Source organism: Pristis pectinata, chromosome 28 (genome assembly GCF_009764475.1).
Source record: "Pristis pectinata isolate sPriPec2 chromosome 28, sPriPec2.1.pri, whole genome shotgun sequence".
Classification (NCBI taxonomy): domain Eukaryota; kingdom Metazoa; phylum Chordata; class Chondrichthyes; order Rhinopristiformes; family Pristidae; genus Pristis; species Pristis pectinata.
Window position 1 is genome coordinate 24,535,933 of NC_067432.1, and position 288,358 is coordinate 24,824,290.

At 44.8% G+C, this 288,358-nt stretch overlaps 4 protein-coding genes across 7 annotated transcripts; 1 reads left to right on the forward strand and 3 right to left on the reverse strand.

The window, feature by feature from the left end:
• The first annotated feature begins 6,640 nt into the window (after positions 1 to 6,640).
• On the forward strand, positions 6,641 to 146,127 carry lrrk1 (leucine-rich repeat kinase 1). 4 transcript variants are annotated; one of them, XM_052040605.1, is made up of 34 exons: positions 6,641 to 6,886; positions 14,150 to 14,297; positions 36,808 to 36,977; positions 39,617 to 39,788; positions 41,797 to 41,976; positions 42,832 to 42,980; positions 44,862 to 45,088; positions 45,764 to 45,891; positions 46,800 to 46,963; positions 60,278 to 60,415; positions 61,491 to 61,603; positions 63,614 to 63,684; positions 69,839 to 69,968; positions 70,359 to 70,471; positions 75,690 to 75,904; positions 78,627 to 78,791; positions 86,425 to 86,597; positions 88,888 to 89,008; positions 98,120 to 98,279; positions 98,862 to 99,138; positions 100,534 to 100,705; positions 102,157 to 102,326; positions 103,306 to 103,445; positions 106,674 to 106,923; positions 119,224 to 119,393; positions 120,890 to 121,087; positions 121,688 to 121,968; positions 124,408 to 124,602; positions 127,741 to 127,892; positions 131,387 to 131,504; positions 135,983 to 136,099; positions 138,689 to 139,500; positions 143,502 to 143,603; positions 145,177 to 146,127. In XM_052040605.1, exons 2-34 carry the CDS (start codon positions 14,240 to 14,242, stop codon positions 145,352 to 145,354), a joined length of 5,979 nt encoding a protein of 1,992 aa, XP_051896565.1. In that variant the 5' UTR covers positions 6,641 to 6,886; positions 14,150 to 14,239; the 3' UTR covers positions 145,355 to 146,127. The 4 variants fall into 4 exon arrangements, with proteins under 4 accessions (XP_051896565.1, XP_051896567.1, XP_051896566.1 ...); XM_052040607.1 differs by having other exon boundaries at positions 6,665 to 6,886; positions 121,691 to 121,968; XM_052040606.1 differs by lacking the exon at positions 6,641 to 6,886 and adding an exon at positions 7,178 to 7,335.
• Positions 146,128 to 178,544: 32,417 nt separating this feature from the next.
• chsy1 (chondroitin sulfate synthase 1) lies at positions 178,545 to 224,280 on the reverse strand. Its single transcript, XM_052040307.1, has 2 exons — positions 223,278 to 224,280; positions 178,545 to 183,159 (listed from the first exon to the last, which is right to left on the reverse strand). The coding sequence occupies exons 1-2, from the start codon at positions 224,049 to 224,051 to the stop codon at positions 181,570 to 181,572; spliced, it is 2,364 nt and encodes a 787-aa protein (XP_051896267.1). The 5' UTR covers positions 224,052 to 224,280; the 3' UTR covers positions 178,545 to 181,569.
• A 4,486-nt stretch (positions 224,281 to 228,766) lies between these two features.
• On the reverse strand, positions 228,767 to 243,843 carry selenos (selenoprotein S). Its single transcript, XM_052040309.1, has 6 exons — positions 243,681 to 243,843; positions 236,660 to 236,803; positions 234,693 to 234,799; positions 233,987 to 234,076; positions 233,800 to 233,863; positions 228,767 to 231,448 (listed from the first exon to the last, which is right to left on the reverse strand). Exons 1-6 carry the CDS (start codon positions 243,712 to 243,714, stop codon positions 231,369 to 231,371), a joined length of 519 nt encoding a protein of 172 aa, XP_051896269.1. The 5' UTR covers positions 243,715 to 243,843; the 3' UTR covers positions 228,767 to 231,368.
• Positions 243,844 to 248,023: 4,180 nt separating this feature from the next.
• snrpa1 (small nuclear ribonucleoprotein polypeptide A') lies at positions 248,024 to 270,060 on the reverse strand. Its single transcript, XM_052040541.1, has 9 exons — positions 269,936 to 270,060; positions 268,952 to 269,099; positions 265,790 to 265,868; positions 263,080 to 263,126; positions 261,954 to 262,056; positions 255,148 to 255,227; positions 254,735 to 254,810; positions 251,927 to 252,020; positions 248,024 to 248,395 (listed from the first exon to the last, which is right to left on the reverse strand). The coding sequence occupies exons 1-9, from the start codon at positions 270,015 to 270,017 to the stop codon at positions 248,334 to 248,336; spliced, it is 771 nt and encodes a 256-aa protein (XP_051896501.1). The 5' UTR covers positions 270,018 to 270,060; the 3' UTR covers positions 248,024 to 248,333.
• Between the last annotated feature and the right edge of the window lie 18,298 nt (positions 270,061 to 288,358).

Below are 288,358 nucleotides of genomic sequence, written 5' to 3' on the forward strand. Positions count from 1 at the left end.
TAAAGGATGTAGAGAGGGTAGAATTCATTTAATCAATACATGGAAAACCAACAAGAGAGGACAGAACCGGACCAAGTTTAAGGGTATATCCAGCCAAGTGAGAATAGTGACAGCAAGAGAGTACTTCAGAGACAGTGATCGCAATTCTTTTAGATTTAATATGGCGGTGAGAAACAACAACAGGCTAGGAGGAAAAAGTTTAAAGTGAAGTAAGGACAATTTTACCAGGCTGAGGTGTGATTTACCAAAAGTGAACTAGAAACAACTGCTTTAGGGGACTTCTATCAAAGCAGTGGAAGGCATTCAAGGAAGAGAGTACAGACTCGAAGCAATTATGTTTCTAAAAGAAGAAAAGGGGAAACTGGCAAAATCAGACCCCTTTTCTTCTTTTAGAAACATAGTTGCTTCGGGTCTGTACTCCCTTCCTTGAATGCGGAACGTACTTGGTAGGATAAAGCAAATAGGGAAGCGTGACAAATACTGAAAGTCCAACGCTGCAGAGTACGAAAAGTGCAGGGGAGAAATTAAAAAGGGAATCAGGAAGGAGGGTGCATGGATACAGATTAACAGGTCAAACCTCTTTGTAAATACATGAAAGGAAGGATGTCAGCAAAGCAATGGATGTGTAGAATTTAATCAATACTTTGCGTCAGTCTCCAAGGAAGAGGAATAAGAAGAATGAGAACTATTACAAATGATAAGTAGAGAGGGAGAGGAAATATTGAGGGGTCAGCATCTATATAAATTAATAAATTGCCAGACCCAGTTGAAATGTATCTCAGATTCTTCACCAAAGCAGGGGAGGAAATGGTGCAGGATCTGACTGTCATTTTCCAGTCCTCTTTGGCTACAGGCCTGATGCTGGAGGACTGCTCTGTGGTATTATCGTTTCAAAAGAGACAAAGAAATAGATGGAGTAACCACAGATCAGTCAGCCTAACAGCAGTGAGAAATTTCTGAGGGGCAGCATAAATCAGTATTTAAAGAGGACAGGTTAATCAGGAAAAGTTAGAATGGATCTGATAAAAGATGGTCACATCTAATTAACAACTGAGATTTTTGAGGAGGTAGCAGGAAGGCTCGATTTCATGTCATCTATACAGAGTCCCACAGATTTCATGTCATCTATACAGGTCCCACAGAACAAATTGATCTGGAATGTAAATGCTCTTGAGATCCAAGGGAAAGTGGCAAGTTGGTTTAAAAATCGGCTCAGTGGGAGAAGACAAAGACCAATGCACACAGAGGGATTCTGCAGGGCTCTACACTTGGTCCTTTGCTTTTTATGATATACATTAATGTCTTGCATTGAAGTGGAAGGGCCATAATGTAGGAATCTGCTATTGATACCAAGACTGTCAGTATGGTTGACGGTGAGGATTAAAGCTCTAGGCTGCAAGAAGGGAGCCATGGACGGGTTGGATGGGATCAAAGTGGGAAATTCAATCCCAAGAAATGTGAGGTAGTGCACTTGAGAAGGGCAACCCAGGTAAGGGAGTAATATGATCAATGGTGGAATACTAGGATCTACAGAGGAATTGAGGGATCTTACAATGCATGCCCTTATATCCCTGAACATAACAAGAATGGTGGAAGAGCTTGTTTTTATTACTTGAGGCTCAAATTACAAAAGAAGGAGCCTGGGTTAGAATCGTGTAAGGTCGGGCTACAGCTTAAGCACAATGTACAATGCTGGTCACCACATTATAAGAAGGATGTGACAGCACTAGTAATGGTGTAAAGAAGCTTGACAAGGATGTTAACAGACCTCTAAAAATGATAGCTAAAAGGAGAAACTCTCCAGGATGTGGCTGCTTCTTTTGGAACAAAAGAGATTAACAGGATGTTTGATTGACGTGTATAAAGTTCTGTGTGGTCTGGATAAAGTGAAGTGGGAAGTCGTCATTCCTTGGGACGGAGGTTGATAGCCAAGAGGAAGGATTTAATTTATTTGGTAAAAGGATCAAAGGAGAACTGAGGGAAAATATATCACAAAAATAAAAGATCTGTCATGCACTGCTTCAAAGGGCTAGGGGGCAGAAACCTTTGTCACATTTAGAAGATAATTGGACAAGCACTGAAGAGCCATAACTTATAAAGCTATGGGCCAAGAGCTTGAAAAGGAGCTGTAACTTTCTCTGCATCTTCTCCCATTCACACTCTAAGATACTGGAGGATAGCTGGCAATTTTAACAAACAAACAACGGCACTTTATTTGCAAAAGAACTTACATTGTATAAAGCAGCACTTCTTACAGTGGCTTTCTCCAGAGCCCGTGGAAGCTTCTACACTGAAAAACTGCAGCAAAATACGAAGGGTAATTGGTTACACAACACAACTCTTAAAGGGATATCAAGCAATATTACAAACGCTACAGTAGCCTAAGTATTAGGCCAAATGAATTCTTTGTATCATTTTTATGCTTCTCTGAATATGTGGTCAATATTGAACAAGCATAATTCAGAATATTAAGAAGTCATTAAGCTAAAAAAATTCAGTCCTGTTTTCGATGATCACCTGAGTCCCGACACTCCCCCTCACTCACATCTGTATCCTCCAGCTCTAGTCACATCCTGCAAACCCAATCCCCAACCTTCACTCAGAGCCTTCAGCCTGGTCTCCACCTTCTACCCATATTTCACAATCCCACACTCTATCCTCTACGTCTAGCCTCTATCATAACCATTCACCTCTCTCGATATCCCTCAACTCTAATTATCCACCATCAAATATCTCACAACCATAGGTATCCAGCCTCTTGCCACATCCATCAATCTCAGCCCCATATTCAGCAGTCTCAACACACACCTTCTCCCAACACAGTTCAAACTTAACTACCCACTGTGTGTAAAACCTCTCATTTCTCTACCTGCCACTTCCATACACTTTAAAATAAACCACCCACATTGTGCCATATTCCTCAAGGATAAATATCCACCTATATCCTTCAAACCCATCCCTCAATATCTCACAACTCAATCCTTACTCTCTCCTCTAACTGTAATAACAGCCTCTGCCTGTTACCCCTTAAGTCATGTCCGTTTCCCTGAACTGGAACAATGCAGCCTCTCCCCTCATCCCTCTAGCTCAGTATCACATTGCCTCCATTTATTTCATCTCCAATGATGCACTCACTTCCTATCTCTAACCTTAAATATCAACCCTCTCCCCACCAACTCACAATTCCAACATCTCACTTAATCCCATCTGCCACCACTGCTCGGCTGGATGGACCACACTTTTGTGGCCGTTCTTGGCTATTTAATCCGAGCTGAAAGATCACCAGCCAGGGCTTCTTTTAAATTTCCTGTACTCTTACCTCTGGTGTCTCCCAATGTTCAATCCTTGATGCGCTCTGATCTCCTGCTTTAGATGCCGCCTCTTGGTGGCATGCTCTGGAGCATATCACAAGTTTCCAAATGTACTGTGACAACACCCTATTTCACCACCACTCATCTGTGCCCCTCCGCTATGCAAAGAGCTCCCAGTGGAGACTATCTGTCAAAGAGACTGTGTGTGTCATGCCGATGATGCAAAACCAGGTTGGGAACCTCCATAAAGTCTATAAAGGAGCAGAGGTTTAAATTCCAGTAGGAATATGAGAAAAAAATCCATCCAGGTGAGGCAAAACAAGCCTTGCTTACAAAATGTTCTGCCCACAACAAGCATAACAGAGGATTACAAACACATTTACAGCAATGAACCAGGCCATTTGGCCCAACTAGTTCATGCCAGCAATTATGCCCCACTCAAGCCTCCCAGTGTCGTTCCTCCACTCAGCCTATCAGCAAGGCCTTCTGTGTCCTTCTCCCTCATGTGTTCATCCTGCCTCAGGTTACTGCATCTACTCTGTTCATCTCAGTCACTCCCAGCGAGGGTAAGCTCCACATTCTCCCTGCTCTTGGGTTAAGCAGTTTCTTCTGAACTCCCCACTGGATTTCTTGGTGACCATCTTACATTGATAACTACTGGTTATTCCTTGCCTCACAAGTGGAAACATTCTCTCTGCATCCATTCTATCAAAACTCTTCTTCATTTTAATGACCTCTAATAACCCATCCCTCAGCCCCCTTTCAGCAAAAAAAGCGACCTGTTCATACTTTCCTGTTATGTCTGGTATCATCTTGAAAATCTTCTCTGCATCCTCTCCATTACTTGCACATCCTTTTGAATAATATGGTGACCAGAACTGTACTCAGTACACTTAGTGGGTTTAACCAAGCTTTGGTATAGGTTTAGCATAATGGAGACAGCAGATGCTAAATCTGGAGCAAAAAACAAACTGCTGGAGAAACTCAGCGGGTCAAGCAGCATCTGTGCAGGCAAAGGGGTGGTCAGCATTTCAGATCAAGATGATGCAGGGTAAACTGATTGGCAGTCCCTCCCTCACCACCCACAATTTGGTATCCTCTGCAAATGTGGAAGTTGTGCTCTCAATTTCAAAGTTCAGATGTAAATTGTGAGCAGCAGTGATCCTTGTGGAACACCACTACACAACTACCCTCTCTTCCACTGTGAGTTGCTATCCTTTGCTCCCGCTCTCTGCTTTCTGAAGCCAGCTAACAATCCATTCTGCTACTTGTCTCCTGACTGTGTATTCTCTGCCTTTATTACTTGGTCTGTTGTTGGGTACCTCGATGCACAATGGACAGGAGTATTGTCATCTAAAAACACTTATGCACATTCAGAGGCTTACACCAAGTCACTCATTCATTGAAACATAAGGGAGAATTACACTCAACAAAGGTCAACACTCAACAAAGGAAAACATGAACCACTTACCGGATCACAGGAGTCACCTCTCAGTAAAGATAACACTCACCCTTAATGTGCACCAGTACAGCCTTTGATCAACTGAGCAATAGAGAGTTTCAAGATTGAGGCATCAAAGCCAGTGTAAAGCTTATGGTCTACTGGGCAGCAGTGACCCCTGCTTTCCAGCCCACTTCTGAGACTTGGACTACCTACAACAGATATCTCCAGGTACTGGGGAGGTACCATCATTATTATTTCCACAAAATCCTCCAAATCCACTGGATCAATCCAGTGAATCAACATCAACATTCTCTCCCAAGCCAACACCCCTAACACTAATATCCTAATTACACTCAGTTGGCTCCAATGGGCAGGTGACATCATTCACATGCCTGACACCAGTCTCCTGAAGCAGACGTTCTATTCTGAGCTTTGTCGCTGGAAAAGAGCGGGAGAAAGTGGACGGAGGAAATTACTTCAGGATATCCTGCTTGAAAAATTGTAGCACCCTCAACAACATGGGAATCACTGGCATATTGATCACTCAAATTGCAGAAGCAGCATTTTGAATTTGAGAACCTAAGTTCCTTTGTTTGGAGCATGCAGAAGTCCAGTGTAAACGGATGGAATGTACCACCCACTTGTCAACCCAGGCACTTCCTACTCATCTATGGTAGAGTCTGTGGGTCCCATATTGGTTTCATCAGCCACCTCAGAACTGGAGTAGAAGCGAGTCTTTGGTCCTGCAGGGCTACCTAAGAGGAGATCTGAGCCCCTTTTAAAACCTATAAAATCCATTGCATTACCATTCTCTCTGTTACATCTTCAAAAAAAATTCAGTGAGGTTGGTCAATGAAAACTTTGCCTTATGAAGTTCCTCATTTTTGAAGTGTTACCAACCCTAGCCCTCTTGCTGTGGAAGTGGTGTGGATTCAAGGTCTTTGGGGGGGGGGGGGGGCAAAGCAGATGAGGTGAAATTTCTTTAGCCAATGGTCTGAACCTTTTGAGTCTTCCACCTTGGAGGTTGTGGTACTCAACCAGTCAAAGGCTGAACCTGGTGAGCTTTGGGCAGGATGGGAATCCTGGGAGATCGACCTGACTTGTGTTTCTGAGTAAAGGACAATGCAGGCCAGCAGGAAGGTGCAGTGGTTGGCACTGCTGCCTCACAGCTCCCAAGACCTGGGTCCAACCCAGACCTCGGGTGCCAGCTGTGTGGAGATTGTATGTTCTTGGCACCATGTGGGTTTCCTCCAGGTGCTCCAGTTTCCTGACACATTCTAAATATGTGCTGGTAGGTTAAAAGGTTGCTGTAAATGATCTCTTAATGTAGGTTAATGGCAATATATAATCAAGAGGAGTTGAGAGTCACATATGAGAGGGAATAAGTTACAAGGAATTCAGGAGAGGGGGAATGGGATTGCTCCCCTGGGAGACGGCGGGGACTGGATGGACCACCTTCTGTATCGTTGTAAGGTCAGGAGCCCTACCCCACTTTCAGATGAGCCCTCCTGCAGATTGTCCATCAGACCACCAAACATCGCTGAGTTGATCATTACTGTTTGTAACGGTGTTATTGGAACTCTGGCCCTGCCCAAAACCGGCGGAGATGGAATACTGGGCCGGGGCTGGTTGTGAGATGACCCGGGACCGGTCCGGTGGTGGCCTGGGGCTAGTTGTGGGATGGCCAGGCGCTGGTGAAATGCTTGTCCGGGGCTAGTTGTGAGATGGCCCGGGACCGGTCCGGTGGTGGCCCGGGGCTAGTTGTGGGATGGCCAGGAGCTGGTGGAATGCTTGTCCGGGGCTCACCCTGTAGTAGCCCGGGGCTAGTTGTGTATTGTCACGTGGTTTATTTGGTTATCGCCCTGGACTAGTCGGTTGCACCATTGCTGATGGAAGGTTAGTCCGGGGATGGTCGTAGCTCGGCCCGGGACTAGCGACGGCTCGGACCGGTGGGTTGGGCCGGGACTAGCCCGCCATCCTGCCCCGGTGACTCGCACTCCGAGCCGGACCCAGTCCGCCTGCCCTCTGTCTCCTCCCACGTCTCCACGCCCACTTCCTCATTCCGCAGCCCTCCTGCTCCAGGCTTCCTCCAGCGGCCCGCCGGCCGCCCCGACTCCCAGCGGCACCACAGGTAAACGGGAGCGGCGGCCGGGAGCCCCGGGGCAGCGCCTACCGCGCCGGGCGGGGTGGGGGCGCGGCTGGGAGCCCCGGGGCAGCGCCTACCGCGCCGGGCGGGGTGGGGGCGCGCCGGGGGCAGATGTTCTGACCTGCCGCCTCGCCTTGTCCCATTTCCAGCCGGGGCAGAGGTTCATTGGCAGTCTGGCCCCAGAAGCAAACTGTCCGCCAGGCTGCTGCTAGAACTTTTGGGGAGGGCTGGCACACTTCAGAACATCTGGACGTCAGTGATACCCTGCGTGTTCACCGCTGTTCCAGCACATTCACCTTGCCCTGCTGCCGGAGACGTTTCTCCCCGGGTTCCCTCTGCAGTAACGAAAGGCCCTTCTCCCGGAGGTTTGAGCGAACGCACGTTGTTCCATGCTGGGGAATTATCATCAAAACAGATGATGCTGGACTCCCCAGGTACTGGGGATGTGGGAGTGGGGCCAGAGAAAGGTTTAACCATCACTGAGTGCTGCACATCCCAGTGCAACAGCTGGAGGCTCGGATAGGTGAATGCCCTGGCCAAGCACTGGTTACAGGTGCTCCCGGACACTGAGTCACGATCCCTGAAGGAGCCCGAGTTCCAGCTGGGGAATTTTAGGGAAGTCTCCTCCTTGCTGTTCGGTAATGACCGAATCATTCATTGAGGCGCTAATAAGATGAACCCATGCGCACTGACTAGAGGACATGCATGAAGGCGAGGCGGGGAAAGTTTAATGGAGATGTGCGGGGTAAGTTTTTTGTACGTAGGGAGTAGTAGGTACCGGGGATGGTGGTGGAAGCAGTGGTGTTTAAGAGGCTTTTAGATGACCCATGGAGGGATATGGATCATGTGCAGGCAGAAGAGATTTAGTTTAATTTGGCATTGTGTTTGGCACAGACATCGTGGGCCGAAGGGCCTGTTGCTGTGCTGTACGGTTCTATATTCTAACTGAGCAGGTGTTTAAGAATCTGACAGAAAAAAAGCAAAATACTGGAACCGTGAAACACAGGAAAAAATGAGGAAATCCGTGAAGAAGGAAGCAGAGTGAACATTTCTGGTTAGTCTTGAAAGGCCAATAACTTGAAACGGTAAATCTGTGCTGCTTCTCCAAATGCTACTTGCACATCATTCTGAGTGGAATGTATGTCCTCCTATAACAGACAATCTGCTGCAGAATCTCAGTGGGTCGAGCAGCATCTGTTGGGGTGGGTGGGTGGGGGGGGGGGGAAGGTGAGGAATTGCTGTCGTTTCGGGTCAGAACCCTGCATCAGGAATGTTGTTACTCCACGTCCTAGTGTCTGCAGGCTCCTGTGTCTCCATGTATGTGCTGCTGATGGGATGGACTGCTTTGAATGAGTTTCTTTCTGCTATTGACTGCTTGTGATGTATTTTCATCCCTCCTACATGACCTCTAAAAATGGATTATTTGGTTATTATCTGTTGCTGTTGTGGGATCTTGCTGTGCATAAATTCACTGGTGCTGTGCCCAGATGTAGTTCATTCTCACACTGGCCTTGTAAAAGTAGTGATGCGTTGTGTCCGCTTGAACTGTTGTAGTCCGCGTTACAGGTTCTTCAAGTGCTGTTGGTTAGAAAGTTCCAGAACTTTGATCCAATGATGACAATAGAAGGAATTGTGTGTCCAAGTTGTAAGTGAGGAGAACAGAAAGGAAGGTGAATGAATTGATGTCCCCTGCACTGCCACCCCTAACCTCCAAGGCATTAGCGACTGTATGTTTGTGGTGGTAGCCCTCTCTGTTGCCTCACTCACTGGCTCCAGGGATTTGATTCTAGACATAGTATTGCCAATACCACCCTAGCACTGACTAGGACCCCACCCCTGGAGCCCCACCACTTATTGTTGCTTTGTCTGACTGATCCACAAAGTGATCCCTGTTTGTGTGTCCGTGCTCGAGTTAATAGGAGTGGTCACATCAAATATTTTCTTTTAATCGAGAGTGTGCTGCTTTAACTAAAAAAAACAATAAGTATTAGAAACCAAAAACATAATGCTGTAACTAGCTGGCAGGTGAGGCATTCATGCGGAGAGAGAGACGGTTTGGATGACCTTTGATCAGAACTGTAAAAAAAAACTGGAGATATAAAAGCTTTTAATCAAGGCAAGGACAGGGTAAGTAGCAAGAGAAGGAAAAAAAACAAGAGGACGTTTTGTTCTAGGGTGGATTCAAGAATAATGACATGACATAAAAAAAGATGATGCAAAAGCAAGTGATCTTTTTAATACATGAATAGGATTTGGTTGTCACTGGCAAGGCTTGCACCTATTGCCCATGCTTCACTGCCCTTGAGAAGCTGCTGGTGAACCACGTATGGGGAAGATGCTCCCACAGCGCTGTTGGGGAGAGAGTTTCAGGATTAAGACCCAGTGACAATGAAGCTTCATGTGTGTTGATGGAGCTGTACTCATCCAGGCAAGTGGAACCTATTCCACCATCTTGCTGAATGGCCTTGCTGACAACTGCAAGGCTTGGAGGAGTCAGGAGGAGAGCCTTTGATCTGCTGTTGCAGCCAGGTAAATCTTTGGCCACTGATGACCCCCAAAGACACCAGTGGTAAAGACCATTGAATTTCCTGGATCGACGGTTACATTCCTCTTGAGGAAATAGCCTGGCATTTTTGTGGCTGATTATTACTTGCCAGGAAGCAGCCCATACCTGAATGTTGACCAAGACTTGAAGCATGCATGGAGAGTTATGAATGGAATTGAGCGTTGGGCAATCATCAACAAACATCCCCACTTCTGCCTGTATGATGAACTTTTTGTTATGAAGCATCTGAAGATGGCTCAGGTAAAGAAATAAAAGCTGGGTCTGGAGGAACTGTGGCAGGTAACCGCAGAACCATCATCAACATTTACTCGTCAAAGATTAGGAGCAGCGATTACAATTAGAAATTGCCAGGTTACAAGATTGCACAGTGTCTAATGGAAAGATGAGGCACCATTCCTTGAGCTTCAGTTGAACCCCATATGTACCATCTAAGAGGTGAAAGACAGATTGGGGGGGGTGTCATTGGATCCTGAGGGCACGTACCACCAGACTTAAGGACAGCTTCTACCCCACTGTGATAAGACTATTGAACTGTTCCCTTATACGATGAGATGGACTCTGACCTCACGATCTACCTTGTTGTGACCTTGCACCTTATTGCACTGCACTTTCTCTGTAGCTGTGACACTTTACTCTGTACTGTTATTGTTTTTACTTGTACTACATCAATGGACTCTGTACTAACTCAATGTAACAGCACTGTGTAATGAATTGACCTGTACAATCGGTATGCAAGACAAGTTTTTCACTGTACCTTGGTACAAGTGACAATAATAAACCAATACCAATATCAAAATGACAAACAACTGGAAGATCAGGTCATGATTCTGGACTGGAGAAGATGTACTGCAAAACAGATGAGGCAGCATCGTGACACTCAATGAATAGGTACAGCGACATATGTTTTCAGTTGGAGGCAGTGTTTGGGGATCTGAGTGACAGGTGATGCAAATCCTGCTCTACACTTGCAAGATAAGGGAAGGTACTGTGGTAGGACAGTTGATAATGGTGGTAACAGTACAAAGGACCATCATTGTTACTTTGTAGGGCTGAAAGGATTCTGCCTTACAGGTTGTGAATTATCAACACTTCCTATTTACGTTTCAGATTTCCAGCACCAGCAGTATTTTGCCCTACGTCAGGGTTTAATTCACTGCCACCCTTCATAGAATGCCCTTCTGGAAGTTCTGCTCTTTTCTGTGTTTTGTCTTTTACTGAGAATTATAGCATCACTACAGCAAGAGAGAGCCTGTACATGGGACAGTTCTGAGAGTCCAGTTACCCCACTCTTTCTGTAGTCCCCCAAGTTATCTTCCATCAAGTTTTAACCCAACTCCCTTTGGAAGGCCATGATGCCACCACCCTATACCAGTGAGTTCCAGATCTTAACATCCTTGCCTCTTTGGGGGGAAAAAAAAGTCTTCTTGCATCCTGTCTGTGCTTTTTGCCCTTCACTTTAAGCCTCTGTCTTCTGACCTTTGAAGAATATGCTAATGGAACAGTTCTCTCTGTTCACCCTGTCTAAATCTGCCATCATCTTGTCCACTTCTATCAAATCTCTTCACCGTTTTTGTTCTAAGGTGAACAACTCCAGTCTAACCTTGCCCTCATCCCTGGAACTACTCTGGTAAGTATTTTCTGCACTCTCTGTAGGACCTTCCCATCCTTTCTCTAGTTCAGTAACCAGAGTAGGATGCAATACTTCAGTCATGGCTTAACAAAACCTCTCTGCTTTCAGATTCATAAAAATTTACAACACAAAAGGTGATGTGGTCCATTGCGTTTGCTGGTCAAAAAAGATCAACTCAGCTTAGACCTACCTGCCAGCATTGAGTCAGTAGCCCTGCAGCTCGCAGCTCTTCAAGTACCCTCCCATGTTAAATGTGGTGAAGGTTTCTGGTTTCTGTCTTCCAGCTGTGGGTTCCAGAACCTTGTCACCTTCTAGGTGGGGAAAAGAAATTCTTATCTCCTCTAATCCTTCCAAATATTACTTTAAATCTCTGCCTCCCTGCTTTATGACCCATCTGCTTATGAAAATGGTTTCTTTTTACTCCATCTGGGCCCCTCACAATGTTATACACCTCAACTAAGTTTCCTGTCAGCCTCCAACAAATATAACCCCAGCTTGTTATTTCTGTCCTCATTGCTACAATTCTGGCAACATCTTCATAAATCCCCCCTGCACCTTCTCCAGCGCAATCTCTTTCCTGTAATGTGAATAGAACCCTATGTAGTGCTCAAGCTGTGGTCTAACTAGCGTTGTGTGTAGTCCCAGCATAACCTCCCTACTTTTATTTCCTAAGCTTTGGTTAATAAAGCAAAGCATCACCTCGCACTTCTCTGCATTGAATTGCTTTTGCCGCTTTTTTGCTCACATGATCAGATAATCTATATCATTCTGCAATCTAAAGTCTCCCCAGTGTTTCCAACAAAACCTAATCCCCTACCATTTGTACTCAGTGACTCTATATAATGCTCAGGATTCTATATGCTTTGCTAACTGCTCACAAAAACCTTTTTAAAAAATTCATGGAAATAAATGGATGGTCTTTTTGTTCTTGCACACAGTGCTATTTGGTTTATATTGTCTTGCCTTGTTCTTTCTGCCAAAGTGTATTACCTCACACATACCTGCCACTTGGCTGATCATTCTGCGCGGTCTGCCTGTATCCTCTTGCCTTGGTTCCAGCATCAACCAGTGGCAAAACACCATTATTCACTGATCACTGGCAAACACCTTTATTTACCAATCTCCAGTCTGAAAATAATCCATTGACTCCTTTATTCTAATGGTCTCAACTTTGCTAATGAGCCTTTTACCCAGAACTTGCAAAATACCTTGTAAAATTCCATGAAGGCAACATCCACTTCATCAACCTTGCCTTCCAAGAAGGACTAGTAGCAGGTAAAGCACGTAATTAGGAAAGCTAACAGAATGTTATTGTTTGACACTAGGGGAACTGATACAAAAGGTAGGGAGGTTACGCTTCATTTATAAAGGATCACACTGTGTATTGGTACCCTTATTTTAAAAAGATGCTAATGTATTGGAAGTAGTCCAGAGAAGGTTTACTAGACTAATACCTGGAATGGGCAGGTTGTCTCATAGGAGAGAGTGGACAGGCTAGGCTTGTATCCACTAGAGCTTAGTAGAGTGAGAGGGGACCTGATTGGAACAAGGAAGATTGTGAGAAGCTGGATCTCTTGTACAATAAAGATGAACTCTTGATCTCTCAATCTACCTTGTCATGGCCCTTGCACCTTATTTGTTTACCTGCACTACACTTTCTCTGTAATGGTAACTGTAACACTGTATTCTGCATTCTGTAATTGCTTTTTCTTTTGTACTACCTTGATGTGCTTAAGTTTTGGAATGATCTGTATGGATGGCATGCAAAACAAAGATTTTCACTGTATCTTTGTACTTGTGACAAAATAAACCAATTACTAGGGTGGATGTGGAATGGATGTTTCCTCTTATGGCAGATCCTAAAATTAAGGGTCACTGTTTAAAAATAAGGGGTGACCCACTGGAGACAGAGGTGAGGGATCATGAGTTTTTGGAACTCTCTTCCTCAAAGGGTGGTGGAAGAAGTGTGTTTGAATTTTTTTTGCAGGGTTCAGAATTAGATTTATTATCACTGACATATGACATGGAATCTGTTGTTTTTGCAGTGGCAGTACAGTGCAAGACATAAAAATCTATAAATTACAAAAGTAAATCATGCAAAAAAAAAAGGGAATAATGGGGTAGTGTTTGTGGATTCATAAACCGTTCAGAAATCTGATGGTGGAGGGGAAGAAGCTGTTCCTGAATCGTTGAGTTGTGAAAGGTTACCGAGGGTGGATTGGAACGGGGAGTTGAGGGTACAATCAGATCAACGATGATCTTTACGAATGTGGACCGGACTTGAAGGTCTTTGGCTAATGGGGCAGTTGGCTGGGCATTGCAGCCAAAGTAAGTGCAAGAGTTCCCCAGGTGGAGATTATCCAGGAACATGGGTTGCACATTAACCCCCGAAAATGGATAGACTGTGGTCGTGTCCAGATTTGTGTCCAACAAAGAACTTGCCCACTTCGGGTTGGATGAGGGGCCACTGTTGACCTCCCCTCCCCACTGACCACCTTCACCCCTCCTCCCTCAGTCACTGTAACACATTCCCTCGTCACCCACTGACCGATCATCCCTTCCTCTTGCCCAGCAGCACCCTCCCACCAAACCTTCCCTTCCTCCCTCTGTGGCTACTTCCACCTCCTCCCCCTCACCCCCATTCAGTCAGTCTCTCCCCACCCCCTCAGCTCACCATTAGCCCTTTCCCTATCCAACAATGGTCTTCCCTTCTCCTGACCACTTTCAGCACCTTCCCCCTTAACCACTGTCAGCCCTTCCCTCCAGCTGCTGTCAGATACCTTTTTCCCCCACCCCCCTACCGACCTCAGCCCCCAACCACACCCCCGTACTTAACCAGGATGAAGGACATTCCCATCATTATATTGCTCACTTCATCAACCACTGACTGCTCTCATTGATTTTGTGAAACAACCTTCTGCCTGAGAAACCTCCAGCTACCCCTGGGAGTTCCACAGGATGCTGGTCCTCCCAGAGTATCTGACCTTGCAACAGCTCCGGCTGCACAGAACAATTAACCTGCAAAACTAAATAGTGTTTGGCTTCTTAACAGGGAGAAGATTATTGGAGTAAGACGGCGTTAGCGATTAACTGAGGACACTCTGGTTTCACCTCTGAGGTCAGTGAAGGAACCACTGCCAAGATGTACTGGGACGTCAGCCATGCAGACAACAGTGAGAACAGCATGGAACAGGAAACGGGTAAAGTGGAAACCATTTAAATATATATAGTGTGGGCATTTAATAAAATAATTTCATTGAATATTTATATTAATATCGTAATTAATTGTGGAAGAAAAGTTTCATTTGGACCACTTGGCTCCTGTTACTGACTCCAAACCCTCTCCAGCCATCTCAGTCTTGGCATTCTAGTTGACTCTGGGTGGAACTTGCCCATTTTCTCCTTCACTGAGAGCAACTGCTTCCATACATTGCCCATCGTTTCATTGCACGGCAACTCAGTAAAGTAAGAAAATTGACCATGGAAGTTCCAGGTAAAGAGTTAGTGGGGGTGAGAATTATTGGCGATGGGTGTTAGCCTGGTTCTTGGACATGGAGCACCATTCTGACGGTACGTGGGGGGTTTGGAGCGGAAGACCTCTGCACTCTGTTTCATCTACCAAGATTTTGAATTCTGTAGAGATTGGTTGAAATGTTCAGTTCAGGCCTGGACTGCAGTCTCTACCCTTCTTTGTTCACAAGAGTGCAGTGCTGTCTTACCTTGGGATTTGGTGAGGTGAAAGGAGGGGGAGATGTGTAGAAAGTCAGATGAGAATCGCAGGGGGTTAAAGAGAGCAGAAAGGCTGACTGCTCTTACAGACCTGCCATTATAATACTGTCTTTGGAGTTAAGCCTGTGTTGCAATGTACTGAACATAACTGCTGCAGCGTAGCTGTGGGGCAGCTTAAGTGAATAAGTCAAACAGTAATAGAGAAATATTGTCTGTAGCCTGTAAGTTTCAACCTCCTGTACTGTCCTATTGCCAAGGCAATTGAGTCCAGAATGCCCCTTCACAGTGAGTGTAACATCTTCTGAGTTTTTAACTCTTTAGTGTAATACCGCAAGGTTTTCTTACTAATTAACATTGAAATATGAGTTTCACAGACAAAGATTCAGGGAACCTTTGAGGGCAGTAGGATGACTCAGGGCTGAAAATGGCCAGTTCTTTAATATCAAAAGACATGAGCTAATAATTAGCTAACATCCTGTGTGGTGTTTGTGGTCCATCTTTCTTTCACTTTAGCACGGGACTTCCCTGACTGACCCCGCTGACAAAAAATAACTTCCTGTTCTCCTTCCCATGGTTATACAGATTGATAACAGCACCATTCATTTATCAGTTTCCCTCCGTGACACGTAATGAAAAGTTTGAAAATCCTTCAGGTCTGAAATTTCATGCTTCCTTCTCATTGAAACACAGGAGCAGGAGGAGGCCATTCAGCCCTTTGAGTCTGCTGTACCATTCAGTATGATGATGGCTGATCATCCATTGCAAAACCATATCCCTGCTCTCTGATATCCTTCGTGTCTAGAAATCTGACCATCTTCTTAAGTAAATCCAATGACTTGACCTCTTTGTTAGAGAATTCCACAGGTTTACTTCTAAGTGAAGAAATTGCTCCTCATCACAGTCCTAAATGTCTTACCCTGTATTTTGAGATTGTGACCCCTCATTCTTGACACCCCACCCAGTGGAAACATCCTTCCTGCATCCAGCCTGTCAAGCCCTTTAAGATGTTATGCCTTTCAATGAGATCTCGTCTCTAGATTATACAGGCCTACCCTGCCCGACCTCTGCTCATGCAACAGTGCTGCCATTCCGGGAATCAGTCTTGTGAACCTTTGCTGTGCTCTGTGTCAATATATCCATACGTAAGGGACCAAAACTGTGCACACTTTTCCAGATGTGATCTCGCCAAGGCACTATACAATTGTAGTAAGACATCTTGCTCCTGTACTCGAGTCCTCTTGCAATGAAGACCAACAAACCATTAACTACTTGATGTATTTGCATGTTTGCTTTTAGATATTTATTAGATATTTATTTATTAGTCACATGTACATCGAAACACACAGTGAAATACGTCTTTTTGCATTGCTAAGAATGTGTTGGGGGGTAGCCCACAAGTGTCGCTACTCTTCTGGCGCCAACGTAGCATGCTCACATCTTTGGAACGTCTTTGGAAGGTGGGAGGAAACCGGAGCACCCAGAGGAAACCCACGCAGACACGGGGAGAACATACAAACTTATTACAGGCAGCAGTGGGAATTGAACCCAGGTCGCTGGCACTGTAATAGCGTTACGCTAACTGCTATACTAGTGACTTGTGTACAACAACATTCAGATCCCTTTTACATATAAGCATTTCCCAATGTATCACTATTCAAATAATATCCTTCCTTTGCGTTTTTCCTACCAATGCTTTTTCTAAGAGACATTAAGACAGGCGCATGAACGGTCAGGGAATGGAGAGATATAGACCATGTGCAGACCATTGAAATTAGTTTAAATTGGCATCATGGTTGGCACAGACATTGTGGGCCAAAGGGCCTGTTCCTGCGCTGTACTGTTCTATGTTCCACGTAGCCAGGTGGATAACTTTACACTTAGACTTGTCAAACATGACTTTCCTTTCATTCATGTTATACTGCATTGGTCAACTGTTTCAACTTGTCTAAATCTCCTTGGAGCCTCTTTGTATCCTCCCCGCAGTGGACAATCCCACCTGGTTTTGTGGTGCTGGCAAACTTAGAAATATTACATTCGGTTCTGTCTACCATTCTTTGATGTATATTTTGAATAGCTAGGGCTCAAGCACTGATCCCAGCAGCACCCCATAAGTCATATCCTGTCACCCTGGGGGGGAAAAAAAGTTATTCCTCTTCTCCGTTTCCAGTCTGTCAACCAATTTTCAATATTTATATTGCCTTCAGCCCCATGTTTTAATTTTAGAAACAAAGAAAATGGTAGAAATAGACCATTCAATCTGATCAACCCTGATCCTCTATCTCAATATCTCATTGCTTTCTGTCCCTGTATTCCTTGATGCCTCTTTATGCAACTTCATGTGTGGGACTTTATCAAACGCCTGCTGAAAATCCAGCTGAACCACCTCAACTGGTTTCTCCTCTATTCTACTAGTTATGTTGTCGAACTCCAGCAGATTTGCTAAACATGATTTCACTTTCATACATCTATGCTGACTTTGTAAAAGTCTGTTGATATTGTCTATGTATGCTGTTATTGCATTCTTTATAACAAACTCTGGCATTTTCTCAACTATTAGGCTAAATAGTTTTAGTTTCCTGTTCTCTCTTCCTTTTTTTTAATATTGGGGTTAAAACCAATCTGCAGGACCAGTTTCAGCATTTACAGAATTTTGGAAGATGTCTATTATTTTCGTGGCTTTAATACTCTGGGATACAGTCCTGCTCCAATTCATCCCATTATAGGAACATAGAAACTAGGAGCAGGAGATGGCCATTCAATCCTTCAATATGGCTCCAGCATTCCATGTGATCATAGTTGATCCTCCAAATTCAGTCCCCTGTTCCAGCATTCTCCCCATATCCCTTGATCCCTCTAACTCTAAGAACAATATCTAACTCCTCCTTGACCATATTTAATGATTTGGCTTCAACTACTGTGTGGTAGAGACTCCCACAGATTTACCACTCCCTGTCAGAAGAAATTTCTCCTCATCTCAGTCCTAAACGATTCACCTCTTAACCTTAGACTGTCACCCTAGGTCCTGGTCTCCCTGGCCACTGGGGGCATCCTTCCTGCACCGAATCTATCCAGTCATCTTAGAATTTAGTAGGTTTTGATGAGATCCCTTCTCAATCTCCTAAACTCCAGGGAATACAGGGATAATTGACTCAATCTCTCTTCATACATCAGTCTTGCCATCACAGGAATCAGTCTGGCGAACCTTCATCACTTACTTCCAAGGACAACCTTCCTTGGATAAGGAGACCAAAACTACACAGAATGCTCAAGGTGCAGTCTCACCAAGGTCTTGTACAATTGCCACAAGACATCTCTGTTCCTGTACTTGAATCCTCTCGCTAGGAAAGACGCCTTAACCATCTGCTGCATCGCATTCTTTCAGCAACTGGTTCATAAGGTCTCGTCACACCTCCTGCATTTCTAATCTATCACCATAAAGAAGATGATCTCCCCTGTTATTGCCATCAAAGTGGATAACCTCAAATTTATCCACAGAATACTGCATTATGAGCCCTCCGGTCCTGCGACTGTTCAGGATGCTGCAGTGTACACAGTCAGTACTAAACAGGCTGTTAGTCCTGGAATGAGCAACAGGAACAGATTACAAGGAAATGCTCTGAGAAATAGTCTTAGAGTAATACAGCACGGAAACAGGCCCTACGCTGACCATGGTGCCGACGAAGCTAGTCCCATTTGCTTGTGTTTGGCTCTTATCCCCTTAAACCCATCCTATCCATGTACTTTGCAGGCTGCCCCCAGAATATTTTATGCAAAAGATATATTTCACTCCGTGTTTCAATGTACATGTGACTAATAAAGAAATCTTATCCAAATGTCTTTTAAATGTTGTTATTGTACCTGCCTTAACCAGTTTCTCTGGCAGCTCATTCCATATATGCTCCACCCTCTGCGTGAAGAAGTTGCCTCTCAGGTCCTTTTTAAATCTTTCCCCTCTCACCCTACACCTATGCCCTCTAGTTTTTAGTTCCCCTTCCCTGGAGAAAAAGAATGTGAATTCACCCTGTCTATACCCCTCATGATTTTATGAATGATTAGAAATAAGAAGTCAAGTAGAGAGAGGCGAAGTGCCAGGACCTGATTGGATATACCCATGGATATTGGATGAGTTGCAGAGGCTCTGAAAATCAGATTTTAGGGTTGTGTGGAGATGTAAGAGAAGTCCTGAGAAGGGTTGTGTGGAGATGTAAGAGAGGTCTGTGTGGCTCCTGTTTCAGTGCCACAACATCCTCCTACAGGGTGTGGTGTTGACTCGTCTATTGCTCCATTCACGCAGAAGAAAAAAGACTGAAATTGTGGAAAGAGCCGAGGCCTGAGCTGGTCTAACTGGATTCTTAGAATCTGCAGCCAGCACCCCAAGGCAGGGTGAAAAAAGGATCTTCATTCATTTAGCACCCTCCACAACAAGGGGGTGCCTCAAAGTGCTTTGCCACCAGTGAAACAGCTTTGAAGTCGAGTCATTACCACATTTTAGGAAATGTGCAGTCAATTTGCACAAAAATAGCAGCCACATACAGCAGTGTAGTAATGTGCTGTTGGTTGATGGCTGTTCGGGATCATGTCAGCTATAACAGTATGAAAGTAATGCACAAATGGCTCTCAATTAGTGGGCATGGAGCAGCCTAACCATCATTCCTACAAAGTGCCGAGTGTAATAACCCAATTAATTCATCGGTAGTCACAGAGAAAAGAGCACCCTTAGTGTGTTCCAACCTCTGCCCAATGCCAGGGCTGGCTGCATGTGGCCAAATCAACATTTTCCACAACTTTAAATGAAAATGCTCAGTAACTCCACCCCTTTCTGCTAGAAATGAAATGGATGAACACACTTGGCCCAACATACATGTGCTAACCCTTTTCATCTCTTTATTTTGTTTGACAATTACTTATAAATCTGTGCCCTCAGGTTGTTGACCGTGGAACCAGTTTCCCCTTATTTATGCAAGAGTCCTCCTGAGTTTCCATTTCCTGTTCCAGTGCTGTAGTGACTGTGAATCATGGGGAAAAATAAAAATCTTGGAAAATATGAGTTGGGGAAAACTGCCAGAATAGGGTTGAATGAAATTTGGAAAGGGAGTTGTCCTTTCCAATGCTAAGAATAAATATGACTAAACTTTGTGTAGGAAAACCATGACTAAAGTTAGAATTATTGTTCAAAGTACTTCAAAACAATCTCAAGGTTTCCAAACTACTTCAGTACAACTTTTCAGTCAAAAACATCAATCTCGTAGAAATTCCCTAGTAGACAGATTATTGCATTCAGCCTTATCTCTGAACTTCAAGTGTTTTTTTTAACCGATTATTGTGTGCCTTTTTTGGAAAAAAAAGACTTGATTCTTCTGGTTACTAAAAGGGGAAGTTGTAACCAGGAACTGAAAGGCCTGTGTGATCTGGCGCAAAATAACTGTTCAACAGTGAAAGTCGCGGTAGAGTCTCCCAGTTTGGATGCACCAGGCAAGCTTGTACATCTGGGATTTGGACACTAGCTGACTGCTTTTTGGCCTGTGTTCATGAGGCAGGCCGATGGCTGTGACTGCAGCCTCACCCTTGGACTTCCAAACTCCCTCCTGTACAATTCGTGAAGCTGATAATATCACAGAGTTTGCTCACTGAGTCTGACGAGAAACAATAGGAGCGAGACGTTGTTGACAGGTGCATTTGTTCCACCGTAAATGGGAAAAGAACACTGCACATGTTGGAAATCTGAAATAAAAACAAAAGAAAGGTGCTGGACACGCTTAGCAGGTCAGATAGCACCTGTGGAAAGTTAACATTTTTCAAAGGCCCCTTGCCAGTTTTTCTACTGTTCCCCCATGAACTCCCCTAGTGGAAGAAAGTGGTGTAGTTGTGCTGCGGTAGACTTCAGCTGTGGGTGAACCTCAGTCCAGGTTTGTGATGGGAGCTGGGCTTTCTGATCCTCTGGGCTGTTAGACCCTGGCCCATGACTGCCCACATTCTCATCTGGTCCCTTGCTGGGGATCCCCGGAGATGATGAAATGTTGTCCCTTGGATTAGTAGGTGTTACAAGCTGCCTGTTTTACTCACCATTGATGCAGGGGTGAGAGAAACAAATCTTTCACTGGTACTATAGTGGACACTTTCTGCTGTGTTATACTCGTACTGAATGCATTAGCCACTGGACACCATTCCACTCAGACCAGTTTACTCTCACCTCTGCATTGATTATACATTATCTGAATCCACATGCCTGTGATCCTGCTGCAAACAAGTTTTTCATTGTACCTGCACCTCACTATACTTGTGCACATGACAATAAACTTGACTTGATGCCAATATTGGGTAAGATCCAAGGTAGATTTGCACATGATCTGTGGGTTTCCACAATGCACAGCTGTTACAATTGCAGCTGTCCATCCAAATAAAGGGAATTCCCTCCCCTCGCCTAGAATTTAGGCAGAGGGCAGAGCTTTGCTGGCATTCCCACTGGCCTTGGAAATGGGTGAGGGGAGAACCACCTCTGACATAAGGACTAAGGAGAGAAGTTCCCAAGCCAAGTTGAGAGGGGACACAGGGTGGGGATTTCAGGCTGGCTATGTGATCTGGAACTCTAGCGATTGTAAGAACCTCTATGGTTTTTATCAGCGCCATTAGTCGGACAGTGAATTACTCTGTAAAAGAAGAGTATTGTCCTCCTCGTCCTGATCTGGACAGATGTGGTACCAGCTAACTACTCAGAGACTCCACAGTATTAATTCTCAACTTCCTGTTCCTGCTTGCTTCCTTTCCTGAAATCCTCTTCACTATTTCTGTCTGCTGTTGTGAGTTTGTCCTTTGTATACCAAAAACCAACTGAAGGGTTAAGACCCAGAATGCACCCACTGTGCTGGAGGAGCAGAGAGACTAACAAGTGGTGAAAGGGTTAAGTTCTGAAGACAAGACTCTCAGTTACATGTGCTAGGTTTTGTGTTCCCTTGAATACAGAGGGAAAATTTATTCTGACCTTTTGGGAAGTGCTGAGTGGAAATTTTGTGCACTTAAGGAGGAAAGTGGATTGTAACACAGTCCCACTACCCATGAACCTGGCTCCCAGCAGGTTGCAAGTTCTGTGCTCTTCTGCTTCCTTAAAGAAAGGATGAAACATTGGAGCCAGTTTTGCGAATCGTTTGCAAAATATTCTTTTCCATCTGGGGGCAGTTTCCCCTCCACCTGGTCAGGGGGGGGGGGGCGGAGGGATGAAAACAATAAGGCAACAGTGGGTGATGAAGCAGGAGTGTGTGCCCTGTGTTACAGGAGAGGTTGTAAAGACTAGGTTGTGTGTTCAAAAATACAAATATATATATATATATATATATATACACACACACATACATATAGTGTTTATAATGTGTATACAATGATCTGATCTTAGGTCTCTGATCTCAGGGGGTGATAGGCATGGTGTGTAATGGATGAGAAAGCATTTCCCTTGGTTCAGCCTTCACTTTAGCACTAGGGTGAAGCCAGGAAGTACTACATCTCTCAGTTAATGGGGTTTTAAAGCTCTCTCAGCCTTTCCCAAAGTAAAAGCAATAGAATGTGGAGCAATCTTTGCTACCGGAGAAATTAAGTCTTAACAGAATAGCCATGATCCAGACTGAACTGCTCAAGGGACTGAATGGCCTTGTTAATGTATTCTGGTCTTGTACACTGGAACGTGCCTTTGGCAAATGATTCTGGTGTTTCCCAGTGTTTACTGGGTACGGTTCAGCCTGTGAACAATTTGCTCTTTATAAAGGGGCTGATGAATACATTAGAACCAAAGCACAAAGGAGCAGATTGTGGATGGAGGGATTGTCCAGATATAGGCCTGAATCAAACCTGTGAGAGAGGATGTAAACAGGAGTGGGCAGTACCTGTAGGTGACAGCAGTGTGCCACTCCCTGTACAGGCACTCAAACAAGGAAAGTCCCCATCCTTTTCCCTCTGTGGAGTGGGAGTTTTGCCAATCAGAGAACTAGAGAGTAATACAGCACAGAAACAGGCCGTTCAGCTCAATGCATCCATGCCAACCAAGATGCCCATCCAAGCTGGTCCCATTTCGCCTGCATTCCCCTCCCCCCGACCCCCACCCCCCCCACCCCCTGTGGAAGTGGGACCATTCCCCATCCCTTCCTCCTCTGTGGACTAAGATGTAGGAATCCCACCTTTCATGGGAAAATAGCCTTTTCCACATTTACAACATTTGGGAAAGGCCAATCCCAATCCCTGCCCTCACCCAGGGGAAAGTCCGACCCAGATCCTCAGTGTGGAGCCTGGGCAATTGTGGAGGAGCCCTGGCTTTGTCCGAGCAACTGTGTGTGAGTGATCGGTTTCCATCAGTGGACTTGCGAGGTGGAGGTAGTCTGTGTAATCTCTGTTGCTAATTGTGCCAGCAACCATCCTTTACCTGATTTAAAAAAAACTTTTGAATCCAAATTGCAAAGGAACATTTAATGATGCTGTGCTGTTGTGATTACCGGTAAATCTTCCAACCAACCAGGCCTGACTGTTAGGCTTGTCCTGATGTGCGCACACAGTATGGGCATTAGCTCTGCCTTTCTTCCTTACTTTATCCCAGTCCTGTTTTATATTTTAGAAAGAGTTTGCATGCTCCGTGCAGTGTACCTTTAGAAGCAACCTGGTGCAGCTTGCAAGGAGGGACCAGCCTTGGCCCTCTCCCACTGGGACAAGGTGGAGCCAGACCTGGCCTTCTCCCACTGGGATATAGAGAGGCCAGCCCTGGCCCACAGACTGGGACAATGAGGGGCCAACCCTAGCCTGACTACAGCTCCTCAACTGTACCAAACAGCCCCTGTATTCCCGGGGCCAGTATAACATTCTCATATATTATCAGAGACACCCTGATCTCACAAACAGTGTAGAACTCTGAGAATGTATAAGAGATGAATTGTCTATCCCACCCCGCAGTATAACTTACTGCCTCTAGAATTTAACAAGTATGGAAGTGCAGCTTATAAACAGGAAGTTGTAGACATATTGTGAAAGGCCTGTATCATCCAGTGTCTGTAAGTTCCCCTCCCAGTTGAACGCTATCCTGACCTGCAGGTGCTGGGAACAGCTGGAGGTCCCCATCCCACAGCAAGGTGTTGCTGCCTTCACCACATGGAGTGCAACAGGGACGAGGGCAGTTAGGGACGGGCAGTAAGTGCTGGCCTGTCAGTGACACCTATAGTCAATGGATGGATAAAGCTAAATGAAAGACTGGTAAAGAGAAATAGAAAAGCAGTGCACATTTTAAATGGAAAAGCAAACAGTTGCAGATGCTGGAAATCTGAAATAAAAAAAAATACAGGAAATGCTGGAAACACTCAGCAGGTCAGGCAGCATCTGGGGGGAGAGAAATAGGGTTAACGTTTCAGGTCAGTGATTCTTCAGTAGAACTCTTCTGATGAAAAGTTATAGATCTGAAACATTAATTATGTTTTTCTCTCCACAGATGTTGTCTGAACTGCTGACTGTTTTCAGCATTTTCTGTTTTTATTTTGTATTACTTCAGTAGGTATCAGTTTTATTTTTGAGTCACTAAAATATTGTTTGCCTTTAACATTCCCTGGTTTTCTGTAATTTGGATTAGTGCTTGGCAAGTAGCCTTTTACTTGTGGATTGGCGATCCTGTGGATTGATGCCTGGCACCAGAGGGGCCTGTGCAAGGCATGCCTAATATCCACAACAATAGCCTAGTGGAGGCTGAAGGGTGGATGTAGAAGGCGTCAGTTGAATACATCCCATGATAATGAAGACACACTCACCATGCAAACCAGTAGAGTGCTTCCCTCCTTTTGCGTGGTCTGCAGCAAGTTCCCCAGTGTATCACTGTAAGAATACCAGGCAAGAAGTGGGAGCAGAGTCAACTCAACCCTCAAACCTGCTCCAGCATTCGCGTTGGCCTTAACTTCACCTCCTAGAATCAATCCTGGAACCCTTGATTCCCCCACTCCTATAACCTAGATACCTACACTTCACCCTCCACATCTCTGGTTGTAGACTTCTAGAGGTTCGCTCTGATAAAACACTCCTCATTTCTGTCTGATGCTCTGCCTCCAGGGTCTAAGTTGCCTCCAGCAGGAGAGATCTATGTTGTCAATGTCACTCAGATTCTTATGTCTCAAAAAGAGCACCTCTCTCTCATTCTCCTTAACTCCAGCACCTACAGGCCCAATCCGTGTGAACCTTATTCATAAGACAACCCCACCTGCCAGGAATCTATCCAATGAAGCTTTCCTGTACTTCCTCCAAAGCAAAAGAAAGAAAATTATGTATACACTAAGGAAAAGAAATCACAATTTTCATGGTTTCTGGATGTACCAAATGGCTTGGAGACAATGAAATATTTTCGAAGTGAAATCACTTTTACATATAATTTTTGCCAACTGTAAACTCGTATCATGTCCCACATCGGCACGGCACAGCACAGTGGTGCAGCTGGTCGAGCTTCTGCCTCACAGCGCCAGTGACCCGGGTTCAATCCTGACCTGAGGCGCTGTCTGTGTGGAGTTTGCATGTTCTCCCTGTGACCATCCGAGTTTCCTCTGGATGATCTGGTTTCCTCCCACATTCCAAAAATGTGCAAATTGGGAGGCTAATTGGCCACTAAATTGCCCCTATTGTGTAGATGAGTGGTAGAATCTAGGGCAGTTGATGGGAATGTGGGGAGAATAAGATAGCTTAGGGTAGAATTAGTGTAAAAATGATGGTTGGCATGGACTCAGTGGGTTGAAGGGCCTGTTTCTGTGATGTACCTCTCTAAGAATATGACAAACTGCAATGTGATATTAATTTAATAACTGGGGAAAAAAAAGATGCTGGAGGAACTCAGCAGGCCGGGCAGCATCCGTGGAGAAAAATGTGGATTTCTGTCCCAAGCCTACTCTGGCCTTATTCCTCAACTTTCTCCACTATATCGATGACTGCATTGGTGCCACGTCTTGCATCCGTGTGGAACTCAACAGTTTCATAAATTTCGCCATTAATTTTCACCCAACTCTCCAATTCACTTGGACTATCTCTAACACCTCTCTCTCCTTTCTCGATCTCTCCATCTCCATCTCAGGAGATTCTTTATCCACCGACATCTACAAACCCACTGACACCACAGCTACCTTGATTACAGCACCTCTCACCCTACCTCTTGCAAGGATGCTATCCATTTTTCTCAGTTTCTCCGCTTCCGCCACATCTGCTCCCAGGTTGAGGCTTTCCACTCCAGGACATCAAAGATGTCCAACTTCTTTACTAACTGTGGCTTCCCCCTTACTGTGGTTGAGAGAGCTCGCACCTGCATCTCTGCCATTTGCTCTCTGCTCTCACCCCCACCCCTCCCAAACCCAACAGGGATAGGGTCCCCCTTGTCCTCACATTTCATCCCACCAGCCCATGTATTCAACACATCATTCTCCGCCACTTCCACCATCTCCAACGGGACCCCACCACCAAGCATATCTTCCCCTCCCCATCCCTTTCAGCCTTTCGCAGGGACTGCTCTCTCTGCAACTCCCTAGTTCGCAACTCCCTAGTTCACTCCTCCCTCCCCACCCATCCCGCTCCCACCCCGGGGTCTTTCCACTGCCCCCGCCATAGGTGTAACACCTGCTGCTACACCACCTCCATCCAGGGACCCAAACAGTCCTTTCAGGTGAGGCAGAGATTTACCTGCACCTGCCTTAATATTATCTACTGCATTTGGTGCTCCAAGTGTGGCCTCCTCTACATTGGCGAGACCAAAGGCAGACTAGGTGACCATTTCGTAGAACACCTACGCTCCATCCGTAACCGCGATCTGCATCTCCCCGTTGCCAATCACTTCTACTCCCCCTCCCACTGCATTACTGATATGTCAGTCCTCGGCCTCCTCCACTGCCAGGAGAAGTCCAAACACAAACTGGAGGAACAGCATCTCATTTTCCGTCTTGGGACCTTACAGCCTAACAGCATGAACATCGAATTCTCCCATTTTAAGTAAACCAACACCCTCTTTTTCCCACCCCCCACCACCATGCCTCTTTTCTTCCCTTTCCTAGCCTATCTCTCTTTTTCTCCTCACCTATTTTTTTTATTACTCTCTCCTCCCCTCCTCCCATGGGGCACCTGCCTCCATACCTTTGACCCATCCCCCAGTGGATCTGCTTTCCCCTCCTCCCCCGCACTTGCCTATCACTATCTCTTACCTGCATCTACCTATCACCACTTTGTGCCCACCCCATCTCCCCTCTTTTGTCCACCTATCACTGCTCTGCTTTCCCCCTAATATACTGGGCTTCCCCTTTTCCTATCTTCAAGATTCCACCATTTGCAGTCCTTTGTTTCTTTTGACTTAATAACTTGTTTTTAGTCATATACATTGGGCATTGATAGTTAACCGGAACACCAGGGATAAGTCAGATAGTGCTACCTCAAAATGGTGCTAATGGAGAGACAGACGGGGCCTGGAATTGATGTCTCATTTGAAAGATTGCACCTCTGATACACCAGTACTCCTTCAGTACTGCACAGCAGTATTAGCCAGGTTCATGTAATGCAACCTCTGGAGTGAGATTAGAACCATAACCCTCTAATGCCGAGATACAGGGAGAAACACCAGAGCCTCAGCAGATGCTTAGATAGTTGGAGAAATAAAGAGGGACTTGCATGTGGTTGTCAGTTTGAATGATGTGTGTGTGTGCGCTAGTGAATGTGTCATTTTATATTTTTGATTTGATGACATGTTTTGGTGAAATGACTGAGAGAAGACTATTTGTGTTCAGGCAGCAAGCAGATAGCCAGTCGAGCATTCTCTTCAAACAGCAAAATCCAGCCCAACTTGGTCCTGATTGCAGATGTATTGTTCAGTAATGTTTGGGTGATAAACAGTCCCAAGAGTACTCTAAATTTGCTTTCGGATCCTGAGAGAGTCTGACAATATCTGAGCGCCAAAACAGGATGCCTGGGGATGTGATTCAGTTTGTTCTTGGTGTCTGATTCTTTGATCTTAACTGTAATATCCATATCAATCTCCATCTCGTTCAAATTAATGATTATGACTGAGGGCTTTGATTACTGCGGATCCTAATCCACAGCCAGAGGTGGCCTGACAGAAGATTGAACTGCACCGCAATGTTGCTGCTCCATCTGAGGCAGCCAGAGATCACTACGAAGCTGAAGAGATTCATCGCAGTCCATTTACCCTTGCACTGCAGCAGAGGCTTGGGTTTCACAGCCGCAGAACGATAGATGGGAAATCGGCACTGAGGTGAAATAACCACAACATCTCCAGACAAAGAGTAAACATGTGATGAGCTTGTGGGCTGGGACTCAGCAGAGTAGCACACGGGGGAGCTCTTATCGTATCTGTTCTCGTGTGTGAGGCCGAGAATCCATGAATATTAGGAATACTTGCTAAAGATCACCATGGATATTGTACAGTTTGGCTGGTAACGTGCGTCGTTAATCTGGATATACAGGGAAGGGTTTGTGAACTGAATCACAAATGTGACAAGGTTAGTGTTCTCTGTGAAAGCGCTAAGAAGCCTCATTAATAAAAGGAAAATATAACGGGGACATTTTGAAGTTGGACAAGAATTGACTTAATTAATGAATATCATCGACAGAAATCTGAATGAAATTTATTATTCATAGTGTGTATACTGTAAGGTTTCGGCATTCTTTTGGCATTTGACATTGCTTGTTTAAAGTTGCTTTCATTTTATAACTCTGTCATCGAGGCAGTCAGAATTTTGAACTGTAATGTGCATTGAGCTTTGCTCTGTATTTTGTAAATATGCAAGCATTACTCTGACAAATGGTGAACTGGAAGTCTTAGTTGCGCATGTGTTTTGCAACGTTACAGCAGGGTCTCTGTGGGTTTGAATGGATGAATAATTAATAGACCTGTATTGTTGGCTCTGATGGTTGAGTGCTGTGCTATGCTCAGCTCACTGAGCTCTTGACTGAATTCCTTTGCCTATTGGGAAGGAAAATTCCCAGCAAATGTTTACTGTTAGGCCACACTCGTAGGCAAAAGCCAAAGTTATTAAACGTATTAAGGACGTTTTAGTTTAGGAATGTGTCTAAGTTTAGGATCAGTTTACTGTTTAAAATTTTTTTCATGCGTACAGTCAGTGACAGGGATTTAATAATAGTTACAATAGGACAGGAACTCTTAATTATTGCAGCCGTAAACCTCAAAAATAACATAGGAAATTGTGACCAGATTTTTTTATAGATCAAATGAACTGCAGTTGCTGAAAATCTGAAACAAAATCAAAACATGCTGGGAACACTTCAGATCAAAGACCAACACAGGAGAGACTGCAGGTGCTGGGGGATCTCAGCGGGTCAGGCAGCATCTATGGAGGGAAATGGACAGTTGAAGTTTCAGGTCGAGACCCTTCATCAGGACTGAGGTCTTTATAATTATCCATCCTGATGAAGGGCCTCGACCCAAAAGGTGACTTGTCCATTTCTCTCCATAGGTATTGCCTGACTCGCTGAGTTCCTCCAGCATTTTGTGTGTTAGATCAAAGACCCTTTGTCAGAACTGTTACCACGGTTTCTCTTTCTATGGCTACTGCCTGAACTGCTGAATATTCCTATGTTTTTACCTCAGAGCCCAAGCTGCCTCTGGTAGACATTCTTTGACAGTGTCCTTCTGTGATTTAAAAAAAATCCTCCAGTCAAGCGAGAAATATTATAATTGATCTAATGGTTATGATTCATTGTTATAACCAATATGATTAATAATAATATGTAGAGGATAGTATTATAACTGAAACTATCAGCAAAGAATCAAGGCCAGGCTGTCTTGGGGTTGAGGATGACTTATCTACACTCCAATTCTGTGGGTTCTGAGTGGATGATGAGTCCTGTGTGGGATGGACGGGTGGTACTTGACACCTGGGGGGTGTTTGGGATGTGCTGTGCTGCTTTTCCTGTTTCTGTTTGCCTTCTGTGTGCTTCCGTCGAAGAGACTCTGGGTGTTGAGTGCCTTCCTGGATGCTGCTCCTTTTTGAGTGCTTATTGGTCAGGGTTGGAGTGACCTTTTGTTCTGGAGTGGAAGAGATGAAGGTCGAACGGTTTCACATTCATCCTGTAGATTAGCTCCATTCTAGTTGTTGGAAGCGAGGAGCAGTATTGTGGTGAGGAAGATTGAGAAAGAGGTTGCAGTGAAGAAACAGCCTGTTTGGTTGCACTAGGGTTGGGTGCATGGAGGACCCATTGCTTAGAATCAGCATTGTTATGTCATCTGATAGCAGGCATAGACTGAAGACAAACTTCTGAGCATATCCATATTTAAGAAGGATCCTCCACAGTCCCTCTTGGTCGACATGGTTGTGGTGTCTCTGAGATCCCCTGCTACATACTCTACTCCAGAGGTGAAGGAGATGCAGTATGAACTTCTGCCAGTTCCTCTCCAAGTTTTGAAATCCATCCTTTCCAGGGACTCAGTTTCTCAGTTGGCATGTGGTCTTTCCAATCATTTGTCTGTCTGGTGGTGGGTCCTGTGTGTGTGGGATGGAGTCAGAGATACCTACATCTAAATAAATCAGTCGAGGAATTCTTCAAAGAACTCTCTCCGGCAGCTCTGAGTGTGAGCCATCCTTGATAAGCTCTACTTCAGTCTTGGCTCTCAGCAGGGTGAGCTCATGGGTGTTTGGGCCAAAGATGGTCTTGATAGCACTGAAGAATCCACTCTTGTCTCAGTCACTGGGACTCCTGCACACTTTCCTCCCACAGGCTTTTACCGGAGATCAGACTTCAGGTGCCTGTACAACTGTTTCTTTTCCCTAGGGGAACAGTGGAGCTTCCAAGCCAGGAACTTGTGGCATTGGTGGATAATTAACTCCTAAACTTGGTCATTCTCATCAAATCTGGAATGTCAGGACCCTCAGCAGTGGCCTGAGTGTCACTCCATCGTCACAGTCTACAGTCCCAGACACTGGCATGGTTGTCCTTAGAGAGACATGTCGGACAAGAGGTGACCAGGTGGAAGGTATATCTTCCAAACAGGAAGAGGGATGCTGTCTTCATGGGGTGGGTTTCACCACCAAAGATGAGCTGGCGTCTCAACTTCCCAGTGGTACCATGGCTCTCTCGCTCACTGCAATGTGGAACTAATGGCCTGTGGTTATCAGTGTATAGGCCTCAACCATGGAGCTATCGATAAGGAGGAGGAGTTGGATTCCAATCAGGGAAACAGACTGATTGTCTTGAGATTTTCAACACCAGGATGGGAAAAGGCCCAACAGGGCACATGGGACAAAGATAAAGATGGGAAGGCTAACTTTATCAGGGTTCTTCTCCTGACAAAATGCTTGGTCTGGCCATAACCAACATCTTATTCATCAGATAGATAAGCACAAGACATCCTGGCCCATGCACAGACAGTTGTTAGATCTTGTCGTAATCCGCGCAAAAGACTGCAGGGACGTCAGCATCTCCCACACCATGGCAGGTATGGAAGTTGTGGGCATGCTATGTTGGCGCCGGAAGTGTGGCGACACTTGCGGGCTGCACCCCGAGCACTCTACATAAAAGATGCATTTCACTGTGTGTTTCAATTTGCATGTGACTAATATCTTATAAGATATGTTAGTCTGACCACCACTGGCTAATACACTCCATTATGTCCACCACCTTGGTCCCCAAAATGGGCAACAGTGACAGCAACAGAAATGTTGCCATAACAACATCAGTGCTGAAGGTCTCAAGGTCCTTCCACCGATAGCACTTCCCAGGCAACCTGAGAGCTCCCAGTCAACTGGAGCCACAATGTCCACAGCATCTGGACTGCCCTAAAGTCCAACATATTTAGCACCACTGACAAAACTCTTGGCTTCTCCATTGGGGGAACACTGGGACAGTTTCTTTTTGTGGAGTGCAATGTTTGAGGTCAGAAGAGTTATATTTGGCAGGTTACCAAAGCAGGGATGAGGCTTTCAATGGACTTGGAGATGATGATGTAATGGAGCATGGCCTTGGTGCTGAGAAGGAGAAGTGATCTAAGGTCATTTCAGGGTCATTTGACATCAGGGTTGCAACGAGCTTGGTTCAGACTCAGACAGCTACCAGCAACGAAATGATGTACATGCTGGAAAGTGGAATCTGTGGCAAAGATCAGAGAATTTGCACTTCCCAGTGTTTATTTGGAGAAAGTTCTGTTTCAGTGCTGAAGACAGGAAGCAAGAAATTACAGGCTAGTTAGCTTAACGTCTGCATAGGGAAGATATTCTCAATGACATAATAGCAGGACACTTAGAAAAAAAGTAGAGTAATTGGCGAAGTCAATGTGGTTTTGTGAAAGGGAAATCCTGCTTGATCAATGTATTGGAGTTCCTTGAAGAAATGATATGTGCTGTGGATAAAGGGGAATTGGTTCATGAACTTTTCCAGAAGGCATTTAAAAAATTGCAGCATCGAAGGTTGTTGTAGAAAATAAAAGCTCATGGTGTAAGGGATAACGTGTCAGCATGGATAGAAGATAGACTGGCTTAAAAGAAACAGAGGGTCGGCATGAGTGGGTCTTTTTGCGGTTAGCATGATGTAATGAGTGGTATGCCATAGCGATCGGTGCTGGGTCCTCAATATTTTACAATTGATATAAACATATTGGATGAAGGCACTAAAGCTGTGCTTGCTAACTTTGCTGATGACACAATAGTAGGTAGGAAAGCTTATCCCTGTGACAACCCTGACCTCACTCAGTCAAATAAATTCCCTTTGTGCTATCCATCCCCCCCCCCCCCAACCTTCTTTGCCACATAAAACTAGCTTGCTTTCTGTCTTTCCCAGTTCTCATGGTTTTTAACCTGAAACACTAACCTTGTTCTCTTTCCGTAGATGCTGCCTGACCTGCTGAGTGTTTATATTTCAGATTTCCAACATCTGCAGTTTTTTGATTTTCAAATGTTATCTGTTATTTCTAAAGGAATTGAATTCAAAAGTAGAGAGATTATTTTTCAGTTGTATAGGACTTTTGTGAGACCATCAGGAGTCCTGTGTATGGTATTGGTCTCTTTATATAAGGGTGGATATAAGTGCATTGGAGGCAGTGCAGTGAAGGTTTACTAAACCTGAATTCAAAAGTAGAGAGGTTATTTTTCAGTTGTATAGGATTTTTGTGAGACCATCAGGAGTCCTGTGTATGGTATTGGTCTCTTTATATAAGGGTGGATATAAGTGCATTGGAGGCAGTGCAGTGAAGGTTTACTAAACCAGTCTTACACCCCTCAGTTCACCAATCACCTCAGAATCCTTTCTCACCACTCCCCTTCTCCTTGTACTGGCCATCTCACCTCTCCACTTTCAGTCCTGATGCAGCATTTTGACTCAAAACGTCGGCAGTTCCTTTCCTCCCACGGATGCTGCTTGACCCACTGAGTTCTTCCAACAGATTGTTCGTTACTAGACCAATAACTGGAATGGTTGGGTTGTCTTATGAAGAAAGGTTGGGCAGGCTGGGCTTGTATCCACTGGAGTTTAAAGAATAAGAGAGGACTTAATTGAAGCATACAAGATCCAGAGGAGTCTTGCAGGGTAACTGTGGAGAGTATATTTCCTCTTGTGGGAGAATCTAGATCAAAGGGGCACTGCTTAAAAATAAAGGGTCACCCATTAAACGTAGATATGAGTTGATTTTCTTTTTCTCTGACAGTATCTTGATTCTTTGGAATTCTCTTCCTCAAAGAGTGGTAGAATCTTTGAATATTTTTAAGACAAAGGATGTTAGACTCTTGATAAGCATAAAACCGTAAGATATAGGAGCAGAATTAGGCCATTCTGCCCATCGAGTCTGCTCCACCATTCAATCATTTTTTAACCCCATTCTCCCACCTTCTCCCTGTAACCCTTAACCCCTTTACCAATCGAGAACCAGCCCAGTGACTTGGACTCCACAGCCCTCTGTGGCAATGAATTCCACAGATTCACCGCCCTCTGGCTGAAGAAATTTCTCCTCATCTCAGTTCTAGAGGGACATCCCTTTTATTCTGAGGCTGTGTCCTTGGATCCTAGACTCTCCTACTAATGGAAACATCCTCTCCATGTCCACTCTATCCAGGCCTTGCAGTATTCGGTAGGTCAGTATAAGCAAGGGGGTGAACGGTTACTATTCATAGATTGGAATGCAGAGTTGAGGAGCAATTACCTCATTAAATGATGGAGCATCCTCGAGGGACTGAATAGCCTTCTCCTGCTCCCAATTAATAGGTTTGTGTGAATGTTTGTATGTGTTGGACAAGCAATGAGGCAAATCAGAAGCGGAGACGGTCAAGAGAAGCAGCTGTGAGGTAGAACTGAGTATTGGCAGCACACATCTGAGAGACCATCACTGCTTTCAAATGCAGTCACTGAAGAGCAGCATGTAGGGGCCAAAGAGTTGGTGTGGCAGCACCTTCTGAACAAGAGGCAGTTGGTCGGTACGTGCTCCAGAAGGTACACCACATTTCCTAAGAAAAAAATGAGCTTCTGGAGGAACTCCAGTCATCTGTGGAGGGAAGTGGACAGTCAATGTTTCAGGTCGAGAGCCTTCATCTGGACTGAAAGAGTAAAGGAGAGAGAGCCAGTGTAAAGAGGTGAGGGGCAGGGGTGGGGCGAGATCTGGCAAACGATAGGCAGATCCAGGTGAGGAGAGGTTGATTGGCAGATGGAGTCGGGAGGGGAGGGTGGAGATAGTGACAGGGGCTGGGAGGTGATAGGTGGGGACCACAAAGGGCTGCAGATGATGGAACCTGATAAGAAAGGAAGGTGACGTACAAGGGAGGGATGGCGGGCATATGGGTGTAGTGGGGGGGGGGGGTGGGAGGGGATAGGGGACCTAGTGGGAGGAGTGTGTGGGCAATGGGCAGATGGAGTAAGTGGGGGAGGGGAAAGAAACTGGGTAATAGGGGACTGGGGGGAGGGTGGTTTGGACAGAAGGGGGTGTTCAGGAGGACCTGGTGGATCAGAAGGAGAGAGAATGAGATAGGGAGGGAGCAGGTTACTGAAATTGGAGAATTCAATGTTCATGGCGTTGGGTTGTAGACCACCCAGGTGGAATATGAGGTACTGTTCTTCTAGTTGCATTTAGCCTCACCCTGGCAGTGGAGGAGGCCGAGGACTGACAGGTCCGTGTGGGAATGAGAAGGGGAATTTGCTTGAGATTCCAGCATCTACCGTTTCTTGTGTCACCACAATTCCTGAAGCTGAGATTCCACAGTTCCCTATCTCAGGGGTGAAGCTTTCTTTGCAATGGTGTTATCACTCAGGAGCCAGCTTACTGAGCAATCCCGTGTTGTGCTTTGGTCTCCATTAAAGTTGTAATCTCACCAAAAGGCAATGTCTGTCCCATTCAGCTGATTGGATTTAAGCCCAAGGCCAAGAAACTAGCAGTATCAGCGTGCCACACAGGGTCTGAACATCATGGGCTAAACATTGCACCACATGCAAATTTGTGTTGCTGTGTTGGGAGCAGATAGGAAGTTTAGTGCAAAGCCCCAGCAGTGATTCAAGAGCAAAAGCACTGTGTGTGTAATAGAGCAGCCTTGCCCAACAAAAGGCTGAGGAAGGCCACTTTGTTGGGTTCATGGTGGCAGTTGACGGGAGGGGGGGGGGGGGGGGGGGGAGAGGAGGAGAGTCACGGAGCAGAAGGGATCATGAGCATAGGAGGAGAGATGATCCTAGGGAGAGAAAGAACAGTGGCATGGAGATTGAACATAGAACATCACAGCACAGCACAGGCCCTTTGGCCCACAATGTTGTGCTGACATTTTATCCTGCTGTAAGATCTATCTAACCCTTCCCTCCCACATAGCCCTCCATTTCTCTATCATTCATGTATCCATCTAAGAGTCTCTTAAATGTCCCTAATGTATCTGCGCCCACAACCTCTGCCGGCAGTGCGTTCCAAGCACCCACCACTCTCTGTGTTTAAAAAAAAACTTACCCCTGACATCCCCCTTATACCTTCCTCCAATCACCTTAAAACTATGTCCCCTCGTGTTAGCCATTGTCGTCCTGGGGAAAAGTCTCTGACTGTCCACTCGATCTATGCCTCTTATCAGCTTGTACACCTCTATCAAGTCACCTCTCATCCTCCTCCTCTCCAAGGAGAAAAGCCCGAGCTCACTCAATCTCACTCACTTGGGGAGGTAGTTGGGAGAGGAAAATGATGAGGTTGTTGACAGATGAATTAGGATTATCATAAGGATTGGGGTAGTATCAGTCATGAAGAGGGTAAGTCAGGGAGGGAGGGGATTATGGTCAGTGTCGGTGTCATTGAGGATTGAAGTTTGGGTGAGATGAGAGTAGGGTATGTACTGGTCAGAGAGATTGTTGTGGTTGGAAGCTAGGGTTATTTGGGGAGAGGCTTGGGATTAGGGTGAGGTGGGATAGGGCTTGGATTGTGGTCAGAGTGGGGTGGGTTGTTGGAGTCAGGGTGAAGTGGTTGAGAGAGGAGAGGGTCTGGATGCTGTGGGGTACAGAGTGGGTTGGGGAGAGGAGGTGGGGTTAGTTGGGGAGAGGAGTGAGGATATCTGGTGGTGCTCAACACATAAAGGCTTATGTGTTGCTTCACCAACACAAAGGGTGAAGCTGCCAGCAGTGACCAAGGTCAGGACCTGTTAAGTGAAGCTGAAGCTGGCCTCAGTCCTCCAGTTAAGACCTCCTGATGGACTACTCCATTTCCAGGCCAAGCCTGGACAGTACAACCTCGTGCAGAACAATGGTTACAGGCTATGTGAGCTCACTGTGCCTTGGAACACTCCCGGCATGGGTATGGATAACCTGGAGCCAATATCTGGAGGTTGGCTGCTAGCACATTACATGACCAATCTTTTTGATAAAATTCTGTGATGTTGAACACAAAATTATTTGTCTTGAGCCATGCAATTTGTTGCCCGGACTTTGTAACCCATAACAGGATTGATTTGTGCATTGTCCTATTGGGTCTGAAGACATGAGTTACAGCCATTGCTACCACTCACTAAGAGATCTGATCAATGCCTTTGTTCACAGGGACTGCTGATGAGACAATGGGGAGCAAGCAGTCAGGACTGGGGAACCCGGCCTTCGATCAGTGCCCAACCCTGCAGAGCATCCAGGCAGCCTACAGTGTTGGGGAGGTGGACCGAGCTCAGCATCTCATCCGGCTGTTTTGTGAGGAGTCTGACAGCAGTGTGGAGAAGGTAAGAACCACAAATCATGTGTAATCCAGTGGAGAACAAAGGGATGTTTATTTAGGAGAGAGGAGTGCAAGACATGAACGTGTTGCTAAGAGGCTAATTGGTAGCTCCTTCTACGTCCTGCTCCAGGTGAACAGCCTTCCACGTCATGTCTTCTGTGTAGTTGGGGCACCTTCCATATACAGTCATAGTTGTGATGAAATGGGAGATTCCTCAAGCAATGGGTGGTGTTTCCTGTCGGACAGGGCTAATGTGGAAGGTACACAAATGTGACAGGAGTTGACAATGCCAGGTCTTCATCGCATTTAACACATAGCGGGCACCATTTGCATCCATCCCTTTCAGCCAGCTTCAAAAGTGGGTGGGGCTGGCTGACTGACGTCAGACCTGCTGCTGCAGTTCTACCACTGATGCTCTGTGGGGTGTTGAACCCAGCAGATGTGGGTCAGGTCCTCCCTCCTTGCATGTAGTGTACCCACACCACTGGCAGCAAAGAGTATGGACTGAGAAGTTGGCTCTTAAAGAGGGCAATTGCATTCCTATACAAGCGTACATATTAATTAGGAGCAATAGTAGGCCACTCAGTCCCTCGAGACTGCTCTAACATTTAATAAGGTTGTTGCTGATCTAAACCTAACCTCATCTCCACATTCCCACATGCCCCCGGTAATCTTTCACCCCCTTGGTTATCAGGTATCTATCTTCCTCTGCCTTTCAAATATTCAAAGGTTCTGCTTCCACTGCCCTCCCTGTGACCAGCCTCTGCTCTCCCAGGCAATAACCCTGAGGTTCCCCAGTGCTGGCCATTGTTGTGGCATTTGGTCGGATCCCACCAGAGTGCCAGTGGGTGGTAGGTGTTACTGTGCTTCATTACCCCTGCAACAGTTCAGCACCCACCTGCCCCATGCAGCCACACTGGACTCTGGGATCTCCACTGGGTAAGAGCCCAAGAGGACTCAGGATCGTGGAGGGATCACCTGCTTAATCACAAACCTGTTCCTCTGCCATTGGACATTCCTTGACTGGGACGTAGAGTCATACAGCACAGAAACAGGCCCTTCGGCCCAACTGGTCCATGCTGACCAAGGTTTCTACCTGAACTAGTCCCAGTTGCCTGTGTTTGGCCCATATACTTCTAACCTTCCCTATCCATGTACGTGTCCAACTGTCTTTTAAATTTGTTATTGTACCACTTCCTCTGACAACTCACTCCACATACATTCCACCCTTTGTGTAATAAAAAAAGAGTTGCCCCTCAAGTTCCTATTAAATCATTCCCCTCTCACCTTAAACCTACGCCCACCAGTTCTCGATTCCCCAACCCTGGGAATAAGACTGAGTGCCTTCACCCTATCTATGCCCCTCATGATTTTATACACCTCTATAAGATCACCTCACAGTCTCCTGTGCTCCAAGGAAAAAAAGGTCAGCCTGTCCAACCTCTCCCTATAACTCTGTCCTTTATCAACTGATGTTGGAATTGTAGCTCAGATCAAGTAGTTTGGGACCACCAGCACCATAATCCTTAACCGGTCTTAGGGTGTAGCTGTCACTGAACAGAGGGAACAGTTTGTGCATTAGCAAATTTGCAATGTGGCTTGACCTTTAAACCGGTGACCTCTCACCTCCTGACAGTAGGTAGAGCCTTACAAGTCCAGCAACCTGGGTTTGATCCCAACCTCAGATGCTGTCTATATGGAGTTTGCATGTTCTCTGTGTGACTACATGGGTTTCCTTCATGGGTTCTGGTTTCTTTCCACCTGCCGAGGTGCATGACTTGGTAGTTAATTGGCGACTGTAAATTGCCCCGGTGTGCAGGTGAGTGGTCGTATCTGAGAGGAGTTGATGGGAGTATGGGGAGAATAAAATGCGATTGGTGTAAATGGGTGCCTGATGGTCAGTACAGACTCAGTGGGCTGAAGGGTCTGTTTCTGCACTGTTTGACTCTGGGGTCAGTAGTCATGGTGACAGGCTTCGAGCCCCTAAAGGATCAATCAGGCCCAACAAAAAGAGCACATGGAACTTGGCCCCAATAGCAGGTGGGCAGCACAACTGGCAGAGCTGGTACCTCACTGCACCAGCTCCTGATCTCTGGTGCTGCCTGTGTGGAGTTTGCACGTTGTCCCTGTGACCCTGTGGGTTTTGTCCCATATCCCATCCCATCGTGCAGCTTTTTAGATAAAGTGGTAGAGTGTGGGGCAGTTGATAGGGTTGTGGTTAGAATGAAAAATGGGATTAGTGTTTGATGGTCAGTACAGATGCAGTGGGGGTCTAGTTCCCTGCTGTATGAGTCCCTGACTCTTATGAACTGATTCCCAGGAAGGGCCCTTTGGTATGTTCTGGGTCATTGGTTCTGGCTGCTGTTTAAGTCAAGTGTTAGTGTGATTTTCCAGAGTTCTGCATGGTACAGTTTGAGAGAGGTTTCACTATTTTTGCTAACTTGTTTCTCTTTGTGTGGCTCCCAAGGAGCAGGGTGGGAAGGAGGACAAGGCAAAACAAGAGGGGGAAAAAACAGGTTAACAGTAAAAGAGCATTACACTGAAGAGGGGCACGGCAGGGATGGGGGAGCAGGCTGCTGGCTTGATGCATCAGCCACTTGCTTGGTGTTTGTGGGACTAACTGCTGCCACTGTCTTTTCCCAGTGTGAACTCTTGGCCATTGCTGCCTCAAATGGAGACTCGGAGATAGTTCAGTACCTGCTCCAGGAGGCACAAGTGGAAATGTCAAAGGAGCCCAGTCACGAAAACCCTGCTATCATTGCCGCACATCAGGGTCACGAGGAGGTTGTCAAGGTGTTACTGAATTCGATGTCAGGTGAGAAGTCGTACCTTATTGGAATTGGTTTATTACAGTCACATGTACCGAGGTACAATGAAAAACTTGTCTTGCATACCGTTCATACAGATCAATTCATTACACAGTGCATTGAGGTAGCACAAGGTAAAACATAACAGAATGCAGAATTAAGTGTTACAGTTACAGAGAAAGTGCAGTGCAGGTAGACAATAAGGTGCAAGGTCATAACGAGGTAGATTGTGAGGTCAAGGGTTCATCTTATCGTACTAGGGACCCAACCATTCAATAGTCTTATAATAGTGGGGTAGAAGCTGTCCTTGAGCCTGGTGGTACGTGCTTTCAGGCTTTTGTATCTTCTGCCCGATAGGAGAGGGGAGAAGAGAGAATATCTGGGGTGGGTGGAGTCTTTGATTATGCTGGCTGCTTTACCGAGCTGGCAAAAGTATAGACAGAGTCCATGGAGGGAATGCTGGTTTCTGTGATGTTCTGAGATGTGTCCACAACTCTCTGCAGTTTCTTGCGGTCCTGAGCAGAGCAGTTGCCATACCAAGCCGTGATGCATCCGGATAGGATGCCTTCTATGGTGTATCGATTAAAAATTGGTGAGGGTCGACAGGGACATGCCAAATTTCTTTAGCCTCCTGAGGTAGTAGAGGCGCTGGTGAGCTTTCTTGTCCGTGATGTCTACGTGATTGGACCAGGACAGGCTATTGGTGATGTTCACTCCTAGGAACTTGGAGCTCTCAACCCTCTCAACCTCAGCACTGACGATGTAGAAGGGTGCATGTACACCGTCTCCATTCCTGAAGTGAGTGCCCCAAATGTAGTAAGAAGGAGCTATTTCCTTTAGCTAAGGGGCCAAAGGTTTAAGGAAATTGCTCGAGGAATTAGAGATGAGAAAGTAAATGTTTTTTCACTCAGTGGTGGGATTCTGGATCATACTGTATAAAAGGCTGATGGAGGCAGAAACCCTTGTGGAAAAAGTACCAGGGTCAAGATGTAACCTACAGCTGGAGAGTGAGTTTAATCTCAATGTACCTTTCTAGCCAACCTGGAAAGGATGGCCCTTTTGTTGTGTGAATGTCTATAATTCTCTGATAATGTTGGGGTAGAGTTGAGGTGAGGGCTTTGTTCTGTATCTATTCTGAGATAAACCCCCTCTCTGTATAATTGGTATAGGATAGTATAGAAGGAGCTTTATTGGAGGTGCCTTTTTGAGCCAATGTAGATGGAGTTTTGGAGAATCTATTGGCTTGGTAATGTGAGATCCTGTTATCCCAGGTTACTGTGGATGGCATGGTGATGTTGAAGGGGGAGGGGAGACTTCACATTGAGGAAACTAGCATCAGGCACCAGGAGACTGTGTGCTGTGTGTCAGAGACTGGAGCACAGCAACCGAGGCTGAAGCAACCATGCAGTGAGTTCTACACTGGTAGAGATTCCTTCTTTTGGGTGAGACACTAAACATCTCTCTGAGGCCAATGGCAATGTTTTGATGAAGAGTCAACATTTATCCCTCAATCATTTTCAGATAAAGTGGTTGTACATCTCGTTGTTTGTGGCAGCTTGCTGTGCTTCCACATTCTGCATAATGCAACATTGGCTGCACTTCCCAGCTACTTCATTGGCTGAATGATGCTGTGGGATTCCCTGAGGGGGTGAAGAAAAGGTGGAAATACCAGGTTTTCAGAAAAAGAAGTTGAGCAAAAGATAACTCCTGAGGTTGCTGTGTGTTTGGTTGTTCTGTGATGGATTTTCTGCTGGCAGAAATATTTCTGAAGGGGATTGTTGAAGCAGGTAATTAAATCCTGACTAAAGGGAGTTGGGTGTTGGTGAATAACCCAGGCAAAGGGGTAGAAGTGGGTAGAACAGGGAGCCTTGATTAAAATGCAACACCTAGACAAGATGTAATACCTCTCTGTCCTTGAATTTCCATGGTTCCAGGGTGGGATCAGTGCAGGAGGCAGACTTTATCATGCCTGCATCTTTCTGTTCCCTAACTACATCAGGAATGTGCTTGTTACAGGTACGTGCACAGACAAGGACCTGCTGAGCTGGATGCTTGCAGCAGCCTGTAGCCAAGGACACATGGCTATGGTGAAGCTCTTGGTGCTTGAATACAAGGCAGAGGCAAACAACTGTGGGATGAAGTCACAGAATTATCCTATCATCACTGGGCAGCCATTGTACGCGGCGATGCAGGCAGGTACGTGGGTCTTCACATATCCTAGGGTGTGCAGAGTACAGGAGCAGTAGCATCCTCCCAACCTGACCCATTTGGTGTGTGCGCTCCACACAAACCTCTCCAATCACATCCAAGGAAGGAGTGCACGAATTGGCTAAAGAACGCTCAGCTGGAGCAAACTACTTATGCTGGTGAACATGGAACATAATCAGATCAGAAGCAATGGAATGAATTCCAGGATCATCTGCCCTCCAGCAGCTGCTTGTTAAAAGTGTCAGTAGAACATAGAACATGGAACAGTACAGGAACAGGCCCTTCAGCCCATGATATCTGTGCCAAAGACAAATTAAACTAAATCTCTTCTGCCTGCACATGATCCATATCCCTCCATTCCCTGTATATTCATGTGTCTACCTAAAAGCCTCTTAAACGCCTCTATCGTATCTGCTTTCACCACCACCCCTGGCAGCGCATTCCAGACACCCACCACTCTCTGTGTTTTAAAAAAAACTTGACCAACACATCTCTTTTAAGCTTTTCCTCTCTCACCTTAAATGCATGTCCTCTAGTATTTGAAATTTCTGGGAAAAAGATTCTGATTGTTTACCCTATCTATGCCTCTCGTAATTTTATAAACCTCTATCAGGTCTCCCCTCAGCCTGCAAAGCTCCAGAGAAAACAACCCAAGGTTGTCCAACCCTTCCTTATAGCTTGTACCCTCTAATCCAGGTAGCATCCTGGTAAACCTCTTCTGCACCCTCTCCAAAGCCTCCACATCCTTCCTGTAGCAGGGCAACCAGAATTGCACACAATAAGTGTAGTTGCATCAAAATAAATTAGTTATGGTTTTGGTGGAGACTGTTTCCTCTGTTCCAGGGAATGAAGAGATCGCCACCTTCCTCCTGGAGAATGGAGCCCACTTCTCCTCATACACACTCATGGATCATCCACAGCTCAGCAAACAGCTCCTGAGGAAACAGTTTACAGAACCAAGCAGCCAGTGTGAAGAGTCTACCATACAAACGGTAAGCCAACGCTCCTCTGATGTTAACTGGCAACAAAATACAAAGTTAATGATTAACTAACCGGACATGATTGTCAGTAATCAAGGGATGAGTGGACGGGCCATTGCTCTTCAAGTTGGACGTTCTGTTTGGCGAGGAATCTGGGGGAAGCTGTCACTAGGAAAACTCTGGATTTAGACACACTTTCAACAGTTTTACTGTGTCTGTAACAGTCCAAAGAGGTCGTGGTAATCTCAGTCCCTTAGAGAGAGAGAGAGAGGGATATCCCCCAGAGTGTGAGATGGGATAATTCACATATGCCCCAGAGAGTGAGAGGGGGGTAATTCACACCTAATCTCAGTAGCGAGGAGGGGAGATGGGGTAATTCACATCTGCCTCAGGGAGTGAGGGTGCAGTTCACACTTGCTCCAGGGAGTAGGGGCAGAGGGGGTAACTCACACTTGCCACAGGAAGTGAGAGGGAAAGTGGGTGTAATTCACATCTGCCCCAGGGAGTGAGAGGGGAAGGGAGGTGTAATTCACATCTGCCCCAGGGAGTGAGAGAGGAAGGGGGGTAAAATTCACATCTGCCCCAAGATATCCCTCAGTACAAAGGTTGATAACCAAAGACATGGATTTAAGGATTAGACAAGAATTGAGGACAATTTCTTTCACCCTGAGAGCAGTGGGGTCTGCAGCACATTGCCTGGAGGGTTAGTTGGGGAATGGGAGCAGTGGGCAAAGACCTCTATCGTAGGTGGAGAGTATGTAACCCTAATCCCTACAAGGCAACACATTATGAGCTGAGAAGTAGGAGAACCTCGATGGTTCCATTTTTTTGCCTCCCATAGAAATGTTGAATGGCTTCTTTCCGTGCTATATACTTCCCTGATCTCAAAGTGCACATTCATGAAATGGAAAAAAAACTACAGCTATTTATCTGGAAGGTGAATGGTTCCTTGGCCTTCAGTGCAAGTGGCTTGGAATAGAAAAATGAGTTGGTTTCACTGAGGTTGCACAAGGTTTATGGGAGATCACATTTGGGGCACTCTATGCAATTTATTGGTCTCTGTGCCTTAAGAAGGAAATACAGGAGTTAGGGCAGTGTAGATTCTATAGAATGCTTCCCAAGGAGAGTTTAAGAAAGCTTGGTCAAAGGAATGAAGGGTGGTCTCATTGAGATGAACACTATCCTGCGAGGACTCGGGTTATTGCTATTGATCTGAAGTCCCAAAGTTCTGGTATGAGTTATTTGAAAGGTATGTTAATGGTCGGAATTTGAACTGGATGTGGAGTTGTTAAGGTATGGGCAGTAGAGAAGATCACTTGCCTCACAGATCCAGTAATCTGGGATCAATCCTGACCTCTGGTGCTGTCTGCGTGAAGTTTGCATGTTTGTCCTGTGACTGCATGGGTTTCCTCCGGGTGCTCCAGTTTCTGTCCACATCCCAAAAATGTGTGGGTTTAGAGGTTAATTGGGGTGGGGAGGGAGTTGATAGGAATGTGGGGAGAATAAAAAAAATGGGTTAGGGTAGGATTGGTGTGCTTGGGAGTTGGCATGGACGTGATGTTTCCGTGCCGTATCTCTCCATGACGACGTGAAATGCATTGTCCGTGATGGTGAAGGGAGCAGACACAATAGTAAGCATCAATAGTGAGATGGATGTTTACCTGAAAAAGAATAAAATTGCAGAACTTTGGGTAAAGAGCAGTGAGTGAGACCAATTGGATTTTCCTTCAGACACAGTGGGTCAAATGACCTCCTGCTGGGGTCTAGGATTGTGCAATACTTTGGAAACCCATTAGTGGGAACTGTTCACTAGTTTTCTTTTGACGTATGCTGCCTGACCTACTGATGCGCCTTATTGTTGTGAGGTTCTGTTTTTTTGCATTTGCATTACAGGGCCAGTCACTGAAGTGGTCTCAACTGAAGCTGCCTTGGTTGGACCTGGATTGGTTCATAGATATGTCCAGTCAAGTAACAGAACTCGATCTGAGTAGGAACAGCCTCTCTCTCCTCCCTTCAGTTATTCCTTGGGGATTAGTGCATCTGAGAAAACTCAATTTGTCCGCAAACCAGCTGAAGGAATTGCCGAATGCAGTCTCATCAGAAGAAATCCTCTGTACAGGGTGAGTGAGAAACCAGAGCCACTGAGTAAAGGACTGTGCTTCCCAAAGTTGCAGTGTGTCCCTTTGTTAAAGGAAGCAGGGAGATGACTGGGAAAACAAGACTGCAAATGCTGGGAATCTTTAATAAGACAGAAAACACTCATTGGGAAGGCAGCATCTTGTGAATGATAGAGAGGCCTTCTATAAACAAGCTCTCTTCAGAGATTCACCAACCAACTGAATGTTATGAAGTCCACCCACCCCAGCTGTTGCAGCCCTGTAAGTTACACTGCACTGTGCAATTTATTGATTGAAGTATCAAGGTCATGAAAAGTTGCAATCTTCAGAGGAGAAAATTGGGTAAAGTGTTTCAGGTGCATCAAACCCACCCAGAGTTTGTGTATTTTTTTATTGAATATAAATCTATTTCTGAATCCAGTTGAACCTTACCAGAAATTCAACCTGTCAGCATGGCAATATCTTTTACCTTTGCGGGTCAGTGTCACGGAGACAAAGTACAGCACACATGGGGCAGCTGCATGGCGCATGTAACCAAACCGGGATGAATTTCTAAGCAAAGAATTGGGATAAATAAAATTCTCAGACCTGGCACTATTTGCAGTTAGACATTGTGGGCATGGTTAGATTCAGTGGGGAGGCAAGAGTAATGACTGAACTAATATTATGCTCTTTCAGAATACTGGAGATTGATGTATCAAGAAACCAGCTGACCTGCTTGCCCTCTGGCTTCTTGCATCTCCCAAAGCTTCAGAAGCTGACAGCTACCAGCAATTCACTGAACATGTTATTTGATGAAGAAAAAGGTAGCACACTCTTAATTGGATAAGAAGTCTTGAACTCATTCTGTCATTTGCAAAGTTCTAATCCTGTACTATTGGTCGCGTAAATGTTTGTTCCCTGCATTATTGGACAGATAATGTCCACTTCCTGCTGTTTCAGATAACCTACATCCCCTGTGAACCTTCCTGTCTCCTTCTGATCCACCCAGACTCTCTTACCTCCCATTTTCCACACACTCCCCCAGACCCCGATCATTCCCCTCTCCCACCTGGTTCCACCTACCTATCAGCCATGCACTTAACCTACTGGGTCTCCCGTCCCTTCCCCCAAATGGTTCACTCTGCCCATCATCCCTCCCTTATCTGGTTCCTTTTATATCACCTTCCTTACACCAGATTCCAGCTTCTGCAGCCTCTTGTATCTCAACGTAATTGCTGTCCATGTGATTGGTCAGGGGTACGTTTAGTTTCTATGTGAATGAATAGGTAATTCAAAATAGAGTTCATTCAAAACGGAGATCAGTAGATCTCTGAACATAAAAAGAATCAAGAAATACGGGCTTAATGCTAGAAAATGCTGTGGAGCTAGAAGATCTGTCACAATCTTGTTCAACGGCGAATCAGACTTGAAGGGCTTCTCCTGCTCCTAATTCTTTTGATCTTATGTTCCCGAATGTCTGTGTGTGACTGGGCAGATAAATGTTGAATCCTGTGTAATTCATCAGATAAATGTTTGAGTCATTTGTGATTGGACAGGTAAATGTTTGATTCATGTTATTGGCCAAGTAAATAATCAAGTCCTTTGTGACTGGTCAAGTAAATATTCATCTTTTGTGATTGGACAAAAAAATATTCAACTCATATGATTGCTCAGGTAACTGTTTGATTCTTGTGTGATGGGTCAGGTAAATGTTTGATTCCTCTGCCCCCAGCAACAAACTGGATTGGATTACGAAAGCTGAGGGAGATTGATGTCTCTAACAATAGACTTGAGATTTTGCCAACGGTCTTTCTTCACTGTTTCAAGTCCCTCAACAGTCTTAATGCGTCCCGAAATGCACTCAAGTGCTTTCCTGAACCTTGGGCCTGTCCTTTGGTAAGTGTAGTTTTAATTAATTAATGACGAAATTGTGTAAGTGATTTAAATGATTGAGTGGGGTTCTGGATCATCTGCTAGATTTTACATCTGCATGAGTTTGAAAGAGTCAACTACAGCCCAACTAGAACTCAGTAGAACTAAAATTGGATAAGATGCATTTGTTAATGGATCATAGAGGGAAATTTTACCATAAATTGGCAACGCATCTATTTTCTGATTTTTGAGGGAAGAAACCAACTAAGTCCTTCCATGCTAAACAAGAAATACTTGTTTTTTATTTAGGTCCAGAATGTCCCAGCAAATTACTTTAGAATCTTGTAATGAAGGTAACACTACAGTTAAATAGGTGTCACGAACCAGCAACAAAAGAAACACACTGAGCATGATTCAGTGTTAAAAACTATTTTATTAATCACTACTTATGATAATACGTAAAATAAAAGTAAAAATGTTAGTATGTTAGAATTCAAAAATGTTAAACCTCGAACGTTAACCCCAAAACTAAACTCTTCGTGTGTGTGTGTGTGACAAAGTCCCAAACTCCAAGTTCAGGAATGGTTCTTAAAGTTCAGTTCCGCAAGCCATAAGGTGAAACATGAGCAAGGGCTTCTTCAACAACCACCGTTGTCTGAAGATAAGACATAGATGTAGAGAACATAGGGAGAGTAAATACGAAATCCAAATGTTCCACAATGGAACCCAAACGACACTTCAGTGTTTACTCGGTAGTGACTTCCTCACCCCGAAAAGCATCCGAACCGTGGTCGTCCACACACAAATACCTGTTTCCTTCTACAGGTCAGCAACAAAGTGAACTCCACCAGATTACTTCCAACTTCCATACATGGATTTCAGTGGCAAACACAGTTATTGTTTCTCATCCATCGATAGAGAAAACAAGCAGGCTGGTGTCTCTCTCCCTTCTCTCTCTCTCTCCTTCTTCTTCTGACTTCTTCCAACAACGTCATTACGTCCTTTATCTTCTATTGACGTAAGCACGCCCCACACACACATACACACACACACTCTATCTTAAAGGGACTTTCACTGAGTCCGTAACACAGGGAATGGCAAGATCCCACAGATAGCAGATCGAGAGTAACAACAAGGGGTTGGGTCAGAAGTAAATGAGTGTGAGCTGGAAAACGGAGAACTGCCCTGCCCTGCTCTTCTCCAGATTTGAAGCTTGTATCAAAACAGTTATAATGAGAAAGAAATGTCCAGCTTCTGTTTTACTGCGAAGACAAAAGAGACTGCTGTTGCTGTCCACAACGGCCATCTCAAGCTTCCAGTCGCATGTCACTTTAACCCTCCTTTCCACTCCCACACTGACCTGTGTGTCCTCAGCCTCCTGCATTGCTACAGAGAGGCCAAACACATATTGGAAGAGCAACGTCTCATATCCCACTGGGGTAGCCTACAACCCAGTGGTGTGAACATTGAATTTTCCAATTTCAGATAACACATACTCCTGGTGTTCTTCTCCCATACACGAACGCCTGCTCACCTCGGTTTCCCCTCCTTGTTCACCTTTCCCATCCGCTTCCACCCCCCACCCCCCAAATGGCTCCAGTTGCCCTGTATTTCACACCCCTCCCCCCACCCCTCATCTGGTTCCACCTATTGCTTACCAGCCTCTGTCCCACCCCTCCCCCACATCACTATACGCTGACAATCTCTGCTCTGCCCTCTCGGTCCTGATGCAGGATCTCGACCTGAAATGTTGACCTACACCTTTTGCCTCCATGGATGCTGCTTGACCCTCTGAGTTCTTTCAGCGTTCTTTTTTGTTTGTTCTGTTTTCTTATTTCAGAATCACCTTCAGAATCAGGTTTATTATCACTGACATATGTCGTGAAATTTGTTGTTTTACAGCAGCAGTACAGTGCAAGACCATAGAGACATAAACATTACTATAAGAACGCTAATTTTATAAAATGACTTGAGACAATGTTGCTTACCGCAGTCTCTGTGGCTGCAGATTTCAGCCGTAGTGGTTGTAAATGGGAGTATTTTATAATTCTATTTATACCTTGTATATAAATCTGTATATAAAAATAATATTTAATAATAGTTGTACTGAAATAAAATGCTGCAGATGCTGGAAGTCTGAAATAAAAATAGGTAGCATCTGTGGAAAGAGAACAAGTCTTCATATTCCCTGTGTCCATGGTGATAATTCCAGCATTGGATGGGTATTAGAACATGTAAGAAGTGCAGTGCTGAAGGACTGCAAGATCTCAACTTTCAAATGGAGAGTTCTGTCTGAAGAAATGAACACTTCAGAAATAGTATGGGAGTGGCAGTCAAAATCTTGCTTCCTGCATGAAGTTGTGAAAATTTGATTTGCAAGAAACACTGTGTATTTGTAATAGATGTAGAAATAAAACAATGTCCTGATAAAATAACTGTGCCACTTTGCAACAAAATGACTGTATATGATTTCAAAAATTTGTCTCCGGTGCATAACTTCTCATACTCTTCTGGCATAGAAGGAAGCCTTTTGGTTCACCAAGTCTATGCCGGCTCTCAAAACAACACTGTAATCCCATTCCCTCACTTGTTTCCCTGTAACTTGTTTTCCTATGTTCTAGGGTTAATTTGCAATGGCAAATTAACCTACCTTTCAGCATGTCTTTGGGATGTGGGAGGAAACCGAAGCACCCAGAGGAAACCCTCGCAGTCATGGGGAAAACGTGCAAACTCTGCACAGACAGCACCCAAGGTCAGGATCAAACCCTGGAGCTGTGTGGCAGCAACACTGTCTGCTCACCAGTGTGCCATCTCAACTTTGATCCATTTACTGTCAGACAGACAAGATGGAGTATCTCTGAGAACACTCATCACCCACCCTGCCAAGCACAGTACTCGAGTGATAAGTGATGAGGCCATGGACAGACTTCAACATTGGGACAGGGTTTAAGATGTTGGTGGAACGTGAGCCAGTGTCTGGTCACATGCATGGTGGTGATGGGTGAATGGAACTTATTGCAAGCCTGAAGCATGCCGCAGAGCTTTAAGCAGTTTCAAGTTCTCTGAGGGAATGGAAGCGCTGCGAGAGCAGTGCCTACTGCATACCGCTAATGAAATGTCGTGCATGATTGATAAGGCCTACATCTAATGACCCTTCACTAGACCCAGCTTTATTTACTGTGATGTTCCAGGACGTTGACCAAATAACAACGATGGAAAGAGAAGATTACCAGATGTGACTTGGGGGTGCTGTACACCTGCAGTCCCTGTTGGAGGTTGTCACTGCAATTGGTGGGCCCCACAGACATGGTTTGCCACTTTGTGGAGGGAATGAACATTTAGGGAGATGGGTGGAGGTCTGATCAAGGCTGCTTTGTATTGGATCATGATGTGTTGTTGGAGCCACACTCCTCCAAGGAAGTTCACAGTATTTCACCATGCTCCTGATGTTTGCTTTGTAGGTGGTTGAAAGATTATAGGGTATAGGAGGTGGAACACCCAATGCAAAATCCCAGTTTATGATTTACTTGTATAGTTACAATATTTATGTGGTTGGAACAGATACATTTCTGTTTAGTGGTGACCCCCAGGTTATTAATGTTGGAGGATTCAGTGATGGTAATCCTACTGAATAAGGAGAAGAGATGAATCGACTCACTCTTGAGCAGATGATCATTGCCTGGGACCATGTGGCACAAATCATCTGCCATTGAATGTTGCCCAGGTCCTTTTCCTCCCAGGCAGAGTTGGCTTCATTATCTAAGGAGCGGCAAGTGTCTCCGTTTCTCTCCTTGCGTCGGGGGGAAAAAGTCATTGATGAGGCAGCGGAAGATGGTTGGGCCCAAAGCAACGTGCTGGGGGTGAGCCTGTTGGCCTACATCGACCACCATCATCTTCCCTCGTGGAGGGTTTGACTCCAGCAGTGCAGAGTCTTTTCTCAGTTCCCATTGACTTTAACTTTATGCCATACTCAGTCCTGTTGCCTTGTTATCAAAGCCAGTCACTCACCTCACTTCTGGAATTCAGCTCTTTTGGACCAAGCCTGTAATGAGGTCTGGAACATGTCCAAAGCTCTTTCATGCATTTAAGACTGGCAACCAATGAAGAATTGCTCCACCTAGCCATCATTCAATTTGACTCATTCTTGTGATAAGTAATTGACTGCACTGGATACACAAGTCCTCAGGATCCAACAGCATCCCAGCTAAAGTACCTAAATCTTGTGTTACTGAAGTGGCTCCCCTCTAGCCAAGCTGCGTCAATAGAGCTGTAACAAAAAAAAATCTGCTGGAGGAACTAAGTGGGTCGGGCAGCATCAGTGGTGGGTAAAAAAATTGTCGATGTTTTGGGTCAAGAACCTGCATCTGCTCCAGATTCCTGCATCTGCAGTCTCTTGTGCCTCCAACAGAGCCGCAAAGCTAATATTATTCTGAAACAATAGAAAATTGGCCAGGTATGTCCAGACTACAAAATGCAAAAAGAACCAGTTTGTTTAATTTCCGTGCGATTGGTCTACTCTCAATCATAAGGAAAGCGGAGAGTCTTTATAACAGAGCTTATTGGGTGGCAGTTATTTATCAATAACATGCTGATTGATGCTCCATTTAGTCGATGGAAGTAATTGTGTGTGAGGCAGGTGTAACTGGCAGCCAATATTCTTGTGCCCATTAAACACAAGTGGACAGTGAGGATTATCACACACAAGATGCTGGAGGAACTCAGCAGGTCAGGCAGCATGTATATGGAGGGAAATGAACAGTCAACATTTCAGGTTGAGACTCTTTATCAGGATGATGAAGTCCTGATGAAGAGTCGCGACCCAAACCGTCGACTGTTCATTTCCCTCCATGGATGCTGCCTGACCTGCTGAGTCCCTCCAGCATTTTGTGTGTGTTGCTCCAGATTCCAGCATCTACAGAATCTCTTGTGTCTCAGTGAGGATTGTCACTGCCTGGCGTGTGTGATGGTACAAGCCTCGCAAGGCTGAGGTGCATCATTGACTCAGCATTTATGGCTGAGGACAATCGTAAACGCTTCAGTCTTGTCCACTTGCCGATCACGCTGCCCCATTATTAGGAATGGAATTGTTCACAGAGCTATTGGACATCAGTTTTTTGTTTGTTCTCCACCGTTTAGGAATGGATGCATCAGGTCTACAGAACTTTAATCTGACCCATTAGGTTGTGGGATTGCGTAACTCCGTTTAACGCTTGCTGCCTTTGCTATTTAGTCACAACTCACATGATCCCATGGGAATTATTCTTGTATGCTAGGATGGAGATAGGTCGAAATCTGAATGTAATCTTCAATCCTCCACTTTTTTGTAGTGTTGCCAGGAGACTGGATCATTCCAAATGTAATTGTTCGATAAGAGGGACCAGGATAAACCTGGTGGCAACAAGCAGTTGGAATCACATCAGAAGTGGAAAAAACTACCAGAAACTTTTGTCAAAGACAAAGTTAATTCTCAGCAGAGAAGGGCAGCCAACACCGATTTGTTAGAGGCAAATTCTATCTGACTAACTTAATTGTGTTTATTGAGGAAGTAGCAGCTTAAGGTTTTGTACTAGCTGTAGGGTGTCAACTGTGGTTCAGTTGATTAGCGCTTACGCCCCTGGGTCAATGGATGGGGTTCAATTCCCACTCCAAACCCTTAAACACAAAGTCTAGAATCAGCCGTTGGAGGAGCTGTCTTTCAGGTAGATATTAAACCGTGATCCTCTGTCCCCTCTCTGGTTAATGTAGAGATTCCCTGGTTAATGTAGAGATTCCCTGGCACTATTTCAGAGAAAACTCATCCCTGATCTCATGGCCAACATTTATTCTTCAGTGGATCTTACTAGGGCAGCATGGTGGTGCAGCTAGCAGAGCTGCTGCCCACAGCTCCAGCGACCCATGTTCAACCCCAACCTCCTGTGCTGCCTGTGTGGTACTTACACATTCTCCCTGTGACCAAATGGGTTTCCTCTGGGCGCTCTGGTTTCCTTCCACAACCTAAAAATGTACGGGTTGGTTGGTTAATTGGTCACTGTAAATTGCCCTTCGTGTGTAGATGAGAGGCAATGTCTGGAGGGATTTGATGGAAATGTGTGGAATATTGGAAAATAGGATTCATGTAGGATTCATGTAAATGGGTGCTTGCTGGTCAACATTGAGTCAATGGGCCAAAAGGCCTATTTCTGTCCTGCATGACTCTACAGCTCTATGACTGATTATTTCATTATTACATTATATTTCCTACAATAGAAATAATACTTTAAAAGCACTTAATTGCTTTAAAGTACTTTGGGTTATCCTAAGGTCATGAAAGATGCCACGTAAATACAAGATTGTCTTTCTTTTCTTCTATGTGGACTTCCAAAAGACTGCTGACTGAAGTATTTCCAAACAGATACCTTTAGACAACAGATGCACATACTAATGAGACTGTGTTAACTTGGGTATGAAATTTGCTAACAGAAGTGAGGGCAAAATTAGAGGTGAACAGCGTATATCCTCTTTAGAGGGAAGAAATATATTTTTATGTTATCCAGGCTTGTAATTATTACCATTATTTCTGGTGCTTATATATAAATACAGAGTACAAATTCTAGGCTTCGTGAACATTGCAAAACCTGTCATCATAAAGAGCAAGAGAGGGGTGGAGGAAGGTCGGGGGACATAGAACGACCAGTGAAGGGGGAAGCATCGTCTAATGTAAACACAAATGAAGTTTGGGTTTTGGGAAAAACAATGGTAGTGACACATCATCCTCACTCTTTGGTGGCAGGGCAAGCAGATAAGGGAGTTAAAGAATGTATGGGATGCTTGGGATTGTAAATAGTCTTTTAAATCTGGAAGGAAGGAACTTATGTAAAACCCTGTTACAATGTATTGGTTAGGCCTTAGCTTGCATCAAGTTCCATGAAAAATGTCACTGACTGTGGAGAGTGCAGAGGAAGCTTATCAGAATGATGCCGGGGGTGAGAGACCACAATTTCTTGGAGAGGCTGGGATTGTTCTCTGCAGAGCAAAGAAGCCATATGACAGACTTAATTAAATTGCTCAGAATAGAACAACTGGTGATAAACAACCTCCTTTGATAAGTAGATCGATTACCTAAGTTATGGGTTTACTAGCAAGAGATTGAAAGGGGAGATGAGGTTGAGATCTGGAAGACACTACCTGTAAATCAGGTGGAATTTGATTTCTTGGATACTTTGAAAAGACAATTGGATATACTAATTTGTGGGTTAGAGAGAGAAGGGTTTGGGATTAAACTGGACAACACTTTCCGAAAAAAGCAGAGCACTGAGCCTGCCAAATGCTGCTCTGACCATGATCACTGAGGTTCCTCTTTGAAACTTGGTGTTGATAATGATACAGTGAGGGGTACATTGGACAGTGAAGCTCCTTCAGGGTTCATGTTTGCATAAGCCAGATAACAGAGGTAGAAGGTCCTTTAATGAAGCTAAGAACTCCCAATTAAGCAGTTAGTATCCAGTACTATATATTTGTTGTACCCATGCAGTATATTCAGTTCTTAAAGGTACCCTTGCACAAATATACACTGCATTTACAGATTGTGGTGCAAGACAATCTGTAAATGCCATGTTTGCTCATGCGTACCCAGGTTCATCTGCTAGATCTCTCTTCTGGATTGAATCAATTTAGCTCAATGACAACACCGGAGATATTATCAATGTGGAGTTTGCACTTTCTCCCTGTGACTGTGTGGGTCTTCAGGTGCTCCAGTTTCCTCCCACATCCCAAAGGTATGTGTGGGCTGGTAGGTTAATTGGCCACTGTAAGTTGCCCTAGTGTGTAGGGAACTGGGAGGATATGTGGAGAGTTGATAGGAATGTGGGGAGAATAAAATGAGTTTGTGCTGGATTAGCATAAATGGGTGCTCGAAGGTTGGTACAGATTCGGTGGGCCGAAGGGCCTGTTTCCACGCTGTATGACTCTGGCCACATAATCATCTGTTTGATAATACAGGGAACTGGTTTGACAATGTAGAATCATGGAACAAAATGGCACTGAAGGGAACCATTCAATGCATCAAGGTTGTGTCAAATTTGTAACTACATGCTTTGTTCCTTCCCAAATGTTCAACATTTACCCAGTTCACGTTTGCAAATTATTACTGAATATGTTTCTGTTCTGCTGGTACTTTCCAAATCATAACTTTCTTCATGGCAGTGTTTCTCCTCATGTCTGTGCCCCCCTGGTTACTCATTCTTCTGCCTAGAAAACAAATTCTCCTTAATTACGCTGACAACACCCCCCTCAAGGTTCGCTAGGACAAAGCGAGACACTAAAAGTTTGTTCATTTCTAGTCCAGATGAAGGGTCTCAAACCGAAACATCGACTGTCCACTTCCCTCCACAGATGTTGCCTGACCCGCTGAGCTCCTCCACTGTCTCATTTGTTGCTCTGGACTCCAGCATCTGCAGTCTCTTGTCTCTCCACTGTCGGATCCGGTTACTTTCAAACCCGCAGGTTCTTTCAGGAGTCCAGGAATGAGTTGAAAACAGCTTGGTGCTTCACAAAGCTTTATTGGAAAAGTTTAAAACAAAGAAACAGTCGCAGAGCACATGGCACTTACTTTACTACTAGGAGATGAGCCGAGACAAAAGGAACTAAAGATGAGCTAGGGCCAGGAGGAGGGGAAGAGAACAAGAGAGTGATTAACAAAAAAAAAATGACACATTTTATACCTGAGATGCGAGGTACTCCTTAGCTAACAATAGTCCAATCAGGGAACCTACTAGATACCTGTGGCCAAACCAACCAATGAGAACACACACATATTCACCTGATGGACAAACCAATAAGCTAGGAAGCAGCCATTCCTTGTGCAGCCACTTGAGGTGTATTAAACATTATATATGTTAAAAAAACTAAAACGGTTGAATCCAACACCACTAAAGGCTTGTGATCTCCAGAGGATGGAAGGACAGAGAGCATCTTAAATGGAGTGGTGTTTGAACAGAACGGGAAGCCAGGGAGTTTGGTTAGTAGTGTGAATATGTGAGGGAGAAATCTCATCTTACCACATGCTTTTGTTTTGCATGTAGATGTTGGCTATAAGTGGAAAGTATTTTTCACAGTATTAATCAGTAGTAAAGAAGCTGCATGGTTAGGTAGTGATTTACTGTCTTTAGAGGCTGAGTCACTCCCTGGGGAATTTGGGCATGGCTTAAAACTGCAGATAGAAAAAGAGACTTTGTGAATGCATAACTTAAGCAGCATGGTCCTTGGTGCAGCACAGTAGGAAGTGTTACTTAACAACAAAATAACAATTAAAATAAATAAACCAGTAAAGCTGCTGTTGATTTTAGGGAGTTGTTGGACCTTTAGTTCTTAAAAGGTGTTATAGGCTCCACTGTCCTGCTGAGGGACACATCTGGTGTCATGTGGGGAATCCAAAAAGCATCTTGCGTCCTGAACAAGCATAAGTGTGGGGAGTAGCAATTACTGAGAATCTTGCTTTTGGACTTTGAGCAACAGCTGGCATTGAGCAGTGTAACCACAGGGCTGGGTGTTGTGTGGCCTGTGTACTCCAGGAAGTGATCATCCCACAGCCTTAGCACCTGCAGGCAGAGAAGTGATGGGTAACCACTGGAAAGACCAGGAGGACCAGACACGTGCGCAAAGTGTACCTCACTCTCTAATTGGCATTCACTTATGAGTGTTGAGCAGGGAGATGCAAATCTGATCACTGTACCACAGGAAGGCACTGGAGCAGATGCAGAGGAAGTTTACTGGCACATAGTCAGGGCTGGAATATTATAGCTACAAGGAGACACTTTGGAGGCTGGGGCTGTTACTTTTGGAACAAGGAGGCTGAGAGGAGAATCAACTATAAAATAACGAGAGGCCCAAATGGGAAGAACCCAATTCTCTTGGCAAAGACAACATTAACTTGGGGATGGATTGAAGTTCAATGGTGGAAGAATTGGAAGAGAAATGAAGAAACATATTCTCACCCAAAGACTAGTGGGGGTCTGAACCTTGCTGTCTGAAGGGGTAGTGGAGGCAGAACCCCTCACCACATTAGTATCCATGCCAGCCACTTCCACTTTCCAGCTCTCTGGCCATAGCCTTAAACGTTAGTGGTCTTTGTGAGCTTATAAGACGACTAAAGTTTAAGGCTATGGCCAGAGAGCTGGAAAGTGGAAGTGGCTGGCATGGATACAGTTGGTTGAATGACCCACTTCTGTATCCTAAATGTCTATGTTTCTGTGATTCTGCTAGTGATGCTATGTGCTAGTGAGTGCAAACATAGAATATTTAAAAGACCAAGGAGTTGAGAGGGTTATAGGGAACTGGCACAAGTTCAACTCAAGCCAGCATAGATCAGCCATGATCATATTGAATGGTGGGGCAGGCTTGAGGGGCTGAGTGGCCTACTCCTGCTTCTATTTTCTTGTGTTGTGGTAGTGGCCAATGGGATTGCTCTGTGAGCAGAATAGACTGAATGGGCTGGAATGGTTCCTTTCATGTCATAAGGAAATGTGGAGAAAATGGAATTCGGAATTCTTCTTTGTACAAGGGAGGGTGGGGCCAGTTAGTGCTGAGAAAGGAAATCGCTACAGAATCTAGCGGAGATACTGAAAGAGTACTTTGCATCTGTGTTTGATAAAGATTTTGCTAAAGTTGTGGTGAATGAATAGAGGTAGGAGATAATAGTGAGGATAAATATTAAAGGTTTGTCTGGGGTGGGGGGGGGGGGGTGGTTGGGGAAGGTGGAGGGGTGAAGTACTCAATCAGCTTACACTACCAAAAGTTACCAGATCTAAACGGGATGCATCCTAAATTGCTGAGTGGACAAAGGGTTACAATCTCAGAACTAATGGTTATAAACGCACAATCCTCATCGGATATGGTTCCAGACACCTGGAAAGTTGCTAATGTTACACCCTTTGTTCAATAAACCAGAACAAGTACTGGCCAGCAAATTAAACTGAAGGAAAATGTTCTGGAAATGATCACTGGGGACACTATTAATAACTGATTACCTTTTCCTTTATTAATCCACACTTTATCAATGTGGATTTGCTGGAGATTTGTGCTTTAATAACTTGATAGAGTTGTTTTGAGGCCAATGTACCTGATAATGTGAAATTTCAGAAGGTGTTTGGTATGTTGCAAAACTAGAACAAAAAAAAGCAATGGCACCAGCTGTGTAGGCCACTGCTTTTCTTCACGTGTATATTAATGACTTGGATGCACCAAGAACCGTTTCAAAGATTGCGTCTGACATACAGTTTGCCACACCTGCAAATTCTAAGAAGGAAAGTGGGATGAGCCAGTCCTGATGAAGGGTCTCGGCCTGAAACGTCGACTGTTCATTTCCCTCCATAGATGCCAGACCTGAGTTCCTCCATCATTTTGTGTGCGTTGGGCAGATATGTGGTAGGTGAATGTGAAATAGTTCAGTGCAAAGAGGGGCCATCTACTACGAAGTGTACAACTAGACAGTGAAGAAGGTTATCAAGAATTACAGTGGGATCTTTCTCAGCTGGGTAAGTGGGCTGAGGAATGGCAAATGGAGTTTAGTTCTGATAAGTGGGAGGTGTTACATTGGGAAGTCAAACCCAGGTAGGACTTTCACGGTGAATGTTAAGGCCCTGGGGAGTGTTGTAGAACAAAAGGACCTAGAAGTACAAGTACATGATTCCCTGAAAGTAACATCACAGCTAGACAGGGTAGTGAAGAAGGCTTTTGGCACACTGGACTTGATCATTCAGATGTTATGTTACGGTTGTACCAGACATGGGTGAGGCCACACTTGGAGTATTGTGTTCAGATTTAGTCACCCTCCATAAGAACGATGCCATTCAGCTAGAAAGAATGCAGAACAAAATTACAAGGATGTTATCAGGATTCAAGGGACTGGGTTATAGGAAGAGATTGGGCAGGTTAAGACTTTATTCCTTGGAAAATAGGAGACTGAGGGGTGACTTTGTTCCTTGGAAAATAGGAGACTTACAGGTGTATAAAATCATGAGGGACGTAAATATGGTGAATGCGTTCAATCTTTTTCCCAAGGCTGGGAATCAAGAACTACAGGGCATAGGTTTAAGGTGAGAGGGGAAAGATTTAATAGGAACCTGAGGGACAAGTTTTTCAAGGATGATACGTATATGGAATGAGCTGCTGGAGGAAATAGTTGAGGCAGGTACAATAACAACAGTTAAAAGACATTTGGACTGGTGCATGGGTAGGAAAGGTCTAGAGGGATATGGGTCAAACGCAGGCAAATGGGACTAGCTTAGGTAAGCAACTTGGTCAGCATAGACGAGTTGGGCCGAAGGGCCTCTTTCCATGCTGTATGACTATGACTATAAAAGGGATGCATGGATGGAGGCTTGGGGATCTGTGGCTACAAACCGATTGAAGTTGACACAACAGATTGAGAAAAACAGTTGTAAAGGCACATTGAGTATTGGGCTTTATAAATAGAGGTATTGAGTATAAAAAATCAAGAAGGTTATGGTGAAACACAATTAAATAGTGGTTTAGCTGCAATCAACATGTTGAATCCAATTTTGGGCAGCACACTTTAGGAAGGAGGGGAAGGTACAGAAAAAAGTTTATAAGATTGGTTCCGGTGATGAGGGAGTTCAGTTGTGTAGTTAGGCTGGAAAAAGTGGGATTGTTTTCCTTAAAGCAGAGAAGGATGAGAGAAGATTTGACAGGAATTTACCAATGGTCTATTCCTGCTCGTATTCTCTATGTTTCTATAAGCAGACAGAGTGAATTATGCTGTACTGTTCCCACTGGTCAGAAGGGTTCCAAACCAGAGAAGATAAATTTAAAGTAACTGCTAGAAGAACTGCAGGTAATACAAGAGGAATCTCCTCCAGTTGTGACCCGAATATATTGCTGAAAGGCTAGTGGAATAAGATTCAGTCACAGCTTTCAAAAAAGAAAGAGATGAGTAATTGAAGGGAAGTAAGTGCCTTCTGTGTTGTAATGATTTACTGGTTCTATTTTCTCCTTAGTCTCCAAGGTGGACACCCAGTTTCTCTGATGAGTGAAGTGCCTAACCTTAGCAAAACTTTCTAACATTTATAAGTTATGCCTCTGTTTATAAAGCTGATGATCCAATGAATCATTTTAACAACCTTCTGTACTTCCTTGGCATTCAGTTTCTTTCTCTCTCCATAGTTGCAGCAGAGTTATTTCCAGCATCTTCTGTTTATATTTTTCTACTTCTTTGGCCCACAATTGTGCCTCTTTACACAGTCCTGGGTCTCTGTGTAAAGAAAATACTACATTTCACCTCCACTTCTCAACAGAGAGGGAGATGATTAAAGCACAGCTAAAATGCAAATTCTTTTCTTCCAGAAATTTTGTAATGTGTCCAGAAATTCCTTGGAATCTCTTCCAAACAGCCTGTGTGACTTCTGGAAAAATTATCTGAAGGAAGCAGATTTTTCTGACAATTTACTGAAGGAATTGCCATCAAACATCTTTGAGCTTCAGGTATTTCTCAGAATTTTATTTTTAGTATATAACAGCTGTATTATAGTCATTCTATGCGGAGACCAAGTGGTTTGAAAAGGGTCCACACTTTGGATTTCCATGGGCTTTCTCCTATTGGAACCATAATTTTTAACAAAACCCACTTACCTGTCTGTCCAAATACATTGATAATATGGAAGTATGTAAAACTCCACAGATGGCTGTACATTGTATAGATGTGGGAAGAAATTTATGATGTTAGGGGATTGCACAGAAGCTTGCTGGATACCCAGCTGGAGCACTGCCTTTACAGACACAGAGGCGGGCTGTAGGAAACGCTACTGTGGTGTGGGGTTATGAGGATTGGTTGCATGAACATGAAATTAGATCCAAGCTATCCAAGAGGAAAATCCAGAATTAGTTCTCCAGGCACAGCATAGCGGAAACCTGAAATTCTACCCTACCCCTAACGCACCTTCCCCCAAAAATGCTCTGGCTGCTGAGCACCAACGTGGAGCTTTTAGCGCTGAGCTTGAAAGATTTCTTTAAGGTATATGGATACCAAGGAATGTGGAGCAAATGTAGTTGATTGAACGTGAGGGAGAGATCAGCCACGATCTTGTTGAACGTTGCAGAAGGTCTGGGAGTGTTCTGTGGCTTCTCGTTGGCCTGATGTAAGCTTCCCTCAAAGAGTGAGAGGGAAGAAAATGGAGGATTACCATGGAAAGCCCCGTGCTGCTGTGCACCAAGTCCTTTCTTGTATGTGCAGCACCTTGGATAACACTTGCCTGTTATGTTTAGTCCTTCACACCTGCATGTCACGGTTTAGGACACTTGCCGTTGAAGTTCTCCTGCCCCAACAGTAGATGGTGCTCCAGTCCAGCCCTCACCAACACTGCCGCTCTCTCCCTCCCTCTCCTCATGATGAACATTATGTCACTGCCTTCTCCTTCAGCTCCAGCTCCTTGGGCCCTTCGCTCCCTTCAAAGCACATCCGATATTGTCCTGCTGTGGAATTAGTGAACATTTTGGTGTTAGCTTGTGCTGTGATCTTGTAGCAAAACCATGTCAAAACTTCTGTTTTAACTTACACCAGGCCCTGAATTCTCTGAAGCTGTCAGGCAATCAATTGCAGTCACTGCCCTCAGTAGATAGATGGCAATGCTCCAGTCTCAAGTCGCTTGATCTCTCTCGAAATCAGTTTGGAAAGTAAGTACTCTGCATTTGTAACAGTAAAAGGGCTCTTCCTGTTTTGTTAACATATTCAACAAATGGTGAGGCTGAGATTCCAGGAGCCTGGGTCAGTTGGGAGTAGGATGAGGTGGAACCTCTCACTGTCAGTGGTAAAAGGAGTCAATTTCCAGATCCTGGTGAGAAGGATGGGGCGGGGTTGCCAAGGGAGGGGGTTTCTTCAACATTTGAGGCAAAGTTCATGCCTTTTATAGGTTCCCTTCCCATGTCTCCATTTCTATTGGATAATTGAGGCTATTGTAGAATCATATACAGCATGGAAACAGGCCCTTCGGCCCATTGAATCCATACCAACGATCAACTACCCATTCACACTAATCCCATTCTATTCTCCCCACGTTCCCATCAACTCCCCCCCACCCCAAACCCCCCCAAATACCAATTCTATCACTCACCTACACACCAGGGGGAATTCACAGTGCCCAGTTAACCTACAAACTCAAACTTTGGGATGTGGGAGGAAACAGCATCCAGAGGAAATCCATGTGGTCACTGGGAGAACGTGCAAACTCCACGCAGACAGCACCAGAGGTCAGGATTGAACCTGGGTCCCTGGAGCTGCAAGGCAGCAGCTCTACCAGCTGCACCAGTGTCCTCATTTTTGAGGTACCTGATCCTGGGGGGATTGGTTTGGCCTTGGCTGTGGACTTCTCAGGGCTGGCTGATGGATGTCCTGGACAGAAACTCGGAGATAACATTGGAGGTACCACACTGCTGCTGGGACAGTAAGCCGGGCAGGCAACCGATCTGAATCAGCCCCCACAATGGAATCTTGGAAAGAACTAAAGCCCCAAAACTCAGTGAGTTTGGGTTCTAAGTTACTTGCCCTTTGAGACTAACCAGCCACACTCCTCCTTACTCCTATAAACAGCACTATCTAAAAACTATTGGGCCTTGTATGTTTAGTGCTTGTTTTACTCATTTTCCATCTGGACTAGGGCAGGAGAGTGGAGAAAATTGGGTGCTGAGGCTTACTGGCAATTCACCAGGACCTTGTGCCCACACCACAATCACCACAGGCATCTCCTTAATGTGTCCATTGCATGACGATGGGCCATTTGTTGGGTCTTGCTGGCCGTGGTGGGCAGTTCCAAAGGTATCCATGGTGTTGTCAGCTCCCCAGTGAGACTCAAGCGGACCTGCCTTCTATCTGGGAATCACCATGCCGGGTGCCAGTGTATTTACTGCTCCGCTCCATCCCATTACGGAGTCCAGCTCCAGAAACCAATTGTGCTGGGACTGCCCAGCATTCAGACAACACCGGCCAGTCCAGAAAATGATCAGTGTTTGGTTCATTGGAACAGGGATTCCCAAGCTGCAGATTAGGAGGAGGGTTTTATTTAATTTATAAAATAAGATATCTTTATTAGTCACAGGTACATCGAAACACACAGTGAAATGCACTTTATGCGTAGGGTGTTCTGGGGGCAGCCCGCAAGTGTCGCCATGCTTCTGGCACCAACATAGCACGCCCACAACTTCCTAACCCGTACGTCTTCGGAATGTGGGAGGAAACCGGAGCACCCGGAGGAAACCCACGCAGACACGGGGAGAACTTACAAACTCCTTACAGGCAGTGGCCGGAATTGAACCCGGGTCACTAGCGCTGTAATAGCGTTACGCTAACCGCTACACTACCGTGCCTACTCTGTTCTAACATTTTAGTCATTTCAGTGTGTCGTTATAGCAACTGTAATGATATGTAAATGCCTCAGCATTAGACAGAAAAACTATTAAAACTGCCTCTAACGTTGGTGGGAGTTGAGACTCCGTGTGTTGGGGGGGGGGCAGGGGGCAGTGAAGGTGAGTGCTGGGGAAAGGACGGTGGTGGTGTGTATGGGACACAGGGCAGGAGCCATGAGTGAGTGTGACAGCAGGCTGTATTTGGCTCCGTGGGTGAGAGTGGCACCGGTGATTCCCAGAGCTGAGAGCCATGACTGGAGGCTGCCTGTTTGTTCCCATGTACAGGGGAGAAGAACCAACCAGAACAAGAAGGGTCAATTTTTTTACAGTACGACTAAAGAAAAGTTCGGACACAGGTAAGAGATCCAGTCTGAAGCTCACAAAGCGGCAGGTCGTTGAGCACGCAGAGCTGATCCGTCGCTGCCTGCTGTTTCTTCAGGTGCTTGTGTGCAATGATGGAATCGATGATCTGATAGTTGACTGCGAAGTGCTCTCCTGATTCCCCCACACGGACCAGGAGCTTATCTGAGAAACCTGCCCTCTCCCGAGACAAGGGATTGCTGCTTATTTTTCTTTCTTTAGGCATCACTTTAAACAAGTCCTTCAAGCCATCTATCATCCCTCTGTCCCAGCCTTTCTTTGTAACACAGAGCCCACATTCCTGGGATCATCCTGGTAAAGGCGGGAGTGCTGCAACTTTTCATTGTCAGGAGCCTAAGACAGCATACGGATATTATCTAGCATTCACGTTCCTTCTGATCCCAGTCCTGGTGCAGGGTTTCGACCCAAAATGTCAACAATTCCTTTCCCCCCCACAGATACTGCTCGACCTGCTGAGTTCCTCCAGCAGATTGTTTGTTGCTCCAGGTTCCAATGTCTGCAGTCTCTTGTGTGTCTTCAGCTTGTGCATTCAGTCTGTCGAGGCTCCATGTTTGCCTCCCCACCATTAAGTACCCAAATATCCGTGTGTTCACAGCACTGAGGTATTTGCCCATCATGCCCTGGTTCACAAGCAGTTTTTACTTGCATTATTTTGTTTAATTAAACTGCAGTTGATAATTATCTGCATATGTGAGCTCCTGAACAGACTACAGTCACCACCTGCATCAACAAGGCAAAGGCATTCCTTTTGGGAAAGGCTTCTTACTTGTCCATGTGAATCCTAGATCAGGCCAAACCCCTTTTCATTAAACATCTCTTGCCAAGTGTAAAACTCCCCTTTACAAATAACAACAGTTCACTTGCTCACTTACCTTAAGCTCGCAAATGAGCTGTTCTCTTTTCACCTTTATGATGTGACTAATGCTGCCAAGGCTGCCATTTATCACCCGTCATTAGTTGCCCTCAGGAAATTGTTGATGAGCCACTGCCTTGAGTTCCAGGTAGCAAGTGAATGCAGTGCAGTGGCATTTAAGGTCACTTCATAGAGCTGTGAAGAACCAAACATCTTGGCATGGGACTGAAGTCACAAATAAATTGGATGGGATAAAGCTGGTAGGTTTCTTTCTGTAAATGCTACTAGTGAACACATTAGAGAGACACAAGAGACTGCAGACGCTGGAACCTGGAGCAACAAACAATTTGCTGGAGGAACTCAGCGGTTCGAGCAGCATCCGTGGGAGGAAAGGAATTGTCAACGTTTCAGGTCAAAACCCTGCATCAGGACTGAGAGTGGAGAGGCGAGTTGGCCGGTATAAAGAGGAGAAGGGGAGTGGTGAGAAAGAAGTCCAAGGTGATTGGTGGACTGAGGGAGGGGTGTAAGATGTCAGGCAGGTGGTGCCAGGTAGGGGAGGGAAGGATGTTTCCTCTTGTGGGAGAGTATAGAACTAAGGGTCATTGTTTAAAAATAAGGTTCACCCATTCAAGACAGGGATAAGGTGATTTTATTTTATTCTGAGGATAGAAGGTCTTTGAGAACTCTTCAAAGGGCAGTGGAAGAAGTCTTTGAATGTTTTTAAGGCACAGGTCGATGGGTTCTGGATCATAACGGGGTGAAAGGTTACCACAAGGTAGGCAGTGATGTGGAGTTGATGTTACAATCAGATCAACCTTGACCTTATTAAATGGGGTATCACGAGTGACTTGTTCCTGTTCCTAATTCCTATGTTCATACTTGCACTGTGAAGACCCAGAGGCGTGGAGAGGAGCAGCACCCCGTGAGTGTGCAGGGCCTGTCCCAGGTTATCAGCACGGCGGGAGACGGCTTGACACAGACCAGCTATCCACTAGGGTCTAGTGCTGGACACAAGTGTGTGGCAATTCAGGTGCAGCTGCAAACAGTGGAAATCTGAAATAAAAACAGAAGAACTCGTCAGGCAGTATCTGTGGAAAGATTAACAGTCAACATTTCAAGTCTGTGATCCCCAATCAGATTTCCAGCATCTGCAGTAAGCATTTAAGATGTGTCCAGTGATAAGGTGCTCAGTCTGTTTTGGTGGGTTTTTAACAATAAAGCTTTCGATGGAATTAAAACGAGGGAGAAATAATGTTCCCCTTGGTTGAACTGAGCAGCTTCAGTGTGTGTGGTCTGCAGTGGAAGGTCTGTGAACAGAGTGATTGTTCCAAGTAGTCAAACCTGTCCATAGAACGTGATTCAATCCTGGTTCAGAATCATTCAGTAGGAGACACCCATACTCATTAGTGAAAGGGGTGGTACCTGGACAGTTGGCAGCGGGAGCTCAGTCATCCTGGTGGATCAGGAAGGTCAGTGTGATCAATAGAAAGGGGAACCCAAGACTAACAGAGAGCACAGTTCAGTAGAATCTGGTCCTGTCCAATGCATTCGCTGCCTGTGAGGATAATTAATGTCGGAAAACCAGACTGGATGCTGCTCGTGCCTCTGTGGAGCTGATCGTGGCAGGTACATAACATGCAGAGAGGTGGGCAGTATCCTTGATTACCTGGTACCAAGCAGAGGAACATTTGGAAACAGACTGGGACCAACAGTAATTGGCCAAAGAGTCCTATTTAGAAAGTAATTGAAACAAAAGTTAAAACAAAAAGGATCTCAAGGGTTTTAATGACTGGAACATTATCTCAGCTAAATAGAGGTGAGCAGTATTGGAAAGAGAACAAGAGGGAAAAATCTGAAGTAAAATCAGAAAATGGAAACTTTCAGCAGGTCAGGCAGCATCTGTGGAAAGAGAAACAGTTAACATCTCATGTCAGATGTCAGTCCTGATGAAAGATTGCTGAACTGAAACATTAATTCTGTTCCTCTCTCCACTGCTGCTCCCTAACCTGCAAATGTTTCTGGCACTTTCTGTTTTTACTAGGAAAGTGAACACGTGGGTGAAGTGGTTTGAGATGAATGAGTCCATTTAACGTGACGTACTCAGTACAGGGATAGGAAGGAAATCTGTCATTTGGACAGGTTCACATCTGAGCTGAACTGGAGCTTGTGTCCCAGCAGGAAGGATAAATAGGATGGTCACAGGAATGTAAATGTTCGTGGTTAGGAAGGAGAGCAAAAGGGAAAATATAGTAATATTAGTGCTAAAATAGATGTAAGGGAAGTGATTAAAGCAATAGTCAGGCTCCACAGGTTGAAAGCACCTGGAAGATGGGAAGTAAGTAAACCAAGAAAGAGAAAAATAATGTGAAACGAAATGAGAGCAAAAGGGTGTGCAACCCAAATAAACATTCCTTATGGAAATGCCTGTAGTGTGGGAACACATTGAATGGATTGTAGATGCAAATTTAGAGTGGAGGATGTGGCAGTCTGACAGATGGCTGCAAGATGGTCAGGACTGGGAACATCCAATGTAAAAAATTATACGGAGATGGGGAAAATGGGAGGGGGAGGAGTGGACCTGGTGATTGAAGGTGAAATGACTTCAGTGAGGAGGGAATGTACTGCAAGAAGAAAACAGGCAGTGGAGACATGATGGTAGCATTAAAGGAATTTGAAAAACGTTGTCAGACTTTGGTGGGAATGGGGTAGAGCCCTTGGTATACTGTATAAACGTAGGGATTAAACAAACAAGCAGAATGTTGGAGTGCGGGAATTTTAGTAAAATAAATGTATCAGAGAGAGGATGAATTTGTTGATTGTGATTTGGGTAGTTTTCTGTTCTAAACATAGCAGAATCATCAAGGGGTTGGTGCACAGCATTTCATAATGAGCAACAAGCCAGGAATAACTCTGCAGGAATATTCATCTACCGTACTTAATAATATGTGCAAGTTTAATGGTAGTATTTGGAAGGGAGAAATGCAAAACATGTATTAGCTTCAGATAAAGTTGACCTCATCTGATGAGATCATGTCCACAGTAAACTGGGAAACTCTGTGGGTAAATCAACAAGATCTGTGCAATGTGTTCAAAGAAGAAACGACACAGAATAAATTATTCCCATAAGGGGCAAGAACTTTACTGGACAAAATTAAGCAGCCATGGAACTGAGCACAATATAAAGATGAAAGGCAAAGCTGTTGCAGTTGTTGGTGACGAGGTGTTTAAACAGATGGTAAAAGCGACAAAAGGGGCACGTGGAAGGAAATATGCGGGGATGACAATATCAGCACAAAACTTGAAAATAAAAAATAACCCACAGATGCTGAAAATCTGAAATAAAAACAGAGGTTGCTGGAAATACTGAGCAGGTCAGGGCACATCTGTTTGAAGAGGAACAGAGTTAACGTTTCTTCAAAGACCCTTCTTCAGAACTGATTACATTTAAAAGAGAGTGGTCAAATTGTTAAAGGTGATCTTTTAAATGAAAGTAAGGAATTAGCAAGTGCAGTGTAACTATCCAGTGATGTTGAATAAATATCAAGAAGAGTGCAGAGGTTGGAAATCTGAAATACAAACAGAAATTTCTGGAATCCTGCCTTATGTGAGTTATGAAGTACCCTTGCTTATCAGTGCAGGAGAAATGTGCCAGACCTTTTAAATAACTTCATTTTGAGTCTTCTATGAGTGAACAGTGGCAGTTCTGATTCAGATCAATGTGGTGAAAGTCTTAACAAGTTTAAGCTGCTCAGAAACTCTGAATTAGAAATTTGTCTGTGCAGATGAAAATCGTGGTAGTGCAGTGTGGCAATGAATTTTCTGTTGAGTGAGCTGGACTTTAGACACGCAGCTTTGAAGTACCTAAAATTCTCATAACAGTAAGCCCATACCTTATTAATGACTGGTATTAACTCACTTGGTTATGGGCATAACATTGGTTAACACTGCCCTATCACAATTTTCATCTGCACAGACAAAGTCCAGAGTTTCTGAGCAGCGTAAACTTGTTGATCAGTCATAATCGTTAAAGTATTATGGACAGGTGTAAGCTAATCAAAACTGCTATAATAAAACCAGAATATGCTGGAAATAGTCAGCAAGTCAGGTCCCACACATGGGAAGAGAAACAGAGCTTCCGTTTCAGATCGAAGACCCTTTGTCAGATTTTCGGTAATCAAAGCTGCTACTGGAATGTTGGCCTTGTCTAGGAGACTGGAATGGAAGGTTGTCAAAGTCCTGCTGCATCTATTCAAAGTTCTGGTTAGACCATATCCAAAGTACTGTGCACTCAGCAGAGGAAGGATATGTCAGCTTAAGCCAGAAGTACAGCTGCACATACCAAAGTAATTCCTGGATTCCAAGAGTTAAATTTGTAGGCTGGATTATACAAACCAGGGTGGTATTCTCTGGAGATGAAAAAGTTAGTGGCTGATTTGATCAAAGTGTTTAAGATATCAAGGAGAACATATCAAGTAGGAGCTATTTTTGTTACTTGAGAGTTCTGGATAAGGTCATTGCCTCAGGATGTGAGCTACTTCTGTGCCTAAAGGTAGCAGAATTTGGAACTCTCTTCAGCAGATGGCACTCTGCGCTGGTCACTTGCAGACCTTACATTGACATTGGTAGATCTCTCTTAACCAAAAAGAGAAGAAGCAAAGGTGGACGTAAAACATTGTATCACAGACCAACCATAATTTCCTTGAATGTTGGGCTAGGTTTGAATGTTGTTTCAATTTTTCCTCTACACTACCTTTATGGACCACATCCTAAAACCTCCAACCAGAATGAATGACTTTCCTGTATCTACCCTATCAAAATATCTCTTAAATTTAACAGAAATATATTAAGTTTGCTCAGCTTTCCCCACTCCAGTGGAAACAGTAGACACCTTAGTGATCTCCACTCTAATGTTATTTGGAACACCCTCAACGTATTTAAAACAAAACATGTTGTTGACCTGGAGCAGGAACCCTGTAAAGGGAAGCAAAAGCTTGAACTGATCCTTGTTGTGTCAGAATAAATCTTGCACATTTCACAGACGTTGATCTTCCTGCTGGGGGAGAAGGGAACAAGGACTAGAGGAGGCACAGAGACGTGGGCCAGACTGAATCCTGCTGTCATCCTGGAAATCAGAGCCAAACTTCATCAGTGCAGTCAATGTTTGCGTTGATGTGCCAAGTAAACACAGACCTCTCTCAGAAAAGCAACCCGCCAAAAAAAAGTCAAATGATATTTAACACTAATCAAGAAAAGTGCATTAATCTCTCTGTTTTCAGTTTCAGCAATTGAATTCCCACAGATCCTTGGTGAATGTTTAGAAGTCCTGCATCTGGACAGTAATTTTCTGGACTCGGTCCCTCAGTCGGTGTGTTGGCTGCGTGCCCTCTCTGAGCTGTACCTTTCAAAGTAAGTTAGCTGTTGTTTATCGTGAACACAAAATGTGGGATTACTCAAGACTCCTGTTGAGAAAGCAACATACTATTTTCAATTAAAACTGTGACTACATCCTTTAAAATGTTTTTTTTCTGGTAAATATTACTATCCAGCTTAAAATGTTTATCCGATTTTCCTAATTGAATTTGTCCAATGGAACAGAAAGGTCCACAGTTTGAATCAACTTCCAATTTGAGCAGATTTTGAAAGTGCATTTTAGTGCATTTAACAGCCCCAACTTGCTTCAAAGGAGCAAAATTAAACTAAGTTTGACACGGTGCCTCCAAAATCAGTTGAATATGTACTGGTGGATTGGAGTAGATTTTATCTGTTTGAATGCTTCTCTTCTTTCTGTCTCGTCAGTAACCCTGGAATCCGTGAACTCCCTGCTGAGCTTGGCCAGCTAGCTAATCTGTGGCAGCTGGATATCGATCAGTTAAATATTTCAAATGTACCAACAGAGATCAAAAATGAAGGTAAACTAAGTTTTGTTGTTGGGTTCTATGTTTTCCTTCACAATAATTGATTTAATTTCTGGTTGAGGCAGAGAGCGAGGCCAAGTTCTGGGTGTGGGCTGACCGGACACAGATAGGACCAGAGGAACAGGACGTCATCACTTTGCCCTTCGAGCCGTTCTGCCATCCGATGAGATCATCGTTGGTCTGCGACCTAATTTGGTTTGCCCAACTTCTCCCATATCCCTTCAGCAAACAAAAACCTGTCAATCTCAGAAATAATTGACCTGGCAACAATTACTTTCCGTGGAAGGGAATGCCAAACTTCTGTCAACTTCTCTGCTTCTTAACTTCACCACATCTGTGTTAAAGGTCTGCATCTTTAGAGGCTTTGCTTTAAGAGTTAATGAGCTGGAGACAGATTTGGATACTGCAATGCATTAAGGAGGGGGATAGTTACCCAGATACTTTGTCTTAGGTGGCAGTTACACCCATCAGCTTAAGTGCTATACATTGGTCTGATAAGGGGATGTGACAACAAGTGAGGTACATAGAGGGATCCAAAAGATGGAGCCTTGGCCTGATCAAAGGTTTTTGTAGCCTGTGTGGACAAGTGCAGAGACCACAGGGTAAATGAGCAAACTGCCAACAGCACCATGCTATAAAGGGCCACTCAGGTTAGATCAGTGCAAACAAATGTGGTGCTAACAGGGAGGGGATGGGTAAGGGGAGAGGTACTGTTCTCTGCAGTTGTGAGTGTGAGTCTCAAGGGCAGTGTTACCTGCCTGGTGCTGTGGTTAAGGACATCCCACTGAGGCCAGACAGGAAATTGGAGCAGGAGGGGAAAGATCCAGTTGTCACGGTCCAAGTAGGAACCACTGATATAGATAGGGCAAGATTTCTTCCGAAGGAAGAAGGAGCAGCAAGAGTCCAAATTAATACAAAAACAAAGACAATAATCTCTGGGTGACTGTCTGAGGCTCAGGCAAGTTAGCATTGGGAAAAAGATTGGAGGACTGGGTGTGTGGTTCAGAGATTGGTGTGGGGGAAATGGGTTGCAATTCATGGGGAAATGCTGTCAGCACTAGGGAAAGAGGAAGCTTTTCCATTGGGACAGGTTTCATTTGAAATGGGCTGGGACCAATGCATTGGTGAATCAAATAACTTGGGCTGTAGAAAGGATTTTGAAATAAATCGAGTGAGGGGAAGGGGGTGGTAGTGGGTTGAAAACAGAAATTAAAAGAGGAAGGACAAACTAGTCATGCAGTGTGGCAAAATGTGTGGTCTGAGTCTGTCAGGAAGGAACTGCACATATAAATACAACAGTTCACCTTCAAGTAGAGTCAGCAGGGAAAATACTGCAAAGAAAAACTGAAGGCTCTTTATCCAATTACACGCAGTATTTGTAACAAGTTAGATTATATGAAAGATATGAGTAGAAATAAATAGATACGATCGAATAAAAGTTGGTGAGTGTCACAGGGGACATGCCAAATTTCTTTAGCCTCCTGAGGAAGTAGAGGCGCTGATGAGCCTCCTTGGCTGTGGCGTCTACGTGGTTGGACCAGGACAGGCTGTTGGTGACGTTCACTACTAGGGAACTTGAAACTGCACATGCACCTGTCTACATCAATGATGCTGAGGTCAAGAGGGTTGAGAGCTTCCGGTTCCTAAGAGTGAATATTTCCAATAGCCTGTCCTTGTCCAAACATGTAGACGTCATGGCCAAGAAAGCTCACCAGCACCTCTACTTCCTTGGGAGGCTAAAGAAATTTGGAATGTCCCCTTTGACACTCACCAACTTTTATCGATGCACCATAGAAAGCATCTTATCTGCATGCATCACAGCTTGGTACAGCAACTGCCCAGGACCGCAAGAAACTGTAGAGAGTTGTGGACACAGCTCAACACATCACAGAAACCAGCCTCCCCTCCATGGACTCTGTCTACACCTCTCGCTGCCTCGGTAAAGCAACTAGCATAATCAAAGACCCCACCCACCGGGGACATTCTCTCTTCTCCCGTCTCCCATCAGGCAGAAGATACAAAGGCCTGAAAGTAAGTGCCACCAGGCTCAAGGACAGTTTCTATCCCACTGTTATAAGACAATTGAACGGTTCCCTAGTACAATAAGATGGACTGTTGACCTCACAATCTACCCCTTTATGACCTTGTACCTTATTGTCTACTTGCACTGCACTTTCTCTGTAACTGTGACACTTTACTCTGCATTCTGTATTGTTTTACCTTGTATTACTTCAATACACTGTGTCATGAATTGATCTGTATGAACGATATGTAAGACAAGTTTTTCCACTGTATCTCGGTACAAGTGACAATAATAAACCAATTCCAATCGTAGAGACAAGGTTGCAAAGTGACGGAAGTTGAGAATTAAATATTCCATTATATTTAATTTGAGAGGCAAAATGGAAATAATGGTGGAGTAGCCCTGATGTTAAAGAATGGAGTAAAGGCCATAGAGAAGAAGGATCTTAGCTTGGATAATTATGATATAGAGTTATTTTGAATGAATGTCGGGGACAGAAAACAATGGTTGAATTTGTTCATAGACTCTCAGACAGCAGATACAGTGCATCAAAAAATTAGTTGAGCTTATTACAAGGGGGATACAATAATCTTGGGGGACTGGTAGAGAGAACAAACCAAGTGAGCAGTTATAGTGTGGGTGATGAATTTATGGAGCACATAAATGATGGTTTTCTAGATCAGTATGTTGAGGAACTAACAAGGCAGAAGGCTATTTGAGATCTAGCATTATGTAATGAGAAAAGGTTAATTGATAATCCAGCAGTTGGGGTGCCTTTTAGGGAACAATGATCATAATAAAATGAATTTTGTACAAAAAGTTAAAATGACCAGTTTATTTGCAAACTTGGATCTTAAATCTGAATGAAGCAAACTACAAAAGCACGAGGTGTGAGTTAGTTATGGTAGATTCGAAAGCTATATCAAAAAGTAGGATAGTAAGCAATGGCTAATATTTAAATAATTAATCCAGTTGAAAAATAATATATATCGCTTTAAGGCAACAAAATAGGAAATGTGCTCCAGCTGCTGCTAGCAAAAGTTAAAGATAAAAAAAAAGAAAAAGCATTCTAATGTTGCTTAAAAAAGCAAGAAATCTGAGGATTGGGAAGATTTTGGAATTCAGCAAAGAAAGGCCATTGTGAATATAAAATGCAGTATACTAGGTTGGAAGAAGTGCAAGGAAATCATTGCCTTACCTGGAAAAGCTGTTTGGGTCCCTGGATGGTGCAAGGGAACAGTGGAGTATTTTTGGAACAGTGGAGTATTTTTAAAACAGTGAAAGATTGAAAGGTGCTGGTGTTCAGAAGGACTTGAATGTTTCACAAGAATCACTGAGAGGTAACATGCAGGTATAGCAAGTAGTCATTAAGGCAAACGGTATGTTGGGCTTTACTGTAACAAGGTTTGAGTAGAAACATCATGCACCAATTATACAGGGTTGTGGGAGAATGCATCTGGAATATTGTATACAGATCTGGTCTCTCTATCTAAGAAAGGATTTACTTGTGATAGAGGGAGTGCAGTGAAGGATCATTAGATTGACTCTTGGGATGGCAGGTTTGTTGTATGTGAGGACGTGAAACAGATTGGACACCTACTGTCGAAATATGAGAGGGGATCTCATTGAAATATTCAGCAAAATTCTTACAGGGCTTGACAGGATAGACATAGGGATGATGTTTGCTTTGGCCAAAGTGTCTAAAACTAGGTGGCACTATCTCACCATAAGGGGTCCGCTCATTCATTAGTGAAGTGAGAAGAAATGTCATCTTCCAGATGATAGTGAATCTTTGGAATTCTTTACCCAGAGAGCTGTGGAGCCTCGGTCACTAAGTTTATTCAAGAAAGAGATCATCAATTTTTAGCTACTGAGGGAAAACAGGGATCTGGGAAGCAGGAAAGCAGTGCTGAGGTCAATGGTCAGCTATCACCTTTTGGATGGCAGAGCGGACACAAGGGGCTGAATGGCTTTTTCCTGCTTCTATTTCTTATGTTATTCCCTGAAAAGCCTGCTGTAATATTTAAACTACAGTGCCTGGACCCAAAATCTCACAACTTGCTTGGAAGACATAAATGGGGAGAATGAACCAGTTTATCTTAAGGTATTAAATATTTTGTTCAAATCGGTTCTTAACCTTCCAAATTTTATGGACGTTACTGTGCATGTCTGAGTTTCTTTGTGAATTAGGAAGTCCAGGGCACAGAAGACACAGTACAGTGGTAATGGAACTTGCATCTGGTCCCGAACTTTCAACATTTTTTCTTTTTATTGAAATGGGATTGCAGAGTGGATAAGAAGATACTGCTATATGATTCAATTTCTTGAATACTTTATAAACACTAAGAAATTGGAATCTGTTAAAGATTCAAGGTGGCATGGTAGCATAGCGGTTAGCATGATGCTATTACAGTGCCAGTGATTGGGGTTCAATTCTCGTTGCTGTCTGTAAGGAGTTTGTATGTTCTCCCTGTGTCTGTGTAGGTTTCCTCCCACATTTCAAAGACGTACGGGTAGGTTAACATGGGTTTAAATGGGTGACGTGGACTTGCTGGGCCGGAAGGGCCTGTTACTGTGCTGTAAATAAAGTTTTGAGTTTTAAAGTTTTAATTTAATGATGACTTTTATATGCTAGACGTTAGGCTGGAGTCAAGCAGGGCCCTGGTCACACCACACTGGAGTAGTCTGAGCAGTTCCAGGCAACACACCTGGGGAAGATGTACTGAGCTTGGAGGTACTGCAGTACAGATTTACCGACTTCAAGGGCTAATTCTGACCAGGGATTATACAACTCCAGTTGTAATGTAAAGGTGATTTAATGATTTCAAGATATTAAGGGAAAATGATTGGGTAGGTAGAAACTGTTTTATGTCTTTAGAGTATCTAGGATCAAGGGTATTGTCTCAAATGTGGACTCAAACTTTTCATGAGTGACTTTAGGAAAACTCCTCCATCGCGTGAGTGGCTGAAGTGGAACACTCTTCTGCAAATTGACCATGGGTCCATTGTTAATTTTAAAAATAAGATTGATAGATTTTGTTAGCCAAAGGTACTGAGTGGTATTGGTAAAGGAAGGAGGCAAAAAAGCCTTAAATGGCCAGCTCCTTTTCCTCTCCTCATACATTCCTGCCTTGCCGACCATCAGTGCCAAGATGTAACGGCCCCTAACTGATTGTGACTATCCCACAGGACCAACGTCAGTGCTGGCCTTCCTAAGAGCACAGCTGCGGAAAGCTGAGCCTTGCAAGCTGCTGAAGATGATTGTTGTCGGGCCGCCTCGTCAGGGGAAGTCCACTCTCCTCGAGACACTTCAGACTGGGAAACCTCCACAGCCCATGTACAAAGAAAGTAGCATCCAGACCACCACCTGGGAGCTTCCACGACCTGCTACGGTCAAGAATAAGGTACCAATGGTGCTGCTTGACTTCCAACGCTACTAATGTTACTTATGTCACATAAGCAAGTCTGTATCCTTAAAATTCATTTTATGGTCTTTGTCTGTTCCTCCAAGAACCTTTTAAATGGGCTGAGGATGTAGTGTTTCATATGTAAAAAGAATAAAACAAGTTCACAGTGGGCAGCAGGGACGAGAGTGCAGACATGGCGATGAGCAGCTGCCCTGTGTAGGAGCAGGGACTGAGTAAAAGGGGGCTGTGGGTGACGGGGAACTGAAAGACGGATGTGATAACACTAGTGAGGGTGCAGAGGATAATGCTGGGGCCAGAGAATTATAAAGGAGAGAGAGTCTGGCTGTTGTTTTTTTTTAAGAACAGAGCAGACTGAGGGGCAATTTAATTGTTGAATGTAAAATTAAGAGGATGCTTGAGAAGGAGCCACTTCCCTTGGCAGAAATGAGAGGATTCAAGGGGAAATGAGGAAAACATCTTTGCCCAAATATTACTGAGGGTTCAGAATCGCTGCCTGTAAGAGTATGGGGTAGAAATCCTCTAGACCAGAACTGTCCGTGGTGCTTTAACTGTGCCCTAGCTAGTGTGTTATATAATTCTAGCAAGAACTCCCTGCTCTTGTGTTCTCTGCCTCACCAATAAAGATGTGTGACCTGTTGGCCACCTTAACCATCTTATCACTTTGGCCCACAGGCAGCAGCCAACACGGGCAGAGGGATTTGCCTGCATGGCTGGTTCCCCAACTCCAGGCAATCTGATTTCACCCCTTGCTGAGACCTCTTTAGTCACTTCTTTCAGAAGTTCCTGGTCTTGGCCCTGGACAGGGTCTGTGCCACCCTGACTCGAGAACAGCTTCTTCCCCACTGTTATCAGACTTCTGAACCACTCATCTCTTTCACGTCCCCTTCCTGGTGGTGCTGCCACGTTCTCAAACTCATCATTCCATCTCTTCTGTTATTGTCACTTTAGCATTTCTTTGTGCACTACTTCCATTTGCACTACCATCATTTTGCACTCGTCATTGCATTTATTATTACACCTGGCGCATATGACAATAAACTAATCTGAATCCTTGCCCCAGAGAACATGCTTCCTGTGACTATTGTTCCTCAGGTCCCTCCAGGAACACCCTCTAATCTCTTCCCATCATTGCAGCATTCATTTCTCCAGTTCCAACATTACAACATTCCTCTTTGGCTGGCAGGCTACTGCCTGTAATCTGGCCTATCCAACCGAGAGCTGCTGCAGAGAGCGCTTGGTTACACGCTGACTCTGTGGAAGCTTTGCAATAGATTAATAGGCAATGTCGTGCTGTAGTGGTTACAGTGGGGTGTCACCCAGTGAACCCTCACAGTACCTTTGTATGAACCCCACAGCTGAAGATCTCAATCGTGGGACTGTCACAAGCAGTGTCAGAGGACCTGCAGCACTGCTTCTAACTCCATTGAAAGAGACTATTGCTGTTTCCAGGTCCACATGTTTTAAAGGTGGGAGGCAGCTCTCCCCCATGCTGAGGGCACTATTTATCTCTCTGCAGATCATCTGCATAGTATTAAGGTGCTGTTTATGGAAAATAGCCACCTGCAAATAAGCTGACTGCACTTCAGAATCATTTCACTTTCTGTGAAGTGCTTTTGGGATGTCCAGAGGTCATAAAAGACTATATATAAATGCAAACCTTTTCTCAAAACAAAATGTTTACTTTCCACACTAGTGATTCCTAATCACCTCAAACTTCTGATCACTCATCTCTTGCCATGGAGAAAAGTTTCTTGTCAATACTCTTCACTGTTTTGAATATTTCAGTGAAATCTCCCTCAGTCAAAGGGAGCACAATCCCAGTGGGGGAGAAATCCAACTCTTTGACCTCCTCCCCAACATGTTTTGCTCTGAATTGGGTATAAAATGCAAGCCGGAGTTTAACCAGAGTACGAGAATATGTCGAGGTCGGACTTAATTCACCAGCAGCATGCTTTGAGTTGGTTTCTTGTTTCCAGGGGAAGCAGAGGGTCAAGGTGTCTTGATCCAGCGAGTCTCTGACTATCTCCCGGCAGGGACGAGCATGGGCCAGTGAACAGCCAGCCACTGGCTGTGGGCAAAGTGCTGAGTTTCAGTAGGGTCACGCTGCGGGGCAGTGCGAACCAGGTGAGGCTGCTTTGCTGTTTGGAATTCCTGGGGAAGTCACCTTTTCCACCTGGTTGTGCTGAGAATGGCTCCAGACTTGTGGGAAGGGCAGCTCTATCTGGTGATCAGGTGGTCCCAAGTAGCAAAGCCACAATGCCCTGGACCCATCAGACTGTCCTTGTCCTTGAACCTGTATAAACTGAAGAGGCCTTGAACTGCTTTGCTTGGTTGCAAAACCCCGCAGCTCTGCATCATTATTTGCGAATATGTGACACACTTATTTTTAATTGAGCATCTCCCAGTTTGCACTGGTAGACCATGGTTAAACTTGGCTCTGGCACAACGTCCGAAGCATCAGTTTTTGAAAGTGCACCGTCTGGAAGAAGGGAGAATAATTTTCATCTCTCAAGTGTACAAATATACCAAAGTCTTTTGCTCCTTCAGCCACATCCAGGACCAACTAATGAGGGTAAACGTTTCTGGAAAGATAGAGGCCTGGAAATTCTTCTGCACTCGGCACTCACAGCCAATTAATGCAAGAATTGCAGAACAATAGTAAATGTAATTGGGTTTGTTTTTGTTCATTATTTCACAGGTGGATTCCATTGTGTTTAACATTTGGGATGTTGGAGGGGCTGCTAAAATGGCCACGGTCAATCAGTGCTTCTTCACCGAGAAAGCCCTTTATCTAATGGTGTGGAACCTGGCCCTTGGAGAGGAAGCAGTGGCAAACTTACAGTCCTGGCTCCTGAACATTGAGGTACGGACTTAGCACAGACAAAATTGGAAAGGCACATGCAAGAAGGTAAGGTGCCTAAAGAAGTGAGAGCATTGGGTGATGTGAGAGAAGGGAGTAGCACCACAAGAGGACACAGGTTTAAGGTGCTGGGGAATAGGTACAGAGGAGATGTCAGGGGTAAGCTTTTTACTCAGAGTGGTGAGTGTGTGGAATGGGCTGCCGGCAACGGCGGTGGAGGCGGATACGATAGGGTCTTTTAAGAGACTTTTGGATAGGTACATGGAGCTTAGAAAAATAGAGGGCTATGGGTAAGCCTAGTAATTTCTAAGGTAGGGATGTGTTCGGCACAACTTTGTGGGCCGAACGTCCTGTATTGTGCTGTAGGTTTTCTATGTTTCTATATTAGATAGAAGCACTCTTGGCAGGATTATGGGGAATACAAAGACAGGTTTAGAATGTATGTAAGTAACTGCACCAAGTGCAGTGACAAGTATGGACAGGTGTGGTGGTACAGCAGAGCTCCAGAGATCTGCATTCTGTCCTAACCTCCGTTGCCGTCTGTGTGGAGTTTGCACGTTCTCCCTGTGACTGTACAGGTTTCTCTGGTTTCCTCCCACATCCTAATGGTGTGCTGGTAGGTTAGTTGGCTGTTGTAAGCTATACCTTAGTGTAGATATGCAGCAAAAAGATTTGAAAGTATGGTATGTGAGAGAGAATAAGTTGCAGAGCTAAGAGCCAGCATAGACCCAATGAGCCAAATGACCTTGTTCTACATTGTAATGAGTAAATAAATCTAAAAACAAGATCGGTTAGATATCAGCATAAATAGCTATGTTAGAATATCATATAGTGGAAATTACAAAAATATAGTTTTAAAATAGTGAGGTGTGAATGCTTAATGCTGACAGTTATAAAGTATTTGGTAAAGGTAGGGAAGGAAAAATGGGAAATAACAAAAGAATACTAGAAATACTCAGGAGCAACACACACAAAAAGCTGAAGGAACTTAGTGAGTCAGGCAGCATCTGTGGAGGGAAATGAACAGTGGATGTTTCAGGTCGAGACCCTTCATCAGGACTGGAAAGAAAGAGAGGAGATGGCCAGTATAAAAAGTTCGGGGGTGGGGGGTGGAATATTCAGCAAGACAGGCAGCCTCTGTAATGAGTTAATATTTCAGATCAATCACCTTTCATGTTACCAGTATACATTACTAGTTAATGTTGCTATAATGAAATGTTGACTGTGTTTCTCTCTCTACAGATGCTACCTGACCTGATTGTTTCCACCATTTTGTGTTTGCATTTTAGATCACCAGTATCTCTAATTTTATTTTTGCTTCTTGATGAAAGGGAAATGGGGTACCAGTAATGATTAGGGAAAATGTTGCAGTGTTGGAAAGAGAGGGTGTTTGTGAGGGGACAGGAGCAGAACCCATTTGTTTAGAGTTAAGATGCAGGAAGGAAGCTTTCATGTTATTGGGTCTGTTCTGTAGAGCTCCAAGCAATGAGAGGGAGGTGGAGGTGCAAGTCTGCAGAGAGATTACAGGGTTGTACAGGGTAGTGTGGTGACACTATTCACAGGCTATGTGCACCTAAGTGAGTCCCCCCCCCCTCCTCACATCCCCCCCCTCCTCGCATCCCCCCCTCCTCGCATCTCCCCCTCCTCGCATCCCCCCCTCCTCGCATCCCCCCCTCCTCGCATCCCCCCCTCCTCGCATCCCCCCCTCCTCGCATCCCCCCTCCTCGCATCCCCCCCTCCTCGCATCCCCCCCTCCTCGCATCCCCCCCTCCTCGCATCCCCCCCTCCTCGCATCCCCCCCTCCTCGCATCCCCCCCCTCCTCGCATCCCCCCCCTCCTCGCATCCCCCCCCTCCTCGCATCCCCCCCTCCTCGCATCCCCCCCCTCCTCGCATCCCCCCCCTCCTCGCATCCCCCCCCTCCTCGCCTCCACCCCCTCCTCGCATCCCCCCCCTCCTCGCATCCCCCCCCTCCTCGCATCCCCCCCCTCCTCGCATCCCCCCCCTCCTCGCATCCCCCCCCTCCTCGCATCCCCCCCTCCTCGCATACCACCCTCCTCCCATACCCCCCTCCTCGCATCCCCCCCTCCTCCCATACCCCCCTCCTCGCATCCACCCCCTCCTCGCATCCACCCCCTCCTCGCATCCACCCCCTCCTCGCATCCACCCCCTCCTCGCATCCACCCCCTCCTCGCATCCACCCCCTCCTCGCATCCACCCCCTCCTCGCATCCACCCCCCCCTCGCATCCACCCCCTCCTCGCATCCACCCCCTCCTCGCATCCACCCCCTCCTCGCATCCACCCCCTCCTCGCATCCACCCCCTCCTCGCATCCACCCCCTCCTCGCATCCACCCCCTCCTCGCATCCACCCCCTCCTCGCATCCACCCCCTCCTCGCATCCACCCCCTCCTCGCATCCACCCCCTCCTCGCATCCACCCCCTCCTCGCATCCACCCCCTCCTCGCATCCACCCCCTCCTCGCATCCACCCCCTCCTCGCATCCACCCCCTCCTCGCATCCACCCCCTCCTCGCATCCACCCCCTCCTCGCATCCACCCCCTCCTCGCATCCACCCCCTCCTCGCATCCACCCCCTCCTCGCATCCACCCCCTCCTCGCATCCACCCCCTCCTCGCATCCACCCCCTCCTCGCATCCACCCCCTCCTCGCATCCACCCCCTCCTCGCATCCACCCCCTCCTCGCATCCACCCCCTCCTCGCATCCACCCCCTCCTCGCATCCACCCCCTCCTCGCATCCACCCCCTCCTCGCATCCACCCCCTCCTCGCATCCACCCCCTCCTCGCATCCACCCCCTCCTCGCATCCACCCCCTCCTCGCATCCACCCCCTCCTCGCATCCACCCCCTCCTCGCATCCACCCCCTCCTCGCATCCACCCCCTCCTCGCATCCACCCCCTCCTCGCATCCACCCCCTCCTCGCATCCACCCCCTCCTCGCATCCACCCCCTCCTCGCATCCACCCCCTCCTCGCATCCACCCCCTCCTCGCATCCACCCCCTCCTCGCATCCACCCCCTCCTCGCATCCACCCCCTCCTCGCATCCACCCCCTCCTCGCATCCACCCCCTCCTCGCATCCACCCCCTCCTCGCATCCACCCCCTCCTCGCATCCCCCCCTCCTCGCATCCACCCCCTCCTCGCATCCACCCCCTCCTCGCATCCACCCCCTCCTCGCATCCACCCCCTCCTCGCATCCACCCCCTCCTCGCATCCACCCCCTCCTCGCATCCACCCCCTCCTCGCATCCACCCCCTCCTCGCATCCACCCCCTCCTCGCATCCACCCCCTCCTCGCATCCACCCCCTCCTCGCATCCACCCCCTCCTCGCATCCACCCCCTCCTCGCATCCACCCCCTCCTCGCATCCACCCCCTCCTCGCATCCACCCCCTCCTCGCATCCACCCCCTCCTCGCATCCACCCCCTCCTCGCATCCACCCCCTCCTCGCATCCACCCCCTCCTCGCATCCACCCCCTCCTCGCATCCACCCCCTCCTCGCATCCACCCCCTCCTCGCATCCACCCCCTCCTCGCATCCACCCCCTCCTCGCATCCACCCCCTCCTCGCATCCACCCCCTCCTCGCATCCACCCCCTCCTCGCATCCACCCCCTCCTCGCATCCACCCCCTCCTCGCATCCACCCCCTCCTCGCATCCACCCCCTCCTCGCATCCACCCCCTCCTCGCATCCACCCCCTCCTCGCATCCACCCCCTCCTCGCATCCACCCCCTCCTCGCATCCACCCCCTCCTCGCATCCACCCCCTCCTCGCATCCACCCCCTCCTCGCATCCACCCCCTCCTCGCATCCACCCCCTCCTCGCATCCACCCCCTCCTCGCATCCACCCCCTCCTCGCATCCACCCCCTCCTCGCATCCACCCCCTCCTCGCATCCACCCCCTCCTCGCATACCCCCTCCTCCATCCACCCCCTCCTCCATCACCCCCTCCTCCATCCACCCCCTCCTCCATACCCCCCTCCTCCATCCCCCCTCCTCCATCCCCCCTCCTCCATCCACCCCCCCTCCATCCCCCCCTCCTCCATCCACCCCTCCTCACATCCCCCCCCCCCCCCCCCCCACCCCACCCCCCACCCCCCCCCCCCCCCCCCACCCCCCCCCCCCCCCACCCCCCCCCCCCCCCCCCCCCCCCCCCCCCCACCCCCCCCCCCCCCCCCCCCCCCCCCCCCCCCCCACATCCCCCCCCCTCACACCCCCCCCCCCCCCCCCCCCCCACCCCCCCTCCCCCCCCCCCCCCCCCACCCCCCCCCCCCCCCCCCCCCCCCCCCCCCTCCCCACCCCCCCCCCCCCCCCCCCCCCCCCCCCCACCCCCCCCCCCCCCCCCCCCCCCCCACACCCCCCCCCCCCCCCCCCCTCTCGCATCCACCCCTCCTCGCATCCACCCCCCTCCTCGCATCCACCCCCTCCTCGCATCCACCCCCTCCTCTCATCCACCCCCTCCTCGCATCCACCCCCTCCTCGCATCCACCCCCTCCTCGCATCCACCCCCTCCTCGCATCCACCCCCTCCTCGCATCCACCCCCTCCTCGCATCCACCCCCTCCTCGCATCCACCCCCATCCTCGCATCCACCCCCTCCTCGCATCCACCCCCTCCTCGCATCCACCCCCCCCCGCATCCACCCCCTCCTCGCATCCACCCCCCTCCTCGCATCCACCCCCTCCTCGCATCCACCCCCTCCTCGCATCCACCCCCTCCTCGCATCCACCCCCTCCTCGCATCCACCCCCTCCTCGCATCCACCCCCTCCTCGCATCCACCCCCTCCTCGCATCCACCCCCTCCTCGCATCCACCCCCTCCTCGCATCCACCCCCTCCTCGCATCCACCCCCTCCTCGCATCCACCCCCTCCTCGCATCCACCCCCTCCTCGCATCCACCCCCTCCTCGCATCCACCCCCTCCTCGCATCCACCCCCTCCTCGCATCCACCCCCTCCTCGCATCCACCCCCTCCTCGCATCCACCCCTCCTCGCATCCACCCCCTCCTCGCATCCACCCCCTCCTCGCATCCACCCCCTCCTCGCATCCACCCCCTCCTCGCATCCACCCCCTCCTCGCATCCACCCCCTCCTCGCATCCACCCCCTCCTCGCATCCACCCCCTCCTCGCATCCACCCCCTCCTCGCATCCACCCCCTCCTCGCATCCACCCCCTCCTCGCATCCACCCCCTCCTCGCATCCACCCCCTCCTCGCATCCACCCCCTCCTCGCATCCACCCCCCTCCTCGCATCCACCCCCTCCTCGCATCCACCCCCTCCTCGCATCCACCCCCCTCCTCGCATCCACCCTCCTCGCATCCACCCCCTCCTCGCATCCACCCCCTCCTCGCATCCACCCCCTCCTCGCATCCACCCCCTCCTCGCATCCACCCCCTCCTCGCATCCACCCCCTCCTCGCATCCACCCCTCCTCGCATCCACCCCCTCCTCGCATCCACCCCCTCCTCGCATCACCCCCTCCTCGCATCCCCCCCTCCTCGCATCCACCCCCTCCTCGCATCCCCCCCTCCTCGCATCCCCCCTCCTCGCATCCACCCCCTCCTCGCATCCACCCCCTCCTCGCATCCACCCCCTCCTCGCATCCACCCCCCTCCTCGCATCCACCCCCTCCTCGCATTCAACCCCCTCCTCGCATCCACCCCCTCCTCGCATCCACCCCCTCCTCGCATCCACCCCTCCTCGCATCCACCCCCTCCTCGCATCCACCCCCCTCCTCGCATCCACCCCCTCCTCGCATCCACCCCCCTCCTCGCATCCACCCCCTCCTCGCATCCACCCCCTCCTCGCATCCACCCCCTCCTCGCATCCACCCCCTCCTCCCATACCCCCCTCCTCCCAGACCCCCCTCCTCCCATACCCCCCTCCTCCCATACCCCCCTCCTCCCATACCCCCCTCCTCCCATACCCCCCTCCTCCCATACCCCCCCTCACATCCCCCCTCCTCACATCCCCCCTCCTCACATCCCCCCTCCTCACATCCCACCCTCCTCACATCCCACCCTCCCCACATCCCACCCTCCCCACATCCCACCCTCCCCACATCCCACCCTCCCCACATCCCACCCTCCCCACATCCCACCCTCCCCACATCCCACCCTCCTCACATCCCACCCTCCTCACATCCCCACCCCCCTCACATCCCCACCCCCCCTCACATCCCCACCCCCCCTCACATCCCCACCCCCCCTCACATCCTCTCCCCCTCCTCACATCCTCTCCCCCTTCTCTCTCCACCCCCCCTCCTCTCTCTCTCCACCCCCCCTCCTCTCCCCCCTCAAATTGCTCAGAGATCTCCGCCTATCAAAGCCAGACTGATGATCTGTGATTAATCCCTCTTTAACGAAATCTGCATTAATTTTTTGAAATAATTTCCCTACTACTGATGTTGGACTCACAGGCCTGTAATAACCTGGCTTATCCTTACAGCACATCTTGTGTAATTTGCAGTCCTCCAGTTATCTACCACCTCACCTGTGACAAGCAAAGTTTTTGAAAATGTCTTGTCAGATATTGTCTGTCTCCCTTGCCTCCCACAGCAGCCTGGGATACATCTGTCAGGCCCTATGGATCTATCCACCTCTAAGCCCACTGAGACATCTAATAACTCCCCCCTTTCAATGGTAATTTGTTCTGGAATTCCACTGCCTACCTCATACCCCATACACTCTTCTATTCCCATTTTCCTGACCCCTGGTGTTCCGGATTCCAGTGCCGGTTCCAGGCGCGCACACAACCACGGTCCAACCCCCAGCTCTGGGCACGTACCACTTGCACTCTGGACCCGCAGTTCACATTCCACTAGTGAGTGAGCCAGCTGTTGGACCACCATGATTTCCAAACATTTAGATGCTGGATTACCACAGTTTTACTGTACCCACCATATATATCCAACCCTTGACATCCAGGTTTCCTTGGACTTGCTATCTGTACCCTTCACCCTCAGGTGAACCCATAGTGTCCTGAGGCTCACGATTTCACCCCTGAATGTCTCCCACTTACCAGATGTAGCCTGACTGCAGCTAGCTGCTCCCAGTCTACTTTTGCCAGGGCCTGTCTTGTGATATTAAATCAAGCTTTCCCCAAATGAGGAGCTTAACTTTCAGACCATCCTTATCCTTTTCCATAACTATATTGACACCGACAGAGTTATGCTCTCAAGCTCCAAAATGCTCTCCCCCAACATTCCAACTACTTGAGCATGGATGAGTTGTGCCAAAGGGCCTGTTTCATGCTGTGTAACTCTATGACTCTACTTGTCCAGCCACATTTCCTAAGATTAGGTCCAATACTGCCCCTCCTTTTATAGGACTATCTACATACTGGCTGAAAAATTTCTCTTGGACGCATTTTAAAAAATCCACCCTCTCTTATATCTCTCTGTCTCCCTCATCTGTCCCTTTACCTTTATGTTCTCAGTCACTCTGTATGCTGTTGTTTTCCTTTCTGGTCCCTTTGACTCTCTAAGCTGTTCTATATATCTCCATCTCTTTGCTTTTTCTCTCCTCCACAGAATATTGTTTTCATTCTGTTCTTGAGTAATAATGTTAACAGCAGGTTTAATGTCAAACCTTTACAGAACTTCTGGATGTGTTTTGTTTAAGGCCAAGGCTCCAAATGCCACTGTGATTGTGGTTGGAACCCATCTCGATCTGATTGACACTAAATTTCGCACAGAGAGGATCGCTACACTTCGTGCATACATCTTGGCTTTGTGTCGCTCGCCATCCGGACCCAGAGCGAGTGGGTATCCTGACATCAGTTGTCGGAACTTACAGTGAGTCAAATCATTTTTATCTTGTACACCACCCATGTACGTACAGAATCACCGAATTGTCGCAGCATCAAAGGAGGCCATTCAGTCCATCAAATCCATATGCTGTACAGGAGCTAACCATCTAGTCCCATTCCATGGCCCTCTCCCCATAGCTCTCCAAATTCCTTCCTTTCAGATGCTTATCCAGCTCCCTTTTGAACACAGTTAAATCTGCCTCTATATTCCAGACCCTAATTATTTGCTGTATGAAGATATTTTAAAAAATCTTCACGTACTTTCAGTTCTCTTGCCAATCACCTTTATTCTGTGTCCCCTAGTTCTTGACACCTCCGCCAATAGGAATGGTTTTGATCTAACGTTCATGATCTTAAATCCCTCTATCAGATATCAAAAAGTTCCAAAGGGAACATCTCCAGCTTCTCCAACCAATCCAATAAAGAGGTCCCTCATCCCTAGAATCATTTTAGTAAATCTCTCCTGCACCTCCTTTAAAGCCTTTACATCTTTACGAAAATAGAAAATGCTGGAAAGACTCAGCAGGTCAGTCAGCATGTGTGGAAAGAGAAACAGTTAATGTTGCAGAAGGAAAAGATTTTTGATTTACATCTTTTCTGAAGACTAGTTTATGCTTAACTAGTGTTTTATCAAGGTTCATCATGCCTTCCTTGCTCTTGTGTTCCTTATTTATAAAGTCCTGGCTCCCATCTGCATTTTTAACCACTTTCTTGGAACAGCCCTGCCAATTCCAATAAACTCTGCGCATATACTTGCAGAGTTGTTCCTCTTGAAGAATTGTATCCTCTGGTTTATATCAGTGTAAAGGAAGAGCCCCATTTCAGATATTTAATTTTAATCTGCAGTGGGTCCCAACTGGCCATGTAAACTTTGGTTCCATTCCAGTTGTTACCCGTAGCCCAGTGGTGCGGAGCTTCAAGGAAGTGCTGTGTCTACCAACACATTACAGCTTGCTCTGTGTCACCACCCCGGGCTCTGTGCTGCTGTTCCAAACCTGACCATCGCATTTGCTAAGCTCTTAATTTTGCCCCTCAGTTTAATTGAAGTTTCACAATGGTTCCCATCCCGTCCTAGCCTTACTCCCCAATGCCAACTGTCAATCTTCCTCTCCTGGTGATATTACCAGTAGCACTGACAGCAAGTAGTTTTCTGTGAATTGGCTTGAGAATCATTTTGTGTAGAATCCAAAACCCAGCAAAAATAAAAATACTACTTCTCTCTGTACCAAGCTGCTGCCTGGAGGTACAAAGGCACAATGTTGTTCTTAATTTCTTTTTAAACAGGGTGTTCTGTCTTGAGGTTGAGCATCTGAGAATGATTTGTGTCCAGGTCAGGTTTCACTAATCCCTGTGATCACTTTTCTAGGGAAAGAAATGGGACAAAATTAATTCAAGGCTGAATTTAAAAGCACTGCATATTCCTGATAAAGTATAAAGAGGAGGCTGAAACATCACAGGTTCAGGTGCCAATGGGTTGATCTGCATGTTGTTTCCTGGTGGACTGTAGATAATTTATAAAGTGTGTATGGAGTAAATATTTACAGCTTAGAAAGAGGGTATGTGGTCACCATTTATCACTTACGTTAGTAAGTGGTTGAATTACCTTGTTGCATCATCAACCTACACACTTTGTTTGATCTCTACTTGCACAGGTAGCTATAGACCCTCATAGTTTTATATGTTTCAATTAAGTCTTTTCTCAGCCTCCTGTGTTCCAAAGAAAACAGCCACAACTTTTCCGATGCTTTACTCAGAACTAACTGGCAACATCCTGGTGCATCTCTGTATCCCATCCAGTGCAATCACATCTTGGAAACTTTATCTGATAGAAGTTTATAAGATTATGAGAGGCATAGATAGACAACCAGTATCTTCTTCCCAGGGGCGAAATGTCTTATATTAGAGGGCGTGCATTTAAGGTGAGAGGGGGTAAGTTCAAAGGGGATGTGGGGGACAACTTTTTTTTAACACAAAGAGTGGTGGGTGCCTGGAATGCGCTGCCAGGGGTGGTAGTGGAGGCAAAAACGATGGAGGCATTTAAGAGGCTTTTAGCTAGGTACACAAATATGCAGAGAATGGAGGGACATGGCCGTGTATGCAGAAGGGACTAGTTTAGTTAGGCTTTTAATTACTAGTTCAATTAGTTCGGCACAACATTGTGAGCCCAAGGGCCTGTTCCTGTGCTGTACTGTTCTATGTTCTATCTTTTCTGTAGTGACCAGAACTGTGCCTAATAACTTTGTTCCACCTGTTTATACTGTAATTTTTCCTTGCAGTGAGTTATCGTGCAAAACATTGGATGGACTAGAAGGGCTCCGCAAACTGATCTTTCAAGTTGCATGCAGCATGAGAGACACGGGGAGTGCAACTACTTCACAGAAGTTGGTTGGAAGACTGGTAGGTGGTTGTTTTGTATAATGACCTAGAAGGTAGTGCATGAGTTGGAATCTGAAAGCTGCCAACATAGGGCAATGGCCCAGTCTTACAATCCATGTGCAGGGTCTGTATAAAAGTCACCGTATTCTGACAGTAAAATCCCCGACACTGTTTCAAGCACATTCTGTTTGTTGTGTAATGATCTCATCTAATGATGTAATGTAAACCTGACCCAGTTGATTGTGTTGTTGGCAAAGGGAGTTGTCCGGAGTTTTTGCTCCATCTCTAAGTCTCTACATCTACATCCAGTAAGAGGATCACTACCTGGGTTTCCTGCCTCACAGTGAGATGAACTACGTTGATTGGCCTATCTCATTACTCATCCCTAGAGAATTTGGAGTCAGTTGTATGAAAGTTCTTTGCGTTTGGTGTGTTGATGATTCAGCTAATTCAGGCCAATGCAGAATGGGATCCCAAGATAAGAACCTAGTCAGTTTCTCACTGCCCCACACTGCCGTATGAAGGTCTGCAGACGGATTGTGACAATTAACAAATGAAATCAAGGTCTGTTGATACAGTAACACCTTGATAGACCATGCCTGAGCCCACTTACTCACGGCTATAAGTGCTATGCCTTGTTAAATCTCTTGGTAAAAAGCAGATGCCAGCAGTGGTATGGTGTGGGAGGGGAGGTAAGGAGGTGGTGTAGAGGTTACTGCTCCCACCTCCCTCTCCACACTGTTCTTTCAGATAGACCTTGAATTCTTCTTTGTAGAGACAGAGAAAAGGTCCTTGGTGCCAGATTCAACACTGCAATATTACAGCAGCTTATGAAGTAGGTGTCTGTTTCCATGGAGGTACAGACAGTGCCTCCGGCTGGTCTCAGAAATATCCAATCAGAGTTCTGCTTACCATCATCCAGGAGCACATTTATGTCTTGAGAAAAAGAGATGCTACCCAGGAGCATTAGGAATCAGCTCTCCATCTGGGACTGATTACAGTATTCTCTCAGACATCCTGTTGTCCTGCTGTATTGTCAGAAGGCTCCCAGGGAAGCTTCCCTGGGGCTAACTTTGGTCATTCATCATGACGGCTGCTGTCCACCCAAGAGAAAGGGAGCAACCTGGTAGCAGCCACGGCGGTGGGTTAGATGGACACACAGCACCAACTAATTAAGCTGATCTGAAAGGGCATCACAAGGGATGTACTTTGGGGTGTTTACTTATGATTTATCAATATAGTCAGTGTCATTTTTATCTAACATCTGCTGCTATTTGGTAATTAAATGTCTCTCAATCATTCAGTTGTTGAGATTGCAATGATGCGTGCACGCAGAGTGAGAGATAGGTGAATGAACCCTATGACTGTTGTCCCTCGTTGGAACTCCTGTGGTTCCGAAGTTCCCTCAGGTGATTCGGAACCAAAAGCATAGACGCCGTGGGTGACCTTGTAAAGTCATTGAGAGCTGGCAGCTAATTCTCTCTTCATCAGGTATCATTGTAACAGATGTGATCTGTGTGTGTGAGAGATGCACATTTGGCACTCCTAGTCTGGGCAACAGATATCATCCTGAGGCCACCATGTGATGAATGCTCCTTACCTTGGGCCAGATCGATTTCTGGTGAACCAAATGTAGGCATTCCGTCAATGCAGCCAAAGTCAGTGCTGTCTTTGCACACGTTGTTGGGACAGGTAGTTGGAACTATTGCAACAGTTTTTAGATTGTTAAGATTCCTGAAAGACGAAGACCTATAAGCAAGAGCCCCTTTCTTGTTGTTCATTTTGTATGAATGGTGCTGATGTTTGAAGCTCTCCATGGAAAGATTCACTGTATTAGGTTTCTTTTTAAGACAAGATAAGATGAGATTTCTTTATTAGTCACATGTACATCGAAACACACAGTGAAATGTATCTTTGCGTAGAGTGTTCTGAGGGCAGCCCACAAGTGTCGCCACGCTTCCGGCGCCGACATACCGTGCCCACAACTTCTTAACCCGTACGTCTTTGGAATGTGGAAGGAAACCAGAGCACCTGGAGGAAACCCACGCAGTCACGGGGAGAACATACAAACTCCTTATAGACAGCGGCCGGAATTGAAACCAGGTCGCTGGCGCTGTAATAGCGTTACGCTAACTGCTACAATAGTTGGTCTCCTCCCCAAGTCCTTGTCAGTCGATGATGTGGAGAGCCTGCAAATTTTGTGTGATATCTGCCTTAGCAAGGCTGCCTGCAAAGATTTCCAGGGACCTTGACATAAGACATAACTGAATTGTTTGATATTCTAGTTATTAGGTCTGTCTTGGGCTGAAATGTGCTGCCAGTAATGCAAATATGAGCATGGATATCCAACAGTTTTTGGATAGCACTAAGTCCTTTAGTTCGGTTCCATCAGATGGCTCCGTTAACTGCGACTCCTCCAGATCTTATCCAATTACAAGGATAAGCAGCTGAACAGAATGCTGAAAGCTGGCTGCAATGCAGGAAAGCACAAAAACACTCTTCACTTGGATCATTATTGCCAATTACATTGATGCAAGGAGAACTGCAAGTGTGGACACCCCAGTCAGTGAAGGTGCCTGAGACACGAGACTGCAGATGCTGGAATCTGGAGCGACAAACAATCTGCTGGAGGAACTCAGCAAGTCGAGCAGCATCTGTGAGAGGAAAGGAATTGTTGACGTTTCAGGTCGAAAGCTGCAAAGGACCAAACAGGGTTTCGACCTGAAACCTCGATAATCTCTTTTCTCCCACAGATGCTACTCGACACGCTGGGCTCCTCCGGCAGGTTGTTTGTTGTGCCTGAAGAAATGTGTAATTGATATCTGTAGGGATCCTGAATGGAACCACATGCTTGCCTCCTCTTTGTTTTCTGAGGCCTCAACCATCACCACCATAATTGAAAAAAGAAAGATGTGATCTTGTGCTCAGTTAGTAGACCAACATGGAGTAGGTTGCAGAAGCACAGAAACCTCTGAAAGGTAAGGAAGTTCTGCCTGCTATCATTTTCTTTGGTTCTTGTTATTCGAGGACCTGATACTGCTGTGACCCTCAGCGAAGCTCCCAGACTGCTGCCATTCTGTTGAACCCCTCTGCAGACAAGATTGAAGGGTTGGACCTGCACTGGAGTCACAGGGCAGAGTGGCCTCTGTCCATGGGCCCCTGTCAAACGATTAGGAATACCTCTGGCTGTGCGCACTGCCCTTTGTCCCACAGAGGAATCTCCATGACTGGATCCGGATCCCACGGAGTGGGGTCTTCCACTGGTTATGCAGGCAATTAAACTGTCCCCAACAGCACGTCCACAGAGAGGTCCTCCCTTCAGCGACATCTGCCCCGATCCTCGCCCTCGGGCACCTGCTGTACTTGCCCCCTCCACCTCCTGATGATGTGGGCTCTTGCACAGCTCTGCGATTGGCTGACATCGCAGGAGGCAGCAGACGATGACAACCTATGAAGTCCCCTCCGGTGAGAAGTGGAGGTCACCCCCCATGGTGGTGCAGGCAGAGAGAGCACATTTCAAGGAGGCTGACGCCATTCTCCACTGGTCCGTCTGATTTCTGTTGTGGTGGCGCTCACCTGAGATGGCTAGAGCCTGGCTGGAGGCCAAGGAAGCAGCGAAGAGTCCTCAACCCCTGGGCCACATTGAGAGAGACACCATTGGAAACAGGCCCTTCAGCCCACTGAGTCCATGCTGACCATCAAACACCCACTTACACTAGTCCTACGTTAATCGCATTCTCCCTACATTCTACCAACTCCCCCTAGATTCTACCACTCACCTACACACAGGGGAGATTCATAGCTGCCAATTAATCTGCCAACCCGCACAACTTTGTGATGTGGGAGGAAACTGGAACACCTGGAGGAAACCCACACAATCGCAGGGAGAACGTGTGTGAACTCCACACAAGGAGCACCCAAGATCAGGATTGAACCTGGGTCACTGGAGCTGTGAGGCAGCGGCTCCACAAGCTAGGTCCTGTACTTCAGGCATGTGGTAGTACAGGAAGCAGCGAGGACTGTCTGAGCGGAAACGAGTCACGTGAGCTTCCCCAGGGTCATGGCATTGACCTTGAGCAAGTCTTCTCGTGGTCGTCCATGCCTGTACCTCTGGGGAGAGCCTGTATATTTTTTTATTTATCCTTCACGATCTAGGTGTCACTGACAGGGCTGGCGTTTATTCCCCATCCCTCAGTGCCCTTGGGCTGAGGAGTTTGCTGGGCCTTTTCAGTGATCACATCTGGGGGATCTGGCACTGTATATCCACCCCAGAAACCTCCTCCCCAGAAAGGCAGGAGTGAACCAAATGCTCTTTCACAATAATAGGAGTGCTTTCATGGTCATCGTTACTTAAACGTACTGATTATTAGCTGAATGTAAATTCCTCAGCTGCCATGGTGAGGTTTGAACACGAGCCCCTGGATTGCTCGTATTGTAAGTTAACCACTGTACTCATGTGATGTCTCTCTGTGGGCAGGCACTTTGCTTAAGGGGGTGCCCTTGCCACCAATCCCGAGGTTCCCAGCCCATTCCGAATGTTAAGCCAGGGGCTGGTGTGAAGCCTGCAAGAATGGTGTGTTGGCACCTGGTGTGATCTGGAAGCTGAGATCGTGACCTCCCCTTCCACAGGGGGAGTCTGATCTGGGTGGTGTGACCACAAAAAGGTCGCAGATCTCTCTCAGTATTGATGTTTAAAGCCATAGCCCCACTGTACAGAATGAGAGCATCCCATTGACAGTACACATCGCTGTGGTGACACACTTCCAGTGTGATTGATTGATGACTGGTCTGACACTGGAACACTATGACTCGGATTTTCCTGGCCACGCACTAACTGAGCATGACACTGAGGTCCGTGCACATCTGATGTGGCATGGCAGTTATTGTCCAAGTGCTCTTCGCAACAGGCAACTTCTGGAGTGCTGCAATTCAGCTGGAATAGCATGCTGTTGAATCCGACTCAGGAAGGCATTGATTTTCCAAAACACAGTGCAGAGAAAGGCAATGCTATACAATAGAATTTCTGGACAAATTTGTTTTGAGTTGGTCTTTGCTATAAGCAATGGAAATTGGATCATAGGATGTCATGGAGTATTTGAAAGAGTGCCATGCCCCACTCCTTTGATTATAATGCAGAGGGAGAGAACGTGCTGTGCAAATTTCGCTGCAGGGGATGTCGGATTTACCAAAGCCCATCTGCCCTCTGCCACATTGGCAGTGTTTTCAGAACTAACTGTTCCACAGTCAGTTCTGAAAATAAACTTCTGAAATTAAAAATTTGAACAAACATAACCTGCCTTTTTATTAACCCAGTATGCTGAGTCTTATTAGATTTCTATAAATTTTTATTTATGCTGTTTGGAATAAGTTATGAAATACGCTGTGGTTATGAAACTACAACAGATTGTTCACGGGAACTTGGCTTGAGTTTGTTTTTATTTTGAAACCAACAAAGCATAAATATTAATACTGTATTTTCTATGCTGAATAGTTAGCAGGCTCTGTCTGCATTGTTGATCTCTCTTGAAAGTGAACACAATGTTCCTTACAATCTCTAAAGATTTATCTCTACTGCCCAGCGGTTCAACCGCGTGAGTCACATTGCTGTAATGTGACGTGTGCTTCTTCATTCTTTTAAAAGACGGACTGATGGACACTCAGAGGGTGACTAGAATGGTGTTGGGGACGAGAGGCTTCAGTTATGCGGACAAGCATTAGAAGCAGTATTGTTCGCCTGAGGGTAGAGCAGGATTAGATGGGACTCAATACAGTTGTTGTTTAAGGTCTTGAGAGGATCTGTTTCATGGCAGAAGCATCAATAAGCAGAGGACGCAGGTTTAACGTTATTGGCAAACTAACCAGAGGGAAGGCAAGTCTTGTAGCTGCAAGATCTGGAATGTAACAGATTCAATATTAACTTCCAAAAGGGTGCTGGAGAGGTAACTGAGGTTTGGGGGAAAGAGCATGGTGTCAGAGTGGGGTTCAAGGCCCAGTAGCCAAACGGATGCCTCTTACAACAAATCTTCCTTTGGTTCTCATGAAGATTCCAAGTTTTTCCTCACATTAATACTTGATTCATCCTCTTCCCGCAGTCAGCCCCCGGCGGGTACAAGTCACTCCAACACAATTCAGCCAGGCGATCAATCTTGCCACGTGATTCAGACTGTAAGTGTCACTGGCAGGCTACAAAACACTGCCATCCCTAGCTATTCACAACTGGCTGTCATTTATTGGCATTTCACAAGAGAGTCTGATCCCATCTTCATCTCTGCATGTTTCACATGAGGAAGGGAAGGATCAGGAGTCAGAACCAGGGCTGGGTTTCCTTTTCCTCCATTGGTTACCCCAGTGCTGTTGTTATATTTGCTTAGCTGTCTGAGATCAACACAACACACCGCTGAATTTGGGCCTTGTGACTTGTCCACATCTGAGTCAATCATGGGTGGTTGAGGTGAGCATTTTAAACAAACAGTACAGCTACTCTTTGTTAATGAGGGTGGTTTAATCTGGTGGGGCTGACGGTCCTGATTCTGTGAGCTTCGCACACTTGATCACTTGGGTGCAGTAAATAGAGAAAGACCAGCTGAGACAGTGTGTGTGCCTGAGAGAAAAATGCCTGAACCAATACTTAACAACAATACAACAGTGAGGTGGTCCAGTCCGCGGAGTGGGTATAAGAGTAGATGTCATTACTTGTAGATCACTCTATTTACGAAGACATCTGGAGCACTGCAAGGTTCACACACTCCAGTGCTGCTGAATAATAGACTGTTTCAAGCAGTTGCAAATGAAAAACAGATTGTAACAGAGAGAGAATGGGAAAAGTACAAGCTGAATGTAAAATCTCTGGAGGAACTGAAAATTACCAATCAGGCTGAGGAGGATTATGGGAGCAGAGAGAACAGGGCAAGGAGATCCCAGAGAGGGAGACAACAGAGGGTGAAGAGGCAATAAAGCACTGAATCTCTGAGTGATATGTCTGCAGCTCCGACTCTGCCACTGGGATCCTGGGATTCATCAAGAGACATATGAGTACAAAAGCCAGTTATTTTGAACCTGGTTAAACTTGTGTTGAGCCATAACCTGAGAACTGCAACATTCTGGTCAACTTTTGGAAGGGTCCAAAGATTCTAGAGGGGGTACAGAAAATAAGTACCTGAATGATAAGATGAGATAATTTGGTGAAATGGGCTGAAAAATGGCAGATGGAGTTTAATGCAGACAAGTGTGAGCTGATCCATTTTGGGAGCACTGGTGAGGCTGGGATATACACCGTGAATGGGCGGGTCTTGGGGAGTATTGAGGAACAGAGCGACCTTGGAGTGGAAGTCCATAGATCCTTGAAGGTGGCAATGCAGGGAGATGGTTAGAATCTGTCTGTGTGGTTCAGTTGGTGCACTCTCATCCCTCCCTCAGAAAGTTGAGAGTTCAAATCCCACTTGAGAAGCTTGCACATCTGTGCATTACCTCAGAGGTTTGTCACTTGGGTGACTCTGCAACCAAGGCCTTTTCTCCCCTTGATGGATATAACACATCTTATGATACTATTTCAAAGAAGCATGTGGAACCAGTCCCCACCATCTCAGCCAATGTAGAGATGAGAAATAGGCTCTGCACCCCTCCAGCCTGCTTCTCCATTCAATACGATCTGATCCAGGCCTCGACTCCACTTTCCTATCTGGTCACATCACCCTTGTCTCCACCACAGACCACATCTCTGTCCATTTTACCCTGGAATGTATTCAATAACACAGACAACTCTCTGGGGCGCAGAATCCCAAAGATTCACGACCCTCGGAGGAAATTCCTTGTTATCCCAGCATGAAGTGTGTGACCCCTAATTCTGAAACTACTCCCCCTCTCAGCAGTTACTCTGTCCAGCCTCCTAAGAATCTTATACATTTCAATAAAAGCACCTCAATCTTTTAAATTCCAGTGAGTACAGGCCCAACCTGCACACCTTTCTCCTTCATTACCAGAAATTAACCTCGTAAACTTTCTGGGACTTGACAACAATGCCAATTTAATAAGGGCTAAATAAGGAGACTAAAGCTCTACGTAGTACTCAATGTATGATCTTACCAACACTCTGCACAGTTATGGTAAGACTTACCTGCTTCATTCCATCTGCAGTACAACCACTTTCCATCTGTCTTCCTAAATGCTTGCTGGACCTGCATGTGTTTTGTGTACAAGGATGCCCAGATCACAATCAGGTTTATTATCACTGACATGTGACGTGAAATTTGTTGTTTTGTGGCAGCAGTACAGTGCAAAGATATAAAATCTATGAATTACAAAAATAAATAAATAGTGCAAAAATAAAAGGAATAATGAGGTAATATTCATGGATCATTCAGAAATCTGATGGTGGAGGGGAAGAAGCTGTTCCTGAATCATTGAATTTGGTTCTTCGGGCTCCTGTACCTCCTCCCCAATGGTAGTAATGAGAAGAGGGTGTGTGTGTTCTGCAGTCTCTCTACATTTAAACAATATTTTGCTTTTCTGTTCTTCCTACCATAGTGGATAATCTCCCATTTCCCCACATTATACCCCATCTGCCAATCTTTTGCCCACTCGCTTAACCCTCTGCAGACTACGGGCAACCCTACATTATGAGAGGGTTGCGTTCCTAGTAAAAGGTCCTTATCACGATTTTCTAGAATGCAAAACCCTGTCATCTGCGCTCGCATCAAGAAATGTGAGCGAAAAGAATTTAACATTGTGTTGATGTTTTTTTATATAATTCTGTGAGAACAAATATTATTCCATATCTTAAATTTCTGTGTAGTGATTTGTGAATTCTGCAAGGCCAAATTTCCATGACCCGAAAGCTGTAACACAGGGTTCACCCGCACTTGCTTTTTCCTCACAACATGCACCCACTTAGACCTCAACCCAACACCCAGACCTGGTCCTAACGATATTACATGCTGAGGGGTGGACTTATAGGTTCACACTCATCTTCTTTTATTGTGGATAAAGCTGTGGTAGCAAATTGCATAAATAATTTTAAAACTGAATTGGCTAGGTCCTTAAAGGTGAGGGATTTACAAGCAAGGAGCACGGATTTGAGATGAACTATGATTGTGCTGAAAGGTTCCATTGTATGAACACTGACCTTCCTTCCAGATACCGAGGAGTTACATCAACCTGCAGACTGCTGTCCTGAAGGAACAGCAGAGAAGAAGTGATAACAATGAGGTCCAGTACTTAACTGACCAACAACTGGAGGAGATTGTGCAGCAGACTCCTGAAAATGACATCAAGGATTTTGAAGACTTACAGACTGGTAATTTGTGTTGATATTTTCATAGAGTCAGAGAGAGAGATAGCACTGAGTCCTTGCTGATTACCAACCACCCTTTCTTTGCTGTAATCCTACCCTAACCCATTATTGTTCTCCCCACATGGACTCCACTCAGATTCTACCACTCCCCTTCACGCTAGGGGTAGTTTACAGCAGCCAATTAACCTACCAACCTGCACATTTTTGAGATGTGGGAGGAAACCGGAGCACCCAGGGGAAACCCACACTGTCACAGGGAGAATGTGTAAACTCCACACGGACAGTACCAGAGGTCAGGATTGAACCCGGGTCTCTGGCTCTGTGAGGCAGCAGCTCTATTAGCTGCACCCCTGTGCCACATGGTAGGTAAGAAACCCGTATGTACTCAATCCTACACTTCCCTCAAGTCTTCTAATATTTGTTTCTCTTAATCTTCTTTAACAACATGTACAAAGTAAAACTTATGAAATCCTCAAATTAAACAACTGCCTTCTGACTGGAATCACACACTGCAGGGAAGAAGATAAAATGTCGGAGGTAACTAGACTAAGATTATACTGAGTTGTTTCTCTGTTTATTTGGCAGCTCTTGGCTTCCTTATTGAGACAGGAGCAGTGCTGCACTTCCCAGACACTAGCCATGGGCTACGCAATCTCTATTTCCTGCATCCCGTGTGGTTATCTGAATGCTTGGAGAGAATTATCAACATCAAAGCATCCCGCTCTCTTGCCACAAACGGAGTGATACAGGTGTCGGAACTAAGAAAACTGCTTGATGGAACTGGCTTCACAAAGCAGACCGAGGAACAATATTTCCAGTTCTTAGCCAAATTTGAGATTGCACTTCCGATTGCCAACAACAGGTAGATCACTTGTGCTCATGTTAAGATGATTAAAAATAAATTTGTCACAACTAACTGTGGATTAAAAAAAATGAATTGATCACAATTTTAGTCACATTTCTAGCACAACAGAATAACGTAACCTTTGAATGATTTTTCTACATTTTCAAATATGCATTCCAGTTGGAACATGGCTCTCACTTTATCACTTTTGATTACAAATATTTGCACTATGAGAAAGATGTACATGGGAGGTATTATCTTTAAGGCTGTTAATTGTTTGTCTATATCATGTACAATTACAGCAAATGCCTATTAATGCATGTCTATATCATGTACAATTACAGCAAATGCCTATTAATGCATTATGCTTTTAATGCTGGTGGATGTATGTACCTAGATTTGCTAAGGACATTTGATGAGGCGCTGCCACAAAGGTTGTGGTGGAAAGTAAAAGCTCATGGTGTAGGTAGTGACATATTGGCATGGACAAAAGATTGGCTGGCTAACAGAGGAGGCGTATGTCAGTCTTTATCTGGTTGCCAAGATGTAACGAGTGACGTGCCAATGCTGGGACCTCAGCTCTTTACAGTCTAAATAAAGGACTTGAATGAAGGCATACTGCTATATAAAAATGGCTGCTGAATTTGCAGGTGACCAAAAGGTAGGTAGAAAAATTTAGACACACGAAATTCTGCAGATGCTGGAATCTGGATTTAGTTGTGAAGAGCACATTAAGCGGATACAAAGAGATATAGATAGGTTAAGCAAATGGGCAGAGATCTGGCAAATGGAGGGTAATGTGGGAGATGTGAAATTGTCCATTTTGGCAAGAAAAATTAAAAATAAAGAAGCATTTGCTCTTAACGTTGAGAGATTGCAGAGGTTGAGAGGTGTCCAACTGCATGATTTGCAAAAGGCTGCTATGCAGATAAATGGGTAATTAGAAAAGCAAACAGAATGTTATTAATTATTGCAAGGGGAATTGAATACAAAAGTAAGGCGCCTCTGCTTCAGTTATAAAAGGAATTGGTGAGAACACATTGGGCAGAGTGTATTGGTTACTTAATTAAGGAAGGATGTTCAGGAAAGCTTTACTTGACTGATATCTGGAATGGGTGGGTTGACTTACGAAGGTTACATGAGGGGTCTTAAGAGGATGGATGTGGTGAGGAGACTGTAGAATGAGGGGTCACCTATTTAAGAGAAAGATGAGGTGATTTTTTTTCTCTTAGATGGTACTGAGTCTTTGGAACACTCTTCCTCAAAGGGTGGTGGAAGCAGAGGTAGACAAGCAAGGAGTGAAAGGGCACTGCAGGTTGAGATGGGTTTTGGAGCAGTCATCGTTACAGTAGGAAGAACACGGTAGGTGTGCCCCAGACTAACACATGGAACCATGCCTTTTTTTTTTACCAGTTACCTGCTCCCACATCTATTGCCGTCCAAACCGGGAATTGACATGAGTAACCTGCGGAGGAAGGGCACCAACACCATCGAGAGGCTCTTCAAGATGAACTTTGTGCCCATTGGTTTCTGGCAGCGTTTTATTGCCCGTATCCTGATCAGCCTTTCAGAAATGGATGCACAAGTATGAACTCTCCCCCCTCTCGCCCTCTCCCCCCTCTCGCCCTCTCCCCCCTCTCGCCCTCTCCCCCCTCTCGCCCTCTCCCCCCTCTCGCCCTCTCCCCCCTCTCGCCCTCTCCCCCCTCTCGCCCTCTCCCCCCTCTCGCCCTCTCCCCCCTCTCGCCCTCTCGCCCTCCCCCCCCTCTCGCCCTCCCCCCCTCTCGCCCTCCCCCCCTCTCGCCCTCCCCCCCTCTCGCCCTCCCCCCCTCTCGCCCTCCCCCCCCTCGCCCTCCCCCTCCCCCCCCTCCCCCCCTCCCCCCCTCTCCCCCTCCCCCCCTCTCTCCCCACCCACCTCTCTCCCCACCCCCCCCCCCCCCCCCCAGACCTTAAAGGTCAAATTTCCAACCCTGTCCTCACGCCATAACTGAACCTTTGACCTTCCCTAACCTTGAACCCCCAGCTGTCTCTCAACCTCGAGCAACTCCTCCTTACCCAGCCTCTGCCAGCCCACCACCCACAATCTGGAATACAGGTCCATTAGTCATTTCTTGGCAGGTTCTAGAAATCTAAAATAAAGTCCCAAAATGTTGGAAATTATTAGGAGCTCAGGCAGCATCTATGGAGAAAGAAACAGGGTTAACATTTCAGGTCGATGACCTTAAAATGTACATGCAAGGCTCTGATGAAAGGTCGAGAAGCTGAAATGTTAACGCTGCTTCTCCACGGACACTGCCTGGTCCACTGAGGATTTCCAGCGTTTCCTATTTTCATTATCTGCAACCTTGTGCTCATCTGAGGGAATGAAGTGTGTGTTTTCGGTGCAGGATCCATTGAGCGTGAGGGTAGCGATGTGCCCCATGGAGTATTACTGTGAGACCATACACAAAACATGCTGAGGTCCCTGTATGTTGTGGATTGCAATGGACATTTTGAGGAACAGAACATTCTAAGCTGACCACCTTTTGTCGGGTGATTTTCTAATTAAAGTTTAAAACCTAGGCATTAAATTGCAGCTGAAATAGGTAGTTGGACATTTTCTTCTGAGACAGTTTTTCTTTCAAAATAAATCAAAATAGCCTGGAATAGAAACAGAATTTTAGTTTGAATTCCTTGCAACAATGAATATTCTGCAGGTCAATCAGCGCCCGCACGACAGTGACAGGTCAAAGACCGACAGCAGCGTTTCAGCACCTTTGCCCAGTCCGTAGATCCAAATTAACCTCGATATTTATGGGAAATTGCAAAGGGTTCAGGAAAAATCAGCCATAATTTAAGGATAGGCTGAAGATGAATGTGTGTGCGCGCAGCGCTTGTCATGTGTTTCACTTTGTAGAGCCCTCCACTCTGCACTGACCCCTGACCACCACACCTCCAGCTTACCCTAGCAAGTTAGTGTGGGGGCCTATACACAGATGCTGTGTGTGATAACCAGTTACTGTCTTTGCCTGTAACCCTTCCATCTGCTCTCTCGACCAGCTCATTGAAAACGAAAAGAATCCAAAACGAGGCCGAGGGAATCGGGCTTCGGTTTACAGCTTCACGGGGTCACAGCGTCGCAATCGCTGCAGCACCTTCCGAGTAAGGAGAAACCAAACTATCTACTGGCAAGAAGGTTTGCAGTTGAACTACGATGGTGGGTGTCTAAGGTAATCACCTTAGTAGTCATTGTGGCCAATTGAACTTCTGTCAGCTCATGAGACTTGGAGGTTTCCTGTGGCTTAGAACCATAGAACCATACAGCACAAAACAGGCCCTTCGGCCCACCATGTTGTGCCGTCCATCAAACCACCCTCACACTACCTAACCCCTTCCTCCCGCATATCCGTCTATCTCACATTCTGCCATATGCCTATCCAACAAGCTCTTGAACCTGTTCAACGTATCTGCCTCCACCACCACCCCAGGCAGTGCATTCCATGCACCAACCACTCTCTGGGTGAAAAACCTCCCCCTGACATCTCCCCTGAACCTCCCACCCGTAACCTTAAAGCCATGCCCTCTCGTCTCGAGCATTGGTGCCCTGGGAAGGAGGCGCTGACTGTCTACTCTATCTATTCCTCTCAATATTTATCATGTCTCCTCTCATCCTCCTCCTTTCCAGTGAATAAAGCCCTAGCACCTTAAGCCTCTCCTCATATTCAATACTCTCTAATCCAGGCAGCATCCTGGTAAATCTCCTCTGCACCCTCTCCAACGCCTCCACATCCTTCCTATAATGAGGCGACCAGAACTGAACACAGTACTCTAAGTGTGGCCTAACTAGAGTTTCGTAAAGCTGCATCATCACCTCGCGGCTCTTAAACTCAATCCCGCGACTTATGAAAGCCAACATCCCATTGGCCTTCTTAACTGCTCTTTCCACCTGTGAGGCAACTTTCAATGAACTGTGAATCTGAACCCCCAGATCCCTCTGCTCTTCCACACTGCCAAGTACCTTGCCATTTACCCAGTACTCTGCCCTGGAGTTTGTCCTTCCAAAGTGTACCACCTCACACTTCTCCGGATTGAACTCCTTCTGCCACTTCTCAGCCCAGCTCTGCATCCTATCAATATCCCTCTGATTTGAGAACCTAACTAGGCCTGGTTGTGACTCTTGAACCTGAGCAACTCTCTCCCTTCCTGCAGTGTGGAATCCTCGGAGGTGAACTGGAAAAGGAAAAAAAGCGCAGGAATAAAAATCATGTGCCAGTCGGACACACGAGATTTCTCAGCGGTGGCGTTCATCACTGATCATGTCAATTCTCTGATCGATCAATGGTTTCCAGGTAAGACCGGGACTGGCTGCCTTGGCTTGTGATGCTGCAGCTCATTGTGAAGCTCTCAAGCTCACAAGTCGAAAGGTTGTGAGATCGGTGAATGTCCACTGAATGTCTTGGCCCATGCTTCATTTTGGCATTGACAGAGGGTTGAGTGAGACATTGAACCAAAGTCATCTGATGAATATAAAAGGTTCTATGGTATGTAAGATATATTTATTAGTCACATGTACATCGAAACACACAGTGAAATACATCTTTTGCGTAGAGTGTTCTGGGGGACAGCCCACAAGTGTCGCCACTCTTCCGGCGCCAGCATAGCATGCCCACAACTTCCTAACCTGTAGGTCTTTGGAATGTGGGAGGAAACGAGAGCACCCAGAGGAAACCCACACAGTCATGGGGAGAACGTACAAACTCCTTTCAGACAGCGGCCCGGAATTGAACCCGGGTCGCTGGCGCTGTAATAGCATTATGCTAACCACAGCACTACTGTGCCTGCCCAATGGTATGTTTTAATTTTCCTGGGTATCCAGCCAATCTTTATTTCTCAATCCACATAAAAATACATTATTTGGTCATTAAAATTGTATCAATGACTATTTGGGCCTCAGCTGGAGTGTGTGCAGAGATCCAAGCATCACAATTCAGGAAAGATGTGAAGGCTTTAGAAAGCCTTTACAGAGGACGTTTACCAGGATGCCATCAGGATGAGGGACTTCAGTTATAAGGAAAGTGTGGATAACTTAGGAATGTTCCTAAATTCCTTGGAGGAGAGATGGCTAAGAGTGGTTCTAATTGATGCTTTTGCAATTATGCAAGGCTTTAATGCAGCAGATGCAGAAAAAATTGTCTTTTAGCAAATTGTTCAGTAGCCAGAGGTCCTGAATTCAAAATTAACAAAGCATCTAGAGGAGATATGAGGGGGAGTTTTCTCTGGATTGCAGAGATCTGGAATTGTCTTCTTGAAAGGTGACGAAAGCTGATTCCATTTAATGGTGTTGAAAAGGGATTTACAGAGCTACTCAACCATAAGAAGAATTACAGATTGAAATTGTGGGTGTGGGGATAAGCACAACTTCTCTGTGAAGGAACCAGCACAGACAGAAAAGGCCAAATATGACCTCCAATGCTGCAGCTTTTCCGGATTCTATAATTATCACAGCTTACATTAATTGTTAACAGGGCTTGGACATGGCAGGCTGGTCAATAAAGTAAACCCCATGATGAGAGGGACAAATTGGATCCAAAATTGGCTCAGTGACAAGAAGCAAAGAGAAATGATTGATGTGTGTTTTTGTGACTAGAAACGTGTTATCAGTGGGCTTCCACACTCAGTACCTTGCTTTGTGAAATATGTGGTGGCTCAGCGGCTGAAGCCACTGCCTGGCAGATGCAGTGACCCAGGTTCAATCCTGACCTCTGGTGCTGTCTGTTTGGAGTTGTATGTGACTGTGTGGGTTTCCTCCCAAAGATGTGCTGGTCAGAAGGTTAATTGGCTGTTGTAAATTACCACCAGTGTCACTGTTGTCACTAGAATCAGTGGAGGGGGAGTTGATCAGTATGTGAGAGAGAATGGATTACAGGGAAATAAGTGTGGAAATGAGATTGTTGACAGCCATATAGACTTGGTGGGCTGAATGGACTTCTGTTGTAAGAAAATATAAGAAAAAAAAATTTTAAAAAGAAATCTGTTAATGATTTAGGGAGCATGATAAAGAAGGTTGCAGATAATACAAAAATTGGTCATGTGGTGGACTGAGGAGGAAAGCTTTAGACTGTGGGAAGATCTGAATGGTCCAGTAAATTAGGGAGATAAATGGTAATCCAGAGAGGTGTGAGATAATGCACTTGGAGAAGTGCAATAAGGTAAGGTACGAAAATAATATGTACAGTAAATGGGAGGATACTGAGCTCTGTGGAGGAATAGAGGGACCTTGGACCGCATGTCCACCATTCCTGAAGGTACCAGGCCAGGTCAGTTTGGAAGTTAAAAAGGTATATGGGATATTTTATTGCCCAAAGCATGGAATACAAGAGCTATGTAATACGAGAATTAAATACTGTGCACACCACAGCTTGGGTACTGTCGACAGTTCTGGCCACCCCATTATGGGAGAGATGTGATTACACTGGAGAGGGTGCAGAAGAGGTCCGTGAGATTGTTGTCAGGTCTGGAACATTTCAGCTGTGAGGAAAGATTAGATAAGCTGGGGTTCACGGGAAAAGTGGAAGCTGAGGGGAGGCATAATTGAGGTGTGTGTAAATAAGAGGGATCTTAGCAAGGGGATAAAAAAAAACAAGGAACACACATTTATTTGAAGAACGAAGGAAAGAAGGGAAAGGATTTTACCCAGAGGGTGGGGGATGGGGGGGGGTGTCTGGAACTCGCTGCCTGAAGGGGTGATGGAGGCAGAAACCGCCATCACATTTACGCAGTACTTCGGAGTGTACTTCAAAAGCCAGAAGGGTTTGGTCTGTAACCAAAAGGGCTCCAGACCCAGTGCAGGAAGGTGGAATTAGGCTGGGGAGCTCTTTTTCAACTAGCACAGACACGATGGGCTGAATCTCCTCCTGTGTGGTAAAGTTCCTATGATTCCTTTCCTGTTTTATGAACCTGGTTTATAGCCATGACGGCTTTGACACAGCGAGTCTCTGCCCCCACCTCAGCTGCCTGTAAGTGGTGTTTAGACCACCTGAGGCCCGACTAGTAGGCCCCTCACCAAACCCTTCTGGATGCCGAGGGTCAGCACCATCGACCCACCAGAACCAGGCCAGCCGGTTGATACTGTGCCCAAGCCCCTGGAGCACAGATGTCAGCAGGGTCCCAATCCTGGAACATCATCACTGTGGGAGGAGCGGTTCACCACCACCTTCTCATATAACGTTAGGGACGGGCAGTAAATGCTGTCTTTGCCCATGTCAATCATGTCCTAAAATGGAAGCTCCCCAGTCCATTGACTGCAGACCAACTCCCCGCGGGAGTAACCTAACTAGTTCTGCCACCCTGTTCTTTTGCCACGGCCCTGCAATTTTTTATCCAATGTGAGAGAGGCAGCAGTGCGTAAATATTTAAACCTATATTTTTTTTTAAATTACCACTAATTTAAATACCTGAGTTTATTTTGCCTCCTTGCAGTTTTGAGTCCTTTCTTTCTATTTTTATTTTGTCCCTTTCCGAATGTGAAACTCTAAAATTAACATGATTCTGAGTTTAACCCCTTGTGTGCCCTGCAGCTCTTACAGCCACGGAAACAGATGGGACTCCCCTGGTTGAACAGTACGTTCCCTGCCCTCACTGCACCCGCACAACCATGGGGGAAGCACAAACCCACTTCCAGGGACAAGGCCTGCATTACTTCAGCATGGAGGACTGCCTACTCACTGCCATTGAACACACGGACATCGAATGCCCGAACCACCCGACAGCACCCGTACCCCTGGATGAGTTGGTTCCTGAGATCTTCATGACAGATTTCCCAGCCCGGTAAGGACCAGGGGCAGCCCTCGGAGTTGGAATAGAATGAGGGAATGTCCGGGTGGAGCCTGAGCTATAGAATCCTTTTGGACCTTACTATAATCTTTTAAAAATTGACCAAAGATATCTATAGGGATATATAAGAGTAAGAGCGGATTGAGGAGAGGGAGAGGAATGTAAGTGGGGAGGAGGAAAAAGAGGGGTAGTAAAGGGAAGGACCATTGACTCGAGGAAACAGGCCCTTCAGCCCATCAAGTCTGTGCTGACCATCTAGCATCCATTTTTACACTAATCCTACCCGTACACATTTTATTCTCCCCACATTCCCATCAACTTCCCCCAGAGTATCCCATTCACCTACACTCTAGGGGTAATTAGGGACCATTTAACCGACACATTTTTGGGATGTGGAAAGAAAGAGGAGCACCCAGAGGAAACCAGCCCAGTCACAGGGAGAACATGCAAACTCCACACTGACAGCACCTGTGGCCAGGATTGGACTGGGGTTGCTGGAGCTGTGGGGCAGTGGCTCTACCAGGGAGGGGTGGGAGAAGAGAAGGGAGAGGAAGATGGTAGTGAGGCAGATTGAGGGGGGAGGGTAGGTCGTGTGGCTGGGAATGGGATCACAAGGTGGAATACCGGTGAAGAGGGAGTTGGTGGAGGGGAGAGTGTGTGTGAACCGAGGGGCGGCGGGAGAGGAGGGGAGGGGGTGCTGTGAACCGAGGGGCGGCGGGAGGGGAGGGGAGGGTGTGCTGTGAACCGAGGGGCGGCGGGAGAGGAGGGGAGGGTGTGCTGTGAACCGAGGGGCGGCGGGAGAGGAGGGGAGGGGGTGCTGTGAACCGAGGGGCGGCGGGAGGGGAGGGGAGGGGGTGCTGTGAACCGAGGGGCGGCGGGAGGGGAGGGGAGGGGGTGCTGTGAACCGAGGGGCGGCGGGAGGGGAGGGGAGGGGGTGCTGTGAACCGAGGGGCGGCGGGAGGGGAGGGGAGGGTGTGCTGTGAACCGAGGGGCGGCGGGAGAGGAGGGGAGGGTGTGCTGTGAACCGAGGGGCGGCGGCAGGGGAGGGGAGGGTGTGCTGTGAACCGAGGGGCGGCGGCAGGGGAGGGGAGGGTGTGCTGTGAACCGAGGGGCGGCGGCAGGGGAGGGGAGGGTGTGCTGTGAACCGAGGGGCGGCGGCAGGGGAGGGGAGGGTGTGCTGTGAACCGAGGGGCGGCGGCAGGGGAGGGGAGGGTGTGCTGTGAACCGAGGGGCGGCGGCAGGGGAGGGGAGGGTGTGCTGTGAACCGAGGGGCGGCGGCAGGGGAGGGGAGGGTGTGCTGTGAACCGAGGGGCGGCGGCAGGGCAGGGGAGGGTGTGCTGTGAACCGAGGGGCGGCGGCAGGGCAGGGGAGGGTGTGCTGTGAACCGAGGGGCGGCGGCAGGGCAGGGGAGGGTGTGCTGTGAACCGAGGGGCGGCGGCAGGGCAGGGGAGGGTGTGCTGTGAACCGAGGGGCGGCGGCAGGGCAGGGGAGGGTGTGCTGTGAACCGAGGGGCGGCGGCAGGGGAGGGGAGGGTGTGCTGTGAACCGGGGGGCGGCGGGAGGGGAGGGGAGGGTGTGCTGTGAACCGGGGGGGCGGCGGGAGGGGAGGGTGTACTGTGAACCGAGGGGCGGCGGGAGGGGAGGGTGTGCTGTGAACCGAGGGGCGGTGGGAGGAGAGGAGGGGAGGGGATCCTGTGAACTGAGGGGCGGTGGGAGAGGAGGGGAGGGTGTGCTGTGAATCGAGGGGCGGTGGGAGAGGAGGGGAGGGTGTGCTGTGAACCGAGGGGCGGTGGGAGAGGAGGGGAGGGTGTGCTGTGAACCGAGGGGCGGTGGGAGAGGAGGGGAGGGTGTGCTGTGAACCGAGGGGCGGTGGGAGAGGAGGGGAGGGTGTGCTGTGAACCGAGGGGCGGTGGGAGAGGAGGGGAGGGAGTGCTGTGAACCGAGGGGCGGTGGGAGGGGAGGGGAGGGTGTGCTGTGAACCGAGGGGCGGTGGGAGGGGAGGGGAGGGTGTGCTGTGAACCGAGGGGCGGTGGGAGAGGAGGGGAGGGTGTGCTGTGAACCGAGGGGCGGTGGGAGGGGAGGGGAGGGTGTGCTGTGAACCGAGGGGCGGTGGGAGGGGAGGGGAGGGTGTGCTGTGAACCGAGGGGCGGTGGGAGAGGAGGGGAGGGTGTGCTGTGAACCGAGGGGCGGTGGGAGAGGAGGGGAGGGGGTGCTGTGAACCGAGGGGCGGTGGGAGAGGAGGGGAGGGGGTGCTGTGAACCGAGGGGCGGTGGGAGAGGAGGGGAGGGGGTGCTGTGAACCGAGGGGCGGTGGGAGAGGAGGGGAGGGGGTGCTGTGAACCGAGGGGCGGTGGGAGAGGAGGGGAGGGGATGCTGTGAACCGAGGGGCGGTGGGAGAGGAGGGGAGGGTGTGCTGTGAACCGAGGGGCGGTGGGAGAGGAGGGGAGGGGGTGCTGTGGATCAGATGGGCAGGGATAGTGAGGAAATGAGGGGAGAAAGTTTCAGAAGAGGGGAGAGACGAGCTGTGTGGGTGGAGGAGGAGGAAAGAGGGGAAGCAATAGTTCTGTAGTTTTCAATCTCTCCATTTGTATATCAGTGGGTGACGCTGGTTGACAGGCTGGGAACAGGGAGAGCTGGATGCCATGCAGTGAAGCTGTGGGGTGTCCTGTGGTCAAACTGGAAAATCAAAACATCTGTCTGGCTGGAGGGACAAAGGAGAGCAGCTGTTGATAGGTCAAGGGTCAATGACCCCATTTGCCACCCCTCCCAGACCCGGTGGCGAGTACCAGTTCTTGCTCCCGTCTAATTGCATGCCTCTAAGTTCTAAAAGTGGAGACCTCTTTGCCTGGTTCAGTGGGTGTGACTCTTCCTTCCCAATCATAGATGTCACTCCTGGTAATTCTTGACATCAGCAGCTCCACTGGGAATACCTAGAAGGAAGGAGAAGAGGGAGAGTCTGATTGAAAGCTCCACTTAAGCCGCTGCCCTGCCCTACACTGACTTCCAGTCCGGTGCTGCTAGTTCTCCTATTATTGATTTCAGTGCAGTGTGAGGTTGGGTGGGTGTAAAGCAGCTGACCACTGCCTCTTCCTCAGTACTCCTGGCTTTGGGTGATCTAACCTCCCGGAGCAGAGCCAGTAGAAGTATATGACTCAGCAACTTGGGCTTGCTGGAATTTAACCTCCCTAGGAAAAGGGAGCTTCAGAGTGAGGGACTGCCATTTAGTGAGCTGACTGTCACAGGCAGGGCTCATCTGAAGAGGTGGCTGGAAGTGAGGCTGTCAGAGTGTAACAGGTGGACACAACTCCTGGGGCAAGGACTGTACAGACCTGCCTCTGAAATCTTGTCTTCACACATTGTGCTTTTGCTGCAATGCAGCCCAGTTATTCCTCGCTGTCTTCCTCACTGAGGAAACCTGCTGCATCTTGATCACGGTGGTGCAGCTGGTAGAGCCGCTGCCTCACAGCTCCAGTGACCCGGGTTCAATCCTGACCTCAGGTGCTGTCTGCGTGGAGTTTGCATGTTCTCCCTGGCACTGCGTGGGTTTCTCCCCCTGCGTCTCAAAAACATGTGGACTGGTCGGTTAATCGGCCATGTAAATTGTCCCTGGCATGTAGGTGAATGGTAGAATCTGGGGGGACTTGATAGGAATATGGGGAGAATAAAATAAGTGCTTGGTGGTTGGCATGAACTGGTGGCCCAAAGGATCTGTTTCCATCCTGAACGACTCTATGACTCTACAACTATCTTAGGGCTTCAGGGACAAAAGAGATTCCAGATGTTGGAATCTGGAACAACAAACAAGATGCTGGAGGAACTCACCGAGTCAAGCAGCATCTGTGGAGGCAAATGGGCAGTCGACATTTCGGGTTGATATCCTGCATCTGGACTGACAGGCAGAGGGGAGATAATCAGTCCAGCTGGAGGGTCTGGTCCTGAAACATCAATTGTGCATTTCCCTTCACAGTTCCTCTGGCATCTTGCTTGTTATCTTGAGGTTTTTCCTGGCATTGATCTGTACGGCACTAACCAGTCCTCAGACACAGCCTCTGACTCGGGCATATCCATGATGCCACTGGCCCACTGGTGAGGAGAGCTAATGATTGCTAGTCTTACAATTAATTCAGCGGGAAAATCTGTAATTAAACATCAGGCGTGTGTAAAGAGGAGATGATTTGGGTTCAGCAGCAGGCCTGTGAGGAGGAAAGGTGGACCAGCCAAAGTCAACACGCCCAGGATGTAATTAGTAATTGGTTATTTATCGTCATGTGTACCGAGATACAGTGGAAATCTTCTGTATGCAGAAAGATCATTCCATACATAAGTACATCCAGGTATTTCAAAAGGAAGAAAAATTATAGGAAGGATGTGGAAGCCTTAGAGAGGGTGCAGAGGAGATTTATCAGGATGCTGCCTGGATTGGAGAGCATGTCTTATGAGGATAAGTTGAGTGAGCTAGGGCTTTTCTCTTGGGAGAGGATGAGGATGAGAGGTGACTTGATAGAGGTGTACAAGATGATAAGAGGCATATATCGCGTGGACAGTCAAAGATTTTTCCCAGGGCGACAATGGCTAACAAGAGGGGACATAAGTTTAAGGTGACTGGAGGAAGATATAAGGAGGATCTCAGGGGCAAGTTCTTTACACAGACAGTGGTGGGTGCATGGAACGCACTGCCGGCAAAGATTGTGGGTCAGATACATTTAGGGACATCAAGAGACTCTTAGATAGCCCCCCATTTCTCTATCATTCATGTGTTCTTTACACAGAGAGTGGTGGGTGCATGGAACGCACTGCCGGCAAAGGTTGTGGGTCAGATACATTTAGGGACATCAAGAGACTCTTAGATAGCCCCCCATTTCTCTATCATTCATGTGTCTATGTAGGAGGGAAGGGTTAGATAAATCTTAGAGCAGGATAAAATGACGGCACAACATTGTTGGCCGAAGGGCCTGTACTGTGCATATATAGTGTTACAGAGAATGTGCAGTGCAGGACCATGACAAAGTAGATTGAGGGATCAAGAGTTGTCTTTATTGTATAAGAAGTCCGCTCAAGGGACTTAGAACAGTCCTTGAGCCTGGTGGTACGTGTTCTCAAGGTGATCGGTGGAGGGCAGGAAGAAGCAGAAAGAGTGGGTGTCTGAGAATACAGACAAGGAGCAGGCGGAGTGTAGAAGGATCTAGCAGGGGAGTGAAAACAAAATAACAGTAGACCGATCAGTCCCTCACCTTTTACACTATTCAATAAGATCACGGCTGTTCTTCTACCTCTGCATCACATTCCTGCACTCATTGATCCCCTCGTTATCTAAAAATCTGTCAGTTTCTGTCTTGAATGTAGTCCACAACTCCGTAGCCTGCTTGGTCAAGAATACCAGAATTTCACATCAACTCTGCATCTATCCTGTTAAGCCTCATAAGAATTTTGAACATTTCAAAGAAATTACCTTTCATCCTTCTGAACTCAGGAGAATAAGCTTAATCTCTCCTCCTATAATAAAGCCGTCATCTCAGGAATCAATCCCGGCGAACCTTCTTAGCAATCTATCACACTATCACCTTCCAAAGGTAGGGAGACATTATGTCCGCAGTATTTCCAATGTATTCTGCCAGAGCCTTGGGTATTTGGAGCAGGACAACTACTCTTGTACTCAAATTGTCTTTCAGTAAAAGCCAATGTCCTGTTTACCTTCCCAATTGCTTGCACAGTGTAACACAGCTGGTAGAGCCACTGCCTCACAGCACCAGAGACCTTGGTTCAATCCCGACCTTGGGTGTTGTCGATGTGGAGTTTGCACGTTATCCTTATGACGGCATGGGTTACCTCCGGATGCTCTGGTTTCTTCCCACATCCCAATGATGTACGGGTTGGTAGGTTAATTGGCCATTTAGATTGTCCCTAGTGTATAGTTGAGTGGTAGGATCTGGGGGGAGTTGATGAGTATGTGAGGAATATAATAAAAAGGAATGAATGTAGGATTAGTATAAGTGAGTGGTTGATGGTCGGCACAGACAGTGGGCCAAAGGGCCCATTTCTGTGCTGTATCTCTCTATGACTCAGTGTTAACTTTCAGGAATGTGTGCACAAGGATATCCAGGTCCCTCTGACCACCAACTCCTTTCAATCTTTCTCTATTTATAAAAAAACACACCACTTTTCTACTTCTTTCTACCAAAGTGGATGACCTCAGATTTTTCCCCACTATGTTACACCTACCACTTTCCTTGCCCAGTCTACTTTTCCTGAAACCTCTCTCTGCATTCTCCTCACTGCCCACACTGCCACCTAGCTTTGTCTCAACAGCAAGTGTGGATGTATTACACTGGATATCCCCTATAAAGTGACAGAGATTGTGAACAACTAGAACCCCCACACCAGCCCTGTGGCAACTCACTAGTCACAGCCTCCCAGCCCAAAAATAATCTGTTTATTCTACTCTCTTTTTTTCTGTCTGTTAACTAATCCTGAGTATATTATACCCAACCACATGTGTTTTAATTATGTTTAATTATCTCTCATGTGGCAGCTTCTGCAAGTCCCAATAGAGCACACTCACTGTTCCCTGAATGGATTCTGCAAGTACAACCTTGAGGAACTCTAATAGATTTGTCAAACAAGATTATCCTTTCATAAATTCATGCTGATTCTGTACAATCCAACTGTTATTTGGAGATGTACTATAATATTTGTCTGGACTGTAACTTCCTGAAAGACCCTGCCTATCATTCTAAATTTCCCCTCACCAGAACTCACTCTTACACTATTTAGTTTAAAGATTGGCAGATAACATACGCGGGAACTCAAAAGTCTATTGTGGCATGTGAGTAATTCAAGTTTAGAAAGACAAGGAATTGAGCTGATTCAGGACCAGAATGGTGACGTGTATATAGAGACAGTGGGCAAGACTGGAGTATTTAATGAGCACTGTGTATGGTTGTACCAGGTCATGGTTGTAGTGTGAGGCACTTTCCTGAGATGAGGATAAACCTGCCACCCATCAACCAGTTTTTCGATGAGTGAACAGAGTGTAATGGAAGCAATGTAGCACATGTCATTTTCAGAAGGTGTTTAAGAGAGTTCCACATAAAAGGTTGGTTAGCAGAACTGAAATTCAGCAAATGGTAAAGGGAATGTGAGTAAGAAATTGGCTGCTGTTTGTGATATATATTTGGACGAAAATGTAGGTGGGCTGATTGGTAAGTTTGCACATGACACAACAATTGGTGAAGCTGTGGATAGTGAGGAAGGTTGTCAAAGGATTCAGCAAGATATAGATCAGTCGGAAGTGTGACCAAAGAAATGTCAGATGGAGTTTAATCCAGGTAAGTGTAAGGTATTACACTCTAGGAGGTCGAATTTAAGAGGAAAGTATGCAGTAAATGGCAGGACCTTTAGGAGCATTGATGTACAGAGGGATCTTTGGTGTAAGTCCCTTGCTTCCTGAAGACAGCAACACAAGGGTGGTAAAGAAGGCATATGGCACACTTGCCTTTGTCGGTTCAGGTGTTGAGTATAAAAGTCCATAAGTCATATTGCAGTCGTATTAAAAATTTGGTCAGGGTACCTTTGGAGTATTGTGTGCATTTCTGGTCACCACACTACAGGGAGAGTGTAAAGGCTTTGGAGAGGGTGCAGAAGAGGTTCACCAGGGTGTTGCCTGGATTAGAGAATATTACCTAAAAGGAGAGGTTGGACAAGCTCTGATTGTTTTCTCTGGAGCATTGGAGGCTGAGAGGCGACCTGATTGAAGTATAAAAAATTATGAGAGGCATAAACAGGGTAGATAGAGTCTTTTTCCCAGGATGGAAATGTCAAATACTAGAGGGTATAGGTTTAAGGTGAGAGGGGGAAATTTAAAAGAGATTTCCATGGCAAGTTTTTTTTATATAGAGTGTGGTAGATGCCTGGAATGCACTGCTAGAGGAGGTGGTGGAAGCAAAAGCGATAGCAACGTTTAAGAGGCATTTAGATAGACACGTGAACAGGTAGAAGATATAGACCATCTGCAGGCAGATGTGCAGTTTAAATTGGTATCATGGTCAGCACAGACATCATGGGCTGAAGGGCCTGTTCCTGTGTTGTACTATTTCTATGTTTTCTGGAACAGAAGCCGGAGAGTTGCAGTACATGGTTGTTTTACAGACTGGAAATAGACATTGGTGGTCCAAGAGGGCAGCTGGGGCCATGGCTATTTTTGATGTAGATTATTGACCAAGACTCAAGCGTGAAAGGTAAAATTTCCAGATTTTCCAATGACACTGAGCTCAGAAGTACGGGAAGGATAATGGTAGACTTCAGGAAGATCTTAGCTGATGGAATGTGCAAACACAAAATTTAATGCAGGAAAATTATGCATTTTGGCAAGAAGAATGAGTATAGATAGGCCCTTGAATGCTTTGGTTTTAAATGACAATTAAAACCATTAGTCCTACTTGGTGTTGAAAGATTAGAACATTAGTGCCCTGTGCAGGTACTGTTGAACTGACACTGAAGATGCTATTGTGTTTGAAATGGGATCACAATTGCTGCTCACAGAATTTGCACACTGGGACTTTGTTCCCAGGATTAAAAGTGACTTAAATTTCTAACTGGTACAGTTGTTTCACTAACATCACCTGTTAAACCCTAATACACTAATAGCATTGGCCACTTTCTTACCAGTATTGGTGCACACCAGCTCACTGTCCTGTCTAGTGGTGCCATTATGATGCTTAAAAAATTATTTATTTTTTATGTTTTTTACACTGATTAACTTGTTGGCAATATCTTTTATAATGACCATACATTTAGCTACAAGAACGGGCTTTCAAATGATCAATCACATCTGTTTGTGGACAGGTACTAAAGGTAGACTAGCCAGTGGCCTGACCAGGTACCTTGTGGTGAGAGGGTGGGGAAACTGGTAGTATTCTCATTTCCAGTTCAGTTGTAATGTATCATAGAAGCCAAAAGACAATGAATTTGGCCAAAGTTTTTTTTTAATAACCAGAAATACTTTTTTTTTTGCCAAGCATTAATAGCTGAAAAAATAGTCCTGAACGCAATGAAATCTAAGAAAGAAATAATTCAAAACCCATTAAAGACTAAATTCTACAATCCCAAAGGGCTGTGGGATCAGAGAGACCTGTATGTGCATGTACAGAAATGTTTGCCAATGGCAAAGCAGGCTGATTAATAAACCCTTCAGACACATAAGGAGTCCACTGGGCCATCTAGTCCATGTCGTCTCTCTGTAGAGCAGTCCAGTTAGTCCCATTCCCACTCTATCCCTGTTACCCTCAAAGTTTATTTTCTTCTATTGCCATTTCAATTCCCTTTTATAATCATCTTGGCTTCCACTACCCTTGTAAGCAGTGAGTCCAGGTCATTACCATTAAAGAACTTATTTACATTCCGCAACCTGTTCTTCTTTCCCAAAACCTTTAATCTGCACCCTCTCTTTGTACCGTCACCAATGAGAACAAAATTGTCTACCTTATCTAAATGATTCTTAATCTACTGCACCTCCATCAGATCTCCTCAACATTCCTTGCTTCTCAGAGTTGCCCCAGCTTGTCCAACCTAACTTTGTGTCACCCTCACTTTTTGCAACCTCAAGTTGAGTATCATCATCAAATTTTAAACTTTTGTTCTGTATTCCAATATCTATTTCATAAACATACACATCAGAAAAAACAGTGGTCCCAACACCAACCCATGAGGACACCAGTACTGATCCAGACACTCAGTCTGAAAAAGAAACATGTACCACAATTTATGCCTTGAGCCAATGTTTTATTTTATTCTATGAGGTTTCACTTGTTTCTACGGCCTTTATGTGTGGTGCTTTGTCAAACATTTCCTTAAAATCTTTATGGACAACCATTGTATTTCTTTCATCTATATTCCTTGTAACTTCATCAAAAAATTCATTTAGGTTAGTCAGACAAGATCTGCCTTTTACAAATAATGACTGACTCTCCTTAATTAAGTTAACCTTACACAACATCAAATTGACCAGCCTTACATTTACTTGGAAGATATAAACAAGGAGCCTTTACAAAACACTGGTCAGCCCGCAGCTACAGTATTGTTTCTAATATTGTTCAATGCACTTTAGCTAAGGTCTTTAGGAAGCAGAAAAGATTTCCTGGATTGGTTCCAGGATGAGTGATTTAGCTACAACTGAGGTTGTTCGCTGTGGAAAAGTCTAAAGCAGACTAAATTCTCTTAATCTAAACAGGGAGAATGTGTGGGATTGACCGCAGGATCTAAGGGAAAGTGTGAGGGAGTGGGATTGATTGGATTGCTCTACTCAATGGCCGTCTGTTCTGGAACAGTTTTATAATTAAGACAAGATAAGATATCTTAGCTTATCTACCCCACCTCACCCCATTCCCAATAATGGTGCTGGTGTTCCAAGTATGGGAGCTAATTCAGCAACAGTACAAAGATGTTTCTCTCCCCATTACTCTTCACCCACCACCAGCATCCCACCTCCCCCACCAGTGTGACCTTCTCAGGTGCCGTTGGCACGAGCAAGAGCTGGTTGGTTTGCTGGAAAGACTGAGGTTTGGGAGTGGGCTGGGAAGCCATGAGATGGGGATTCAGATGGACAGAGGGCTGGGGAAGAGCAGAAGGTGGGAAGTCAGTATGTGGAATGTCATTTGGGGTAGAATTGAAGAGATAGGAGAGAAGGGTTCAACAATATAAAAAGAAGGTATGGGAGAGGTCGCATTCGATAAGTGGGGGAGCAAGACTGTTAAACAGGCAAGAGGTGGAGCTTAATGCGGCAGGGAGGCGGGACAATGCGGGGGCGAGGCGGGGTTTAATGTGGTGGGGCAGCGGGACTTAATGCAGTGGGGAGGCGGGGTTTAATGGTGAGTGAATGGGATTAATGAGTGGGAGAGCTAGAGGACAGGTTTATCATTGAATCATAAAATTGTGGAGTTATTACCACACTGACTGAAGCCATTCAGCCCAGCAACCTCTCATTGAGCATTCTCAACAGTCCACTGCCCTTGATCTGTGGCCCTGCAAACTATTTCCACCCTTGTCTGGGGAGGCTTTCAAAGCTCTCAGAGAGGAGCAGCCAGAGCATGAGCTAGTTAAGTGACACCAGGGAGGAGCAGACACTTCACGAATGAGTGGAGTGATAACAGAGGAACAGTTGATGGAGGTGGAAGCTTGTGGGCCAAATAAAACTTGAGGGTTTCTCTGAGGGTAATCACTGATTGTTTGCATTTGTGTCACATCCAATATGATGAATGACCATCCCCCCCCCACCCCCTGCCATTTATAGCTGTGATTCTACAGTAAGTGCCCTTTGTGCTCTTGGTTGGATTCAGATTGGGTTTGATGTGTAAAATCCAAATAGTGATGGGCAGTTCAGGCTCGTCACGGGGAATCGGAATCCAAGCTGGAATCCAATAAATGGTGAGGGGGCACTGTAACTGCTGCCATGTGGTCAGGGATTGAGTGGTCAAACCTTCAGGAATGGTTCCAGTCAGATTTGGTAACTACTGTCTTACTGCAGCATCGGCAAAGATAACATTGTGTGGCAAATTGGTTTATTCTTGAATTAATAGACTCCTAAAAATCTGCTTCTGAGATCCCAGTGAAGAAATTTATGTGAAAGTAGGTCAGTGCAAAGAATGCACTTGATTTTACAAACTCTTCCTTAACTGCAGATTTACAAACTGCCTGTTGAAATGCACAGCAGCATGGAAATGTGGAAAACTCAACCAAGTAATACAGCGACACCAAACTCTCTCCTTCCAGTATTGCCATTTGAACAGCCAGTGATACAACAAGTCTATCAACAGCAACCAATCATTTTCTGAAGGCAGAGTCCCAAATTCTTGTTTCATTCGAATTTCAGTGGTTAGCACACAAAAAGATGATGATATTATGTCTTTGATTTGAGGTTAAAAGGTTTAAAGAACACACAATGTTTTGCTCATGAAGAGAACTTTATTTGCACAGTGTGTGGTTTGAACTGTCTGCAGATGTGGTGGAGGCAGGTTCCATGGTGGTCTTAAAAGCAATTGGATAAATATATAGTGGAAAGCAATTTGCAGGGTTACAAAGAAAGGGCTGGGAGATAGAACTGGTGAATTGCTCTGGTAGAGAGCTGGTGCAGTTGCAGTTAACAGAAGGGTCTCCTACTGTCATTCCGTAATTCAAAATGATCTGACTCTTCCGTGCTAACATTGATATAACTAGTTAACATCTTGTATCCTATTGTGTGAATTAGATTATGAGCAGTTTACTGCAATGTTCTTTTTGTAACCATATTTAATATTGTTTAACAGGTTGTTTCTGGATGTGAAGTGTTTGGAACAGAGTGAAAGTACAGACCAGGTTCTGGGACAAGGAGGTAGTGGTACCACTGTGTACAAAGCAAAGTACAGAAAAATGCCTGTAGCAGTCAAAAAGTTTCACTTCAAAAGTTATCAAGCACAATCCAGTAACCTCCGCAAGGGTAAATATAGTAACTTGCATTGCAATATGAATATGATCTTTGGTGTTGAGTTTTTACTTGTTTACTGTACAAGCGCAATATTAGTGCAATGGAAGTGGGATTGGTGAACCAGAGGAAAAAATCTAGGGTTCTAAAAGCTAGGAGAGTTACACACCAAATTACTTACAGTTCATGCTTTCCACATTCTCTCACCTTTGTTCATGATTCAGTTTGCCCCTAAAGCTGGGCATTCACCTGGGTTAAGCACAAGATTCACCTGATTCAGGAAAGCATTTGGAATGGTATTTAGTTTAGTTGTGGGTGTGTTTTAAAAGACTTTACATTTCATAAAATCAATTTCCCAAGAAATTGACCATTGTACATTAAAGAAACTATTAGAAAGTTCACTATGGTTTTATAAAATCATTTCTGGTCATTTAAAATCACAGGTGGAGTTCTCAACATGCTTATTAAAATTTCTAATTTCCATCCTAAACCCATCCCAAGTGGACACTCTTAACCACATCAAGGGATACTCCGCAATGTATAAAGGGAAACCACTTTTTATTACCATTTTTGACTGTAAAAAAAATTGTTAATCTTCAAAGAATTAACGCATCTAATTCTGATTCTGACGTAGATTACAAGACATACGTATCGCTTAAAGGCACAAAAAAATGACAGGGAAAGTAGGCCAGTCACAGCTAACGAGAAAAGTTAAGGGCAGTATTAGATTGAAGAAAAGGGCTTATAACATTACTGAACAAACTGTAACCCGAGGATTGGGAAAATTTCAGAATTCAGCAAAGCAGGATCAAGATGTTGATGAGGAAGGAGAAAGTCAAAAGCAAGGGCAGTCTAATGAGAAAAAGGAAAACAGACTATGAAAGCTTCTTTGTATAATAAAAAAAGAGTAGTAGGTGTTAATGTGGGTCCCTTACACATTGTGACAGGAGATTTATATTAGGGATTGGCAGAAACTTAAAGAAATTTGTGTCTAATTTCATGGAGAAGACACAGAGAAACAGGAAACAATGGAGAGCAGCAAGTCTAGAGTGTCTGAGGAGATAAACGTCAGCTACAACTCAAAAATAGTGACCTGTATCCCAAGGTTTTGAAAAGCGAGGTTGTAGAGATAGTGGATGCGCTAGGTTGTCATCTTCCAAAACTATAGAGCTGTTCATACAGATTAGAAGGTAGCAAATATAACCTGAGGGGGAGAGAAAACTAGGAACTATTGACAATTAGCCTGATATTAGTAGTAGGAAAATGCTGGAATCTATTGTTAAGGAAATGGTAATGAGATATTTAGAAAATGGTAATAATGATGTTAAGTCCAGATGGTGAGTAATTTAGAGAGAGGAACAGATATTGGCATTCTCTCCTCATTCCTGGGTCTGAGTCCTTAATCTCAATAACTAATTCCACTATCGAAGCACCAACCTAAATGTCTGGAGGTGCTCTTGGTCTCTGTTGCCCACCTTAATTGGAGATTTATTTTCCACCTTTCATTTTAGATTCAATGTTTAGGCACCTGGAAGCCTTGGAAGCATTGCGGAATTTCTCCGAGTTCCGGCAGGAAACCAGTATACTTCACTCCCTGCAGCACCCGTGCATCGTGGCACTGGTGGGCATCAGCATTCACCCGCTTTGCTTTGCCTTGGAGTTGGCTCCATTGGGCAGTCTCAATATGGTGCTAACCGAATACTCTAAAGGTAACGGAAATATAACACTTAAAAAATTAAATTGCATTGTGGAAAATGCTTGCTGTGGAAGCACAAATTATTGGGAATGTGAAGAAGGTTTGGACTTGGAATTAGTAATAAACTTTAATGTACTGTTCAAATTGAAAATTAAAATTGGATTTCAATGTAATTGTGGGATTTATTGTGGATTTGCTATTTAGATAAGATAATATATTTATTTATTAGCCACATGTACATCGAAACACGCAGTGAAATACGTCTTTTTGCGTAACTGAGAATGTGCTGGGGCAGCCAGCAAGTGTCACCACTCTTCCAGCGCCAACATAGCATGCCCACAGCTCCTAAACTGTACATCTTTGGAATGTGGGAGGAAACCGGAACACCCAGAGGAAACCCACGCAGACACGGGGATAACGTACAAACTCCTTACACACAGCGTTGGGAATTGAACCCAGGTCGCTGGCGCTGTAATAGCGTTACGCTAACCGCTACACTAATAAGGGTTCATTATTATCCAAAATTTAAGTTGTATCAGTTTGTGAAGGAATGATTACCTGAAATTAACTGGCTTATTCATTTGTGAAAGTAAAACAGCTGTTCTCTTCCAAGCAGATACCTCCTTCATACCCCTGGGCCACATGCTGACGTACAGAATGGCCTATCAAATTGCACTTGGGTTGGCCTATCTACATAGGAAGAACATCATCTTCTGCGACCTCAAGTCTGATAATGTTTTAGTTTGGACTCTGGATGTGGTGTGCCCAGTCAATGTGAAACTGTCTGATTACGGGGTATCTCGTCAGTCATTCCATGAGGGAGCTCTTGGGGTAGAAGGTACTCCTGGATATCAAGCACCAGAAATTATGCCAGGGATTGTTTACGATGAAAAGGTGTGAAACTGAATTTCCTTATCCAACATTAATTTTGTAATCAGATGTAATTATGCAGTTTACAATGGAAACGCCAGCTCTCGTGACCTCTACCGTGGTGTCATCCTCAAGTTGTGGATGTGCCGTCTTAACTTGTTTTTTTTGTACGATGGTGTTTCATCCTCTTTGGCTCTGTGTTTCCACCACTAATACTTCATGTCTGCACCAGTCAAGCCTCCATCAGGTTTCCACGCTGCCACCTGAAATCAAGTCAAGTGGCTATCTGTGATTAACTATCCCTCTTTGTTACTTGGCTGTCTGCAGCCATTGTTGATCTCAGTATTTTCTCCAATGCTGGGAGAGGACTTGCCTACTTCCATTCTTTTCCACCCTGGCACAAACAGAGAATGACGTGCAATGACACCTCCATGCTCTCAGATTGTTATTCCTGAAGTCCGAGGAGGATCTAATATTGTTCCTCTCCTGCATCTCATCGGCTAACAACCCCTCCGCAAAATCATCTGAAGCCACATCAAATTCCACGTGCACTCAGTGACACCCAGTGAAACCTCACCTGCACTCTCCTAGTCTCTGGATTACCATCTGAGATACGTTCAAATTGGCAGAGGGTCATCAGATCAGAGAGTGGAATGCATGGTCCAAAGAGTCTTGTGGGAGAAATGAGCTTCAATCCATTGGTACTGGGCTCACCTTTACTTGAATCATTCTAGGAGAAGTGTCCTGGCAAGTGGAATAATTAGGGCTGTAGGAAAGACTTTTAAACTATTGAGGAGGGATGGGATAGTGCTCAGGTGAGAGGAACTTTAAAGGGTTAGAGAGAAAGGACAGTGTGTTAGTGCCTGGTAGTGCCATGGTCACTTTCCAGAGTTTTCAGTACTGATGAAAGGTTATCGACCTGAAACTTTAAGTCTATGCCTCTCTGCAAAGACGTTGCCTGACCTCCCGAATTTTTACAGCATTTTCCATTTTTCCTGCATCTTTTCAGCATCTACAGTTTTTGTTTGCTTTTCATTGTCAGGATGAACTTTGTATGAAGCTCTGGTTCAGCCACAACTGTGGTATTGTGTCCACTTTAGGAAAGGTGTGCCGACTTTGGGGTAGATGCAGAAGCGATTTTCCAAAATAATTCTGTGGAAGGAATTTAGTTACATGAATAGACAGGAGTAGCTGGGGTTGCTGCCTTTGGAGTAGAGGAGGTTTGCAAGGAAGTTCAACAACAGTCATAGAGTTATACAGCTTAGAAGCAAGTCCCTTGGCCCACCAATTCCATGCCTTGGATTAAGCACTCATCCATATTAATCCTACACTAATCCCATTTTATTCTCCCCACATTCAGAATGAGAATCCAATTTATTATCACTGGCTTAGATGATGTGAAATTTGTTGTTTTGCAGCAGCAGTATAGTGCAAAGACACAAAATTACCATAAATTACAAAAATAAATAGTGCAATAAAAAAGAAATTCCCATCACCTCCCTCTAGATTCTATCACTCACATCCACACACAAGGGGCAATTTACAGTGACCAACTATTCTACCAACCCACACATCTTTGAAGCATTTAAAATCACAAAGGTACAGAGAGAGTAGATGGAGAGATCCCCTTGATGGAGATTATGGAGTCATACAGCTTGGAAACAGGCCATTCGGCTCACTGTGTCCATGCAACCATCAAATACCCATCTGTACTAATTAACAGTACTTGGTCAGTCTCCTTCTGTGTCTTGGCGATTCAAGAGCTCATCTAAATACTTGTTAAATGTTTTGAGAGTTCCAGCCTCCGCCAACCACTCTCAGGCAGTGTGTTCCAGATTCCAACCACGCTCTGGGTAAGATCCCTTCTAAACCTCCTCTCCCTTACCCTACGTAGTCCAGTTTTAGACATTTCTGCTATGGGAAAAGGTCAAGTCAAGTTGAGTTTATTGTCATATGCACAAGTATGGTGAGGTACAGGTACAATGAAAACTTGCTCGCAGCAGCATCACAGGCACATAGGTACAGACAACACACAGAACATAAATTATATAAGATAGCGAAAAGAGAGAAAAAAAGACGGCAAAAACAAGGCTTTAGTGCAAAGAAAAAGGCACAACCAGAGACAAATCCATAGTTTCCTACTATTTACCCTATCTGTGTCCTTCATAACTTTGTAAACCTCTGACAGGTTCTCCCCTCAGCCTTCTCTGCTCCAAGGAAAACAAACCCAGCCTATCCAGTCTCTCCTCACAACTGAAATGCTCCATCCCAGGTGTCAAGACCAGAGGATGTAGAACAAAATGACTTGAGGTAGAACTTTTTTTATGCAAATTAAGGGAAGTGATTCTGAAAGTAAAGAAGTTGCAGGACTGTGGAGAGAGGGTGGGGATGTGGGATTGTTGTTACATGGAGCTGGTATGGACTCTACTGTGCTGCAACTGTTCTGTGATTTGTTCTTTTAAGGTTGACATGTTTTCATACGGTATGGTCCTGTATGAGTTGCTGTCTGGACAACGGCCAATCCTCGGACATCACCAGGCACAGATTGCTAAAAAGCTGTCTAAAGGAGTCCGACCTTTGCTGGGACCTCTGGAGGAGGTGCAGTTCTGCAAGTTGCAGAATCTAATGTTTCAGTGCTGGGACACCAAGCCTGAAAAGGTAAGGAAATCAGTTTATTATTGTCACATCTACGAAGCTACAGTGAAAAACTTTGTTTTGCATGCCATCCATACAGATCATTTCATCACATCAGTGCATCAAGGTAGTACAGGGGAAAAGCAATAACAGAAGGCAGAATATAGTATTACAGCTTCAGAGAAAGCGCAGTGCAGGCAGACAATAAGGTGCAAGGCCATGACGAGGTAGATTGTGTGGTCAAGAGTCCATCTTATTGTACAAGAGGTTCGTTCAATAGTCTTATGACAGTGGGATAGAAGCTGTCCTTGGGCCTGGTGGTACGTGCTCTCAGGATTTAGTATCTCCTGCCTGATGGGAGGAGGGAGAAGAGAGAATGTCTGGGGTGGGAGGGTTCTTTGATTATGTAGCTGCTATACCGAGGCAGCGAGAAGTGTAGACAGAGTCCATGGTGAGAAAAGCAAGTGGTGGGCCAGGAAAGTGGAAGGTTAGCAAGGTAAGGCCAGGCAGGTGAAGGGGCGAGAAAATGCTGGACAAACAACTTGCCTCCATGTAGAAAGTATTCCAAGATATTTCAGAAAGGGGAGATATTGTACAACAAATAAAGGATCAAATGGCAAATCAGTGCCTATTTCTTTGGCACAAACCACAGGCCTTTCAACTCTTGATGCAGAGGTACTTCTCCTCCCTTCCCCTTGTGCTAGGCCTGAGTGTTCAAATGAACTGAGCCTGAGATGGAGCTGAGTTCCTATACCAAGTGCCCAGGCAGAGAGTTGAGGAAAGGTCCAGGGCAGGGCCCCGGCTACAGTTAACCCATCAGAACCTCAAACAGAGTCTTTAATATAAAACAGCCAGGAAATAAGCAGCAACCTTTTGGGGGTAGCAATATGGAGAGTAGTGACATTAACACAGGAGCAGACAATGAAAGGGAGAGTGGAGTGCTACTGAGGGGCAATTGGTAAAGGGGCAAATGTGTTGATACAGGGGGTGGGGGGTCAATTTGGTGAAGGAGCAAGTGGAATCACCCATTAAGGGGGTGATTGAGACCCTGGGATGATACGGCACAGGTCCCTCTTCCCTCCTGGCAATCAGACAAAGCCAGAACTCCATGAACCCAGGGGAGGGAGCTGGTGGGAGAACAGTTAAATTATTGCACCAGTGACCCAGAGGCCTGGTGTAAAAATCCAGTGGCCTGGGTTAAAACCCACCATGGCAGCAGTGGAAAGTAACCTCACTTAATACTCTGGAAGTAATTATTACCAGGTCTTTGTTTAGAGCTCCCCTCCGCAACCCCCCCCCCCCCCCCCCCCCCCCCCCCATCCAATTGACTAATAACCTACATGGAGGAATCTGCTCTCCTTACCCGGATGGCTGCCATGTGAACCAGGTCCACCAACGTGGTTGCCCTTGAAGTGGCCAAGCACTGAAGGACATTTAGGGGTGGGCAATAAGTGCTGCCCTTCCCAGTGATGCCCACATAAAATAAATTAATAATTAAAATGCCAACCAGGCTCGTACTACAGGGCAGCACAGTGGCACAGCCAGTAGAGCTGCCGCCTCATAGCTCCAATGACCCAAGTTCAATCCTGACCTCCAGAGCTGTCTGTGTGGAGGTTGTACATTCTGTGACTGTATGGGTTTCCTCTGGGTGCTCCAGTTTTCTCCCACGTCCCAAAGACACATGGGTTAGTAGGTTAATTGGCTATAAGTTGCCCCTAGAGTGTGGGTGAGTGGTAGAATCTTGGGAGAGTTAATGGGAATGTGGGGAGAATAAAATGGGATTAGTGTAAATGGGCGGTTGATGGTGTGATCTCTCTGGGCCAAAGAGCAAAGAGCCTGTAAATCACGATATGACTATGACACTGCTTTCAGCTCTAAGTTCCAAGTCATAGACTTCTCCAATCCATTTCCCACATGCCATTCAGAGCTCTGTGACTTTCCCCATATTCTTGGCCAATGCTTCATTGCTCCTATTCTACATCTTGCAAGTGTAACGCTCCCACCCAATCTGGCACTGATTTCCCATCCTATACCTACCTTGCCCCATCTGTGACAGAAGTGGGTGGAAACTGGGAGGGATATAGGCAGAGATAGCAGAAGAAAGAGTGGTATCATGGAGGTAACTGGAAGTCTGTTTTATATCATAGACTCTGTTTAAGTTTTTGTTGGCTGATTGTAGCCAAGGTGACTGAAAGACCAAGAGGAAATAGATGATTGGGGCAGGGCTATTGGTATTGGTTTACTGTTGTCACTTGTACTGAGGTACAGTGAAAAACTTGTCTTGCATACCGATTGTACAGGTCAATTCATTTACACAGTGCAGTTACATTGAGCGAGTACAGAGTGCATTGAGGTAGTACAGGTAAAAACAGTAGCAGTACAGAGTAAAGTGTCACAGCTACAGAGAAGGTGCAGTGCAATAAGGTGCAAGGTCACAACAAGGTAGATCGTGAGGTCAGAATCCATTTCATGGTATAAGGGAACCGTTCAATAGCCTTATCACAGTGGGGTAGAAGCTGTCCTTATGTCTGGTGGTACATGCCCTCAGGCTCCTGTATCTTCTACCTGATGGAAGAGGACAGAAGAGAGAATGACCCGGGTGGTTGGGATCTTTGATTACTCACCTGGGTGAGTTCTAGGGTGGGACAGGAAGGGGGACAGTCAGAGGTAACGTGGCTTAAACAGAAAGAAAGAAACAGAAAAGCAGAAAGTTTAAAGAAAGGAGTTGCAGGACAGGCAATAAGGTTTTACCTAGAGATGAAAATGGAGGAACGGAAATGCTGGAGTCACTCAGCAGGTCTGATGAAGGATCTTCAACCTGAAACGTTACTCAGTGTCTCACTTCACAGCCTGGCTGCTGGCTGTTTCCAGCATTTTCTGTTTTTACTTCAGATTTGCAGCATTTTTATTCAGGGCATTTATTTTCGTTCCTCTCCAGAGGATGGGTGGGGACTCCAGCTCACCCTGCTGAGCCACTGGGGATGATTAGCAAGCTAGGACAGCTCCATTCCTCTATCTGCAACCCCAGAGGCAGGGTGGAAGTGATAAATCCAGTGCAAGTCACAGGTTTATAGTGCAACTTGTGATTATAATTTTAGTTCGAGCAGCCTTCGAGCTAAGAAAACTCTTGCTGAACTGTACTTTCCTTGTCTTCCTGTTTAGCGGCCAGGAGCAAGCTCTGCTGTCAGATTGATGCAGGATCCCAGCTTTCCAATCTTCATGTATACCTTGCAGTCTGGCAGACAAAACTTATTCTGTCCTTCCCAGGACCTCGAGCGCACAGTTATTTTCTGGGATGAAGAAGGAACCAAAAGGTACAACCTGTAGAGTTTAACCCCTACTCTCCCACCTTCTGACCTGGTACAGCTTTCTGTGTGAGTGCAGCAATACTGAGCAGTCTGAACAGAATAACTTTAAATTTGGGATAAACATATTTGATCTTCTTCTAAAGACCCTGGAGTCCTGTCGTATGTAACCCAAAAGTGGATGGAAGAATGGGAATTGAGTCTGTACAAGGAAAGACCAATAACTGGAGCTGGTATTGAGGGGATTGATAAATGTGGGTGGTGATCTTAAGTTTCTTACGTGTATTCATTTTCAGAATTGTTGGCATGATCAACACTTGTTGTCCTTGAAAAGGTGTTGCTGAGCCACCTTCTTGAACCAACACAGTCCTTCTGGTGAAGGTGCTCCCACTGTGCTGTTGGGTAGGATGATCCAGAATGTAGACCCAGTGACAATGAAGGACAATAGTTTTCCAAAGGAGGAGGATGTGCACCTTGCAGGGGGACCTGCGGGGAACATGGTTCTCCCATGTGTTTGAAGCCATTGTCCTCCTTGGGCTGGGGGCATGCCGTCAGAGTATCCTAGACAAGTAACTTCAGTGCATTTTGCACATGGTACACACAACAACTGAGTTACTAGTCTGCTAACCACCGTACCTTACTGAAGTTCTCATCAGTTGGAGTCACTGATCATCTCCAGCTTGGCTTGTGGCCGTGGGTGGATGTTATGTTCCTCCTTTTGCTTCATGTTAATCCCTCTTTGGATAGGAGGGTGTTTAACAAATTGCTGATGTTCCAAACCTCAATAAGGCTGGGTTTTAGGGTGTGTTAACTTAGGAAACCATTTGGCATTACTGATGTTCTGATGAAAGGTCTTCAGTCTGAAATGGTAATTGTTTCTCTTCCAACAGGTGTGGCCTGACCTGCTGAGTATTTCCAGCATTTTATAGAGGTTTATAAAATCATGAGGAACGTAGATAAGGTGGAAGGTCACAATCTTTTTTCCCAGGGTAAAGGAGTCTAAAACTGGAGGGCATAGATTTAAGGGGAGGGAGAAAAAATTAAATGGGACTTGAGGGATCTCTTTTTCACACAGAGGGTGGTGGGTATATGGAATAAGCTGTCAGACAAAGCCGTAGAGGCGGCTACAATTACAATGTTTGAAAGACATCTAGACAGGTACATAGATAGGAAAGGATTAGAGGGATCTGGGCCAAATCCAGGCAAATGGGACAAGCTCAGGTTGGCAGCTTGGTTGGCATTGGATGAGTTGGGCCAAAAGGCCTGATTCCATGCTGTATGACTCTACAACTCTATTTCCAGCCTCAGTTTTTTTTTTGATTGGCATTCCCAATATTTACACAAGCTTCATTCTTTCGAGCTAGGGAAAAGTCAATTCTATTTTAGGCAACATGTGTGGAAAAGGAAACACGGTGAACATTTCAGGTTGAAGACCTTTCATCAAACCCTTCAAACTTTTGATTTTACTGAGAGAAATATAATGGAATTTTGCACTGAGTTTGAAAATGATGTAATTCATTCCAAAACTTGGGAGTTAAATCTAAACAAAGGAAACTATGAAGATATGAAGAAAGGTTGGCTGTGATTGATTGGGGGAAAATATATCTCAAGCTATGAAGATGGATAGGCAATGGTTAGCTTTTAAAGAAATGATGCATAATTTACAGAAAAATATATTCCTTTAAAGGCACACAAACCCAACAGGAAAATGGTTCAAGCATGGTGGACAGGAAATATTAAAGATGGTATTAAATTCAAAGCTGAGGCTTATAAAGTTCAAAAAACAAGCTGCTGGAAGATCTTATAAAGTTGTAAGAAATAGCAGTAGGCAGAAGGTTGGAACCATTTTAGAACTCAGGATGGGGAACCAAGAAGGTGGTACAGAAAAGCAACATAGATAATAAAAGTAAAGCAGCAGGAAACACAGAAAATGCAAAAAAGGAGGCAGAAATATCAAAGAACCAAGGGTCTGGCACAAATGAGGAACTGAAGGATTAATGAGAAAGTAGTATGAGGGAAGTTGATGAGACTAAAAACTGATAAATCCCAAGGACTAGGAGATCTGCATCCCAGAGTTTTCAAAGAGGTTAGGGTCTATAGAGATGGTGGATGCTGTGGCTAACATCTTCCAAAATTCTATAGATTCTGGAATTGTTCCTATATATCAGAGGGTAGCAAATGTAACCGCTCTGTTTAAGAAAGGAAGGAGAGAGAAAACAAGGAACCACAAATCTGTTAGCCTAATGTCAGTCATAAGGAAAATGTTGGAATCTATAATGATGGATGTTAGAACAGAACACATTAGAAACAATAATAGGATTGGTAAGAAACAATGAGGTTTGAATTTATGAAGAGAAAATCATGTTTGACTAATCTACCGGAGTTTTAAGTATGTAACTAGTAGACTATATAATGGCTGTGGTGTATTTGGGTTTTCATGAAGTTGGAGCACATTGAGTTTGGAATAATATGCTGATGTGGATAGAGAATTGGTTTTTGGACAGGGAGCAGACAGATCTTTCTCAGATTGTGACCGGTGGGATATCGTAGGATCAGTGCTTAGACCTCAGCTGATCACAATCTATATCAGCTGTTTGACTGAGGGAACCAAATGTCATATTTCTTAGCAGGTGATAAGGCTGTAGTAGGTTGCAGAGTTAGAAGGGGGTAATGCATTTGAAAGAAGTACAAGAGACTGGTAAGTCATGAGGCCCAGTGAGTAAAGGAGCGAGAATGGAACAGGATTTGGTATAAATTTAAGATAAAGGCAGTGGAATTTGACCTCAGTGTTATGGAAGATGGGAGGTCAGCTGGTTGAGCCTTGGAACAGTCTGGAGGTATCAAAAGGCAAGAAAGTTAAACAGCTGAGCAGGGTGTAACAGGAGATATTATAGATGTGGGTGGAGGTAATGGTCTTAGTCTTGGAGCAGACTTGGTCAGAACCTTAAATTTGTGTGAGATGCGATGCCAAGATCGTGAACTGTCTTGTTCAAATTTACTTAAAGCACACTCAACAGATGTATTAATTGCAAGCATTCTTAAGTAAAATAAAAAACACTTAACTGCATCTACTTTTTAAATCCTGTTCGGTGATCCAATTCAGGTGAATGGAGCTGCGCTGCGTACAGGCTGGTAGAAAGCTGAGCGGCCAAGTATTAAATATATAGGGGCTCTCAGCTCTGCACAGGTGAGCTCTGGCCCTGGACTCAGTGCCAAGTCCAGCAGCAACACAGGACATGTAATATGCTGACATCCGTCTCCCAATGTGTTCTTGAACTTCATGTTGCAATGCTCAGGCACAGAACTCAGGGACAGGCAGATCTGGGCAAAGCTGTTTGCTGGCAGTTCTCTACAGAACTGTTGGTTGTGTTCAGTACAATCCAGCCCAGTGTCTTTGGAGCCAATTTCTGCTCATCTAATGCACTCTGTCAAGATGTGTTGACAGATTTTAGGTGAAAGCCTTTCCATCAAACTTACGCTGTGTGTTTCTGTACAACCGGTAGGAATTACAGTGTGGTGAATATCGACAAAGGACTGATTGAAGTCAATCACATCAGCTGCCCTGGTGTCGGAATCAGCTGCCAACTGAAGCTCCAGACTGCGTTATGGGCAGCAACAAAGGTGAGTGACAAGTTTAATTCACGGAGACAGCAGCACAGGTACAGATTGAAACACTTGTACTCAGTTACGCCACTTTGGAAGCAAATGTAGGCAGTTCAATTGCATTCTGTAATATTTACAGCTCAGTTCTCTGCAGATTTTGTGCTTCACAAAAGGCACAAATTTATGAATGTGCTTCATAAATGACATTTATATTTACACAGCTCATTACTTAAGTAGCTTACAATATTTAGGCATTGCTATGGATGAGTGGATTATTAATGTTATATTCAAGCATTTACATTTCTCCAAATGCAGAGTAAGTTTAGCTTTACAATGTCCTGGCAGGACCAGAGCTGACTTAGTTTGTGCCTCGTACTCTCAGTCAAAGAGAAAGAAAGATACAAAACGGAAGGACGAGAGGAAATTCTGTCCATTTAAAAGTCTCTGTGCACAGTGGTACTGAAGAAAGTAGAGACACAAAAGACAGAAGCAGAGAGCCTTAAGGCCTTCCTGATGGGGGACGGAGATGGGTTTCCAAATGCCAGTGCTGATGATTGTTCAGCTTCTGACCTTCCCCAGACAAGGGTCAAATTTCTCAGCAACCTGCTGCTGTTCCCACCCTGTTAATCCAAAACTGTCATCAGCTGGTGGTGGTGAAGTGCCTCCCTCACACCACAGCTGATACCCAGCCCATGGTATCATCATGCCCCAGTGCTGAGAATTGATGTTACTGAGATTTCAATAAAGTTATCATTGACCCTCACCAAGTATAAAGCTTTTAAAGTAGGCCAATACATAATACGTTCATACCCAATCCCATTACCAATGTAACTGTTCAACTTTGTAAATTATTTTTCATTTGGCACCCCTCCAAAGCTCAGATTTACCCGAACCCAAACATCACAACTGAGGCAATAACCCAGGCTCCCTGACCAATGTCTCCAACAGGTCATGAACTGCCTTGGGATTGATAGCATGGTGGTTATGATACTGGATAAATAATCCAGTGGTTTGGATTAATGTTCTGGAAATGTTCAAATCCCACAATGCCAATTTAAATTCAGTTCTTTAAGAAAAAGGGAGGAAATTGCTGTTATTCTTAACAGTGGCCTTGTAACCACTGGATGGTTGTGAAAACTCATCTGGTTCACTGACATCCTTCAGGAAAGGAAATCTGATGGCCTTGCCTGTGCACATCATCAGGCTGTAACAATATAGCTGACTCTTAACTCCCCTCTGAAATGGATGAGCAAGCCACACAGTTCTATCAAACAGCTGTGAGAGAGCATAATAAGAATAAATCCAAGACTTAGATATACAAATCGCAACCCCTCCAAGTTCCTCCTCACTGACATCTGGAACGGAAGTGCTGTTCCTCAAGACTAGTCTGCAGTACCACTTCTGTCAAGCTATGCCCATTACCATCCTTGGGATGTCCCACAGCACAGAGGTAGACAGTGGCGATGAAGTGTCCCTTAGATCCTTCACGTCTGTTCCTTGAATCTCATGGGACTGCGTAATCTGTGGACAAAGAAACCTGATGATTGCATCTACCGCCTACTCTCAGCTAATGAATCACTGCTACTCCATGTTGGACACTATGCAGAAGAAGCACTCGAGAGTACTGAATGATATCTGGATGGGGGACTTCAGTGCCCATCACCAAGAGTGGGGCCAGTGTTTGAGCTGACTGTGCCATGAAGGACATATTTACCAGACTTGGCCTGACTGAGAGAACCAACATGAGAGATAAATCTACCTGAGCTCAACTTCAATCTACCTGTTGCAGGTATGTTTACCATGACATCACGGGCAGGAGTGATCACCACATAATGCTTATGACAGCGAAGTCCTGCCTTCAGACTGAGGACACCCTCCACTCTATCATGTGGCAATACCAGTCTGCTGAAAGATTTAGGTGCAGAGCAGATCTAGAGTGGATGTCCATGGCATGGTGGGGCCATCAGTAGGAACAGACTTGTATTCAGTTTCATTATGAAAAACACAATGATGCTGGAGGAACTCAACAGGCTATCTAGATTTCATCTAGATTTCATCTAGATTCCAGAATCTGCAGTCCTTTGTTTCTCTTCAGTTTCATTATATGTGTAACCTTGCGGCTCTACAATGACCAAGCATGTTCCACGAAGAGTGCAGAACATCGTGCCTGGGGTAGCACCAGGCCTACATAAAACCTGAGATACTGACCTGGTCAGCTACACAGCTGTGCCAAATGGAGGTAGCATGCTGTAGTCAAACCTGAGTGATCCAATAATCAATACATTAGATCAAAGCACTGCAGTCCTGTGACAACCAGTCATGACCGGTGATGGACAGTTAAACAACCAATGCAAGAGGGAAGTTCCATTAATGTTCCATCCTCTGCAATGGCAGAGCCCACCAAGGAAGTGCAAAAGGTGAGGATGAGGTCTTTGCAACAATCTCCAGCCAAAATTGGAACATTCATCTCAATTTCCTCTCACGGTTCCTGCTATCACAGAAATCATTCTTCAGCCGGGTTAATTCACTCCACATGCTGTCAAAATCTGCCGAGTACACCGGATACAGCAAAGACTATAGGATCTGACACTGCCTTAGTGTGGCGCCAGGGATGTGCTCCAGAACTAGCTGCACCTCCAATAGTCCACAAACAGGCAAACCCAGTCTAGTGAATTCCCACCCAATCAGCAAAATGATGGAAGGTGATTGATGGTGCTCTCACGTGGCACTCACTCCACAATAAGCTGCTCAGCAATGGGTGAAAAACAAAAAAAAATGTTGCAGGTGTTAGAAGTCTGAAATAAAAACAGAAAATGCTGGGAACATTCAACAGGTCAGCAGCAATGTTTGAGGTCAAAGACCCTTCGCCATTGGTGACCCTGCTCAACGATGCTGAATTTGGCTCATCTACCCTTGGACCAGACGTGAAGTTCAGGAGAATGGTAAAACTGACTGCCCTTGATATTAAGGCAGCAAGTGTGGCCTAAAGGAATTTAGTAACATTAAATTCAAATGAACTTCAATTCTCCAGTGGCTGGAGTCCTGTCTCACACAAAAAGTGATGGTAGTGATTGTTGGAGACCAATCATCTCAGTCCCAGGACATCTCTGCAGGAGTCAACTATCTCATCAGTGACCGTCCCTTCTTACATAGGTCTGGGTGCTCACTGATTCCATAGTGTTTGGTTCTGTTCAGTATTCCTCCAGAGATGAAGTCAGCATGTACCAAGACCTAGATGACATTTAAATGTGGACAAACAAGTGGAAAGGTACATTTATACCAAAGTAGTGTTGTGCAGTCATCGGCAAAAGGAGTCTAACCAGCTCCCCTGACATTCAACGGGATTACCCTTCTCAGATTCCCCTCTATCAACATTCTGAAGGTAACCATTAACTGGACCAGCCACACAAACACTGTGGCTGCAAGGAAAGTTCCGAATATCCTACAGCAAGTGACTCTCTCTCTGACCCCGAAACCTTTCCACCATCTACAAGAAAGACCCTCCACTTGAATAGACAATTGCAGATTCAGTAACATTCAGAACGTTTGATGTCATCCAGAACAAAGCAGTCCCCTTCCACCATCCTGAACATTCAGTTCCTCCACCAGCATTGTCCCGTGGCTGTGCTGTGTATCATCTAGAAATTGCCCTGTGGTAATTCCCAATGGTGTCTTCAGCAGTCCCTCTTAGTCTTTGCCCTGTACCAGTCAGGAGAACAAGGAGAGAAGGTCTGCAGGAACACCACCACCTGCAGTCACCACCTTAAACACACACCATTCCAACTTGGAAATATATCGCCATTCCTTTCTCCATACTGGGTCATAACCCTTGGACTCCCTGCCTAACAGTACTAGGGATGTGCCTTCACTAGAATGCCCGTCATGCTTCAAGAAGGCAGGTCCTCTCCATCTCAACGTGGTTAATGAGGTATGGTTAATAAATACTAGCCCTGTAAATGATATACCTACAACCTAAGAAGATAGAAAACAGAACAGTACGGCACAGTACGGGACCTTCGGCCCACGATGTTGTGCCGAACCTATATAAACCTCCTCCATGATCAATCTAACCCTTCCCTCCTATGCAGCCCAGAACCCTCCATTTTTCTTGCACCTGTGTGACTATCTTAAGTCTTTTAAATGTCCCTATTGTATCATCCTCTACCACCACCCCCATCAGTGCGTTCCAGGCACCCATCACTCTGTGTGGAGGAAAAAAAAACCTACCTCTGACATCTCCCCTAAACGTAGATGATAAAAATGCCACATCTCACCAAGGTGCAGGTGTGTCCTGACTCTGTGTTTGGTGCTTCTGTGAAATGGCCATTCATTCCCATGGAGCACCCATTTGTCAGTGTTTAACTCGCGTGTTGAATTAGTTTTGAAAATTACATGCCTCTGTCATACATTGATCAATTAATCTTGGCTTTACCACCATTGCTATCCAACCATTCTGTGATAGCCTTGCTCCTGTTTAATGTTTTTTTTTCTAACAGGACCAGAAAATTCAGGTGTACAGCCTTAAAGGGATGTGCCCCTTAAATGTGCCTCTCCTGGTGCTGGATGTTCCTGCCATTGTCACATGTTTCCTGTCAGTATCGCGTGGAAACCAGGTAACAACAAAAAAAATGTTATCCCAGAAATCTGTCCCGATTGATTGATCAGAACCACACCAGTAATCTGCCAATAGTCTTCCACTTCCTCCCCGCCATCCAACCAGTCTGCTGGTCCTACCCATCACCAGATTGGGCAGATTGTGGGGTCAGTGGGGGATTGGAGAGGGAGGAGGTGATTGGAGATTGAGGTAAGGGGATTAGTTTCGGCTTGGGAGTGGAAGGATGGCATGGTGGTGGGCGAGGATTCCACTGACATTGCAGCCCTCCTGTCGGGCACCGCAATATGCCGGGATGGTGCAGCCCACGTTCCACAGCCTGTGTGTCCCTGATACAGCAATAGCTCTGGGCTGCAGTGGTGACCCATGCCCAGAGCTGGGGCTGACAGTGTGACACGTAGAGACCTGGAATGCAGTTGAATTTGTAGCTAATTGAACCTAAGTGGGGAGATGAGTTGTGGAAGTGTTGGTATTTACTTGCATCACTGATGTTGGCCCTGGTTATAATGTTGTGTTCCATGACATAGTGCACGTTCAAAGTTTAGTCTGAGGCTGTTCTGACTGCAGAGGGATGAAAGGAGTCCTGCGACCCAATTCCCCCCCCACCCCGCACGTCCACACTGCCTCCTCCTGCCAACATTGCTTTGGAGCCCCTACAAGAAGCTCTTAAATAAAGGCGTTTGAGAGGCTTTTAGATAAGATAAGATATCTTTATTAGTCACATATATATCGAGACACACAGTGAAATGCATCTTTTGCGTAGAGTGTTCTGGGGGCAGCCCGCAAGTGTCGCCACGCTTCCGGCGCCAACATGGCACATGCCCACAACTTCCTAACCTGTACATCTTTGGAATGTGGGAGGAAACCGGAGCACCCAGTGGAGACCCACATAGACAAAGGGAGAACGTACGAACTCCTTACAGACAGTGGCCGGATTTGAACCCGGGTCACTGGCACTGTAAAGCATTACGCTAACCCCTACACTACCGTGCCTGCCCTGTGCCTGTGCCTGTGATAGGCACATGAACATGCAGAGAATGGAGGGACCATGTGCAGGCAGAAGGGATTAGTTTAATTAGGCATCATTAGCTTAATTAGTTTAGCACAACATTGTGGGCCGAAGGACCAGTTCCTGTGCTGTACTGCTCTGTGTTCTAACCCCAAGTGGCTCTACAGGTCTCTCTCAGGCCCATCAACATCTGAAGTGCACTCCATTTCCCAACAATTGGATTAATCTTCAAAATAGCCTATTGAATTGTCATCCTCAAGTCCTCACTCCTTCTCCCAGTGATCAGTGGGCCATTGTATATGGAAAAATGTCAAGTGCTGGAAAATAGGATTAGCATAAATAGGTGCAAGATGTTTGGCACAAGCACAGTACGCCAAAGGGCCTGTTTGCATGCTAGATGACTCCGACTCTGTCATAGACCCACACTCTCCCGAACGTTCCCTGCAACTCGAACAGAAGAAAGGCCGAACCACCAAAGAGCACGAATAATGGGCACAGACAATGTTTCCCCAACGTTGTTCTTCTGGCAAGAGATAAGAGGACCCCTGCTGTAATTCAAGATCCTTATGTCAATAATTAGGCCGCATCCAGACTCTGCAATGTAATATTTTTCTAATCCTGCTGCGATCCTACTCTCAAAGTCTGTAATTTAATCAGAACAAATGCATAAAAAATGTTATTAGATGACAAATGAAAAGCATTCCTTCTCTGTTCCTGGCCCTTGTTGTCAATAGCTGTTGCTTTTCAGATGGATCTTCTGCCACAGTTTTGCATGCTGCAGAAGTACCCATCTCCTACCTGTTCATTTTAAGAGCAGTGAACTCTGAGGCTGACTTGGTCAGTGGAATTCCCAGTGTGATTTCTTGGTGCAGCTCCTCCCCAGCTTAGGAACACCCAGCTTATGTACAGCCCATACGTACAAAGGTGTGTTCAGGAGACCGGCAGGATGGATTTGCTGGCTGCCGCGGGCATCTTCTGCTGTGTGGGAACTCAGTCCGTGACCGCATTTCCAACTTGCGACCTGTTTGGGTTATGAACAGTTCACAGGAATGGAACCCTGCCATAACCTAAGGTTGACCTGTATTGAATAAGACCCTGGGAAGAGGATGCATTATTTGTATTCAGTTAACACTTTCCCCTCACAGCTCGTAGCACAGTGCAACTTGCTAATCCTCCCACTGGAAGATAGTGAATGTAAGTGTCACTTTGGAGGGGAAGTCTTGCGTGAAGCATTCTTCCACAAAAGGATGGCAATGTTCTCTGGTGTGTGTTCCACTGCAAGGGTGAATGCATAACATTGCACTGTGGATTTATCCAGGCCCAGTTTAGTGTGTTGAGAAACAATGGGGGTGTCTGATTTGACACAGCAGAGAACCAAAGTTTCAGGTGTGGATGATAGTATGTTCAGTTCCTTCAGGAATGCGACCCTTTGATGAGCTGACCTCCACGTTAGGTGGTCCCACACCAGGTGTGATGCCCCAGAAGATTTGTCTTGTGCCATTTTCATGACGCGCCAAGGTAAGGTTAATCTATCGCGGTCGTTTTCTAACCCCTGCTTGTCTGTTGATTTCTTTGCCACAGAAGTGTCCACTAATGCTTGCTGGCATGGCTGATGGGATGATCGCAGTCTACTCACTAGCCAGTGAAATTCCCAAGGACTGGTCCTCCTACCTGTGCTCACGTTCTGCAAACAACTTCCGGTTTAAAATTCCTGACAGCGACCCACGACAGAATGCATACCCAGTTACCGACATGATAACAGTGAACAATGAATCAGAAGTGTGGTACAGCAATGGTCCTGGGATTCTGGTCATCGACACACTAACTACAGAAATCATTCACCGATTAGAACCTTACCAGCCACCTTCTCAGGTCATCTCAATGACGTGCAGCCTGGGCTGTAATGGAGAAGAGACCATCTGGTGTTTGGATGACAAGACAAATACATTGGTTATGTACCGTGCTTATCAGATCTGTGCCCACTATGCCTGCAGTGACTGTAATCCATTGAGAGATGTGTTTCCCATCCAGCAGCCTGTAAGTGCCGCACCAACCATAGCCATCACACCCAAAGACGCAAATGAATCCAATTCCACAGACGTCACCATCATTTTCAATGACGAGGTTGGGACTCAGATAATAAGACACTGTGACTCCATGACCGACTATTGTTCTTTGTCCTCGTCTTCTTCCTTCTCCGCCAACAGAACTATCAGTATGCTGAGTTCCTCTGCTGGCCCAACAAGTATTCCCACTTCTCCGGACTATGAAGGACCAGATACGCTGAGTGTTCCAAGTGGCGTGCCTGAGAACGTCTCCCCAGCAGCGGATAATCTCAAGCAGCTACAAGCTGTTAAAGTCCTCACGGTGAAGGACACGTTATGGATACCAAGGTGAGCTTCATGCATTCCAAAGCCAAAAGCACTCGTGATATGAGTGCAGTTTGGTGAATATTCCCAGACGGTCGGACAGTGTAGATTTCTTCATTTCTAGTGTATGAATGAATCAATTGCTAATTTAGTTATTACCCATTAAGTGGAGATTTACTAATAGAACATAGAACAGTATAGCACGGAACAGGCCCTTCGGCCCACAATGTCGTACCGACATTGCTAATCCCTCCTACCTACAGATTGTCCATATCCTTACATTTGCCTCTCATTCATGTGCCCATCCAAGCCTCTTTTAAAAGCCCCCAATGAATTTGCCTCCACCACCCTATCAGGCAACGCATTCCAGGCATCCACCACTCTCTGAGTAAAAAACGTACCCCTCACGTCTGTTCTGAACCTACCCTCTCTCACCTTAAATCCATGCCCTCTGGTATTGGATCACTCAATAATGGGGAAAAAGATATTGCTTGTCCATCCTATCTGTGCCCCTCATAATTTTATACACTTCCAACAGGTCACCCCTCAGCCTCCACCGCTCCAGAGAAAAGAGCCCAAGTTTGTCCAGCCTCTCCTGATAGTGCATCCAAGCTTTTGATAAATCCCCTTTCATGCAATTTAAGTAAACAAAATAATTTGATTGGCTAATTATTTCTGCACATGCAGCATCTGTCTCATGCTGCTCTGGACTGGGAATTAAACTAAAAGTCAGCAAGATCCAGCTTTTGAGATGAAAGCAGAGAACGTGGGAAGCACTCAGCAAGTTAGGCAGCATCTGCAGAGGGAGAAATAGCGTGTATGTTTCAGGTCAGAGTTCGCAGACGTGAAAAGTTAACTCTGTTTCGCTTTTCAGGTACTGCCTGACCTGCTGAGCGTTTCCTGCATGTTCTCTTTTTATTTCAATCACGTGATTCTCAATCAGCTTGGAGAAATTTATAGAGCTCCATAGTCAGAGCCAAGGAGCAAAGCAATAATTTAGGTAACAGTAAGCAGCATGCCCTTCCACCTATTTTCATGTCATCCACAGGACAGAGTATTAGTCAATGTATGATGGTCTAGAAAGAAAAGAACTGTAATAATTGTCCTGTAGATCAGACAAGTCAAATTGGCAAAAGGTAGACCCGAAGAAGAAGTAAAGAATATATTCAGTACAGATTTTTAGAATGAACTGGCTATGTGTAATGACACAGGATTAATTAGCTCTTGTAAATGATCTTCCCGGGAAGAATGATCACAACCTGATAGAATTTTACATTCAGTTTGGAAGTGAGAAACTTGATCTGATACCAGTGTCTTAATGTTAAATAAAGGCAATTACAAAGATATGGTAGGATTGGCTAAAAAAAAACTACAAAAATAGATTAAAATATGATAAGCTGTCAGGCATTTAAGGAGATATTTCGTAATTCTCGCCAATGATATGTTCCATTTAGAAGTAAGGACTGTGCAAAGGATGATCCATCCATGGTTAGCTGAGGAAGTTAAATTTGGTATTGAATTAAAAGAAAAAAAGCAAACAATATTTCAAAGATTAATGGGAGACCACAAGATTGAGAAACCTGCAAAGGATGGTATTCAATGAATATTAGAAAAAGACAATAGATAATGGGAATAAACTACCAAGCACCACCAAAAGAGATCAGAGCTTCTACAAGCATATCAAGAGGTAAACATTGCTTCCTTGGAGGCTGAGGCTAGGAATTACTATAGAAGGTAAATAAATGGCAGGAACTTTGAACAAATATTTTGCATTTGTTATCATGGTAGAAAAGACTAAAAACATCCCGAAGGGAGGATACAATGAGAGGGAGAAACTGGAAATAATTAATATTGCTGTAGAAAAAGTACTAGGCAAATGAATGGGACTAGAGGTGAAAAGTCCCTGCATCCTAGGGTGTTAAAAGAAATCACTGCTGAGATATTGGGGGCACTGGTTGTGATTGTCCAATGCTCCCTAGATGCTGGAAAAGTCCCAGTGTATTTGAAAAGCACAAATGTAACCTTCCCATTCAAGAATACATGAAGACAGAAGCAGAAAACTCTAGGCCAGTTAGTCTGACATTTGATTTTGGGAAAATACTAGAATCCATTCTTAAGGAACCAAGAGAGCTCATTTTCAAAATCATAATACAACTGAACACAGATAATGTGAGTTTATGAAAGAGAAATCATGTTCAATAAATTTATTGTTCTTCGAGGATGTAACCACAGGGTGGATAAAATTAAATGTATTAGATTTCTGATAGTTAGCCTATCTTCCTTCCAGGCTATTATGTTACCACACCCGTCGTGAGTCCGACCTTGTACACAGCTACTTTTCAAATGCCTTTTGGAAGGAAGAATCAAAAAGCAGAGCGTTGTTTGAATAGACAGGGACCCCATGCTGTATGCAGTGAACCTGAGGGTTCTTGTACATGAAAGGCAGGAAGACAACAGAGGCAAATGGATTGTTGAGCTTTGTTGCAAGGGCTCAGGGTACAAGAGACCTCTCTGGTGGTAGTTTTAATCTCATTATACAAGGGGCGATACTCTTGCATTTGAGCCATTCCAGGAAACCTTCACAAAGTTGACCCTTGGGACGTCTTGCGCATCCTGGACAATTCGCAGCGTGAAAGCTGGTCATTTGCCCCTTTGGTGAAAGAATACCCAACCTAAACCCATCTTCCTGCACTGGCTCCTAGGCCCTGCAAGTTGCTGCTCTTCAAGTACACGTGTGATAAGCATTTCTCCCTCTCCCACCCATTAAGTTCCAGACCCTCACCACCCTCTGGGGGAAGACATTTTTCCTCACTTTCCTGTTAATCCTTCCAACAACTGTTTTAAATCTGTGCCTCTGGTTTTGATCACTTAACCAAGGATGATAGGATTTTTTCATTCAGTTTTCAGAACCAGGCCATTACTAGTAAAGCCAGCAATTTTTCCAGGGGTTGGCGAGTTATCTTCTTGAATCACTGCATCCTTCTGAGGAAGATACCCCCAAAGTGCTGCTGGATACATGTTCCAGGATTTAGATCCAGCCACAGTGAAAGTACACTGATATATTTCTAAGGCTGAGAGCTGTGTGACTTGGAGAGGTGGTGTTGTCATTGCACCTGAAGACCTCAGCCTACTTGTTGGTAGAGGGTGCAGGTCAGGGAGGTGGTGTCAGAGTAGCTGAGGTTAGTAACTGCTGTGCATTTTATGAATGGTGCAGTCTGCAGCCACAGTACACCGATGGTGGAGAGAAACAATGCTCAGGGAGATGGTTAGGGTACCATCACCGCCCTATTTTGCCCTGGATGGTGTTGAGCTTCTTGCGATTTGTTGGAACTACACTCACCCGGACCAGAAGAATCCTTTGTCTGAGGGCTGTGAATCCTTGGAATCCTCCACCCCGGTGTTGTGGATGTAGAGTCATTGAAGATATTCAAGGCACAAATGGACAGATATTTGCACCACAGGGAGAGTTGTGGGTTATGGAGTCAGTGCAGTTGAAGCCACGATTAGATCAGCCATGATCTTATCGAACAGCGGAGCAGGGTCGATAGGCTCCTTTTCTCTTTTCAGGCAGAGAGCTGTAAATCCCCACCGTTGCTTCATGGGAAAACTGTCCTCACAAAGCAACTGAGAAAACTGTTCGCACCGAGCAGTCCCCCACCCCGCCTCTCCTACCCCCAACCCACCCACCCCACCTCTCTTCACCCCCTCCAGCCTGCCCTTCCTCCCACCTACCTACACCCCACCCTGCCTCTCCTGCCTCCCACCCCCCTGCCCCACCTCTCCTCTCTCCCCCCACCCCCCACCACTCATCCCTCCCACCCCCCCCCCACCCCTCACCCCGCCTCCCCTCCCTCCCACCCCCCCCACCACTCCTGGCACCCCTCCCATCTCCAGTACTCCCCTACTTGCAACCACCCGCACTCCTTACGCTGAACAAGATGTAGCTCACACCTGCACTGCTCTCTCCCTCCGGCCTCTGCATCGGCACTGATGGGTTGGTTGATGCTGTGTTGGTCTATTTCCAGGCACGGCGGTGACATCATTGTGATTGAACTACAAAACCAGTGTGGCTGTGAGCAGGGCAAGGTGGTGGCTGTGCTGAAGGCTGGATCAGTGACCGAGGACAGGTGAGAGGTTGCAACGGCTGAGATACACCAGAGCTTCTCCCGGTCTCCATCCCCAACTCAAACTAACTATTACTCAAAACTGGAGACCAACACATTCACTGCTCAGAGGGAGTGTGTGTTACTGGGTTAGATTGGTAACTTAACAATGTTTATATAAACAGAACTTTCTAAAATATTTCCTAGTTTTTAAATTTGTTAAAACACATCCCCGTGGTGTGTATTCAGTCACCTTTAATGCTGTTCAGAAGCTGATATTTTAATGGCTCTATTTAATGTTACAATTGGTTTTCCAAAGCGCATAATTTTAAGAATATGAGGATGTCCCACTTCAGTCCTGTCAGACCTTGAGTTAGGCGGAGTTTGAAATGTACAAAATGCACATCCCGTTGTGTCCTACCATCCCAACTCCTGCTCACGTCCCACTGGTACCTTGCCACCACCCTTGTTCCACAGGGCAGTACCCCAGGTCACAGTGGTCAGGTGGCCCCGCCTTCATGCTGGGCACTGGCCTGGCTGCTAATACCCTGAGAAATCACTGCCAGTCCCCAACCTCCAAAGAGGTCACTGATACCCTCTGATTTCTGGGTGTGAGCATGTGTTACAGAAACAGGCCCTTCAGCCCATCAAGTCTGCACCAGTCAACAAACACCCTTTTACGCTTAACCCTACACAAATCCCATGTTTATTCTCCTGCGGCCACTGACATTTACTTGTCCAGATGTGGCTAGTTGCATCTCTGGGATCCGGCAATATTCAGGTGTGGCCAGCTGAGCTGTCAGCATTCCTGAGAGTCAGGATATAGCCAAAGGAACCATTAGCATTCCAGTGGTCAGCTGTGCTCAGATGATCCCCTGGCATTCTTATATCCATATTAGAGCAGCTGGGTAGAGATGTGGAGAGGTGAGACATTGGCGTTACCAGTGCTTAGAAGGGGCCAGGTAACAATGGCACTCCCAGGTTTGGGTGGACTCTGTGCTGTACATCCGTCCTCAGATCTCAGGAGTTCACAGGTTTCACTACTACTGATTCTCAAAACAGTTGGCGAACTGCCCCACTCCTTCTGCAGCAGAACCGTGCCTGCAATGTCCTCACCAGCCTCTCCACCAGTAGGATGGTGACCCAACCCTTGTCCTTGACCTCAGGGCTAAAAGTAGTGAGTTATGTCCATTCTGTCTCATCATTGTGCCCTCAAACCACTTCTTCTGATGTTTAGAGACACAGGAGACTGGAATCTGGAGCAACAAACAATCTGCTGGAGGAGCTCAGCAGGTCGAGCAGCATCTGTGGGAGGAAAAGAACTGTCAACGATTCAGATCAAAACCCGTGTCAACAATTCCTTTCCTCCTACAGCTTGTGCTTGTGCAAACTCAGCTTGTGCTTGGTCAGATATTGTGACCATAATAAACCCACATTAACCAATATATATTTAACAGCCCCTTTTCTGCATGGAGCAATGACTTTATGCAGGGAACTGGAGCATGAGTACTATTTACAGACTTGCCACAGCTTGTTTCCATTTCACCAGAACCACTGTTACTTACACCGTTCTCTCTGACATTCCCATCTCCCACAGCACACTGGTAGAGGCTGCTGTTGTGGCAAAGGACACGGTGGTCTGCTGCTTTCGAGACGAGATTGGAGACTGGCGCCTGTGTGTGTGGAGAGGCTGGGGTTCCCAAGAATTCGAGCTCTTCTATCAGTCCTTTGAAGAGTTGGGGAGAATGGAGGTCAGCATGCGCAGACGGAGGTAGCGTCACGAGCTTTCTCCGCTCCTCTGGACCTGTGGCCTCTCAGGAAGCAGCAAGGTTTCTATTGACATGAAAACAGAAATAAATCTGTAAATTGAAGCTTAAAGACCAGACTTAGAACAAAAAAAGAACTCCCCTTGTCTTTGAATGTAGCCTGTGGAAACAGGAGACTTCAGCACAAAACACTCTTCAAAGCAGCTAGTGCAACGATGGGAAGAAATGAGAGGAATCTGTTGGAATTCATTCAACTCCACAGCGAATTGAAGCCTTCAGTTTCCACACAAGCTGAGTTCTGGACTCATGATCCATCCTGTCTCCTTCCATTCACAGTCAGATATTTCTCTTCTTGACTATGTAAAGCCATATGGGTTGTCTGCAAAGAGCTTAAATGGGACTAATTTATTTATTATGCAATAAATGCAACAAAAAATGAATTGTCTGTAAGTGATGGGGGTCTAGAATGTGTGTGAAAGTCAGGTGCAGCATTCTGAAACCATATGTTTCTCTTATATCAACAGAGCACCATCCCTCGCCTCCTGTGAAGCAGGGCATTGGGATACATGTTCGGCCTACTTAGGTGAACAAGGCCACATTTCAGTGTCCTGTGCTTCAAGGGCATCGTCAAAGGATTCCCAGCTCAAGAAGTGGGTTGGATGAAAGCCTTCAATCAGGCAGTGGAAAAACTTGAGCCCACGAGCATCTTGCATGCTTGGCAAATGCCAAGGTTGCTGATCCCAGCTGGAATAGAGTCATGGAGAGCTACAGCGAGGAAACAGGCTCCATCGCTGCTCCCCACCCTCAAACACCAAGTCTGCACATTTACCTCCTGCATTAATCCCATTTTTATTCTCCCCACATTCCCATCCACTCCCCCCAGATTCTGCAACTCACCAACACAGTAGGGCCAATTTACAACAGCAAGTTAACTTACCAACCTGCATGTCTTTGGGATGTGGAAACCCACGCGGTCACAGGGAGAACGTGCAAACTCCACATAGACAGCACCCAGGGTCAGGATTGAACCAGGGTCTCTGGTGCTGTGAGGCAGCTGCACTACTGTGCAGTGGTTTTGGCAGTATGGAATTGTGGTAGGGAATTTAAATCTGGACCTGCTGAGCCTAACCATCTTTTGAAAGATTGGGGGATTAAGGATGATTTGGATCTGACAGACGAAGAGTTAAGGTGTGGGATAGATCCGCCATGATTGTATTGGATGGTGGGGCTGGTGGCCTACTCCTGCTCCTATGTTCTTGTGTGCAACCGGGGCAGATTTCTAATCCCAACTGCTGTCTCAGCCATTGTTGGATGGGTCTCATCAGCTGATCTTTCAGCAGCTAAGTCGGATAAAACAGGATTGAGGATCAGGATGGAGACGCAGCCTACTTTCGCTCGACCCAGGACAGGAAGCGTTTCCAATCATTCGTGATCAGATCTCCAACATTTCCCGGCTGACTGGCCTGGAGGTCCCTGTTTCCTCTCCCACCTTTGTCTTATAATGGTGTTCATTGGCTGTTTTCTAATTTGCTGAGACCTTTCTGGAATCTGGGGAATTCTGGATATTCTCAGCCAATTATAGAGTCACTCATAGCACTGAATCAGGCTCTTCAGTCCAGCGAGTCCATGCTATCATCGACTGCCCCTTCCACCATCAACCATTACATCATCAACCCCCACTTACACCATCGACCATGCCTTACACCATCGACCACCCATTTACACCAACAATCCATTAATCCAACTGTATCCTCTGCCTCCACAATCCTTTGTTTTTTTTAAGTTCAGGCCATCTGATGCTGGGAATCTGTCAGCTTTTAGCCCCATTGGTTTCTTCAAAACTCTTTCACAAGATCACAAGACAAGGGAGCAGAAGCAGGCCATTCGGCCCATCGAGTCTGCTCCAAGGAAAGGGAAAATAGAAATGAGAAATAGGGAATGGGGGAAAAAAACTATTCTAATCCCAATTTCTGGCCTTATCCCCATATCCCTTGATATCCTGACTATTTAGATATCTATCTATCTATCTCCTCCTTGAACGCCCCCACTGATCTGGCCTCCACTGCTGTACGTGGCAAGGAGTTCCACAAATTCACCACCCTCTGGCTAAAGAAATTTTTCCTCATCTCTGTTTTGAAACTGTACCCTCTAATTCTAAGATTGTGCCCTCTGGTCCTGGACTCACCCACCAAGGGAAACAGCCTAGCCACATTTACTCTGTCCTTTCCTATCAATATTTTAAATGTCGCTATGAGGTCCCCTCTCATTCTTCTGTACTCCAATGAGTACAGTCCAAGAGCCGACAAACGCTCCTCATACGTAAGCCCTTTCATTCCTGGAATCATCCTCGTAAATCTTCTCTGAACCCTCTCCAACGTCAGCACATCCTTCCTAAGATTTCTTTATTGATGTTAATTATTTCACACACTTCAATGTTAGCCCCTTGGTTCCTTGTTCAATCTCAAATCCTTTTGTGTTCTCCACCTGAAGACATACAAAATTCAGCTATTTCGTTGTTCCCGTCACAACTTATACTGTCTCAGCCACTGACAGAACCACTCTTACCTTCATCACTTCCTTTTGGTTTGCATATCTGTTGGAGTTCTTCCAATCTGTTGTGACATTTCTTGTTGCTTTACTCTCAGATTCAATTTTACCCCTTAAAAATGTTTTGGCCTTTGTTATTTTTAAAATTTTCACAATCCAATAGCTTACTACCCTCCTTCACAATGTTTTAAGTTTCCTTTAACCTGAAACAAACAGCAATTCATTCAATTTGCCACGTTTTTCCCATAAGTTTTATTTTTCTGATTGGAATGTAATTTAAATATGTTCAAATATTTTTATAAATGTGATGTCTAATCTATTTTCCAATCTTCTTTGGCCAAAACATCCCTTATTTCTGGGTAATTGGCTTCACTTAAGCTTAAGATTCCAGTAGACTTAAGAACTTCAGTGTTATATTCTATCCTATTAAGAATAATCTGCTCCAGAGGACCAATGTTATGTAATTGCTACTAACAAGGTGTAAGTAATGCTAATTCAACACACAGGACAAGATCTGGAGGCACACAAGGGGTCAGGCAGCATTCATGAAGAGAGAACCAAAGATGACGTTTCAGGAAGGAGACACAGGAGACTGCAGATGCTGGAATCTGGAGCAACAAACAATCTGCTGGAGGAACTCAGCGGGTCGAGCAGCATCCGTGGGAGGAAAGGAATTGTCGACGTTTCAGTCGAAACCTCCCACAGGTGCTGCTCAACGCACGGGTGAGTTCCTCCAGCAGATTGTTTGATGTTTCAGGTTGATGACTTTCCAACAGAACTGGAAAAGTGGAGGAAAAAAGGTGTTTTAAATTGCAGAGTGGCTAAGGTGGGAGGAACAAAGTGAGCTGGAAAGGTTCTGTGTATCTGCAGAATTTTCTGATTTTATTTTGTATTTTCAGCATCTACAGATTTTTTGCTTTTCAAGATGTAAAATATTCTCTCCCCTACAATGTATTGTTCCAAAAACTGTTGTGATTGAATTATATGAGCTGGTTCTTTGGATCGTGTTATCCATGTTGATTTTTCCAGCTATATTTCAGCCAATGTTCTGGACTGACAACCCTTTGAATTAATGCCCGTTGCTCCTGGACTAGCTTGCAACTGCTGGAGAGCCTGAGTACAGCTACAGACACTGGGACACTACAAATGTGGATTCAACCACTGGGGTCCTCATTCAGAGATTTCAGGTCCTGGACAGGTCAGGGTGTGCCCTACATTACACTGCAGAGAAGACCTCCTGATTTGTTGGCCATTTGCTGAATCCTCTGAGCCATGCCATATTAAGGGCAGCACTACAGCAAGGGAAGGGAGAGCAGGAACAGGGTAGGTGGGGCAAAAAGTAGACCTTTCCTAGAGATGCCTTTTTGTGGCTAATTGTGGCTCTGTGAGGTTGAATAAGGAGGTGAAGAGATGGTCCATGTTCATACGTCAAGATCTTGCCAACAACCAGAGTTAGAATTGGAATGAAGGGAGGAACTCATGAAAATTACCATCTATAAGGACGTGGTACTGAGCAAGTTCTTGGAGCTGCAACTGAGAAGTCCCCAGGTCCTGATGGACTTGTTACTAGAGTCTTAAAACTGGCTAATGAGAGGATGTGTTGGTGTCAATTTTTCAAAACCCCCTAGATTCAGGGAAGTTTCCATTAGATTAGCAATAGGAAGTACAACTCATTTATTATAAGTAATGTAGAAAGGTTGAGTAAACAAAGATCTGGCAAATGGAGTATAATATGAACTTGTCAATTTTAGTAGGAAAAATAAAAAATAAGCATGTTGTCTAAACAGAGAGATTACAGAGCTCTGGGATACAGGAATCTGTGTGTCTTACTGTAAGGGTGACAAAAGAGTAGTGTGCTGCCATCCATTACCCTATAAGACAAATAATTATGAAAGCTAACAGATTATAGCAAGGGGAACTGAATACAAAAATTGGGAGTTTATGCCTCAGTTATATAAGGCCACATCTGGAGTACTGTGTGCTATATTGGTTTCCTTAGGAGAGGACGTAAATGTGTTGGAAGCAGTTCAGAGAAGGTTTACTAAACTGATATCTGGAACTGGTGTCTTCTGAGGAATGATTGGACAGGCCTACTTTGTATGCTGGAGTTAGAAGAGTGAAAGGGGTCTTGATTGAAACATGCAATATACCAAGGATTTTTCCTCTTATGGGAGAATCTATAACTTGGGGGGGGGGGGGTCACTGTTTAACAGTAAAGACTCACCCATTTAAGATAGAAATGAGGCCTTTTATTCTCTCAGATATTCATGAATCTTTGGAACTCTCTTTCCCAAAGAACAGTGAAAACAGTCTTTGCATATTTCTACAGCAGGAAGAAGTAGATTTTTGATGACCAAGGTGGTGAAAGGAATAGGCAGGAATGCAGAGATGAGGTTACAGTCAGATCATCCATGATGTTATTGAATAGTGGAGCAGGTTTGATGTGCTGACGGCCCTACTCCAGTGCTGATTCATATCCATATGAGCTGTGATGATGTAACCATAATTCATGGACTTTAGTAAGGCTTTTGACAAGGTCCCACACGGTCAGCTGATCCAGAAGGTTAAGGCAGAAGGAACCCAAGGCATATTGGCAAACTGGATCCAAAATTGGCTTGGTGACAGAAGGCAGAGGATAGCAGTGGATGGGTGTTTTTCCCAACTGGAAGTCTGTAACAAGTGATGTACCACAGTGATCAGTGCTGGGACCTTTGCTGTTTGTAATATATATAAATATCTTGGATGAGAATGCAGGTGGTATGATTAGTGAGTTTGTAGACCAACACAAAAATTGGTGGAGTCGTAGTTAGCAAAGAAGGTTGAGTAGGGATACAGCGGGATGTGGATTAGCCAGAAGTTAATTCGGACAAGTGTGAGGTAGTGTACTTTGGGAAGTTATGATAGGACATATAAAGTAAATGGGATCTAGATGATCTAGGAGTGTTAATGTACAGAGAGATGCAAATCCTTGAAAATGTTGCTACAGGTGGATAGGGTAGTGAAGAAGGTATTTGGTTTGCTTGCCTTCAAAGGCCAAGGCATTGAGCATAAGAGTTGGGGGTTCATGTTAAAGTTGTATAAAACGTTGGTGAGGCTATGCTCGGTGTAGTGCATACAGTTCTGGCCACCAAACTACAGGAAGGATGTGGTAGCAATAGAGAGAGTGCCCGAGAGATTCGCCTGGAATGGAGGGCTGTAGTTATAAGGAGAGATTGGATAGGCTGGGCTTATTCTCCCTAGAATGTCGGAGGCTAAGGAGTGACCTTATAGAAATTTATAAAATTATGAGGGGCATAGATTGGATAGATAGAATCTTTGTTCCAGGACAGGGGAGTCTAGAACTGGAGGGCACAGGTTTAAGGTGAGAGGGGAGCAATTTAAGGGAGATCCGAGGGGGGAGATACTCATACACAGGGTAGTGATTATCTGGAACGAGCTGCCAGAGGAAGTGGTGGAGGCAGATACAATCACAACTTTTAAAAGGGATTTGAAACGTTGACAAACCAGCCGTGTTCGGGGATCTGTGGCACACATTCTGAAATCCCTTTGCTTCTCTCCGGTTATAAGTACCCCACCAGTTATAGGGTTTTCCCTTTCTACATTTGCCCTCCCTAAATATATTACCTCGTACTTCTCCGGATTGAATTCCATTTCCCATTTTTCTGACCACTTGACAAGTCTGTTGATACCTTCTTGCCAATCTTTGTTCTTTTCTGCCACGATGTTAAGTCTGACTGATCTGGCCATTCTGTGCAGTTGGCTATTGGTTTCTGAAGTTATTTTGTGTGTTGGAACTCTGTGCTTCTAACCCCTGGGTTAGACTGTGGCTTTTTACACCAGAGACCTGGATCAGCTGGTCTTACGTCATCAGGCTCTTTGGGTTTGCTCAGAAATTCAAAAGTTACCACAAGAGTAAATGTTGGCACGGGACAGAGAGACCAGCTCCCATTGGAAGACACAGATATTACTTGCATGGATCATTCTGATGTTAGCAATGACTCTGCATAAGTAACTGTGTTCCTCAGGTAACACATGATGTTGGGATGATACATATATTCCCTGTGGATTGTTAACATCCAACAATCTACACTTGCCAAGTGTTAAATACACAGAAGGCTCAAAAAAGATGCAGCTTCTTCATCCCACGGCTCCCCACTGACTGTCTCTCTGAAGTTAGTCACACAACACAATCCTTAAAGAACTAACGGCCTTAAATACCAGGCTATTTGATATTGGTTTATTATTGTCACTTGTACCGAGACAAGTCCTCTGCCCACTCTCTTCATATTTACTCTACCCAAGTCTTGTGAATGGAGTTCTCCATAGTCTGCTTCATTCATTTGTTTTGTGATCGCTGCACTGTGAGTGAGTATGACTAATCACTGCTCCGAGCCCAGAGTGGACCCATTTCAGGCCACTTTCAGCTCACAGGTGATATTGTAAAGCCTGAAAAGCAACTCACTACTGAGGCTTTCCTTGCACAACTCACAGGTTTCTTGTTGATCCTCCTTCCAGCCCCATGACTGTTTTTCTTTAATTGTTGGTGAAGTGGTGTCAGCATTGTGGCAGGATTGGGTCTAAAAACCACCTGAGCTGAGAAACACTGTCAGCATTCCTGGCTTTGACAACATCAGTACTCACTTCAACCGGCTGTAGCCCATTCTCATACCTTCACAGACCTGAAAAAAATCACCTCCTTGTTGAAACTTGAAATTTTGCTAAGGCAATCTTCTGAACACCTTGAGCATATGTATGATGAGCGTTTGTCAGCTCTTGGACTGTACTCACTGGAGTACAGACGAATGAAAGGAGACCTCATAGAGACATTTAAAATGTTGAACGGACTGGACAGAGTAGTTTCCTTTGGTGGGTGAGTCCAGGACCAGAGGGCACAATCTTAGAATTAGAAGGTACAGGTTTAAAACAGAGATGAGGAGAAATTTCTTTAGCCAGAGGGTGGTGAATTTGTGGAATTCCTTGCTACGTACAGCAGTGGAGGCCAGATCATTGGAGGCGTTTAAGGAAGAGATAGATAGATATCTAAATAGTCGGGGTATCAAGGGATATGGGGATAAGGCTGGAAATTGGGGTTAGTTTTTTTTTGCCCCCCAATTTCTCATTTTCTTTTTTCCTTTTCTTTGGAGCAGACTCGATGGGCCGAATGGCCTGCTTCTGCTCCCTTGTCTTGTGATCTTGTGATTGTTCTCCTCCTCTGGAACTCTTGCAATAGGATGTCATTCCAATTGCAGAAGCAAAGCCAAATCCCCGGAAGCACAACTGTTTGGAATGCTTTTAGTGCTAGTTTAACTCCATTTCTAATTTGGTATATTAGTCAAACCCCCGTGGGGGTTAATTATCATTTATAAATTCTTCATTGGCCTTCTGCATCTACATGTTTCTTCAAAGCTTTTGCCTCTGCCAAATGAACATACAATCTTGGAATGTAGGCAGAAGGTACAGTTTGTCCTCTGCTGCTCTACGAAGGATCACTTTGTAATCTCCGCAGAGCTGAATGTTTTTGTCTGTTTTGGAGGCCAACAATGAAGGCCATTGCCCACTCACTTTTGCCAGTACCCAGTGTGTTCAAGTTAGTTTCTACCTGTGCTTATAATGCATAGGGCACAGGTCAGGGTTTATAATTTGTTTCCTTTTACTTTAGTCTAGAATCTCGTTTTATACATATTTAAGGAAAATACCCCTCAAAAGCCGCTGAAACCTGGTTATGATGTTTTCACATGGAATATTGTTTTCCAATTCATCCTCTATTCTTCGAATCAATCTCTTCCTATCAGACAGAGGCTGAGCAAAACAGAGTTATTACTACAGTTTGAGAACCTTCAGCAGAACTGGCCAGTTCTGAGAAAAACAGAGGTTGCGAGTGATCTGAAATTGTTGTAGTCGATATTGAGTCCAATGTGCTGAGGTGTTTTTCCTCAACCTTACATTGGTCACATTGGAAGAAGAGCAGAGACAGACAGGTCAGGGTGGGAGTGGAGTGGAGAATTAAAGTGACAGATAATAGGGAGTTTAGGATTGCCTGTGCAGACCGAACGAGGGTGGTCCACAAAGCACCCAATCTGCATTTGGTTTCTTCAATGTAGAGAAGACCACATTGTGAGCACCAAATGAAGTACACTAGGTTCAAAGAAGTGCAAGTGAATTGTTGCTTCACCTGGAGTGCTGGGGTCACTGAATGGTGGGAAGAGACAAAGTAGAAGAGCAGGTATAGAATGGGAAAGTGCTGGGAGAAGGGGAGTGGTTGGTGGAGACACACAAAGCCCATGGTCCCTTCAGAATGGGGAAAGACAAGGGGAGGCGTAGATGCATCCACTGGTGGAATCCCACTGAAGATTATGGGAATTGCGAAGGATGATCCATTGAATGTGGAGGGTGGTGAAGTGGAAGGTGAGCGCCAGAGGAACAGGGAGCAGAGGTACAGGAAATGGATGAGCTGCAGTTGAGAGCTTTGCCACCTATGGTAGAGGAGACCCACAGTTATCTCAGAGGTATGTAGAGTCTTGTCCTTAGAATAGATACAGTATAATGGAGATTAAGATAGATTCCTCTTTTAGTTAAGGAATCACTTTTCTTAATATTTTATCACTTCTGGTGGTATCAAGTATTCAAACTCTTCACATTGCTCTGCAATCTCAAAGTGTAACCATACCTGCTTTGGTTTCTACTGTATTTGCTTCCCTTCCATTGGGACTTTGCTTAGCTACTTGTCCTGGACACAGTGTTGAGAGCTCCATTCACTTTACCTTCCTTGCTCTGCATACTATGTTTACACTAACACGCTGCAGTAGCAGAAAGGCCTTTGTATTTCCCATAGATGTGCCTACCCACAGCACGGCTATCCAAACATAGATCTTGCATATTTCATATTTTGGACATCATTCCAATACCAACCTGTCTCTCAGTTCATAATCCAAAAGCACACCAAAGTATAATGTCATGATAATTTTTTCAGAGCAACTATGTACTTTCTAATTGTCTTCCTGACCCTTGATTGTAGCTCCCAAACTTATAGCTCCCCATGATCAGTCATGGCACTGGGTTGCACTGGTTTTGTGATTTCTCTGCTACCTTGTAAAATAGGGCATCAATTGTCCAATAAAGTTTGCCACTACCTGGGCCAATTTCTACCAATAAGATCATTGCATTCATGTACAGCCTCATTATGAGCATCTTCGCCCCTTCCCTCTATTTAAATAATGTTATTCACCCAGGGAATATCTTCAATGTTTGAATTGAAAAGACTCCTGCACTTTGTTCTGGTCTCTAACGTTTTCAGTATACGTGGTCTAGGACCAGCCTGTCTATGTTCATATAGTTAGCCCAGATTTTATTGGACAGAGTGCAAAATGATACAGGGGTGCCTTAGGCAAAGCATCAAAATGCATGGAAGTCAATGTACACTGGTTATTTGCATGTGTTTCAGACAATAGCTGGCTCTAGCCATGTAGTTTATTGGGTGGTAGTTCCGCCAAGCTGTAACTGGGTTGTAGTAGTCAGTGGGCAGTGCTATGGACCCATTAAAAACATCACTAAAGCATTGTTCTGCGCTGGAGAGAACTAACACCACTTGCTCAGTTTGGACAGCAGCAGTAATTCAAATGAAAAGCAGTAGAGCAGGCTGAGAACAACAGCATTATTGAACAAAACAGCAAATAAATGGAACTCAAAAACAGCAGTGATCATTTTAAGAAGTTCATCCTGAAAAAAAAATCATGAGAAGTAATTGGCAGCAATCCGTTCACCCTGTAGTTTGTTTGTTTCTGGGATGTGGATATGGGTGTAGCTGGCAAGGGAATGGGTATGATGGGATTGCTTTGAGGGCCAGCGTCAACACAATGGGCTGAATGGTTCCTTCCGTGTCACAAGGTATTTTGAAACATTAATGGATTCAGGAGTGACGTCTCACTGAAAGAACTCAGACCTCTACATAAAGGATGCCCTCTGTGACAGTCTCCTCTGCCCGTGTAAGCATTAACCAGCAGATCACTTTGGTATTTCTTGCGAGATTGAGGGTAGGCCTGTCCAATAGGGTGTCCACCCACAACTCTCCAAAGGTCCCCACAGTGCTCTCTCATTGTCCCACCGTGCCCTCTGCACCACTCACCTTTGTTGGTTGCCGGGGAGGTCACCTGACCACCGCCGCGTTTGCTGACGACATCACTTCCTTCATTCCGCGTATGTACGTGGGAACCGCTGATGGTTTTCCTTGACAATGCTTCCTCGGACCGGGCAGTGGCCTCGTAACTGTCCCACATCCCAAAACAGGACAGAGCTGGGAAATGGCTCCAGAGTTTTCACGTCCCCATCAAGGAGAAAGAGCAAGTTAGTAAAATGAAAAACAATTTTAAAACTCGTGGAAAAATTAGGACAAGCTTTTACCTTCATTTAGATAAAGTCATAGATTGATAGAGAGATGCAGCACAGAAACAGGCCCTTCAGCCCACCGAGTCCGTGCCGACCATCACTTACACTAATCCCAGGTTTTTTTCCCCTCATCCTCATAAACTCCTCCCAGATTTTCCCACTCACTCGCTCGGAGCAATTTACAGCGGCCAATTAACATACCAACCCAGAGGAAACTCACGCAGTCACAGGGAGACCGCGCAAACGCCACACAGACAGCACTAGTGGTCAGGGCTGAACCTGGGTCTCTGGAGCTGTGAGGTTGTGGCTCTACCTGGTGCACCACTGTGCTGCGAAATGTGCTTCTGTCTTGTGAGCTGGGACACTGGGCAAGCAATGATATCGGCAATGTTAACCAAATTCCGTTTCCCACTTACATCCCCACTTCCATCTCATCTCAACCACCCCAAGTCCCACTCCCTACCACTCATCCTCATTCCCACCCCAACCCTCACTCCCATTCCCACCCCAAATCCCACCACCCACATCCTTAACTCTGCCACTGCTCCCACTCTCGCTCTCACCCCCACACCCATTCCCCCTTCGTTTTACCTTCATCTCCCACCCCCACTCTGACACCCCTCTCGCTGCCACTCCAACTCCCACATCCACTCCCACCACCACTCTCCCCTCACCCCCACACCAATGCCCATTCCCACTCCCTCCCCTCTGCTCACCTACCTCTACCCCACCCTCACACACTTCCATAGAATCATACAGCACAAAACAGGCCCTTCGGCCCACCGTGTCGTGCCGTCCATCAGACCACCCTCACACTACCTAACCCCTTCCTCCCGCATATCCCTCTATCTCACATTCCTCCATATGCCTATCCAACAAGCTCTTGAACCTGTTCAATGTATCTGCCTCCACCACCACCCCAGGCAGTGCATTCCATGCACCAACCACTCTTTGGGTGAAAAACCTCCCTCTGACATCTCCTCTGAACCTCCCACCCATAACCTTAAAGCCATGACCTCTCGTCTTGAGCATTGGTGCCCTGGGAAGGAGGCGCTGACTGTCTACTCTATCTATTCCTCTCAATATTTTATATACCTCTATCATGTCTCCTCTCATCCTCCTCCTTTCCAGTGAATAAAGCCCTAGCACCTTAAGCCTCTCCTCATATTCAATACCCTCCAATCCAGGCAGCATCCTGGTAAATCTCCTCTGCACCCTCTCCAATGCCTCCACATCCTTCCTATAATGAGGCGACCAGAACTGAACACAGTACTCTAAGTGTGGCCTAACTAGAGTTTTGTAAAGCTGCATCATAACCTCGCGGCTCTTAAACTCAATCCCGCGATTTATGAAAGCCAACATCCCATTGGCCTTCTTAACTGCTCTTTCCACCTGTGAGGCAACTTTCAACGAACTGTGACTATGAACCCCCAGGTCCCTCTGCTCCTCCACACTGCCAAGTACCTTGCCGTTTACCCTGTATTCTGCCCTGGAGTTTTTCCTTCCAAAGTGTACCACCTCACACTTCTCCGGATTGAACTCCATCTGCCACTTGTCAGCCCAGCTCTGCATCCTATCAATATCCCTCTCCCTGCGGGACACCACTAGTCACTGCCTTCCAATCCGAGGGCACTCCTCCCACCACAACCCTCTGCTTTCTACATGCAAGCCAATTCCTAATCCACATAGCCAAGCTTCCTTGGATCCCTCGGCCTCTGACCTTCTGAAGAAGCCTACCATGAGGAACCTTATCAAACGCCTTACTAAAATCCATATAGACAACATCCACCGCACTGCCCTCATCAATCTTCCTGATCACCTCCTCAAAGAACTCTATCAGGCTTGTGAGGCAAGATCTTCCCTTCACAAAGCCATGCTGGCTGTTCCTAATCAGTCCATGATTCTCAAGGTGTTCATAAATCCTATCCCTTAGAATCCTTTCTAACAGCTTACCCACCACAGACGTGAGACTCACCGGTCTATAATTCCCTGGCCTATCCCTATTACCTTTTTTGAACAAGGGGACCACATTCGCAACCCTCCAATCCTCCGGCACCACCCCCGTAGACAACGAGGACTCAAAGATCCTTACCAGCGGTTCAGCAATCTCCTCCCTAGCCTCTCGAAGCAGCCTGAGGAAAATCCCGTCAGGCCCCGGAGATTTATCTGTCTTAATATTATTTAACAACTTCAACACATCCTCTCTCTTGATATCAACAACCTCGAGAACATTACCCCTACTAGCACTCCCTTCCGCATCATCAAGACCCCTCTCCCTGGTGAATACCGAAGAGAAGTACTCATTGAGAACTTCTCCCACTTCTGCTGCCTCCAGGCAAATTCTCCCACCTTTGTCTTTAATCGGACCTACCTTCACCCTAGCCATCCTCCTACCCTTCACGTACTTGAAAAAGGCCTTGGGATTTTCCTTAACCCTACTAGCCAAAGCCTTTTCATGTCCCCTTCTAGCTCTCCTCAGCCCTTTCTTAAGTTCCTTCCTCGCTACCCTATATTCCTCACGGGCCCTGTCTGAACCTTGCTGCTTATACCTCACGTATGCTACCTTCTTCTCCCTAACAAGTCGTTCCACCTCTCTCGTCACCCACGGTTCCTTCACCCTGCCATTCCTTCTCTGCCTCACCGGGATATATTTATCCCTAACATCCTGCATAAGATCCCTGAATATCGACCACATCCCCATGGTACATTTTCCTTCAAAAAGGACATCCCAATTTACGCTCCCAAGTTCTCTCCTTATAGCCTCGTAGTTAGCCCTTCCCCAATTGAAAAACCTCTTGTCCTCTCTGCACCTGTCCCTATCCATGACAATTTTAAAGGTTATGGAGCAATGGTCACTGTCCCCCAAATGCTCACCCACCAATAGATCCTTCACCTGTCCCGGTTCATTTCCTAAAACTAGATCTAACATGGCATTCCCTCTAGTCGGCCTGTCAACATACTGCGTCAGGAATCCCTCCTGGACACACTTAACAAATTCTGTCCCGTCTAAACCTTTGGCACTAAGCAGGTTCCAGTCTATATTTGGGAAGTTGAAGTCTCCCATTATAATAACCCTGTTATTTCTGCTTCTCTCCAAACACTGCCTGCCAATCTGCTCCTCTATATCTCTACTGCTACCGGGGGGCCTATAGAATACTCCTAGTAGAGTAACTGCTCCTTTCTTGTTCCTTAACTCCACCCATACGGACTCTAGAGATGATCCTTCTACAACATCCATCTTTTCCACAGCCGTAACAGTGTCCCTGACCAGTATCGCCACCCCTCCCCCTCTTCTCCCCCCTTCCCTATCCCTCTTAAAACACCGAAAACCAGGAATATTCAATATCCACTCCTCTCCTGACGTCAGCCACGTCTCAGTAATAGCCACGATATCATAGTTCCCCATACTTATCCAAGCCCTCAGTTCATCCCCCTTATTCCTGACACTTCTTGCATTTAAGTAAACACACTTCAGTCCATCGACCTTACTACTTTTACAGCCTGTATTCTGCTTCTCCTTCCCCAAAGCCTCTCTACCTGTTTGATCTAACTTTTCCCCATTCCCTTCTTCCTCTGACCTACTCCTCCGGTTCCCTTCCCCCTCACAAACTAGTTTAAACCCTCCTGTACCACCTTAGCAAATCTCGCCGCAAGGATATTGGCCCCCTTCTGGTTCGGGTGTAACCCGTCCTCTCTGTACAGGTCCCACCTTCCCAAGAAGAGATCCCAATGATCCAGAAATCTAAAACCCTCCCTCCTGCACCAACTTCTCAGCCACACATTTATCTGCCACCTCCTCCTATTCCTACCTTCACTATCACGTGGCACTGGCAGCAATCCCGAGATTGCTACCCTTGAGGTCCTGTTCCTCAATTTTCTGCCTAGCTCCCTGAACTCACTCTTCAGGACCTCATCCCCCTTCCTACCTATGTCATTGGTGCCAATATGGACCACAACTTCTGGCTGCTCTCCCTCTCACTCAAGAATTCTGTGGACCCGATCAGTGACATCCCGGACCCTGGCACCTGGGAGGCAACATACCATCCAGGATTCATGCTCACTGCCACAGAACCTCTTGTCTGTTTCCCTGACTATCGAGTCCCCTATCACTACCGCATGTCTCTTTCCCACCCTTCCCTTCTGAGCAGCAGTACCAGTCCCAGTGCCAGAGACCTGGTAACTGCAGCTAGGCCCCTGCAGGTCATCCCTCTCAACAGCTTCCAAGGCAGAAAACTTGTTACTGAGGGGAACAGCCTCCGGGGCTCTCTGTCCTGTCTGCCTGCCTGACTTCTTCTTCCTCTTCTCTCCCCTGACCGTCACCATTCTATCTGCCTCCTGAACCTCAGATGTACCTACCCTAAGGGGGGTGACTGTCACCTGATGCACCGTGTCTACATAACTCTCTCCCTCCCTTATGCTGCGCAGTGTTTGTAGCTGCGACTCCAGCTCATCAACTCTGAGCCGAAGTTCGTCCAGCCTCAAGCACTTACTGCAGATGTGGCCATCTTGGACCGCAGCAAGGTCCACGAGTTCCCACATCAAACAGCTGCAGCACACCGCCATGTCCTCCATCTGACTACCTTTTTTTTCCCTAGTTAGTCCCACCTACAAATCTATAATGACCAAAAGCTAAAGCTTGCCTTTACCTACTTACCAGCTACTTACCCTCCTTGCCCCTTCACGCCGAAGCCCCTTGAGCCAAAGCCCAGAACACTCTGCTCCCTCTCACTCAGCTGCCCGCTCCGACGCTGTCCGCTCTCTAGGCTGTTTTCTTTTTAAGCTGCCCGCGCCGCGCCTGCGCAGTCCAGCCCCCACTCGACTACTTAAAAAACTTACTAAAAAATCTAAACCTTACACTAAAAACCCTAACAAAAACTAACCCTTACACCCAAAAACCCTAATAAAAGTGATAAACAGAGGAAACACTTAGCTGCTCCGAAGTCCTCCGAACCGAAGCCCGAGTCCTCCGAAGTTTTTTTTTCCTCTCCTTTTTAAGCTGCACTTCGACTCCAACCTTGGCTGTTCTGCATGTCCGAATTCATTTAAATAAAACACAACATCAATTCTGAAAAAGTCAAACAGATGAAAGGTGATTGAACTACCTGTTCTCTCTCTACAAGTCCTGCATGGCAGGCTGGTCCGGAAGGTGAGACCAACTGAGCTACTGACCAACTGACCAAGGTGAGCTAGTACGTTGGATACAAAACCGGCTTGGTGGATGGTGTCAGAGGGCAGTAGTGGAGGGCTGTTTTGTTTTAGATCGGAGGACTGTATGTTGGGTCCCCCTGTTGTTTGTCATAGATATGAACGGTTTGATGAGAATGTAGTTGGCCCGCTTAGTAAGTTTGCAGGTGACACTAAAATTGGTGGTGAAGTGGACAGTGAAGAAGGTCATCTAAGGTTACAGGATCTAGAGCAACTGAGAAAGTGGGCAAGGCAGTGGCAGATGGAATTTCATTCAGACAAGTGCAAAGTGATGCATTTTGGGAAGTTAAATCAGGGCAGGACGTACACAGTAAACAGGGCCCTGGGGAATGTTGTAGAACAGAGAGATCTAGGGATAGAAGGACATAGTTCGCTGAAAGTGGCGACACAGACAGACAAGGTGGTGAAGGAGGCGTATGGCATGCTTGCCTTCATTGGGAGGTGCATTGAGCAGAAGAGTTGGGACATCATATTACAGCTGTAGAGGACGTTATTGAGACTGGGCCTGGAATACTGAGTGCAGTTCTGGTCGCCACACTATAGGGAGGATGTGATTAAGTTAGCCAGGGGGCAGAAAAGATTCACTAAGATTTTTGCCAGGACTGGAGAGCTTGCGTTATGAGGAGAGACTTGATAGGCTGGGATTGTTTTCCCTGGAGCAAAGGAGGCTGAGAGGTGACCTTATATAGATTTATAAAATCATGAGGAGCACAGATAAGTTGGACAGCCTTTTTCCTAGAGCAGGAGAGTCTAAAACCAGAGGGCATAGGTTTATGGTGAGAGGGGAAGGATTTAGAGGGGCCCTGAGGGGCAATTTTTTCCACACAGGGTGTAGTGCATAAATGGAACGAGCTGCCAGAGGAAGTGCTAGAGGTGGGTACAATTACAATGTTTAAAAGACATATGGACAGTACAGGGAGAGGAAAGGTTTAGGGCCAAATGCAAGCAAATCGGACTAGCTCATGGAGGCACCTTGGTTGGCAATGACGAGTTGGGCCAAAGGGCCTGTTTCTGGGCTGTATAACTCTATGCCTCTATGACTCTAAGAGGCTACCTGACAAGCTCAGTTTTTCTAGCATTTTCTGCTGTTATCTGCCAATCTTTATCCAGCAATGATAGAAATGAAAAACATCAATTCTGTTGTAAATAGCTCATCTGAAACATTAACTGTTTCTCTTTCCACAGATGCTGCCTGACCTGCTGAGTTTCTCCAGCACTTTCTGTTTTCTGTTTGTGTATCATTTTGGCTCAATTTTTCTTTTCTGAGTCATATAAGTCTGGCCTACTGGACAGATCCCATCACCTTACTGTTAACAAACATTACACAGATCAAGAAGATGAATGTGCTGGTAACTGCCCCCGTTAAGCTATTTTGACTTGTCCCATCACAGACATTCTCTCTGTTCTACACGTGCCTCCCACACCTTCTCTCCCTCTGGAAACTAACTGATACATCTCTTTCTCAGTTCTGACAAAAGGTTCAGTTCAGACCCAAAACACTGAGTGTTTCTCTTTCCACAGATGCTGCCTGATCTGCTGAGTGTTTCCAGCATTTTCTGTTCCAATTTTTAATTGACTCTTGGCGCATATAAGAGAATGCACCAAAGCAGCCAAAAGATAAAGGTCTTCTACTAACATAACACTGCCTCCCTGCCATTGAGATCCATGGCAAGGCCCTGGTAAACATGAATTACTTCCCATAAAACTCTCGGATTACCTCTCCATTAATTCTTCTCACAAACATTTTTGTTGCATTTCCAGCCTCCCCAATCTAACCTTACAGCTGAAATTCTGGAACTGTTGATATAATTCTGTTCTGCATCTACTCCCAGACCTTCATTAAGTATTGTTGTCACATCTGCAGCAGGAATGCATAACTCACAGTGAACCAAAACTGGCCAAACTATTGACTGAAATTCCTACCCCTGGGTGCAACGAGAAAGACAGTTTCAATGCTGAAGTTTTCAAACAGGCTGTAAAGGAAATTCAGAGGTACTTGTTCATACACAAACTTTTCTTCCCGACACCTGCTGCGTGATAATGTCACCAAAGTTACAAGGCATCGCATTGATATCAAGGTCGCTCTGATGCAGATAAAATTGTCTTCAACTGGCATGTCTCTGCCCAATTTTCAAAAGGGTGGGGGGAAGGGAGAGGGAGAGGGAATTATAGTTTAGGGTTGCAGCTATTGTAAATATACTGAAGTTCTGTTGGAGGATGACAGTTTGTAGTATTTCATATTATAACATTGGTAATTTCACACAACATCATGTGTAACTTTATTTTGTTGTGTTTATATATTCTTCTTATTTTAATTGATTTTGAATAAACTGTTGAAAAGAGTTCTGGATTTGTGAGCATTAACTGTTTCTCCCCACCTGCATGGGTTGGGGCCGGACTCAGATGAATGGAGTAGGCTAAATTACCGATCAGAATTGGAGGCAAACTTCAATTTATGGACCAACCAAAAGAGACTTGCCACCGAACTGTGCCCAGATGAACAACCAGCTTTCTTGCTGATGAATGTCACACTGGGGATCAGCCTCGTCTGAGGGAAATCTACAATCCAACAGGAATCCGATCCCACAGTCCATGTGAAATGAGATGACAATTCCAATGTGGCCAACACCCAGCTGCACTCATACAGTCAAGTGGAGAGCATCTCACCACTGTTGGTCCTTGTAAGTGTTCGAGAAGCTGTGGGGATCATGGGCACAAGTCCAAGGGTGCAATGGAATACTTTCCACTTGCCTCACTCAACATAAGAACTCAACATAAATTCAACATCACCCAGGACACAGCAACCAGCTGGACTGAGATGGAATCGCCAGCTTCACTTCACCCCTGCTGTGCCATCTACAGCTGTGCACTTTGACAGCATCAGCCCACCTCACTGTCTCCAGTATCACACAGGACACAGACACCACCTGCACATTGCTCCCACGACAGCCCCCAGTCTGACTTCCCTTAGCTTTGCTAAATTAAAAGTCAGCAATCCTGTTCCTGACAGCAAAGTGAGGGAGAGCCTTCAACACACAGCTTCTCACAGACAATAAATGTTGATTTTGTTAACATTGATCATGTCCCGCAGGAGATTAGCATCCCTTCAATTGCCATTGTGTATCCATTTTGCTTACTCTGCCAAGTACTATTATGTCCATATGTCTCTGAATGATTAGCAGCTCAACTCCCTAAAGGGTGTTGCTAGCAGAAACTCTGTGGTCATATTTGGAAGTCATTGGATTGGAGCGGGCTTCCTCATTAGCTCTCAGTTTTGTTAGTCTCATTCTACTAGCCATCCACATTCCATTCTGAGATGTTACATCCTGTTGTGAGATCACTATCCTGATCTTTTCCAGCATGGCACCTCTCCACTGCTCCCGACACAACCTTGCAATCTTCCATCACGTGTTTGGGAGTCATTTGCAGTCTCATTGGCAGCTTCACACATCACTCTCCCTGATCCTTACTGTGACTGGCTGAAGATCCATGGATACAAGGAAAAGCAAAGCATCATGATTTAGGCAAATTAAGCATTTATCTTGCAATGAAAAGTGTTACAAACCTATCCATGGACCCCAGGAACATCTCTTCCTTTTTAGGACAGTTTTAGTTTTTTTCATATACTTTAGGAACATGGAACAGAGCATGCACCAGGACTTTTAGACTGGCGATCCCAGTGGAAGATGTGTAAAGGAGGGAAAGCATTCCATATGCACACAGGGACAGGAAACTCTTCAGGGAAATACCCGAGAGACAGCAGGAATAATGACATTAAACAATACCAGGACTGATGCACCAACAACATGCATTCAGTGCAGATATAGGTCTAATGACCTAACATGAGTTGGCAGGCTGGACATAATGAATGAAGTATTGGCAAACTTACTTTTACTTTGAAATGTTCAAGTGCTCCCCTCCCTCCTCCACCATAGATTCAGTGTGTCACTCACACAACAAGGAGCTTGCTTCATTTCCTGTAAGTTCTGGTGGAGAAACAGAGCAGTTGCAGTCCCCCAGCTTCACCGGGCTGGTGAGAGGGGACTAATTCATGCTGATAATTATGTCTGTAGTCTTCAAGTACAACCTTAGAGTGGCTCACCTCCAATCCCCTCCACAGTACATTCCCCATCATGTCTGAATGGTGGAGCAGATGCGAGGGATCGAGGGACTCCTAAGTGGCTTTTAATTCATTTGTTCATATCAAAGGTGTTTGAATTTGACTGCACTGGATTCAGAGCTCAGGTCCCCTTTAACAGGTGAATTAGCACAGGTTAGTTTCAACTGATACCTAGGACTCCTAAAAGTTACCCCCCTACCCCACTGTGATAAGACTATTGAAACGTTCCATTATACAATGAGATGGACTTTGACCTCACGATCTACCTTGTTGTGACCTTGCACCTTATTGCACTGCACTTTCTCTGTAGCTGTGACACTTTACTCTGCATTGTACTGTTATTGTTTTTACCTGTACTACATCAATGGACTCTGTACTAACTCAATGTAACTGCACTGTGTAATGAATTGACCTGTACGATCGGTATGCAAGACAAGTTTTTCACTGTACCTCGGTACAAGTGACAATAATAAACCAATACCAATACACCTACTAATGGAGAAAACATCATGATTGGCACCTTTTAAGCCCATGTCTTAGCACAAGGAGGGCACATGAAAATCACACTCTCAAGTGCTAGGCTACAAAAATATTCAAGTAACACTAAACATTGATTTTAAAAAAAGGCTGGTGCATTGGGTTCAACACTGGGCACAGCACTTAGAAAAGGTGCCAAGTACTAGGAAAGGGCACAGATGAGCTTTCCTGGAAAGGTAGTCAGGATTAAGGAGTTCAGTTACATAAAATAGACTGGAGAAGGCAGGATTGTTAAACAATTAGGAAGTGATTTGATGGAGTGTTCAAAAATCACAAGGTTTTGATAGAGTAGGTGGCAGAAGTTATTTGCACCAAAGGACCAAGGTGAGGGTAATTAGCAAAAGACAATAAAGAAATACTTTCCACCCAGTGAGTTCCAGTTTGAAGTGCACTGTCTGAAAGGCTGATTCAAGAAGATTCAATAATAACTTAATAATAAATAAAAACTCTCGGGGAAATAGGGCTAATCGGGTAGCTCAATCACACAAGGGGCACATTCACAACAAGAAGAGTGGCCTCGTAGGCTGGATGCTTTCAAAGTTCTTTGATTATTTGCTATAAGGTTCTTTGATGTAGTTTTACTATTTTTACTTCTGTTCCATGGTTGTTTAACCTTCAAACTCGGTTTAATTTGAATCCAACTCTTAAGTTTTAAGAATAAATTGAATAGATACATGGACGGGAGAGGTCTGGAGGGTTAAGGACGGGGCGCAGGTCAATGGGACTAGCGGAACAAAGTTTCGGCACAGACTAGAAGGGCTGAATGGCCTGTTTTCTGTTCTGTAGTATTCTATGGTTCTCTGTTTCTATGCAGTCACTTTACTACTTAATCAATTATACCCAATCATTTAGGGCACATCCTGGCAATCTGACTAAGACTGTTACCTAACCTTCACAGCTGTGCTCCTTACCAAGATTCTTCTAGAAGCAAAGGATAAATTATTCAAGTAAACACAAGCAAAACATTTGGAAATGAAAGAACTAAATGATCACAAGATAATTGTGACTCTTTAAAAAAACTTTTCCAGCTGACAACTGGATATGTCTGGTTTTGTTTAACTTTACACCAGTTCCCATTGCTTTGTTATAAGCACAATTGCTATTTTCTGGCACTCTGCTCAGCCCAGGGTTGTTGGCACACAAATCGCACCACCTTTTGGCAAAATTGTTTACAGCTTTTATTTTTTAGGAACAGTAGTACAAATATTAAACTGTAATGAACAAGGAATCTCTTTGTTAAAATCGTATCTTGGCCTTTGCTTAACTATGGGTTCCCAAAAGGTTCAACTTTTAAAGGAAAGTTCCAGAATCTCAGTGCCGGGTGTTTAATGATGCCTGGTGCGTTCTAAGTTGCATAATCTCTGTGCATTCAGGAGGGCGAAGTCGGAAAAGCAGCTGAAAGGGCAGCAAATCACAGGATCTGAGGGTAAAGTAACATATCACTGCTTGGACATAGTTACTCCCAAGGGCACTGACTCAGGATGGAGTTATGTACTTTTTAGGAGTAATAGTCTAATATTAAGTTGTGTTGAACAAGGAATCTCTTTGTTAAAATCATATCTTGGCCTTTGCTTAGCTATGGGTTCCCAAGTAGTTCAAATTTAAAGAAAAGTTTCAAAATGGCCCCTCTCCTGGGACTTGACATCTTTTCTAAGTATTGTGCCCAGGTTTGAAGCCACTAAGCCAGCTTTTTAATCAATATTAGTTTAAGTTGCTCATTTTTTCAACACTGTGTCCCCGTAAGGTGGTATCCCCATGGAATTGTCATGCACCCACCTTGGGGCTAAGACACGTACTTAAAAGGTGCTGCTTTCTCCAGTAGTGCTGGCTAATCATGAGTAATTTTAGGACCAGCTGAAATGAACCTGTACTAATTCATGCCATGCCTTTGTCTCTTAAAGGAAGACCTGAGCACTGAGGTTAGTCACTGCTACAATGCAGCTTGGGGAGCACTGTGAAGTACAAAGGCAGTGCAGAGCTGGGAGTGGGCACTCTATTTGACAGGCGTCAGCCTCAACATCCGAGTCAAAGTGGTGGATCGCCAGAGGCAGCTCGGCATCAGTGGCAGGAATGATAAGCCAGTGGATGCTGAGTTACTAAGTATATTCAAGGCTTAAATTGATAAACTTTTGGACTTTGGGGGGAAATGGGCTGTGGGGATCAGGGAGGAAAATAGGGTTGAGGGAAACACTCAGATAGATCAGCCATCGTGATGAGCTTTAGTCCTACTCCTGCTCCAACTTCTGATGCTCCTATGGTACATTACATGCAAGTAACCTGTGATTATAAATCACATGGTCTGCTGTAAGAACCTTTAGGCCCTGGTTGCTTTGATTTTATACCGTGTGGTGTTGGGATAGAATTTCTTTGTCCATTCCTGTATCAATTAAGGCAAAGACCCAAATCCATTTAGCAGCCTTCCCAACTTGCCCTGCCACTTCTTGGAAATGTATTAAAAGCACGCCCATGTGTGCTACTTTATAATGCAGCAAGTAGTGGTTTGGGTCTGGAATGTACAGCCAGGGGTGGGAATGGAGGTAGGTTCAGGGGTGGCATTCAAAAGAAACTGGACAAGTATCTGAAAGGAACAATCTTGCAGGGTTGTTGGGAGATGGCAAGAGAGTGGGACTGGATGGATTGTTCTTATAGATGGATTGCTGTAACCTTTCTATAATTCTGTCATTCTATGTTCCTCTGTTTCTTCACCCCCTTTAAAACTGTGCCGGTTATCTTATTTTGCTTCTCCCCATCCTTTCCACTGAAATCCAGTGGAAATTTCTGAATTTTCTGTGAGATTTTATCTGCCACATGTCCACCTATTTCCTCAGTCAATCTGGAACCACATGAATATTTTCCTCAGTGTTTACTACATTTCAAAATTTGGTCACATTCGAAATCTTTAAAATTATGCTCTGTCTATTCAGGTCCAAATGCTTCATTAAAAGTCAAGTCGCATGACTGTGTACTTCCCCACAGTCTGAAATACAGCCATTCACCATTCTGCTCTGCTGCCTGTCACTTAGCTAGTTATATATATCTGCAGAGCATTTCAGTCCATGGGTCTTAACCTTGTTGATCAGTGTGTTTTTCTGTGGTGTAAACAGTGACTGCAATATCCTCTTCAAACCTTAATGTATCTTCGTCTCAGGACTTGATCTGATTGGATTTACCTCAAGGACAACAAGCCATTTCCACTGTGTTTTTTGGCCATCTGCACTAAAATGGACTCCATTCTTTTTGTTCTAATTGTATTCTTTCTTGTAAAACTTGTGTATAATTTATGTTTAATTAATGTTTTTTTTATGAATGCTGCTTATCTGAAGCTATGTGCCTGTGATACTGCTGCAAGTAAGTTTTTCATTGCACCTGTGCATACGTGTACTTGTGCATCTGACAATAAACTCAGCTCTGACTTTGATTTTGCTTTCACACAGTTTGAGTGAATTTGGCCCAACAGGTTCAAAATATCAGGGAATTTTGATGAAAACTTGCAGATACTTCCAGGAGGCAGGTTGACTATTTGATACTGAGGATGGGTAGTCTCTAATTTACTTTTCAAGTTTAACCCAAGTTGGCCAAGTGCCCTAGGCCATGTAAACCTATCAGTTTCTAGTTCTGCTGATGGGATGGTGGTGGAAGCAGACAAAATAGTGCCACTTAAGAGGCTGTTAGATAGACGCATGAATATGCAGGGAATGGGGGCATATGGATCATGTGCAGGCAGAAGAGATTTAGTTTACTTTGGCATTGTGTTTGGCACAGACATGGTGGGCCGAAGGGCCTGTTGCTGTGCTGTTGTTCTATGTTCAATGACTGCCTCCACTTGGCTCATTCCCTGCTTGCCATCGGATTTCCTTTCCAAAGTAAGGGCTTGGAATCAAACATTCCCAACACTCCCAGCAGCAGCAGCTGGATCTTTCTTACCTGTGGCTTTTAAGGAGAACTGCTTGCCAGTCAGTTGGGATTTCTGGGATGCCTATTTAAAAGCCCACATACCTCCCCACCTAATGCACCACTGAGGGCAGCAGTTAATATCCACCCCATTGAAACGTTAGTGGATTAACGTGTTGTTGGAACGTTGGGAGAGGCTGACTGAGTGATGGGTACTAAAGAAGTTGGCCCTGGGAACAGTGGGTACATTGGTGGTCATGTTTCAAAATTCTTTAGACCCTGGAGCAGCTCCTGTAGGTTGGAGAGTGGCAAATGTAGCCTCGATATTTAAAAAAGGAAGGAAAGAAAAAAAAACAGGAACTTACAGAACAGTAAGCCTAATATCAGTAGGGACAGTGTTAGAATTTATTATGAAAGATGCAGGAACTGAATGCTGGGAAATAACTAACAGGATTGGAAAAAGTTATCAGTTTAACAAATCTACTGGAGTGCTTGAGGATGTAACTAGTAGAATAGGTATGGGAGAGCCAGTGGATATGGTATATTTGGACTTCTATTGGGCTTTTGATAAGGCAAGACATTAGCATGCACAATGTCTCCCTCTGCAACTGGATCCTCAACTTCCTCATTGAAAGACCACAATCAACGTGGATTGGAAATGTCGTCTCATCCTCAGTGACCATCAACACAGACACACTGGTTGCGCAATCTTGCACTAGTATCATTATTTATTTTATACACGTGCAAGTTATGTGTAATTTATGTTAAGTTAAGTTTACGTTAACTTATGTTTGCCCTCGTCTTGTGATGTACTTTGCTGCTGCTGCTGCGAAAAGCTAATTTTCATGGCATTTATACCCTGGGTATGTACGCCTATGACAACAATAAACTTGAAATTTGGAGCACATGGAACTTGGGGTGATGTACTGTCATGGATTGAGAATTAGTCGACAGAGAGGAAACAAAGTAAGTGAAAAAGTAAAGGAATCTTTTTTGCAGGTGACTCGTGGAGTGATGCCAGTTTCCGTGCTAGGGCCACAAACTATTCATCAATGGTGTGGATAAGGGAACTAAATGCAACCTCACTAAGCTTGTAGACTGCACAAAGCCGGAGAGGTGGAGGGGGATGTGAGCTGTGACGAGGATGCAAAGGGGCTCCAATGGGATTTAGACATATTGGGTGAGAGGATAATTAAAGTTTAATGCGGATCAATGCGAGTTTTTTCACTCCAGTTCCAAAAATAGAAAGACGGACTATTATATGAATGGTGATAGACTGCGGAAAGGGACGGAGACCTGGGTGTCCTCGTGCACCAGTTGCTGAGATCAAGTGCTCAGGTGCACCAAGCAGTTAGGAAACCTTTATGGCAACAGGATTTGAGTACGGGAGCAAGGATAACTGGGCAGATATCTCTGCACTGGGAAGAGTCTCGGGGAAACCCCATCTGGAGTTTTGTGCACAATTTGGTCCCCTTATCTATGGAAGGATGATCTCATCATGGAGGGATTTTGGCAAATGGCAAGACTGACGTATTGAAGAGAGATTGGATCAATTAGGCCTACATTCACTGGAGTTTAGTTTGGGATCTAATAGAATCCTACAAAATTCTAACAGGACTGGACCGACGCAACCAGAGAATCATAGAGTCAGACGGGCCCTTTGGCCACTGAGTCCACACCAACCATCATGTACCCACTTACAGGAATCCCCACCTTCCCATCAACTCTCCCCAGATTCTACCACTCAGCTCCACGGCGGGTGTAAGTTAGAGTGGTCAATTAACCTACCAACCCACACATTTTTGAGGTGTATGGGAAAACCAAAACACCTGGAGAAAACACACCTGGTCACAGGGAAAAACATCCAAACTCCTCGCAGACAATGCCAGAGGTCAGGATTGAACCCCTATCAGCAGTGCCACTGTGCCACCCTCAAAGAGGATAAGTCTCCTTATGATGCCAGGAGAGCCCAGAACCAGGGATCACAGCCTCAGGATACAGGGAATACCATTTCAAATGAAGATCAGGAGAATATTTTCCTTCAGAGTGGTGAGCCTGTGGAATTATCCACCCTAGAAGGCAGTGGGGGCCGAGCCATTGAACATAGTCAAGGAGGAAGCAGATATACTTCTTAAACTCAAAGGGATTAAGGGATATGGAGGGAAGGTGGTAACAAGGAACCAATGTATATGATCTGTTGGATGGTGGGGCAGGCCCAGAGGGCCAAATCGCCTCTTCCTGCTCCTCTTTTCCATGGTTCTATGATGCAGGAGTGATGATATATTTCCATCAATGTGCGTTGTAACTCAGATGGAAATTTGGGGCCACTAATGTTCCTTTGTGCCCACCGCCCTTGTTCCGCTCGGTGGAAAAAGTCACAGAGCGGAGAGGTGCTGTCAAAGCCTTAGTGGGTTAGAATATAGAACATAGAACAGTACAGCACAGGAACAGGCCCTTCGGCCCACAAAGTCTGTGCCAACCATGATGCAAAATTAAACTAAACCAATCTGCCTGCACGTGATCCATATCCCTCCATTCCCTGCATGGTGACGTACCTCTTAAATATCACTATCATATCTGCTTCCACACAACTCTTGGCAGTGCCTTCCACTCACTGTAAAAAAACTTACCCTACACATCCCCTTTAAACTTTCCACCTCTCACCTTAAGGTTATACCCTCTAGTATTTGACATTTCTACCTTTGGAAAAAGACTCTGACTTCTGAGTCCTGAAGAAGGGTCCTGACCCGAAACGTTGACCGCCTGCTTTACTCCACGGATGCTGCCTGGCCTGCTGAGTTCCTCCAGCATCATCGTGTTTTTCTTCTAGATTCCAGCATACATTTTTGACTGAGATGCCTGGAATGTGTTGCCTGATAGGGTGGTGGAGGCAAATTCATTGGGGGCTTTTAAGAGGGGCTTGGATGGGGACATGAATGAGAGGAAAATAGAGGGATACGGGCATTCTGTAGGTAGGAGGGATTAGCTATGTCGGCACAACATTGTGGGCCGAAGGGCCTGTTCTGTGCTGTACTGTTCTATGTTCTATCTGCAGTCCTTTGTTTCTCTATCTACCTTACCTATGCCTCTCATAATTTTATAAACCTCTGCAGTGCTCCACCAATCATTAAAATCACAGCTACAGGGGAATTCAACCTCAGTGCCATTTTCCTGCACTGTCCCAATATTCCTCTATTTCCTCAATATCCAGTTATCTATTAATCTCAGTCTTAAATGAACAAAGTAACTGAGCCCCCACATCCCCTGGGGTAGAGAATCCCAAAGATTCACCAACCTCTGAGTTAAGAAATTTCTCCCTATCTCAATCCTAATTAGCTGACCCCTTATCCTGAAATACCCTGGTTCTAGGTTCCTCAGCCAGCGAAATCATCCAGCTCGTCAAAGAATTTAGTAAATTTCAATAAATCTTACTTCATTCTTCTAAACTTTAGAGAATACAGTTCCTGTCTCCTTAATCTCTCTTCATACAGCAAATCCAGCATCACAGAACCACTGTACTGAGTCTTCACTGCACTCCTTCAAAGACAAGTACATCCTTTATTAGGTGAGGTCTTACCAAGGCCCTATACAATTGCAATAAAATTGCTTTGCTCCTGTATCCAAACTTTCTCATAATAAAGCTTGCAGTTATAGACATACCCGCTTCTGCTGATGGTCCACAGCACCTCATGGTTGCCCACTTACGAGCTGCCAGATCTGTTCTATCCCATTCAACATGACTACAGTGCCACAGAGCATGGAGCGTGGCCTTGGTGTGAAAATGGGGCTATATCTCCACAAGGGCAGCGCAGTGGTTACTCCTGCCAAAGCCGTCATGATCGGTTACAATTACAACAGGTACATGAATAAGATCAAGGTCAAGTTGTTCACTTATTACCTGCCACGGAACCAGATTAGCAGCTTTGTCCATCACGTTTCAGACTACTCAGTCTGCAAAGGCATTTCCAAGCCACACTTTGTGGATGAAGTCACCCACCAGGAGCACATTCTGTGCCCTTGCAAATTCCAGTGCATCATTTTAGAGTTGTTTAACTGGTTGAGGGGACATTTGATGATAGTCAGGGGGTGGATTACTTGCCCATGTTTGACCTGATGCTATGAGACTTCCTGGTGTCTGCAATCTATTGAAATCCCACTCCCTCTCACCTGTACACCAGCATGTTGCCACCTCAGGTGGGATTGTCCTGCTGAAGGGATAAGACATAACCTGGTATTGTGACAGGGAAGTCCAGCAGTTTGGCTGTTAGTTGTGTTTAGAGTGGGCATGGCAACATCAGACTGCTTCTCAACTGGGCTGTGGGACACTTCTCACTGCTTGAACACCAGACCTCTGATGTTCATGAAGAATTTGCAGGAAGAATTGGGCTGGGAAACACTTTGCAATGGTGTCTAATGAACATAAACATTAGATGACTGAAGCCAACTGGAAGTTACAAAATCAAATATAACAAGACTGACTCACCTTTGGGTCACCCTTCAATGATAATTTTCTCAGCTTGCTTGGCTTTGACTTACTTCATTTAAAGCTCCTGCATTAGCTGCAGCCAAACCAACAACAGTCTCGACCCGCTGAGCTCGGGGCACTTCCTTGCTCTATAGAGCTGTTGGTGCTCCGCTGGAACCTCGTCTCCAAAGACCTTGGAATCTGATGACAGCCATCGTTGCATGAAGACCTGTGTGGCTTCCTAAAGGAGACTGAGAAGATTTGGTATGTCACCAAAGGCTCTTACAAGTTTCTATAAATGTACGGTGGAGAGCATCCTGACTGGTTGCATTACAGCCTGGTATGGAGGCTCCAACGTTCAGGATCGCAGGAGGCTGTAGAGGGTTGTAGACTCAGCCAGCTCCATCACAGACACAACCCTCCCTACCATCGAGGACATCTTCACAAGGCAGTGCCTCAAGAAGGTAGCATCTATCATTAAGGACCCTCACAATGTGGGACATGCCTTCTTCTCGTTACTACCTTTGGGAAGGAGGTACAGGAGCCGGAAGACCCACACTCAGTGATTCAGGAACAGCTCCTTCTCCTCCAGTCAGATTTCTGAACAATCCATGAACACTATCTTGTTATTCCTTTTTTTATTGCATTATGTATTTCTGTAATTTATAGATTTTTATGCCTTTGCACTGTACTGCTGCCACAAAACAACAATTTTCACATCATATGTCAGTGATAATAAATCTAATTTTGAGAACAATCATTTCCATAACACCTTATGGCATAGCAGGCGGTCATTGTGTCTACTGAGTCTATGCTGGCTCTCAGATCAATCCCATTTATTTCCATTCAACCTATTCTCTCACACATAGCCATCAACAGCCACCACAGAAGTCAGTTTGATTCACCTTACCTCCAAGGGCCTTGGATGTGGGGAAAGCCAGACTGTACCTATGCCATTATTGCCTCCAAATGTATATTGGCAGCAACAATCCCTGCTGCTCCCACCAGCCATTTACCTACACCAGGGGTGAGTTAGTTGCCAATCAACTTACCGACTTGCTTGCCTTTGGGATGTGGATGGAAAGCACAGCATCCATGGGAAACCCATGTAATCACAGGGAGAACATGCAAACTCCAGAGACACCCGAGGTCAACACTGAATCAAGGTCACTGGAGCTGAGGCAGCAGTACTAACTGCTGCACCAATGTGCCGCCCTTCTGGAATCAGTGCGCGGCTATGCGTCTGGGGAGCATCCCAAGCCCCTGGGTTCTTCCTGAAGCCTACAACTGCTAGGTGAAACATGCTTGTCCATCTACCACTCCAACCCACAGGTGTAATCTGTGCATTTCCAGGATCCAAGATGGTTCTTTTGAAGATATCAAGGATAACAACACTAGGCAGCAGCACTTACATGACAAAGGCAAGGATAGCCTCCTGGTCAGAAAAGCCCTCAGCAAGGACTTATATGGACACAGGCAGAACATTGAACACATTGAGGAGCTTCTGAGAGGCCAGATTAGACACTGGCTTTTTCCTTTGCCTGGTACGTCCTTGTTCCAAGGGGTTAGAATGCAAGTTATGTTCAGAAGCACAAGCTGGGTCACTTTCCGCTTCATCACTCTTTGGGTTACTCTCCCATCTCCTGAGGCAACTGTACTTTTCTGAACAACTTTATTAAGCAAGTCAAGTAGAAGATTGATTGTCAAGATTGACAGGAGATAACTGTTCTGGGGTGTGTGAGTGCGAGAGCAAGTGAGGGAGCAGGACGGAGGGTGGGAGAGAAACATGTGGCATGTATGAATGTTGCAACAATGAGGATCTGAGGGGTGTATGAAAATATACCTACTGTTTGGGGGCCCCACAGATCATTTGCACTAGTGTTTTCTGCCCTTTTTGTTCTTCCTCTCTGCCAAATTAATCTTTCTCCCTTTCGTTCAGGGCAATCTTTTATTGGAGCTACCCCAACAGTTTCCATTCTACCTTCCTTTCAGAAGCAGCAAGTACCTGAGAGCATGCAGCTCAGCCTTGCTCAGCTTCCAGATACCAGAACTGGCTATTAGGTTGAACCCATTTATCTCTGTATTTACCCCAATGTTATCCTTCATCACTAATGATTCATGCATTCAGAGAGTACGATTATGGCTTGTTATTTATAATGAAATGAAGCTCATCCCAATAAAACAGCTTCCTACTTTTCCCCATTGTCAGAACCCCATGAATTGAAACTCATGGTCTCATTGAACAGGAACACAGGTACAGAGGGTAAAATGGCCCATCCTGGTTCCATTTCCCTATGGCCATGAAAAAAGGCTCCTTATCTCCAGACTTACAGCTACCGGATTGCTTCCAAATTCTTGTTTGAATCACAAGCACATCTCGTACCATTCACTGGATTGACAAGGGCAGTGGTGTTACATCGTGCTTGTGCAGTGAGACTCAGACTGTCAAATTCCACTGTGACAATCCAGCTAATGCCACACATTGAGAATGCACAAGGAACCTGGTCTTTAAAATGATTAAAGAATGGCCAAGATTCTTTCTCCAAGGAGGTGCCACATGCTGTAGATGTCATTATCACACTGAACTTTCACATCTCCTGCTCTTTCTAGGCTGATACAGGCAACATTAGTAACAACTCACAATTACAGTACACTGCTGCCTGTGAACGGTAAGAGAGGCTCTCTAATCAACAAGTGACAAATCATTTCCTCCTCCTTGGGTGCAGGCAGATCATACACAGAGATTCTTACAGACTGTGGGCATCACCTGCAGCCCCCTCAAGGACACAAGAGCATAGTAGTAAGGAAACAAGATTCAATGTGGAAGTTAGGGGCTTAGAGGAAGGGATTGAGAAAGCAGCAGAAATGAAGACAGAAAAAAAAGCTTTATGGCAGGGCTTAATTATTTATACTTGGAGTGTCCAGGGAATAATGGGGTTGAACAGATGGACAAGGGGGGATGGAGGGGTGGTGTGGAGTATGACATGGATCCCAATATTGAAACAGCTTCAAGACAGACAGAGTGGGAGTTAAACATTCCTGGTTATAAGGCCTCCAGTTAAGATAGAGGCAAAATAGGTGCAAAAGTAACAAAGGTAGTTATAGTGGGGGATTTCAGTACCCTAACATTGACTGGAATGCTACTGGAATAAAGGAGCAAGAGCAAAAAGAGCATATTTTTCCTTGAATGCATCATCAAAACATAGCAAGTCCAATAAGAGGGGCGTGAATGGATAGTTTAAGGAAATGAACCTAGGCAAATGAAAAAAAACTGCTAGCGAAAGAGTTAAAGAATAGGTGGTGGCTAGCTGTGTTTCAACAGTGGTAGACTTAATCATCATGCCGAGTATGATAGACAATGTCTTGACTTCCAGCATAATGCAAACAGAAGTTCTTCAACTTTCTTTCCATCAGTCTTCTGTAGCAAAAAATCATGCAACTTTAACCACTAGGATCCTATTTCCCTCTGCCTAAATATCTCAGCACCACCAGCTACCAAGGCAGCTGCTCCTACAATAACCAACAATCGCTCTTCTTGGCCAACAGACCATTGCAGCTGCATGTATCATGTCCCAGTCTGCTGCTTCTGACACTGGCAGCAGACACGAGGATAGTCTATTAGTGAGCAGGTTGCAATGGATTTGGATGATACATCTGCAGTTAAATAGATGTCAGTGTGAGGTTTGTAGTAGTGGTAAGTGCTCAATAGAATTGTGACAGATGGCAATGTTACACGAGTCCTGATTGATGAATATTGTTGGTAGGCAAGTGAAGGAAATGTACTCATCAAGCAGTACATGAAGCTAGTGGTGCAGTTGTGAGATGAGATATGATGACCTTTAACACACGTGAAAAGATGCGAACACAAGTCATTGGGTTAATTTCCTGGGGCTCGACTTGATTTGCTACCCCTACCTTCTCCCAACCAGTCAGAAGTGGATAGGTAATTTCTGTCCTTTGTCTCCCATTTCCTTACTCTTGCTTTAAGGTGCCTATTTTGGTAGCTTGCTCCACCTCATAGAACTCATTAAAGTTAATTTTAAAATACAATATTCATTGATAAATCAAAACAAGTTTTATTCAAATTTAATAAACCATTATGCACACAAGTACAAAGGAGTTAAGAATTTTGCATGGAGATTTAAAGTTACAATTGTGCATTGCAAAAGATGGAAAACAATAGATAAATATTAAATTGCATCACATTTTAAAACCTAAAAAATACAAATTGTCCCAATGTGAGACTCACTACAGATCTGGAGATATTTTGGCTATGAAGGTAGTCTTCCTCAAAATTGTGAGCACATCCAATTTGAAACTGCAAATCCTTGACAAAAATTAGTTTTTGACACTTAGTTTTCACTGCATGTGTGAATCTATATTCAAAGCAAAATATAGTTAAGAAATATTTCCTTAAAATCCTAGGTGGTGTGACAAATAATGAGTTTGATATGTATGGGTAATGGAAAATGGGAGTATAGATGGTACATGAAGGGCTCCATTTCTATGCTGCATTACTATGCTGCAATCTAAAGGGGCTAGATTCCTTGAAATAACAAGCAGGAAACAATGCCAAGGTATCAGTTCAGTTCAGGCCACCCTGTGTAAACAAATCTAGACCTCTGCACGTTGATCTAAAATAAAATTCAGGTTTGTGACTCCAACATACGATTCATCACCAGCGGGTAGACTTCAGGACCTGGAGCATATTAATGAAGAGCATGATTATTAATGAGCTGGTCAACACAGCTTTCCTCGCTCGTTAACTTGGATATGATATTGGGGAACTAAAAAAGCTTTTCTATGTCACAAAACATAATGCAAAGATGAGAGAACTGAAGGGACAATGAAAGGTGGAAATAAGTTCAGAATTTGGGTCAATGCACAAAATAAAATCCAGGACTAATATATTTGACCCATTTGTATATAAATATTTAAAAAGTGAGTCTATGAACATTCTTCCAGTCATTGAAATGGTAAGGGTGGGGAATTTCTTTTGTAGATAATAAGCTATGGGTCTTGTCTATTAGAATGCACATGTGCAGCATTCAATTCTGGACTGGAGAGTAAACCTAGATTTGTGGCTCTAGAAATCATTTGAGGCAGTTACTGGAAGCACCTCACCCTTACTGGAAAGATGAAGGAATGTTAATTTGTACAAAAAGGTCTTGCTGAATGGCTTCAGCATTTCTTTGGAAGTCCTCATTATCTTGACAATGAAACTCACTAACCTTGGATTAACTCTCAGGGGTTGGCAGAAAATGTGGAAAGTGGCTTAAAATGATGCAAATATCATTTGACAAATAAGCACAAAACAAGTGAACCATATGTAGTGCTGTTGACAGATGAGTTGTTCAGGTGCCACCTTGTCAATTAATAAAGAAACCAGTGGCCTTGGGTAGACATTACCACCAGTGCTACAAAGTATTGAAATTTCACAAAGATGGGATCAGCAGACAACCTCATGCATAGTGAAAGTTACGAGGAAATCAACTGTCGCTCCTAAAAATTTAAGATGTTAGTTTGAAGCCAAGTGTTAAACTAGCTTCACTTCTGACAGAAGAACCAGTTTCTTCTGGGAAAAAGATTTTTCTACCATTGTTTCCATAATCACTCATACTGTGCCCTCAGTTCTTGAGATCATACCATCAATAACCACTGCACCAACACTCCATTAGTACATACACAAACATTTTTCTTCTAGAAAACGTTTCCTTAAACACTAGCTCTAATAAAGCAGCCCATAAAGTGAATGTTTAACTCAGTTTGCAATAAACAAATAGCTACACACGTGAAATAGATGTCTGGCGGAGGGAGCTCATTGGGCTCAAATAAGATCCATAAAAAAAAGCTGGCTTGGCATCAGTCGGGAAGGGATTGACCATTAGGAATGGAGCCTTGAAGTACTGGATCCACAGACTAAAAAGAACTGACCCAGTGGAAGAACCAGAGTACGAGGTAGAATTTTCAAAATCGAGCACCAATACATGAATCATTACATGGCGACAGCCTGTGGAGAAAAACCAGGGGCCAGCTCTGCTACTAATGCACACCAAGAGAAGCCAGTAATTCTAAAGAAGATATGGTCCATTCCCCCTCTGCTCGCATTTCCTGTGAAGTATTTTGTAGCCAAACCACCAAAGCCCAAAATCTAAACCTTTGGATGAGGATGGAGTGTTGGAGTCCCAAGGAAAGTCGGTTAACATTTTAAAGGATGAACCTGTATTTCCTTTCTATGCAAACATTACAAAAGTATTAAAAATCCCTACATTCTAGATCTATGGCTCAAATAAGTATATTACATAAATGGAGGAACTTACTTTTGGAGGAGGGATTGGGCAGGAGATGAATGGAATACTTTTTATTTGAAAAGGCTGTGTATGTGATTTAGAACACAACAAGAAGTTGAAGTTGCTGCAGATAGAGGGCCCAAAACAAACCAACAACATTCGGCAATGGAACAAGACAGGGAGTCACAGCAATGATCAAATCAAACCAGAGGGAGCCACAAAAAGCCAAGCCCTCCTAAATATACACACTTGTTGAATAAACTAATCATAACTTAGACATTACTTCACAATCTTGGCATCTAAAATCTATACATTCTGACAAAAAGGAACAAAGTTAACAACCAAATTAAGTCCTAATACACTAGTTCATTGACTAAATATCAAATAAAAGTTATGGTGCAATAGCCGTGACAACATTAAATGGGCTCAAATCCTTTCAGAAATTTAAATATCATGCCCAAATTATTCACATTATAAAAGTTAGATCTAGAAAGTTTCGAGGAGCTGAACAGTCACGATATTGGGTTGATTCCTATTACTCCACCTCCCTGCTCCTCTAACTGGAGTACTATAAATGAACCAAGGGTGTCATTCATTTCTTCAATCATCCTACCCTTCACCAGAGTATTAAATAGGGCCTGTGCAGCCAGCAATGCTGATGTGAACACTCAGTTCCTTTATTCAATGTAAAATGTCTTATCTGTAAAACAATTATTTACAATATAATCAATTTATTTTATAAAAACATTAAAAAATAAATTAGAACGTTCTCCAGCTAAGCTGGATGTTATGCTGTCCTCTTTGAACTATCAAGTGTGATGTTGCTGGGACTGGACTGCTGTCTCTCTAGCCACAGCTCCGCCAGCTGCTCTGTCGAACCATAGGTTGAGGCTCTGGAGGCCAAGCACATTTTGTACTGATTTGGTTCCAAGTTTGGATCACAGTAGATTGGATGGTGGATATGAACGATTCCAACTTCTTGACTCCTGAATGGTTTTAAACCAACCTGAATGACCTTGTTGTAGAGATCCACATCCTCCATTCCCCAGCCTTGGATTGAGATGTTAAACCCACCAGCAAGCAAAAGATCACTTTTGTAAACACATGTGATCCCAAACCCATAATGTCTCCAGAATCCAGTCTTTTTTGTAAAAGCAGAATTGTTATTGTTAGGAGATTTCCCCGCATGTACAATCTTTGGGTCATATTGGGTAAAGATAACTGGAAAGTACACTTGCTTCCCTGGTACAGCATTACTTCTGCAGCGTTGCAGAAAATCCACCGTAAATATCAAGTCAACGTCACAAAACAAAAGTAGGGAATCATTACTAAACTGGGCAGCTCCATGATGCAGAGCAAGAGCCCTGGAAAACTCTCCCAGCACTGGCAGAACCTGGATCTCTGCTTTGGGATATTTCACCTGATAATCTCTTATCAGTTCAAATTGTTTAGTTTTGTCTGGATTTGAATCAGAATTGAGTAGCAATATAACTAATTTGACATTTTGATTTGAAATCAGACAAGTCCTTTCAAAGTTTTCCATGAATCTCATGAACATTTCAAAACGACCAGACAAAGGGACCAAGATGTTGATTTTCTGGTCTTTGGGCTTCTGACGCCCAATATTACTGGCTCCAAGTTGGAAGGGAACAAATATTTGGAGTGGGTTTGAGAGGATGGAGAGAGATTGAGAGTTCCTGTTAATTTTATTGGCTAAGTCTGCTGCATCAATCTCTTCACTTTCAGAAAACTGGACCTTGCTGAAAGTTTGCTGCAGGTAAGCATGTCTCCTCACAGGGACAGTCATCTTCTTTCCCTTGTGCTTTTTATAGAGAAGGAGCAGGTCAAGTACATACTCTGCCCCATACATAGGGTTAACCCTTCTGTAACCATACTGAATTTCTTTGAAGTCAATAATCCGGCCTCTAGACTTGGCGTTTGCGTTGATCATTTCCATCAACTGCATGATAATGTCATTCAAAGCTTCTTTCTGAGACAAATCCATCCCTCTTCTTGGTGGCTCTCCATCAAATGCCGAATAAAGGTATTTCCCTGTCAGGAACTCCCATTCCAGAACCTCTTCCCTGTGCTGAGGTTGGAACCGCATGAAGGAAGGTGGAATGCCCAAATGAATGTCGTCTTTGTGAAGCTCAGCATTGCAGTACTTGCCCATCAGTGCGATCTCCCGGTGAAGCTGGATGGTGCGATGGCGAAGCTCAGAGATCCGGCGGCTCATCATGTAGCTGTGAAGCCGGTATTGATATTCTGGGCTCTTGTTTGGATGTAGAGTGATCGCTCGCTGGATCTTGCTGTTGTGGAGGTCCTGTATATAGCCTTTTTTATTCTGTTCATAGTTTTCATAAAACAACTGCTGCATCTGTGAAGAAAGAGAAAACACATTAAAACTGAGAGGTTTTTCTATATAGAGACATAGTCAACTCCTATTTTCTATTTGACCCAAGTCTGCTCCACCATTCAATACAATTTTAGTTGATTCAGTGCCCAATTCCAGCTTTGTCCCCATATCCTTTAATTTCTCTAACACAAAGAAAAAGTAAAAAAGATGCAATGTTCTGGGTGCATTTCCAGCAGTCACCCTCCAGAACTTGCCACAAACAGTCATTCTTTGTACTTTAGCCTCAGAGTGGTGAAACCATGAGAGTGGCTGAGTCAAGTACAAAGCTGGAGCTCTAAGGGCCAATACCCAGGTGTTCAAGACCAGCATGGAGGCAGCAATCAACAATGACACTCCTGGTCCGAGGCTGCCAACTGTCAGTGTTGCACCAGCTGAGGACAGACTGGGCTAGAACCAGGCCCCTTTTGACCTGTGTTGCTCAAACAGTGCACTGATTTACTCACTGGAGGTTTAATGTTCTATTGCCCCAGGTACCAAAATGTATGGTTGATCTGTGATAAACTTCTGCTCGTTAGCTAGGAACTTTTTGCACTAATCACCTATGGAAAACTTGAGCTATGCATCAGTAACACGCTGTAGTGAGAAAAAATTGCTTCTCCAAGGAGTTTGAAATGGGCAGAAGCAAACCACTGAATTACAGTATTTTCAGCACACACCAGTTCCACAAGCCAACATTTATCCTCCCTAGTTATCACAGAAGCAAAAAATTTGAAACAGCATTTTAAGTAACAGATTGCAATACAAGATTACAACAGAAGCTTATTTTGGGCCTCATCTTCCTTTGTGCTCTCGGCTGGTGCCCCTCCACAAGCAGAGTAAACGCAGCAACACCCCAACTTCATCCACAGAACAGATTCAGTCCATGGCCCTCCACATATTCACACGTTTGATTTGTCTCGTATCTTGAAGGAGTCAAGTGGTTTTAATTGGCTGCTATAGCTTTAGCAGTGTATTAGAGATGGAAAACACTAGCAGCACAAGTAGTTCTGATGAAAGATTGTCGATCCAGAACAGAACCGCTTCACTCTTCATAGATACTGCCTAACTTCAGAGTATAACCAGCTTTTTCAATTTTCTTTCCTGAATAAGTAAATTCAGCCCTCAGAGCACTGTACAAGTTATTCAAGAAGGCTTGAGGGTAGTTTGGAGACAGTTTTTATCTCACCTGTCTTGATGCAGAAACTAAGTGGATAATTCTCAATACCAATGGAAGATCAATTTCATGATTTACCTGCAACACAGCAGTGGCTCTGGTTCAGAGAGGTGTTGAAACAATCTCTGGTCAAATGACTTTTAGTGGCTTCCTATATATTGGTTCTTGACCTATTGCATTTAAACAAATTTAAATTACACAATGTGGTTTGTGGTTCCGTAGCTTTTGGGGTCTAATTCAGAGCCTCCTCCTGTGCCAAACATGACTGCGTTCTTAATTGCCTCATGCACCCAGTTCTAATAATTCAAGCTTCAAAATGCCAAATAATAAGACTTGAAATACTTAATGTTTTCCTTTTTTAATTAAATAAAGCTGATTAATGGGAGTGGGAAAGAGATATGCTTCAAACTGAAATATCAAGGGAATAGAATTGAGCTGACTACAACTCTGGGGTCAGGGTAGAGTGGTGGTGCAGTGGTTAACTGACCGGACAAGTAACCCTGAACTAACTATCCACAGGCACCAGTTCAAATTATATCATGGGGGATGTGGATTTTAAATTCAGATTAATTGGGAATCCAAAACAAAAAAGTTCATAATGGTAACCACAAAAGCCCACAATACTGAAAAGTTAACTATTTTTCTCTCTGCACAGCCTTTGTCTGACCTGCATTATTCCAAATTTGTGTTTTTAATTTATGATTTCTAGCATGAGTGGCATTTTGCTTTTGTGTTAAGCAGCTCCCTGTGGATGAATTATTCAACACAAAACATGCAAACAGGTGTTTGTGTGTTGGTTCATGCCAAGAAATGCCAAAAGTCTTGCACAAGACTGTCTGTTTCTCTCAATGTCAGGAAGATCAAGCCTCCCATGTGAACACAGGGGTCCTGAGCATCCTGGCCGAGCTTCCGCCAGCGATTTCCCAGCTGAGTCTGTGCAGAGTCCAACAGAGCACAGGCTTGCTAATGTTGTCTGCTGCATGATCTGCAAGTCTATTCATTTCACTGGTGATTTTAAGGCTGCGAGGAAGAAAGGCAAAATAAACACAAATACTAGGAATCCTCTGCAGGCCAGGTAGCAACTGTGGAGGGAAATGGCATGTTTCAGGCTGATTACCTTTCATCAAAACAGGAAAAAAGTGAAAGAGCGAATGCGTTTCAAATTGCAGAGGGCGAGGGGTAGAGGGAACAAAAAAAAAGGAATGCCTGTGACAAATTGGAGACCAAGTTGTCCAGGTAACATGTACGCTATCTGAGTGGGTAATGAAGTGCTCACTGATGGGTGCAAACAGAAGGCAGTAGAGATGAGGAATAATGCCAAAACTGTGAAAGGCAGAACACAGCAGTTGCTGGAGATCTAAAATAGTATACTGCTCTTTTATCCAGCAGATCGGGTAGCATCAGTGACCAGAGAAAAGCTGTTAATATTAAAGGTGGAGTATTTGATTAAGTTTCTGTCTCTGAATGTCAAGGATATTTGAGCAAAAAGCCTTGAAAGCACTGACAAAGCAAGGCATGACAAGGCAAGACATCTGTCATAGGTTTTGTCAGCATTTTGTGGGCAGGTCTTGAACTGACCCACCCATGTGACAGAATTACACCATGCAAGACCCTCACCACAACAGGTCTGATGCTGTCAACCAGCAAGCTCATCATTACAGGTGCATGATAATTGCACGTAAATAAGGTGCACATAAATGCACGATAATTGCTTATTGTACTGAAAGAGGCAAGATTCATGCCTATGATAAGTAGGAACAAGGAGATCTAGGAAAAGTTACTGGGTGTGCATCTTGTTGAAAGATTTTATTTTCACTAGGAGGCTGCCTGTTAATCTACATTAGCCAAAGGAAAATAGACATGTTAATATACCATGGTAAATGCATCCTTAAAATTATTTAAATTGCACTACCTGCATTCTTAAACCTTTTCACCCAACTGCAATACAGTAAACATCTTGAGCAGAAGGGGCTCTGAAGTGCACCCACCTGACCCCACAGTGCAACACTGCTCTCCAACAATAAAGGTTCACAGCAAGATCTTGGAATATCTGGTCTACTCCTCCTTTCTAAGCAGCTATCTCTCAGCTGTATTTGATGACATTCTTTGTTGCCTTCAGTGTGCCAGTAGAGCTTTGGTCAACGGAGGAAAAGGGTGTTTGGAGGACCTCCAACCAGCACAAAACTCGTGTCTACCGGGAAGCAATGATCTAGGCACTCCAATATGCTCCCGAAACCTGGCCCACCAACAGCAGGCACCTTGATGCACTGAAAGACACCAATGCAAAATCCTCCATATCCACTGGTAGGATAAAGGGAATCAGTGCAAGTGTCCTCTCCCTGGCCAACATCCCCAGCACTGAATTGAACTCCATTTGCTCCATTGCGCAGGCCACATGAATTGGATGCCTGACACCAGACTCTTGAAACAGACATTATTCCCAAATGCGTTATGGGATGAGATTACCAGGCAAACACGGGAAAAGACTTCAAGGATGTGCTTAAGGGCTGCTGACTACCAAGATTCCCTGACCCATGACTGCTCAAAGTGAGGAAGGGATGTTGAGAACTTCAGGGGCATGCAGAAGCAGCACATCATCTTGAACTACACAGCCAGCTAACCCACAGCCAACTGTTTGCAGTGTGCATTTCCCACACTGGCTTCATCAGTCACTTCAGAACCCACAGGTCTGCAGTGGACAACCTCACAGAACATTACACAAGTTTGGCAGGTATTTTTGTGATTGGCTGTAGCCGGTGGGATTTGAGGGGACTCTGTTCTTGGTCCCTTGCTTTTTTCTAATGTATTAATGATTTAGATCTTTGTCATAGGCATAAAGATATTTGTGGACGATACAAACACCAGCTGTATGACAGAGGAGGAAGGCTTCAGGAAGATGTAGATGATCTGACTAGTTGGGCAGAAAAGTGGCAAAATGGAATTTAGTCGGAAGAGTTTGAGTTAATGTGTTTGAGAGGTGCAACAAAGCAAGAGGATAAACAATAAATAGGAGTGGTGCAGAGAAATGGTGGGAGCTTGCAGGATGTGTCCACAGATCCTAAAAGGTAGCAGAACAGCTGGTTAAAAAGCCATGTGGAATACTTTCTTTTATTAGCCAATAAAAGGTTATGCCAGAACAGTATACAATACCTAGATGATCAGAACTTGCATGGAGTTCTGGTCACCACATTACAGGAGAGCTGTGATTACACTGCAGAGAGATGTTGCCAAGACTGGATAATTGTAGCCAGGAGGGAAGACTGGATAAATGAAGGTTGGTTTTCTTTAGAACAGATGAGGTCGAGGAGACTCTTAATAGGAGGCGCACAAAACCAAGGGGTATGGATAGATTTAATAGAAATTACCTACTTCCATTAGCAGATAGATTTAAACGAGGCAAAGTAATCTGAAAAAGGATTAGAAAGGAGATGAGATTTTTTTTCATCCAAGGCCGGAGGAGGTTTGGAACTCACTGTGTGAACAATTGATAGAGGCAGAAACTTTCATATGATTACGAAGTACTTAAATGTGGATTTGAAGAGCTGTGACCTGCAGGGCCATGTACCTATTAACCATAAGATATCAGAGCAGAATTAGGCTATTCAGCCCTTCAAGACTGCTCCTTCATTTGATCGTGGCTAATTTATCTATTCCTCTCAATCCTATTCTGTCACCTCCCCATAACCTTTGATGCCCTTACTAATCAAGAACCTATCAACCGCTTTAAGTATAACTGATGACTTGGCCTCCACAGCCATGTGTGGCAATAAATTCCACAGATTCACCACCCTCTGGCTAAAGAAATTCCTCCTTATCTCAGTTCTAAAGGGACGTCCTTCTATTCCGAGGCTGTGCCCTCTGGTCCTAGAGTCTCACACTACTGGAAACATCCTCTCCGTGTCCACACTACTGACTCAACCTGCAAGCTAACCTTTAGGGAATCCTGCACTAGGACTCCCAAGTCCCTTTGCACCTTCAATTTCTGAATTTGCTTCCCATTTAGAAAATAGTCTCTGCCTTTATTCCTTCTACCAAAGTGCATGACTGTACACTTCCCTACACTGTATTCCATCTGCCACTTCTTTGCCCATTCTCCCAACCTGTCCAAGTCCTTCAGCAGACTCCGCTTCCTCAACACTACCTGCCCCTCCACCTATCTTTGCATCATCTGCAAACTTGGTCACAAAGCCCTCAATTCCGTCATCCAGATCATTAACACATAACGTGAAAGGTAGCAGACCCAACACTGACCCGAGGAACACTAGTCACCAGCTGCCAACTAGAAAAGGACTCCTTTATTCCCACTCTTTGCCTTCTGCCAGTCAGCTAATCTTCTATTGTTCTGTTCTGTTGTTGGAGAATGGGCTCAGACTGGCGCAGTTCTTTTTCAACAGGTACAGATAGAATGGGTCAAATGGCCTCCTGCATCATACACTTTCTATGATACTTGCAGCAAGTTCAGAAAAGTTAGAGGTGACGTCTGCAAATGTGAGAATTGTTGCCCAAGTAGATGACATTGCTCAATTTTGCATTTGATTTCACCAGTTTTCAGAAGCCTGTTTGATAAAACAAAGTGATCTAATTGAATGCAAGGCCAGCCAGACAAATGAGAGCTACTCACCTATCACCATCCTTAAGCTGGCTGCTTCAGGCTTTATTTTTATTATTCATTTTGAGGATGCGGGGATTGCTGGTGGCAATGCAATTATTTATTGTCCATCTCCAATTGCCTGTGAGAATGTGGTGGCAAGTTACTACCTTGAACCATTGCAGTCCTTCTGGTAAAGGCATTGGGGAGGGAGTTTTGGAAAACAATGATTATTTCAGATTCAAGATTCAGAATCGAGAGGGGAGCCTATTGGTGGATGTGTCTCCACGCATCTGCTGCCCTTGTCCTTCTTTATGGAAGAGGTTATGGGTTTGAGAGGTGTTGTCAGGATAACTCATTTGAGTTACTGACGAGCATTTTACAGATGGTACATATTGGTGCGGTGAAGTGAATGAATGTCGAGTGTGATGGATGGGCCCCTTTCTGTTGGACAGTGGTGCTGGAGCTGCACTTATTCAGGCAAGGGATAGGAAAATATCCCACCGGTTTATCATATGCGTTTTAGATGATGGAAAATTGGGATGCAGGAGCGACAAACCTTGTGATAGAATGGAATAAGTGATGAAGTGACAACGTTTAAAGGGTGAGGAAAACATAGATCACGGCCTCAAGTAAATAGTACCAACAGAATTATTCTGCAAAAGTCAGTAGAAGTGGTTTATGATCAGAAGTTGCTGAGTCAGAAGTACAAAATGCCAACATGAATAATGAAGTACTGTTTTAAGTTTCCCTTGAATTTCATTGGATGAATTATGGGGAAAAGCACAGAGAGATTAGATCAAGTATAGAACAGAAGATTCAGTGATAACATGATGAGGGGCCGAGGTCAAGATAGATAGATAGATATCTTTATTAGTCACATGTACATTGAAACACACAGTGAAATGCATCTTTTGCGTAGTGTGTTCTGGGGGCAGCCCACAAGTGTCGCCACGCTTCCGGCACCAATATAGCATGCCCACAACTTCCTAACCCGTACGTTTTTGGAATGTGGGAGGAAACCGGAGCACCCGGAGGAAACCCACGCAGACATGGGGAGAATGTACAAACTCCTTACAGATGGGCAGGAATTGAACCCGGGTCGCTGGCGCCATAATGGCGTTACACTAACCGCTACACTACCGTGCGACCTACAGACTAAACAAGTATTCAACAAAGCACTTCTTAAAGAGGCCACTAAGTTCATGTGCAGTTATCTTTGGATGATGTTCAATTGGAGTCTCATCCAGTCAAATTGCTTTATGCAGTACCTGTTTTGCAGGCACCTGGGACCATTTTAAGAATGGTATCTTGCAGGGCTTCAGGATACAAAATGTCAAACTACCAACCCCACCACACCTAGCCAAGATAACTCAAAATACTTTCAAAGTCTGAATTTTTTGTCAAATGAATATCAGTGGTGGGAAGATCAAAAGAACATTCATCAATGCAATGCTCCTATAAAATTTCCACGTGCAAAGCTTCTATTACTGAAAATAAAGGTGTAGGATTAGTCACTGCCAGTGATGCAGAGGTATTGGGACATTAGGCTACTTGTGGTTAGTTTGCACCTGTGCTTCTAGAATAGAAGCATTCTCCAATTAGCCATTTATTGCTGGGGACAGTTCATAGATGAAGGGAGTTTGCACTTTAGTTATATAGGGAATTGATGAGGCCACATCTGGAGTACTGTGTATAGTATTGGTCTCCTTACTGAAGAATGAACGTTAATATGCGTTGAAAGCAGTTCAGAGAAAGTTTACTACTCTAATGCCTGGAATGGGCAGGTTGTCTTATATGGAAAGGTTAAACGTGCTAGGACTGCATCCAGTGGAATTTAGAAGATTGAAAGGGAACACAATACAAACATAACACCCAAAAGAAGTTTTGACAGGTTGGATGTGGAGAGCAGGTTTCCTCTTGTGGGAGAATCTCAAATTAGGGGTCATTGTTCAAAAAATGAAGGGTCTCCCATTTAAGATGAAATGAATTTTCTTTTCTGAGAGTCACGAGTCTTTGAACTCTCTTCCTGAAAGAACTAAGGGAGCAGAGCAATCGAATATTTTCAAGGCAGAGTTAGATAGATTCTTGACAATGAGAAGTTGCCAGTGGAAGAGGGGAATGTAGAGCTGTGGTTACAATCAGATTAGCCACCAGCTTACTAAAAGGCAGAGTAGGTTTGAGGGCCAAGTGGCCTACTCCTCTTCCCAACTCTAATAATCATACAATGAGAATTAAATCATTATAATGACTACAATACTACTGGATTGTCACTAACCTATCTGGTTCATTAATGTCTTTCAGGGGAGGAAATCTGATCTGGCCTGAGAGACTTCAGATTCACAGCAAAATTGACAACTCGTAACCGCCCCTCTGCTATAACCTACTGGCAATGTCAAACAACTGCATTAGAACGGAAAGGGTAAATCCAGGCACCAAATTCTGACACAGCAAAGTCACTCCCAATATAGTTGACCAAGTAAAGTGCTCCCCACAAACATCTGAGGACTGCTGTTTAAATTGAGAGGGATGTCCCACATGCTAGTCAAACGAAAACTCAATATAGTCATACACACAGAATTATACCACACCAGACAACATCCCAGACCCCATCACAATTCCTGGGCCTGTCCTGTACCACCTGCAGGACAGATCAAAAAGGTGGTGGTATTATGACTTATGGGCAGAAGTGAATAGCCCTGGGAATCCATGGGGCATAGTGAATCATCACAATCTGTAATGTTGCGACCTAGAATATCCCTCTCCCTAATGTAACAATCAAGGCAGGAATGAGGAAAGGAGAAGGGCATGCTAGGATCAGTTCCAGAAGTACCTAAATAGAGGTGCCAACCTTGCAAAGTTGAGCTCAGGACTTCATTTCTGCTAAACATACATGAGAACGAATTAAGTCACCCCACTACCGATGGATCAAAGCTCTGCAGTTCCACATCCAGATTGTGAATGATGGTGGACAACTTAACAACTAAGGGGAGAATAGCTTGGAGGCCACTTCAAGAACATTTCTATCCTTACCGATGGTGGGGCTTGGCACGCTAGTGCAAGGCTGAAGCATCCACAAACATGTTCAGTTAGAAGAGCCAAGTAAATGATTCATTTGGGTTCCACTAGAGATCTCCACCAACACAAAAACTTTAGCCAGTTCCTCCATGTCAAGAAACAGCTGAGAACACTGGGTATAGCAGAGGTTATGGGACCAGATAACATCCTGGCTGTAGTACTGAAGACTAGTGTTCAAGGACTGTTTGTGCCTCTGCCTAAACTGTTCCAATACAGTTGCAGATTGGCATCTCTCCAACAGTGTGGAAAATTGTCCAAGTCTGTCCTGTTCATTGAAAGATCAGATCCCATACACCTAATTTACCACAGTCTACTCAAAATGGAGCAAGTCATTGATAGTGCCACTTAGCAGTGCTTACTCTCCATACTTGCTCAATGCCCAGTGTGAATTCTATCTAAAAAACATGCAAGTATGGGAAAGTAATATTTATGCCCCACTGCTGCCAGGCAATGACCAATAATCTAACCACCTACTTTTGACACCACCATCACCAAGCCCGTGCCATCAACCTCTTGGATGCACTGATGACCGAAAACTGAACTACCCTACGCAGGTATCGTGGCTACAAGAACAGGTCAGAGGCTGTATATCCAGTATCAAGTGGCTGCTCCTAACACCTCAGTTTTTCCACCATCTACATGTCAAGAGCATGAGGGAATACTCCCCTCCAGTCTGTACGAGTGCAACTCCAACACTTAGGAAGCTCAACGTCGTTAAAGACAAAGCAGTGGCTTGAATGCAAGGGAGTCATTTTACTCTGGCTTATACATGACCCACAATACTGGAGTTGATAGTCTGCGCAGCTGCAAAGATATGCAACCTTTCACCTAAAGTAATCTGGTTGACATGGAGTTTTCCCTGCAGGCATAGTTTATGACAGTCTAAGAACCTAAGAGCAGTATGGAAACTTTATCATTTAAAGGGACGTGGGCTAGTTCTATAGACAGTAGAATATTGGACGCTCCACAGAACATTGCGTGGTTTACTTGAGGGGCAGGGGAGAAAAAACAGATGTGCTACAGAGTTGAAGCACAACCTGTGGTTTGATACCAAGAAGTCACAATTGTTTGCCAATAATGGATAGAACAGTAGAGGACAGGAACAGGCCCTTTAGCATACGGTCTGTGCTGAACATGATGCCAAATTAAACTAATCCCTTCTGTCTGCACGTGATCCATGTCCCTCCATCCCTGCATATTCCTAGGCCTGTCTAAAAGCCTCTTAAACACCACTATTGTATCTGCTTCCACCACCACCACCCTGGCAGTGCATTCCAGGCACCCACCCCTGTGTAAAAAAAACTTGCCCCACACATCTCTTTTAAACTTTCTCCCTTTCATCTTAAAGCTATACCCTCTAGTATTTGACATTTCTACCTTGAGGAAAAGATTCTGACTGTCTACCCTATCTATGCCCCTCATAAATTTTTTTAACTTTTATCAGGTCTCCCCTCAGCCTCTGACACTCCAAAAACAAAACAATCCAAGTTTGTCCAACCTCTCCTTATAGCTCATACCCTCTAATCCAGGCAGGATCTTGGTAATCCTCTTCTGCACTGTCTACAGCCTCCACATCCTCCCTGCATTGGGGTAACTGGAACTGCACACAATACTCCAAGTGCGGCCTAACCAAAGTTTTATATAGCTGCAACACGACTTCCTGATGCTTATACCAATGGCCTGACTGAAGACAAGCATGCTATATGCCTTCTTTACCACTATTTAATTGTTGCCACTTTCAGGAAGCCATAGACTAGGACCCCAAGATCCCCCTCTACATCAATGCTGTTCTGCCATTAACTGTATATTTTCCCCTTACATTTGACTGCCTGAAGTGCAACACCTCACACTTGCCCACATTAAACTCCATCTGCCATTTCTCCACCCCTATCTGTAACTGATTTATATCCTGCTGCATCCTTTGACAACCTGCTTCACCATCCATAACTCCACTAATCTTTGTGTTGTCTGCAAACTTACTGACCAACCCACCTACATTTTCATCCAAGTTTTTTTATATATATATAAACAAACAACAGAGGTCTCAGCACTGATCACTGCAGAACACCACTGGTCACAGACCTCCAGCCAGAATAGCCACTACCTTGCCTTCTATGGGCAAGCCAATTCTGTATCCAAACTATCAAGTCACCATGGATCCCATGCATCTTAATCTTCTGGATCAGCGTACCATGAGGGACCTTGTCAAATGCCTTACTCCAGTCTATTTAGACAAAATCCATTGCCCTACCCTCAATCTCCTTCATCGCCCTCTCAAAAAGCTTAATCATGTTTATAAGACATGACCTGCCCACACAAAGCTATGCTGCCTGTCCAAATTAGCCCATGCTCTTCCAAATGCAAGCAAGTCCCATCCCTAAGAATCCTCTTTAACAGCTTCCCTAACATTTATGCGAGGCTCATCAGCCTATAATTTCCTGGATTATCTCCATTTCCCTTCTTAAACTTTCTTCCACACACCCACTTAAGTCCTGTAGCCTTCATGACTGCTCAGCTCCACCCAATTTAAACAGTGGGACTGATTATAGCTCCAAACCCCATTTGACAGAAAGTGTTCTTCTGGGATCTTAATTTGTTATTGCTTACAAATGAAAGTCAACTTTTGCACAGCACAGCTCAGGTGCTAAGTGTAAACTTTTTCCAAATTAGAAAACAAAAACTTCAGATAAAGAAAGCAGCCACAAGGACCAGCAAGCACCACAAGACAATAACCTCCAAAGGAAACCCAACAATTACAGCAGTAATGTAGCAGCGAGAAAGAAAATATTGGGCCTATACTCAGGTTTAGAAAATAGAGACAATCTTATTAAAATATTCAAAATTCTCATGGGGCTTGAAAGGATAGCTGCCGTTAATGTTTCCCCTTGTTGGGTGTCTAGAACCAGGGGTTAATGCCTCTAAGGGGCAAGCCATTCAGAAATTTCTTTACTTGAGTACCAAGTCTTTTGAGTTCACTACATAGAAGGGCTATGGAAACTCAATATATTCAAGACAGATTGGAATAAGCACAGAAAATGTTGGAAATGTTCAGCTGGTTAGGCAGCACCTGTAGGAAAGGGCTAATATCAGGTCGAAGACCCTTCATCACAATAGGGAAAGAGTAAAAGCAAGTTTGTTTTGCGTTGTAGAGAAGGGATGGAGCAGCGGTGAAAGGGACAAAGGGAATATCTATGATATGGTGAGGCTAAGGGATAAGTTGTACAGGTCCTCCAGTCAAATGCAATAATTGGAGCAGTTAGAGAGTGATAATATAATCAAAGAAGTGTAATACATTGTAAATTAGGTCAGGTTTACTAAACGAGAAAGGAAATCTGAGCCAATATTACAGACGGAATGCTTACAGTGGAAATGGTCAGTTACGATACAGACAGAAATAAAGTTACTTAATTAGGAGAAATCTATTATAGTCCTGAAGGCTGCAGCAGATGGAAGATTAGGTGCTATTCCTCAAGCTTGTGAAAGTCAGAGTGGGATGGAAAACTGAAGTGGCAGACAACAGGAGGCTCTGGTTTGGTCCAATAGATTGAACGCAGGTGCTCCGCAAAGCGATTACCCCAATCCATGTTTGGTTCTAATGTGGAGGCAACCGCATCATGAACACTAAATGCAGTAGACCACATTGGAAGTAGTGCACGTGAATCACTACTTCACCTGGAAAGAGTGTTTAGGTCCCTGGTCAATGAGAAGGAAAAAAAAAGGTGAAAGGACACTTGCATTTCCTGCTGTTGCATGGGAAAGTGACATACAATGGATTGCAACACGAGGTTAGTGTAGGAAAACACCACCAAGTAAAAGATCACAGCTCACCTAAAAGAACAGCAGAGCAGGCACGAGAGGTGGAATAACCCACTTATTTCTATTTCTTTTATTCTTATGCAAGAGCCATTCAACTGCAAATACTTGCATTTCCCCCCCACAGCTAATAGATTGCAAAAGAAGTTACTAGATTCCATTCATTGCCCACCATCAGGAAAGATATTTAGGAACCCATGGGCAACTTGTCATTCCTCTCAGGCATGGTTAAGTAGAACTCATAAGTGAAGAATAGAAACTCATGTGAAGTGAAGATCAATGGGTTACTTCAATTCAATCTTTAAATTTTTGAAAAGTTCGATCAAGGGAAAATAAGATTAGGAGAATGTAATGTCAAAGAGCATTAAATACCAGGTTGTTACTCATTTCCAAAATGGGAAAGAAGTGGTTGCAACAAAAAATGCAAATGCTTTCAGTAGAAAAGTACTTAGAAGGACTAAACAATGTGGTAAAATCCAAGTTAAGGGATACAGAAGACCTAGAACACATACAGTAGCACAGACTAGATGGGACGAAATCATGTGTTTTTTTTGTTGAGCGTCGTCAAGTTTAGTGGTGCAACAACAAAGCTGTCTTATTTATTCAGGGAGAACATATGTCATTGGCAGAGACAGTTATTTATCGCCTTGTTTGTGCTTGCTAACAAGAAATGGTGAGCTGATTTTTTGAACCACTTCAGTCTGTATAAATCTAACATTATATTAATGAGGGTTTGTTTAATACCCCTATAGTAACCTTGGATTCACAGTGAAACAGTGCTTAAGTATATCACAAGCTAGGAGAGAAGCACCAAAATAACATTCCTTACAACATAAAAGGGGCTTGCATTTCTAATTAAGATAAAAAGCAGGAGAAAGCCATTTTACAAGTTTGGATAGAAAGAATTCACAGATTCACCACCCTTTGAGTGAACTTTTTTCTCACCTGTCCTTAACGTCTTATCACATATCCAGGGATGGTGATGCCTTTCTGAAGACCCAGCCTCCTTGCATCCGGTCTACATAGCCCTGTGAGATGTTTATATGTTTCAATTAAGTTCCCTCTCATTTGTCTGAACTATAAGCAATTGAAAACCTAGGCAACATAATCTTTCCTCATTATTCCTGCTATCCAAGGAATCAGTCCAGTGAACCTTCATTGCACTGCCTCTGTGGCAAGTATATCCCTTCCTAGATAAGGAGACCAAAACTGCACACAATACACTGTGTGTGGTCTCACCAGGACCCTGTATAACTGCAGCAAGACATCCTCACTCCCATACTCAAATCTTCTTGATACGACGGCCAACATGCCATTTGCTGTCGTAACTGCTTGATGCATCTGCATGCTTGCTTTCAGTTTCTGGTGTACAGAAACACCAAAGTCAAACACCTCCCTATCTAATACTATTTAAATAACATGCTCCCTTTTGGTTTTCCTACTTCACACTTACCCACATTATACTGCACCTGCCATGTTTTTGCCCACTGACTCAATCTGTCCAAGTCACTTTTAAGTGACTCTGCACCCTCCTCACCACCCCACTCAGTTTAGAGTCATCAGCAAACTCCAAAATATTGTTTTCTTTTCATCCAAGTTATTAATATATATTGTGAATAGCTGAGGCCAAGAACTGATCCCTGCTGTAGCCAATTGGGTACCACCAGCCACTCCATAAAGATCTATTTATTCCTACTCTCCATTTCATGCCTGTCAATCAATATCAATCCATGCCAATACATTACCCCCCCAATACAACGCACTTTAATTTTACACAAAACCTTTTATGTGGGACTTTTCATCTTAGCATCACATTGCAGCACAAACCTCACTCAATCCTTGGTACCCTAAATACCTAAAGTGTGATTTTATTCCCCCTTGAATGCAGCAATGACAGCCTCCACATTATCTTAGGTAGAGAATTCCAAAGATTCACAAGCCTCTCAACAGCTGGGGCTCCAGCACCGATCCCAATGACACAACACTCATCCGACATGACAGCCTATCAAATGGAAAATTAATCATTTATTCATATCCAGTTTTTTGCCCATTAACCAATCCTCAAGTATTCACTAGTGTATCACCCCAAATACTGCATGCTTTAAGTTTTATGTGGCACCTTAATGACCTTCAGAAGATCCAAATACACCATGTACTGGTTTGTCCTCATTTATTCTGCTAGTTACAACCTCAAATATTCCAACAGATTATTCCCTTTCATGACGATGCCACCCAATCCCAAGAGTATTTTCCAAGTACCCTACCACCACCTCCTTAATAGATTTATAGCCTATCTGGTCTATAGTTTTATTTTCTCTCCTTCCTTTCTTAAAATAGTGAGGTTACTAGTGCATCCATCATCTCCAGAGCCACCACATTCAAAACTCTGGGTTCCAAGTTAATTACCTCTCAGTCCCATTAATTTATCCAATTTTTATGAATTAAATGCTAATTACTTTGTTTCACACATCTAATTCTCTACTACTCCAGGGAGGTTTTCTTTCAAGGTGGCAAAGTTTTGTTTAATTTCTCTGACATTTCCTTGTACCCCAATGTGATTTCTCCTTCTGTCTGTAAGGGCCTCACATTAGCTATAATTTTTTTCCATATATTTACAGAACCTTTTACGATTTTTTCCCTCATTAGACTATACTTGTTTCTGTTTTTACTTATCAATGCCTTGGTCCTCTGATATATGACAAATTTCTTAAGCTCACTGACAACTGACCACTCAACTTTCCTTCCTGGTTCCCCCATCCACATTATCTAATGTTGCAAGTGGTTTCCTCTGCCCTTTCAAAATGTATCACCCTAAAACAAACCCCAGCTCTGCAAACCAATTCCCCATCTCAAAATTTTTCTCCATATTTGTGTAACTTCCCAAATTTTTGCCCATTTTCCTGTGATTCCAAGATACGTTTTCCCATCCACTATGCCCCGACATCAGTCACTATGTTGTCCAACGCTTGTGCAGTCTCAAACATCTGTCTACAAACGGAAAATACAATTTCCAAATTGATTAGAGAATGGTAGGTTTGTCACAGGAAGGATTAAGCAGAGTAGGCCTATAGTCAAATTTACAATGAAAGACGATCTCACTGAAATGTACAATATTCTTATGGGGATTCAGAGGGTAGACAAGGAGTTTTTATTTCCCCTGACTGCGGCATATAGAACCAAAGATCTCAATCATAAAATGAGAGTTTGTCTAGAAATTTCTTCAGCTAGGTGGTGGTAAAATCTTTGAACACTATTGCGTAGTAAGTTTCAGTGACCGACAGTAACTCCATTCACTCTGTAAGCTTGACCCCCCCACCCCCCGTCCCCCAAGCTTCCAGTCACCCATAAATAAATTGACCTCTCGCCTCATTTCCAGCATCTCCAACATCCATGGTATCTTCACTATCTTCCGCCTCCTCCCACCCATTATCACGTTAATGATGCTCTTAAGTAACACACGAGTTGATGACACCGTCTGAAACCCCTCTACTTATGAATTGCAACATCCCAATTAAATCTGGGAAGCTAAAGTCATTGTCTTGGGCATCATGAAATGTGGATGTTTGCCATCAATCGCACTTCCCAGTCAGTTTCAAACTGTTTAAGTTTAGTCTTCTACAAACCCAATCCAAACTCCCAAATCTATATTCTCCATCTAAAGACCAGCAAATTTCAACTGCTGTATGATTGGTATGCAAGACAAGTTTTTCACTGCACCTCAGTACAAGTGACAATAATACACCAATACATCTTTCCTTGGGTAGGAAAACCAACAATATTCCTGGTACAGTCTTGTCAGTGCCCTGTACAATTCCAGTAAGACACCTTTATTCTTGGGCTCAAAGCCTCTTGCAATAAAAAGGCCAACAAACCCTTCACCTTCCCAAATGCTTGCTGTACTTCCATGTTAACTTAGCTTTTTTGTGTTCAAGGATATCCAGATCCCTCTCACCAATTCAAAACTACTCCACTTTTCCACCAAAGTGGATTATCTCACATTTCCACATTGCACTCACCTACCATGTCCTTGCCCATTCACACTGCGTGTCTACATCCCCTAAAGATCCTTTGCATTCACTTTAACCCACATTGCCACCCATCTTTGTATCATAAGCAGACTTGGATACATTGTACCAGATCCCCTCATCCAAATCACTGATATACATTGTGAATAGTTGGGGCCCTCTGTATCACTCACTGAAGCACCCCACTGATTTCCACCCCCAACCAAAAATAATTTTTATTCCTTGTTTCCTGTCTTTCAGTACATCACCCACATTCCCATGTATCCCAATTTTGTTTAAAAACTAAAGACCTCATGCTCTCAATTTCATTTGGCACCTAAAATGACTTTAAAAATCCCAATACACTACATCCACAGGTCCCACTTATTCTGCTTTTTTTTTGAGGTTCAAACGTTATTTTCCTTTCTTAAGAGACATTTACACAGACACATGTACAGGCAGGGAATAGAGGGATACAGACCACGTGCAGGCAGATGGAATTAGTTAGGCTGACGTCATGGTCAGCTGAAGGGCCTATGTTCTGCATCATGTATTCATTTTGAATCTTCCCAATCCTGTTATTAAGTGCCTTGTTATCACTTGACGAGTCCAGCATTTTCCTTACTACTGATATTAGGCTAACTGCTCTGTTGTTTCAAGGTTTCTCTCCCTCCTATTATCTATAAGCCAATATCCCATCCTCACAAAAACTCCACTGCCCTTATTTCAACCCATAACAAGTTCCAATCACAATCACCCCATTACCAGAGTTTGCGCAATCTTTACAATTTAAAAATTTTCATTTTATTTCTATTCCTTCATAGCCTTTTTAGTCACATAGTAGCTGGAGTTAATTTTGTTAAAATCTTGGGTATTATTCGGCTAAAACTTTTGGAAAGATAGCCACAGCTAGGGATCAGGGCCAAATCTCCAGGCTAGTTTCTTGGCTGTACACACTCTCCAAATTAACTGATCACAATGGGCTTTGAAGCACGAAGCTGAAAGAATGAAATTTAAATATATTTAGACACTCTCCACTGCTTCCGTGGTCTTTCAATGAGAGAATTTTGAGCCAGAAACATTAGAAACAGAAACATTCTGATAACATGCTTTTGGAATTCAGCCTAGATCTGGCAAAAAACATGCAAAAGAGAATCAAAGTGCTTGAAAGTTGACCTACTTAACCTCAGTGGGAGAGGCAAAAGACCATCCTAACACATGACTGCCAGACAGTGTTTATATAAATTTGTGAGTAATGCAAGTTTATATGAACAAAAGTCAAAGTAATCATGAGAACAAGAACTACCAGTGAAAGACCAGCCTGTCTAAACAGTGTTGCTCCATCTTGCTCAACATGATTACTAATTATATAGCTCAAAACTCATTTACTACTGCTTAAGTTATGCATAAACTTGGAAACCAAACCTCATATTCGCAATATTTTATCTTTCAGAACCACAAATTTTAAACAATGCAGTGTAACTGCCAAATAACAAGGACACTCTCCAGGTTGTGAGCTCAAGTTATTCCTCAAGAGAATCTGGTTCTCTCATTGCCACCCATTACCAACTCAAATGGTCCATTCCATTGTGATTTGGAATCATCCTCTCAAGCAAACATTGCAAAAGCAGTACCCTTTACCCACACCACTCACCCACTAAAGGAAAGAACATCTAATGATCTATTCACAGAACAAGAAAGTCCGAGGGAAGGCAAAGCACCGCAGAATGAAGGCAGAGGAGAAATCATGGACGATGGCAAAGATACTAGAAAAACAGCTTAAGTGATTTTTTTTTTACAAAAGGTAATATGAAAGTTCTGAGCAAATTTCAGAATATCCAGCACAAACTACAGTTGTTCAGTTGTGATTGAACTGTATAAATAAAGCTGCTGCAGCAGATCAGAATTTCATGAAATAGAATTCAAGCAGCATAAATTGGTGTCCTTAGTATATTTAGTGTGGATAGAATGCATTGAATTATTGCAAAGTATCATTGATGAAAGTTTCTTTGAAGCAGCAACAGTTTAATAGATGATCAAATTATGAAGGATATTTAATAAAATTACTAAATGCAGGAGGGCTGATAACCAGAAGAGAGATTTAAGATTTAAGATGATTGGCAACAGAATCAGATGAGAAGTGAATGCACTAAAAATGGTGAAAAGTGATTCAATACAGTTTAAAGGAATATTAGGTTACAGCAGGGGCTTAAGATTAATTGGCTAGCTCTTTTAATGAGACAGCGTAGAATCATCTAGACAAAGAAAATTCCAAAGAACTCCCTTCAAAATCTGGTTGGTAGCAGACAGAGCTTTAAAATAAGCAATTAAAAAAAACAAGAGACAGGCAACTAATGCCACAGAGTTGAACAGGAGATATCTCGATCTGTAACTTGCCAGGAAGAATATATTTGTATAAAATGACAGTTCAAGAGGAATGCTGCATTCTTGGTTCAGCCAAATGAATGGAGAAAAGTTTCTCTAAGACTTTCTGTACGCCTGGAGAACAAATGGCAGAGGAAAGCGAGGCAAAAAACAAGACAAATAAGTAGTTCTTGTTGGCCTGCACTTGTAGAGATTTGTATATACAGCCCATTAGTCTTAATTTAACTAAACCTACCACCTCATATCACTTGTGGCAAAATACACCATTTCCGACCACTGCTGATTGCATTGATTCTGACTGGCTTGTGAATCTACATCCGAGAACAAAAGTTGCACATACTTCTCCAATATTGGTCTGACCACTTTCTCAAATTTACAAATATTTGTTTATGTACTCTTCTCAAACCCAACGAGAGCACAAGAGCAGTAACCAAAAGTCAAGGATTTTTTTTTAGACAAAAAGGGTTACATAGAGATGGCATGCTTGCTTCATTAAAAACTGAACAGATATAGGCATGACTATCAAGTCCAACATATATTGACCAACCCCAATTATTGTGAAGTGGTAGTAAGCAAGGTGTACAAAGGGTTTTTTCTGGGTGATGTCAGGAGTTTGCAAGGTGCTATGAAAAGAAGTGTTGGGAGTGTTGCTGCAGTACATTATTGTCAATGGTATACATTCCAACTGAAAGTTTGCAAGTGGTGGGAGAGTTTAGGGACAATGGATAGGATACCATTCAAGAAGCTGCTTTGTCCTGGATGGTGGCGAGCTGTTTTTGTTGTTGGAACCGCACTCATCCGGATATTCCATCAAACTCTTGATGTGCCTTGGAAATTTAAAGGTCAAGTCCACAAGGGGCAAATCACTTATCAGTCAGACTTTTGCATCTACTGTAGAAGTTTAATTCAGTAATTTATTTTTGGTCAAAGTGGACCCCTAGAATGTTGATGGGGGGGGGGGGGGACTCTGCAATGGTAATTCTGTTGAACATGGGTGGTTAGACAGTTATTCACAAAAAAGTTTTAATATTTGCCATTTAATCAGCCCATTCCAGAGTTCTAGTCAAGTCTTACTACATGCAAGTAACAACTGCTTCATTATCCAAGACTGGAAATAGAACCAAAGACAAATCACCACAAACATTCTAATTCTGAAGGAGGGTAGATCACTGCTGAAGCAGTTGGAGAGCTAGGCCCAGGATACCACATGGAAGCAACTAGCCACTGTTAAAAATAACAAGTTATCCATTAAAGACAGGCAGCAACATTTTTCCTCAAGAGGATCAAGTGCCTTTGAAATCCTCTCTCTCAAAGCTGGTAAATACAAAGTCTTCAGAATATTTTTTTAATGCAGAGGCTAATAGATCCTTGACTGGGAGGTGGAGGACGGACGACGGTGAGGGTCGTGCAAAGGGATTGCCAGGATTGCAGAACTGAGGTTACAGTCAGTTCAGCCACGATGTTATTTAAAAGCTGAGTAGACTCAAGGTGCCAAGAGGCTGACTCCCATCACGTTTGCATTCAATTTGAAGATCCATTTAAAAATTTCACAACATACATGATAAAGCAGTTGTGTACATTGGACCTCACGCAGAATGCTATGATACAGTTTGCAAGGATGGTGAAGTGCCTTGCAAGAGAAAATATTCCATGCGACTGCCAAACATATTATGCACTGACACTTGTATCAGACCTGACCAAAGATGATAAGTGTATTCGAAGACATGAAACAACTTGCAGAAAGCAAAAAGGGAGAAGAGGAGCTTGGTACAGAACAATGTAAGACATGGCAAAAACTGGGAAAACAGATAAACAATGGTCAACAATTCAGAAATTGTTATAAAATCGACAGAAAGCAGAGCAACTATTTACAGCACATGACAACATAGGAAACCAATGCTATTGCTGAGAGCACCTACAAGGAGTTGTTGTTGTTGTTTGCAAGTTGTGCTTGCAGTGAAGTCAACATGGGCATTTGGGTGAATGAGCATAGAAATGGACCAAAGACCGGCCCTAAACTGTCTTTGCACTGATGTCAGTTAGTCAAGAAATAGGACTATGCTAAAATTAGAGAACAGCAATTTCAGAGAAGTAGACCATGCAACACCTTAGTCTGCTTGAAACTCAAGAATGTGCCATGCATGATTTAGGATCTTGCCAAGGCTAACTCATAAATTTTGGATTGTAACAATCATGGAAACATCTGGGATTTTGGTGAATGGTCACAAAAACCAGAAACACCCTCCTCTATGCAAGGTATAACTCAATGAGCAGAATGTTTTCCCAAATCTTAATAACTTGGTTTTACCAAAGTTACACATGCAGAAAGGAGCAAGTAGAAAGACAGTAACACGAAGGTGTTGTGCATTTTGTCACAGCGGACCACCCGCCCACACAGGCTTACACTGCAATTCCAGGTATTCATAAGTGCAACAGCATCATAGTTGGACAGGTTCATGAACAGGAAAGGATTAGAGGGATATGGGCAAAATGCAGGCAAATGGGACTAGCTCAGGAAGGGCCTGTTTCCATGCTGTATAACTCTATGACACTACGAGAGAATGCTCAAATGAGATAGAAAGGAGGTCTAGAAAATCTAAGAGCAAGCAAGGGTTTGGAAACCTTGGAAGCAAAGGGCTAACAAATATCAGTCAACGAAGCTGTAATGAAACTTTGGGAGATGTCCTTTGTTTTCATTAATAGCCTGAAGATTGTGGAACTAAAAAAGGTATCTGATAACACTAAATAAATTTTACAGTCAATGCTGCATGTTATATGATGCCCTCCAGCAATATACTCTCCCTCAAGTAGTCTTGCATTCATTATTAGAGTTTCCCAACCTGCTACCAGTTCAAAGACTAGTAGCAAACTGAACAGCAACAAAACTAGTCATCTGCAAACAAAGCATTTGTCTCCCAAGTCTGGACTTGGGCTTATAAGCAGCTCCTTCAGTTTGCTCATTTTGACAGATTCCCAAGATCTGAAGAGCTTAAAAGGACAGGACAATAAAAACAGCTTCACCTCAACTAAATTCATGTGTGCAGCAGGACTTGATACAGCTAATAACCAACATCAATCAGCATTGTGAGTGTCCAGACCACACAAGGAGCCCAAACTGATTCATCACTACCACTGGACACCTCTGCACAACTTTACAAATCCTTATAATAACAATTACCCATTCACTCTAATAGCTTAACATTTGATTTAACACACACCCAGTCCCTTTTACAGAGACCATGAATCAGTGAGCTGCTGGAAATGACCAATTAATGTAATCCAAGAATAATGCCACATATTGTGTGAATAGATTGTTGTATGGGAGTAATCAAATGTACTGTTTGTGAACCAGGATGGGTAGGACCAGCCCATTTGGTATTATCTGCCAATTGAATGGGAAGAATTTCTGTAGCCACAGTATAAATGTCCCTTCCAAGTCCCATTTACCAAGGCAGTGAAGTTTTGGAATTTGAATTTCAGAGTAGAGAGTTTTCACAAGGAGTGGACTTGGGTCTAACTTCCTATCGCAGAATGTAAATTGACTGGAAAAAGTCTCCACTTTTCTTACCTCCTGCATCCCAGAAGCGTCCTCCTCTGCAAATTTGGAAATTGTGCTTTCTATACAGTACCTGTCATTAATATACATTAAAAGTACTTTGGGGAAGACCACTGTACACTTCCTTCTAGTGTAAAACACAATTGTCCACTACTTCTGGTTTCCTTTCACTTATCCAACTTTCCACCCATGATGCTAAAGAGTTCCTCTGGACTTTCTATACTCAGACCACTCTTATCTGTGTTATCAACCTGACGTACTTCAGGCTTTTTTCATCACCTGCTTTTGTTTTCTTTGGTCATTGAGTGAATAAAGACTTTAAAGGCCCTAGTTTTTCTCCTTTGTGTAATACAAAGGATTCTATTCTTGAGGCAAGAATGGTACCTCAACATTCCTGGTTATAGGATTTTTAGATGAGATTTGGAAAGAAAACAAGTGTGGGGGGGGGGGGGGAAACGAGAGACGGGGCACTAGTTCTAGAAGCTATATTACAGACCCTAGATGTCAAAACTGTAGCCATATGGAGGTGAAATGAGTACTTGGCAGGTCTCATGGAAGAAACATATTTTAAAACAAAAACAGATTTTAAAAAAGTTGCCGGACCCAGATAAAATGTATCCCAGATTCAAACTATCATTTCGCTCTCTCTTCTGGCTATAGTGACGGAGGACTGGGAAAACAGTGATGCAGTACTGTTGTTTCTCAGAGCAAATCACAAGCAAGTGGCACCACATTGGTGGTGAGTAAATCAGGACTTAGAGACATGTTAGTCATGTGAAATGCTACACTATCAAATGCCTTGCTAAAATCAAAGTACCAACACAAAAAATTGATCAGGAAACCAAGGAAAAGTGGAATTAAAGATGAACTCAGTGGGAAAAGATAACGGTCAGTGAAGCTTTAGTGACTGGAGGGCTATGAGCAGCGGCATGCTGCAGAGCTCAGCAACTGGCCCCTTGATTTTCATTATATCATGATGTACCACATAGGATATGGCTAAAAAGTCTATCAATGATATTGATGTTGGCAATATGGCTGATAGTGAAGTTTAAGGCTCTAAAGGAGATAATAGACTGGTTGGTAGGCACACAAGTAGCAAATGAGTTCAATCCAAAGAAGTGTGCGAGCCAATGCTCTTGGGGAGGGAAAACAGGGAATACACAAGTAATGAGTCATGGAGTATAGTATGGAAAGAGGCCCTTCAGTCCAACTCATCCATGTCAACCAAAATGCCTATCTAAGCTAGTCCCATTCTCAGAATGGTGGGAGAGCAGAGAAATCCTGGAATGCACATCCTCAGATCCCTGAAGTCAACAGGGTAAGCCTGCATAACCAGTTCATCTAAAGGAGATGACAAGATCAAGTCATGCTACAACTATACAAAATTAGTGTTAAACTACAGCTAGAGTTCTGGTCACCACCCCACAAGGACGTGAGAGCACTGGAACGTACAGCAACTTGGAGACTTCAAGCAGTTCAAGTCAACTCACCACACCTGCAAGAGCATTAATAGCCAATCTTGCTCGCAATAAAGATTTTCCGGGCTGAAGAACTTTAAAAGTTATGCAAAGAAAATTGGTTCTCACAACATTTTAATACTTTACACTAGAATCTGATTCACCGCATATTAGACCTAATGGAATTGTTAAATTTGTAAGATTACTCCATGATTACTTCTGTTTACCACTATATATTAGTGCCCCTTTCTTCCCACCATTAAACTTTTTCTTCATCAATTAAAAAAGCTTCTTTTTGCACACCCTACACCAAGTTATTTGAGAACTCATACTCCTTGAGGAGAAAACAGAATCTGTGATTGAGTGGGAGGCTGGGTCTGAAATAGGCTAGAATTAGTAAGGAATGTGCAGTTTACTTTACTGTGCTCCTGATACATGAACTACAGGCATAGAAAGTGCTTTGTTTTTCATTGCAGTGAACAAGGCCCGTTTATGCTGTGTGCGGAATATCAAGGCACCAGCATCCAATACCTTCACAAGTGCAGCTTGCCATTCTAGGTAGATAGGGACAAATTCAGAGAAATACATAATGGGATTTCCCCCTCCATTCCTCGGACTTATAATGAGTTACTGGAGAAAGAAAGACCAAAATGATATAGACTGTACTGTAATGTCCAGTCACCAGCATCCGACAGGTCTTACAAAGTGCAAGATTTAATGAAAACGTTTGAAAATCAGCAGCGACACTCAGTTTGAAAACAGCAGTAATTTAAGCTGGCTGCAAAAAAGCTTTGGAAGGGAATTTTTCTTGGACATTATGGACAAATGGACAATATGAACAGTGCCCAAGTTATAATCACAGCATGTTTTGTGAAACCAAGTTAATAACTATACAAAATTGTTAATCAAGGGGTACATCCAAATCCAAGTTTTATATCAGTTCCAACCTGGACTCAAATCTCAAAGCAAGTTTTGACTAATTCAAACACTGCCCATTAGTGACATTAATTTGAGGTTGCTCACCTAATCAACACTCAATGCTGCAATTCCAGAGGTTTGCATTGGATACACTACTGTTTGGTATTACGCAAAAATCACAATCAGGCCACGTGGACCTTTCAAGCTGGAAGCTAGAGCAAAACTGGTAACTGCAAAAGGTATGGCTATTGAATGGACTGAAATATGCAATTTACCAATACAAATCAGTTACCATTGACCTCCTTACTCATTTGGGAATTGGCTTGCAGGGTCTCCTGCATGCAGATGGTATAAGCCCCTCCTGGTTTATCTGTATACAAGTTCTATTCCCGAGCTCAGGGGCTCCAAGTTTCAGGACCAGGTCAGACTATTGTGACAACTTTCATTGCTGGGAATTGAAGTGCCACTATTGCTCTTGTTCACAGTCACTAGCCAACAAATCTGATCTATTCTGTTGCAGCATCTTCAGTCTCTTGTGTCTCAAACAACCTGCTGGAGGAACTCAGTGGGTTGAGCAGCATCTTGGAAGGAGGTGGGCGGTAAAATGGAACTGTCGACGCTTCAGGTCAAAACCCTGAATCAGGACTGGGTAGAGAGTGGAGATGGCCAGTATAACCAGAATCAGACTGGGGGAAAACCTGTGGATGAACTGTATAGCCTTCCTCCATCTGGGTGGTCTATGCCTGGGCATGAACACTGAGGTTTCCAATTTTAGGTAACCCTCCCCTACAGCAGGTTCTTTCCCCTCCCTAACACCCCACCACTCCCCACACACACTTCTGATCCTCCAGTCCTCCCACTTTTGTACCCCCCCCCCCCACCTTCATCCCCCTCCTGGCTCCATCCATTTACTACACACACAGTTCACTCACAGGTTCCCCCCCCCCCCACCACCATCTGCCATTCACCTCTCCCCATCTCCCATTATCACCTCCTTTACTTATCAGAGTCCAGCACTTTGTGTTCCTGCTCGTCTCCCTCCAGCAGCCATCTCTGACCTTCACACTCCTCTTCTCTGACCTCACTCCATCAGGCTCATTTATTTTTTTCTGTCTGCCTCCATCTTTCAATCACCTGCTGCTGTCTCCCAATTCCACCCACTCCCCTCCCTGCACAACCTGCCCCCCCCCCCCACACACACACACAGCTTGGACTCCTGTCTCACCACTCCCCTTGTCGTTCTTAAACTTGGCCATCTCCCCTCTCAGTCCTGATGCAGGTGTTTCGGCCCAAACATCAACAATTCCTTTTCTCCTACAGATGCTGCTCGACCCGCTGAGTTCCTCCAACAGATTGTTTGTTGCTCCTAATCCATTCTGAAGTACATTCTGTCCAACTGAGATTGTGACAACTCATACTTAGACGGTTAATCTCAGGATAGTATCAATGCCCTGGTTTCTGCTGAAACTCCACCGATCCAAGCAGGTCCATTCCTACAAAATTTCAAAATCCCAAACACTGGAATTCATTCACTTTTCTTTAATGAAGGTTGTCTGCCAAGATTGGCTGCTCAGTGTGCCAGGACTTGCTGTCCAGAGGGCCCCCTCCAAATCCTGTTCAATGAGGTAAGTTTTCTGACAGAGCAACTATTGTTTAGCTTTTCATAAAATGTGACAGAGTAAAACTTATTTTAAAAGCAGATGACAATATTTTTACACTTGTAATCAACCAGCTGAAGAATTTAATAAAAGCAATCAAGTTTATGTGCTTTCTGGGTTCAGTCTCCTCCCCATTCTCAAGACTATGACATTAGTTTCATGTTTACTTTCGAGCCAGCCTGGGGCCTGTTCCTCAAGCACATTCTGTACAAATCCCGTCAAGAATTTAGACTGTCATTTTCTGTCCACTTCTTACATAAAGTGTTGTTCAACTGGTTAATTTTCATCCTATAAATATTGAAAGCAACAACAGTTCTTAGAACCCAAAATCAGTGAGAAAGGAACACTTCAAAATTAAACACCTTCTGGAGCACACTCTTCCAAGCCTCAATGAGTAAGAGTTTTAAAAAAAGAATCAGAGGCCCAGAGTGCAAACGAGCAAAGGAGTTATGAATAACTGGGGTTGAGTATGACATGGGATCGATCACAAGTGCAATGGCAACTACTTTAAGGGACATTGAAAAAAGTAAACCCCATCTTATCTGATAACAAATGCTATGATTAACACTTTTTCCAATAGCTCCTTTCATCTTGATTTGATTCAGCCATGTCCACCACTGATTAATGATCTGTTCACAACCAAACTCAGATCTTTGTTTAGAGAACTATTTACTAGAGCGGCACCACAATCACTTGACATGCAAGGCACCTCAGGAGCGGAATGTAATTTAGACCACAAAGCCTGCTCTGCCACTGCAAGAAACTACAGTAGATATGCACCTTGACTCCATACCCCTGAATTCCATTTCAATTGAAAAATGAAGCTTTCATAAACTTCAAGTGGCAATAACATTTCAAATACCAAAATTCTTTGATTTCCAGAGAATGGAAAACAAGAAACTAAAACTTGCTCTGCCAATCAGCAAGATCACAGTTGATTTAGTATTTGGCCTCAGCTCTTACTTGCCTGCCCGAGTACTGCAATGCTCAACTCTACAGCAGTCCAAATATATCAGCCTTGATGATAATTAATAACTGTCCATTCAAGGTCACTGGATGTTGAACTGAATTGATTGGACTTTACAATCCCAAGAAATTTCTCATCTCAGCAATGAGGCTGACATCTCAACTTGACTTGCAGTTCTATTCCACCCTGGTCCAAAGCCACTCCCAGAGGCGATACCCTCACAGTATCTACCCTGTTAAGCCTCTCAAAATCTTGCTTAAATGAAAGTAGCCCTTGTTCTAAAACTCCAGAACGCAGAGGCCCTTTCTGCTCAATTTTAAGATTAAACCCTTCATCTCAAGAATAAATTTAACAAAGCTTCACTGCATTGTCCCAAATGCAGGCATACCCTTTGAGTTCAAACTGTATACAGTAGTGCAGATGTGTTCAAACCAAGCCCAGAAAATAGTAGCAAGACTGCTTTATTGCAAGAAGGGTGGAGTACAAGTCAAGCCCAGTACTCTATTTGCCTTCCTAATTACCTGCTATACCTGCATGCCATTTAACATTTATCTGAATAACATCTGAATAACATTTAAACATTTTACCTTAAACCTTGAGTCATTATCTTTTCCAAGAAACCTCTGGCATGCCAATCAATTGGCTTTTTGATATCCAAATACCTACTTGCATCTTTCAATGTGACAAATGGTTAAGCTAGTGGAGTATGAACAAGGGCAGAGTTCTAAATACTGCAACAGGCCTGAGGTAGCACGAATTTAATTGAATAATGCACCGACATCAGGAGCGGTGGCCAGAAGACTCAGACTGATAGAAAAACACAACTGGCTCACTAATGTCTGTCAGGAAAGAAAGCTAGTCACCCTTGCCTCACTTGACCAATGTGGTTAACTTTTAAATGAATCTTCAATTCAGCAGAGAAAATAAATGCCAGCCTTGCCAGTGAAGTCCATGTCTCATAGTCAAAATCTATTTGGACTTTTAATTTAATTTCTCTTTCTATAAAATCTGTGTGGCCCTGCCTCATCAGGTTATGGTTTCCTAAGAATTGTTATCACTTGGCATTCCAGCATTTTCCCAGTAGCTGATGTTAGACTAGTTCTCCCGCAGGGCCATGCTTTCGAAGCCCTTCCTTCCCTTTATGAATGGCCATCTTAGATTGGCAATTATACTGGGACCTTAGACAAATTACAACATATGAATCAACATCTTTTAGAACCCCAAGGTGCAGGCTATCACACGCAAGGGGTCTGTCAGCCTTAGTCCCATTAGAAAATGGGCCAAATAAACTAATGATGGATTCCTCCCTCTTTTGCCTTTTAGTTGCCCAACTCTTTTAGTGCTTTTAATTATGACACAAAATACATAACATTTGTCAGTTCTTCATTGACCATTTTTAAATTTTCTCCCATTTCATCTTTAAAAACAACACTTGCTTTTACAGTCATGTATTAAAGATTTTCTAAGAGCTTCAAAAGCATGCACCTTGCCAATTTACTCCCACCTTCTTTCTCTATCAATGAGCTGACCTTATCTGCTTTTCAAAAATTCTTACAACTCTGGCTTATTACTCTTGCATCTTTCACCCTTTCAATCCAATATCAACTCTAACTTTAGTTAGTCACAGTGGATTCTATTTTCCATGGAGTCTTTACTCTTCACTGGGATGTACGTGTGGTTAGAAACTTCAAAGTTGTCTAAATCTAAAACCATCCTTTACTGGATTCAAAAATTCTCCTGATCCTCAAGTGTACCGTTCCCTGCAACTCAACTTTCTTTCAATTTAATACTCTTCTTGAGCTTCCAGTTACCCACAGTGGCATTTTTAAATTCTCAATGGAATGTATGTATCCAGTCTTTTCTAGGAAGCTGTCTAAAGCAGTTTGTTACCTCACTCTTAAGACTATAGTTGCCAATTTATTTTGCCAAGAGCATAGATGCCCTCATTATTTCATTACCTTGGTTACAAACCCATTTCTCATGGTATTATGTGCAACAGCACAGCTCTGCTGGTAGGCCCACAAGTATTTGCTATTCCCTATTTCTCATCTCCACACAAATTAATTGTATGCCCTGATAGAGAAGATCCCTTCTTACTACCATCTTAAAATGTTACCCTATCACCAGAACTATCCACTTCTCATGGTATTCTGGAGCAAAAAACAAATTGCGTAAGGAACTCAGCAGGGTAGGCAGCATCTGTATATATACGGGGTTAGTTGACGATTTAGGTCGAGACCCTACATCAGGACTGATGCAGGGTCTCGAGCCAAAATGTTGATTATCCCTTTACCTCCACAGAAGCAGCCTAATCCACTGAGTTCCTCCAGCAGTTGGTTTCTTGCTCTAGATCCCAGCATCTGCAGTCTTTCTCTCTCCTGCAGACCCACCCAGTTTTTCCTAGTCACCCCAGCCCCCATCACTGTTTCTTTCCCGTGCTCCACCCACTCCATCTGCCCATCACCCACACACTCCTCCCACTGGCTCCCCTCCCCCCCACTATTCCCATCTGCCCACTCCTCCCACTGGATCTCCTCCCCAACTATTCTCATCTGCCCTCCCCAACTCCCTCCCTTGATTCCATGCTCCACCTTCCTCTCTTATCAGATTCCATCATCTTCAGCCTTTTGTCACTTCCACCCATCACCTCCCAGCTTCGGCTGCCATTTCCACTCTCCCTTCCCCCATCTGGCCATCATCCCCCTCACCTGGTTCCACACATCACCTGCTAGTTCTTGCTCCACCCCTTCCCTCCGCCTTTTTATAATGGCCAACTCCCCTCTTTCAGTCCAGATGAAGGGCCTCAATCTGAAATGTCGACTGCCCATTTCTCTCCATAGATGCTGCCTGATCCACTGAGTTCCTCCAGCATCGTGTTGGATTATCTGAATGGTGATAGATTGGGAAAGGAGACGTAATAAAACTGGGGTGTCCTTATACAGCAGTTGCTGAAGACAAGCATTCAATGCAGTTAAGACAAAACAGTGTGTCGGCCTTCATAGCAAGAGGATTTGAGAACAGGAACAAGCGTGTCTTGCTGCAGCTATAAAAGACAACAGACATTTACTAGACAGAATGCTGGGATGGCAAGACTGATGTACAAGGAAAGACAAGGTCAATTTGGCCTATATTCACTGGTGTTTGGAAGAATAAAAGGAGACTTCACAAACCTATGAAGTCCTAATAGGACCAGATAGACTAGATGCAGGGAGGATGTTCCCAATGCTAACAGGACCTGTGGAATTCTTTACCACAGAAGGTAGTAGAAGCCAAGTTATTAAATACAAGAGTCATTGGGAGAAGGCAGGAACAGGGCACATAATGAGCCATGATCATGTTGAAAGGTGAAGCAGAACCTACTCTTGTTTCTCACTAATCACCCCAGCCCTGAAAACTTTGATGACACATTGTCATAAGCTGTCTCAATGTCAACGACAGTCATTCCACTCCTTGGTCAATGGTTGGATCAAGGTTGGGGACCATCTTGGAGCCTCCTCCTCCTATTAGCTGATTAAATTTCCATGACAGAAGTGTTATAGGACTGCAGAGCTTGTTCCAATTTGTTGGCAACAAGATCACTTGGCTCTATTGTATGCTGTTTAGCACACAGGTAGTCCCGTGTTGCAGTTTCACCAGTTGGGACTTCATTATCAAATACACCTGGTGCTGCTCCTGACAAGCTCTTCATGCCTTGAAGAACCATGGCTTATCCCCCAGCCTGACTGTAACAGTAGTGTGTTGGATAAGTCAGGCCACAAAGGTGGAGATTGTGATGCACGTTTCTGCAGTTGATGGCCCACAATATCTCATGGATACTTAGTTGAACTGCCAGATGTGCAGGGTCCATCCCATTGAACACAACTGTACTGCCACACAATTCAAGAAGGGCACTCTCAGTGCTGAGACAGGACTTAGTCTCCGCAAGGACTGTGTACTGGTCACTTCTACCAGTGCTGTCTTGGGTGAATACATCTGCCACAGGTAGATAGAGACGTTCAATTAGGTTTATATTTCATGCTCACTACCTGCTCACTAGCATCTATTGCGTTTAACTCTTGGCCAGTTTGGTCAGAGGTGATGCTTACGGAAGCAGCATGGAATGCATTCACCACAGAAGAGCATCAGTTTATCAGCTGAGAGAGGGCAGGTGGTGGTAATCAGGAGGTTCCCTTGCCCGTTCTTGACCTGATATGACACTTCAAGGAGGTCTGGAGTCAAATGCAGAGGACTCATAGGGCTACTCCCTCTTATCTTTACATCATGACATCATAACCTCTGGCATCTCCTGCCAATGGTTCAGAACACAGAGGAATTGTGATGGAGAAATTCAGAATATTGTCCAAGGTACAACCATGACAGCTTCGGTGTGGCAAGTCTGCAGGATAGTTCTCCCAATTTGGGCACTAACATCCAGATATTTGAAAAGTTGATTTGTACAGTCAACTGGCCTGGAAACAACTTTGACATTTCCAAATTCTATGCCTAGGTCAATGCCAGTTTTATTCTTTGCTTGAATGTAGCAGTAAATGTACAAATGAGTGGCTTGCTGGGGCATTCAAGAGTCAGTCACGAGGTGGATCTGATGTCACATGTAGGCCAGCCCAGATAAGGATAGCAGGTTTCCTCCAATGAAGGATATTTGTGAACCAAGTTGGTTTATGATTACTTTGTCCAATTTTGGTCTCATTACTTGAGGGTATACTGGCACTGGAGGCAGTTCTGAAAGTTTACAAGATTGATTCTGGAATGACAGGGCTGTCTTACGAAAGAAAATCGTGCAGGTTGGGCCTAAATCTCTTTGGAGTTCAGAAGAGATGATCTTATTTAAAAACATAAGATGGAGGAGGTTTGACATGATAGAGGTCCTCACAGGAGAGGAAGGTGGGAAGGGGATTTGCAGTGGAGCGCATAGTTCAAGGGGCTGCCCATTTAAGATAGACAAGGAAGCATTTCTCAGGGAAGTGAGGCTTTAGAGTTCTCCATCCCAGAGAGCTATAGAGATCTAATGAGAATTGAGTACATTGACAATCAGAGTTTATAGCCTAGCTCTTTTCATGCATGCTAAGATCAGATCAATCCAAATCTTATTAATGCAGAGGAGGCACTAGGGGAGCTGTGGCCACTGTCCCATTTCTTATAAACAACTGTCATCAGTGACTGGAGCCCACAAATCCACTGTTTCTGCCCCAAAGTTAGTCCTCTCATGCAAAATTAAGTGACTGCTTAAACCTTCATCCATGAGACAGGGGCAGTGACACAACAAATTTGATCACACTGTAAAGACAAGAACAGTTCAGGCCTTATCCTGGGAAGTCAAACTTCTCCAAAACCCTGCTGCCTGAGGAAAGTGCAATCTCATTCTGTGCCCATGTCCATCACTATTGTCAATCATTCTTCACTAATGCAGACAACACAAAAGCCACCTGCAGCTGCAACATTGGTTTTGCTGTGCTTCCTTACATCAAGTTTGAATTCTTTTACTGATGTGGATCCCACTGGCAATGCCAGCATTAACTGTGCAGCCCTAATTGCACGGAGACCATAGAGAGTCAGAAGTACATGGATCTTCACATCAGACAATTACACTTCAGTATGCAAACCACTACGCACAAGGCTGTATCTAAAATAAATCCACATTACATTTGATTGTAGCAACTGCATTCCATTCTGTGCAACCCATTTTTGCCAAAGAAATAAAAGTCAGGCTATTGATTCCCTTACACTAATTATTGATCAACATTAAGATATCTATCTACATTTGGTTATTGTCAGCAGTCTCTTCACACTAGATCCTAAAGCTTGCCACAAAATATTTTCCCTATAAACATTTAATTAAAACTTTAGCTAAAGAGGGATCAGCTATTATTCAAGTTTGCTATTGCATCAGATTTAGGAAGTGGATTTAAATTATGTAAACACTTTCAAAGAATATCTAATATTCTTAATGCCAGTGACAGAAGTCTTCCATCTACAATAAAACAATTACAACTGGTAGAAGACAGCGCAGCACGTTTGATGCTGTTGGTTCTAGGTCTGGATATGACAGGCTAAGGTTCAGATGACCGGAATCTGCACTCTCAGAATGTTTTATTAAAAATGATATTGAAGTTATCCACTTCAGAGGAAATAGTGGTATACAGATACTTTGAAACCAAAAGATTTCTACTATCGCATTTGATGGTGACTGGGGTGGGGATGGAAGTGGTTTAAGTTTATTACCAAGTCAGCTGCAAAGTGATAACTTAAATTTAGTACAGAACTTTAAATTACTTAAAATGGTAGCACAATGCATATCAATATGCCCTGCATATTCACATTTACAGATGGAAATAAAATCCACAGGTCTGTGCACAATTCCCATTACAATTGATATTCTGCTGTTTTTAAAATATGAGCCAACCAGAACTTAATATGCACAAAAGCAAGAATGTGGCTGGAAAAGTAGGCCAAGAGGTAGCCACAGATTCCCAAACAAGGATTTACCAGGCAAGAGCACATAAATAAACTAAACCATCTGCAGAAAATGGTTCCAGAGATGGATTAGATGGTTTGACAAAGCTTCGATTCTGCAGCTGGAGGGAGAACCACAACTGGGATCGTGGTTTTAGGAGGTCTCAATATTCAGTCCACTCTCAGCCATTTGGTGTATGTACCATTACCAGGCTAAACCAGGAGCCGAAACACCAGACTTTCATTTCACAAGTGTTACTGATTACCAGTCAGAAATTCTGTCACAGTTTTACTTGAGGTTTATGCATTCCAGAAGCTAAGAGAAGCACCAATTGGTTTCTCAGAACTAAATGAAGCCAGGCCAGAAGACAACGTTTCTGGAATTGAGCAGTGGGCTCCCTTACCAGTCAGGCAAGCAATGAGTAGCCTGAGGACTTGTTTAATGGATAAACCTCTGCTAAAAGCCTGTCTTCTACTAGAAGGAAATTGATATGCAGCATCACATCTCAAACACCACAATCATTCCAGGATTGGATTTAAACTTTCCATCTTTGGAGAATCAGTAGCAAACGTCAAACATATTGAAAGAACGACTAACTGGGACACCACCCAAATTTATGATTACCTTAAATACAAACTGTTTGTCATTTTCAGCATTTTATAGCATGAAAATAAACTTCTGACCATAAGTTCATTACTGAGAAAAAGGCATACTCGGTGATAATCAGATTATGCCCTTTTGAACTAGATTATGCAGTTTTGAACAGACTCAAATGATCAAAGATTCCGTTCTAGATTGGAGCCATGCCAACTTTCCAGGCAAGTCTTCTTAGCTACTCAAGTGGCCCATTGACCTTCGTGCAACCACAGTGACTTAAAAATTATTCAAAAAACCACAAACAACTGCAAACTCTGCAGTGACATTTGTGTGGTAAATGTAGTTCAATGGAGTTGGGGGCGGGGGGGGGGGGAGGGAGAAGGGAAGGAAAGAGGGGACGTGGTCATAGTACTGGGGACAAATAATTGATTGCCAAACTACAATGAATTTGGAAATGTTTGAAACAGCAAATTCAGAGGTGGGGATTTGAGGGGATCCTGAACTGTAATCTGGAGGTTTTATGATGTTATAGAGTATAAAGTATTGCTAGATATTAACAATTATCATCTACAGGAACTAATTAGAGGTCACCACCTCAGTCATACTGTTATGATGATTAGCAAATGAGAGATACCGGAGATTTCCTGCATAAAACAGACTGCTGCAGATCTGGATTAAGAAATTCCACCCACCATTTCCTCTGCACCCAACCTGGTTTAATGCCTTAATAAAGAAACACAAGATCAAAAAACAAACATGCAACAACCCCAAAAAGCAATGAGCCAAAAAATAGACCTGGTTCAAGATTTGATTATACAAAACAGATGCATTCTAACATGTACACAAAGCATTTGCATTTGAACTCTGCAGAACCAGCTATCCCATCTTCTGAATACTATTCTAAGTCAGAAGATAATCAGACTACCTCTGGAATACAGCTCCTATTTCAATAATGCTTCTCTTGTCCAAGTGCAATTCCATCACAGTGGAATAGGAATTTTTTTTTTAAATGTTGAAAATATTCAAATCTTCAACTTGAACATTAACAGTTTCCCTTTCCCAAGATGCTGCCTGACCTGCTGAGTGTTCACAGCATCTGCAGTTTGTCTTTATAGTTTCAATTATTAAACAGGAATCATGTCACCAAATCTCACTCTACATATCTATGGTAAAAGTCAGTATGATGCAGAATATCAAGTAATCATCGCTTACTTGATAAGAAAACCTCAGGAATTCCAAAGCTCAGTGGAACCTTGTGAAGTGAAAACTCAGCTATTGAAAAACTCTTTGTAGCATCTTACTTTACAGGTCAATTCAAGTTTTTGTTTTAAATTTCAATAAAAGGGCACCTCTCACTAGTGTTATCCAGCACCACTAACCAACTACATTGCAGCGTTATCCAGTATCCGGAAATTGGCTGGTCTGCACTGAAAATCATTCAAGTCACTCACAAACCTACAACTTTAGTTTTTCTACAAATTTGTGCAAACTATCCTTTGCCTTTAATGCAAATTTAAAAGTCGGCTTTTACACAGCTGTTTAAAGCTCAAGGGGCAGAGAGACTGGAATCACCAAGATATGTTGGCTGCTCTTCATAAAAATGACCAGTTCCATCTGTGCAAGGTCAGGATTATCTTGAATATAAAGCACTTTATTGCCGAGAGAAACTTTGCAATAAGATTCTAAAAATCCAGTCTGTTGCAGGAGACCAACTAAGCCCACATGCAAAAAGGGATTCCACATCATTTACCATTTGCCTGCCCATTCTACAGTTCTCTTCTCTGCTTCTAACTGCAGGGCATCAGAGAGTGCATAGGTAAGAGCTTCTCTCTGCCCCAATACAAGGATCCCTTTAACTTAAATATTAAGAATATGGCTTGAACCATCCTTCTCTCATTACGTTTCCCAAAAGCCTGCAGTTGTATTATCACATTCCCCTTATTGAATGTAAGCCAGTCGGAGGTTGGTTTCAAACTGGATCTTTTGAGACCCTAAACAGGATATTCACATTGCAAGTTGAAGGACATCTATTGACATTAGTTAGGTGACATTGTTGAATATGTACAGTAGTTGGCCGGGGACAAAATAAAGGATTAGAAGCCTGACTTTGATACAATTTAAGCTTACCCCAGCCCAATGCTCCTCTCCTATCACAGATTTGAAATCAAAGGTCTAGGGTATCTGGTGCTCCCATGTTGCTCCACCCCATCCCTTTGCAAGAGAGAAAAGAAAAATCAGCACAGCTCACAAACACCAAACTGCAGTAGCAGTCCTGGTAAACCTTGATGTGCAGCAAGGATGGGAAGGAGAAATGGACTGCAAAGGTGATTAGAGTTCCTGAGAAGTTTGGTCTAACACCCAAAAACAATTATTAAATGGTATTTGCAATTCATTTACCAAATCTTTCCTCCCATATGAAGGAATGAGTATATCGAGATAGATTTGGGGAAAATACAAAATAAGAAAACTGGAAATGGGCCTGTGTCTAATGATATAGAAAAGAGCAGGCATACTTGGGTAAAGATTGGATAGACCAAACTGCCAGTCCAAACATTAGGGGTCCCCACAACCGTATCACAAATGGTTGTTCCATGACAAAACAGCTATAGAGCAAAGAAAGACAATGTCAAGTGTGCATCTACACAGAGGGAAAGGAATCATCACCCAATTAGCAACACACAGGGCAGAATTGGAGGCGAGAGATCCACAGAGGATATTTGGCAAGCTCATTCAGATGGTAGGAGAATGATAACACCAGGCCGAGCAGATTTAATCTGCATCTCAGTGGTCAATTTCACATCCATCATTACACTGCAACAAGTGTTTTTGTATCCATAGGAAAAACCTCCAAGCAGGTAATCTCTCAGTGTTCACCACCCAACAACAACATCTGCCCACGCTCTAGTGCCTTGTGACAACACCAACTGCAACCAGATTTTAGACTTAGCTTTTCAGTTAAGCTAAAGAAATAAATACACCATCTGCCAACTGCCCTTGGAGGCATCACATTTTGGAATGCCTGGGTAAAAATAAATAGCTGAAGTTTAGATTCAGCTGCAGACAAGACCAAGCAAGCTTTTAAACTTAAAGAAAAAATACTCAGAGGAGTTGACAGACTGCTCTTTGCCAATTATCCTACAAGAATGATTACTCTTCTCAATAAATCAGATCCACACGAGGAGATTCCAAATCTGGAATGAATCTTAATCACAACTGGTTTGATTTTGACTTGCTAATCGGGAAAGCTTTCAGAAGGTTACAGACAAACCAGGAGGTAGTGCTCACTCAGCTGGGAGCCAAATCCACCTTTTAATAAGATCATGCCAATTGATCTGATCGTAATCGCAACACCACATTTCCATCAACCTTTTACCAAGTATCTAACTCTTAAAAGATTCAGAAGAATCTGCTTCCACCACCCTGGAGGAAGTATGCCAAGGACTTTCAATGCTTAAGAACTGCATCTCATCTGTGTTAAACAGGCAATTTTTTTTTCTTTTTAAAAAAAAGTCATCCCAAGCTCTAAATTCTCCCACAAATGGAAAAATCTTCTCCATATCTATCTTGCCAAGACCTCGAGATCTTATGTTTCAAATACGTCTCCTCTCACTTTTCTAAACTTCGGCAGATACAAGACAAGCCTGCATAATCTTTCCTCCCAAGACCATCTGTCTGTGCCAGGTATTAATCTAGTAAACCTTCTCTGAACTGCTTCCAATGCATTAACGTCCTTCATTAAGGAAAGGAGACAAATATCGTATATACATGTTCTTACCAAGTCATAACCTCCCTATCCTTTTACTCAAATTCTCCAGCAATAAGACACATTGTTAGCTTACTTGCTGTACCCATGCACTTGGATACCCACATCTCATCTTTTGATAAGATGCTTTATTTTTGTTTCTGTTAAAACAGACAAATCACATTTCTCTATATTATGCCTCATTTGCCAGATCTGTGTGCACTCACAATCTACATCTTTTTGAGGCCTCCCTCCATCCTCTTCAACATCTCTCCCGCTGATATGTCATCAGGAAAATTGACCAACCATATAGTCAGTAGGCAGCATCCAAGACACTTATACAAATTGTAAATAACTAAAGCCACAATACTAATCCCAATGGCACACCACTTGTTACATTATGCCAAGAAAAAGAGCCATTCATGCCTATGTCAGTCAACCAGCTAGAAAGCCAGTCAATCATCTATCCAATCCAAAATACTACCTCTTGGATAGAACATTGCTAGCTTTTATTTCCCACAACGACCTTTGATACAATACGCTATAAAAAGTCTTCTAAAAATCTTAGGCATAATATATCACCTGTTTCTTCTTTATCCACAGCATATTAGTTCTTCAGGGAACTCCGAAAGGGAAGCATAGTTACATAATCATACTATACTCACACAAAATTCAATAACATTTATATATAAACATATTACACTTAAACTTGTGCTTTCCAAGATCCAGTGATACTCTGCAAACTAATCTGTAAAAAAATTTAATATCCACAAGCTGCAAAACAAGAGGTCGATTCACACTCATACACTAAACCTCAGATAGCCACATAACTGTTTCAAACAACACAAAATAATCCCTAGTTAGAAGTGTCCCCAGACAGGAATATGCTGCTGCTTGATGTTAATTCTGTCCTTTCAAGCATCTTTCAATGAGATCATGACTGATTTGTAATCCCTATCATGATCACTATGCCAAAACCTCTTTTGCCCCAATCCCTCATTCTTGGTCGGGTGATCTCACTAAAATTAGTTAGTGGCCGAGCATCAATTGCCATCTGCAGAAAAGTACCAAAAAACTTTAGCACCCTTCAGGTCTTAAAATCTTCAGAGTTTCTTTGCTATTTTTCGCCATTTGGCAACCACTCTGTTCTATCCTCGCCTAAGTTGGTGGCTTTTTGTTTTACCCTTCGAAATCCATGCCTTGTTGTGACCTTGCACCTTATGGCACTGCACTTTCTCTGTAGCTGTGACACTTTACTCTGTACTGTTATTGTTTTTACCTGTACTACATCAATGCACTCTGTACTAATTTAACGTAACTGCACTGTGTAATGAATTGACCTGTACGATCGGTACGCAAGACAAGTTTTTCACTGTACCTCAGTACAAGTGACAATAATAAACCAATACCAATAAGCTGCCCCACAGCTACACTGCAGCAGTTATGTTCAGTACATTGCAACACAGGCATAACTCCAAAGACAGTATTATATTGGCAGATCTGTAAGAGCAGCCAGCCTTTCTGCTCTCTTTAACTTCCTACAATTCTCATTGACTTTCTACACATCTCCTCCTCCTCTCACCTCACCATGCGCTACAGTTTGACCCGGCAGCACCACCTGCCTCTGCCATCCGGGCACAGAGTGTGGACGGTGCCCGGGGGGGGGGGGGGCGGCGGCGGCAGCAGCAGCTCCTTGCTGGGGTGGGTCTTACCTCGTAGGACCAGGCACACTGGACGCCGGCGAACCTGCGCACACAGCGGCCGAGCTCCAGGTCCTCGTGGGTGGTGTACATCTGCCGCAGGCACTGGCCGATGTGAGGCAGCACCCGGCGCAGCAGCTCCCGGCTCAGCACCACGCCCGGGCCGCCCATGCAGAAGTTCTCGCCGGGCTCCAGCGCCAGCTTGCCCATCTCCTCGGGGGCGCCGAGACCGGTCTGGCCCAGGTAGAGCGGCTGGCTGCTGTTGAGGCCCCGCAGGAAGCTCTCCAGCCTCTCGCCGCGGATGTAGGTGTCGTCGTCGGCCCGCACGAACCACTCGAAGTGCTGCAGGTGCCGCTCCGCCATGTACTTGAGCATCAGGAAGGACTTCTTCTGCGGCGGGTAGGTGTCGTCCACCCCGGGCAGGGCGACGAGCGGCAGCGGCAGGCTCAGGTCCGAGCCCTCGCTGGAGAAGAACTCCACCCGGCCGGGGATGTGCCGGGCCCAGGTCCGGTAGGCCGCCAGCGCCCGGCTCCTCAGGTACTTCTTGGCGCTCATCACCCCCACGTACATGAAGCGCGACGCCGAGGCTTCGGCCGACGACGGAGGAGGGGGCGGCGGTGGCGGCTGCTGGCCGGCTCCGGGCCCCCGGCGGCCGCACACGGCCCGGCCTCGCTGTCCCCGCTGCGCCGTGCCCGGGCGGGGGAGGACGAGCCAGGAGGCCAGCGCGAAGCCGAGCGCCAGGCCCAGTAACACGCTCAGCCAGGACCGCCGGCAGCGGGGCGCCATCCCCGCTCTCTCCGGACGGGGGGGAATCTTCCCTCTGTCGCCGGCCGGCCGCCCAGCTGCGCGCCACGTTCAGCGGAGCCGCTCCCAGGGGCAGACCGAGGCCCAGGCCCCGGACCGCGGCCGCTCCATCGCTCCCGCTCTGCGGGCTCCGAGCGCCGGCGGCCGCGCCTTTAACCCGGCCGGCAGCGCACCGCTGATTGGCTGCTGCTCCCGGACCACGCCCCCTTTAAAGGCGCCATGTCAGCGGTGGCCGGGGATTTAAATCCCGCCCAGCAGCCAGCCCGCCGGTTTAAACCACGGCGGGTTCCCTCCTCCCCGGGGGTTTGCAGCGCCGCCGGGGGATTAAACCTCCCAGCACGGTCCCTGGTGAATGCAACTGCAGCCCCAAACCCTGCACCTGTCCCAGGGATTTGCGGGAGCCCAGTCGGTAAAACCAAGAAGACACAAGGGACTGCAGTGGCTGGAATCTGGAGCAACAACATCATGACCTGGGGGGCATTTTCCACCATCTCATAGAATGTGCAACAGTACAGCACAGGAACAGGCCCTTCGGCCCACCATGTCTGTGCCGACCGTGATGCCAAATGAAACTCACCCCTTCTGCCTGCACATGATCCGTATCCCTCCATATTCGTGTGCCTAAGTTTCTTAAACGCCACTGTTGTGTCTGCTTCCACCACCGCCCCGGTAGCATGTTCTGAGCACTTACCACTCAATGTGAAAAAAACTTACCACACACCTCACTTGAACTTTTCTCCCTTTCACCTTAAAGCTATGCCCTCCAGCATTCGACATTTCTACCCTATCTAAGCCTCTGGTGATTTTATAAACTTCTATCAGGTCTCCCCTCGCGGTTCCCTTCATACCCACTGTTTGTTGTGTGTGCGCAGTGCTGCTGTGAATATCTGCTGTGAAGCACTTCCGGACATCTTGTTCAAAGAAGGGCTTGCATTAATACAGTAACTATCATCCTCAGTTATGACTACCTTAATGTGCTGAGGTATAATCACTTACTGTAAAGTAATATCAAACCTAGAAAAGATTTAAACTCCAGCATCACGCCGGGGAAGACAAACTCTAGCCCATGCCTGCCGAACAAATTCCCCTCTGGACTTGTATATCTTGCCCAGAGATTTAAAGCCCCAACATCTGCCTCTGTGCTGTCAACCTGAGCAATTTCCTTGGTGATTTAAGTCAGCTGCAACTGAACCAGCAATTTAATATCTGAGCATCCACATAAGGGATTTAAAACCCAAAAACTTCCCTGGTGGGTTTAAAATCAGGATCTCTTTCAGGATTTAAACCCAACAATTCCCTGGGGATTAAAACCATTGCATTTCCTCTAGGGATTTGAACTCCACCTGAGAGGATATACTTACCATAGAGAGAAATGCAGCAAAGGTTGATCACACTGATTTCTGGGATGGTGGGACTGCCCTATGAGGAAAGATAGTCGTCAACAAAGTGTGTATTCATTGGAGTTTAAGGATGGGATATGATTGAAAAAAAATCACAGAATCCTAAGAGAGTTTGACTCGTCGTAAAGAGCATATTTCCCCTGGCTTGGGTATCTGCAAAAAGGGGTCACCGTCTCAGGATATAGTGCAAGACATTTAGGACTGAAATGAGAAGAAACTTCTTCACTCAGAGGGCAAAAAACCCATGGAGTTCACTGCCACCTAGGGCTGTAGAGACCAACCAAGTCCCTGAATATATTCAGAGAGAGAGAGATAATTTTCCAGGCAAAAAGGTATCGAGGAGTACAAGAGAAAGTAGGAATATGGCATTTAGATAGCCATGATTGTATTGAACAACAGAACAGGTTTGAAGGGCCAAATGGTCTACACATGCTATTTTTCTATATCTCAGTGTGAGTGGGAGAGCTGAAGTCAATCTCATTGTGACAGAGAATGGGCTAGTGTAGGGACTTATTGTGAGTGGTTTCTCTGCCAGTGAGCAGGACTTGAGCTTGATTGCGACAGTGAGGGGCTGGAATTGGCTATCATCGAAACTGAATATATTAGAATTGGCCAGCAATGTATAACTTCAATAGTGCTTCTACCTGCAGTGTTCTCACAGGTAACAGGAAATCAACTTGTTCTCTCACACCCCACTTTTTGGTATAACAAAGGCCCCCAGATGACAGGCTGTTGACCTGAAACATTAACACTGTGTACGTGTGTCTCTCCCCTGACCTGCTGAGTATTTCTAACATTTCCTGTTTTTACCCCAAATATTCACGTAGGTGATTTTGCAGCTGAGCAATAGGGTTTATTGAATTTTCAAGAATCAGGAGCCCCAAATGGTAAAGTGGTAACCTCAGTGTGCAGAACACAAATAAGCAGGTTGGAAGGAGGAAGTTGGAAGTTCAATAACTTAAACTGTCATTTTAGTAACACAACCTACTTCAGACTGTAACTTTCATTCAGCTTCTTTGCTTCTGGCTTTACATAAAAGCGGGTTAAGGGTTAAAACTCTGTGGCTTCTTCAGGCTGCATATTGTCTATGTGGATTTTACTTTCACTGATAAGATCTCAGATCTGACCTTAGTGCAGCTAATTTATGATTTCTGAAATTAATCAGTGTTTAAAATCATTCATCAGCAGTGTTCAGGGACCCTTTTGTGCTTTAATATTTACTTCTATCTTGAATGACACAGCGATCTTGGTTCAACTTCAGGTAATTTGCTGAAACTTTTCTTTGTTGTGCCTGTGGCTCTGATTTTATTTTTTCTCTGAAGTTGGCAAACACTTTCTCCAATGAACACAATGCAAAGCAAAAATTGAGACATGAGACTGCAGATGCTGGAATCTGGAGCAACACGCAAGATGCTGGAGGAACTCAGCAGGTCAGGCAGCATCTATGCAGAGAAATGGACAGTCAACGTTTCATGTTCTTGACCCGAAACATTGACCGTCCATTTCCCTCCATCAATGCTGCCTGACACATCAAGTTGCTTCAGCATCTTGTACGTTGCATGCAATAATCAAGGCCTGTTTCAGTTAATAAGAACCCAAGAGTGAGGAGCAGGCTCCTTGAGTAAGCTTAATCATATAGTATGATCATGGCTGATCCAATCTTGGCCTCAACACTTTTCTCCTCTCTCCTCAAACAGCTTGCAGTGAATGTAACATGAGCAAAATAATATTTAAGTACATGTTTAGCAGAGATAGGAAACATGGCTTGAAGACAGAAAAATCACAATTAGTTTTGATTTTAATGAGGTCAGTGCTATTAGATTTCTTTTTTCTAGTTAAGTGTTAACAGTGAAGCAGATCAAAAATCCTGGGAAAATCTAGAACAGGGTAATTTAACACTACACCATTTCCTCTTGTTTTAAGCTGTTCAAGGCTCCCTGTGTAACAGCCAGACAAGTGCAGTGGTGCACATCCAAGAAAAATGTGTGTTATCATCTTATTATGGTGAATCTAATTTTGTCACTGAACATTGCATCAGCCAGTTTCACAATGACACTGTAATTCCATTTGACTGCTAGGTGTAAAACAACACAAAAAGTAAATCAACATCTCTCCTCTAGGGGTTTCCTTTTAATTTAATTATTTTGATCAAATGAAACAGTGGCAAAGGTTCATTCTCGATCTCTGGTGCTCCCTGTGACTGCATGGGTTTCCACTAACGTGGTCCGGTTTCCTCTCACATCTCAAGAACATGCTGGCTGGTAGTTTAATCAGCTACAGTAAATTGCCCTCAATGTTGGTTGCAGGAGAAATAGGTTGGGGTAGTTGATGGGAATGCAAGAGGAAAAATGGGATGGGTATTCGATGGTCAGTGTGGATGCTATGAGCCAAAGAGCTGTTTCCATGTGGCATGACTCATCAAAAGAAAGCTTACAAAGTGTGTATATTTTTTTAAGGTACAAATTTTGATCTAATGAAAATTTGAAGATGAACCCCTTAATTTTCATGTGAATAGCATAATTATTCCAAACATCCGCAGCTGTTGGCTAACTCAGGTGTTTTACAGTTGGTTGGTTGTAGTTAGAAGTTGACCAGTTGGCACAGCAAACATAAAAGTGAAAATAATAAAAAATATGCTACAGATGCTAGAAATCTAAAGTAAAAACAGAAAATCCTGGAAACACTCAGCAAGTTAGGCAGGAATCTGTGGAAAGTTAATCCAAGTGACCAAAGGACCTGTACGACTTATGCCCATCACTTTGCCACATATTCCGTTTGTCCTTTCCATCTCCCTAACCCCTCACCTTAGGCACGGTAGTGCAGTGGTTAACATAATGCTATTACAGTGCCAGCAACCCGGGTTCAATTCCAGCCGCTGTAAGGAGTTTGTACGTTTTCCCCGTGTCTGCATGGGTTTCCTCCGGGTGCTCTGGTTTCCTCCCACATTCCAAAGACGTACGGGTTAGCAAGTTGTGCCAGAAGCGTGTTGAAGCTATGCCAGAAGCTATGTTGGCACCAGAAGCGTGGTGACGCTTGTGGGCTGCCCCCAGAACACTCTACGCAAAAGATGCATTTCAATGTGTTTCGATGTACATGTGACTAATAAAGAAATCTTATCTTGTTTGTTTTCTCTTTCCTGGTCCTGATGAAGGGTCTTTGACCTGAAACATCAACTCTGCTTCTCTTTCTACAGATGCTGCCTAACCTATTGAGCATTTGAGTTTTGCTAGAGATTCTCAGTTAGTTGATGGATTCTTGGATGTTGCACTATGTATTTAAAGAGTGTGCACTAAACAGTTTAAACCATATTCAATTATTTATTCATAATTGTCCTGTGATCAGTCATATGTTTACAAACCATTTAGCCATTTGAGTCTGCTGGTTCTTTGCTGAAGCAAACCCAAACTAATCCCACAGACAGATGTCTAACTCTTCAAATATTTATCTAACTTAACATGATTTCTGCAACAACCACTCCCTCAATAGCCTCTACCATAAAGCATTCCATGTCTTTGTATCTCAGTTTGAAGACAACTCCAATCTACCACTACGTTCTTCCAGTGATGATCTTCAGCCTCTATCCTTCATAACCAATGCATGAAGAAACACTGTTTATCCTCCCAAAACATTGTGTAATTCTGAAAACCATCAATCTCCATTATCCAAAGCTGGAGGGTGGAAGTGGGTGCTGACAATCTGCTGTACAGGTATGACAAGTATCTACAGAAATAAACATACATTGGAGCTAAAGAAACACTTGGATCTGCAGAATCAAACATGCACTCAAAACTACAGAAACACTAACACATGGATCTCACACATTTATGGAAACACATGCACGTATATTTGGAAACATACACAATACTACAGAAACACACTAATTCAGTTTCTCTCCCCACCCATGCTGCCTGGCCTGCTGAGTATTTCCAGCATTATATACTTTTTTTTGCAGAAATGTGCACAGATGTACAGAAGCACACACATGGATTCACAGAAACTTACAAGCACACAAATCCACAGAAACACTCATCTTTACAGAAAAACACTCATGATTTACATACATAAACACACATTGGTACTACCAAGTTCACACACATACTTGGATCTGCAGAATCATGCACACACAAGAATTAACACAAATACATTCATGTATTTCATGAGTATGCAAAAACACACCCATGGGTGGGGAGGTGCACACACACAGTTTTCAGAAAAAAAATAAGTACATACAATTCTACAGAGCTATGCAAAAATTTCTACGCAGGCATGCAATAAAGTTACTCAGATTTAAAGAAACACTCTGTCACAAATTTACAGATATGATCAGGTAGATCTGCAGATATATTGCCACAAATCTACAGAAGCTTATCCATTCACCAATCCAGAGATATGTATAATCTACAGATACTGCATTTTATGGAAACAGACTGACAAATTTACAGAAGTCAAACAGACCCATCTACAAAAACACACACAAGTCTACAAAAACTGGCATACAAAGATCCTTACAAATCCACATACTAAACTCTACACACAAATTACTGAAACACACAGAACTATTGAAGTACACACTCAGAATCGCTGATGCACACAAAAGTACAGAAACACTCACGTTTACAGAAACATCCACACAATTCTTAAGAAGTACTCACATCTGACCCTAGAAACAAAGGCATCTATCGACAGAAACACAAATGTCCCTACCAAATCCTTCCCAAACACAGGGATTTACAGAATTATGTATGCACAATGATCATCAGAAATACACACACATATTCATAGAAACCAGCACAAAGATGTGCAGAGGTTCACCCTTGGGCCACACAGATCTATAGAAAGCACAGCCACATGAATTGACGGAACTCAATACTCAAATTTGCAGAATTATACGCAGTCATAGAGATACAGCATGGAAACAGACTCTTTTGCCCAAGTCTGCCCCAAACATCAACCACCCATTCACACTGATCCTACAGTAATCTACAAACAAGTCTACAGATGCACTCAAACCTACAGAAGTACATTCTCACAACTCTACAGAAGCACACCCAAACTCTAAAGTACTATATCCTCGTGTCCAAATAAATACAATTGCACTGGTGTCTAGAAACATGCACACGTTTACAGAAACAGAAACATTTCAACAGAAGCAGACATGCACCAATCCTTGTACAGAAACACAATTCTATAGAAATATGCACAAGGAGCTATAGAAACACACACACTGATCTACGGAAATGCACAGACTGCTGTAGAAACACTTCCAAGTTTCCACAGAATTATATCTACAAACAGCTCTCTTATCCACAAAGAAAACTCTATCTACAATAATACGTGTGTCTACACAACCCCCTCATTTCTACATAAGCATAAAGATAGAAAGACAGACAAATAGTAACAGAAATATGCAGATACATAGGCACACCAAATCAAATGTTTTTTTTCCATTTGTTTGTTCATTAAAGCCACATAGCCAGCTGTAGAAAACATTTAACATACAACTAATTAATTTTTTGGAATCTCAAATATATTTAATGCTTTTAATCATCAGCTAAAAGCAAAATAAATTTAATTATGTTGGTACTTCAAAACCAAAGATGTTCATTTAACAAGATGTTTTAATGCCACTACCCATGCCCATTTTCAGAGATCCTCATTGGCACTATGCCATTTACAAGGATAACATCATTCATAGCTGTCAATTCATAAAGTTTCAGTTGAGTGAACACCGCCTTTTACATTAAAATGTGAATGTTAAAGTTAGGTCTGTCTAACAGCAAATTGAAACTAGTCCTAGCAGAATAAAATCAATGAAATTGACAAGCTTGGGTGACAGGATAGTGATTCTCCACGTGTGGCCGGTGCCTACTGAACAAAGGGCACTGACCAATCATTAACCTCACGCCCCAGCAGATGGCCCTCTGTGACCTGGTCTCCACGAACACGAACCTCCGCCATCCCCCGTCAGAGGATTAAAACCTGAAAAAAATCAACACCAAAATTTCATGACATTTCAAAGACGACACATCAATCAGTAAATCACATTGTATGATATGGGGTACGGTCGCACAGTTAGTGGACTGGCAGTCAGAGTTCTCGACCATTGATCTAGCAACTTGAGCTTAAATCCTATCATGATAGGAGGTAATTTAAATTCAAGTAATTAAATGAACCTGGAATTAAAATAAAACCAGTCTCATTAATGTTATCCATGAAATTACAAGATTTTTGTAAAAACCCACCTGGTTCACAAATATCTTTTAGCGAAAGAAATCTGCACTCCTTACTCTGTCTGGGGTATGTGTAACACTTGAACCATATGGTTGACTATTAACTGCCTCCTCAATTCAGAGACGATTAGAAATGGACAATAGCTGCCAAACAGTGTCCACATTCAAGAAAAGAATAAATTAAAAGCCTAATACTTACACCCCATAAGTCTGTTTCTAAACTGTAAGGTGTCTACATTTTCCTTTACTGGGATTCTGAGGTCACTCTAGAAGACACAATCTAAGGGAGGAGGTGAAGTGGGAAGGCAGCTGGGGTGAGGTAGGAGGATGAATTGGTGGAATTGAGGGGGACATGAGTGGTGCATGTAAAGGCGAGTGGAGACGTATGGAGAGGAAAGCCGAGTTAGGTGGGGATGAAGGGACCTTAAGGTGGGGGAAGGGTGAAGGTGGAGGGAGAGGTAGCAAAGATAGCAGGGAAAAGTCCAAAGGCTGAGGAATGGGGAGAACAGGATAAATGCACAGGTAGTGTGTCAGAGATTGCTGCACTTCATTGACTTGCTTGTAATTTTGTTTACCATTTGTTACCATTTCATCATTGAAGATTAAGCTACTGGATTAATAACTGATGTGATCCCATGAACTCTTCATGGCATTAGGTAGGAAAACATCATTACCATCCAAAACTCTCCCTCATCTGATGAATCTGTAGTCCATGATGTATACCAAATGGACATATTATTGAGGGCAGCAGGGGCACAGAATATACGCAAGGTGGTGGACTTCAACGCCCTTTATCTAAGTGTATATTACCTGAAGCATCCGCGGCAGGAGAACCAACCCTGGGGATGAGTTATTTCTGACCAGAAGAAAATAAGCTGAATCCCAAGGCTTGCAGCCTGTACTCACTTGCAGAATTGGTGGAGGACAGCACACTCTCAGATTCAAGAAAGGTTGGGGGAAAATCAGGAGAGCAGGTAGTTCATTAGCTTGTGGGTATCAACTGATTAGACTTTCCAAAGTAGAACAGCAATTTAAGTTTAAAGAATTAAATAACTGGATAGTTCAACTGCAGAAGCGTTATTATTAAATGTACATAAAAAGAAAATAGAGAAAAAAAATGAGGTTTCTTGGATCATGGGAGACAGTGGAATGAAGAAAAGCATTAGACACAGGAAATTCCACATGGCTGAACACATGGTACAGGAGGGAGGATTCAGAACCTTGGGGATAAGGAACCTGTTTATCAGCCTCTCCAGAGGTCCCCACTGTCATAAAAGTCAACCTTCAGGCAATTCCTTTCCATCCATTCGATGAGAAACAGCTGACTGTACTGAATATGGAAAAGACTATATGGCCTGACAACGTTACAGTGGTTCTCATTAATATCTGAGCTCCAAAACCAGCCGAGTCCTTGGCCAACATAAAAAGTTACTGCACGGTAGACAAAAGACCTTTTAAACCACAGGTATCTGCACCCTATTAAATCACCAGTTGGTGAATAGCCATAGTAATGAAACAGGCCCTTCAGCCCACTGAATCCTTGCCCAGCCATCAAGCACTCATTTATACTAATCCTACACTAGTCCCATTATATTCGCCCCACATTCCCAGCAACTCTAGTGAGATTCCAACAATCACCCACACACAAAGGAGCAATTTACAGTGGCCAACCCACTCATCTTGGAGATGCGGGAGGAAGCCAGAGCACCGGAGATCAGGATTGAACCCAGGTCACTGGAGCAGTGAGGCAGCATCTCTACCAGCTGCACCACTGTGCTGTTAGTACCTGTTAAACTACTGTTAATTGCAAGGAAATTGCGCTTCAAGGAGGAGTCAGACCATAACCAAGGTGACCCAGGTTATCAACTCAGGTCATGGCTGTTCTCCCAAAGCCTGTTGAACTGAGACTGCTCCTGGGAACCCAGAGCCATAAATTAACTCTGCCAAATCTTAAAGTAGATGTCCTGGCAATATTTTGTTCAAAGCAGTAAACAGAATGTGAGTTTAAAGTATTCACTGTCCATATAAACATTTCTGCCCTTTTATTTCCTCAACACTTGACTCCACATGAGTGAGTACCTGATAACCATGAGCACTCACCTCCTCTCAAGGGCTTCTTGTCAGATTTAGGTTTTGTTGGTCTCGGTGTGTTGGATTCTGGCTCCTGATGTTAAACAGGATAAAACAACCAATTAGTCCGTAATGCAAATACCACTAAGAATGATTAGGCAGTAAACATTATAAATATCTCAATTGTAAATAATGAAAGATAACACGATCATGTTACAGGATTCAAGTTTGCTTTCTTCCGGGAGCTCTTTCCTTCTTGCATATTTTCCCATGCTTTGATTTTCTCCCTCCTTTTCTCTTCTTCAATCTGCATTAAAGTAAGCAACAATAATGTCAAAGCATCCGCTGACCCAGAGCAGAATTTGCAAGCCCCTAGTGCAGCACTCTAATCCAATGAATCCTCTTCAGTCTTAAAGCAACATCCCCAGCCCAAAGCTGCACACATCCACTTTTAAACTTATTATTTGTTAGCTCTTAGTCTTAGTTTTCCTTTTCAAAAATTTACTGCCTCAGAGTTATCCAACCTAATTTACATCTTTCATGTTCCAAACATCTCAGTATTCCACTAAACAGATTCCATTTTCAGTTCTCCTTGCTGTTTACTGGGGGCCATAACTCCTATATAATTGTTCAGTTCATTATGCTTTCACTGCCTCCCAACACCACATAGTTCTCCTTTTACAAATATTTAACCAATTGCCTTTTGAATCTCCTACCAGCCTTTGACAAAGTACGTTTAAGATCACAACTGACGCATGTAAAAAATATTCCTCGTTCTCCCTTGGTTTATAACTGCCCTGCCAGTGGAACATGATTATATTATTTGTGCATTTGAAGGTTGAGTTGCATGTACTGAAGTTCAAATCTGTTTGCACTGGCCTTTAACTTTACCACCGAGACCAACTGATTTGATGCGCCCTTACTTCTTTCTGTTTCTCTTTGTATCTTGCTGCTTGGGCATCCAGTTCTTGCTGCATTCTATGGCGAGCAGCCTCCATTGCTTCCTGTCGCCTCACGATTAATGATGGTTCTGGGATAAAGAGAATAAACTGATTTAATAAAGTTTTGGGAGCATCTCTATTTAAAGAAACAATTCTAATGAGCAACTCATTTTCAAAACACGTTATTTTTCCTCGAAGAGTTCACCACTCTGCATAGGAATAGCTATGTCTGATATTTATAAAATTAGATCAAATGATACTTGAGTGCAGAATTAATACAAATTTTAATTCATTCAGAGAGACCTTGCTACATTTTCTAAGATAATAGGTTACTGAGTTATCTGCTACATCTGTGAGCTGGGGTGGTCCACAATGAAAAATTAATAAACCCCCATCAAGACAACAAAAGTCGAATTGCTAAAAAGTTCAAATGCAAAATTATTCCAAAAGCACTTAAAATAAGACCAAAAAATATATAATATAAATAACAGATTACAACTACATGCACAACCTTCTTGTGGGGATAAGTTATCATCAGTACTAGATAATACTGCAGAATCTGCAAGGACATATATTGTCATTCAGCCCCAGGAGCATTCTTTTGCCTTTACAGTGTACTGTTCCCCATAATTATTTTGATAACCAGACCTTCTTTTCAATCAAACTTGTTATAATTTATTTTGCTAATATTTCCTACTGTCTGAATGTGAAGTATTTATACTACACTACATATTTCATTCACAACTCTTTATTCTATTTTCATATTTTTTTCTCTGTCAGAAGCTCTCCCTCTGCCGTTATTTAACTTGACTTACCCTTTCAGCAAGAACCTCTACAGAACTGAAGGCTAGTGAGCTGGACAATCCAGTGCCAAATGTATGGCACAGAAAGAGGCCATTTAGCCTAGAGTCCCACTGCACTGGTCCTTCCCTTTATCCCTGCCATTCTAAGGAGTGACAAGGACATAAAAGGATCCAAATACAAGATAATAATGATGGGTCCTGGTGATCCGAAGCCAATGTAGGTCAGTAAGCAGAGGGAAGATAGGTCAATGGGACTTCTAGTGGCTTTTTGGAAAAGTTGGGTGAGCTGAAGATAGTCATGAGCACTGTAGCATCCAAATCCAGAAATAACAAAGGCAGAGGGTTTTTAGCAGAAGATAAGCTGAGGCAGGAGGGAGGCAGGTTATCTTCTGGAGGTGGAAGTAGGTTACTGTAGGTAAAATCTGACTTTAACCCCCACTGTCCCCTAGTCCTAGTCTCTGTGTGTCTCTCTCTCTATGGTGTCTGTTACTTTATCAATTACCTTAATCATATTAAATAACTTAAAACTAATCTGTCCAACCAATCCTCATAATTTAATCCCTTTGTCTCCAGTAAAAGAGCATTAGAAACAGGAGGTGGAGGAGACTATTTGGCCCCATGAGCCTGCTCCACAATTCAGCAAGGTCATGACTGATCGTCTACCTCAGCACCAGTGCCCTGTCCTCTCCCAATTTCCCCTATTAACGGAATCCAGAAATCTATCATCCTCTGTGCAATCAGTGGCTGAGCCAAAATTCGAGGATGGAGGTCAGCAGGTCCTCGGGATTTATTACCTTTCAGCCCCATTAATTTTCCCAGAAGTAATTATTTTTTCCAATGCTGGTTTCTTTGAAGTTTGCACAATGATTAGAAACATATGACACAGGAGGCATTCAGCCCATCACGTCAATGTCTAAACCCAGCTTCCAGGACAAGGTCTACAGCCCTGCTGTACACATTCAAGTTCAGTGCAAGAAACAAACTGCAAACAATCTGTCCCAAAACTCCTTGGATTATTTTTAAACACTATTCTCACTTGCAGATTACAATTTCATTAATTTGGTTTAGAATCTGGATAAAAGAAAAAAAATGCCAGTTAAAATAGAAGGAACCTTCACTGAAATTGTAAAATGACAAACGCTGTACCGAGTTCAGCCTCCGAAGCCTGTGTCTGCTGGCGGCTCTTCAACTGCAGCATCGAACCGATTCTCTGAAGGACAAAGTAGCCGGCAATGCAGCTGAAAAAGATGTACCAGCCATATTCCGAAAGGATGTGGAGCACCTGTGTCACTGAAGGGTAAACAGAAACAACTGCTGACACTTTACCCGCACATGAAAATAGTAAACATGAAGCCTGTGCTGAGGCCCACTCACTACTGACTGGTTTCTGTCTCCAGACAGTTAAAACCCAACACCTCAGGTCATTTTCCTATGTCCACTGGGCAGCTGGAGGTGAGGGACCTATTGGGGCGGGGGGGGGGGGGGGGTCGGGTTCCTGTCCCAAACTCCACCAGGTGACCACAAATGGATTTGGAATGAAAACAGGTACAGTATCCTACCCTGTATCAGTCAGAGATTTCTTGTCTATTTGGGTCAAAATGGAATGTTCAAAAAAAAGCCTAAGGATTCATGAGAGAACTACAAGCCAATCAGTTTCTTGGTTGTGGGAAAGCTTTTAGAGATAGTCATCAGGGAAAACACTGATAGGCACTTGGAGAAGGTTCAGTTGATAAAGGTTCGGATTTAATAAGGACCAACCATGTTGGACTCCCCTGATTGAATGTTTTTGATGAGGTAACAGAAGGCTGAAGGGACTGTAGATGTCAAGCACATGAATTTTCAGAGGACTGATTAGTCCCATGGAATTAAAGGATCAGTCATAGATATAGCAAGGATGGGAAGTTGCTTAAAGCCAAATAGAGAGTGATGGTAGATGGTGGTTATTCAGACCAGAGGACATTGGTGTGTCCCAGGAGTCAGTGCTGGAACCACTGTTTTTTTAATATATTAATGATCAAGACATTGGTTGTAAATGGCATAAAGCTTGGGAGTGTGGTAAACAATGAGGGGATAATATTAGCCTTCAAGAAGATAGAAGCAGCCTGAGAGAACAGGCTGATAAGTGTGATATTCTTTCTGCTAATATGCAAGGACAAAAAATCTACTTTAAATGGCATAGATCTGAAGGAAATGGAAGAATAGAATGACCTGGGAGCTCCTGTGCATAAATCCCTGAAAGTGGCAGTGCACATTTAGAGACTGCTTAGTGAAAGCATAAGGCAAATGATTCATAAAAAGTCATTAAGTACAAAGCCAGGAAGTTATGCTGAACCTGTACAAACATTGGTAAGGCTACAAATGAAATATTGCATTCAATTCCAGTCACCTGAAAGAGTGATGAATGAGGGGTGATCTTATTGAAACATATAAGATTCCAAGGGAACACGACAGGTAGAGAGAGTCTCAAACAAGGTGACATGGTTACAAGGTAAGTGGGTGGTCATTTGAAATCATTTGCTGTATAAAACTTTGGTTAAGCCACATATGAAATATTGGAGTATTGTGCACAGTTCTGGTCACTGCATTACAGGAAGGTCGTGGAGGCTTTGAAGAGGGTGCAGGAGAAGTTCACTGTGATGTTGCCTGGATTAAAGAGCATTAGTTATAAGGAAAGGTTGGGCAAATTTGGATTGTTTTCTCTGGAGCATTGAGGCTGAAGGGGCAACCTGATACAAGTTTATAAAATTATGAGAGGCATAGATAAGGTAGACGGTCAGAGTTCTTTTCCCCCAGCGTGGAAATGTCAAATACTAGAGGGAATAGTTTTAAGGTGAGAAGAGGAAAGTTTAATAGAGATTTACAAGGCAAGTTTTGTTTTACACAGAGAATGGTAGGTGTCTGGAACGCACTGCCAGGGGATGTGGTGGAAGCAAATACTACAGCAACATTCAAGAGGCATTTAAGACAGGCACATGAACAGCCAGGGAGTGGAGAGATAGGGACCACATGCAGGCAGATGGAGTTAGTTTAATTTGGCATTATGATTGGCTGTACATTGTGGGCTGAAGGGCCTATTCCTGTGCTGTACTGTTCTATATTCTATGAAACCGAGGTGTGTGGGAATATTTTCTAGATGAGGTGGGCGAATCTCTCGAATTTTCTACCCTGTAAGTTTATGGAGGCTAGATCACTGGGAGATATGCAATGAGGAGATAGCTAAATTTTTGTAAGATCGGGGAATTCCAGGCTGTGAGTGACTGGTACAAAAGAGTTGAAGCCTAGGGACAGATTAGGCATAATCATATTGAATAGAGATAAGAGACTGCCGGTGCTGAAACCTGGAGCAAAAAACAAGCTGCAAGAGGAACTCAACAGGTCAGGCAGCATCTGTAGAGGGAAATGGACAGTCGATGTTTTGAGTCAAAATCCTTTGGTCCAGATGTCCATTTCCATCTATGGATGCTCCCTCATCCACCGAGTTCCTCCAGCAGCTCATTTTTGATCATATTGAATGACAGGGTAGACTTTAGGGGCCTAGTGGCATATTTCTACTCGTTTTCTTGTGTTTTTGGAAGTTCTAGAGAGGCAGCAAGATTTACCAGCATGATTCCAGGGTTGAAAGGTTTCAGCTAGAAGGCTGGACTGGAGCTGTACTCTTTGGAGCAAAGGAAGGGAGGAGATATGATGGAGGTGGACAAGATCATGATTGAGGGTGAATAAATGGATGATTTCCTGAGTAGCTAATGGTTTAAGGACCAGAGGACACAGGCTTAAAATTCTGGCAAGGATGTACTTGTGTTTTATATACAGAGAAGTTATAATCTGGAACGCAGTGCCTGTAGCAGTGGAGAGGCAACATTTATCAGGGCTTTCAAAACTAGTTAGGTACTCGAGAGAAAATTATTTACATGGCTAAAGGGAATGGGACTGATGGGATTCAAAAGTTTATGGCACAGCACAAATCCATTCAGCCCTTCGAGTCCACGCCAGCCAAAAGTGGAATTTAGCTTAATCCCACTTTCCATTTCTTAAACTACAATCCTGCAGATTATGCATCTTTAAATACTCATCTAGGTACTAGTTAAATGTAGCATTTCCACCACCCTTTCAAGCAGCCGAGTAAAATAGTTCTTCCTTAACTGCCCTTTAACCCTCCACCATTATCTTAGAATTGTTTCCAACAATTTGCCAACTACCAACACACAACTGATTGACATGTGGTTCCTCAGTCTATCACTTTCTCCCTTTTCAAACAATGGTACATCAGCAGGGTTCCAGTCCTCTAAAGCCACAGGGCAGTGGAAAATTACCATAAAATCCTGTGCCATTTCCTCACTCAGTTCTTTAAGGTGCATACCATACATCTTAACCGCTCTTAAATATACAACACTCTTTAAATTGCCCTATATTTATAATTTCCAATGCATCACCTTTTTCCTTAATACCAGTGAGTATCTTATCCTGCTCTTCTGTGAAAAGCTGCAAAATATTTGTTCAAAACTATAAATAAAAATTAAAAATTGCAGATACTGCAAATCTGAAACACACAAGACTCTGGACAAACTCAGCAAGTGTAGCCTGCTGGGCAAGTCCCACATTAACAACTTATAAAACAGCCAAAACCTAATGTGCTTAAGCCATTACGCCTCATCCCATCGCATTTGTTCTACCCACCCCACTCCCACCTTCTCTCCTACCGAAAATTAGTTTGCTTGTCTTTTTCCTAGTTCTGACAAAGGGTCACACACCCAAAATGTTGACTATTTCTCTTTCCACCGATGCTGTCTGACCTGCTGAGTTTTTCCCAACATTTCTTGTTTTTGTTCAAAACTGTACACATTAAGCACCTTAGGATTTTCCTTGATTTTATTACCAACAATTTTTGATGTAACCATTTTGCCTTCCTGATTTCCTCATTAATTTCACCCCTGTACCTGCTATACTCCAAGTTTTCTGCACTGTTGAGCTCTTTACATCAAGCTTTCCTTTTTTGCTTTACCCTACTTGCTACATTCCGTAAACTAAATCTCATGCCATCCCCTCTCTCGTTGGGCTTACCATATACCAATTACAATTTTTTTTTCCTCGACTCCATCTTTAGAATTCTGCTCCTTCTATACCATTACTGTGGCCCTGTCTCAGACAGTGATAGGCTACTTGAAATCCCTTGCCATTTTGGCACCTCCCATAAATTTGACTATACTTATTCTTCTATTTTAACAATTAGTGGACCAGTAGTACAACCCCTGAACATTACTGGCTCTTTGTTTATGCCTCCATTCAACCCATACAGCCTTGTTTGGTAATTTTTCTTGCACATCATCCCTCCTTACAGATGTAATTGTTTCCTTAACCAATATTGCTGCACACTCACTATGTCACTTCCCCTTCTCCTCTGAAAATCCTGCAGCCACTCCTTTAAGCCATGCTTCAGTGATTATTGTACATCTATCCCCTCAGTACATCACCTTTGACATCTTGCATTAAACACAGCTAACCCATTTTCTTGAATTTTTCCCCTAGCTGTTGTTTCTCATGCCTTCTAATCCCATTCCTGCCTACCCAGCTCCCTTACCAACTGCCTACCTTCCACATCCAATGTTGCTACTCTCCTTTCTGTAACTATGAGGTTCCCTTCCACCTGCTGGGCTAGTTTATATCCTTTTCAACAGCACCAGCAAAACTCCCCTCAAGGATATTCTATCTGGCACTATTGCAATGCAAGCCATCTGACTGGTACAAAAGCTGCCTCTTCCTGAATCAGTCACAATACCCCAAAAATCTAAATTGATATAGGTTGTTCTACCATGAACTGACATATACCACATGGCTTCCTTCAGTTTCCTAACAAATGTATTTTTCTTTGATTCAAAAATAGACCTATTTCTGTCATTCCCAGTTTCCAGCTCTCAGTCTGCATGTCGCAGTGATCTAAACCCTCACTCAAGCACCTTTTAAATATGATGAATGTGTCTGTCACCACTCAAAATGACAACAGCAGGACAACTGCCAAGTCCAGGGAACAATATCTTGGAGATGGACAGACTAGAAAAGGCAAAACAGGGAGCAAATTCGCAAAATTAAATCAACTTGAAAACGTCAAACAAAGCAAGGTGAAAACATCGCTACTCCCACAACAGATAACGTTTGGAAAATACAGGAATCTACATCCCCACAACCTTACAGCACCTTTCACCAACCATTTGGCCCCATTCCTCCTGTTCCCTCTCCGTGATCCACATTCACTTCCAGCCATACCCTGCCTGATCAGTCTTGTTTAGCAGCTACTTTCCACAACTCCAACTACTACAGCATGACTCTCCTCAAGGATATAGAAAGAACAATTACAGCACAATTCAGGCCCTTTGGCCCACAAAGCTGTGCCGAACATGTCCCTACCCTAGAAGTTACTAGGCTTACCTATAGCCCTCTATTTTACTCAGCTCTATGCACCTATCCAACAGTCTCTTGAAAGACCCTATCGTATCCGCCTCCACCACCGTTTCCGGCAGCCCATTCCACGCACTCACCACTCTGAGTAAAAAACTTACCCCTGACATCTCCTCTATATCTACTCCCCAGCACCTTAAACCCATGTCCTCTTGTGACCACCAATTCAGCCCTGGGGTAAAGCCTCTGACTATCTACCCGATCAATACCTCTCATCATCTTATACACCTCAATCAGGTTCCCCCTCATCCTCCGTCTCTCCAAGGAGAAAAGGCCGAGTTCACTCAACCTGCTTTCATAAGGCATGCTCCCTAATCCAGGCAGCATCCTTGTAAATCTCCTCTGCACCCTCTCTATGGCTTCCACATCTTTCCTGTAGTGAGGCGACCAGAACTGAGTACAATACTCCAAGTGGGGTCTGACAAGGGTCCTATATAGCTGCAACAATACCTCATGGCTCCTAAATTCAATTCCCCGATTGATGAAGGACAATACACCATATGCCTTCTTAACCACAGAGTCAACCTGCGCAACCGCTTTGAGCGTCCTATGGACTTGGACCCCAAGATCCCTCTGATCCTCCCCACAGCCAAGAGTCCTACCATTAATGCTATATTCCACCAACATATTTGACCTACCAAAATGAACCACTTCACACTTATCTGAGTTGAACTGCATCTGCCACTTCTCAGCCCAACTCTGTATCCTATGTCTCTCTGTAACCTCTAACAGCCCTCCAAACTATCCTTCCTCACACAGATCAGGATACACCATCACCTCAAAGATCGTTACTAGCGTCAGCTCCATTACTCAACTTTCATAATCCAATTTGAAGGGCCCTCTCATATCATGTCTGGGTACCTCACCTTTCATACTGCATTTGCCAGCATACCAATTCCTTCCTTTGCTTCTGTTATCTCCAACCCCCCTCCAAGTACCTCATTCCCTGTCACTCCTCCATGCCCCCAATCCCTACCCTCCTCCCCACTTTTGTGAGTAGCCACTCCCTGTTCTCGCCTCCTTTTGCGCATGGATTTGCACACTCTTTTCAAATGATTTTTTTTAAATACAAATTCCCTAATGCCCCATTGATTAATTTAAAAACCTCTCTCAGGTTTGAGCTCGTTGTCAGGCCTCAATTAAAGGCAAAGTCAGGATCACTGGTGTAAAGTGACACTTCGGAGAGTGTTGTCGGTCCGCTCCTGAACCGTAAACCAACCAGCAGGCCAGGGGATGAAGAGGGGAGAGAAACCACTGATGTTATTGTGCTGTTGTTACAGTTGGCGATGGCAGATTCAGTGCTGACATAAACATTCAACATTAAACACACAAAAACACAGCACGTTAAACCATCCAAAAAAAACATTCGAAGATGACAGCCTGAGGTTTGAACATGACGCTGGTTCGATTTTTCTCGCCAGCACTGAGCCTGTCCCCTGCACCGCGTCCCCCCCCCCCCCCACCAGTCACTCCCCGCCTTCTTCCTCCCCCACCCCTTCCCCCAACAACCCATCCCCCTCTTGCCCCCACCACCCACCTCTTCCCCAACCCCCCTCCCCCATCCCCCCACCCTCCGAACTCTCCCATCTTCCCTCCCCGGATCTCCGGCCTCTCCCCTCCCAGCCACCGCGCCCCCCGGCTTTTCCTCGTTCCAGCCCCCCACCCCCCATCTCTCCCTCCCTCCCCCACCCCCCACAGACCCCTCCCTCCTCCCGACCTGCCGCCACCGCCGGTCCCTCACGCTCGTCCATCGCTTCACTTCCGGCGGAAAAGCTGACCGCCGCCACTTCCGGCAGCACTCCGCCAATCAGAGTCGCGGCTGACGTGGCCGAATCAGGACGGCTTTCCGAAGCTTAAAGTGGTAAAGCAGTCCGTGCCGTGCGAGTGGGGCCCACATCCGGGCGGGAGCGTAATTCTATCCGCCGACGTTGGTAGAATATCTCAGAAAACTATTTCCTATATTAGGCGACAGATCTGAACAATTAATATCAGGAGACACAAGAAAGACGGCAGAAGCTGGAAATCTGGAGCAACACACAAGATGAAAAACACGATGATGCTGGAGGGACTCAGCAGGTCGGGCAGCATCCGTGGGGAGAAGCAGGCGGTCATCGTTCCGGGTCGGGACCCTTCTTGTTGACATTTGCCCCGACCCTATGGTTGTGCTTTAAAGCCACACTCTCCACCCCTTTTGCGACAATGTACACACTCACCATGTGGCACGGTTGTGTTACAGGCTGCAGTAATTGTTTTCTGCTCACCATTTCAAGCAATAATGGGCTTACAGCTGGGGATCAATCCGTTCTTGCAACCAGTGCAGATACAGCTTCCCCCAGGGTTGATGCAAACACGGTTCCTGTTGCACAGAGGATACTTTGCTTAAATTCACACTCATTTGTCTTGTTTACAACTGGCTAATGAAGGCAAGTATCCAATATGCCTTCACCACCTTACATTCAGGGATCCTTGGATATGTACTACAAGGTCCCTGTTCCTCAGTACTTCCTTGGACCCTCCTAGCCTTATTAGTCCTCCCAAAGTGCATCACCTGGTACCTTTCAGGATCAAATTCCATCTGCAATTTCTCTGCCCATTTCACCAACTAACCAATATTGATTTGTTGCCAAAGAATACCCTCCTAACCACCACAACTATTGTGTCATTGTGGATTTACTAATCATACCTCTTAAATCCACATCCTTATTGTTAATGTACTTATCAAACAGCAAATGTCCCAGCAGCAATCTCCATGGTAAACTGCTGGTCACAGGATTCTAATTACAAAAACAATCCACAACTATCTTTCTCTGCCTCCTTTCACCAAGCTAAATTCAGATGCAATTTGCTAAATTGTCCTGGATTGCATGGCCTCTAATGTTTTGGACCAGACTTTCACATGGCAGCTTGTCAAAGGCCTTTTGAGGTTCACATAGCGTCCATCAACAGCATGACACTCCACGTCATACTTAGTCATCTCCTCAAAGCTCAAATTATTCAGACAGGACTTCCCCTTGAAGCACTGATCAACACCTGACTTCCCAACTATTCCTTGTCCTTGAGGATCTTTTCCAATGATTCAGAGCCCCAGAAGCCCCCAGGTTCAAAACTGAACTCTGCTGCTGTCTGCATGGAGTTTGCACATTCTCTGCGTGACCCAAAATGTGCAGCTTGGAATGTTAATTGACCACTGTAAGCTGCCTCTAGTTGATAGGTGAGCGGTAGAATCTGGGGGAATTGATGGGAATGTGGTGGAGAATAAACAATGGGCTTAGTGTAGGATTGGTGCAAATGGGTCGTTGATGGGTGGCAGGGACTTGGTGGGCTGAAGGGCCTGTCTCCGACTCCATGGAAAGCGGGTGAAAGTCTGTCCAGTGGATAAACAATGTCCCCATTACACCAAGAGAACTCCAGAGAGCAGTAAATAGGTGAAGGGCCTGAGCAAAACAAAATTGTAATGAAAAGGTGATTCAAACCATGGTGATATCTTGGCAACAGATAAAGCAGGTGAATGGTGACAGGGCAATACAGCAATCAGAGATAGATGTACGTTACTGGTGAAAGGTGGTAGGCTCCATGGGGTTGACACAAAGAGGCAACAGGGAGATATGGCAGAAACAGGCCCATTGACTCCATGCTGACCTTCAAACACTAATCCTACATTAAAATTTTTTTCTTTTATTCTCCCCACATTCCCATCAACTCCCTCCAGAATCTACTCCTCACCGACACACTAGATTTACAGAAGCCATTTAATCTACCAATTTGCACACCTTTGGGGTGTGGAAGCCCACCTGGTCCGAGACAGAACATGCAAACTCCACACAGGCAGCACCCAAGGTCAGGATTGAACCCATGTCTCTGGGGTACCAGCTACACCATTGTGCAACCTACTAAGTAGGTATTCAGTGCAAGATTTGCTGTGAGTGCACAGAAAAGAGATGTCCTCAGGGGATAGGGGACAAATACCCTCCCAGCCAGTTGGCCACTCAGTTTGCTGAAGCAGTTTTAAACCAGTTGGTGTTCTCCACTTGGAGTTGTACACAGCACACCCAGTGTAGCCATGTTCTGCCTCTACAAAGCTTAGCTATCGTATATTATGATCTCAGTCCTTTAATATTGAATGGTGTGGCTAGTTCCTGTACTGTTTTCCCTTTTGCTCAATCTCCTTCTTCCTACACTAATACAGATCCCTGACAATGACACCACTCTCCCCGAGCTCTGTGCAAGTTTAACTTTAACCCTGCCTGCATCAATAGACCCAACAAATCAGGGAAAAGTTGACAATGTTCCACCTTGGTCACCATTAACGGTAGTGTGGACACACACACTCCAATTTCCTCACTTACCAACAAACTCAATGGCATCTGCTTCACATCAGTAAAATATAGACAGGCATGGCCAGGCATTTTGTCCCCTTAATTGAAAAGCTATATTGGTCTTAAATAAAAACAGAAAATGCTGGAAACACTCATGTCAGGGAGCACCTGTGGACAGAAATTGAATTACTGTTTCAACTCAGAGACCCTTTGTCAGAGCTATGTTTGCCTTGCTCTTGTGTAGGCACCGATTGAAATCCATTAGATTTAAGTGGGACTGTAAACACTTGCTGATGCTGGTACAACGGTGATCAATTCTGCAACTACTGCCACAGTTGTGCACATGCATGAGGTACACAGTAATCTAGTCATTCATTGCCAACCATTTTTCCTTATCAGCCATCACTGTCCCACAGCACTCCTTGTTCACTAACACTCACTATCCATGTTTATTAGTCTGTTCTCTTTTCTGCAAGTTTTTTCAATGGTTTATTCATAATTATAATTTGGACTAGTTAAGAGTTTTTAAGGCACCCACTTTGGTTATACTTTTGGATCACAATTTTGAGTGACCCTCCCTTGAGAACTACAATTCTCACCAGTAACTTTCCTCTGATGTCAATAATTTGATTCACTACTCTTCCCCACCCCCATCCTGTTCTCAAACTCTTAATAGCTGTCACTGATGCTTCTCATTAAAGAAACCTCGATTTATTAAGCTACACAAACAGCACAACATCCACCATAGAAACAAATTCTAGCCTTGCACTCTGGAAACTGACTTGTTTTCTTGTTCACAGACAGAAATTCCATGTGTTATTGTCCCAGCTTCAGCTGGGATGGTAATTACCAAGAAACCAGGTCTCACTGACCATCTAATTAACTGAGAAACTGCCACATAGCTTATTTACCACAGACTAACACCAAAATAAAAATTCAGGTTAGTTACTCAAGGTACTCAATGTAAAACTTAAATTGTGAAATTACTTCAGATTCCAACTTCTGCCCTCTGTTGAGATGCACACAGGTAAAATGCACATTTGTGCTCACACTCTTTGCTGAAAACCTAACTCCAACAATTTCCAAATAGCACATTGGGCAAATACATCTCCACAACAAAACCCATTATCCTTCCTAATGAGGCCATCAGCCAGCAACATTTCTCTCCCTTTATAGGTGAACCTAACCTGCCAAGGTTCTTCAGCATCCTTTATGTTTATTCCAATGACTAGTATCTTCTCCCCCCCCCACCCCCCCATACCAATTATCCCAAAACATCTTTGTATCAGGTCCATCAAGACATCTTTCATGATGAGAAGAGCATTGAACTGGATAGAAGCCTGTGACCCCCGCCCCAAGTTGGCAAGAGTGGAAGGTGACGTCATTTTCTTCTTGGGTAGTCTTAAGGATTGGGGACGATTTGCTTTTCTTCTGGTTCTGTGGATCCCAACTGATGGAGCAATGTGGGATCTGCACTCCTCCAGATGAGGCAGGTGGTTCCCTATGGACAGGTGGGTACTTTCCTTCCACATTTATGGCCGATTCCATGTGCTCTTGACACAGAAGGTTCTCAGAGCACCTCGAATGCTCCTCCTCTGTTCTGCATTCCTCCCCAGCACCAACCTTCCTTTATCTTTCTTGTTTGGATGGAAAGGAAACCTCCTTGAATCATTAACCACCTCTCCACTAAAGAGATTGCAAGGGCTAAGTATTTACACCTTTGTTAAATTAAGTTGACAGAATTACAATTCCAAAAATGTTTATTATCCAAATTCTGACAAGCAAACATACAGCCCAAACATGATAATTAAGAGGACAATTGAAGTGAATTACTTGGTTAGAGTAACACAAACCAGTCTTTCCCGCACAGAGCGCTGACTTGCAGAGACAGTGGTCCCTGCGCTGGATGGCAGCAGGATATAATAGAGGTTCCAGGTGAAAAGACCTTCCCACTGACAAATTAACACAAGCTCAAATCTCATCACTTCACTAAATTCAAGATTTCAACTCCAAACCAGAGACCGTGGAACAAGGAACTTTAACAAAGGGAAGCATTAGTTGCCATTGGCAACAGGATCTGTCTCCATATCTTCCTCCTCAACTTCATCTGTAGGACCTGCAAACACATAACACACCATGTCTCTAGCATTTTAAATTTGCTCTTTGAGAGATTAAAGATTTCAACAAGTGTTAATAAAAGTTGCACCAGAACAAGGAGATTTTATGACTCAGCCACAGAGCAGAAAACAAATTCCACCTCAAACATTTTGGGAAAAGAACCTGCAGGAAAGTGGATTTAGCAGCCAGCATTAGTGACCAAGGACAGCTGCTTAAATCACTACTTCAACAGGCAGATTCCATTTGAAAACCTAGTTCAATTATTCTGCAAAGCTTGCCTGCTACCAAGTAGAATCATCATTAATGGTCACACAACTGGTAGCTGGGAAGGTGCTACTCATCTTCAATTCACTGCAGTGACTCCCAATGTGGCTTCCAAGTTCCATTATGGCATGAGCTTACCACAAGGATAGAGAACACACTTCAGGGATGTTCTCCAAGTATCAATGAAAACTGCATCACCCCTGCTAAAGGAGGCACTTGATATGAAGGGTATGCAGTGAAGGTTCACTAGCCTGGTTGTAGGGATAGCAGGATTGTCATATGAGAAGGGAATGAGTAGCTAGGCCTCTATCTTTTAGAAATGTAGTTTAGAATAATGAGAGGTGACCTCAGTGGAACATGGAAAGTTCTTCAATGACTCCACAGGGTAGATATACAGAGAACTCTTCCCATGTTTGGTGTCCAGAACCAGGCATCATAGCCTCAAATTAGGGTTAGGGCATGTGGGACTGAAATCAGGAGAAATTTCTTCATTAAAAAGGTGGCAAATCTTTGGAATTGTCTATCCCAAGGGCCACAGTCATCAACTTCATGCAAAATGGAGATCAATAGATTTCTGGATATATCAAAGGAATCAAGAGATAGGAGGATAGTAGCAGGAAAACTGTTGAGGCCAAAGATCAGCCATGACCTTACTGAATGGTGGAACAAGCTTTGCTCCTGCTCCTAAAATGTGCAATATCGTCACCACCGATCTCTGCATCTTAAAAAGGAGCAGCAGCATCAGTGATGGAACCAAGAGAAGAGGCTCTTTGTTGGGAGCACACTGAAGGGCTGCACCATTTCTCCCCATACTACCCACTCACCTGCTCCACCAAACCCCTCCCACCTCACCCAAGTCTGTGCATCCCACATTGGTTTTAGTCACCTCAGAACAGCAATAACTCATCCTCAACTGTGATGGATCACCTACAATCATTCTATCAAATCTCTTTTGCACATCATTCCAAGGCTTTGCCATTCTTCCCAAGGTGTGCCCAGAATTGGATGTAGTATTCCAACTGACCTTAAACAAGTGTTTGATATTGCACAACTTCCTTGCTCTTGTACACTATTCCTTTAATAGCAAGGCTACCATCTGCTCCATCTTTCCACTTTGTCCTGCCATCTCCATTCACTGCAGATCACTCTGGACATGCATTCCCAAAACAGTAAAAAAAAAGGCTTTATTTTGGTTCTCCCAACTCCACCCCCTCCCACCAAAATGTGACATTAATTTCATCTTTCACTGTCAGAGGAGAATTGGACAAGTACCCTAAAGGAAACAATCTGCAAAGCAACAGAAAAGTCAATGGGATGTACCGGTTGTTTATTTAAGAGAGTTGGCACTGTGTGCTGGAGTACTCTATGATGTTGAATGCTCCAGTATTTCCATGTCACCCTTCTAGGCTCTCCTGAATTCTGTTGCTATCCTAGTTTCATTATGGCATCTCCAAGGTTTGCAGTTATGCCTTGCACATTCAAGTTCAGGTCCACTTCAAGTGGAGCACTGGTCCCACCACAGGGAGATAAGGAACAGAAGGCATCATTGTGATCCATCATCCGAAACTACTGCTTGTGTCCCAACTTGCACCAACTTCCACTCATCCATTGCTTGTGTGCTTGTTGATAATACATTAGCTTCTAGTTAAACAATACTCCATTTTTAAAATTCTCAAGTTTTGTTTTCACATTCCAAAATGGCCTCACCTCTTTACCTTGAATATTCCCTAGCCCTCTCCAATACATTAATGATCTCCACACTTAATTGCTCACCACTGGCCTTCAGCTTTCAAACCCCTTTGTCCTGGAATCTCCCAACTAAATATCTCTGCCCATTTCCCCCAAATGGGAAAAGCCTTAAAAACCTACCTCCTTGACCAAGCTTTTGGACATCTGCCCTAACATTGTCTTGTGGCCCGGTGTCTGGGGGCATTTTTTTTCCCATTAAAGGCACAATATTAATGCAAGTGCTGGTTGTCATCGATGCTGTTGTATGCACATTGAGCACCATGTTGTTAAATGTTCCATGACCTTAACTGGGTGCCCAAACCAACACACTGGAACAAAATTTAATTTTTTCATGTGTCCACATCTACCTTGGTTTGAGAAGATGCAGTTTCAGATTGCCCAGGAACTTTGCATTTGTAATCAGATCTTTCATGAATTGTTTAGGATATCTTGTGAACTTCAGTTTCCCCAAGCTTCATCATGGCTGAAATCACAATCCCAAGGTCCTGATGGACATGTCACTTCAAGCAGGAATTCTGGTGGATGTTTGTTTCCTCTACTAATTGTAGTTCAAGGAAGGTTGGGGCATTAAGGGTAATGGATGAGGGAGCCATGTATAGAAGCACATCAAGTACAGATGTTGAAGGTTGAAGGTTCCAGAGCTCAGTTTTACATCAATAATTAGTAAACAAGTTTAAGCTGTACAGTTGATCCAGATGTTTTCTAAGCAGTCAGCTTGCACTGTGAAGATTCAGGGAGAGTAGAGTTGGCAAGATTTATTGACGTGTACGTAATGGAAAAAGACTGGCCTCAATTTATAGGAAGTGCAGATCTAATGCAGCTTGGGAAATTAAAACAAAAGGGCTAGTAGAACCAAACTAAATAAGGGTAGAATCAGAAAAACAGGCCATTCAGCCCATCATATCCATGCCAAATTAAAGAGCTAACCAACGTAATCTCTGCTTCCATCACCATGTCATGGCTTTTCATGTACTGTTCAAACATGTGGGTTTCTGCCTCTATCAACCTTACAGGCACTAAGTTCCACATCCCAGGCCAGAAATTTTTCATCTTTCAACCAACTCTAAATCCAAATCCTGATTTTTTTGAAAAATGAAGGTGGTACTAATTACTCCATCTAGATCCTTCATAAATTTTATATACACCCCCAATTAAATCTCCTGTTCTGATGAAAACAATCCCAGCCTATCCAATCTTTCAGCAGAAAAATGCCATGTTCAATCTCAAAGAAATAAAGGCTCAACCTTCAGCACGTGGGACAAACTTTAATGGGAATCTGATCAATGTCAATGAAAGGGGAGGCAGAGCTGTCTCTGATCTTACTAACATGGTATCTTAGTTTTTGAATTTCTAGAGAGATAGGGAATTTAATGTCATAAAGTAGAATAAATTAGTCTACAATAAAACAATGCAAGATGCATCATTGGCAGATGGGGCTTGGTGAAAAAAAAACTTTCCTTGCCCTGGACCATTTGATTTTATGATGCTTGCTCTGGACAGACTTCCAGCCACTCACCAGTCTTCCTGTCTCTGCCTGGGATTTGTCCAGCCTGCAGCATCCCTTTCAACTTCTCCACCTCAGCCAGAGTCGATGCATTTGCAATGGCATTCTGCAAATCAAACACATGCAAAAGAAGCTCAGTATGACAGGTTTGCAAGTGCCTTTGTTTTCTCCAATCACAATGTGACCCTTCAGCCTTTTCACCAGCCTGCTGTTTCTGTAGTTGCTACAGCATTCAGTTAGCCCTAGATTGTAGGAGATAATAATGTACTAACCACTCATACAAAGCAGAAAGAAACACACCTGGGGCTTTGGAAATGAAGCTCGAGGCTAGTGAGAACATTTAGGAAAAGACGACAAGTCCTCTACACAAAAATGACTTTGGCACCATGGATACCATGATTCTGCCACATCAATGAATTAATTAGGAATAAAGAACATACGATAGAGTATCCTTTTAAAATGTCACTTTAGGATCAGGATCAGAAAGGAAAAAGACCAATGCATGAAACAAACTAACAGGTTAAATGCTCATTTTTGCCCATACTTCATCCCTGCATTTGAGACAGTACTCGAATGGAAAGTGAACCACACCACATTCTTGAACTTTTGTTCAATCCACTGTGTAGACAGACCATTTAAGTTAGAGTCCACAGTCACATAGTGCTAGAGTGGAGGAGACAGCAAGATTAGTCAGAACCTGAAGTCACAGAGCTGCAGGGTGGGGCAAAGGGTGGAGGGGAATGAGTTTAGTTATACCCTACAGTCACGTTACCACGATGCGGAAGATAGTGATTAGCTTGGGGCTGATGAGAGCAATGGGAGTGAACCCAAGCTGTCAGCACCATTCAGCTGGTTCCTTAGGTTACAGGAGATGACCACCTAGGCAGGATGCATTTTACAGGAGATAAAAATATTCTCCAGTCTTAGCTCAATTACAAAAATGACCATATAATTTTACTGTCCTTTTCTCCAGGCTGTACCCAAGAACTTGCCACTGTGGAACCAAAACAGCAAATTAGTTGAATTTACAAATTTGTGTTTTTTTCCTTCTGACCTGAGTCCCCTAGAGTCCAAATACAAAATATACAACCATTGGTGCTAATGATATACCACAACCAGACAGTCAAAGCTATTTAACCAACCTTCTGTCAGCTTTAGAAAACAAACGAGTCCAGTCTCTCATCATAACCTTGTACCCACCCCAACTAACCCTATAGCCCACTTCATTACTCTCTCACTGAAGCCCTTTATCAATCCCAGCCTAACTTCACTAAGCCACTCTCTCCAAATTACAGTCCATCTTCCTTCTGATTCAAATATCTTTTGAGGAAAAAACGAGTGACAGTTTGCCCACACCACTCCTGGTTGTAAAGTATTCTCAAACAAAACGAGGCCAAATCAGTGGAAGGAGAAGTGGAATTGATGTTTCAGAACTAGAAGTTAAAAATTTAACATGTTTTACATTGCAGGACAGGTGAAAATGGGTGCCGCATTAAACAAAAGGAACATCTGTGGTAGGGCAGAGACTGATTGACTAACACAAAAGATGCGACTGAAGGCTTATTACTTGCAGCCGATACATTTGGAGAAGAACGTGGTCAAAGGAAAGAGTTCTGCAAATATTGCAGTTACTGGGGACCCAAAATAAAAGAATGCTGCAAATACCCAACAGTTTAGGTAGCAGTAGAGAGAAACACAGTTAACATTACAGTTTGATAATCTTTCAAACTGTCAATGCCATAATGGCAAATGGTGCTAGCTTTTATAACAAAAAGGACTTGACAACAGGAACAAGGAAGGCTTTGCAACTGTAGAAGGCCTCAGACTGCACCCAATGTATAGTGTACAGCTCTGATTTGCTTACTCAAAGGATGCACTTTCCACATAGGGCATGCTGCAAAGTTTCACTAGAGAGGTTCCAGGGATGGTGGCTCTTCTGTATGGAGTGAGATTGAGTGGACCTGGACTGTATTGGGGTTCTGAAGAATGAGAGATCTCATTGATAGTTATAAAACTGGCAAAGGTGTTGACAGGTTAGATGAAGAAAAAAAAATGTTTCCTCTAAGTAGTCTAGGGGCACAATTTGGGAAGGGGTTGGCAGTTTCAGACTGAGATGAGGAAACATTTCTTTACTCAGAGGGTAAACTTTTGGGATTCTCTACCCTGGAGGCTCAGTCATCAGGTTCATTCCAAACAGGCAGGTTGGCCACAATTTTGACGAATGGCAGAGCATGCTCAAAGGCAAGATGGCTTACTCCTGCTTCTAATTATGTTCTCAAATGTTCCCATTTGCCACAGAAACATGCTCTGCCCCAGTGCTGCCCAGTTACCCATCATTCACCTAACTGCCGATAGAAAATATATCTAACTAGCTAACTCAGAAGGAACAGAGTGAGGGAGGGGTACCTGTTGGACTCATCCTCCATTCTCTCCTCACATCTGAATTTGCATTGTTCCATTTTTGTTGGGTAAAGTTATTATGGGATTATGGTGCAAATGCAGTCAGCCATGACCCAAGAGACCAGATAACCCACTACTCTTACTATGCTTTGTCTCCTCACTGAATATTTATTTCAAGAATCTCCAAATAGCTTTATTCAAGTTATACATTATCCTGTGATTGATATCATTTCCCCTTTAATTCTGTTTTATTTCGGATCAGAAGAATCTTGTTCATGTATTACCTTCAGCATTGTCAAGAGCAGTTCTCCAGACCTGAGCCATGCCCTAACCATTGATTTTCCATTGTTTCACTTTCTAATTCCAGCATTTGCCTTTGAGAGGTCCAGTTAAAGTTGTAGCATGGGCCAGACTGCTTACCTTAATTGCTTCAACTTCAGGTCCAGAAGGGCCTGCTTTCTTCTTCTCCCCTGACAATCCTGCACCTGGTGTGAAACTTAAAACACATAGTTTAGTTAGTCAAGTTGTCATACGAGATCTTCTCTGGACCTTTAAAGCTACGAAGTTTAAAAACCAGTGCAGTATCTGATCTTTTCATTAACTGATACATTGTACAGCACTTCCCTGAACAGATCATCACTTGAAATAACTTCCCTCAGAAACACAAAGTGTGCTGGGATGGATGAAGAAGCCAGCAATTTGGAAGCATTATTGCTCCTTGACAACATCAGCAACCTCGAATAGGTTAATTCTTGCCTAACAACAAAAAAAAAGCACCAATTGTAGTGTTTCTGAGGCAAGACATCAAGTTAAATTTAGTATCTGTATCTTACGTCTTTGTTTTCTTGGTTATATCCTTTGCAAGCTGTGCCCCACGTTTGCCTTTGAACAGTCGGTCCGCTTCCTGACGTTCCTGTGACGATACATCACATCCAGTTACAGTCAAACTGATTGGCTCATCCCAGAACAGTAACATTTTGCCTACCCCCATACTTTTAGGGAAAACCAATACATAATTTACAGTAAACCACATCCTAACAAACCAGGAATTAGCCAGGGAACTATAATGGACTCCCTTGCATGCCCACTCCTCACACCAAGCTGTTAGGATGGGAAGAGTTTCAATGGGCTTTGCCACGTAGCCAGTCCATCACACTGCAGTCCAGTAATCATTCATCTCCCCCTACACTCCCTCCGAGAACCGGGGTCAGCAACTGCAATCTTGCTTGAACTCAGGACAAAGACTGCACAAAACTAACTCAATTTTTTTTGTAAAAACTTAGGAAATCACTTCTGCACCAATGGGCATGTGAACATAGTAACTTCGCATTAACAAGATCAGGCAGAGGAAACAATCACAAGTAGATGCAAGTTTAAATCTGCAATGTATTTATTAACTTGGGTCAAACCTAGCTACGACAAAAGTGTTCACGGGAATCAATAGCATGTCAGAGCAACAATTTGAACTGGAACATTCAAACCACATTTTAAAATCAGCACATATTATAGGAATTCAATATACTTAGTAATATGCTGCTGCTCTTAAGATTCTTGGGATGTTTTACTACATTAAAAATGCAAATTTCCATTATTAACCTCCAAAATGGTCAGCATTCAATTAATGCCAAAAACAAGATGTATACATTTGGTGCATTGATGCATATTCAAGATATGGGATTGATGAACAAGCAGTGTGGTTCTTACATACTAACATTACCACCCAGTTGTTTAATTCAGCGCAATCAACTGGCAACAGTAGTTTATAAAGTCTAAAGAATTGAGAGAACAAAATAGCAGCAAAAAATAAATCCTGAAATCACAGCTTCAGAAAGCTATCTTACCATAAGACCGAAGCATAACCCGTACCAGATCCAAGGTAGAAAGGAATCAAGCAATTTAAAAGCAAAATACCTTGCACGATTGTGGAAGGAACACAGTGGGAGCTTTTGGATTTGGCAGAACTTTTGCCCATAAACCAGCTATCCATTATCATCACTCAATCACCCAACAGCAAGATCACCTTCAGATTTCCACTTTAAGGTTCTACTATTCAGCAGTGTAACTTTTGGGTTTTTTTTTGGGGGGGGGGGGGTGTGTGGGGAAGAGAAAGGTAGCAAATCAACTCCTCTACAACCTGAACTATTTAAACATTGGAGGTAGAGAGCGTAACAGCACACACCTTGTAGCTTCACCAACATTAGGTTTCAGCCTCTGATCAGAGGGGTGATGTTAAGTGGACTCTCAATGTGAAATTAACTGGTGGAAAGGGCTGAATGCTCAAGTCAAAGTTTAACACTAGCCTCTTGCCCATATACAATAGGACAACACAAACCTGAATTACAGCCAGAGCTACAAACTTGAAGTGCCTGAATAAGCAACAGAAGACAGAACTCCTGCTGTGTATTCATACCATTTTTAACAAGAGTTCACATGAACAGTGGCACAAGTAGTCAAGTTACCAGGCAAATAAGCCGGAGGCCTGGAAAACTAACCAGAAACATATTCAAGTCCTGGTACAACAGCAGAGGAATCTAAATTTAATTCATAACCAATGCCCTGCTGCAGTCAGCTGCTATATCCCTTTTGGCATCATTGACAAATTGAAATTTTACTCATTATTCCAGTTTATTTCTATAAATAAGGAAGCAGTGTGGTGCCAGCACTGACCCTTGGGAATACCACAGTCTAACATCCTTAAGTTTGGAAAATCAACCATTTACCCTGCTTGCTGCTTTTTTTTAAAAAAACATTTAAATCCAGCCTGAAGCTGGCCCTCTCTTCCATGAGCCTCAATTTTATTAATTGCATTTGATGTGATACCTTGTCAGATGCCTTTGAATCCATATAGACAACACCCTTTGCTGTCCTTTATTGTTCTCTAACTCTGTCAAAAAATCCGCTGAAGTTAATAAAACATGATCTGCCTTTTACAAATCCATGCTGGCTGTCCATAATCAACTCAAACTTCTCCAAGTGTTTGGCAGTTTTTTTTCCATGATTATCTCTAAAACATCAAACAGCATTGATGTTTTGCTGGACCAACTTAGTTATCAGGAATATTGCTATACCCTTTCTTAAACAAGGGTTTCACATTTGCAGTTTTCCATTACTTGGCATCTCCTCCATATCAAAGGAAGATTAGTAGATTGTAGCCAGCCCTTCAACTATTTTCACTCCCATTTCCCTTAGCAACCTGGAATGAAAACCAATCAATTTTCACCCCATCCATTACCTCCACTGCCTCAATTTAAGATATCTTGTTAGCACTCTCTTTCTTAGTAAACACTACTTACAAAGTACTCAGTATTCGGCACACATCACCAGCTTTGTCCATAATGACCCACTAGTTACAACCTGGTAGAAGATTTCATGCCAAGTGTCATTTTTTTCATACCTTCTCTCTGCCAGTCTTATTTCACACCTCCCATTACCTTTAGCCTATTTCTCACTTGAAGCAAGTGCATCATTATGCCCTTTCCAAGTAAATAATCTAGAATTAAACACCCAGTCTCAGTAATGACCACCCAGAAACTAACGACTTGCTGTAAACAACCACCTGGCTCATTGTGTCCTTCAGAGAGCATCTATTCTTACTTGGTCTGGGCTTACAGTTCTGGGCCCACCATGGCTAGCTCTCAACTACCCTCCAAAATGGCTCAGTAACCTATACAATTGCATCAAAAGCTGTTCTGTTGAAATTGAATAAGAATAGAACCAAATGAATCTTCTGTCATCAACATTGGCACCACACCTAGATGTAATCTAGAAGTGTTCCCCATCCCGTCAGCTCAAAATCCTCATGAACATCCCATGACTGGAGTACAAACTGGGGGGAGATGTCCCACAAACTAGTTAAGCAGCACCAAGACTCACTGAAGCATACCATACAAATAACACTGCATACTATATTCACTGTCCCTAGGTACATCTTGTCCCACAGGCAAGGCTGACCAGGGGTGGCAGTATGCTAGCATACAGGCAGGAGGGAGTGGCACTGGGAATTCTCAACATCTCATAGCATTGGGTCAAATACAGACAAGGAAACTTCCTGATTACCATGTGCCTCAGCATATAAATCAGTACTCCATGTTGAACAATACTCAGAAGAAACAAAGTAGTAAGGAAAAGACATATTCTGGGTGGAGACTTCAACGTTCATCACCAAGAATGGTTCAGTGTCACCAACACTGACCAAGTTGGCAGTCCTGGGAGACAGCTCCCAGACTGTAGGTGATGAGCAACCTCATCTCACCAACCTACATGCTGTATATGTAACTGCATTACACGACTTGTAAAAATAAAGTTCACTGTGGAGAAACAGCTGTCTACACATGCTTCCTTCCTTGTGTCTCATGGCACTATTATAACGCTAAATGAGGCAGCTGCAGAATGGAGATGACAACTCAAAACTGGACTGTCTGTATCACCATATTTCATTGCGACCTGTAACCACATGGCCCAGCACGTCTCTCACTGCCAATAAGACCAACCCTGATTCACAAAGTGAACAAGAGCATGCTGGAAGCAGCCCTAGGCATGCCACATAATCAAGGTGCTAACTCAGTTCAAGGGCTCAAACAACATCTCCACCTCATTGAGGAAAAACCATGGCTGAAGCATTTGTATCTATAGCCAGAAGTGCCACAATAATTCATGATGGCTCTCCTGAAACTCATTCATTTCAAGAGGACAAGAATACAAAAGCATGCAATGCTGAGGCTTCAAGGCGTTGGTCAGACCACATTTGGAGTATTGAGAGCAGTTTTGGGGCCCACATCCAAGGAAGGATGTGCTGGCATTGGAGAAGGTCCAGAGGAGGTTTGCAAGAATGCTCCAGTGGATGAAAGGGTTAATGTACGAGGAGCATTTGATTGCTCTAGGCCTGTACTTGCTGAAGTTTAGAAAGATGAGGTGGGGGGAGGGGGGGGTGGTGGATCTCATTGAAACCTACTGAATAGCGAAAGGTCTGGATAAAATGGACATGGAGGGAATGTTTCCAGTAGTGGGAGAGTCTAGGACCAGAGGGCACAGCCTCAGAATAGAAGGACGTCCCTTTAGGACAGAGATGGAGGAATTTCTTTAGCCAGAGGGTGGTGAATCTGTGGAATTCATTGCCACAGACAGCTGAGGATGCCAAGTCATTGGGTATATTTAAAGCGGAGGTTGATAGGTTCTTGATTAGTAAGAGCAAAGGTTACTGGCAGAAGGCAGGAGAATGGGGTTGAGAGGGAAAAGTAAAATCAGCCATGATCTAATGGCAGAGCAGACTCGAAGGGCTGGATGGCCTAATTCTGCCCCCATGTCTTATGGAGATCCCAGAAGCTCGTTTTCAGCCAATTCCATTCTTTCCAAATATTAACAATCAGCAAAGTTGCCAGGACCAGAAAACATACTAACTGTTAACACTGAAGAACCAACTGTTCCTTTAGTCAAGCTGTGCTGCAAAACTGGCAACTACTGAACATAGAAAACGTGTTCACAAAGCAATACAAATCCCATCTGGTCATTCAGTCCCCAGCTGACAGAAGATGTCCTTTACAGTGCTGTCAAGCAGTACTTACAAACATTGACCCAAGAGCTGAATTCCAGGTGCAAAGTAAGAATTGCCCTGGATATCAAGGAAATCCCGTTATTGTGGAAATATTCCAATGGTTGGTGTTCTACCTTGAAAGATGTTGGAGACCAATCTTCTTATTCCCAACACACCAATGTAGGACTTCCCTTTTCCTCCTGATTCCCTATATTTGATAGATTTGTGTTCTCTACTCTGAAGACTGACAAATAAAGTTTCTCTGCCAGTTCCTCATTCTCCATTATCAATTCCTCCATATCAGCTTTTAAGAAAAAGTTTACTTTTGCTAATCTCTTCCTCCTATAATCAGCATTTTTCTCGTTAATTTACTTTAACATTTTTCTTCTATGTATCAGTTGGTTTTAGTTGTCCAAAACACTCGTTGCTGTTTGCAACGTTACAAATCCATTCTCTCAGTCTAATTATCACTGGGAATCTTTCTAGTCACAGAAGGATCTCCTCTTCTAGCTCAATGGTGGCATCTTAGTTGAAAATTATGAGAAGTTTCTTTAAAACTGCCACTGTTCATCTACAGCAATGCACCTTAATCAAATTTCCCAATCCACTTTGCCCAATTCTCCCTTCAAAGCTTGGTAAGTGCCTTTGAGACCTTTAGATTCAGATCCAAGTTTGTTACCCTCAAGGTGAGTTTGGAATTCTTGATACTTTCACACTTAGAGGACTTTATCCAGAGATTGGAAATCCCATCAATTCACATGACCAAACTTAAAATTGATGGTTACCAAGCTAGATCCACATCAGTGTTAGGAACCTACACAAAATGTAGTTCATGAGCCTGCCCTCAAGAGCACCTTTGTCAATTTGATCAATCCTATCTACAAGATTAAAGCTGCCTAGTTATTAGACTACATTCATTAAAAAGCTTTTTTTTAAACTAATGTTTTGCCCAATGGTACAGCTATCGTTTCTGGGAGCAGGGACGTGCAGCATGGCGGGAACCTTTTGATTCTACTTTGAATTTAGAATTTTGGCCCTTGTTGATCCACAACAGAACCACTTTTAATCTTCAGACCTACTTATGTCATTGGTTCTCACACAGACAGTATATATTCTCCTAACTATACCACAGCATCTCTTTGCTCTTTTTTGAATGATCACCACACCATCATGTGGTGGTCATTTTACCCAACCGCCCTTTGCGCTTTCTCGATTTCACACTGGTTACAAGAACATTGTAACCTTTGAAAGAGTTCAGGAGCAGAGGTTCCTCTAACACTGCCCTCTGGGTCTCTATAGCTGCTCTACTTGTATTCACATCCTCCTACCCCTTGGCAAGGCTAAACCTCATGGAGCAAAGTGCCTGGGTAGCTTTCTCTTCTCCATTTCTGGGGAATGGCCAAAACTCAGGCACCAACTCATCAATTTTGAACCAAAGCTGCTCAAGCTGCAGAGGCTTCCTACCATGTGGACCACTGTCTCCACGAACTGCCACATGTTAATTACAAAACCAACTTTCCTGCCAGCTCTAAGCTAATTAGTATTAGGTGCTGAAATGTCATTATTCAATTATGTATAGTATTTAATCAAGTTAATAATCTTGAACTAACATTAGTTACATTTACTTTGCCATTTATTGATTTCTTAGTTGTCTATTTTGAATATTTATGCATTACTTTAATACCAAGCAGCACCTCATTGCCACACTGCATGCTGTAGGAACTGCACTCAGCCAAAGATATGTTCTTTGCTACCACACAGGAGTGCAAGAAGACAGTGGCATTTGATACTAGAGGAAAAAATTTCTTCTGCAAATATAATCCATCACGCAAGGGAATATCTAATGAAAGAGTTCAGCATTCAGTCAGTGCCGAGGCGATGGAACAGTGCGCTCTAGGGAGTATTTTCCTCTTCACTTTAGACTTCAGAGAAGACATTACCAAACAACGAAAACCAATGTGATTTGTTTACTTCAATGTGCTCCAACAAAACAAAAACCTTCATTTAAAGAGATCCCATTCCATATTCCAGCATATAAAGATACACAGACCAGAAAACTGGCACAAACTTTGCACAAAAATGCACTGCAGCAGTTGGTCCAAACCATACCTTCAGCTTCACCTTCTGGAAATCCAGGACTCTGATCTGTGGAGCTTTGTGGATTACATAAAGACGATAATGCTTCTTACTCGTTACAGGATTCCTCAGAAGGCTGCAAAATCAGTGTTTACAATTTTAAATGCATTTGGCCAAACTTGAAACTGTCAGTACAGTCAAAGTTTCATTGAATAGAAAGGAAAGCAGGAATACAGGGTAGCATGGAATAGAACAAATTAATGGCTTGGCACAGACAATGCACATCATGTGATAGTTGGCAGATGGCTACAGAAAGACATAGAAGGAATATGCAGGGTTCAGTAGAAAGCTTGCATAATAGAAAATACTCATTATGCAAGTCACCACTGGTGCCCATGTTATAAATGATTTACATCAGGTCGTTAGGATTCTGCAGGCCACAGTGATCCAAGTAGAATGTGCTGTCAGTCAAGTCCAATTTAAGCAGCATCAAACAATGTCTGTTAAGAATATGGTGTGAAATGCAAGTGGAGTTACACTGCCATCTGCTGACAGCAAACACAATGACAATCTTAGGATTTCAGGTCAAATTCACATGGTCACAACCCACGATAAACTGGAGCATTGGACAATTCGGGTTTTCTTCCTCCTACAAGATGCCCATTTATTAACTTCCAAAGTCAGCAATTTGTACCTTGCACTCAAAGTTTATCAGCATCCAACTGAAACTAGTGGTGCGTTTTACAATCACTGGAAACTTATTTTTACATTTATGGGTGCTCTTCTCTACTCATAGAAAAGCATTTGGATTAAGAACAGACCACTCAACTCCAACTAAATAAAGTTAAACAAGGTACTATATTGAATACTAAACTGATATTTGACAAGGGAAGAAACTGCAAGTGGAGAGAGGAGGGCATGATGCAGCACTTAAGTCACACACAGTTTCATTCCAACAGACCCACCTGGCATCAGTGTGTTGGTTACATGTTGCAAATACACTCACAAATGTGCAGCTCAAATCAGATACAATCAAAAGAGCTCATTAAGAGAAAACGTGATCAGATGTTGCCTAGCATAACATTGCCCTTCATTACAACCTCAGAAACAAGCCAAAATATCCACATATTACCTATTTAATGAAGAATAATGAACATACCTCAGGAATGTGAGGGACTTGATGGTTGAAAGTGTATCTAGATCCCCCTATGGAAGAAAAGCATTAAGTATTAAGGGAACAGCTGAAGCATTTTTATTCACAAGCATGTTACCAGGACTGGACGGCTTGAGTTATAGGGGAGACTGGATAGGCTGGGGCTTTTTTCCCTGGAACGTAGCAGGCCAAGGGGTGGCCTTACAGAGGTATACAAAACCACAAAGGGCATAGACAAGATGGATGGTCAGTCTTTCTCCCCCACCTCCCCACCCAGGGTAGGAGAGTCTAGAACTAGAGGGCACAGAGTTAAGGCGAGAGGGGAAAATTTAAAGTGGACCTGAAGGGTGGGGAGTGTGTTCCAGTACTACTCAGTATAACGTGGTCCTTCCCAAGACCACTTCTGAACATTCTAACTCAATGCAAGGTTATGCCTCTTGGCTTTGCCTTCCTCCACCTTATCAAATCCTTTAATCACATTAATCAGGTCACCACTTTGTCTTCTCTACGAGGGAGTATCTACCTAGCCAACAGAATCCATCCTCACAGTTTAACTTTGTTTAAAATCACAATTTAATTCTGAAATAAATTTAATTCTGAAATGTGGTATAACCCTCCAAGGGCTCCTTGATGTACAGTCCCCATTAGAGATGTGGTCTCACCAGCAGATCATTTGGTTACAACCCAACTTTCTAGCCTCCTTCAAATAAACAAAGTTCCACTAATGTTCACCCCTCCACCTTCATTCAGTGATTAACCCTCAAATCTTTGCTCTACTACAGTTTCTAACTCCTTATCATACAACAAGGTAGGCACTTGCAGCTTGTTCAATATCCAGCCCGTAACCCAGCAATTCATCCAGGAAGGGTGGAAAGTTTGTCTTCACTTTTCTCTTCCCACCCCCCACCCCCCCCAAAAGGAAACTGTAGAGCAACTTGTCAAAGTTTTAATTAGAGGCTGAAGTAGGTCAATGTCCAAGTGCCCCGGAGAGACACAATGCTGTAGACCCAACCAACTTCTCAGGTCAGACAGATCCATGGCTGAAGGAAAGGAACTACCAATCTGTTCCACATCAAGACTCTGATTAGAATCAAGGTGAATAATGTGAGACAGATACTTTAGATGAAGAATAAATACTCAAAGATCCACTGCACCATCCAAACATTGTGGTCAGGGATAACCTTGGATTGGAATTTGATTGTTCAAAATTAGTGTTAGGAAGGCCACATTATACAAAGTGGGAGCAGAAAACCCTCCCCACGATACACCATTTATAAAAACGCCCAACTTACCTTAATTTGTTTGATAATTCAATCCTTACTTTCATTAGGAAAACTCAAAACCCTATTGGCCTCAGCAATACTTTTCAGGCTACTACTGCAGCTCACAGGTTACTGGAGCATTCAGCTAACCTCTTAGCTCCACGGAACACATGGATAATTACTACTTGGCTAAAAAATGCCCAGATTTGAGCATTCTGGACAGGCCGAAAAGTTAACACTTAAAGAAATCAACTGCAATTACAAGTTAACCAGCTTTAAGTGTATAGTTCAACAACAGAATGCCAATAGTGTGGCCAAGGGAAAGGATTTATTTAATTTTGAGTTCTTCAAAGGAAAATGGTTTATCTTTGTCCTCAATGATAACATTTTTAATTTACACTTTTCAAACTCGTCTACTGGCTTTTCCTACAACCACCTTCAGTAGTACAACCCCCTGATCTCTGCATCCATCCAACATCAACCTCTTCGAGCAGCCACACTTTCCTTTGACCAATAATCAAACAGTTTGGTCAAACTCAGGGCAAGCCTATCCGAGATGGTTTTTCTTGGACCAGTCCTAATCTGCAGTTGTCCTGGCAACTGGCACTGCCTCCTTCTAGTGTTGGACTGTGGCACTGAATCAAACTTTGTCCAATCATACCTGCCAAATGACTTTTATAGAATTATTTGGAATATGCAACAACTAGATGCAAGGGACCAATCGGAATAGTATTTCAGTTCAATTCCAGCCCACTTTTAGCCTCTCACTTAACTATCTGTATAACCCTCATATTCATCTCCAAATTTAAATATTAGGCTCCATTTAACCACTAGCTAGCAGTAATCTACTGTAATGAGTTCTACATTCTTACCACTCCATGGCTTACTCTGAATTTCCTATTTGATTTCTTTAGGAATATTATTGCAGGCCATTGGTTTTGCTCTTTCCACAAGAGGAAAACATTAAAGTCCTTTGTCACTTCTCAGGAGCATCCTTTCAAGAGTTATGCATTTCAGTGCATATGAAACTATCGTATTGGTCCCCACTTGCATCTGGATGTGTCTTTCAGGTATTTGTGGATTATTTTGCTTTATGTTACATGATTATTTCATATTTCCTCTTCTCAAACCGTTGTTTAGTCTTCTCTCAGACTCTTGGTCTTCTCCCACGTCACGCCCCCTGCTGCCACATAGTTAGCTTATGTTACTTTCTTCACCCTCAATTTCCCGTTTGTCTTTATGCTTCCACAGTGTCTTCTTAGGATTTACTGACATTCTAACTCACAAGTGAGAATGCTACCACTGAGTTATAATCTGCTTTAATTACCATAGCTTTCAACATAGAACAAATATTGTGAAGGAAAATGCAAAGTCAGAGTGCAGGAATGACTGGGTTTGGCTGCCCACTGCTAAGAAATGACACTATTCACATTTGAGAACTTTGTTCAACTCACCAGTTCCTGCAGGTTGTTGTTGGTGAGCACCAATTCCCGCAGGTTTGGCAGGGCCTGCTCAAGGCCTTCACCTATTCGACTGAAACAATTTTACAGATCATTACTACATATAGTTGTAAAAAATCACGTTATGAGTGGGAATGGTTATATCAAAGAAAATATTCCAAAAGATCAGACAATCACCAAATCAGAAACTATATTAAGCACAGTAAACTCTATAACTCTGCAGACATTGTATGACACATTGAGTGTCCAGAACAATACCGCACAAGAGACTATCCAGCCCATCGCTGTAGTACTAGCCAGAAGTGATTGTCAACTAGTTTCAATTACCTTATCTTTCCATTTAGTATTTTCCCTTTGCAAGTATCTGGACAATTGCAAAGGATGACTTAAAAGAAAAATGGAGAAAATAAATGAAAGGTTCTGTAAAGATCTAGGCAGATCGAAAATGTAAATGTAATGTTCCAATGGAAGAAGGGTTGCAGAAGTCAGGAAACCATAGACCAGCTGGCATAACATTCATCATAAGGAAATTGCTGAAAGAATTAGTAAAACATTTAGATCATAACACAATCAAAGCAGAGCTAACATGAATTAATGAGAGAGAAAACGTGTGTGTTTGACAAGTTTGTTATAAGTTGAGGATGTAACGAGCAGGGTGGATGGGTTGGAGAGACAGGAAAACCTGTGGATGCAGTGTGCTTGGATTTCCAAAAGGCATTCAAATGTGTCATTGCAGGAGACAAGCTAATAGCACGGGGGGTGGGGGGGGGCAATATATTACTAGGGACAGAGGATTGGATAACCAACAGGAAACAGATCTGGGATAATGTGTTACTTTCAGGTCCTGCTGGGGCCTCAGCTAGTTACAATCTATACCAGTGACTTCAACCCTGGCCGTTCATCTAGTGTAGCCAAATGTGGTAACTTGGTAAAATTGGTTTATTGTCACATGTACTGAGGTACAGTGAAAAACCTTGTTTTGCCTGCCATCCATACAGATCATTTCATCATATCAGTACATTGAGGTGGTACAAAAAGGAAACGTAGTAACAATGCAGAATGCAGTGTTACAATTACAGAGAAAGTGCAGTGCAGGCAGACAATAAGATGCAAGGCCATGAAGAGGTAGACTAAAGAGTCCATCTTATTGTGCAAGAGGTTCGTTCAATAGTCTTATAACAGAAGGATAAAAGCTGTCCTTGAGACTGGTGGTATGTGCTTTCAGGCTTTTGTATCTCCTGCCCGATTTCTTTTGGCAGGGGAGCGGGGGGGGGGGGGGGGGGTGGGGGTAGGGGGTGGGATGGTGAGAAGAGAGAATGTCTGGGTGGGAGCTGTCTTTGACTATGTTGACTGCTTTAACAAGTCAGCAAGAAATGCAGACAGAGGGACAGAGTCCATGGAGGGGAAGCTGGTTTTCATGATGTGCTGAGCTGTGTCCACATTGCCATACTGAACTGTGATGCATCCAGATAGGATGCTCTCTATGAGGCATCCATAAAAATTGGTGAGGCTCAATGGGGACATGCTGAATTTCTTTAGCCTCCTGAGGAAGTAGAGGTGCTGGTGAGCTCTCTTGGCCATGGCATCTATATGGACAGGCCATTGGTGATGTTTACTCCTAGGAACTTGAAGCTCTCAACCCTCTTGTCCTCAGCACTTGACATAAACAGGAGTGTGTGCACCACCATCCTTCCTGAAGTCAATGACCAGTTCTTTTGTTTTGCTGACACTGAGGGAAAGGTTGTTGTCATGACACCATGCCACTAGGCTGTCTCCTTGTACTCCGACTCATCATAATTTGAGATTTGGCCTACTATGGTGGTGTTATCTGCACACTTACAGTTGGAGTTGGAGAAGAATCTGGCCACGCAGACATGAGTGTATAGGGAGTAAAGTAGGGGGCAGAGGATGCAACCCTGTGGGGCACCAGTGTTGAGGATAATCACATTGGAAGTGTTGCTGACCATCCTTACTGCGGTCTGTCAGTCAGGGAGTCAAGGATTCAGTTGCAAAGGGAGGTGTGGAGTCCCAGGTCTAGGAGTTTGGAGATGAGTTTGCTTGGGATTATGGTATTAAAGGCAAAGCTGTAGTCAATAAATAGTAGTCTGACGCAAGTGTCTTTGTTATCTGGATGCTCCAGAGATGTGTAGGGCCAGGGAGATGGCATCTGCTGTGCAAGATCCAAGGACACAGCGGGGGACTGCATCTGAGCCTGATGCTTTCCACAGGTTCACACTATTGAAGATTGATCGGATGTCTGCAATGGTGACTGTGGGTACAGGTGTAATGGAGGCTATCGGGACATTTCATTCCACTTCTGTTCAAAAAGTGCATAGAATGCATTAAGCTCATCAGTGATGACTTCATTTTGTAACCTATTATAGCATGCAAACCCTGCCACTTTCAGTGGAAGGACTGCAGTGGTTCACCACCAACAATTAGGGAATGGCAATAACTGCTGGTCTTGCCAGTGGCACCGATCCCAAACCATAAAGAAATACAAAGAAGGGTGTAGACAGTTGTTAGAAAAACATCTCCATTGGAGGAAGAATCAAAAGCTAGAGGACAAAGGATGAAGGATCCAAGTGACAAGGAAAAACTTTGTTATGTAGCAAGCTTACAGACTGGAATCCACAGTCAAGGGGAATAAGAGTGGAATTAGCTGGATTGCCTTTTCATAGCAGTGATGGGCCACCTAGTCTCCTTCTATGGTGTAACCATTCTGCAATACCTTAGTCAGACTGCTAATATTCCACAAAAACATTATCCATAAGTCCCTATTGGCACCTAGCACTCCCCTGACAATCTGCTTATTAAATTAAAAAAGTTCAACGTTACTTTCTGCTACCCAATAATCTTTCTTATTCTTACTTCACTTCTTAAGAATATGCTGCATTCAGATTGGAGCATTAATCTTACATCTTCAGCCTTCACTTCCTGAACAATTTTAATGTTTACCCAAAGTCATCCAGGAGCTTTGGATTCACTTCCCACTGGACCATGTTTAGAGTACATTAAAACTATTTTCCCTTTGAAAGTCTTCAAGTTCTCATTCACTTTTTACCTACCAATCTTTAATTCACACGTGCCATACATACCAGTTCACTGGCAATAGCCCCCTTCAGTCAAATTTCCAGCATCAGGGGACTCACTCACCAGATCCGGTTGTTGTTCAGCAGGAGGCTCTTCAGTCTCCGGAGCAGCGGAAAGCCATCCAATTTCCGAATTTCATTGTCCGAGAAATCAATGGAGTCAAACTGATCCAGAGTCGCCCCCAAATTCTCCACAACTGGAATCTTATATCCTGCAGCAGCAAAAGTGTTTGACCCATGAGTTCGGTGAGACAAACAGAGACCGATTCACACCTTCAGCAGAGGGTCCAGAAAAAGTGGGAAAGGAGCACGAGTACAGGACGGGTGGGAGTGGAAACTTGGGGGAAAACAGAGGGGGCTGGAGATCAGGGATGGGGAGAAAGAAGCTGAGGGGCGGGGACAAGCAGCAAGAGGAGGGGAGATGGACCGAGGACCCAGCGAGAGTTGGGGGCTTTGTGGGTGGGAGGGGTTAAGGGGACTGTGGGGGACAGGTGCGAGGGAGGAAGGGGACTGGGGGAGGGAAGAGACTGTGGGTGCAAGAGGGACTGTGGGGGGGGTGATGGGACGGTAGGGGGTGGGTGGGGGAGGAAGCAGGGGGCAAGGAGACTGTGGGGGGGTGGGAGGGGGTGACGGGGGAGGAGGGGACTGGGTGGGAGGATGGGTGGGGGGCGAGGAGACTGAGGGGGGTGGGTGGGGGAGGAAGCAGGGGGCAAGGAGACTGTGGGGTGGGAGGGGGTGACGGGGGAGGAGGGGACTGGGTGGGAGGATGGGTGGGGGGCGAGGAGACTGAGGGGGGTGGGTGGGGGAGGAAGCAGGGGGCAAGGAGACTGTGGGGTGGGAGGGGGTGACGGGGGAGGAGGGGACTGGGTGGGAGGATGGGTGGGGGGCGAGGAGACTGAGGTGGGTGGGTGGGGGAGGAGGGGACTGGGGGAGAAGGGTGAGGGGCGAGGAGAGGGAGAGGGGTGGGGGGAGGAGGAGGCTGTGGGCGGGAAGGGGGGGCGGGTACTCTCAGGGCCCGTCCCTACCGCGGCCCGGCCCGGTCGCTTACCCCGCAGGTCGAGCTCCCGGTCCCGCACCGGGTTGGTGAACTGCGCCGCCAATTCGATCAGCTCGGCCGTGAGCTTCACCATGCTGCCCACCGGGACCGACAGCTGCTCCCGCGATACTTCGCAAGCTCAGACCTCACTCCCACAATGCCGCAGGGGTTTAAAGCCCTTACTCCCGTGATGCCTCGGAGGTTGTGCCCTCAATCCCGCAATGCTTTGGCCCTCACTCCCGTGATGCCTCGGCGCATCGATCCTGAGGTGGAGTTGCTGCCGCAGCGGGAATCGGGAATCGGGAATCGGGACGCCGGGGGGAAGGGGGGTGACGGGACGTGGGAGACGGGACGCGGAGGACGAGGGACGGAACGCCAGGACTGGGGAGGGGGGATGGGACGCCGGGGGGGGAGAAGGGAGAAGGGAGAAGGGAGAAGGGAGAAGGGAAGGGGGGGAGGGAAGGGGGGGAGGGAAGGGGGGGAGGGAAGGGGGGGAAGGAAGGGGGGGAAGGGGGGGGAGGGGAGGGAAGGGGAGGGGAGGGAAGGGGGAGGGGGGGGGAGGGGAGGGAAGGGGGAGGGGAGGGAAGGGGGAGGGGGGGGAGGGGAGGGAAGGGGGAGGGGGGGGAGGGGAGGGAAGGGGGAGGGGGGGGAGGGGAGGGAAGGGGGAGGGGGGGAGGGGAGGGAAGGGGGAGGGGGGGGAGGGGAGGGAAGGGGAGGGAAGGGGGAGGGGGGGAGGGAAGGGGGAGGGGGGGAGGGGGGGAGGGAAGGGGGAGGGGGGGAGGGAAGGGGGAGGGGGGGAGGGGGGGAGGGAAGGGGGAGGGGGGGAGGGGAGGGGGGAGGGGAGGGGGGAGGGGAGGGAAGGGGGAGGGGGGGAGGGGAGGGAAGGGGGAGGGGGGGAGGGGAGGGAAGGGGGAGGGGGGGAGGCGGAGGGGGGTGGAAGGGGAGGAGGGGGGAGGCGGAGGGGGGTGGAAGGGGGGGAGGGAGGAGGGGGGAGGCGGAGGGGGGTGGAAGGGGGGGAGGGAGGAGGGGGGAGGCGGGGGGAGGGAGGAGGGGGGAGGCGGGGGGAGGCGGAGGGAGGGGATGGGGGTGGAAGGGGGGGAGGGAGGCGGAGGGAGGGGGAGAAGGGAAGGGGGGAGGGGGAGGAGGGGAGGGAGGCGGGGGGAGGGAGGGAGGAGGGGGAGGAGGGGAGGGAGGCGGGGGGAGGGAGGGAGGAAGGGGGGGAGGAGGGGAGGGAGGCGGGGGGAGGGGGGGAGGGAGGGAGGAAGGGGGGGAGGAGGGGAGGGAGGCGGGGGGAGGGGGGAGGAAGGGGGGAGGAGGGGAGGGAGGCGGGGGGAGGAAGGAGGGGAGGGAGGGAGGAGGGGAGGGAGGCGGGGGGAGGGGGGGAGGAGGGGAGGGAGGCGGGGGGAGGGGGGGAGGAGGGGAGGGAGGCGGGGGGAGGAGGGAAGGGGGGGAGGGAGGAGGGGGAGGGGGGGGAGGGGAGGGAGGAGGGGGGAGGGAGAGGGGGGGAGCCAAGGGGAGGGGGCGGGGCAGAGCAGAGGGGGGGAGGGAGAGGGGGAGGGAGGGAGGGGGGGGAGGGAGAGGGGGGGAGGGAGAGGGAGAGGGGGGGAGGGAGAGGGGGAGGGAGGGAGGGGGGGGAGGGAGAGGGGGGGAGGGGGAGGGAGAGGGGGGAGGGAGAGGGGGGAGGGAGAGGGGGGGAGGGGGGGGAGGGAGAGGGGGGGAGGGGGGGAGGGAGAGGGGGGGAGGGGGGGAGGGAGAGGGGGGGAGGGGGGGGAGGGAGAGGGGGGGAGGGGGGGGAGGGGGGGGAGGGGGAGGGGGGGGAGGGGGGGGAGGGGGAGGGGGGGGAGGGGGAGGGGGGGAGGGGGGGGGAGGGGGAGGGGAGGGGGAGGGAGAGGGGGGGAGAGGGGGGGGGGGGGGGGAGAGGGGGGGAGGGGGGGGAGGGGGGGGGAGGGGGGGGAGGGAGAGGGGGGGAGGGGGGGGAGGAGGGAGGGGGGGAGAGGGGGGGAGGGGGGGGGGAGAGGGGGGAGGGGGGGGAGGGAGAGGGGGGGAGGGGGGGGAGGGAGAGGGGGGGAGGGGGGGGAGGAGGGAGGGGGGGAGGGGGGGAGGGGGGGGAAGGGAGAGGGGGGGAGAGGGGGGGGAGGAGGGAGGGGGGGAGGGGGGGGAAGGGAGAGGGGGGGGAGAGGGGGGGGGGAGGGGGGGGAGGGAGAGGGGGGGAGGGAGGGGGGGGGAGGGAGAGGGGGGGAGGGGGGAGGGAGAGGGGGGAGGGGGGAGGGGGAGGGGGGGGGGAGGGGGGGGAGGGAGAGGGGGGGAGGGAGGGGGGGGAGGGAGAGGGGGGGAGGGGGGAGGGAGAGGGGGGAGGGGGGAGGGAGGGGGGGAGGGAGAGGGGGGGAGGGAGAGGGAGGGAGAGGGGAGGGGGGGGAGGGAGAGGGGGGGAGGGAGAGGGGGGGAGGGGGGGAGGGGGGAGGGAGAGGGGGGGAGGGGGGAGGGGGGAGGGAGGGGGGGAGGGGGGGGAGGGAGAGGGGGGGAGGGGGGAGGGAGATGGGGGGAGGGGGGGGAGAGGGAGGGTGGGCGGGGGAGCGGAGCGGGAGGGGGGAGGGAGGGGGGCGGGGGAGATGGGGATGGGGTGCGGGACGGGGCGGGACCAGGAACGGGAGTAGGGGGGGGAACCAGGGGGAGTAGGGACTGGAGGACCGGGGCGGCCCAGCCGGTCGGCGGGTGTGCGGTGGGGCCGCTGCCGTCAGTCCCCATCTTTTAACCAAAATAAGCTTTATTCATAATAAAAGACATTCCTGTGCAGATCAATCATTAGTGTTACTTTTTATACAAACCCTCAGCACCAATGCCCCTCCTGTGGCTCCCTGGGGTGATACCCCAGTCCCATATTCACACCACTTAAAGAGCTTCCTCGCCTGACCCTGCCCCTCCCTTTCCAGTGGCAGAAGAACCCTAGACTGTTGTCCTTCCCCCACCGAGCCCTTGCGTTGGCTGCACCCTAAGCTTGTACTCCTGCAGCCTGAGATGTGCCAGTCGGCAGCATTCCCCTACGGACATCTCGCAGTGCTGGGAGACCAACAAGTTGTGGGGTGGGTGATAACCCATCAGGTGGGGGATGGAGGGATAGAACAGTGTTGGGAGCTCCCCAACAGGTTTGTGGTGAGGAAACAACAGACACAAGATGCTGGAGGAACTCAGCAGGTCAGGCAGCACCTGTGGAGGGGAAGGAACAGTCGGCGTTTTGGGTGGGGACCCTTCATCAGGATGGTAAGCTCGGGGAGAGAACACAAGTTGGAATAAATGCTGGGATCATGGTGTGGTTCTTCAGTGGGGGAAACAGTGATTTTAAAGTCAGTGGAAAGTGTGGAATCTGAAATCAGAGAATAAAATGAAATTAATATAGGTTCAGTGCAAATGGGTAATTTGAGTCCTGATGAGGAGTCTTGACCCAAACGCCCTCCATAGGTGCTGCCTGACCTGCTGAGTTCCTCCAGCATTTTGTGTGTGTTGTTCCAGATTCCAGCGTCTGCAGAATCTCCTGTGTCTTCCTTGTGGTGAGAAAAGTTGTTTCCTCAATTGTTTAGTTGGAGATAAACCGACGGGTTCTGTGTGAAGTAACTGAGTGTCAGAGAAACGGGATGACCTTGTGTAAGTCTCTGAAGGGGTTTGTGGGGTTTGATGGTGAGAGGCTGCCCCCTGACAGGAGCCTTGAACTGGAGGCAGAGTCTCAAGATACAGGACTGAGATGAAGGTGGGTCAGAGAATTGTGAATCTTGAATTCCCTGTTCCCAAGGGCTGTGGATGCTGGATTATTGTGCATGAAGTGCTTGAATTCATTTATCTTACCAAGGGTACCTCAGGTTTGAGGTGGCTTTCTGAGTCATAGAGAGAAACAGCACAGAGTCTGCAACCACCCATTTGCACTGAACCTATATCAATCCCACATTATTCTCTGATTTCACCTTATTCCACAGTTTCCACTGACTTGAAAATCTGTATTTCCCATTTTCTCCACTCAAGAACCATGCCATGATTTCAGCATTTATTCGAACTCGTGTTCTTTCCCCCTGAGTTTACTGTGTCTTTAATCTCTTCCTCTGTACATTCATAGAGAAATTAAAGATTGTGTTAAATCCAAGGAAAGGGACTTGTCAGAAAAAGCGGTAAACCTGATGATTGGGAGTGTGTCAGACTTCAATAAAGGATGACCAAGTTATTTGATAAAGAGAAAAGACTCTTGAAGGTAAACATGGACCCTTGTGGTCAGAGATGGTACAGGTCCTCAGCAGCTTGCAAACACCCAACTTGTGTACAGCCTATATGTACAAACGAGCGTTTGGGAGTCCAGCAGGATGGATTTGCTGGCTGCTGCGGGGCTGAACACATCTTCTGCCCTGTGGGAACTCTGTTCACGGCAGTTTTTTGTGTTATACACCCTGGTTTAACTAACGTTGCCCTTGGTTGGCCTGTGTTTTCATTTAAATATATAGCCGGGCAGCTGCATTTCCAACTTGAGAACTGTTGGGGTTATGAACAGTTCTTAGGAACAAACCCTGTCGTAGGTGGAAATCTGTATCCATAATGGGAAAAAAGGAAATTGCAGAAGACTTAAACAAATATTTTGTGTCCGACTGCAATGCAAAAATCCTCTCAGAAATGCTGGAGAACCAAGGGTCCAGAGAAAATGAGGAAGAAAAATAAATTGGTATTAGTGAACATATACTGCAAGTGTCATTAATGAATCTGAAAACTGATAAATCCCAAGGACTTAATGAAGTACATCCCAGAGTTTTTAAGTGTAGTTACAGAGGAAATCGATATTCTGGTTGTTATCCTCCAGAATTCCACAGATCCTGGAATGGTTCCTCCAGGTTGGAGGGCAGCAAATATCGGGGAGAAAAAAGGGAATTTCAAACTGTCAGCCTGATATTGGAAGTAGGGAAATTGCTGGAATCTATGGTAAAGGATGTGCAGTCAAAACACTTGGAAATTAATAATATGATTGAATAGAATCAGCATGGATTTATGAAAGGGAACTCGTGTTTAACTAATCCAATGAGGTTTTTAAGGATGTATCAGTAGAATTGATGAGGGGAAGCTAGTTGATGTGGTGTATTTGGGTTTTCCGAAAGCTTTCGATAAGGTACCCTGGAGGAGAATGGTGAACACGATTTAGGGAACGTGGATTTGGGGGTAATATTCGAGCATGGGTTACAAGTTGGTTAACAGAAAACCAAGAGTAGGAAAAACCAGGGTCCTTCTCAGGGTTGCAGACTGTGAATAGTGAGATCCTGCAGGGATCAGTGCTCAGATCCCATCTGCTCAAGATGTATATCAGTGGTCTAGTTGAGGGAACCAAATGTAATGTTTCCAAGTTTGCTGATTACACAAAACTAAGTTGGAATGTGAGTGTTGATGAGGATGCAAAGGGGTTTCATGGGGGTACAGCCAAAGTAGGTGAGTGGGCAACAATGTGGCAGACAGAGCATTGTGGAAAACTGAGGTTATCCAGTTCAGACTAAAGAGAGAAATGCTGAGTATTTCGTCGTCGTGACTATCCCTCGGGGTCGAGCATGATGGTCTTCGTTCCGTTGATCTATGTAGCCCACAGAGCGAAGACACCTGTGCGTGTATTTGTTTAACGTGTACTTGATGTTGCACGCTGAGTATTTAAATGGTGCGGGAATTGGGAATGGTTGATGTTTAAAGGGAGTTAGGTACACAAGTCACTGAAAGATACCCTACAGGTGCAGAAGGTAGGCAAATAGATAAGATAAGATCTCTTTATTAGTCACATGTACGTGAAAACACACAGTGAAATACATTTTTTGTGTAGTGATTTGGGGGGCAGCCTGCCAAATACAAATAGTATGTTGGCTGTTAGTGCAAGAGGACTTAAGATACCTCTTTAAGTCCTCTTGCGCTAACGAAGATATCTCACTGCAATTATGTAGGATCCTGGTGAGTCTGCAGCTGCAGATTTATGTATAATTTTGGTTTCCTTACTAAAAAGGGACAGTAGAGGGAGTGCAGTGAAAATTCACCAGACCGGTTCCTGGGGTGGTAGATTGGCTGTGTGAGGAGGCATTGAGCAGACTGCCCTTCTTTACAGTTTAGAAGAATGAGAGGTGACCTCACTGAAACATAAACGATTCTGAAAGGGCTCGATGGTAGTTGAGGTGAGAACGCTTCCCCCGGCTGGGCTGTTTAGCACTCTGGGTCACTGTCTCAGAAAAAGAGGCAAACCAGTTAGAATTGTAAGGAGGTCAGAAGGTGGTGAATCCTTGAAATCATCTACGCTGGAGGACTGTGGATGCTCAGTCATCAAGTGCATTCCAAATAGAAATGACAGATTTCGGGATATTAAAGGGGTGTGGGGATAACATAGGGAGTGGTGTTTGAGGTAGAAGAGCTGGGGGTGTGTGGAACGAACCAAAGTGTCTGTAATAGAGTGGAGACCAAGGGGACCTGAATGATTCAAGTAACAGTGATGAAGGCTTGATAATGGCAGCTGATGTCTCTGGCCGAGATTTAAATAGATGCAGATGAATGAAAACAGGAGGACGGAGAAAAAGCAATGTTGGAACCCCCTTTAGCTTCACTTCTCACTTGACATCCTGTTGATCAGCCATCGCTGATGACTTTCTAATATCACTTGCCACCCACATATCACCTCTTCCCAAACTACCTGTGCCTGCCCCAAGAAAACACACAACATTTTCAACCTTTTAGCTGTACGTTATGGCCTTTGGCTCTCCATTCAGTGTGCAGCTTCCTACTTGCTCATGCCTACAACCCATTTCCTTCTCAGTTTCATTGCCTTATGAAACACTGGGTTGGCTGTGTCAAGAGTATTACATCCAGTTCTGATTGCTGAACTTTGGCCTTGTGGAGGCCTTGGAGAGATTTGCTGGAATGGATCCAGAGATGAAGGGATTCTGAGGAAAGGCTGCGATTGTTCTTGGAACAGAGAGGGTTGAGAGGAAATTTGTTAAAAATGTATAAAGATTAAAAGAATCAGACTGAATAAAGAGAAAAATATCCTTCCTCAATAGAAGGGACGAGAACCAGAGGGCATAGATTTAGGATGATTGACATCACAACTAAAGGAGACATTGATAAAGGCCAAGGAATAAAAGGGGCTGTGGCAGCGTGGATAGAAAATGGACTAAGTAGCAGGAAACAGTGTAGCAATGAAAGGTTGTTTGAATTGGAGGAGACTGTACAGTGGAATTCCCCGGGGATTATTACTAGGACCACTGCTTTTCCAAATATTCATTAATGACTTGGACATGGATGTATGGAGCACAATACCCAAAGCTGCAGATGAAACAGAACTTGGAGGAGGAGTGAGCTGTGGAGAGGGTAGTAATAGACTTAAGGAGATATCGGTAGGTTGGTAACATGGAAGAATAGGTTGCAGGTGAAATTTAATGTTGAAGGATGTGAAGTACAACTTGGTAGGAAGAATGAGAAGAGAAATTATTGGTATTGGTTTATTATTGTCACTTGTACTGAGGTACAGTGAAAAACTTGTCTTGCAAACTGATCATACAGATCAATTCATTACACAGTGCATTGAGGTAGCACAAGGTAAAACAATACAGAAGGCAGAGTAAAGTGTCACAGCCACGGAGGAAGTGCAGAGCAGGTAGACAATAAGTTGCAAGGTCATAACAAGGTAGATTATCAGGTCAATAGAACATCTCATCGTATCAGGGAACTGTTCAATAGTCTTATCACAGTGAGATAGAAGCTGTCCTTGAGCCTGGTGGTATGTGCCCTCAGGTGTTTGTGTCCTCTGCTCTATGGGAGAGGGAAGAAGAGAGGATGTCCGGGCTGGGTGGGCTCTTTGATTATGCTGGCTGCTTCACCAAGGCAGCGAGAGGTGTAGACAGAGTCCATGGAGGGGAAGCTGGTTTCCATGATGTGCTGGGCTGTGTCCACAACTCTCTGCAGTTTCTTTCTGTCCCAGGAAGAGCAGTTGCCGTACCAAGCCGTGATGCATCCAGATAGGATGCTTTCTGTGGTGCATCGATAAAAGTTGGTGAGTGTCAAAGGGGACATGCCAAATTTCTTTAGCCTCCTGAGGAAGTAGAGGTGCTGGTGAGTTTTCTTGGCCATGGTGTCTACGTGTTTGGACCAGGACAGGCTATTGGTGATGTTCACTCCTCGGAACTTGAAACTCCCAACCCTCTTGACCTCAGCACCATTGATGTAGACAGGTGCATGTACACCACCCCCTTTCCTTAAGTCAGTGACCAGCTCTTTTGTTTTGCTGACATTGAGGGAAAGGTTGTTGTCATGACACCATGTCACTAAGCTCTCTATCTCCTTCCTGTACTCTGACTCTTCATTATTTGAGATACGGCCTACTATGGTGCTATCATCTGCAAACTTGTAGATGGAGTTAGAGCAGAATCTGGCCACACAGTCATGAGTGTATAGGGAGTGGAGTAGAGTAGAGAGCTGAGGACACAGCCTCGTGGGGCACCAGTGTTGAGAATAGTCGTGCTGGAGGTGTTGCTGCCTTTCCTCACTGATTGCGGTCTGTTGGTCAGAAAGTCAAGGATCCAGTTGTAGAGGGAAGTGTTGAGTCCCAGGTCTCGGAGTCTGGTGATGAGTTTGCTTGGAATTATAGTATTGAAGGCGGAGCTGTAGTCAATAAACAATAGTCTAATGTAGGTTTCTTTACTGTCCAGATGCTCCAGCAATGATTGTAGGGCCAGGGAGATGGTGTCCACTGTAGGCCTGTTTCGGTGGTAGGCAAATTGCAGTGGGTCGAGGTTGTCCGGGAGGCTGGAGTTGATGCGTGTCATGACCAGCCTCCCAAAGCACTTCATGATGGTGGATGTCAGAGCCCCCGGTCGGTAGTTATTAAGGCATGTAACCTTGTTTTCTTAGGTACCGGGATGATAGTGGTCTTCTTAAAACAGGTGGGAACCTCAGAGTGAAGCTGCAAGAGGTTAAATATTGGAAATTACAAATTGGGAGGCACATTTCTAAAAGGGGTGCAAGAATAGAGACGTTGGAGCTTGTATGCATCGTTTGTTGAAAGGGGCAGGGCAGCTTGAGAAGAAGAAATAAAGAATGTGGTATCCTGTTCTTTGTAATAAGAGGCACAAGGTGACAACAATAAGGAAATCACAATGAACCTTTATAAAATACTGGTTCAACCACAACCGCTGTATTGTGTCTAGTTACAGATCCATCTGAGAAAAGGTAATTGAACTGAAACATTGACTCTGTTTTTCTCTGTCTACAGATGCTTCTGACCTGCTGAATGTTTTCAGCCTGTTTCTGTTTTTATTTCAGACTTCCAGTATCTGCAATCTTGATTTTCAAGTGGAGAGAAACTATTCTGATTGGTGCAAGAGTGAAGAACTAGGGAACGTAGAATGAAGGTGACTGAAGGCACCAAAAGTGATCTGAGGAATATCTTTTTGATGCAGTGAGTGGTTAGGTTCTGGAATGCACCGAAAAGGTGTCATGGAGATTTAACTGTGGTGGTCAAAGATGGATAAGTATCTGAAAGGAAGGAACTTGCAGGACCACGGGGACGGTGCAAGGTAATGGAACTAGCCGGATTACTCTTGCTAAGATCTGATGGACCCAGTGATCTCTTTCTGTGCTGTAATATTCTGTGACTCTGGGGTAGTTATCCCCTGGAATCACGGCCTGAAGGGGCAGCAGAAGCAGATTCAATCATAACTTTCAATAGGGAATTGAAAATGAGACAAATTAGATATAGTTTGATCAAAAGCCCATGGATTCAGTGAGTAGAATGGCTTACTGTGGTGGAACAAGTTGATACGAGCCTGCCTCTTTCCTTCCTCCTCTACATGATGCATCCCATCCCCACACACATGCCCCAACTCCCAATGTTCTCTTCTGATGAATTCCTCAATGTTCCCCTTCTCAATTACCCTCCAACCCCTGCTCATGTACGTGAGATTCCAATCTATCTGTCATTTTGACGTGTCTGGCCAACTTCTCCTTCCCCAAAGCCCTCTTGCTAATGTACCCACACCCGCGTCTGTCCGATGACCCCAATGTCTCTTGTATCTTACTCCCATGATGCCACAAATGTTCCTCCCCTGATTACACACCCCTGAACTCCCCAATGCCTCCCCTCGGTTCCCCATCCAAATGTTCCCCATTCTTGATATCCCTCAATGACCGCTCCCGCCCCATTTCCCTCCGTGTCAACCTTACCCCAATGCCTCCCACTCCTAACATCCTCTCCCCCTGATGTTACCCTTCCCCAAAATCATTGCACCCTGGGTCTGCCTCTCCTGGGTCCCTGTCCAGTTGTCACCCGGGGTTTCCCTTCTGTTGTCCTTCTGCCCCTTTGGTCATCGGCATCATCTGTCCCCGAGATCCTCACCCTGTAGCAGTTCCCACTCTCCATTCTCCTGGGGAACCCACTCTCTCATGTCAGCTCCATGGGTTTTCCCAAATAACCTCCAAATACCATCACCCCTGGTTCCCCAGTCACCCCTGGATCCTTGCCTCCCAAGGTCCCCTTCCTTCCAGGTCCCTCCCCTTCACCTATCCTCTCCCCCTGAGTCCCACTGAGGAAGTGAAGGGTTAAGAATTGCAACCATACCGATAACTGGTAAACAAATAAATAAATAAATAAATAAATATATATATATAAATATATATATATATATATATATATATATATATATATATATGCATTTATATTTCTCTAGCAAGGACTAGCAAGCTGCTGACCCACTAGTTAAGTTGGAATGTTAAGTATGTTAACTGCCTTTGTTTCGGGTAATGGACCATTCTGTTATGTCAGACTGTGGCAATACTGGGTGTAATTAAAATCGAGCTGGAGGCTTGGTCTAAACAATGAAGGGTGATACCTGCCTTTGAATGCCTTGATTATAACTCAATTATACTAAGACAAGAGGTGTGATAGCTGTCTCGGGATCTCTATAGCTTGACCGAAACTCGCGGCGCCGTACGCATGGGATGTGCATGACAATTCCTGTATAAATGTCTATCTGTCCTTTGTGCGGAGAGAGCTCGGGAAGCGACTCTTAGTGAGTGCTGAAGAGAATTCTCCTAGCGGTGCACTGCCAATAAAGGTATTTGTTCGAATCGACCTCGTGGCACTGTGTTACTTACAGCGGACAGAAGGGGAAAATTAATTTCGGGACACCACCACCTCTCTCCCTGTCACCCTGCCCCAGATCCCTCTGGCCTGCTGACACCCCCTGACATCAGGATTTCCCAATCCCATCCCCACCCCAACGTTGTCCCAGATCATTTCTTTATCCCTGGAACCCCCTTTCCCCTAGTTCTCCTTCTCCCTCCCTCCCCCCCAACACTGCCTTCCCCTCAATATCATCCCTGCTCTCTCCCACCCCCTCCTCCTTTCTCCAGTCTCTCACCCTCCTGCCAACTGCTCCAGTTATCCCCATCTTTCTGCTCCATTTACCCTAGATCCAATCCCAATGGTACCAGTCTTCCTCGATTCTGTCCCATTGCTGCCAGTTCTCATCATTCCTAACCAAGTGCTGCCAACTACCAGTGAAAGCAGCAGTAAAACGGTAAGGTAGGTTAATATTGTAAATTTTAGCCCCCTGCAGAGAGTTGTGGACACAGCTCAGCACATCACAAAAACCAGCCTCCCCTCCATGGGCTCTGTCTACACTTCTCGCTTCCTCGGTAAAGCAGCCGGCATAATCAAAGACCCCACCGACCCCAGACATTCTCTCTTCTCCCCCCCCCTCCCATCGGACAGAAGAAACAAAAATCTGAGAGCACGTACCACCAGGCTCAAGGGCAGCTTCTATCCCACTGTTATAAGATTATTGAATGAACCTCTTGTGCAATAAGATGGACTCTTGACCTCAATCTACCTCATCGTGGCTTTGCACCTTATTTTCTGCCAGCACTGAACTTTCTCTGTAACTGTAACACTATGTTCTGCATTCTGTTATTGTTTTTTCCCTTGTACTACCTTGACATACTGATGTGATGAAATGATCTGTTTGGATGGCTTGCGAAAACAGTTTTTCACTGTACTCGATATATGAGACAATAATAAACTAATTAAAATTAATTGATAAATACTAATGCATTAACCTCAAAATAAAGGCCCTGCACCTTTCTGTTACCGAATTATATCCAGACTTTTTGTATTTTCATAGAAACTGAAAGGTTTGCCCTTTTTGAAAATCTAATGATTTGAACAGTTACAGAATTGTGAAAACAAGGTTAGTTCTATTTTGTATTTATAGTGAAAACTTTGCTGGAATAATGTTCAGTGTATGTTTCAGTTCCAGTATGTATGAATTGTGAATTTAGAGGAAACGCTGCAGTTTTCTGTGTGAGTGCAGTCAGTTATTTTTAGCCTATTTTTTCAACTTCTCCTTCTAGTTATCACTCATCAGGCAGAACGTTCCATATCATTATCCTAAAATATCTGTTCATTCCTTAAATGGGTGCAATAATATTTTTCAGAACCTCAGCATGTGATAATTCTTATGTTCATGACGTACAGAAAGTTAAATCGCAACGCAAGCATATTTGAAAATGACAGCAGGAGACAAAAGTGTATTTTCCGTGGGATTAAAGTCTTTCCAAATTCTGTGGTTTACTTTGAATTCACAGCCCAGAGTCCTGAGTTGCACTAGAGTTTTCTGCCTTCCTATCTAACATGCCCCTATTTTTCTGTCCTTGTGTTTATCTACCTCTAAATGCTTCGCTTTTTGAATCTGAACTACACTTTGTGGTAGCAAGTTCCACACTCTCATCTCTCTCTGAGGCTGTTCCTGAATTCTGTACAGACTCATAGAATAGCAAAGTATACAAGGAGCGCATCTGGTCATTGGCTTTTCATTAGTTCCACTCTCCCACTCCTTATATCTGCATTTTTTTTTCAAGTTTAAGTTTGTCATAGGCACATATACCCAGATTATAAATGCCATAAAAATGAGCTTTTGCCAGCAGCAGCACAGTACGTTACAAACGTGACAAATATAAGTTAACATAGACTTAAACTATGCATAACTTGCATGACAAAATAAAATTAACATCATGACATTAATGCAAGTTGAGAGAAAAAAAAGGAAATATAGTCTGAGGTAATGTAAGGGTTTTTCAAGTCGGTTCAAGAACCTGATGGCAGTGAAGAAGCTGTTGTTGGACCTTGAGGCGTGAGTATTTCTGGCCGATGGCAGCATCGAGAAGTAGGCATGGCCCGCATGGTGGGCGTCTTTAATGATGGATGTCATCTTGCTGAGACGAAGCCTCTTGTAGATGTCCTCGATGGTGGGGAGAGCTGTACCCACGATGGAACTGGCTGAGGCCCACCACTCTCTGTAGCCTCTTGTGTTCCTGTGCATTGGAGTTTCCACACCAGGCCGTGATGCAACCTGTCTCCTTCAATGACTTGTACAATTCCCGTATAAAAACTACTGTTGATCCTGTGTCTGCAAACTGATCAGACAATGCATCCCAAACACTAAAACCTGCATAAAGTGACTTTTCTCATGCAACTTCTGGTTCTTTTGCCATTCACCTTGTCTGTATCCTTATTGTTTGCTCCTCTCCCACTGGAACTGTGTTCTCTTTATTTAAAGCCATCATGATATTAACCACCTATTTTAGATCTTATCTGCCCTGCTCCTTCACCTGGCTGAACTTGTTCTCACATTCTTCATCGCTTCCTCCAAATGGAAAGTGTAGTTATTGGGACCTGCAAGCTATGCCTGCTTTTTTGTGGGATTACAAGGAACAGCCCTTGTTTTCATTCCTACTCAGGCCCACTCCTTCACCACCTATTCTGGGACGTTGATAGCTACATTGGTGCTACGTCCTGCTTTCACACAGAAACCAAGGGAAACTGTTATTGGTCTCTCCTTGGTCTCCACCCTATCACAGACATCCCCCTTTGGTCTTCCCATCCCTCCCAGCTCCCCACAAAATTAAAACGTTTTTGATTTCTATGTTTTTCTCAATTTTGTTGAAATGTCATTGACCTAAAACATTAAAACCCCTAGTCCTCCTATCTTCTTATCCAGGCAAGTGCAGGGTATTCCAGTACACCCTCTCTCCACAAATGCTCCCCGACATGTCGAGTATTTCCACTATTACCTGTTCGTATCTCCACGAACTGTAATTCCTCATCCCTGGAACCATTCTGGTAAACCCCTACATCTTCTCTAAACCCTTCTTGCCCTTCCAAAAGTGTGGTACCCAGAATTGATGATGATGATGATACGTAGCAGAGACTGAACTAGAGTTTTATCAAAGTTTACCATAACATCCTGGCTTTTGTACTCTCATCCTCTGTTTATAACGCCCAGTTTTATGTTTGGTTCCATTTGCAGCTCCTCAAATAATGAAGCAGTATGTAAATTCTGAACGACATTCAGGCATGGACTGATAAATGGGAAGGAACATCCATGCCATGCCAGAGCTGGTCTAGTCCATCTTCAACCTGACAATACCTAACCATCTCTCCTTGACATTCATCATTAACTCTCCTCTCCCCCCTCCACCCCATCAATATCATGAGTTGTTACTGACCTGAAACTCAACTGGACCAGCCACATAAATATCATGGCTCCAACATGCTAGATGTTCTGCAATGAGTGATTCACCATCCAATTCCTCAACATTTTCCATCACTCTTAAGGGATGTTAGAAGTGTTCTGAAATGCTCCGCACTTATTTGGCAGAGGTCAATAACCATAGATTTGAGTTCATTATCAGAAAGATTAGATGAAGGATGAAAAAATTAAAAAAAAATCACACAAAGAGTCTCAGAGTCTGGAACTCTCAGACTGAAAGGACAGAGTAAGAGACCCTCAGCACATTTAAAAGTACCTGGATGAGCCTTTGAAGAGCTTTAGCCTGTAAGGCTGCTGACTGAAAGGTTGGGTTACTTGGTAGCTCCAGTTTTGGCAAGTATGAGTAGGCTAAAATGGCCTCCTGCTGTGCATTACATTTCTATTGGTCTGTTTTAAAAATTACTTTGGCAGCAGTAGACAGAGTAATGATCATATACTTAAATTGGATGAAAGTGTTTGTCACTTCACTGAACAATATATTTATAAATGACGAAGATAATGCAATAAAGTACTATTGCCACACAGCAAAAGAAAGCATGACATGGGAACCTTGTGGGCTGGAGTCACTGTGGAAACTTTCTTCCTATCAGGAGCACATGGGATGATGTTACTCACTGTGCAGTGTTCTTCACAGAGCATTCTGAGGAACATTAGAACATAAGAAATAGGAGCAGGAGGAGGCCATCTGGCCCATTGAGCCTGCTCTGCCATTCAATAAGATCATGGCTGATCTGGCTGTGGACTCAGATCCACCTACCTGCCTTTTCCCCATAACCCCTACTGTGCAAAAATCTATTTAACGGTGTCTTAAATATATTTAATGAGGTAGCCTCTACTGCTTCCCTGGGCAGAGAATTCTACAGATTCACTACTCTCTGGGAAAAGCAGTTTCTCCTCATCTCCGTCCTAAATCTATCCCCTCAAATCTTTAGGCTATGTCCCCTAGTTCTAGTCTCACCTACCAGTGGAAACAACCTTCCTGCCACGATCTTATCCATCCCTTTCGTAGTGTTATAGGTTTCTATGAGATCCCCTCTGATTCTTCTGAATTCCAGCGAGTACAGTCCCAGCTGACTCGATCTGTCCTCAAAGGCTAACCCCCTCGTCTCTGGAATCAACCTGGTGAACCTCCTCTGCGCCGCCTCTGAAGCCAGTATATCTTTTCTCAGGTAAGGTGACCAGAACTGCACGCAGTACTCTAGGTGCAGCCTCACCAGTACAGTTGCAGCATAACCTCCCTGCTCTTAAACTAAATCCTTCCAGCAATAAAGGCCAACAGTCCATTTGCCTTCTTGATAACCTGTTGCACCTGCAAACCAACCTTTTGCGATTCATGCACAAGCACTCCCAAGTCCCTCTGCACAACAGCATGCTGCAGTCCTTCACCATTTAAATAATAATCTGATCTTCTATTTTTCCTTCCAAAGTGGATGATCTCGCATTTACCAACATTGTACTCCATCTGCCAGACCCTTGCCCACTCACTTAACCTACCTATATCTCTCTGCATCCTCTGCACAATTTGCTTTTCCACTCAATTTAGTGTCATTAGCAAACTCAGATACGCTACACTCAGTCCCCTGTTCCAAATCGTTAATGTATATTGTGAACAGCTGTGGGCCCACTCACTACTGATTGCCAACCAGAGAAACACCCATTTATCCCAAATCTCTGCCTTTTATTGGTTAACCAATCCTCTATCCATGCTAATATGTTACCCCCAACTCCATGCATCTGTGTGGATAAGTCTTTTATGTTGCACCTTATGGAACACCTTCTGGTAGCCCAAGTATACAACATCCTCCTGTTCCCCTCTATCCACTGCGCTCACTTTATCCTCAAAGAACTCCAGTAAGTTTGTCAAATTGGAGCTGCCCTTCCTGAATCCATGCTGGTTCTGCTGAACTTGGAACATGCAGAATTGGGACCACGTTGTTTGACTCTCCCTGGTCTTCCTGGCACAGCACTAAGGCCAGGGCACTTGCCAAGTACATAATGTACTTACCTTCATCCTTGGACCGTGCCTCCTGTGCTGAACCAACCCCCATCACCCCTGAATATCCAACCTGACTCCCTGACCTGTGTGCCTACTGTCCTCACAATCTCACCCACTGAAAATAACAGCCCCTCAACCCTTCTCGTTCCAATGTGTTTCTAGGGTCACAAATCCTCAACCCCATTATTTGTGCTACCAGTCCCAATCCCTTCCCCCTCAATCACCAGTACCAATTGCTCATCATCCTCTCCTGATCTCCTCTACCTGAACCAAGTAGAGGGCTTCCATTCACACATTCCCCCACATTAACCTGGCCAAAAACTCCCAGTTGGACCTGTGGCTGCCAACTTCCTGAGCCTGGCCTGGGGATGGGACATTTTCAACTCTGAATATATGCAGTGCTCACATTGAGGCATCGGTGCCCAGCTGACTAATACGTTTTTCAGTGAAGGAACAGCAACTAAAACTGTTGGCATCGCACTGCTGAGAGCCACCAGCGCACACAGAAGGGCAAACTGGAATTTCTAACCATGTATCTACATGGGTCAATGAGACAAAGATTGGTGAAATGGTAAGTAGAATAAATGGCAACATAAGATTACAGAAATATTGATAAATTAAATCAGTGGACAAATGCGGCAGACACATTTTAACATAGGTAGGTGTGAAGTTATCCGTTAGATAACAAAGGATAAGTGAGTATTTTTTAAATAGTTTAAAGCAAGGCACAGGGAGACTCAAGGGTGCACTGGTCACTTACTGTAATGGTTAAATATTAAGATAACCCAAAGGCTTATGTTAGGTTTTATAAGCAGAACAGTAATACTTTAAGACTTCAATACAATATAGATTGGAGGGGGAATAAAGGCCAGGGAATTTGGTGGTATAGTGGGAGGAGTGGTGGTGGAGGGTGGATTAAGGAGGGGTGGGGTGGGTGTGGTGGGATGGTGGTTGCTAAAGCATTCCAACAATACATTAAGGACTTACTTAATCATTACCTCCGTATCCAAGTGAGGAAGGGAGTGATGTTGGATCTCCTCCTGGGACTAAATGAAGTGTGTTACAGTGAGAGAACATCCAGGTAACAGTTGATGAGGATACAGTTATGTTTAAATTAATTATACAGTCACATAGGCGTACAGGACAGAAACAGGCCCTTTGGCCCCACCATGTCTATGCTGACCATTGAGAAACTATCCATACCAATCCCACTCACCAGCATGGTCTGTGGTCTACAATGCCCTGGCAATCCAAATGCTTGTCCAGGTGCTTCTTAAATGCTGTGAGAGGAACTACCTCCAGTACCTTCTCATGGGGTGCGTTCCAGATTTTAACCACCCTCTGAGTGAAAAAATTCCTCAGATCCCCTCTGAATCTCTTACTCCTCACCATAAACCTATACTCCCTGGTCTTATTTACAGAGGAGGTGGTAGAGGAAGGAAAAGTAACTACACATAACTTGAATGAGCAGGGCATAGAAGGATATGGAATTAATGCAGGCAAGTGGGATTAGTATAGATAGGCATGATGGTTGGCATAGACATGGTGGCTGAAGAGCCTGTTTCTATACTGTACAACTCCATGATTCTACAGCCTCTGCTTGGGGAAAAGTTTCCTACCATCTAGCCTATCTATGCCTCTCATAATTTTGTACACTTCTGTCAGGTCCCTCTCAGCCTCTTCTTAAACCAAGCCCATCCTAGTCTCTCCTTATATCGGAAACACTCCATCCCAGGCAACATCGTGGTGAATCTCCTGTGCACCCTCTCCAGTGCAATCACATCCTTCCCGTAGAGCGTTGACCGGAACTGCACTCAGTACTCCAGCTGTGGCTTAACGGATGTTTTA

Coding starts and splice junctions, on each gene's coding strand:
- lrrk1 (XM_052040605.1), top strand. CDS start 14,240: ATGTACTGGGACGTCAGCCATGCAGACAACAGTGAGAACAGCATGGAA. Junction 36,978..39,616: donor CTGACAGCAGTGTGGAGAAG/GTAAGAACCACA, acceptor GTCTTTTCCCAG/TGTGAACTCTTGGCCATTGC. Junction 69,969..70,358: donor TCTGAGCTGTACCTTTCAAA/GTAAGTTAGCTG, acceptor CTGTCTCGTCAG/TAACCCTGGAATCCGTGAAC.
- chsy1 (XM_052040307.1), bottom strand. CDS start 224,051: ATGGCGCCCCGCTGCCGGCGGTCCTGGCTGAGCGTGTTACTGGGCCTG. Junction 183,160..223,277: donor AGTGTGCCTGGTCCTACGAG/GTAAGACCCACC, acceptor CTTTCTTCACAG/ATGCAGCAGTTGTTTTATGA.
- selenos (XM_052040309.1), bottom strand. CDS start 243,714: ATGGACGAGCGTGAGGGACCGGCGGTGGCGGCAG. Junction 236,804..243,680: donor GGGACCGGCGGTGGCGGCAG/GTCGGGAGGAGG, acceptor TTTACCCTTCAG/TGACACAGGTGCTCCACATC. Junction 231,449..233,799: donor CAAGAAGCCCTTGAGAGGAG/GTGAGTGCTCAT, acceptor GATTTTTTTCAG/GTTTTAATCCTCTGACGGGG.
- snrpa1 (XM_052040541.1), bottom strand. CDS start 270,017: ATGGTGAAGCTCACGGCCGAGCTGATCGAATTGGCGGCGCAGTTCACC. Junction 269,100..269,935: donor CCGGGAGCTCGACCTGCGGG/GTAAGCGACCGG, acceptor TTGCTGCTGCAG/GATATAAGATTCCAGTTGTG. Junction 248,396..251,926: donor AGGCAGAGACAGGAAGACTG/GTGAGTGGCTGG, acceptor ATGTGTTTGCAG/GTCCTACAGATGAAGTTGAG.